At 39.5% G+C, this 233,816-nt stretch overlaps 11 protein-coding genes across 17 annotated transcripts; 6 read left to right on the top strand and 5 right to left on the bottom strand.

Moving 5' to 3' along the window:
* Nucleotides 1-10,242: 10,242 nt before the first annotated feature.
* On the top strand, nucleotides 10,243-12,599 carry LOC124873047 (alpha-(1,3)-fucosyltransferase 7-like). The gene is made up of 2 exons (XM_047373527.1): nucleotides 10,243-10,314; nucleotides 11,268-12,599. The coding sequence occupies exon 2, from the start codon at nucleotides 11,289-11,291 to the stop codon at nucleotides 12,339-12,341; it is 1,053 nt and encodes a 350-aa protein (XP_047229483.1). The 5' UTR covers nucleotides 10,243-10,314; nucleotides 11,268-11,288; the 3' UTR covers nucleotides 12,342-12,599.
* A 4,624-nt stretch (nucleotides 12,600-17,223) lies between these two features.
* Nucleotides 17,224-21,145, bottom strand: pou5f3 (POU domain, class 5, transcription factor 3). The gene is made up of 5 exons (XM_047372019.1): nucleotides 20,111-21,145; nucleotides 19,898-20,009; nucleotides 19,567-19,697; nucleotides 18,869-19,033; nucleotides 17,224-18,780 (listed from the first exon to the last, which is right to left on the bottom strand). Exons 1-5 carry the CDS (start codon nucleotides 20,870-20,872, stop codon nucleotides 18,520-18,522), a joined length of 1,431 nt encoding a protein of 476 aa, XP_047227975.1. The 5' UTR covers nucleotides 20,873-21,145; the 3' UTR covers nucleotides 17,224-18,519.
* Nucleotides 21,146-27,046: 5,901 nt separating this feature from the next.
* On the bottom strand, nucleotides 27,047-52,366 carry npdc1a (neural proliferation, differentiation and control, 1a). The gene is made up of 9 exons (XM_047371916.1): nucleotides 52,026-52,366; nucleotides 42,342-42,476; nucleotides 30,767-30,880; nucleotides 30,394-30,627; nucleotides 30,102-30,168; nucleotides 28,491-28,581; nucleotides 28,271-28,350; nucleotides 28,092-28,191; nucleotides 27,047-28,010 (listed from the first exon to the last, which is right to left on the bottom strand). Exons 1-9 carry the CDS (start codon nucleotides 52,144-52,146, stop codon nucleotides 27,939-27,941), a joined length of 1,014 nt encoding a protein of 337 aa, XP_047227872.1. The 5' UTR covers nucleotides 52,147-52,366; the 3' UTR covers nucleotides 27,047-27,938.
* Nucleotides 52,367-57,544: 5,178 nt separating this feature from the next.
* On the bottom strand, nucleotides 57,545-75,446 carry si:ch211-282j22.3 (ER degradation-enhancing alpha-mannosidase-like protein 3; the record flags this gene model as incomplete). The annotated part of the gene is made up of 20 exons (XM_047373369.1): nucleotides 57,545-59,625; nucleotides 60,834-61,025; nucleotides 61,141-61,306; nucleotides 61,528-61,701; nucleotides 64,072-64,195; nucleotides 64,278-64,435; nucleotides 64,636-64,801; nucleotides 64,892-65,016; nucleotides 65,435-65,518; nucleotides 65,733-65,816; nucleotides 65,939-66,064; nucleotides 68,562-68,659; nucleotides 68,797-68,902; nucleotides 69,045-69,179; nucleotides 70,328-70,481; nucleotides 70,562-70,674; nucleotides 70,785-70,824; nucleotides 71,227-71,327; nucleotides 75,082-75,127; nucleotides 75,241-75,446. Coding segments are annotated over 20 exons (2,664 nt in total), but the record flags the coding sequence as incomplete, so codon positions are not given.
* A 1,585-nt stretch (nucleotides 75,447-77,031) lies between these two features.
* Nucleotides 77,032-89,375, top strand: anxa3b (annexin A3b). 5 transcript variants are annotated; one of them, XM_047372454.1, is made up of 15 exons: nucleotides 77,032-77,148; nucleotides 77,488-77,529; nucleotides 77,636-77,686; nucleotides 78,017-78,104; nucleotides 78,320-78,414; nucleotides 80,490-80,603; nucleotides 80,910-81,000; nucleotides 81,138-81,217; nucleotides 81,534-81,590; nucleotides 81,739-81,832; nucleotides 82,364-82,459; nucleotides 82,550-82,608; nucleotides 82,916-83,038; nucleotides 83,176-83,276; nucleotides 88,772-89,375. In XM_047372454.1, the coding sequence occupies exons 2-14, from the start codon at nucleotides 77,518-77,520 to the stop codon at nucleotides 83,233-83,235; spliced, it is 1,020 nt and encodes a 339-aa protein (XP_047228410.1). In that variant the 5' UTR covers nucleotides 77,032-77,148; nucleotides 77,488-77,517; the 3' UTR covers nucleotides 83,236-83,276; nucleotides 88,772-89,375. The 5 variants fall into 5 exon arrangements, with proteins under 5 accessions (XP_047228410.1, XP_047228412.1, XP_047228413.1 ...); XM_047372456.1 differs by lacking the exon at nucleotides 88,772-89,375 and adding an exon at nucleotides 85,218-85,239; XM_047372457.1 differs by lacking the exon at nucleotides 88,772-89,375 and adding an exon at nucleotides 83,627-83,817.
* Nucleotides 83,519-95,994, bottom strand: rcl1 (RNA terminal phosphate cyclase-like 1). Its single transcript, XM_047373524.1, has 10 exons — nucleotides 95,970-95,994; nucleotides 94,484-94,771; nucleotides 94,033-94,104; nucleotides 93,151-93,326; nucleotides 92,061-92,135; nucleotides 91,805-91,929; nucleotides 91,382-91,507; nucleotides 91,135-91,291; nucleotides 85,253-85,356; nucleotides 83,519-83,691 (listed from the first exon to the last, which is right to left on the bottom strand). Exons 1-10 carry the CDS (start codon nucleotides 95,992-95,994, stop codon nucleotides 83,538-83,540), a joined length of 1,302 nt encoding a protein of 433 aa, XP_047229480.1. The 3' UTR covers nucleotides 83,519-83,537.
* A 1,519-nt stretch (nucleotides 95,995-97,513) lies between these two features.
* Nucleotides 97,514-110,268, top strand: ak3 (adenylate kinase 3). Its single transcript, XM_047373650.1, has 5 exons — nucleotides 97,514-98,031; nucleotides 101,703-101,822; nucleotides 102,065-102,237; nucleotides 104,145-104,263; nucleotides 109,001-110,268. The coding sequence occupies exons 1-5, from the start codon at nucleotides 97,884-97,886 to the stop codon at nucleotides 109,110-109,112; spliced, it is 672 nt and encodes a 223-aa protein (XP_047229606.1). The 5' UTR covers nucleotides 97,514-97,883; the 3' UTR covers nucleotides 109,113-110,268.
* Nucleotides 110,269-116,900: 6,632 nt separating this feature from the next.
* cdc37l1 (cell division cycle 37-like 1) lies at nucleotides 116,901-129,865 on the bottom strand. 2 transcript variants are annotated; one of them, XR_007039365.1, is made up of 8 exons: nucleotides 129,503-129,865; nucleotides 124,477-124,776; nucleotides 124,277-124,370; nucleotides 123,941-124,056; nucleotides 121,550-121,672; nucleotides 121,188-121,358; nucleotides 120,599-120,687; nucleotides 116,901-117,800 (listed from the first exon to the last, which is right to left on the bottom strand). XR_007039365.1 is itself a non-coding variant. In XM_047373200.1 (7 exons), the coding sequence occupies exons 1-7, from the start codon at nucleotides 129,605-129,607 to the stop codon at nucleotides 117,681-117,683; spliced, it is 1,029 nt and encodes a 342-aa protein (XP_047229156.1). In that variant the 5' UTR covers nucleotides 129,608-129,863; the 3' UTR covers nucleotides 116,901-117,680. The 2 variants fall into 2 exon arrangements, 1 of the variants encoding a protein (XP_047229156.1); XM_047373200.1 differs by lacking the exon at nucleotides 120,599-120,687 and having other exon boundaries at nucleotides 129,503-129,863.
* Nucleotides 129,866-131,209: 1,344 nt separating this feature from the next.
* Nucleotides 131,210-194,323, top strand: exd3 (exonuclease 3'-5' domain containing 3). The gene is made up of 21 exons (XM_047373419.1): nucleotides 131,210-131,500; nucleotides 132,685-132,744; nucleotides 140,843-140,907; nucleotides 142,526-142,687; nucleotides 143,545-143,730; nucleotides 143,815-143,868; nucleotides 143,992-144,131; nucleotides 145,572-145,678; nucleotides 145,764-145,837; nucleotides 145,988-146,026; nucleotides 146,145-146,311; nucleotides 146,574-146,724; nucleotides 146,820-147,018; nucleotides 147,137-147,246; nucleotides 149,734-149,911; nucleotides 150,078-150,250; nucleotides 154,409-154,621; nucleotides 155,215-155,268; nucleotides 155,400-155,531; nucleotides 192,608-192,674; nucleotides 192,804-194,323. The coding sequence occupies exons 2-21, from the start codon at nucleotides 132,717-132,719 to the stop codon at nucleotides 193,181-193,183; spliced, it is 2,679 nt and encodes an 892-aa protein (XP_047229375.1). The 5' UTR covers nucleotides 131,210-131,500; nucleotides 132,685-132,716; the 3' UTR covers nucleotides 193,184-194,323.
* LOC124872967 (E3 SUMO-protein ligase ZBED1-like) lies at nucleotides 135,647-138,032 on the top strand. Its single transcript, XM_047373418.1, has 2 exons — nucleotides 135,647-136,757; nucleotides 136,924-138,032. Exons 1-2 carry the CDS (start codon nucleotides 135,711-135,713, stop codon nucleotides 137,794-137,796), a joined length of 1,920 nt encoding a protein of 639 aa, XP_047229374.1. The 5' UTR covers nucleotides 135,647-135,710; the 3' UTR covers nucleotides 137,797-138,032.
* Nucleotides 194,324-203,414: 9,091 nt separating the features above from the next.
* Nucleotides 203,415-208,337, top strand: nrarpa (NOTCH regulated ankyrin repeat protein a). Of its 2 annotated transcripts, XR_007039379.1 has the most exons (4): nucleotides 203,415-203,584; nucleotides 203,772-204,600; nucleotides 205,994-206,068; nucleotides 206,728-208,337. XR_007039379.1 is itself a non-coding variant. In XM_047373312.1 (3 exons), exon 2 carries the CDS (start codon nucleotides 204,250-204,252, stop codon nucleotides 204,586-204,588), a length of 339 nt encoding a protein of 112 aa, XP_047229268.1. In that variant the 5' UTR covers nucleotides 203,415-203,584; nucleotides 203,772-204,249; the 3' UTR covers nucleotides 204,589-204,600; nucleotides 205,994-208,337. The 2 variants fall into 2 exon arrangements, 1 of the variants encoding a protein (XP_047229268.1); XM_047373312.1 differs by having other exon boundaries at nucleotides 205,994-208,337.
* Nucleotides 208,338-233,816: the final 25,479 nt, after the last annotated feature.

The raw sequence follows: 233,816 nt of genomic DNA, 5'->3' as shown, positions 1-233,816 counted from the left end.
CTCAGAGTCTGACCTGAGGTAAGGAGAAAATGAGCGGGAGATAACACCATGCTCCCTGATGTCATGCTGTAGTTGGCGCCTTAACTAATTTTGTGAACGTGAACCAAAACTACTTCTGTTATAATTGTGTTAGTGGTGGACATTCTGTTTGAGAGTATTATTGCTGCCACCACCTGTTTTAGAGGGGAACTGCTTGTTTCGAGGTGTGCTCTGCTGGTGAATTATGACCCTGTGGGAACAACAAATCACTTGGCTGGGGTGACAGCAGGGGTGGCCAAGGATTGGCTTATGGTGGCCACCCCTGGCTCTGTCCCAGGAAGACATACCAAGTACTCTTCCTGCCTCCCTGATAGCATTAGCTGTAGTTGTCCAGTGATCTAGAAGCACCACCTGGCCACACAGAGCCTGTCTGAACTAATCCCTGAAAGCCACACAAGTTTCTTTCTTTTATAGCTTCATCCATGTTCTTTGCTCCGCCTTTGTCCTCTTCATCTTCCTCACCATCAGTCATTCTACCCACCATCATCCTGTGCTTTCTGGCAAAACTTTTACCTATGACTACCTTGTGGTCACAGAATTCTTTTAGATTACTTCGTCTACACAAGATGTAATCCACCTGTGTGCTCCTAACGCCGCTCTTGTAAGTCCGAGTAAGTCACCCGTTGTTCCTACCTCTTCTGGAAGCAAGTATTCACTACCGCCACTTCCATCCTTGTTGCAAAGATGTGGCAAAGGTTTTACACTGGATGCCCTTTCTTATGCAACCTTCTGCACTTATACCAGCTTGGGACTGGCACAAATAGGACACAGGACACTGTCCCCTGTTGAGGCTGCATTTGAGGATGCCACTTGTTTCCACCAATGATGGTAAAACCAGTTATCGGGTTTAGGGGCCAATTACAATTTTAAATAAGGTCAGGCTGGTTTGGATACCAACAATTAAACATGCTCCTCTGGGAGGAGGGAATGCTGCAAGTCCCTGACTGGATGCAATCTGCTGGGTTTCCTTAGATAGAAAAACTTTATATCCAATTTGAATAAATAACTAACTCTGACTGCACTGTTCAATTGTTAGGATTAATTGGAATGTATGTACCTGACTGTTGTGAAGTGCCTTGAGACAGTATGTGTTGTGAATTGGCGCTATATAAATAAAACTGAATTGAATTGAAACAGTCACTTTATACAGCATTTTGTATTTAGTTAGATTATCTTTGTCTTATATTAAAACTTTTATAATGATTAAAGACAAAAAATGTTAAATAGAAAAAATGTATAACAGTGTGGTTGAAAACTCACGCTGGCTTCCTAAACTCAAAATCCCCACTTTGAAATATGGTGGTGGCAGTATTATGCTGCTTTTTTTTAGCAGGCAAGATATTGTAAATGCACTATGTATCAACAAAAAAATAATAACTATGTGACCAATTTGTGCACTTTTGTCTAAGTTTATTTTAAACAGTCTGCACCTCTTCTTTGTAGATAATAACACTGTCTATGCTGTCTGCTGGCATTGGAAATCTGATAATACTTAAAGTGTCAACAATAAAGAACTTTCCCAACTGATGAATGGAGATATCTGGAGAAAAAAAAAAAAAAAAGCTTTATACAACTAAACGGGACACCTGAAGAAGTGAAGGTAATAGGTTACATGGAAAAGCTGGACAAGTACCAATGATCATCTTAATCTGGACTACAATAAAAAACAACTACACACAACAATGACACACTGTAAAAGTAAAAAAATTATCTACAAGTGATGACAATGACTACACAATGCGGAAGATAGATGAACATGAACTGCTGGAGCTGGAAACATTTCAGTTCACTCATCACCGTTTACAGGACTTAATCATTTAGATCCTGACAATTGTTATTCCAATATCAACCAGGACTGCTGCTGTTACACAAGTGAACAATATAACAAGAGCATTAAGTCCCATGGAAAGTTATCAGTAATCCAATTCAACAGCAGAAGCCTATATGCAAATTTTAGCATGACTAGAGATTCTGTTTAAACTGCTATTTAGTGTAATTGCCATATCTGAAACCTGTGTTGGGACCCCAGCCATGGTTACAACATGAAAGTCTGGTACGAACGTTTCTGGAACTTTCAAAATAAATCGCATTAACCTACTTCCAGCACATCCAGGAAAAGGGGTAACAGCGGACTTCCCGTGACGTCACTGTCCAAATAAAACCCCTCTTTTGCAGAGATCCTGTCTCTTTCACACTGGTACCCTGCGGACCTGGACGGAGGGCCACAGCGCGCTAATGTCTCTGTGCTGGCAAACAGACGTAACTCTTCAAACTGGATCCAAGAATGAGGTCTACAGAAGCAAACTGTGTTATAGAGAGTTCCCAGCAGAGACCCTGTCTCTACGACGCCGAGTGGAGCAGTTTCTTCTTTTGTTAGCTTTAACCGCTAACAGCTAAGGACACGTGCTTGCCTGCTATTGATCATTTACCCAAAAAGGTTGTTGGTTTTCAATCTAGTAAAATATTTCCCTAAATATTATTTTACTAAACTTGATAACTAAGTAAACACCATTAAGCCCCATTTCTCCAGAAAGATTTGGTTATTTTTCAAAATAATATTTCCTTAAATATTATTTTACTATTTCCTTAATATTTCTTTAAATATTATTTTGATAAATAAAGGCAGCTAATTAAACACCGTTGAGAATTGGTCATCCAGAAGGTTTGTTTTAATCAGCAGATCATTCTTTAAAATATTAATTATTGAAATAATATTTTATCTGATCTTGCATTGTGAATGGTTGTCTACAGGTATGCTGATTATTGCCTAAGTTGGTTCCAAGACTAACTTAACTTCACTTCCAGATTCTTCAAGATAATCCTTGGTTCTCAAACATAAACATTGTATGGTAATGTTGCATCACTCTTTTGGTCATGGTTTCAACCATCTTTGATCAACTTGTTTATATTGTACATAGCCCATTAGTCTTCCTTCTTTAATTCTGCTTGGTAGTTTAGTTTGATTGTTTTAGCATGGTGAAGAGTTTGTTGATTGAAATAAGTTTGACTTTGAGTTTACTTATTTTTGTTAATAAATTCTTGTATTTTAATAAATTGTGTGAATTAATTCCATGTGTGTACAGAGTTTTGCTGTTCAATAATGTCAGAGCTTGGCTCACCCTTTTGATTTTGTGCTAATGCCACCGCCTTATTGGGCTGGTATTCACAGGACAACCCTTAACAGATGAAATATTATTCAATAAATATTTAAATATTAATATTAAACAATATATTATAAAGGATGGGCTCTACATGTCTGGTTCCCACCGTGAAGCATGGAGGAGGAGGTGTGATGGTGTGGGGTGCTTTGCTGGTGACACTGTTGGGGATTTATTCAAAATTGAAGGCATACTGAACCAGCATGGCTACCACAGCATCTTGCAGCGGCATGCTATTCCATCCGGTTTGCATTTAGTTGGACCATCATTTATTTTTCGACAGGACAATGACCCCAAACACACCTCCAGGCTGTGTAAGGGCTATTTGACCAAGAAGGACAGTGATGGGGTGCTGCACCAGATAACCTGGCCTCCACAGTCACCGGACGTGAACCCAATCGAGATGGTTTAGGGTGAGCTGGGCCGCAGAGTGAAGGCAAAAGGGCCAACAAGTGCTAAGCATCTCTGGGAACTCCTTCAAGACTGTTGGAAAACCATTTCAGGTGACTACCTCTTGAAGCTCATCAACAGAATGCCAAGAGTGTGTGGAGCAGTAATCAAAGCAAAAGGTGGCTACTTTGGAGAACCTAGAATATAAGACATATTTTCAGTTGTTTCATATTTTTGTGTTCTTTATATAATCCCACATGTGTTAATTCATAGTTTTGATGCCTTCAGTGTGAAGCTACAATATTCATAGTCATGAAAATAAAGCAAACTCTTTGAATGAGAAGGTGTGTCCAAACTTTTGGTCTGTACTGTACATCAGCAGGTTAAATAAAGGCAGAGGAGGGGTTGCTTTGATTAATTGAATAAAGATTTAAAATTTAGAGAGAGAAAATGTTAACTGCTATCAAGACTTCTTTGAATGCTTTACAATAGAAATTCACAAAGATAAGAGCACAAATATTGTTGTTAGTTGTATATTCAGAGCACCAGGCTCCAACGCACTTTAAAGACTGGTTGAAAAACAGAATTAAACAATATGCCACAACGTAATTATTATGTGTAGGGATTTCCACTCTTATTGAGAATATATTCACAAATGACATTAATATTAATACAGTAAGCAGAATGTTAATGAACATCAGTGACCATTTGCCAATTTCTATGGTATTTAACATCAATCACACTAATAACAAGGTTAAAAAAACTGCATTCAGAAGAGTAAAGACAGAAGAATGCATTAATACACTAAGAAATGATTTACTGGCACAGAATTGGGATCTGTTGTGCATATGAAATGTTTTGATTGTTTTGATTAGTTCTCTAGTCAATCTTAGTCTGGGTGACGTGTTCTGTGTGTTTGAACATAACTTTTGGTGTCCCCCAGGAGTCAGTTTTGGATCCCAAACAATTTATTTTGTGTATAAATGATGTCTGTATGGTGTCAAGTATATGGAGCTAAATTGGGGCCATAAGGTTTGTTCAAACGAAAAAAAATGTAACCTGAAAAATAAAAGTTCATTTAAAAGAAAAACATTTGAACCTGAAAAAAAAAAGTTCGTTCAAAAGAAAAACATTTGAACCTGAAAAATTATTTTGAACCTCCACCCTAAAAATGTGAAAACTTGAAAAAGTTTTGCAACTGAAAAAAAAAAATCAAATGTGACACTGGAAAAAAAAAAGTTCGAAACTACTTTTCAGATTCAAGTTTTTTTTTTTTACTTGCAGATTTTTATTTCGGGTTCAAACTTCTGGCCCTGTTTTTGCGTGGGGGGCGGGGCCTCAGATCATGGGTGTGCGGAATCATGACTGACAGCTCAACACAGCGGCTGAACAACATATTCCCAGCTGTTGCATTCAGGGACCATGGGAACTGGAATCATCTGTAATACATAATCGATATTCTGTATATATTTGATTGGTTTTGAAAGATACCATACTTCACCGATAGAAGCAGCTTACGTGAATACACGACGCGCATCTCAGAAGAGAAAATATGATCTTGACAGATTTGCACAGCATTTTAAGTCCGTGTTGGAGATTTCCCATGCTCTCAACATAAAGCAAAAGAACCACCAGACTAAGCGGCGGGAATGAAACCAGATGCAAAACGAGCCGGTATTTTCCGAATATCCTTGCATAATTAAGCATACGGGGCAACCCCGGTATATACCAGTATATGCAGAAGAAGAGAAGAAGAAGCAGCACTAGCACCAAATAAACGGACCAAGAAACTACGGTACAAAGCCAGGTACTGTTAAAACGTTTATATATGTCTTAATGTCGTTAATATATGCTCTTGGTCCGTTTATTTGGCGCTAGTGCTGCTTCTTCGTCTCTTCTTCTGTTGGCGGTTCGCAACAAATTCAGAGGTGCATACCGCCACCTACTGTACACCATTGTATAACTCCACCCACTATATTCTGAGCCTGAGATCACGTGACACCAAGTCGCTGATGTAAATTTGTATTCTCATAGAAAATAAATCGTATTCACAAACTGTTATAGCATATTGTATTCATAAAGAATAAACCACAACTGTAAACTTGAACTTTGTGTTTGTAATTTCTTGAAGCTGTAACATTTTATTTTGTATTCTTATAGAGAAAATATACAAACCTCTTTTGGAGTTTACTTATGCACAACTATTGACTAATATGCACACATTTCCGTCTTTACATACACATTGTTTTTGATAGCGTTCTTACCCCATAGTTATCTTTCAAAACCAATCACATATATACACAATATTGATGATGTATTACAGTTCCCACGGTCCCTGAATGCAACAGCTGGGAATATGTTGTTCAGCCTCTGTGTTGAGCTGTCAGTCATGATTCCTCACCCCCGTGATCTGAGGCCCCGCCCCCCACGCCAAAACAAGGCCAAAAGTTTGAAGCCGAAAAATAAATCTGCAAGTTAAAAAAAAAACTTGAATCTGAAAAGTAGTTTCAAACTTTTTTTTTCCAGTTGCAACATTTCCCAGTTTTCAAAATTTTTTGGGGAGGTTCAAAATAATTTTTCAGGTTAAAATTTTTTTTGTTTGAACAAACTTTATGGCCCCAATTTAGCTCCACACAAGTATATTAAAATGAACAACGATGTATTGCAGCAACTGTTAGATAATGTCTCCTCTGAGCTTAAAAAAAAATGAAAGTCTGGTTTAACATAAATAAATCTTTCAACCTGAACAAAACTAAAATCATGCTATTTGGTAAATACATTACCTGGCAAAAAAAAAAAGTTGCCACCTGGATTTAACTAAGCAAATAGGTACGGGCCTCCCATTGGATAATTACTGCATGGGCGATTATATTTCAGCTGGCAACAAGTTATTTAACCCCAACTGGTGCAATGAGTTGCTTCTCATTTCTTAAACAACCATGTCGAAAGACACATCCTGTGGTCGTGGAAAAGATGTCAGTCTGTAAAGAAGGGTCAAATCACTGGTATGCGTCAAAAAGAGGAAACATCTAAGGAGACTGCAGAAACTACCAAAATTGGGTTAAGAACTGTCCAACGCATTATTGCTCTTCGAGGAAGAAATATGGCCAGAAAAAAATCCCGAATTATTGTGATCGGCGATCACTTAAACGTTTGGTGAAATCAAATTGAAGAAAAACAACAGTAGAACTCTGGGTTATGTTTAATAGTGAAAGCAAGAGCATTTCCACACTCACAATGCGAAGGGAACTCAAGGGATTGGGACTGAACAACTGTGTAGCCTTAAGAAAACCACTAATCAATGAGGCTAACCAGGAAAAAAGTCTTCAATTTGCTAGGGAGCATAAAGATTGGACTCTGAAGCAATGGAAGAAGGTCATATGGTCTGATGAGTCCAGATTTACCCTGTTCCAGAGTATTGGCGTATCAGGGTAAGAAGAGAGGCAGGTGAAGTGATGCACCGATCATATCTAGTGCCTACTGTACAAGTTATCAGGCTCGAACTGTGAAAGAGTGGTTCAGGGAGCATGAGACATCATTGTCACACATGGATTGGCCACCACAGAGTCCAGACCATAACCCCATTGAGAATCTTTGAGATGTGCTAGAGAAGACTTTGCGCAGCTGTCAGACTCTACCATCATCAATGCAAGATCTTGGTGAAAAATTAATGCAACACTGGGTGGAAATAAATCTTGTGACATTGCAGAAGCTTATCGAAACACTGCCACAGCGAATGCGGGTCGTAATCAAATATAATGGCGGTCCAACGAAATATTAGTGTGTGACCTTTTTTTTTGGGGCGACTTTTTTTTGGCCAGGCAGTGTATAATAGAAACATTGATGCACGGTGGCGCAGTTGGTAGCACTGTTGTCTTGCAGCAAGAAGGTCCTGGGTTCGATTCCCAGCCTGGGGTTTTTCTGCATGGAGTTTGCATGTTCTCCCTGTGCATGCGTGGGTTCTCACCGGGTACTCTGGCTTCCTCCCACAGTCCAAAGACATGCCTGTAAGGTTAATTGGTCACTCTAAATTGCCCTTAGGTGTATGTATGAATGAGTGTGTGCATGGTTGCTTGTGTGTTGCCCTGCGATGGACTGGCGACCTGTCCAGGGTGTACCCTGCCTCTTGCCCATAGACTGCTGGAGATAGGCACCAGCTACCCTGCGACCCACTATGGAATAAGCGGTAGAAAATGACTGACTGACTGACTGATGCAAAAGTACAAATTGATGGGATTCCATTTGAAGAACTGGATGAAATGTCTCAGAGTGATAATAGACAATCAGTCAAACTGGAAATCACATATTAAGCATTTGCAATCAAAACCGTCATCAATCATTTTTTCATGGTTTTTGCAGCACTAGTGGCCTTTATTTTTCTCATTTTTTGACAGTAAGCTGACAGGAAAGGAATGAAGAGGGGGAAGATATGCAGCAAAGGTCACCTGGGCCAGGAGTCGAACCTGCAACATGTTTAATAAAGCTAAACTGGTTCTGGATCATAAATCACTCCATACTTTATACTGTACATATTTAACTCACTATTTAGAGGTACATAACTTCACTGCATCCATTAATCATACAACAAAAGAGACCAATACGCATCATTCACAATGTGGGATATCAGCATCACACCAACTCACATTCAAGATTACTTAAGCTTACAGATCTGGTCAAATTTCACACAGTGCAAATCATGTTTGGGGAAACCCAGAACTAGCAAATATCCAAACAATGTTCAGGGACAGAGAGGGAGGATATAATTTGAGGGATTATTTAAAATTAAAAACATTAACAAACAACAAATCGAACCTATTTTGTTTCCATATGTTGTGTTTGGCTGTTTGAATGTGGAGCTAAAGCAGTGTACAAACACAAAAGAGTTTAAAATAAAGTATAAAGGAAAGATTTTTGATCAATATAGAAATGAGGATCACTTCAGCTCCTAATTGATAGAATATGGAACTTCTTTGCAAATGTCTATAAACTAAACTGAATCTATAATAGTATCAATTGTGTTTACAAGAGTGAGCAGTCTACTGGTCCTTCTCAAAATATTAGCATATTGTGATAAAGTTCATTATTTTCCATAATGTCATGATGAAAATTTAACATTCATATATTTTAGATTCATTGCACACTAACTGAAATATTTCAGGTCCTTTATTGTCTTAATACGGATGATTGTGGCATACAGCTCATGAAAACCCAAAATTCCTATCTCACAAAATTAGCATATCATTAAAAGGGTCTCTAAACGAGCTATGAACCTAATCATCTGAATCAACAAGTTAACTCTAAACAGCTGCAAAAGATTCCTGAGGCCTTTAAAACTCCCAGCCTGGTTCATCACTCAAAACCCCAATCATGGGTAAGACTGCCGACCTGACTGCTGTCCAGAAGGCCACTATTGACACCCTCAAGCAAGAGGGTAAGACACAGAAAGAAATTTCTGAACGAATAGGCTGTTCCCAGAGTGCTGTATCAAGGCACCTCAGTGGGAAGTCTGTGGGAAGGAAAAAGTGTGGCAGAAAACGCTGCACAATGAGAAGAGGTGACCAGACCCTGAGGAAGATTGTGGAGAAGGGCCGATTCCAGACCTTGGGGGACCTGCTGAAGCAGTGGACTGAGTCTGGAGTAGAAACATCCAGAGCCACCGTGCACAAGTGTGTGCAGGAAATGGGCTACAGGTGCCGCATTCCCCAGACCTGGGCTACAGAGAAGCAGCACTGGACTGTTGCTCAGTGGTCCAAAGTACTTTTTTCGGATGAAAGCAAATTCTGCATGTCATTCGGAAATCAAGGTGCCAGAGTCTGGAGGAAGACTGGGGAGAAGGAAATGCCAAAATGCCAGAAGTCCAGTGTCAAGTACCCACAGTCAGTGATGGTCCGGGGTGCCGTGTCAGCTGCTGGTGTTGGTCCACTGTGTTTTATCAAGGGCAGGGTCAATGCAGCTAGCTATCAGGAGATTTTGGAGCACTTCATGCTTCCATCTGCTGAAAAGCTTTATGGAGATGAAGATTTCATTTTTCAGCACGACCTGGCACCTGCTCACAGTGCCAAAACCACTGGTAAATGGTTTACTGACCATGGTATCACTGTGCTCAATTGGCCTGCCAACTCTCCTGACCTGAACCCCATAGAGAATCTGTGGGATATTGTGGAGAGAACGTTGAGAGACTCAAGACCCAACACTCTGGATGAGCTAAAGGCCGCTATCGAAGCATCCTGGGCCTCCATAAGACCTCAGCAGTGCCACAGGCTGATTGCCTCCATGCCACGCCGCATTGAAGCAGTCATTTCTGCCAAATGATTCCCGACCAAGTATTGAGTGCATAACTGTACATGATTATTTGAAGGTTGACGTTTTTTGTATTAAAAACACTTTTCTTTTATTGGTCAGATGAAATATGCTAATTTTGTGAGATAGGAATTTTGGGTTTTCATGAGCTGTATGCCAAAATCATCCGTATTAAGACAATAAAAGACCTGAAATATTTCAGTTAGTGTGCAATGAATCTAAAATATATTAATGTTAAATTTTCATCATGACATTATGGAAAATAATAAACTTAATCACAATATGCTAATATTTTGAAATCTGCATTTCCTGCTTGTGAGATCTCCACCACTGAGTTATTGTGCACTCAATGTCCGTCAGAAGAAGCCGATTCTAGCTCTCGGTCTACCTACTGTCTCGACTTGAAAGGACTTCCGAATTGACACAGGTAGGAGTTATTCATGAATTTTCCCGCTGTACATAGATTTTCCTGATATTATTGTTTTTACTTTGAGTGTCTTTTGAACAACCTAAATCTCAACTGTTCTGTACAAAGTTCTAATTAAAGTGTTACCCTTGAACATAAACCTCATATTGTGTCATGTAACAGCCACAAACAATGTATTTTGTTGGAATTTTATGTTAGACCAATACAAAGTAGTGATTGATTTTGAATTAGAATAATTTTTTCCACTCAGATATACAGAATATCTGAAAACTATGGCTTTTCTGTATATTCCGCCCCTCTTTACTCTGATACTTCTAAATAAAATCAGTAACCTAGTTTGTAAATAGATAGATTTTGGTATAGATACAGCTTTTCTTTGAAGGCTTTTACTTCTCAGAAATTAGTTAAATCATTTGTTCCTTCTCTACTAGTTTGTTTTTCTGACAGAATCTGCCAATAAACATTGACGTTTGTGGTGGTAATGTGAAAAAAAAGGGAACTATATTACATACTGCTACATGGGGCTCCAAAAGCAGCGAACATTTTACAGGACAGATCAAAAAAAAAAAATCTGCTATGTAAAAATAGAACGCTAACATGCCAGCAGTCAGAGCTGCAGCTGCTAAGAGAGTCTACTGCAGGCAAGATAGTTACTGCTCGTTCAAAACGCTCAACATCGAGGTCATGTCCCAAAGTCTTCCTGAAAGTAGAACTTCAGATTGCGCATGAAGTTGTATATCTTGGAGTCCCCACGGTCTTCACCTCATCGGTTCAGAATCATGTTAAAGACGTAACCAAAATCATTTATTTCAGACTAAAGTGATTTAACCAAATCATGTTGTCAAAAATGTGGCCAGACCGTTTCCCACTCCACAAACTGTAAAAGCAATAAAATCCCTTCTATTGCACAGTAGCCTTTAGATATAAAATTGGTTTTCTTTGTTTTATAACAGGGAAGTGACTGTGCTAAAAAGATGAATGTCACATCCATGAAGAATGCCATCCTCTTCTGCACCATGTTTGTTTTGCTTCTTATTTTCTACTTCGGATGGAGAGGGCCTGAATTCTCCAGCTTCACTCATTTAAGCAGCACAAAAAACATGACTGTCCTCCTGTGGAACTGGCCTTTTGGACAATCTTTCAGTCTGAAGGGTGATGTGTGCTGGGATCTGTACAAAATACCAAACTGTAAACTGGTGGACCAGCGCTCCTTGTTCCCCTTGGCTCATGTGGTGGTGTTCCACAACAGAGAACTGATACAAGGACGCCAGAAGCTGCCCACCGACCTCCCACGGCCACAGGGCCAAAGGTGGGCCTGGATGTCCCTGGAATCTCCTGCTCACAATGGAAACTTGCAGAAATTTGCAAATATCTTCAACATGACCATGTCCTACAGGAGGGATGCTGATGTGACCTTACCTTATGGTGAGCTACTACCTGTGGAGCCTGAAGGTAACCTGATGGAGGACAGCCACATAAATAAGACCACTTTGGTGTGTTGGGTGGTCAGCAACTACATGAACCACCACAAAAGGACCCAAGTGTACAAAGAGCTCATTGCCACAGTTCCTGTGAAGGTTTATGGACAATGGAATAAAAAGCCACTCTCCTCTGCTGACCTCTTACCAACAATCTCTCGCTGCTACTTTTATTTGGCTTTTGAGAACTCACTGGCCAAGGATTATATCACAGAGAAGCTGTGGAAAAATGCTTACCAAGGAGGGGCTGTACCTGTTGTACTGGGCCCCCCGATAAGTGACTACAAAGCTGTGGCTCCAGATCATTCTTTTATACATGTGGATGAGTTCGCATCTGTACAAGAACTGGGAAAGCACCTTCAAAGACTTGCAGAGGACAGGGAGCGATACGAGGATTATTTTCACTGGAAAAAATACTGGAAAGTGAAAGTTAATGGAGACTGGAGGGAAAAGCTGTGTAAGATCTGTTTACGGTACAACAATTTATCTCAGCACAAAGTTTATTCAGATCTAGAAGCCTGGGACACGATAGATTACACTAGACCATGAAGGTTTGTGTTTGTTTTGCTTTTTAGTTGAGACATAACCTTTGGATCATTTTCTAGTTTTCTGTTCAATCTTTGTACCTAGGGGTGCACAATAAAAGCTGTGACATCTTGTTTTGTTTATTAAAAAACTAAATCCTTTAATAACTTAAAATGATCAATAACATATAGACCACGTTTTGTCTCACCTCCTACATTGCTACGTGCTTTTGCTGTTTTTTGGCACTGGCTTCTTTTTTCTTAGGCAACAAATGCAAAAGCCTAACTATAATTGCTGAGGATATGGTACAGGGGGCGATACTACACCCTCAATGACAAAAACATGTCCACTCTGGATGTAATTTGGCGTTCATGCCAATCAGCAAGGAGTTTATAAATGATTTGATTTGGGAGGAGCATGAAGAACAGCACCAGAGGGGTTACTGTTCACTCAGTCAGTGATGCTTGTCGAGTCATTTGGTCTCCTCAAAACCTACGAACAAGAGTTCATAAACAAGTTATTTGACATTTGAAGCTCTGTCATCTTCCACACCAGACTGACAGCAAGTTCATACAGAACTATCTCTCTCTGCAGTTAGAGCATACAGCTGCCATGTCTCTCACTTACTTCTGCAAAGTAGTATTAGATTCAACTGGATAGCAGAGGATGAAAATCCAAAATAATTTTAAAGATTTCCAACAGATTGCATTAAATTATTCTATTTAATGGAAGCACTGAGCATGTGGTTAAGTAAATAGTTTTGAAACTAGAGAAGACGGGGCCTGTCTTGCATTTTGTTTCCTCTCTAAAACCTTTGTGGTTTACCTCTGCAGCTCTGTAACTTTTGCGGCTTTGCTATGAGGACCTTGCTTTCTACAACTCCCTCGCACCCAATTCTCTGATTGTTTCAAAACCCCCAGTAAACGTTTATGTGCATTTCGCCATTGTTAGGAATAACCTTTATTAATATGGTTATAGCTGTTTTTCCCATTATACTTTAGTGAAATAAAGTATAAGTTCTAATGTTTCCCTTTTGTTACAATAGAATAAGAATGCTCATAGACATACAGTACAACGATAATTGGCCCAAGGGTTGTCATAAATGACCTGAGGCTGGGACACTGGGGTTGATAGAGGAGCAACCGGTATAACTGGTTTGATTAGAAAGCCACAGCACACTTAGATTAAGTATGGACACCCGCTACTACACAATCTTTTTATGTGCAATTTTCCCAAGCATTGCATGGTCGGAGCTTGATGGGAACGGTGTGTGCAGTACTGCATAGTTTGGCAACTAACTTGAATTTTTTCCAAAATGTGAATAATCTTTGTTTTTGCAGAAATGAAACTTCAAATAGTACAGAAATGGACATTGCAGAAATGAAACTTCAAATAGTACAGAAATGGACATAGCAGCAGGCACTTTGAAAGGGTTCAGTAAAGTAAAGTAGTTATTATTATTATTAAGATATACTTTTTTTTTAAATGGGGAAAAATATATATTTTTTAATTGACTTAATTGAACTTAGTACATACTGCTACATGGGGCTCCAAAAGCAGCGAACATTTTACAGGACAGATTAAAAAAAAAAAAATCTGCTATGTAAAAATAGAACGCTAACATGCCAGCAGTCAGAGCTGCAGCTGCTAAGAGAGTCTACTGCAGGCAAGATAGTTACTGCTCGTTCAAAACGCTCAACATCGAGGTCATGTCCCAAAGTCTTCCTGAAAGTAGAACTTCAGATTGCGCATGAAGTTGTATATCTTGGAGTCCCCACGGTCTTCACCTCATCGGTTCAGAATCATGTTAAAGACGTAACCAAAATCATTTATTTCAGACTAAAGTGATTTAACCAAATCATGTTGTCAAAAATGTGGCCAGACCGTTTCCCACTCCACAAACTGTAAAACCAATAAAATCCCTTTAAAAAAAAGTCTTAAAATTATTAGAAAGTATTTTTCCTTTCATCATTGCCTGATTCTTCAGAAATGCAGTGTACTACACTAAAAACTAAAAGGTTGGGTATTTTTTGGAAACAGATGGTACCTATATTGGTTTAAATGTCATGTAGGATATAGCCATTGATGCATGATCTCCACTTTAATGGAGAAAGGATTCCTCCAAAACATAGAATCAAAATACTTGAAAATGTTAACATTACTTCTTGCCTGATAATGTTATCAATTTTGAGGTGCAGCATTTTTGGTAGACTTTGAAATCATATTTAGTGCACTTACACCGCATAGCTAAGAGGTGGCTGTGTAACTGGGTATACAAATTCCAGTGAAGTGGTTTTTAGGTTACACTATTAGCACCCATACACACTTCAGTATAGATGACTACAGTAGTAATCAGCAAACATGACTGCTTTGGTGAAGGGACCTCACATTATGTCATTAAAAGGTCATACATTATTGTCACAGGTTGTGTCAAACATCAAAATAAGAAACAGGAGTTCAAAAAAATATTTGCATGTTAAAGGTTTTTCACCAGTCATAGTTATGACTGTAGTGCAACTGCATATTTATATGGTCCAAACAATATTTTACATTTGCGGATGCATTTGAAAAGATTTGCTGCACAGCTCAATGTTGATTAGGAAATACCATGTAATTTTGCAATAAAATATATCAAGCATGCACTGCATTGGAAAAAAAAAAATTCAGGTGCGCTAAATGTGGTGCATTAATAAACTGTCTAGATTCTACTCAGTTAGCCAAGCCTCAACTAGCCTCCTGATCCCTGATGTACAGGTCCTTCTCAAAATATTAGCATATTGTGATAAAGTTCATTATTTTCCATAATGTAATGATGAAAATTTAACATTCATATATTTTAGATTCATTGCACACTAACTGAAATATTTCAGGTCTTTTATTGTCTTAATACGGATGATTTTGGCATACAGCTCATGAAAACCCAAAATTCCTATCTCACAAAATTAGCATATTTCATCCGACCAATAAAAGAAAAGTGTTTTTAATACAAAAAATGTCAACCTTCAAATAATCATGTACATTTATGCACTCAATACTTGGTCGGGAATCCTTTTTCAGAAATGACTGCTTCAATGCAGCGTGGCATGGAGGCAATCAGCCTGTGGCACTGCTGAGGTCTTATGGAGGCCCAGGATGCTTCGATAGCGGCCTTTAGCTCATCCAGAGTGTTGGGTCTTGAGTCTCTCAACGTTTTCTTCACAATAGCAGCTGACACGGCACCCCAGACCATCACTGACTGTGGGTACTTGACACTGGACTTCTGGCATTTTGGCATTTCCTTCTCCCCAGTCTTCCTCCAGACTCTGGCACCTTGATTTCCGAATGACATGCAGAATTTGCTTTCATCCGAAAAAAGTACTTTGGACCACTGAGCAACAGTCCAGTGCTGCTTCTCTGTAGCCCAGGTCAGGTGCTTCTGCCGCTGTTTCTGGTTCAAAAGTGGCTTGACCTGGGGAATGTGGCACCTGTAGCCCATTTCCTACACACACCTGTGCATGGTGGCTCTGGATGTTTCTACTCCAGACTCAGTCCACTGCTTCCGCAGGTCCCCCAAGGTCTGGAATCGGCCCTTCTCCACAATCTTCCTCAGGGTCTGGTCACCTCTTCTCGTTGTGCAGCGTTTTCTGCCACACTTTTTCCTTCCCACAGACTTCCCACTGAGGTGCCTTGATACAGCACTCTGGGAACAGCCTGTTCGTTCAGAAATTTCTTTCTGTGTCTTACCCTCTTGCTTGAGGGTGTCAATAGTGGCCTTCTGGACAGCAGTCAGGTCGGCAGTCTTACCCATGATTGGGGTTTTGAGTGATGAACCAGGCTGGGAGTTTTAAAGGCCTCAGGAATCTTTTGCAGCTGTTTAGAGTTAACTTGTTGATTCAGATGATTAGGTTCATAGCTCGTTTAGAGACCCTTTTAATGATATGCTAATTTTGTGAGATAGGAATTTTGGGTTTTCATGAGCTGTATGCCAAAATCATCCGTATTAAGACAATAAAAGACCTGAAATATTTCAGTTAGTGTGCAATGAATCTAAAATATATGAATGTTAAATTTTGATCATTACATTATGGAAAATAATGAACTTTATCACAATATGCTAATATTTTGAGAAGGACCTGTATACCTCAAACAGAAAACCAAATGCTACAAGGTTTTACGAGATCCCAGAATCTAAAACTTTTTCGATTTTGAGAAAAAAAAAGAAATGTGTAAGAATTTTGTTCTCAAAGCAGACTTTCGCAAATCTATGACTAAAGATGTTAACGAACAGACTTGATACACTTCTGTCACCCAATCTGATAGCTAAATTTAAATATAAGCAGCTGAAATTTTTATCCAATTTCCTCACTGGCTAAAATATGTTAACAGGTTGTTGCAGCATTATGTCCAACCCCTTTTTTTGCAACATGGGTGCCTTTTTTTTTTTTTCTTAAAGTAGGCAGACAGGAAGTGGGGTGGAGAGAGGGGGAAGACATGCATAATAGTCTCCGATGTCGGGACTCAAACCCAAGGCCGCTCTGTTGAGGACTGAAGCCTCTCTATATGGTCTTGCAATCTACCACTACAGCCTCACCGCTGGCAAAGGTTCAACTATTTTTCCAATGGTTAAATGAACTCTTCTCATTGAAAGAGGGCTGGGTAACAAGTTTTAGAACTGAGGCTGTGTTAAAGTTCAAATTCACAGGAAGTAGTGGTTCACGTGTCATTTTTAACAAATTGATGCTTGAAATTGATTCAGAGTGAAACTGTCAAAGTACGGCATTGATATGATTTTTAATCTGTGCTGGATAAAGAAATACGCAAAGACTTTATATAAAGCTGCATTTGGAAGTAAAATGAGTCCAAAAACCCTTATATGCATGACTTCATCTTGACCTTTGCAGGTGAAAAAAAAACAACACATACCAAGAACAGTTGACAAAGTTTTATGATTTTGTTGCTCTACTCATCAGAACATTAATCTTGGCTTCCAATTTGGTAGTGTAACCGCTTTCTGACATCTAGTACAAGTATTGAGGCCAATCAAAGATGAATGACCAATAAAGTTAAGCCAATTTTTGAGCAATTTTGATGAATAGAATAAAACTTGAAACCTTCATTTTCCTAAAATGATTTACATTACACAGGTTAGAAAAAGATTAAAAACAAAATCACCATCAGATGAGAAAAGACAATTCATTACATGTACAAACATTTAAGAAAAAAAAAAACAAGCAAACTTAAGCAAATGTTAATTCCATCGAGTGTTTTCAGATGATTTATCTCACTGCCACAATTCAATATATTAGAATTCTTTGTCAATTTTAGTAGTTTCACATTAAAAGCTAATAGCTGCAGTAAATGTTACAGATGCACAGATGTCAGGTTTTCAAGGAAACAAGAAAGGTAAAGAGAAATATGATTCAAAACAAGTCTAGTTCATTGTTGTCATAATTCAATGGCACTTGAGGACTTGATGTACATGGTAAAGCAAAGAAAATTAACATGTAATTAAAAAGTTCACTTCTAAAATGCAATCCTAGTGAGCACCTTCAGCTGAGCTAATCATCAGATGGAAGCAATTTAATTTTTACTGGATGTCAGCCAAAGTAAACAGCGATCTAGTCATAAAATAAAGTAAGTTTGAAGACTGCAAGAGGAACCTTGTAAAACCTGTTGGCAACCAAAAGTGATGAAACACTTTCCATTTTCCCCTTCTAAAATCTCCTTAATTTAGCTTTTAATGTGTGCAACCTTAAATCCTAAGTAGTATTTGATGTGACATTGAAAATTACAAGTTTGTGCAAAAATATATCCAAGATACTTTGTCGCTAACAGCTGCCATTTCCAGATAAAGTATTGCACAAATATAGACAGAACTCAAATATTTGAAGTTAAACCTGCTCTTGGGTTGAGCAGTATTAAAAAGCTTTAACCCCATTCTCACTTCACATCCTTACTAAAAACTGGAGTACAAATCTGCAAAGAGGGCTTAACTTATCCACAATGCAAGAAAAGAAAGGCACTGTCAGTTTTAAACACTTCTGATTAAAAGCCTATTGTACACATTTTTTTTTTTTTTTATAGTTAAAAAGAAACCTCTTAGATTTGGCATGTTTCCAATTATCCAGGCAACTGGAATCAGACCCAATTTTCAGCTCAGGTTTGGTTTAGATGGATACTCGAGAGGGAACGCTGTGGTCTGGCTGGGAGACTACCCACCAGTTTATCCAGTCAGGTGACCAACCAGTCCAGGGTGCAGAGCCTGTTTCAGGACATCGGGTCGGTGAAGCTGGGGCATGTAGAGGCCGGGAGGAGGTGCTCCAGTGTAGCTGGAAGATGGGTACGCTTGGCTTTGAATGGGGGAAGGGGCCATGTTCAGTGGTGAGGGGCTCTGCTCGTAGTATTGGCCTTCACACTCCTCGTCCAGCGGCAGGGCCAGACGCTTTCCCTTCTGTCTTCGATTGCAGAACCAAACACGCACCACCTACCAAAGCAAACACCATTACAGAACCTGCCAACTCTGGAAAACGTAGAAATAAAAAGATCACTTCTGGACATTTTTCTACACTTACATCTCTTTCCAGGCCCAGATCATCTGAGATCTGAGTTATTTCCTGAGTGTTGGGCTTGGGACATTTGATAAAGTAGGCCTCCAAAGCAGAACGCACTGCTCCCTCCAGACTAGTCCTTCGCTTTCTCTTTCTGGTGTCAACGAACACTCGCTCAATCTTGTACATCTGAGGAAAAACAATATTAAGACTGTTAATTAAAGCTGTATTAGAAAAAAAACATTCAATAGATTTTTACTCCAGTTGGTGTGTCCCACATCAAAGTTCCCCAAGTCCAGTACTCAAGAGCACTCAACTTTTAGATGCATCCCTTCTCCAACATACTTGTATCAAAAGAATGGCTTATTACCAGGCCTCCATGGAGCTGAATGCCATTCTGAGGATGGGATTCATTTTTTTGATTGGGGTGTGTTGGGGAAGGCATGCATCTAAAAGTTGCATGATGACAGATTTCCAGTACTGGACTTTGGAAACCCATGTGGCCTGCTCCCTGTGTCTAGTCAAAATTCACGTGATCACTAACCAGATGGGTTTACCCACTAGGTGGCGCATCACAAGAGCAGATGGCTTTGATTCTTGCTACTGTTTGCTCAGCAGGAAGTTTAACTACTGTAGGCCTGAAAAGATCTGCACTATCAAGTCCCTGCTCCATCTTTTGTTTTCTTGCAAAGTAGATGGCAGATGTTATGAGCTGCACTTACATCCTGAGGATTTTCCGAAGTTTCTGCCTCATCCAGCCATCTCTGCAAAAGGGGTTTCAGCTTGCACATGTTCTTGAAGCTCAGCTGCAGAGCCTCAAAGCGGCAAATGGTTGTCTGGCTGAACATCTTGCCTACATTGATAAAGACAAAACAACTTGTTTTCAGGAAGGCTCTTTGTTTCTCAAGAAGTTTGAACATTGACCAGAGCATTGTATTAAAAGGCTGACAGTATCCAAGTATTTAACATTTAGATTTTGCAGAACTGTTCAAGTACAAAGATTCATCAAAGTTATGCCAGTATGCAAAAAAAATCATCAACATGGAAACCTACCATAAAGGTTACCTAGCGCAAGGCCAACATCTGCTTGAGTGAACCCCAAAGTAATGCGTTTGTGTTTCAACTCTTTGGCAAACTGCTCCAGTTCTTCAGTGGTGAGATTCTCCTGAGAACCAGAGACAATTTTACATTAGACAACTAGTCTGAATGGCTATGTTTAGTTTGTGTTTCAAGTTAACCTAGTTATAGTGCATGTTATTGACCTACCTCTTCAGAGTCGCTGCAGCCCCCACTTGATGATCCGCTGCTCCGCGTGTTGGAGGCCGGGTTCTGCGCCTGGGGCTCAGAAGAAACCTGGTTTGAGTTCACGCTAAAAAATGTGTTCCCCTGGATCCCGTTGCTTGGGGGTGAGGGGGACAATGACGGGGACGACGCCGAGGATGCTGAGGGGTTTTGATTATTGCTTCCTGGTGGGGTGATGTGCGTGATCCCGGGCCAGAAGGAAGGGTTCCAAGCTGGGGCGTAGAAAACTCCATGAGTCATACCTGTAGAAGGTGCAGGAGTCGGATACTGTTGCACCTTCATCTCGGTGGCATAACCCTCTCCATTGTCCTCCTCAGTCTTGATTTCGGGGAATCGGATTTGCTCCCGAGTCTCAGCCATCTGAGGGCTCGGGTTTGTGGGCTGGGTGGCGGCAGTCCCGCCGGGTACCTGGCCGGTGTACTCGGGTGCAGCAAAGGGAAACCAATGCTTTGGCTGCCCGAAGTCCCCAACCTGCAGATCCGATCCCCTGTAGTCGCTGGCGACGGGTGGAAACGGGAGGAACGATTGTGTGGTTGCGGGTGTGATCGCTCCGTAGGTATGTTTGCTGTAAAACAGACTCGGGTCTGGTAAAACCCCGTGAGGAAGCTGGAAAGACGAAGCATTGCCCATACCTTCCTGACCCAAAACATGGGTGCTGCAAGCGCGGGCCCGACTAAAGTCATATGGCCGGCTTTGGATCTCCGGAGTCTGCGATCTGTCAGCCATCTTCCCAAGAGCCGAGACAGTAAAATCTTGGTTGCAAACGACTCCAATACTTGAAAACTTTCAAAAAAGTTAAAAATAGCTTAGTTTACACCTACCCATCTGTTTTCAAGTAAAAATGACAGATTTTTTTTTCAGAAGGCCTCAACGTTCTGAATGTTACACCATAGTCGCCTCTAGTTGGCTTTCTCCATTAAAATCATGTTTTATCAACCGCTTCTTCGCTGAAATGCTCGTCCCTTGTGGTGGGTCCACAGGTTTTCCTAATCACAGCAGCCGTAGTTGGAGATCGCCTTTCTCTGCTCCCATTGGCTGGCGCAAACAATCACGCACAGCTGATAGCAAATTTGTGAATGACCTTGATTCTTCCCCAGAGAAGTGGGCGTGTCTTTTTCGTGAATCTCGCAAATTTTGTGAATCTGAAGCAAATCTAAGCGGCATTGATGTAAAACATCCTTGATGCAGCACAAAACAGTAAAAAAAATAAGCGCATTTACAATTCCTATGCTAAATAGACAGGAGTCACCTCCGATGTAAATACATATTGTGACACCATACGTTGCTCTTCTCATTCATGAATTATAAAGCTGCATTTGTTTAAATTATGCCTTTTTAAGGAGATATTAAAATCCTTCAGTTTACTCTGAATTCATCCATTAAAAAAAGATAACCCTGTGGACCTAATCTGAAACCGTTATCAAACATGTTAACCTAATTACTCAGGACATATTTAATTAGAAACAAACATGGCTTGGGCTCATTTTATTATGCTTAATATATGAGGCTGTTGAAGTGGAAACTGTGGCTCATGAGGACATTTTACTGGGTGCCTTAAGGGTAAGTTAGTTTTAGGTTTGACGACTCGTTTCTGTGCATACATCTTATAACTACTCCAATAGGTTTTTGTGTTTAAAGTTGTATTAACGTCTATAGCTCCGTTTAAAATGAGTTGCTGATGATATTCTACTTTTAAAAAAAAAATAAAAAAAAAACTACAATCGATATTTTAATTGCTGATATGAGGTTTTAAAGAGTGGTAGTTAAATGGATGGATTGTGCATTTAGGTGAGGTCTCATTCACCCTGAATCGATCCTCATTCAGGAGCCTGGATGGCCGGCGCATCGCTGCAGATGGTGCTCCCCCCCCCCCCGCGCGAGTCGTCGACCGCAGATTGCGGCAGGAAGACGCACTGCGGGGAAGGAGAGGGGGTGCCATTGTGCGTCGTGGCTCCGGGGCACCCCGTGGATTTCAGATCCCGAGTTGCGATGGTCGACCATTAGCTCCTTTTCACATTAGAACAATAAGTCTCAACCCTTTGATTCCATCCCACACCGATGGCCTCTCACCCAGCCCCCCACCCCCATCTCTGCCTCTATCATCTGAAACAAACACCAACTAAAAGTTTCGCCCTGGTCCTACGTGGTATCCATGCAGTGTCATTTGGCCCAAAGGTCCAAAACTGGTCTGGGAACCAAGTCTGCAGATGCAATAACCACACTGTCCGGAATTTCTCCTGGTGACAGTCAGTGAATCAGCTGTTAGACGCATCTAGGACAAAATACTTCATTTTTGCCTTGATACTGCTTAAATAAGTGATTCCTGACTGTGGGATGTTAAAAAGCCAAATAAAACAGCGATAAGATATTAAGTCAAAGCTCAAAATACAGAAACTACAGTGTCTTACATGCACTTTTATTCACATCGTATTACATAGAACATTACAAGCCCACCTCCACACTTTAATCACCCTTTGCTTCAGTTACAGTCCTTTTCAGGTAAGTATCTACCAGTTTTGTTCATCCAATGCTGATTTTGTTTGTGTTTGTTTTCTTTGCAAAATAACTTGAGCTTAGTCAGACAGATGGACAGCATCTGTGAACACTCAGATTTAAGTCTGGACTTTGACTAGGCCCTTCTAACACAATACTGTGGTTTCATCTGAACTATCCTAATATAGCTCTGCTTGTCCTGCTGGAAGTATTTTGCAGCCTCTTACAGGCTCTCTTCCACAGTCGTTCTGTGATATGATGTAGCTCCAACTAGCTCCCATAAACTCTCATAAGCTTCACTGTTCCTGCAGAAGAAAAGCATCCCTTAAACTGCCACCATCATGTTTTACTGTGAGTGGATACAGCCGTTGAAGTTATGTTTTAATTTTTATTTCGGGGTAAGAGAGTAAGATAAGGTGCAAAACACTATGTGCTGTGGAAAACTAACATTACACATCACACTAAACATGCCATCCCCAATATAAAACATGGTGGGAAAGTCTTTTTCTTCAGGAAGGACAGGGACGCTGGGCAGAGTTCATAGTAAGATAAACTGAGATAAATGCAGGTTAATGCTGGAAAATACTTGTTTGAGACTGCAAAAGACTTGAAACTGCTGTGAAGGTTGGGGTTAACGACCTCTAATCATATAGCCACAGCTTCAATTCAATGGTGTTGATCAAAGGTTTAGGTGTGAACAACATGAAAATAGGTGTTGATAGAGGTTCTCAATCCAGTCTTACTGAATTTATGCTGTTTTGCAAGGAGGCATTGGCACAACTTTCAGTCTTTAGATGTGTAAAGCTGGTAAAGACATTTTAAACGACTACAGGTCAACTGCAGCAAAAAGTGGTTCTACAAAGTATGTACTCCATACAAATATATGCCAGACTTTAAGGTTTTATTTGTAAAAAAGGACCAAATCAATGGCTTAAAAGACATCAAACTAATTCCTTACAGGCATTGTCCTGGGCAATGGACTTGGGAGGATAATTGTCATGCAAAAGGAAAACAGCAAGACAGATAGCAGACTTCAGGCTGGGTCTGAGAGAGAGAGAAAGGAGGACTACAGAGCTCTCATCTCAGGGAGTCCAAGGGAAAGGGGGGTTGAATAGCTTGATACAGTGAGGTGTAGATGTGGGGAGGGTGAGTATTTAGCCAGAAACCCCCACAGATGTCTCAGATCTTGTCTTTTTGTGTGTGTTTTAGGCGACCTCGGCTTGCAGGACTGATCTGCTCTAACGGAGGAGCAGGGAAAGTAAGGGATGAAACACAGTGACAGAGTTGACATGTTGAATTTGTTCGTCTCCTGCCCCTTTTCTTTGAATTAATTACCAAGCATATTAACCTCAGTGTGCTGCAGATAAACCTCTCCCTGACCATTTTATGAATTTTAAGGTACAGGGGCCTGCACTGTTTGATGAAGCTGCCACTGTTATATCTAGAGTCAACAGTTTAACTTTTTCCCACCTCAGGTAATAGCTGTGTAAAAGTTTCTAAAATAAATTATTTCTGTATTAAAGAGTGAAGACAATGTTCACCTCTCTTTCCCATTTTGAACAGTGTCCAAGAAAAAGGGTAAATGGTCTGAACTTGTATAGCGCCTTATCAAGTCCCCAGACACCCCCAAAGCGCTCAAACAGAGCCCAAAATAGGCTCTGTTTTAAATTATAACCCCATTATACCTCAAAAACTTCATTCAGTTTTCTTCACTAATCATTACTCATTTTTTGCAACATTTTTACAATACTTAATAGGTGTTTTTTTGAGCTCATGTGGTTTAACCTTCATGTTTCCAGACTTTATTTTAAAATTGGTTAAATACAACTTAAATTTCTAATTAAAGTAAAGCTTATCTACAAAACATACTCAAAGTTTTAATTTGTTCTTGAAATTCCAGTTAGTAAATACTGGAATTGTTGCAAAGATTCCCAGCTTTCAGTTTGCTGCTGATCTGATAAAATGCCACTACTTGGATTCCTGGAATCAGTCCCTCCTGTTGAGCAGCACAGTAATCCCCCACAAACAAGTCTGATGGCTTTTTGATTTTCCTCCCTAATGACCCTCTTGCCTTTGACACCCACCTTCACATGCCTTCCACCTCCACCCCACCCAGGTTTTCATTCGAGGGCCAGTGGGCTGCCTTCCTTCCACTGTCCACCAGCACAAAGGCTTTAAATGGCCCTTGGCATGTGGTGCAATGGGGACGGGGGACTGACTCGTCCTCTCCCAACAGCACACAACTTCACAAAAAACACTCACGGAAACTTGCAGGGTCCTCCTTTAACCCACACTGTCTGTGTGTTTTTAATTTCCAGTGCCTCTACTGAATTTAGAACAAACCTAACAACAAACATTAAATTAAAGAAGTGCTCTAATGGTCTCATCCAAATGCTCCAAAAAGTATTTTGTATTTAGAAGTAAAACAGAAATAACATATTTATTGCAGCATCATAATCTAACCCCTAAATATAAGAGCAATGCTAAATATAAGAACACCCTGTTAATATAAAATCAACTCCCACAACATCACAGATCCTCCACCATACTTAACAGTAGGAACAATGTGCTTTTCCACATATTCACCCTTTGTTTCCAACAAATCTGGAGTGTTTGTTGACAAAAAGCTCAATTTTGGTGCCATTGACCAGAGCACACAGTTTACAATCCGAGTAAAGTTTAGCAAACTCAATATTGTTGTAAAATGGGAGTTTTTACTCTCTTTCCTCCCTGTGCACCACCGGGTCCGTTTCTCTCCAGTTCCGAGCCCCAACCAGTAAAACCAGCAAAGTATTTACCTTGTGAAATAATGAGAAATGGTTAGGTATAAAATCAAGATTTAATGCCAAAATGATCAGTGTACAGTGTATACAACTGAACAGATACGGAGAGACATTCACCGTCGGTACCGGGCCCCCCTCAGCCCATCTTAGGGATGAACCGAGAGGAGCAAAAAATGGAGCGTGAGTCCTGCTTTTATCTACGCCTTTTCTTAACCCTCCTAAAGGGTGTCATCCTCTTGTATCAGTTTATCTTTGACTATGTGTTGCGTCTTATGTGATATCAACAGTTATGTTGTGTAAGCTGTAGCAGTGAGCGGTGCGGTAGATAAGCAACAAGGCCAGATATATTTAATTAGGGCAGCAAAGAGATGATTAGAAAAGGCCAAAGAATCATACATCCATAACAATATGCTGACATGTGTGATGGTAGGACAGAAATTTTTTTTTCTTTCTGACATCTGTCCCAAACAACTAGTTGCCATCTAACTTCAGTGGTTATTTTGGACATTTAGTGAGCCTAAAGTGCCACTCTTTGCTGCAGTCCTCTAACAGTGAGTGTTTTAGATTTTTTACATTCCTTACAATCCTTCCTAATTGTGTGTTTTGGCAGGATGAAATATGGGTCCACATCCAACAGAATGGCAAGTGGGAAGTACACACAAGTACATCAGAGGAACAGAAAATAATACCCTATTAATTAGAAATTCCAAGAAACTCTGATATACTGAAAATGAACAGCTTCTGTTGTTATTATTTAATTATATTTTGGAATTATTAGGGGTGCTAATTACTCTGGCATAAGCATGATTTTATAATTTTCTTCTCTGCTGAAACTTTGAGTATTTCAAATAACCCCATTTAAATGGAGAAATTCCAAATCATTCTAAACTTCGATATCCGTATTTCGTTGCCTCCTTCACCCGTTTTTTTCAACAACTCTTTCCAAAATAAAAGCATCAGGAAGAAAAACTATTAAATGCAAGGCTAATCCAGATTTTCAGACTAAACTCTCAACAGTTTTCAGTCCTTCCTGTTCATTTTAGAATGTAAAAAAACTAAAGGTTCACTATGAAATTTATGACATTTCTACAGCTGTTAAGACTTTAATTATCCTGAAAATAACAGAAAGAGCAGAAGGAGGAGGGAAAGGAGGAAGGGATAACACAAATGAAGAAGGAAATAATGAAGAACAAAGGGAGGGGAGAAAGTAAAGACACAAGTGAGTAAGTAGGAAAGGATACAAGCAAAGGAACAAAGGACACAAGAAGGCAGGAAGGGAGGACACAAGAAAAGAGGAAAGAAGGAACAAGGAAGGAAAGAAAGGACACCGGGAAAGATGGAAGAAATGAAGGACACAAAGGAGGAAGAAAGAAGGAAGGATAGACATAAGGACACAAGGAAAAAAGGTTGGAGACAAAAAAGAAAGGATACGAGGAAATGAAAATGTGAGAAAGGAAGGAAGAGTATGAGGAAAGAAACAAAGAACAGAGGAAGGAAGGAAAGAATAAAGGACACGTCAATTATTTTTCTATACTTATCCTGATCTGGAAAACTGATTCTAAACTTCTCCAGACTGCATAGGAACCCTGTAAATGAACACTATGAAAAGCACAAAACAATAGTCTCAGTTTTTCTCCACATGTGGTAAAAAGTTTTATTTTCAGTCTTGAGTCTGCATGTACAAATATCTATAAAAAGTGAACAATCTCACTCTTTGTATGTACATGTTGCAGCACATGGTTAGTTTGAGACCAAAGAATGGAAAGAGGGACACTAGAGGACTATTATGATTGCCAGTAAAACATCTAGAGGTATAGCTCTTCTTAGATTTCATTCTACTGCTTCGAAGTCACTTTTCCCCCTCCATCAGCAACAGGATGCACACACACAGAGGAAAAATGATTAATCGAAGCTTCGCCATGACTAAAACTGTACAGCCAAACCATGCAAGGTAGCATTAAGTACTTCATTTTCACCTAGATTACTATACATATCATCTCTAAATCTTCATTTGCAGCCTATAGGACAGGAAAATACACGAGCAACACCAGCAGTTACAGTTCAATGACCACTTTCTGATGCATTTTTACAGAAAACTGATATGAAATCTGTTAAAACAAAATTGGAGGGGGCATCTGCTTTAGTTCAGTGTATTCTCTATATGTATATATCATCTCTTATGGTATTCTTTGGAAATAGCTGCAAAAATAAAGAATAAAGGCATTAACCCAGAATCAAACACTTAAACAGAACAAAACACAAACACCAGCTTGACTTAGACTTAAATCAAGAAAAGTTAAATTAAAAGACAGAGTTTCTCTAAGAGTGCCAGAAATAAATTAACAGGGAACCCATTACACATCTGAATTATTGAAAAGCCATGGTGGGGCCATTAGGTTAAAAGGCGGATGAGAAAACAATCATTTCCACAACATCATTCTCGGTTTCCATGCAGGCAGAGAGAAAACAGGAGCTTTCTTCCAGATAAATTTCTCGTATATACTTGTGAGCGGCGTTCACTTCGGATTCCCCTGATAGTTTAGAGTTGAATCATCAAACAGAGGATTCTTCACTTCCATCTCTCCAGTCTGAGAAGAGAGATAATTAAAATGAAAACAAAACGACCAATCAGAAATCATTTTAAGGTGTCAAAGTGTTTGTCTGCTCACCGGGGCGAGTCCGGGGCACTCGTATACCGTAAAGCCTCCTGCCACCTCTTCCTCGTCTGATGTGGCCTCAGTGTCGACGCCTTTTTGTTCAGGTTTGTGACTAATGGAGAAACAAGAGATTTTAAGTTATGGCAAAAAGATCACAAGGAATTGTCTAGAGACAAAGACAGGAAACGTACTTTCCCATTGACAGCATCTGTTGCTTTTGGTGCTGATAGTGATACATCTGAGCACTTTGAGCCAGAGTGTTATCACCCACCTGGGGACAAAACAGAGAAGGGGGTGTGAACAATGTCTGAAACTTAAATCTGGATGTGTAGAGTGGGGTGTGAGTGTTGTTCATCCTGTTATTGCAGAGTAAATGTGAAATAAAAAAACAGGGAGTGTGGGGGCCCTTACCGAAGAACCGTTGGCTGTGGTTGTGGGAACGCTCGGTCCTCTGAAAGCAGGGTAATCCACCTTCTGTGCAAGACGCGATTCTGTCTGCAGCCTGAAGGGGGAGTCATGATCAGCTCTCTCACAACATATTGTATGTCTGATAAGAATTATTTAAGTTATTTAAGTTAGGAGCTACATTATCATTCTTACCACCTAATTAAAGGGATATAAAAGGCAAAAAAAGGAAATACTAAAAAAAAATGTATTTATATTTACTAAAGCTGGATTTTTTTATACATTTTTAACTACTTCGATCAGCATCAAACATTAAAACAAACTATTTTCTTCCATGTATTCATTTCAATACAGTCTGAGAAAGTGCAGTAATTTATGAAGGGCATTACCATGTTTAAAAAGCTGTTTTAAGTCAATACAAAAAAGAAAACTAAAAATAATGATTTTTCATTCTAATTAATCAGTACATTCAAGGTCACAATGTGTCGTGTTTAGGTGGAAACTATAAATCTCAAAATAGCATATGTGTGTGAATTTGATCAACTTTTTGAGCCACCTACTTGTATGCAATATGCACAACTACCTGCAGATGTCACTAAAATCATAATCATTCAACAGATCACTCATGATGAAAACAGGAGATTTTATTTTTATATTAAACTCATAAATGGGTGTTCTGTTAAGAGGTTGAGACGTTAGTTTTACTAGATAGATTTCTAAACTAAATCCATTTATAAAATAAGTTTAGTAAATCTATTCTAACAATGGTAGACTAAAAGGATCAATCGTGTCTAACTGACTGTAAATGAGTCACTGTTCTTATTTTAATGCAAATAAGCCAAATAAATCAGCCTTAACAGACAGAGGTATTTTTTGCATACTGTAAGTACGACACATCAAGTCTGAGTGTCCACAACAGACTGATAACAGAAGCACACCTGATAACAAGACTTACAGCTCAGGTGAGACGTTTGTATGCACTGTGTGAGCATGAATTTCCTACCGAACATTAACTCTTTATTAAGGTGGTTCAATGATACAACCGTAATGGTTTTAAAAATCCAAAATTGGCTGCTCAAGTATGAATTTTTTGTGGATTTTCTTTGATCCGCACAGGATCAAATATATACACACATACACACACCCCAATGTTTGGTTAAATGTAGCTGTTTTACCTCAGCAACACACTTTCTGGAGCCCGTAATAATCGTCTGTGATTCTGGCTAAACTGTTTGGTGTTTAAGGCACACACTTTGCTTTTATGCATCTTCTACACATTTTCAGTATATCTTAGGTTTAGAGCTTTTCAAAAGCTTATTGTTCTCCTGCCTTTATGCCTTCTATGACATAAACATGATTAAAAAACACTATACTGATCAAATGATACAGATAATTCTGGGAAACTTTATGTTCTTTTATCATTTGACTCTGATATAAGAACGGTACAAATGGGTCTATAAAAGCCCATGATTATTCTAGCATTCATTCCCATGATTGCTGAATATAAACTTCTTTGTGAAACTGTAAAAGGAATAAAACCAAACTCTAAACTTCCAATAGGAGCAAAAATATCACATCGTTTTTGCCTTTTGCTGCATTATTTGCCTTTGTACTTACTTGACATAACAGACAGAAGCCAAGATCAGAGCCACGATGCCCACAACAACACACAGTGAGATGATGACTGCGGAAAAATGAAAATATAGAAGGAAATTAAAGCAATGATTTTCTCATGGGCTCATGTTTATTCTGCAGCAGTTCTTAAGGTCAGAAAAGAGTAATATTTTGAGAATTAACAATATCTATAAAAGGTATTTTTGCAAAATTTGTCACAATACATAAAAGTGTTTGATTAGAGATCCAGGTCCTAAAATAATCTACTAATAGAAAGTGATAAAACATCACTCACTGAGAATGATGGAGTCATTTTTGTGTTGGGGCACAACTAAAGGACCAACTCGGCCATCAGCTCCGGTGACCCTGGGCTGAGGAGTCGCCGTGTTAGGAAGGGCGGTGCGCGCTTGGATCAGAACTGCTGTGGTGCTATGCAGGATTTCCCCCGACAGCTGGTACTGGTTCTGGGATTTCTGCTTAGATGCCCCTGCCCTGCTGTCTTCCAGATCCATCTGAGAGGAAATGAAGGCTGGAGGAAGAAGGTGACAAAAAGAGATTGAGGAAAAAAAAAAGGAAAAGAAAAGAAAAGTGGTCAATTCAACAAATAAGGGAACAGACAGTTGTGCAGTATAAATGTCACTTTGCTGATTTTGCAGCAGATTTCTTACCAGATTTCTGTTGTTGATTTTTTGTTGTTTTTGTCTTCAACATTTGCTGTTTTTCCATGATGGAGTGAATTAAATCTATTTCTTCATCCGCATCAATGAAGGCCCTCCTTTTGCCTAAACAACAAAAACACTTGAAGCTTCAGTTACTTTAATAAATTAAGAAAGCTTGTACAAACTAATAACGCATTGATTTGAGTTCTTTGGCTTTTGAAGAGCTGATTACATTAAACAGTAGATAACTTTATGTTTTTAGTAAAATATTTATGACTGCTAAGGTCAATTGCAAAATGTGCTGGTGTAACATGCTGGTGTAACAAGTGAATTTCTCCATTGAGAGATTGATAAAGTGGAAAAGCACCACATAGTCCCATTTCTCCCAGCAGTGGAGGAAGTCCAGTTTCCTAATCTTGATCTTATTCTAACTGTATGTTTTGATAATGCTGCATTCAGTCTAGGACAAGTGGGAAACTGTTTCACTCTTGCTTCATGTTTCCTGTAACTCTCATTACATGTTTTGTATCCATTTAAACTCTAAAAGAAATCCTAAGAAAATGTCTTTTGAAATTTTCTCAGATTTACTCATTTTTTTTAGTGAATGCACACCAGAAATCAATATAACACATTACCAACAAGAAGCAGGGAGTTGTCTAATGAAAAAGTAAATTTTACCATCAACTATTGATTGAACAATGCGACTTTTGCTAAAACAGACACTAAGAGAACATATGGGTTTAAGCATGCATACATGATGCACAGGTGTCTTCAGGATCTTCCATGTAAAATGATAGACAGGGAGTGTGCCTGTGTGTGTTGTTTGTTTGAGGAGCTGGTTAAGAAAGGCAGACAATACTAAACTGTTGTTACCAGCCCTTTGGGCCAGACAGCGAACCGCATTCTTGTGGGACAGCTCCAGGCACCAGGGCGACCGGGGTCCACAATGTGTGTGTGGCCAGGGGAAAGAGCACCGCAGGGGGGCCCCTGAGCAATCAGACAAACCTTGGCCTCACTGGGCCTCTCCTGCTGCAGTCACAATAGACCCCAAAGCCTGCTGGTAATGGAAGTCATCAAAGAGTTATTTCCCTCCATAAAGCTTCACGTGTAGAAATTATTCGCACCAAGAAAGACGACGAGGAAAGACGTAAAGTTAGGACACAAAAATCCCTTTGGATTTTAAGAGCACTAGAAATATGATCCTCTCTTTTTGCTTTTTTGTTGATTATAAATAATCAATTGAAAAATAACTAAGCAGCAACCAGTAACTCCTTCTAAACAAGTGTACCCCTACATTATGGTGGCGACAACAGTCTCACTTTCACTCCAGAAGGCTGGCCATCTGGCTGAGTTATTGTGTATGATATGACATAGCAGCACTTTCACTGATTGCATTGTTTTTTTCCTCACCCCCTCCACTAATGGCCATTTAGTGCACTGCATGGCAGGTGTCTGTGGAGGCGGGTTGTGCCATCTGCACTTTGCAGGTTGCTGAGAGCGCCAACTGTGCCTGTGTGCTCGCAACAGGTTTGAATATAAAACAGGAGATGCAGAGAGGACAGATTTATTGGTAATGTTTTGAATGTTACTGAAAAAAACGCGAGCTTTGGAAAGCACAGATAGTGTGTAAGTATGGACACCTCTTGTTTTGTCACCGGCCATATAATGACACATAACCTCTTGAGAAGCACCAAGGGGGGGCAGGTTGGTGGGTCACACACAAGTGTGCTGTTGTCTTGTCCCACTTAAAAAACACTCACATTTCCTACTCCACCAACAACTATATACACATACAGACACCACCCTCCCAAATATTCCGGTTAAAAACTATGGAGATTTGCAACTTCTCAAAATATTAGCATATTGTGATAAAGTTCATTATTTTCCTTAATGTCATGATGAAAATGTAACATTCATATATTTTAGATTCATTGCACACTAACTGAAATATTTCAGGTCTTTTATTGTCTTAATACGGATGATTGTGGCATACAACTCATGAAAACCCAAAATTCCTATCTCACAAAATTAGCATATTATTAAAAGGGTCTCTAAACGAGCTATGAACCTAATCATCTGAATCAACGAGTTAACTCTAAACACCTGCAAAAGATTCCTGAGGCCTTTAAAACTCCCAGCCTGGTTCATCACTCAAAACCCCAATCATGGGTAAGACTGCCGACCTGACTGCTGTCCAGAAGGCCACTATTGACACCCTCAAGCAAGAGGGTAAGTCACAGAAAGAAATTTCTGAACAAATAGGCTGTTCCCAGAGTGCTGTATCAAGGCACCTCAGTGGGAAGTCTGTGGGAAGGAAAAAGTGTGGCAGAAAATGCTGCACAACGAGAAGAGGTGACCGGACCCTGAGGAACATTGTGGAGAAGGGACGATTCCAGACCTTGGGGGACCTGCGGAAGCAGTGGACTGAGTCTGGAGTAGAAACATCCAGAGCCACCGTGCACAGGTGTGTGCAGGAAATGGGCTACAGGTGCCGCATTCCCCAGGTCAAGCCACTTTTGAACCAGAAACAGCGGCAGAAGCGCCTGACCTGGGCTACAGAGAAGCAGCACTGGACTGTTGCTCAGTGGTCCAAAGTACTTTTTTCGGATGAAAGCAAATTCTGCATGTCATTCGGAAATCAAGGTGCCAGAGTCTGGAGGAAGACTGGGGAGAAGGAAATGCCAAAATGCCAGAAGTCCAGTGTCAAGTACCCACAGTCAGTGATGGTCTGGGGTGCCGTGTCAGCTGCTGGTGTTGGTCCACTGTGTTTTATCAAGGGCAGGGTCAATGCAGCTAGCTATCAGGAGATTTTGGAGCACTTCATGCTTCCATCTGCTGAAAAGCTTTATGGAGATGAAGATTTCATTTTTCAGCACGACCTGACACCTGCTCACAGTGCCAAAACCACTGGTAAATGGTTTACTGACCATGGTATCACTGTGCTCAATTGGCCTGCCAACTCTCCTGACCTGAACCCCATAGAGAATCTGTGGGATATTGTGAAGAGAACGTTGAGAGACTCAAGACCCAACACTCTGGATGAGCTAAAGGCCGCTATCGAAGCATCCTGGGCCTCCATAAGACCTCAGCAGTGCCACAGGCTGATTGCCTCCATGCCACGCCGCTTTGAAGCAGTCATTTCTGCAAAAGGATTCCCGACCAAGTATTGAGTGCATAACTGTACATGATTATTTGAAGGTTGACGTTTTTTGTATTAAAAACACTTTTCTTTTATTGGTCGGATGAAATATGCTAATTTTGTGAGATAGGAATTTTGGGTTTTCATGAGCTGTATGCCAAAATCATCCATATTAAGACAATAAAAGACCTGAAATATTTCAGTTAGTGTGCAATGAATCTAAAATATATGAATGTTAAATTTTCATCATTACATTATGGAAAATAATGAACTTTATCACAATATGCTAATATTTTGAGAAGGACCTGTATCTGATTGAATTGATTGAATAGACCAGCCTTTCCTCAGGGGTGGGGGGTGGGGGGGGGGTATCTATCTATCTATCTATCTATCTATCTGCCTGTCTGTCTGTCCGTCTGTCTGTCTGTCTGTCTGTCTGTCTGTCTGTCTGTCTGTCTGTCTGTCTATCTATCTATCTATCTATCTATCTATCTATCTATCTATCTATCTATCTATCTATCTATCTATCTATTTAATAACCAAACTCAGTCTTAGAGCCTTGGGAATTATTTCACCAGTATCTATTCTGTGGTGTCTGGAATTTTGCTGCAGGCATGAAACACTATATTGAAACACTAAATGCTGGAGAGCATGCACTGATCAGTCTTTCCAGGCCGATACCAATTTCTCATTCCACTTTTGACCAATTTGGATTTTTTTCCTAAGAACTATAAAACATGACGGCGAAGAGCTGCAGGTTCTCTGAAGAAGGGAGTTTTGAAACCAACAGAAAACGAAGAAGTTACAACATTGTCAACATTTATAAGTCACGCTATAACCCTTTATATGATTTGTATTAAACTCAGAAAACGTGTATTAAAGTACATGTTGTTGGTGATACGTTAATAGACTTTGATGCATTTAATAAAAAGTGAGGAATAAAAATGAAAAAGGATTTGACCTGCCGAACAACAACTGGGGCCTTCTTGAAAATATTTTAAACAAAAGCATCCAACCATAATGATAATAGGGGCTTTAAAATTAGTCTCTTGTATTATTTTTTTCCAAAACTCAGCAAAAACTCAAATACCAATTTATATAAACAGGAAAGCGCTGGAATAATCCAGGATTAGTTTTTCTCAATAAGGCTGGAACTATGCAGCTCTTTCAGTTACCATGTCAACAATTCAGCCTTATTTCTTTATACATATATATCTGTTATCGTAAAATGTAAAAAACAAGCTGAAAGCCACACAAATAATTAGGTAATTTATTAGGTAATTAGGTCAAATCCACTGATATCAAATCATAATACTGATTTAAAAGCTTGATATGGAGTCAGTCATATGGAAACATGTTAATTTTTATACTGTTAAACCTAATATCTTCTCAGTAGTAATATAAACCAACAAATCACCTCTCTCCCAGTGCTTTAATGGTCTGCTGCCACCTGGTGGGCAATATGTAAACAACAATCAATTTTCTTAATTTTTTTTAAACAAAAACAGGACTATTTGCTGATCTAAGAACTAAATACTAATACTAATTGAGACTTAAATTTGATTTAGAGGTACATCTCAATCATTAAAAATACTGTTTGTATTGGTCTTTTGAAATATTGTAATTTTCGGAAAAACATGCTTTTTTGGTTCTCATTAGCTGTTAGCCAAAATAATCAAAATTAACTAAAACATATCCCAGTTGAAATAAATAACATTTGGTAACGCAAAACTCTGAGTAATTTTTTTAGATGCACCTCTATTATCTCTTTGTTGTGTCTGCAGTAAAATTCTACAAAACCATTAAGTTAAATGGAAAATAGAGCAAACGTGGATTTACTCCTTAATGTATTTTGGTGTTAGAATGACAAAGCACAGCACCATATAATGAAATTTCCTACTTTGCTAGACAAAGTGCCATATATCTGAGTTAGTGTCCTTCATGCTGAACAAAGTAGGCACAGCTGGGCGCACAGCTCTGAATGAGGAAATAACATTTGACCGGCGATGTTTTAAAGTCAGTAAACAGCCTCAGTTGTCTCTCAACTACTGCTTTACAAAAATAATACACTTCTAGAAAAACCAACTATAACCACATGGATGGATGGATGGATACAACACTTAGACGATGCAACAGGGAATAAAGTCTAAAAATTGCAGTATCTTTTCACTCTTATACAGGGCTGGAAAATACTAGAATCAAATGTAGGAACCAGTCCAAATCTTAATATCAGTGGCATCTATAAACATGGCTGCACGGTGGCGCAGTTGGTAGCACTGTTGCCTTGCAGCAAGAAGGTCCTGGGTTTGATTCCCATCCGGGGGTTTTTCTGCATGGAGTTTGCATGTTCTCCCTGTGCATGCATGGGTTCTCACCGGGTACTCTGGCTTCCTCCCACAGTCCAAAGACATGACTGTTAGGTTAATTGGTAACTCTAAATTGCCCTAGTGTGTGTGCGTGGTTGTTTGTGTGTTGCCCTGCGACAGACTGGCGACCTGTTCAGGGTGTACCCTGCCTCTCGCCCGTAGACTGCTGGAGATAGGCACCAGCTACCCTGTGACCCACTATGGAATAAGCGGTAGAAAATGACTGACTCTATAAACATCCTCAGGAATAAAAACTAGGGGAAACTAATAAAATAATTAATTAAACTGACAAAACACACATTTCAGCACTCAAAAAGAAGCAAAATATTGCAATACACCAATCACCAGTATAATTCTGTAACTATATTTCAGTTCATTTATTGATGTAATGAGATAACTGTCTCTGGCAGGTGCTAATGAAATGAACTTGACACGTTCCTTCTTCTATAACACCTGCTGAAAATGTTTCTGTTAACAGCTACGATTCCCAACTGTACAAAAAATGTGAATGAAAAAGTTCACATTAGTTACATGTGATGTAAAATTTATAATAAAGAAGATTAGATTTAATGTCTCCAATGCATGTCATCACAGAAAATGTATAAAACAATGGCTATCCAATCTTTTGTACAATCAATGTGTACATGGACCCTTCATGAGGTTATTTTTCAGCTCCGTACTGCAGCTGGATGTTTGCTGAAATTGCATGTTACTCCAACAGTTGTCAGACACTGACAGATAAGAACATAAAAGGGGAAACAAACTGGATGATTGAGATAAAAGCTAGAAAGGACACAAAGGTAGTCTGTAAAAGACCCGAAACCCACTTTGTGCACGCCCTGCCTTTAGCAGGTACGTAACACAGCTGCTTTTAAAGAATAGCTCCTCTGTTTGTGCTTTCAACCAAAGGACGTGGCTTTGAAGCATATTGTATGTTTACTAATGGCAGTGAACGCCTCCATGTCAAACACAGGCAGCTCCCACTTATAATAAAAGTTCAGTCAGGGTGTTCTCTTTCTGGGCACACTCAACATCTCTCAGATGATTGTGCTTAATATCGACATGAAATATATTTTAGGAGCTCTTAATATTTATCTATTCTTCTAGCACTACAAGCAAACATTTGGAAGAGTAAGCGCACAGAAAGATCAAGTGGAATCTAACTGGAATTAAGTGAATCTCGTCTGGATGTTTTATTTATTGTTTTAAGGGTTCCTAAACGGATGGATGGGAAATTGAAAATAACTTTTCCCATGTTCAAATAGGCAAAAATATTTTTAGAAACATTAACATTTTACCATACCATGTTTTCTTTTTCCATAACTACTCAGACTTGGAATATATTACAACAAAATTTTGCAGACTTTTCCATATCCCATACAAATCTCTGTATTCTGATGTCACACATTCAAAGTCACCACGTAGTTGTCTATGTTTTCCAAGGTTTGCTGATCAAATCTGAAGGAAATTAAGGACTGGAAATCGCGTTTTAAGGAACTTTGGTCAGCTGTTTTTGACAATATGAAACCATGAAATAACCAAGACTGAGCTAAATTAAGCCTCTCATGAGGCTCACTGACAAGTGAGGCTCACTAACAAGTGTTAATGTAATGTTTTCCTAAAAAATGAACTAATTGGGAAATTCTGAGGGATCCAGAATGAAAATTCATTGTATTTTTAGCCGATTAAAGATTAATCAAAACATCTAACAATGTCTCTTTCACTCCAAAAAAGGAGAAAAAGGCCATTTTTACTCTTTCACTTTCTTTGAAATTTCTAAATGCCTGACTGGAGTCTGAGGAAAGCTTGGAAGAGTTCGGCAGAGGAAAGCCTTTATCTCAGCCTGAGATAAATTGATGAGACACCTTACTCTGAGCCTCGACCTGCAGTTCTGACAGCCCTGCTCTTCAGCTCAGTACACAACTTGAAATCATCCGGGCCTCAGGGTTTTCTCTCCAATGAAGCATCTTGTCACAGGTGTTGCAGTTTTGGTAGTTCCTCTCTTTGGAATTCAGAAAATATGTGTAAATTATTTTAAAGATGTTCTTGCAAGATAAAAAAAAGAAATTTAAGGGGAAGAAAAGCAACACAATTAAATTTAAACCAAGTAGATCCAGTCCTGGTTACAATAATTGGGCACAATTTTGTTTTTCTTTGTGTCTGCTGGTCCTCGTACTGACTCAGCACTCAGAGGACACAGACGTCCCCCCATTGTGAAGTAATCCGGCGTGGACTACGGAGGAGTCTTGTTTGCAACATGTCATCATACAAAGGCCAAAAGAGAATATGTATTCTTTCCAACCTGTTTCTTCACCGTCTCAGGGACAAAAACTACAAAATATGATGCCTAAATAAGAAAATATCTTTGTCTGGAAAAGTTTAGCAACATACCAAGTTAGAACTGATCACGAATTATTTAGGCTTCTTAACTAGCAAAATCAGACCATCAGAGACATAAATATTGCATTTTGGACAATCACAAGAGCTAGAACTGTGGAATTAAAGATTACTGAGTTCAGTGTAGTGCCAGGAAAAAGTCGTTTTGCTTTGTTTTGTTCAGAATAGTGTGAGGTGTTTATATCTGGGTATGAAACATATTCAAGGTCAGTTTTCTCAGCTCTACCACTGGTTATGAATTGGAGCTGTTTGCCTTCTTGTAAAGTGGGTTTTGTTGTTATTTGGTGCTCTATAAGAAACTGAATTAAGTGTTTAATGTAAGTGAAACAATTTTTAAAAATCAGAAATAAATAGTTTTGCTGGCAGTGTGACAACAGCAGGTACAGAACCCTAAGACAGTATTTTCCAGGATTTTCTGTCTGATAAAACTCAGTGAAAACAGCCTGAGAAGCTTAAACAAGCTTTAGTTCAGGGTGGTGCTTGATGAGGATGATGACAGCAGCATCAAGGATCAAATACACGACTCTTTCATTTTAATCCCACACTGCTAAACGCTACACCAACAGAGCAACATAGTTTTAATTTTGTGGTTTATTTTTTCTAATAATCTAATATGAACATTGGCTTTAATATTTGTCAGGCAGTGAGTAAAGCTGCCTCACTGCCATGCCAGCAGCTGCCCTAAAATTTTTTATTGTTTTCTGGCGCCTTAAAAGGGGTGTGATGCCTCTGAAAAAGCATGTAAATCTGTACAAATCTGAGTAATTAAAAGCAACTGTGAGAGTTCAATCTGTTCAGAACCTACTTTGTGGATCTGAGTGGTGAGTGTGAAAATAAAAGTTACTCTCCCAAGCGGATCAGTTTGTTCGGTAGTCTCCAGCGGCTTTATGTAACCACTAGATGCAGCTTAAATGTCTGCATGATGTACTTGATTCCTACCACATATACAAGCCCAAAGTACATCACAAAATCCTCTCATCTTCTGCATGATGGAAACTTTTTCTCCTGCACATCCAAACGTTGATTTTCCTTTTTGTTCTGATGCTTCTCTATTAATTGAAGCAAGTTTCTGCTGGATCCTCTCCTGCTGCTAAATACTCACCCAATTCATTAATCCTGCAGAGGATCAACACCCCCACTGACATGAATACATATTTATACTGAGGCAAGTCATTTTACTTTAACATATTCATAATGTCTCATTTTCTCTTTCAGTTTTTGCTTGAAGTTTTTGCTGCCATAGAAATCAGAAAAAAAGGGATTTAGTTTCACAGCTTGCCTGTTTCATTGAGTGAGATTAGATTCAGGGATGACGGTGAAGGGCAAAAGAGAGAGAGAAACATGTTATCACAGTAATTGAGGCTGCCAGTGCGGGGGCAGTGCATATATGTGTGTGTGCGTTGCAAACACAGCAGGGGCAGGGCCGGATTAAAGCTGAAAATGCTCTGTAGCTGTGAGAGACATAAATAGGAGAAACAGAGGAAAAGAAAAAAAAACATACAGAGATAAAATGACATGACTACAGCAGAACAGAGAATCAAGTTCAGCTGAATTGATTTGATACACAGTTTAATACTTCAAATAGCACAGGTCAGCCATGGTTTGGCTTTACATAGCACTCGTCTTCCAAATGGAAAATCAACTGGTTGAATCCCACAGTTGTTATGTGTTTGACAAAGACACTGAGCCTCAGAGTCTCTAAAATATACTCACTGATTTAGTATAAATACAGGGTTAGCCACATTCATTGGAGTAATAATAAAGATATGTAAATAGTCTTACCATAAATCCTACTTTTATTGTAGTAGCATAACCTCACACTGGAAATTGTGAAATAAATCTTTAATTAAAGTAAATTTATTCAGTGGAGGAATACTTTGTAAAACCTCCCTTCATAAATGGGACACCACCTAGTTCCTTACTACAACATATCAAAAAGTTGGATCATACAGAGGGAGGGATCTTTGACCATTCCTTGTTGCACATGCAACCAATTATATTAATATTTTGTACTAATGACAGAAAATGTGTTATGTCTCCAAATCAGTGATGTGCAGTCAGGGGAGGCAGTTGAGGCACAGCCTCACCTGTTATCATGACAAGTAAAATACTAGCAATGATAAGACTAAATCAATTTGTCCATTTGACTGTTCTCTAAATTAGTTTTCTGTATGATTTAAACATTTGAATGGTCAAAATGGCTGAATTTGCACATTGCCAGTTGAATGAGACGCCACCTAATTGTTACACACGATTACTTAATGACATGGGATTTTATTCTCCTGTGGATAAATGTGCTCAGATTAAAGTTAGGATTTGTTGTTGTGTGATCATGTTACTACAATATAAGACACAGTTTAGCACTGACCTGTTTAAGTCTGTATGGATGAGAAACATCTCCCGTAACGTGTACTCTAGCATCTAGGTCATATTAAAATGCTTCTTAGAAGTGTTAGCCCTAAATTCATCCCTGAAAACTCCAGATCAAAGGCATAAACATACTCGTACTCATACTTGTACTCATTGTCTTCCGCTTTATCCAGGCGGACTGTGACGCAGGGGCAGCAGACTCAGCACAGACACCCAGACGTCCCTCTCCCCAGACACTTCCTCCAGCTCCTCCAGGGGGAGCCCAAGGCGTCCCCAGGCCAGCCGAGAGACATAGTCCCTCCAGCGTGTCCTGGGCCTGGAACACCTCCCGAGGAAGGCGTCCAGGAGGCATCCGGTATAGATGTCCGAGCCACCTCAACTGGCTCCTCTCAATGTGGAGGAGCAGCGGCTCTACTCCGAGCCCCTCCCGGATGGCCGAGTTCCTCACCCTATCTCTAAGGGAGTGCCCGGCCACCCTACGGAGGAAGCTCATTTCAGCCGCTTGTATCCGGGATCTCGTTTTTTCGGTCATGACCCAAAGTTCGTGGCCATAGGTGAGGGTAGGAACGTAGACCGATTGGTAAATCGAGAGCTTCGCTTTTCGGCACAGCGCCCCCATAAACATGTTCCTTTTATTCATTTACAAAGTTTAGTTGCTGATACTAATGGACAAAGACATAAACTACGCATGCACATTAAACTATGCATCCAGCTTTTTGTTTTTGAATTTCTAAGGCATGTTTTATTTATTATCTCTCATTCATAAAATGTTAATATTAATAATAGTTAACCACTGATTGAAAATAATGTTAACATTTTATTATTTTTATTTCTTATGTATTTCTTCTTTAGAATACATTATTAATATTTCATTACTAATTAATATCATTAATAATAACTAACTTTATTTGGATTATCTCTCATTCAATTGTTCTATTACAATAATAGTATTAATATTATTTAAAAAAAATCTTCCTAACATAATAATAATAATAATAATGTCTACTAATCAGTCTTTGACCATTCTTAATTATTTGTGACTACTGTTGGAGTGTTTTGTCATTTTAAATATGTATAAGAAGAACGGAGGAGACAGGGATAATTACATCCATTCATTCATGTTTGTGGGCAGAGTGACCAAAAAAATTGTCTTCTGAAGCTTGTTCCTTCTCACTTCCTTGTATCTATATATTTACATCAATGTAGAAAGTGAATATACTGTCTGTATCCAGTTTCAATTTCAGCTGTAATATTCTACTTGCATGCAGAGTACGTACTAAATGTGGGGTACATAAGGTGTTTTTGTTCATACCATTCATCAGCCGACAGCGTCCCTTATCGTTCTCCTGATAGGGGGAGAGGCAGGAACCACATCGAGACGAGCCAGGCTGGCAGTGGTGCCGTCTTTCCTGGACACATGCTGACTGTGGAGGGCACCTATTGCGAGCTGAGGACAGAGACGTAAAAACAAAATAATCACGTTATAAACTGTACAGACGATGAGGTGGCGAAAGATATGTTTCTGTGTGGAATGATGTGCGCTAAAAATCCTCAGAATAAGACGTGACTCAGCATTTTAAGTCACTCTCGTTTGTGGCTGTCTTTTATCTACATTTAAATAAACATTTCACCTTGAAACGATTGCATGCTTATGTCACAGTTCCAACAGCAGCTTTGAGGTGTTTTATTAAAGCTCTCTTACCTTTGTTTCAGCCTAAAAAAATTCCCTCCAAAGAACGGAACATTAAAAAAATAAATAAATAAATCTCTGAACTCAGGTCAAACCCAAATAAAGACTGATGTTCTCTCACTATCGGCTCAGATAATCACTTGGCCTCATTACTGTCTATTTGAAAGAATTTAATTTAGATGCATGCACAAACACACAGCTTGTGAGAGCCAGAGGATGTGGTAAGGTCACAGCAGGTGTGTCTGGCAGCACAGAGCAGACAGAGGCTGATAACGAGCACAGCAGGGCTGTGAGGTGGGCCCAGTTAAAGGTGAACAGCACAGCAGGTGTACATGTTGTCACAACAGATACAGTATGGGGTGATATAAGCAAGACAAACAGAAGATGTGGCATGCACATATAAAAAAGCATTTAACAGCTCTGATTCATAATATGCTTAAACTGTCCCTAGAAGTGTAACATAACACTGGACTAAAAGTGAACATGTACCAGAAGATGCTTAAGTCAAGTTTTTGATGTCAAATAACATCTATTATTTAGCTGACAAGAATATTTTAACTGTGCCAGGATCAGGGAACAAACTCATCAACCCTGGTTTATAAGAGTAATATCTTGTCGCAGTCAGCTGCCCACAACATTCTTCTTTTAAAAATATTATTTCAATCTCAGCTCTATTCTTATGTTGGTAAGATAACCAGGTCCAAAGTGATATTCAGTCATTCATTTTCTTCTTTGTAGATACAAAGTCAATTACATTGCTCATTATATCCAGGAGGCATCTTGTTATCAGAGCACAGCCTGTACTGCTTGCTGCTTATACTGCTTTTATTTTAATCTGCCAGTTCAATATAAATATTTAAACTTCTTGACATTTTTACCACCATCATCTTCCTTTTTTGCTCTCAATCAAACAAAAAGATGTTGACATTCTACCCTGGATGATCTAAAAAGATTATGTTATGCTATCTAAAATAACTACTGTAGGTGGCATGTTTATGAATTTCATGACAGAATCGCATGTGAGAAAACGGTCTCTATAGGGAATTTAATGATTTATCTCAACTGACTGATTGTGCCCTGTGCCTCTCTTTGGCTCTTCCTCAGGCATGTCTGAATGAAGCTCTAAGGGACATTAAAGTTGAAGTGAACAAATGACTAAATGCTGCCAGTTCAACAGAATCATGAAACCGCTAAAGCATCTCATTTCTGAAAAAGCCAAATTTTTGTTATGAAAGTGATTACCCTAAATTTAAATACTTTTCTACTCTCCTGAAAATTATGATGCAGCGAGAATCTCGACACCTCTGGTCAGCGCTTCATGTGTTATTCATGTGGGAAGCAGATAAACACCCCCCTACGCACATTTAATCAGAAACACGGACACAAGCCCAACTGTGAGATTTGGCAACCGAAAGAAAAGAAACAACGGAGCAGTTTAAAAGATGTTCTGATCAATATCTAAGATTTAGCACCAGTGTAAAAGCAGGACACCAGCCCTTTACCTTCAACAAACAGGTATGAATCTTTATTTTTCAGCAGCAGAAATTACAAAGTCAAAGAACTGTGTCTCCCATACTCAGACAGCTCAATTAAGGACACAAAAACCTACAAAACAAACAAATGAGAGACTGAGAAATAAAATAAATCGCAAAACAGGTCAGGACGTATGTTCTCAGTTTAGTCAGAGGAGTGAGAACATTATATAACCCAAGGACTCAGAAATTAGTCCTCGGAATTAAGTTTAAAAAAATGACTTTACTAACCATCTGCTGCTGCTGTTGCCAGGCTTTGCGCTCAGCAGAAGCTTAGCCAGGAAAAAAAAAAAAAAAAACTGAGAGCAAAACAGAGGCATCACAAAGCCTTATAAACACCTTCGCTCTGAGACCAACACTTACTGTATATGTAAGCATGTGCACAGTTTGGTGCTATCACGTTTGCTCCTTCAAGCTGTTCAGCAAAAACAATGGAACAAATGTCACAATATGCAGTCATGTGTGCTTGTAATGTTGGTGAGAGATCTCTTTTTTCCTTTTTTTGAGGCAAAGAATCTTACACTCCTATTGTTTGCATTTCCTGACTCAGATAGCAGACAGGAAGTAGGCCAAGCACTCCAAATCAAGTGGAAACATTGAAGAGCTGAACTTTGTTCCTCTGCACTTAATATAACCACTGAGTGTATTTCCACTTGGGCAGAATGATAAAGGTCTTCAGAGGACTTCTTTGTATATTTGTGTGAGGCTTTTGGAGTTTCTACTTCAATCTCCAATTACAAAAACCAAACAAATGTTTGACCAGCCCATTTCTAAATGTTTGTTTTCATTAGCCTCAGACGGGGCAAACCCATCTACTGCACGCCTGTATGTGAGCTTTGCTTTCTTCTGTCACATGTAAACAAGAGTCAGTATAACTAGGCCTATCATGCAGTGAGGAAGTTCATCATTTTTGCCTTGTATGCTTTTAAATAACTGTATAATAGAGAAACATTTTTTGTTAAAGGTGGTAAATGTCTGATTACTGACATATAACAACACTGCTCAGATCAAAGCTCACAAAAATACTTTTTTTTATCAGTGAAGATTAACTTGACCTCATCAATCACCCAGGCTGGTGTTCCCCACAGGTTTGTGCTGGGTACCCTTGTTTTTCGTTTTTTCTTACATATTACATGTTGCTCAACTTTTCCAAGTTTTCATGTACACTGAACAAATGCACTAGATGTGAGTATTGCAGAAACAAAGCCATTAAGATCATGTATCAGTCTGGTGATGGTTAAAATGTGATTTCTAAGGCTTTGGGGCTCCATTGAAGTGAGAACAGTAAGAGACCTTATCCACAAATGGAAAAAGCATGAAACAGTTGTGAACTGTCCCAGCAATGGCTGCTCTGCTAAAATTACACCAGGAGTGCATCACCAAGAACCAAAGACCAAGAACCACATCTAAAGCATCGCCGGCCTTATTTGACTCTATTAATGTGAGTGTTCATGATTCAATAATAAGACAGAGGTGAGTGTAAATGGCCTCCACGGTGGTTTGATGATCTGAGGCTGCTTTGCTCTTTTAAGACTTGGATGACTTGCCATAACTGATGGAACCAATAATGTCCAGCCATCAGTTTATGACCTGAAGCTGAAGTGAGCTGGGGTTATGCAGGAGGACAATAATCTGATGCACACCCACAGGTCCACCTCTGAATGGGTTAAAAAACAAAAAGGAAGGCTTTGTAGTGGCATAGTCAAGGTCTAGACTTAAATCAGATTGAAATTCTGTGGCATGACTTTAAACAGGCTGTTGGTCAACTAAAAACCTTCTAATGTGGCTGATCTGCAAAGATGAGCTCACCAAAGATTCATTGCCAGCTACTGCTAACAAGTAAATAGCTGTAGTCATCAAGGGTTATACAACCAGTTATTAGGTTCAGGAAAAAAATTGGTATGGATAGTTTATCTTTTACTCAATAAATAAAATCACAATTAGAAGACCTGCATTTTTTTTTATCTTTGTCTAATATTTAAATGTGTTTGATGATTTGAAAATGACAAAAAAACCAAAACATGTCAACTCTGTAAGTGGACAAAACTTTTTCACAGCACTGTATTTTTCTTAAAATAACCATATGGAAAACCTACTAAACCTTGACTTAAAAACCAAGGTACACACCAAACCTTTTTTTTTTTTTGCCACATTACACCTCAATAGGAGTTGGTGCCAAAAAAAGGGATCAAACATTTTTTGCTAGAATCAAAGCATTTCCTATTTCTCAGCACACCAATCAGTTTTGGAAAGTCCCAAATTTAATTCAAACAGCTGTATAAATAGAAACTGTTTATGTCAGTATTTTCTGGATTCAAATGTGAAGTAGTTGTTTCCCATCTGATGTAACGGACTCCTACGTCGTAGATCTCCGGCGGAAAGTGGGGCATGACTTTGCACCTGTTAAGCACAGATGAGCAGGCTCAAACACACAAACAGCTTCCCTGTAAAGGCATGAACAGGGAGCACAACAGCAGTTCTGCACGCAGTCAGAGGTAAAGGTGAGAAGGAAGTAAAAAAAAAAAAAAACTAAGTTAAAAATATCTGCTAGTGTGACGGAATGCAAGTTTGAGGAAGACTGACGAGAAACGAGATGCCTTCAGGCCTTGTCTGCCTTTTCTATTCCTCTGTCTATCATTGTGCCTTTTCTTTTAGTCAACCCTGTCATGTCAGCCAATTAGGACTCTAAATAACTACATGGAGCAGAATTAATGAGAATGAAGCAGAGCAGCCAAAGTTGAATAGATTTAAATCAATAGTGTAGGAAATCAAAGCTTAGATCGTGTTTCTTTGTTCTTTTTCAGGTTAATTCACATCTAGCTGAAACATTAGTTGCTTATATGAAAAATGTTGAAAATAGGTAAACATATGTTAGACTGACTCTGTAACCCACGATATCCAGACAAAGAATAGCTGCATTACTGATTTAGCTGCGGGTGTGTTCCTCTTTTTTTAGACCGGGGTATCTGACGCCAGCTTTCTTGGTAAGGATGTGGCTACACGTAGCATAAATGCAAAAACTGGCACACTGAAACCTGCTGACACAGATGCTACGGTGCTCCCCCGTTTCTGAGTATTCAGACCACGACGGGTTGGATACGAACGTCTCTTCGTTGACAAATGAAAATAACAGGCCGGATGTCTGGTAAAGGATAGGGTCCTGCCACCGTTCGACCTTGGCTGTCAGCTGTATTGTTTAAGACTTTCATTTTGAAACAACACAGGAGACAATGTCACAATTCAACATTGCTGACAAGCGTCTTCTGGCTGCTGCATAATTTAATTACCATGGAGGGGGAAACCATTCTAGTGAAGTTCTTTGTGAAATGCAGCCAACGTCAAACGCAAAAACACATAAAGTCGTGTAACAGTGGCATTTTAAAACCAAATGGGCCGCCTTTTTATCTGAAGTCTGGATTTTTTTTTACTTAATTCCTGAAAAGAGAGATTTCACATAAAACAGACAAATAATTTAATTTAAAAAAAGATATTTGTTTAAACCTAGTATTACTGTCTCAGAGTAGGTGTTAGCAAAACTAATTCAACTTTACTCAGCCAGACATATTTATTATTAAAAAATCTACTGTAAGGTTTTGCTCGATAAACTGATCTGTTCCTCACTGGTTCCTCATTCCAGACTATTTTTCTTACTTCTTCTTGTTCCAGAGGTTTCAGCTTACTTTAGGGTAGCGAAACCTTTTCTACAGGCTGTGTAAAACCAGGATGAAATCTTTTGCAACACAACAAACATGAGAGGTAATATCACATTGCATTGATCATGTTGAATTGATAATCCAATTATCACTGCATCGTAGCCTTCTGAACTGTAGTGAAATTATGGAGGTCCTAAAGATTCCCACCTCTATTTCATACCGGTCTCTAGGTGGTAGTAATTGTTTCCCTTCGTTATTTTAGTTTTTTTTCCAAAATCGACTTCTAGAGTATAAAGAATGAATGGTCGGCCATTGGATGTTTTGTACCAACCTGGGTGACATCCTGACAATCAATGATGTAACAACATTTTTTATAACCAACTCGTTGTAATGATACATCACAATAAGCTACTGGTTTTACAAGAAAGTCATTAACCTTTGGGGAACATAAATTAAACCTCAGTTTCATTGACTGTGGTTCTGATCTGCAAATGGGTCAGTCGACACACACTAAATGTATCAAGATTATGACCCCTGAACAAAACCAAATGATCTCCTATGGATAGATATGATCTTCTGGAGTCAGATTTACTCACAGCCCACTACATAATGGTGTTAAATTTAATACGAAATGTGCCCTAGGCAGTGCGAATTGACACATGGTAACTATGAAACATCCCTTGGCACATGGCTCTGTTTTCTACCCGACCAAAACTAGAAAAGGAAGAAATGTCAAAGTGGCAAAATGACCAGCACTCTGTTTTTATTCCTGAACCTAAACAAATAAATAAAGATTGTTGGATATAAAGGTTTTAACTGCATAAATAGTATGTACATTTTACAAACTCTCAAGTGCTTAATGTCTTCTCATCTGTGTTCTCATCTGACCTTTCCCAGCTCTTAATTCCCACAGCAAATTACTGCTTTGGCTGCAGGGCAGAAATGGTGGAGGAAAAACCTCAGAGGAAAAAGGTTCTGTGTTTGCGAACAGGAGAACGAGTGTGACACTTAAGGATGTGACTCCTTCAAGCTTAATCCTGGTGGGGGAGAAAGGCCACGGGCAGAGGCTTGCTGAGTAATAAGCCCACTGATTCTAAGTGGGTTGTGGAATAACAAACGTGGCAGCACAATGAAGACTGGTCTTAGTCAGAATATTAACGAACGAAGGTGTTCTCTAACACTTGAGTCATAAGGAATGTGCTAATACTACACATTTTTGAGAAAAAATGACGGAGCTTACAGTATACAAGAAACCCTGAATGTTCAATTAATCTGTAACTTGGACAGCTTACTAAACATTGTTGATGCAAGCAATTGCTTTAATGGGGCTTTTGGATAATTTCCACGTCCACATCTCAGTGTTCGGAAGGAGCTTGATGGCATATTTAGACTTGATGAGAGTGTAAGTGTTTTACTGAATCAACTGCAGGGTCCTGAATCCATCTACGGTTGATTTTCCTGAACCCTATATGTGTTCTCTATCTGAAGCAAACACCTCGAAAATTTTTTGCTAAAGCATGCTGACTGTATGTGGTGCTGTAGATCCTACAAGACTGATGTAGCTTTTCCTTGCAGCTATTCCACAGTAAAATGGTGGGAGCTATCTCAACAGCTCCTGTGATTTCCACACAACATATGCAATCAATAGCCCACATGCTGCAGCACTGCCACTCGCTGTTATGAGCAAGCTGCGTTCAACTGCAACAGTTGCCACATTGAAAACAAATCAAAGCCTCTGACTGCCAATGAGGGCAAACATATTCTCTGCACGAAAAAAGACAACAAGACCCACAATCCTGCAGCTTTTGGTCTCTAGGCGTGTTTGGAAAATAATTAAAATATTCTGTGTTGTACCCCACCTACAAAAGTATTCAGTTTGTCCCTGTTTGTCCCATAACGACCACAAAGTGTAATGTATTTTTTTTATTGGCAAAATCATGTTGATATCAACACAAAGAGCACTGTTTAATTCCCTGTTCAATGTGGTAGAAAACTAACTCTGCATACCAGCCTGAACACAACATCCTTGAAGTGAAACATGGTGGTGGCAGCATCATACTGTGATAATGTGTTTCTTTAGCAGACACAGGAAAGCTGGTCAAAGTTGAACGGAAGGCGTACTTAGCTAAACAAAGGGCAAAGCTGAAAGAAAATCAGTTAGAGGCTGCAAACAATTTGAAACGGGTGGAGGCTGGTTACAACGACCCAAAACATCCAGCCAGAGCTACAATGGAATGGTCTAGTCAAAGTCCTGATTCTATTCAATTCAATTTGATCTAAATAGCTCCAATTCACAACATATGTTGTCTCAATGCACATTACAAAGTGATCTGACCAGAGCAAAATTTTTGTTGCATAACTTGCTGTTCAGTCTAACCTGACTATGCTTGACTAATTCTGCAAAGACTGGACAAATTTCAGTCTGTATATGTGCAAAACTGCTGGAGACATACCCGAAAGGACTAGCAGCTGTTATTGCAGCAAAAGGTGGAACAACTTTGCTTTCTTTATGCAGTTGTTTTCAAACTATATCTCACTTTTTTCAGTCCCTTTCAAATGTGTTGGTCTGTAGGATAAAATCTAAATAAAACACACTGAAGTTTATGTATGTAAGGTGACAAAAATGAGAAAAGGTACAATTGGCAATAATGTGGCAGGATGTATCATTTTTGCAGACAGGTAAATATTTTGCATTGATTAAATTAACCAGAGCAAGATGTTGCAGCACAGAAAATCCAGTATTTGCAGTGCATATTTCAAGTTTCCATAGTTCACTTGAGTCCGTTGCAACTTAACCAGAATTATCACAGATGAATCTGGTCAAATATTAGTTTTGATGTAGAAATCTCAGATATAATGAGGTAAATCTGCTCAGCATGGTAAAAAAAAAAGACACCACTGTGGTCTCTTCTTTCATCCTTTACACCATCACATTCATGGCCATCAGATTTCGGTGGTTGAAAGGGAACAATTACAGCCGATTAAACCCAAGATAAATTCACCACAGCCTGTGTCAATGCCACATCACTGAATGCTCACTGCTAATGTGAACTGTGTGTAGGGGTGTTTGTGTGTCTGATAAACGCTAAAGATTAGAAGTGATGATCCAGCTGTTGCTTTTCCCATGATTTGTTTTCCATTTTTTCAAAAAGTGGGCATACAAATTAACTTCCCTGTGTGTGTAAACATGGAGCTATTACATTTTATATATACCCTGAAGTAAATTGGGTTAATAAATCTCATAGTGGCTCACAAACCTGTCCATAGACAGCTCAGAGAGCAAAATCATAAATAAACTGATGGACTTCCTTATAGTTCCAGCTTGGATTTTTAAGGATTTGATGATGTTTTTTTAAAACTACACAGTTGCTTTTCAGTTAACGTTTCCCATGGTTAATTATCTATAAAACCACAGAGCCAGCCATAGATGGTATAAGGCACTAAGCAAAAACAATGCTTTTAAAAAGTGCTCAGTTCGAACCTTTTTATGTATTTCTTTTTTTTCCATTTTTAATTTTCTAGAAAAATTGTAAAAGCTTTCCTGAACTCAGATTAAAGGGGGACTAGAAATAATCAGAGGGGATCAATATTCTCCTTATTCTTGTACTAAATAGTGAATTCAAGTTACTTTGGGGACCTGTGAAGATTTTCTATCTGCTATTAATAACTTTTCGATTGGTATTTCCAAACCTCTGCTCAGCAAAAGGTGCATGAAGGTGAAAACGTATAACAAAATATTTCACTAAACCACACTTGCTTTCAAACCCCTTAATTTTAGCAAATCACATCCTCTCCTTTATATTTAGGATAATTGAGACTATTAGTAACAACTGCTCACAAGGAAATGGATTAAACTGCCTGATAAGGAGAAATGTTATTTTCCTTTTGCTCTTCTCCAGATGCAGCGATCTAACCTGTCTACACAAGCATTACATAATAAACAAGAACAACAGGTGTTAAATAAATAAAACAATGTATAACATGTATATTAATGAAAAGCCTGGGGATCGTTTTAAACTATAAAGACACATGAGCTTACTGGGAACAGGTCACCTGGTAACAGTTTGTTACTTTTGAACCACTCCTGCTCGGTTTCGGGTTTATTCAATGTGAGTATTTACCTTGGAGGTGAGCGCTGACAGGTACGTAACATAGCAGCAGGAGCGGCAACGCGGCGGCGAGCAGGAGCGACAGCGAGGCCCGATGCTGGTGGCCGCAACGCGGACTGGAGAGCAGCAGCATCCTGGGGGACTTCTGGTTGACGGAGAACCGACGAATGTTGTTGTCATTCCCCCATCACTTTGTTTCTGTCGCCTGGCTGTTTTTGTTTGGTTTTTGTTTTAGTGAAGCAGGAGGAGGAGAGCTAAGCGGGATGTTGCAGACAGCAGCAGTCTGATCCCACACGCACTCACTGCGCAGCGTAATCCGCGGCAGGGCTAAAGATAGTGGAGCTTCAGGCGGAGGAGGACTTGCTGGGAGAGCAAGTGTTTGAAATGATGCCTTCAGGGCTCCCTCGTAAAATCCATTAACATGTAAGTGCGACTCGGTAAATTAGAATATCAATAACAAGTACATTTATTTGAGTAAATCAGTTCAAAAGGTGAAACTTATATATTGCTTAAATCCATAACACACAGAGAGTGACATATTTCAAGTGTTTTTTACAGCTACTTTTGATGATTATGGGTTGTAGCAAATCATGGGTTTTTAGCTCGGCATAAACAGCAATTGATGATGTTTTTAAGTCAAAATTGTCTAAATTTAACTTTTAAGCCAGAACACTGCCTTGGATGTTTTCACATTCAACGTGTTGAAGTTGAAGATGTACAGTTCAGGTCAGAATTAATCCATGGCAGATTTATTTAAAAAATATTCTTATTCAACCAAGAAGCTTGTTTCTGATAGAAAGTGAAACAGACATTTGTCAGTTGATAATAAAACAGTATAAAGGGGTATCAGTTTAAAAGAACTCACTTATCTGTTTTATTTTTATTAAAAAATACAGAGTTGAAAATTATTTAAACCAGTGTAAAATCTTTATTGGGATTAAGCAGTCAAACCCTGATTTTTGAATAATTCCTTCTGTATTTTGCCTCTTTGAGGTTGAAAGGCCTCCTTGTCATTACCCTAATCTTTAGACTCTGTGTCAGATTTAAGTCGAGTCACTCCAAAACAATAATATTGCTTTAAATCAGAAGAAGGATGTTGGCAAAAATTAAAGATCCCTTTAAACCTCAATCTGCCAGGATCATGAAAAAGGTTGGTCTTAACTGTACGATTCAGTCACACAAAGTCAGTCACACTATGAATGTTCCACAAGGATCAGTATTAGGTCCGCCATTATTCTAGTGTGTATGAAATCTTGTTGTTGGCTTATGTTTCTTTTTTTATATTTTATTTATTATTCCTGTTTACATTCTTAGACTTTCTCCTGATTTTGACCTGCAAAAATACAGAAGATGTGGATTATATTGGCATAAACTTGTGCACCGCATTAAATTACGTTTATTGTCAAACTGTACATTGTCCTTTTTCAAATAAAGTACTTAATCCAAAATTCAGTTTTTCATTTATTTGAATATTATAGAAAAAATAGAAAAACAAATGATATTCAACATAGATATATTATGGCCATGTTATTGCCTACACAATCGATTCAGTTCAGTTTTCAGTTTCTAATAATTTTCTGATGTTCTGAAACATTTGAATATGTATTAAAAATGGCATATTCAGATTAAAAGAAATGTTCAACTGAGTGGGGTCATTAAACAAATGCACAACATATGCATGTATATTTGTGCATAAAAAACAACAGACTATTTACAAGGAATGGAAAACTGCAAATAACAGCAGAAATGTAAACACTTATTGAGTTTGTTGGGAGTAGTGATGGTTTTAAAGTCTATCAGCTGCTGGGATGAAGGATCTGCTGTACCACTCCTTTATAAGTTTGTCACCGAAGGAGCTCTCCAGTCTGCAACAGCTTCATGCACTAGAAGACATTGTCCAACAGTGATGTCATTTGTGCTAGTTCTGTCCAGTACCACATGCACTGGGTTGAGGGGCCTTCCAAGGACAGAGCTGGCCTTCCTGATGAGCTTATCTAATTGCTTCCTCTCAACTGTAGATAAGCTGCTGCTCCAACAGACAACACCGTAGAAGATGGTTGATACCCCCGCAGTCATGAGAGGTCTTCTGCACTCTAAAGGCTCTCAGTCTCCTCAGCAGGTAGAATCTGCTCTGGCCCTTCCTGTAAAGAGCATCAGTGTTATGAGTCCAGTCCAGTTTATAATTCCGGTAATGTGACACAAAAAGCAAAAATGTGAGAAATCCGTCATCCATTGCGTAAATACATTTTCATAGCACTTATACGATATGGATTTTAGGCTTGTCGGAGTTGGTCTTAAGGCCAAGAAACACACTGAAAATGCAACTTTTTGTGTTTCCAAAAATAGAATAAAATCTTGATAAATCGCAAACTGTTTTTCTCTATTCAGAGTAGAATGATCTAGGTCATGTTGGAACAGTCCTAATATAGATTCCTTAAAAATGGTGACATAGCTCTTTATACTCACTCTGCAAATTTCACCAGGTAAAACATTAAGAACAATTTCTGATTTACAATGTTAGCCTGAAAATGCTAGAACATTTTAAAGGATAAATGGGGAGAAGACAACAAACATTCACTACTGATTGTGTATGCAAAAGAGCATAAAAAATATTTTTAAAATAAATCTAAATTGTAGTCTTAACTTTTAGAGCACCTGCCTAAATATCTGACCTTCTAGAGCCTCTCACCTCTTCTTACAGTCTGAGATCTTCCAGTCAAAGGCTGTTAATAGTTCAACAAACGCATTTTAAGACCAGAGGAGATAAATCCTTTAGAGCTGTGGCCCCCAGACTGTGGCCTGCGTTGCCTCCATCTTTGTGCTGTCTTGATTTTGCTGATTCTTTTGCAAATAAGTCCAAAACTGATTCTTTAAGAAGCAGCTGAAGACTCATTTATTTAGACTGGCGTTATAACTGTTATGCTGTTTGATGTTACATGTATGCTGGTTTTTCTTTTGTTGGTGTGTTTGTTGTGCTTGGTTTTATTGTAAAGTACTTTCTGGTTTTTGACCTGTGAAAGGTACTATATAAATGAAGTTAACTCAAGTTAAAAAGAAAAACTAGTTTAGAGGAAAAATGTTTTGTTGTGAATGTTCCACTTAATGAATGAAATCGTCACTTTAAACCTGCATTTTGTATTCACTCTTGACCAAAGAAATCTGTAAGAGGGCAATCACGTTTTCAAAACTTAGAATAAATTATTCAAAATCAGTTTGCTTTTGATTTGTAAAACCTTTACTTTGCTTGTGCGCCCCAAAACATACGGGTATACTTTGAAGTCGTTGGCACATTCTTGTTTGCATATACAACCTCTTGAATTAATCGTAAAAACGTACAGGTATCTCGTATGGTGTTTAAACAAAACCCAGCTGGGGACCTAGCGTTAGGGTGTCAACTGCTATGAAACAAAAACCTACCAGAAATGTCCACGTTTCATTTTAATTTCACTCAACGCTCCTATCATCTATGACTAACATTTTCCACAGCACCTGAAGGCATCGGTTTACTGGCGATTAGAGATAGCAGCGCCATGAAGTGACGGAACCAGTTTACTATACATGACGTCATAATAATTTACCTCATGACGCAGAGTGAAACAAATCGCTTAATTTATCTTTTTTATTATCGAAGTCTAATTAATCTGTTCTTATGAAACGATTCTTCAGCAAGAAGCAGGTGTTTGAAATAACTGTTGGTGACAAAACAAACATAGGAGATTTATTCAGTCCCTGACAACTGAGTGTTATAGTAGGTGACAACAGTTTGGGCCAGATAGCTTATTGTTTTTCTAGAAGGGGAAATCCAAACCTCAGTTAAAAGAAAAAAAAATAGTTATGAAAGAGGTATTGAATATAGATCAGCTAAACTGGGGTTAAATGTCTACTAAATTGCAGAGAAACAACAGGCCAGGGGCCCCCCTCAAGCTTAATGTTATCCTTTTTTATTCATTCTCAACCCAGTTGTGATGTGCGTGTGAGATGAGCGCACCAATGGAAACATAATTGTGTCCAAGCTTCAACCATAAAAGTTATATTGAACAAACAGGAGGTTCAGCTCCTTCTCCTTCATTTCATCCACTTTGTGTAATGTACCAGTACCACTGGCAGTGAAACTGACCCAAAGCATGATGCTCTGCCACCTCCATGCTTGACCTCGAAGCTAATATCAGGCCTCTGAAAGCTTAATGTTAGCCTCTGAGACTGAGATTGGTCTCAACCAGGTTGAAAATGTCTGGACTATGAATAAAAGCTGGGTCTGTGTCCGGAAAGCAGCTCTGTCAAGTCCGCCCAGAATACTGGTCAGATTTTGATTTAAAGCTATTTCAATTCAATGAAGTTTCTTCTGACAGGAAGTGGAAAAAGCATTAATGGAGTTTTAATGAAAATTCAACGCTCCACCTGATGACTCCACCATAGCGCTCCAATCAGAGACGGGTCCGCTCTTCTCCTCGTCCAATCAACTCCCAAGACATTATATTTAAAGAGCTTCAACTTGGAAATCACTCCTTGTTGTTAAGCTTCGACCCTCCTCCTCCCCTTTCTCCTCCATGTGGCTCAACCAATTCCTTCAAACTTCTCCAGGCCACTCCACCACCAGGATCGGATTCCCCTAAAATGCTCTTACTAGCTCTCTTCATCCTCAGCGCATAGGTCTTCCTCCAGGGACCGAGCGCCAAATAGATATTTTTATTAATAAACCTGGTAATCATAATCTCGTTGTTTCCCTCCTTTGTGAGTCTTTCCAGGTTGAATTGGTTTTACAGCAATCACCAGCTTCTTAAAATTGCTGAGCAGCTCTTTTCATCTTTTGCAATGAGCTCCGAGCCTCCATGCCATCACCCTAATCTTTAGCTCCCTCAACAGATTCTCACATTGAAGTCGTAACTCTGGCAGGGCCACTCCAAATCATGAATATTACTCTCAGACAGAAGAAACATGGGGAAATTGCTTTAAATCTAAAACTTTATTAACTATTTTGGGCTTAACTGTATATATTTTAACATGTATACATGTGAATTCAATTCTGTTTGAGAAAACCCACATTAAATTCAGAAATATTTTTTAAAATCATTCAAGTAGTTTGCCACATAATTATTCCACCAGCAAAAAAAATTTAAAATAAATCATTAAAATATCTAAACATCTGCCCAGAACTGGCTTCATCACAAGGCTTGAAGGGAAGTCCCTTAATTTGTATGCAGGCTTTTAATCAGATTACGTACACAGAGAAGTAATATTGTATGAATTATTGTAAAAAATGGCTTGTTTTGTCTCAGCAATCAGTGCAGTCATCCGTATTGTTAAATTTGATCACTTCCTTATGTATCAAGGCAGTGGCGGCACAAATCACAGCAGCAGAAAGACAAGAGGGTCAGATTAGCTACTTTTGCAGCACAAGCAATTCTCACAACTCCTTAAATATTAAATAATAAATATATAGATTAAGCATCAGTCTCAGAACAGAAGAAAAACATGTAGAAAATTAAAGAAGAATAAAAATGAACAAAAAAAGGCAGATTAAAAGGCTATCAGGAAGTTACTAACATCTTTATTCTCAAGTTGACTGAAATTAATGTTTCATATTTTCTTGATTGGTCAAAACAAGTTAAAATGTTACTCTAAAGTAAGAATGGATACAGAAAATTAGAAGCAAGTTCAAAACATTCAAATGCTTCAAAAATATTTCACTGGTGCTGAACATCCATGGCGAAGGCTCAGTTATAGAAATAATATTAGTAAAAGAGTGACACCTTTTAATAGGACTCCCTCTTCTTGCACCGTAAAGAAATAATGTTTATTTTGGCACATTTTAGGCTGCAGCCATTGACCAAGAGCACTGAGAGAAAATGACTGAACAGAATAATAAATAACATAAAAAACTAAAATATAACAAGAAAAAGTGTCCTCGGTTTGCCCTCTGTTATCATTTTAATCAGTATGAAAATAATGTGCACCGCCCTGAGGTATAAAACTTGGCAATAAGATTTATAAAAGTCAGACCTAAAATCAGCTCTGCAGAGTGAGAAAAATGGTCCACTGGTCAACGACCGGTTTCATGAGTCATAATATAAATAACAGGAAGAAACATACAACTTATGAGTAGTGAGAAAAAAACAAGCAATACAAAGAGACTAAAGGAGACCTTTTTTTTTTTTTTACATCTGCCAATTAAAGTCATTGCACATATTAATGCCCGTTCTCGAGTGTGCGAGAACTGGACTATTAACCGGTGCAAATAAATCCAAAACTGATCTAGGATAGCGTTTTAAACAGCTCGGGGGTCAAGGCTTTTCTAGTTCTTATGAAATGGTGTTAAAACTGGGGTCAAATCTGGCTGCACTCCAGAAAAAATTTAATCACAACTAAATTAGTAAACGTGTTAATAATATGTTTCTGTTTGGAGACGTCTCTGTGTGTAGCTTTCATTTTATATGAGATATCACCACAAAGTAAATGGAATTTAAACCTGATTGGAACATACAATTAATAAAAAATCCAGAGTCATATATGATCATATCAGACTGATATAATTGAATATTTTTTTCACTTTTTAAACAAGGTAATTAGAAATTAGCTGGACTCTACAAATACAGCAATGTTAAGACAAAAAGTCTACAGTGAAAAATAAAATCTGACCTGAATCTCAGATATTAATGACAATTAATTCTCTGCTTATTTATTATTTACATGATTATGTTTTGAGGTTTCAACCGAGATGCATGTTTACATATTATAGCCTAGTTAATAAATACTTTGCACTCACACAGTCTAATGCTTTGATTAGCGAAAAGGAGTGCAAAACATAATCCCTAAAATGTGCACATTTTTAAAAAATTGGTCAATCTTGCATACTGCATTCACTCATCAAGTCCCTGAAGTTCCTAGCTAGTACAAAATGTACTCTCCAAATGAGCCCAAGTTTGTCTCCTTGATCCACCTTACTCATGGTGCAACTGAGAGGTTATGGAAGCTAACGCCACCTACTGGCCAGATAATCCTCCACCGATGGCTACAGGCTGTTTTGACAGTATTTGATCAAGTTAAAATGTGCAATCTAGATTAAAAGCAAATTACATCCATTTTGTTACCTCGTCTAAGCTCCCCCCTAGGATAGGACGACTTTAAATCCTGGTCTATTGGACACTTCATTATAACCGTAAGCTGTTGTAGCTACAACGGCAGGACACCAGGTCAGGTTTCAGTCCAGAGCAGAATCCATATATGGAGTTGACTTTCGATTTCCCCTCTTGTTAATTGTAAACATGCAGGCTGTGCTGCAGAGCAGAGACAGGGGCCACACGCTGCTCAGAAACCATCTAGGAACCGGCATTAGAGAACCACAGTGGTCAAGGGTTTGTGACTGGTCCGGTTTTGGAGTTCATGGACTGCAGTGAGTCTGTAGAACAGGGTTCAGTCCTGCCTTGAGTGCAGACCTGTTGCTGACGTGACTCCTGTTTTCCACTGAGCTCTTCTTCACCCTCCTCATTAAGAAGGACCTCTTTGTTTTCCAAAACCAACTCCAGGGTGGGTCCTCGAGCTGCTCTTTCCTCCGGTTTCCCCTCTTCTCTCAGACGGAGTTTTATGTTCATGCTGACAAGTTTTTCTGATTTATCTGCAAAATAAAAAAAACCCTGAAAATTAAAAGCATAAACCCAGAAGCGACACGCATCGCACTCAGGAAATTAAGATCTGACATTATTGTCTATTTGTTTGAGGAATTATGTTTGTTTAAGAATTTAGTGATAAGTACAGTCTCATGATTAAAAAGTGCAGGTACAGCGATGGACACATTTATTGGCACCCCTAAAAACATTGAGCACATTTATGAAGAAGGTAAAAGAAAACTTAATTTGTTAATGGTTTTAATACTTTTGGTAACAGGGTAGCACTTAAGTCTTCTCCTGGAACTTCACAAGAAGCATGGAGTAAGCAGAGAGAGGCGTTTCTGAACAATCCTTCTTTTAATAACCGCTCTAGATCCTTCAGAGTCCTGAGTTCTTTTCACCCACAGATGTTTAATAGAGTTTAAGTCTGAGAACTGAGATGACCGAAGTTGGACCATGCATGCTAAAAAAAGGTTCCCAGGGCCTCTGGAGGAGAAACAGGCACACAGCACCATAGATTCTTCAACATACCTAACCGTGGGCATGAGGCGCTTTCACACATATTTTTCGTTTGTTTTATTCCAAACCTTCCTTAAATGATTAATCCTGAAAAGATGATTTTAGTCCCATCTGACCAAAGCACACAGCTGCAGTTAGAATCCCAGTAGAGTTTATAAAACTCCATATGTTTATGTTTGTGATAGTGGGACAGAATTGTTTTCACCCCCCAACCAGCACACAGGAAGATGGTGTCTAATGGTTTGGCTTAATGCTAAAGATGCCTCTCTTTGCTGCAGTTCTCCAAAGGTGAGCTCCTTACCATCCTCCTCACTGTATGTGGTGACAAGATAAATATATAAAAAATGTGTTGGTCCCTCTAAGATGTTTCTGCTCAAACCTAAAAGTTGGATTAAAAAATGCTTCAGTTACATTTAGTTGAAAATAAATTGTTAGGCATGCCAGTCATTTACCACTGTCAAATCTTTTAGAAAGAAATACTTAAAAATGTTTCCCCCTCCACTTAATCGCTTAGACTCTGTCTTGTCAGAGTTGTGCAGAGCGTAAAACTAAATGGGCTCATGATGGATTCATTCTTTAATGGACTCCTTGCATGGTAAAACGTAGTTCATTAGTTGCATTACAACTTCTTTATAGCTTTAAAAAGTACGCAACATAAACTGCTTTATCTTTCAGTCGTCTTTCTACTGACCCTCACCCTTTCCCAGCTGCCTCTCCTTTGGCAGCAGCAGCACCTCCACGTTGTGATGTTCCTCCAGGGCGGCTGTGAGTACAGAACCCTCACGGTTAAACAGAAACACTAAAGGCAAGCTGATGTCTTCGGTGGAGTCACCGTCTCCGACCATCTGGAAGAGCGGAGTCTCCTCGCTGTTACTCCCTTTGTGATGATCTGTGCAGCAAGGAAGTATTTGCAACAGTTCACTTACTGTGCAGTTCAGGCATTGAAAACTATGAAAAGTACTGTTAAAATAAAAAATTGTTTCCCTTCTGACCATAACCCTTACCTATAAAGATGACTCCACTTGCTCCTGCTTGTTGCAGCCAGAGAGCCTTGGCTGCAAACATGCAGTCTCCACGTAATGCCAGAGCAATACGGCCTTTGACCTTTGCTGCATTTTCTATTGGCCCACATGCAGTGTAGGGGGAAGCTTTCACTATGGTTCCTTTCACCTGTGGTACAGGAATTCATTTTAGTTTGTATTTCTGTTTATTTTAGTGAGAAAAACAAATGAAAACAAAATACCTAAGAAAGTACATTTTCTGAACTGATTTAGCAAAAGGCATTTGCAGCATTTAATACCATGAGAAAAAGATATATTCACAATATGATATTTTTTTTAAATATCAAATCTCTTTCGGGCTTTATGTTGACAATGGGCTCTTTATCTCACCCCATGCTCCTGCTTGGTGAGGTCCATCCCAAACTTGGCCGGTCCTGCGGTGAGGACTGTCCGGCCCAGAAACGGAGGGGATATTAGCTGGACGACATGCGGTACCACCAGCTCCTCCTCTGAACTCTGTCTCACTTCAGCGACAAGCTTTACACGGAACACTCCTTTATGCTGCTGCAGGTATTAAAATGTCAAAAACACAAATAACTACAACCTATTTAAATTCAGCATATTCCATCTTGTTCAAGTATGTTTTGTAACTAGAATATGATCATTTATTCACCGAAATCCATTCATGTTTATTTAAATTAAATGTGCAGTTAAGCTTGTGCTTATGTTCCTTAGGTTGCATGACTAATATTTTAATTACAGACTAACCATACTAACAAAATTATATTCTCTGTATACATACAAATAAAAATCAGTTCAAAACTTTGAATAAAACAACTTAAAGGTTGTGGATGTTTTTCTTTTCTTTCTTCTTTACTCTTAATTTTACTTCTTAGTTTAGTTGAATGTTATTAGGCTAGTTAAAGAGTTTGTTGACTGAAGCATTTTAACTTGAGATGGAAGTATTTTGTTAATAAATTCTTATATTTTGAACAGAAGTTGTTTTATTCTGTATATGTGTGCTTGTCTTGCTGTTTGAGAAAACCAGGGCGTGATTCACTACTTCATATACAGGTCCTTCTCAAAATATTAGCATATTGTGATAAAGTTCATTATTTTCCATAATGTCATGATGAAAATTTAACATTCATATATTTTAGATTCATTGCACACTAACTGAAATATTTCAGGTCTTTTATTGTCTTAATACGGATGATTTTGGCATACAGCTCATGAAAACCCAAAATTCCTATCTCACAAAATTAGCATATTATTAAAAGGGTCTCTAAACGAGCTATGAACCTAATCATCTGAATCAACGAGTTAACTCTAAACACCTGCAAAAGATTCCTGAGGCCTTTAAAACTCCCAGCCTGGTTCATCACTCTAAACCCCAATCATGGGTAAGACTGCCGACCTGACTGCTGTCCAGAAGGCCACTATTGACACCCTCAAGCAAGAGGGTAAGACACAGAAAGAAATTTCTGAACTAATAGGATGTTCCCAGAGTGCTGTATCAAGGCACCTCAGTGGGAAGTCTGTGGGAAGGAAAAAGTGTGGCAGAAAACGCTGCACAACGAGAAGAGGTGACCGGACCCTGAGGAAGATTGTGGAGAAAGGCCGATTCCAGACCTTGGGGGACCTGCGGAAGCAGTGGACTGAGTCTGGAGTAGAAACATCCAGAGCCACCGTGCACAGGCGTGTGCAGGAAATGGGCTACAGGTGCCGCATTCCCCAGGTCAAGCCACTTTTGAACCAGAAACAGCGGCAGAAGCGCCTGACCTGGGCTACAGAGAAGCAGCACTGGACTGTTGCTCAGTGGTCCAAAGTACTTTTTTCGGATGAAAGCAAATTCTGCATGTCATTCAGAAATCAAGGTGCCAGAGTCTGGAGGAAGACTGGGGAGAAGGAAATGCCAAAATGCCAGAAGTCCAGTGTCAAGTACCCACAGTCAGTGATGGTCTGGGGTGCCGTGTCAGCTGCTGGTGTTGGTCCACTGTGTTTTATCAAGGGCAGGGTCAATGCAGCTAGCTATCAGGAGATTTTGGAGCACTTCATGCTTCCATCTGCTGAAAAGCTTTATGGAGATGAAGATTTCATTTTTCAGCACGACCTGGCACCTGCTCACAGTGCCAAAACCACTGGTAAATGGTTTACTGACCATGGTATCACTGTGCTCAATTGGCCTGCCAACTCTCCTGACCTGAACCCCATAGAGAATCTGTGGGATATTGTGAAGAGAACATTGAGAGACTCAAGACCCAACACTCTGGATGAGCTAAAGGCCGCTATCGAAGCATCCTGGGCCTCCATAAGACCTCAGCAGTGCCACAGGCTGATTGCCTCCATGCCACGCCGCATTGAAGCAGTCATTTCTGCAAAAGGATTCCCGACCAAGTATTGAGTGCATAACTGTACATGATTATTTGAAGGTTGACGTTTTTTGTATTAAAAACACTTTTCTTTTATTGGTCGGATGAAATATGCTAATTTTGTGAGATAGGAATTTTGGGTTTTCATGAACTGTATGCCAAAATCATCCGTATTAAGACAATAAAAGACCTGAAATATTTCAGTTAATGTGCAATGAATCTAAAATATATGAATGTTACATTTTCATCATGACATTATGGAAAATAATGAACTTTATCACAATATGCTAATATTTTGAGAAGGACCTGTATAATACCACACCTCACCAAGCAGGTATTCATTAAACAAAACTGACAGAAACTGAGAGCCGTTTGGCCAAACCTACTGTTGCACAACACCATCTTGGAATCTGGATGTCTTAAATGCTCATATTTGAAATATTTCATAATTTAATATAACCAGGGTTTAAACTAGAAGACGCCACATGTGCTCTAGAGGTGTTGATAACTCTTCACTGAACACATATGAGAATCTGATGTAAATGAGGCCCAATATAAATACCTTTGGACCACTAGGCTCTCCTAGGGTAATGTCATTCAGAGGGGTGAGAGAGATGCCCATGCTCCTTAAGAACTCCTGGTTCCATGGTTCCATGCCGTTATCATGGAGCGGTAGTTCAATTTCCCTGTAAAGAGTAGGGAACTCACTTAGCTTCCCATTGGACATAACTGCAGCAGAAATACTGAGTCTCTTGCATGAAGTCCCACCTGACGGGTAGAGGGGTGAAGGCTCGTCCCACCCCGGTCAGGTACTTGTAGCCGTCCCTTATGGTTTTGGCAAACGAGGGGTTGTTGGGGAACAATGTCTCTGTGCTGGGACAGGAGTGTGTAAACAGATCCTCATGATGAGCAACAGCAGCATCCTCCTGCAAACCCAACAAAAACAAGGTAATGCATGAAGCCAGTGTAGTACTATGTAATAATTAACTTGCCTAAAAGGTTCATTCAACAGGGCAACTCTTCCCAAATAAACCATCAATGTGTATTTTTTTTAAATAAAACTACATAATAAAATGTTACATATATATATAATTTCAAGAGCACATCATCTTGCACAAACTGTTACCGTAACATTGGTCTGAACGGATGCTTGAGTCGTGGAGAGAGAGACGGGCAGTAAGTGAGCCTCTGTGGTGAAGATGTAGTCGTCTATATTAATCGGCAGCTGGCTCTTCTCCGAAAACAGCAGGTAGAGGTATTTGAACATCTCTGCCAGAAAGAACGAGTCCATCCTATACATAAACACAAAAACAGTAACATATGACAACCAAACAGTCGTGCGGTTTCCCTCAAAGGTTGGCTTCATTTGTCCCGAGCAGCACCTGTCTTCATGCGTCCCAGTACGGACGTCCTGCACGGCGGCAAAACCACAAGGCACCCTGGCAAAGGCGTTGAGCTTTTCCACTATGGATTGTCCCACTCTGAGGTAGTAAGGATCACCAGTGGCCTGCACAGATCAAATTATATCCTCAACCCCTTGTCAAAAGAAATACAAAGGACATGGAATTCAAACAGTGCAGAACAGGAGCACTTTTATTTGGTCGGGTATTTTACCTGGAGTTTCTAGACTGAAAAATGCTTTAGGATTTTCCTACATTTAAACATAGAGATGTACTTATAATTATAGTGAGAATGGACAAGGGTTTGTAGGGATTAATGAAAGAGCAGCTTTGGCTATCTGGAGAGAGAGAGAGATTTGTTGATTTTTTTATGTGTCTTTACCTTTTTATTCTCACCAACACATTTTGTTTGTTTCTTTTATGATTTCTTGGAATCTTTTTGTGTGTGTTTTTTTTTTTTACATTGCAAATAAATCAAACTATAGAACTAAACCAGTGGAGTTTTTTTTGGGTCAGGGTGTCCACCTTGTAGAGGTAATAAGTGCTTTCTGCAAACTCTGGTCTCAGAAGGTGTTGGCCCCAGTGAACTCTGAACTCTGTGGTAAAAGCCTGTACGGAGATTAATCAAAGGAAGAAAACGTAAGGCAGTGACTGTTGACACTGATGAACAGATTCAACAACAACAAAAGAAAGTAGCTACGTAATGTCACTTAATAAAAACACAAACTTTATCATTATTATGACATAATTATTCTTGCGTATTATGAATATTTGTCTACTGCATTATAATAAATAAAGCCAACAGGAGTCGGGGATTCTTTACCTCTGGAAGGAACTTGTGCTGCTTTGTGACTTGGTATAGCATCTCATGAGTTTCTATGGCTGGTTTCAGATCTCCAGTTAAAACCTATGCAAACAATATAAATGTTTTTTTGTTTTTAGAATAAGCCATCTTTATCTGCTATCTACCATTTACTAATTGAAGCAGATGTAATGAATGGAGTGTATTTTTTAAACTGTGTGTCTGACCTGTAATCCGGGGAAGAAAGCGAGCAGAGAATCCATCCAGCTGCGAACGCTCACAGTGGGATTGTGCATGTGTACGTTGAGCAGAAGAGGAGGCTGGCTGATGAACTTCATAATAGCACTGTAGTGCTGTTAGAAACAAATGTCATAAAAACTGGATCACATAAAAGTTGCTTAAAGCATCAAGTGAGAAGATGTGTGCTACTGATGTAGAATGGCATGCAAAATTACTCACACCCCTTCAGCCCTTCCGTATTTTGCCACGTTAAACCCGCACGTTTCAGTGTAGTGTTTTCAATTTCTTACAAATAAAAATCAGAAAACTGTGGCATACGTTTGTTCACAGTGATTATCTTGTCTTTGGGTTTGTTTCTACCGTCTTTGCATTTGTAGAGACTGAGATCCTGTCCATCCTTCCTTTCAAAATAGCTCAAGCTCAGCCAGACTAGATGGAGAGTGTCTGTCAACATCAGTGTTTTTAAATCTTGCCGCAGATTCTCATTTGAATTGAGATCTGGGGCCCCATGTACAAAAGAGTGTGCAGCTTTCATAATAAAAGTTTGTGGTATGCAGAAGTTGTTATTGCGGAGCACAAAAAAAATCAGAGGTACGAAACTGCGCGACACGTCACCGCACACGTAGCCTTCATACATCCCGATTTGCGGTGGATTTGACATAGCTGCCCGTGGCACTTGGACCACCTGGTCCCCGCCCCTAAATACATATGCAAAGTAGTATAAATAGCCGGAAGTCACCCATCATGTGTCCAAATAACCATGGCAACGGTGCTGTGACAGTCAAAGAACCGGTTCCTTTCGCTGGAAAAACGCTAAGAGAGACTGTGTCTACACACCATGAGGGATATTTGTAGTCAGTTACAGCAAACCAAACACTACTTGACTGACATCAGCGACTAAAACCTGACTGAAAATAAAACTTTTGTTGGCTCGTACCTGTTTAGTTCGACAATGTGTGTTTCTAAACCAAACGGCGCTGTTTAGCTGCTGCACTGAGCTCATTCAGAGCTGATCATCATGATGACATGAATATGCCTCCTTCATTTCTGTTAGGAAGACTCTCACCACAAACACTGTGTGAAATACTTTAAATCTTTACAACCATTCAGGACATCACATTAAAAAACATTTGAAAATAACTTAGTAGCCAGCCATCACGCATGGAGCTTTCCCAACAGAACTATAATTATTAGATTCATTATAATTATTTTCATAGGTTGCACATTAAATTTCTATTCATAAAAGCGTTTTCTCTTAGAGCTGGTGCCATTAGAGCAGTGTGAATGCAGTCCATAGCTCTGATTACATTCAGAAATAGGCTCCTCACTGCAAATGAGAGCCACAGTTTAGGGGACCTTTATATATCTGAGCAACATATGGATGAGGCCGTCCCGTATGACTGGCATGGCAAGCTCCGGTTGAAAGGATCGCAGCATAGTGAGAACTGGAACTGGCACCGGCGACGCACGGTTCCTCCTGATTTCCCTCTGTAACACTGAGGCCAGCTCCGTGCAGAGCTGCAAGGTGATGCCCTGGGCAATCTAAAGTGGCAAATAAGACCTGCATCATCATGTACCAGCAGATCAGTACGGTCTATGGAAAAAACGCTCCCTTCAGTGTCTTCCATTGGTGATGTCCTCCAGCTGTGCCAATGTTGCAACTGTCCCACAATAACGCGCAACTTTACGCAGCTATTTATGGACATGTGATTGTCTCCAGCCTGTCCAACTTAGGAATCATCAAACCTGACTTGTTTGGAATTAATCTGCTGATCCAACACAAGTTTCTTTTTAAATGAGAATGAAAGTGCCCCCTTAGATGATTCACATGCATTTTATCCTCCTCGACGCACAGACCGCTGAGCTTTTCCTTCTACAGGTGACAGAAACAGAGAACGTTTTACAGTTTCCATCCGACTGAGGTTGTTTCCATTTTCTGAGCTGTGTTACGTTATTATATGACGAGAAATGTGATTCAGTTTGGTCGCCCGGGTTTAAACCATAAAAGCTAAAACTCATGAAAAAACATTAGGTTTGATGCTTCATGAATTAAATCAAGCTCAATGGAGTCATATTTCAGTGGATTTAGATGAGTTTTAGTTTTCTGTAGTTTATTAATGTCGATTGAAAAAGTGCGTGTCTTCTGCACACTTTCACGCAACGTTCATTTTTGTACATGCCGAGTTGAGCGTAAAACATTGCGCCGCAAGATTTTTATGCTACCACCACTGTGTTTTACAGTGGGGATGTGACATCGGGTTTTGCTTTTAGATTGTCGTCTGATCTGACCTGCGCATGTTTACTACGTGTTTACTGTGTCGCCTACGTATCCTGATGGAAAGGACCAACACGACTTCACACAGCTTTTTTAGCCACTTATATATACAAGCCAGATTTGTGGAGTGCATGACTAACTTTTTTATAGTGATTATTCAGAAAACATTTTCAAAACCAATTTCCCTCCATTTCAATATAATGTTCTACTGTGTTGGTCTATGGCTTAAAATACATTGAAGGTTGCAGTTACAACCAGGCAAATATGAAAACCTTCAAGCTGTCTCAACAGTTTAGCAAGGCAGCCTACTAGTCATTTACTGAAGGAAGACTTACAATGTTGAACCTCTGTAGGAATGTATTGTCTCCTAAAAGAATGTAGGCCTTCATCAGATATTCATAGTATGAGTCGATTCCTGCGCCAACTCCACTATCTGCAAAAGCAGAAGCGAAAAGGCTGTTAAATTACAACAATGTGGGATTTTTATCAAGATTTTGCAATAACAGGAGAGAATCTGGGATTTCGCAAATGTACACTAGACATACAGTATGTGTGCTAGAATGATCTTACCTTTCCTGACCCATTCTCCATTATGGATATTGATCACAGTTCCCACTAAGTCACTTCCTCTTTGTCTCCTCTCCCAGAGGACATCCAGGGCCTTCCTAGCATGTTCCTATGAAACATCAATAGAGCAGTCAGGTTTAGTTTTCAAGATAAGGCCAACTAATGTCACACCTCAGTAATCACACGTGTACAGCACACTAAAGCACAAAAACAAGCATTAAAGGAGAACTCTAATTATGGGCTGGCGCTACCTCAAACACAGATTCTCCTGACAGTCTGCTGAGAGCAGCAAACTCTAGGATCATCGTCCCTGCGCATGCCGTACACGTGTCAGATTCAGTGCCAGTGCGTGAAAGTGGGCTCAAGATGCCATACCGCAGATTCACCTGGTAAAGCGAAAAAAAATAAATATATCACTTAACTGAGACAAAAAAGAATAGCTAAACGAGCTATTAAATAAAATCAGAAATGTTTACTGTCAATGAATTTTGCTCGAGTTCACTGAACTGTGCAGAACTAGTTTTAGTACTAAATGAGACGGTCATGTGTCCATTCCTCTCCCGACTCAGGCCCTGTCTACACCAACACTAATATTTAGCAAAACATTTTCTCAATGATTGCTTTCTTACAGGTTTCTTAACATCTGTCTTTCTTTCTCCTTGGTCAGATGACGTTAAAAGTTCAAATGCACACTAAAACAACTTATTGACTTAGAGGAAATGGTAAACTGCCTTATAGAAAATGATCCCCAACTGATGTGGAAGAACCCACCACTGCTTATATATAATCTGGGTGGGTGGTATGAGTTTTTCAGTGTTTTTTTTATTTTATTTCAAAGGCTATGTGGTTGCAGGTTTTATGTTGTACAACCAAATGTCTTCTTGAAAAGGTTTTTATGGTCAGATGAGACAGAAAAAGGAACTATCTGGCCACTTTGACAATATGTATGTTTGGAAACGTCAAGGTGAAGATTTAAATCCAAAGAACACTATGCCAACTGTTAAGCATGGGGGTGGTAGCATCGTGCTGTGGGAATATTTTTGAGAACAAATGATGACTATTTTTAAACTCGTCACTGGAACTGTATCCAAAGTTTTGATGCCAAAGCCTTAAATATAGTAATTGCTAGGAAATTTTTTTTGGCCCTTTTGAACTTCTAAATGTAAAATACTGTAAATGTTTATAAATGTTGTGCTTTATCCCTATCTTCCTGTGTCAAAGAATAGCCAAAATGTTGCACATAAAACCTAATGCACCACCTGAGGCATGAACAGTGAAGGTTCCCAGTATATTAATACCTGATAGCAAAAACTTTAAACTAAAGGCTTCAAGTGGAACAAAGTGATATTTAAGTTACATATAACATGGAAATGTGTTGTTTTTTTAGTCAATATTAATTAAGAAAAGCCTTTTTTCTCTTGTACTAGATGGAACATACAGTATTTCCAGCGTTTTGCAGACTATATAATGGGATTTTAACAATATCCATTTATATTAGAGCATTAATCAGTCCCTTTAAAACCATGATGTCTACCTTAGGGTAGGGAAGGCCACTACTGGTGTTGAAGGCAGGAAGTAGTCGATGGCCTAGCTCTACGGCCATGTGAAGGAGCTCATCACGATACCACTGCATCCTCTCGCCACGCTGCCTGAGCAGGTCAGCCATCACATGCCCCCCCAAAAGACCACTGGACACACGTTTTCAGTATGATAAACATGACAGGACATGCTCAACATGTAAAGTAAACAGGTCAAGTTTGTTTTATACCCTAAAACCCTGATGTTGGTCTCAAACACAGACACCACCACATCGTTGTCCAAGCGCACGTCCCTCACAGCCTTCCTCACTGCATCCTCAAACTCGTCCAGCTTGTTCAACACCTGTGCACATGCACACATGCAGCAAGGAAAAACAGCTCAAATGTCAAAAAGGAAGTAGGTGGAATAAACTCCTACTTATGCTGGTAAACAGATGAAAAGGAAGTGCATACCACTAATGTATCAAGGGTGTCGATCAGAGTGAGAGAAAACCTACAGAACAGGTGGCAGAAATGTTACGTTATAGCGAAAGGAGGTCATGTCACACTTTTCTGCTTATCTTTATTTTTTAATGCTCTATATTCTGTTTAAATAAGCAGAATATAACAATGTACTCCTTTATGCCATCACCTAAAATCCCATTTATTGTGTTTTATTTCCCTTACAGCAAAATATTTATTAAATAATATATATTTGTTTGAACAGCTTTTTTCTTTGGTATTATAATCAATAAAAAGTTCAGAAAAATAACTGTGGTAAGACTGCAAAGAAATGGTAAAGCCACATGACAGGCAGCACAGACTTTTAATAAACTATTTTAACTCATTTACACTAAACAGGAAGCCGTGAAACATCACTTGATGTTCATCAAATGCAGAAGAAAGGTGTTCTTACTTCCCCAAGGAGTCGTCAATGTCCCCTCTGTTAGGTTCTTCTCCACGCACTCTCCCTTTGCAGCTTAGAGGCATCAGCTCGTCTGCTGGATAGGCATATTTCTGCGACAGTAACAGCTACAATTAGGTGTGCCACGACCATCACATAATCATTAGTTTCATGCTATTTAAGCTTTTTAATCATCGCTCGTATAGCTGTTATTCAGTTGTATAAAATAAATTTAATAAACCTCTGAGCCTCGCATCTTCTTGTACGGCTCAAGACTGATTTGGGAGTTGGAGCCATCAACTGTTTAACCTCTGCCCTCCACCCCCTGGAGGGCAATCCTCCCCATTCTCAGGAGCAAGCAACTCTACATTGACTGGGCATCCATAAAAGCAACAGAAAATGTGTTCAACGTGAAACTGAGTTGTTTTTTTTATTTTTTATCTGGTGCTTGTGCAGACCCCAACTCCCTTACTACTGCTGCTCTGGGATACTGCCCATATGCCCCATATCAAAGCCTGCCACTGCTTAGGTCAATTATGTGTTTGCTGTTGTTTTTTATTATATTATTTTTACTGGATGGACCACATGTTGTTAAGCAACTACATTCTAAACACAGCATTTTTTAAAATCTTTTTTTCAGCAAAATAAAAAAAAACAGTTTTTCTTTAAAGTGCCAATTAACTGCTGCTAGATTATCAAAAAATGTTTTACAGGTTTCAGAATCAGAGGATCAGAATCAGAAAAGCTTTATTGCCAAGTACGTTTTTGGACATACAAGGAATTTGTTTTGGCGTAGTCGGTGCAATACAGTACAAATTAAACAGTATAAACATATCTACAATATAATATAAATATAAGTGCACAGTTTTAAGTGAGTGAGAGTAAATATAGAGCAGTATAAGATGCAAGAGCAATACAACAGTGCAGGTGATCATTGTGCAAGTAAAGCAGGAGTCCAAGCTGAGCGTTAATGTAACACATAGAGTTACAGGTTACAGGTGTCCTGTCAGCAAAAAAAGGGGGGGTGTGGGGGAAAGGGACAGTGTCAGGGTGGTTTCCGGGCTTTGTTAACCAGGCTGGTGGCAGATGGGAAAAAACTGTTCTTGTGGCGTGAGGTTTTGGTCCAGATGGACCGCAGCCTCCTGCCAGAGGGGAGAGTCTCAAAGAGTCTGTGACCGGGGTGGGAGGGATCAGCCAGAATCTTCCCTGCCCGCTTCAGGGTCCTGGAGGTGTACAGTTCCTGGAGCGACAGTAGACTGCAGCCAATCACCTTCTCAGCAGACCGAATGACACGCTGCAGCCTGCCCTTATCCTTGGCTGTAGCAGCAGCGTACCAGATGGTGATGGAGGAGGTGAGGATGGACTCAATGATGGCTGTGTAGAAGTGCACCATCATAGTCTTTGGCAGGTTGAATTTCTTCAGCTGCCGCAGGAAGAACATCCTCTGCTGGGCTTTCTTGATGAGGGAGCTGATGTTTGGCTCCCACTTGAGATCCTGGGAGATGATGGTTCCCAGGAAGCGGAAAGATTCCACAGTGTCAATTGTGGAGTCACAGAGGGTGATGGGGGCAGGTGGGGCTGGGTTCTGCCTGAAGTTCACAACCATCTCCACTGTCTTTAGAGCGTTGAGCTCAAGGTTGTTCTGGCTGCACCAGTCCAACAGATGGTCCACCTCCCATCTGTACGCAGACTCGTCACCATCAGAGATGAGTCCGATCAGGGTGGTGTCGTCCGCAAACTTCAGAAGCTTGACAGACTGGTGACTGGAGGTGCAGCTGTTGGTGTACAGGGAGAAGAGCAGAGGAGAGAGAACACAGCCTTGGGGGGAACCGGTGCTGATGGTCAGAGAGTCAGAGACGTGCTTCCCCAGCCTCACGCGCTGCTTCCTGTCAGACAGGAAGTCAGTGTTCCACCTGCAGGTGGAGTCGGGCACACTCAGCTGGGAGAGCTTCTCCTGTAGCAGAACTGGGACGATGGTGTTGAAGGCAGAGCTGAAATCCACAAACAGGATCCTGGCATAGGTTCCTGTGGAGTCCAGGTGCCGGAGGATGAAGTGAAGGGCTAGGTTGACTGCATCATCTACAGACCTGTTGGCTCTGTAGGCAAACTGCAGGGGGTCCAGGAGGGGGTCGGTGATGTCTTTTAGGTGTGAGAGCACAAGGCGCTCAAAGGACTTCATCACCACAGAGGTCAGGACGACGGGTCTGAAGTCATTAAGCCCTGTGGTCCTTGGCTTCTTGGGAACAGGGACGATGGGGGAGGACTTGAAGCAGGCTGGCACATGACATGTCTCCAGTGAGGTGTTAAAAATGTCTGTGAAGACTGGAGACAGTTGATCAGCGCAGTGCTTCAGGCTGGCTGGTGAGACAGAATCCGGACCAGCAGCTTTCCGGGGGTTCTGTCTCCTGAAGAGTTTGTTGACGTCCCTCTCCTGGATGGAAAGAGCCGTCCTCGGCGTGGGTAGGGGGCTGGTGGGGGGGAACTTCAGGGTGGGGGTTGGAGGTGCCAAGGCCCCTCTTGAGGTTGGAGAGATGGGGGTGGTGGATTGTGGCTGCAGCTGTTGGGGGGCGTCGTGGGGGATGGTTGCAGGACTGTCCCTTTGTCTTTCAAAGCGGCAGTAGAACTCGTTCAGGTCGTTGGCGAGGCGTCGGTCGTTGATGGAGTGGGGGGCTTTCGGCTTGTAGTTGGTGATTTGCTTGAGCCCTTTCCAGACAGACGCAGAGTCGTTGGCTGAGAACTGGTTTTGGAGCTTCTCAGAGTACAGTCGTTTGGCCTCTTTCACTGCCTTGCCAAACTTGTACTTCGCCTCTCTGTATATGTCTTTGTCCCCACTCCTGAAGGCCTTTTCCTTATCCAGTCTTAACCTTCTGAGTTTAGCTGTGAACCAGGGTTTGTCGTTGTTGTAACTCACCCTGGTGCATGATGGTACACAGCTGTCCTCACAGAAGCTGATGTAGGAAGTCACAGCCTCTGTGTACTCGTCCAGACTGTTGGTAGTAGTCCTGAACACATCCCAGTCTGTACAGCCTAAACACGCCTGGAGATTCTCCACAGCCTCACTGCTCCACTTCCTTGTCGTCCTCACAACAGGTTTGCAGAGCTTTAGTTTCTGCCTGTATGCAGGAATCAGGTGGACCATGATGTGGTCGGATTGGCCCAGTGCAGCACGTGGGACGGCGTGATAAGCGTCTCAGATAAGTTTACAATTTCTAAATCTGATTCGACTGTCTGTTAAATACATTAAAATTAATAAAAAATGTGCAGGTTGGGAGTTTGTGCTGCATTGCAACACCTGTCAGCTTTTTCAGAAATGGGGCACATTTGTAATCCTATTATTACAGAGCTGAGTTTGAAAAAGTGATTATACAAAAATTATAGCAAAATACTTGGTGAAACTATTGAATTTATATCTACTTTATCATCTTGTTTTCCAACACATATGTGGACTCGCTGCTTTCGATCTTTATAAGTTTCTTCTAAACATTTGTCTTTACGGTCTGCAAAAATTCCTACGTGTTGTTCACTTTGCATGCAATTTTTTGTATATATTATTATTGTAACTTTTAATTTCTGCCACAGTCTGGTTGTTATCCTGATAGTACTTACTGAATAACTCAGTGAATGGATGCTCTGCAATTATGATTCTTTGCTCAGACAAAGCTATACCTTTCCCCTCTTCGCTAAATTAAGGCGGGATCTTTTCAAAACTAGGTCAGACTAGAATCCGGGGATGTTAAATAAGAAACATTGTATGGATCTTTAGTTGGATCCAGCGAATTTGGTTTCTCCCCATCTCCACCAATAAAACTGTATTACTCAGGCAACCTTGGATGCAACAAGTAAACAAAAGACTTTACTTGTCCTTACCATGTAACTCCCATAGGCATGGTCAAACATTTCAAGAATTTGGTTTCTGTAAAAAAAATATATAACAGTATAACATAAAATGAGTCTCTCTTCCCAGGTTATTACAGGTATTTAAGGTCTGTTATTTACAGAAGAGCTGTGTTTTGCACCCGTTTTTACCTGATGTTGGTCTTCTCTTCTGGTGTCATGCTCTGATTCTCCAAACAATTCACCCAGCTAAGAAGACTGGTGATCAGAAGCGTCTTCAACATCATCTCGGCGGCAAAACACAAGCCCAGTTTCCCACAAGGTTTATCACCAAGCCTCCAAGTGTAACATAAGGCTTTAATGAGAACAAATTCCTCTCTATCCAGCACCCAACTAAATCAAACAGTCCAGCTGACTTCTGTCAGAACGCAGCTCATCTTCATGTGATGTTGAGAAATGGCACAGTTTTAGCTACCTTCCAATGTCCATTTTCCCAGCTTCGCTGCCCTGTTGTTTGTCCAATCTTAATAGGCACACCTCATGCAGACAAAGCCCATCTGATGAAGTGTTTCCATGTAAACAAAGGAGAAATGACGACACAGATGATTCGTGGACTCCTGTTTAAAATGAAAAACTAAAACTAGCTGACTAGCTAAAGAAAACCCAGCTCTATCCAGACGTAGAAATACAAGAAAGCTTTTTATAAACTACATAACTGAAAGCAGAGTGTGACGATGTGGCTCTTCCAGCTGTTGGGAGACTCCCCGATGCTAGCCCGATGTCGTTAGCAATGCTAGTTAGTTAGCAAACAAGCTTCTTGATAAAAACAAGTAAACTAAGTTGGGACCACACTTCATCCTGGAACACATATAACAACGTTTTCCCGAATAAAGCAACTCATAAGCAGGTTAACAGTCAGGGACGCGAAGCTAAGAAGTCTGTCAAAGCTGTCAAACAACAGGCTACCCGGCTGAGGAAGAACATTTTGCCCTGAATTTGTCTTTCAGGCAAACCTGGCGTCACATGAGTGGAGAGAGTGTATCACTTTAGCATTTTTTCCTTCTTTCTGTCCATGATTCTTCAAAATAGTGTATCAATTTCCACTTTTAATCTAATAATAAAGCGAAATATACTTTTACAGATTGTACACGACAGTTTAATAATCATTTAAAAGTGCAGATTGTCTCCTTTCAGACTAAACTTAGGGTATATATACCACACATCTGCATAAACAGAGAAGGCGGGTTTGCATCATCTGTCATCCGGCGACGAGTTCCCCGGATGGCCCGTTGAGATCCACCCTCGAGGGTGGTGGGAGCACTGTTCGTGACTGATACCAACAAAACAGCGTTTTTAGAAAAAAAAATAAAAAATGATTGAAATTGTTTCCATGAAACTGAAGTGATAAATAGTCAGTGATACATTCCAAGTTCTGGGTGTGATTTCCAGTGTTTTTAATGTTTTATTTGTATAAATCTACACTTACAGCGGTTGATGACGTAATGAATGAATAATGGATCACGGTGACAAGTTTTCTCTGACCTCGTTCCGACCTCAAAAGCATCTCTGTACAGTTTTGGGTTGTGAGTTCTTCTTAACACGGGAATTAGATCAGAAAATGTGAAACGGTGTGTTATTTTAACGGATTTATCGGTTTTAAGAGTTTTAAGGTTGAATAACCCCATCCATAAACGTTGGTTCCAATGACTATTTGTTAGGAGTCAGAAGAGGAAGGACATGTCAAAGAAACATAAAATGTGTAATTAATCTTATCTGTGGGATTTGGGCCTTGACATGATGTGGACATTTCAACACCGAACCAAACACTGCTGCCATTGATCACAATCTAAATCATCTGGATTTCCTTTTCAGCATTACTGCAACGTAGTTGTGGTTAAAAATTTACATAAACAAAATCTGTAAAGAAATTCGCTTCTAATACAGAGAGTTTGCATAAGTAGCTTTCTGAGACACAGATTTGCACAAGAGAGGAGGAGTTGAATGATTCAGCCTAAAGCGGGCGTTCCCCCTTTCCCAACTTCGTAGAAAGGAGTGGCAGCCTGTGATCACCGTGAAATTACCTTTCTATCAGCTTATCCGGTAAGAAAAAACATGCTATTCTTTAATTTTTACCCCTGACATATGTTCTTATTTGCTTACAGTGTTTCAAGTTTTGTTTTGTTACCCTTCGCCGTTCCGGAAAGAGTCTGTTTTTTCTAGTATGGAGTCATCGACGTTGCATACTTTTATTTTCTGCGGTTCTCTTCGTGCACACGCGTTTCTGGACTATTCAAACCACAAGGGATAAAGTGGACTAATTAAAGTACACAATGGACAAGATGTACAGAAAGAAAACCAGGGACATGAGGCGATAAATAAGCCGAACCACAATGGAAAAAATGGGGGTTATTGATCCTGTTATATTTGTTTCCTTTCCAGGTTTAAACGTTTTTCTCTACAACCACAAACATGTCTGTTTGGGTGAGTAGTTCAACAATGTCTTTAGTAGTTTAATTTGATATATATATATATATATATTTGGGTGCAATGTAGAAAAAAAAACATTATTTTTTAACGTGTGTTGCAGGATGATCTGGAGATGCTCTTAGACTCTCCCTCCTCTTCAGTGACTGTAACCGTAAGTTGAACTTGTTTTTTATTTATTTAGGCCTGCATAATCTATTTATGGAGATATGGATATATGGTTATGATGATTTAAAAACTGTATGATTCTTAAGGTGTTCATTGAAATGTAATATAAGAGACGAATCTGTATAATATTAAAAGAGACGCTTTGCTCTCCACATATGTGGGTTTGAATGAATGCAACTTTTTTATGTGAGGATGAGTTGATTCGATCCAATTTGTCTTTTTTACCTTAATAGAGAACTTTTTACAGTATGGGGTTTTATGATCAACTGAATCTTGTATTATTTATAATTGCTTATTTTGAATTGGTGTTTCCCAGTCAAATGCCAGAGGAACTGTGAAGGAAACAACTAATTTTAAGGTGGAAGAAGATGTTGCGGCTCTGAGGAAAGCCATGGAAGGCCTTGGTGAGTTAATAAATTATAGTTATCATCTCCAATAATAAACATTATGGGCTGTATAGATCAACAAAATATGTTAAACACTAGTAATAATTTAGAAATGATGTGCATGCTCCATTTAAAGGAGACAAAGGAGTGAAAAGGTGAAATAAATAGTTCTAAAGTTTCTATGTAAGAATGCTGAAAGTGTTATATTTAGTGGGTTTTTTTTCTCATCTCAGGTACAACAGAGAAGACACTGATTGAGGTGCTGACCCAACGAAGTAATGCCCAGCGTCAGCTTATCGGCACAGCTTATCAGAAAGCCACTGGAAGGGTATATGAATAGAGAATATAGGGTGCCTGGTATTAATAACCCCTTGTTCCGAAACCTGAGTCAATATGTTTAAAAATCACATTGAAGCTGTATGTTTTTTTAGTATTTGTCTTTTTTCTCAAGCTCATTCAGATTTGACGGAGAGCACCTGTGAACATCAATTTGCATGTCCTGCCACAGATTCTAAATTGGTTTTTTGTGTGCACTTTGACTAGGCCACTCATATGTCCCTTTTCCATGGACTTTACTTAGGCCACATGTCTCTACACTCAGTCTCGCTCTACTCTGCACAAAACCTGTTGTGTGTCCATTGACTCACTGACGGCTAAAGCTATGGCGTGAAGCCCCGCTTCCAGCTGTCAGTTTAATGCGCTGTGCCGCTATTGACGTTACTGTGTGACATTGTAACATCTATCTATCTATCTATCTATCTATCTATCTATCTATCTATCTATCTATCTATCTATCTATCTATCTATCTATCTATCTATCTATCTATCTATCTATCTATCTATCTATCTATCTATCTATCTATCTATCTATCTATCTATCTTATCTATCTATCTATACATACGCACACACACACACACACACACACATATATGTGTGTGTGTGTGTGTGTGTATGTATGTATGTGTATATATATATATATATATATATATATATATATATATATATAAGCAAAATACAAATGTTAGTATTATTGTATATGCTGGAATGTCATGTTTTTTTCATATATAAAATGGGATAATTATCTGGACCACAGCCCAGTCAGAACTAATAAAATAAGGCTCAGAAGTTCTGATGTGAGGAGGGGCGTGACAGGATAAATAGAAAGGAGAAATGCCCCTGTCTAGACTGGTAGTCCTCCCAAGTTTGCCTGAAGAAGTTACAATTTTGGGCTTTCTGAGGAAGTTCTTGTCTCAGCCATGGCAATAAAGAGGACAAGGACTTAAAAGCACAAGTTAGTTTTAGGATGGATATTGCATATTCACACACTGCAGATTCCGTGCGGTCTTCCTCCCGTATGACCCGATGCAGGCAGTCTGATTACGGGAAGCTGCTGTCTGCCTGCTCCCTCCTCCTGCAGATGCTGGTTCGCTTAAGGACCGTCAACAAATTTCCGAACCAAACACGCTGTTTCATGGTGAAATTGTTTTGTCGGAGATGTATATGTGTGTCTGAACAGCTGATTTTATGTATGATCAGCGGATTTAGGATGTTATATACAGCGCGCCCCTCCAGCATGTAATCCGGAAACCTGATCTGTCTTTTTTCTTTTCTTTCAGGCATGGTTTATGATTTGTAAATATTAAAATAATTTTTCGGTTTGGCCCGCTCCAGCCATTAATATTATTGCGGTCACTTTTGAATTTTATTAACTTTTCCCTGCACTACCTCTTTAAAAAAACCTTCTCATGTGTCCTCTTCCCATGGCCAATCAGTGAACAGTATTCTGTTCATGTCACATGTACCCTAATCAGCCCCAATCTTAATTGCTCCTGAGTAGGTTCCAAAAAACAGGTACCTGACTGGAAAAACCAGTAATGTAAATGCTCGCTATGCTTGCATTTACAAGCATAGCTTGTAATGGAAAAAAATTAAATTATCTAAATCATTCAATTGTATCTCTGGCTGAATGTTTAGGGTTGTTCTACTGGAAGGTAAATATCCGCCTCTAACAGGTTTTCTTCTAGGATTTCTCTATATTTTACTTGAACCAGCTTCCCATCAACTCTGAGCAGCTTCTCATTCCATGATGAAGAAAAGCATTCCCGTAGTATAATGCAGCCACCTCCATGTTTCACTCTGGACATTGTGTTTTTAAAGGGGGCTAAATAAAAATGCGCACAACACAAATAAAATGATTTTATTTGTAAAACAAACAAACAAACAAAAAAAAACATTTCGAGAATGTGCACCTGATTTGTGTCAGTCAATCACATTAAAATCCCAGTAAAATTCATATAGGTTTGTGGTTGTAACATGACAAATTGTATGATTACCTTTACAAGAACATTTATTGTCCTTTTGTAGACAAAGCCAACCCAAAGTTTCTTATGTCCCTCCATTAGACATTAGTGGCCGACTTGAAGGGCGAGACCCACGGAGACTTCGAGGATTTGCTAGTGGCTTTGGTAACACCTCCTGCTGTCTACGACTGCCATGAAGTCATGAAAGCGATGAAGGTTAGACTTAGTTGATTAATATGCATAAGTAAAGATTTTCATGCACCAGGCTATATTGTTAACTGAGTTTTTGTTTTACGGACATTGTCCAAAACGTGTCTGTTACGTGTGACAAACCATTATAAGAAAAAGTTTAAGACTTGTATCGAAATTGTGTTAAAATTGTGTTAATGCTGGCATTACTAATGATTTTTTGCATTTTTGGCTCAAAACTGCACTTGTTCACAATTATTTCCTATGTAAGTTATATTTATTAATTGAGGCTTTATTTTAACTAATAACATTACTTTCTATTTTTAAATCCAGGGTCCAGGGACCACTGAGAGCACTCTGACAGAAATCTTTGCCTCCATATCCAACAAACAGATTAAAGCCCTGTCTGATGTGTACCATAAAGGTATGTCACCTAAGAACAAATGAATTTTACAGTGCATCTAGCCACTGAACCTGGAAAATAATTAATAGCTTGTTCATACTGCAAAACGTTAGTTGAAAATAAAGTGAAATTTAGTAGATTCTGCTGTTTCATTCCAGAAACCGGAAGACTGTTGATTCAAGATCTGAAGTCAGAAGTATCTGGGGATTATGGCAAAGCATTACTCATCTTGGCTGAGGTATTGTACATTAAACTGAAACCATGCTGTGATGCGGCACTCCCTGCAACAGCACATTTACTTAGTAGGTGGGAAGCCGTTAACATTCCAAAGATATTCCAACAATTTACAACAGTCTACATGCTGAATACCTTGGAAAGCACAGATTAACAACCCAAAACAAGACTTATTTTTGTGGATTTTCTAGAAAACTGTCAAAGTTAATTGTTTAGTTATGTCTCTCTTAACTGTTGGAGTTGTGAAAATCTAAAATTGATACCTGAAAACATCTTTACTGATTTCCTAAAATGCCATGCTTATCCGTCCACTTTCACAGGGAAAGAGAGACGAGAGCACCAATGTGGACACAGCAAAAGCTAAAGCAGATGCCAAGGTATCTTTTTTTAACTTGAACAAATTTATTCTTAAACTAAGTTGACGGCTTTTTTAAGCCGTTATTACTCTTGTAGTTTGACTGACAATTAAGCAGCCTCAAAGCTTGTGAAACCCTAACCCTAAATGACCGTACTTGTCCCATACAGGCACTGTATGAGGCGGGAGAAAAGAAGTGGGGAACTGATGAGGAGAAGTTTATTGACATCCTGTGCCACAGGAGTGTTCCTCAGCTTCGACAAAGTGGGTTTACCATTAATGTCTCCTCAACATTTACTAATTTTATTACTGTCCTTGTGAAATGTTTATATATTCATTAAAGGCAGCATTTGATTATATTTTTAGCCACTGCTTTTTCAAAAAAGAAGAATGAAATAGATGATTCTGTCATTAATTTGTCTCTCATTGAAGAAATTCCAAGTGTATCAGCATTAAAGTGATGTAAAAATAGGGCTGCAATGTCAAGGAGAGCTTGGAGCCGCTGCTCCTCCACATCGAGAGGAGTCAGTTGAGGTGGCTCAGGCATCTATTTCAGATGCCTCCCTTGGGAGGAGGCCCGGGGGACAAGCTAGGACACTCCGGAGGGACTATGTCTCTCGGCTGCCCTGGGAACGCCTCAGGTGTCTGGGGAAAGGGAAGTCTGGGCATCTCTGCTTAGACTGCTGCCGCCCCCGCAAACCAGTCCAGGATAAACTGAAGACGAGTACAAACCTTATTAAAACCAATCACTGGCCTGAAAAAGTACAAATGTGTTTTTCTGGTTTGTTCCGGCAGCTGTGATCGAGTACAAGAGTATTAGCAAGAAGACTCTGCAGGAAAGCATTAAAAGCGAGATGTCTGGACATTTGGAGAACCTCCTGGTTGCTATTGGTAAGCCAAACAGTTTCTACAGCAGAAACACAAGCTGTCTTCATCTACTGGGACCCTTTAAATATTAACCTCAATCTGTTCTCCGTCTAGTGAAGTGTGTCGAGAATCTCCCTGCATACTTTGCTGAGAGGCTTTTCAAGGCCATGAAGGTAAAATCAACACTTCATCTAGAAACAAACCACTACCTAATAAAGCCTGGATACGTTTTGATTACTGTTTTTATAACAAATCTGCCTGTTCTCATTGGTTGGTGGTGTGGAAAGGAATTTTAAGCCATGTTTCACTGTTGCTGCTTCAGCAACCGGTAGAGAGGCTGCAATCTAAATCAGGGAACAAAAAAACAGTGAAGCTGCACATGTCAAAGCAAAACTATCACAAAGGACGTCAGGGGATAGACCGAAACGTTTTAAGGAAATTTCACAAACATCAATTTATTTCTTTTTATGCTTCGTTCAGGGAGCTGGAACCACAGAGTCCACGCTAACAAGAATCCTGGTCAGTCGCTCGGAGATCGATCTAATGGACATCAAAGCAGAATACAAGAAGATGTTTGGATGCACACTCTACAACCAGTTAGAGGTCAGTGGATTTAGCTTAATTATTAAAAACAAGCTTAACAGCTTCAATGTCTCGTTTCCTAAATTATTTTGTTTTCAATTATGGTTAAATTTTGTCCTCATGTAATCTTTGTTTTCTCTCTCTTAATATATGTACAGTCTGAGGTGTCGGGTGATTATGGTAAAACCCTCAAGCGGCTGTGTGGCCAAGATGGCTGACTTTTCCAAGCACCAATGTCTTCAAGTACAACCTGGAGCAGGTGGGATGAACAATAACCAACTGAAGACCTATTAAGTGATCCATTTAACCCAAATGAATGGAAATAATCTAGTAATGCTTTAAAAGACAGAGTTATATATGTGTTATATCTCTAAATTGTTCTCCTTTTATTGATACTGTCCTGTGTTAACGTCTTGCAAACCCTCCATCCATAACTGAAACAAAAAACAACTTATTCACGTTTTTGGGCTGAGAAAAATAAAACAAATGCACAAGTCAACATTTCTACAAAAAACTGATTTTATTTAACAGTTTTGCTTATATTACTATAGCCGACCCCGACACAGGTCATCAAAACTTTATCTCCACCTTTCCGTTCATCGTCTAAAGGCTTCTGGACCTCAATCTTGAACATAATTTGGAAGAAATCCCTGATGTGCCTCAAGAACTCCATCCTAGAGAGAAAGAGAAGACAGTTTTATTTTTCTACTTTGGAGTCTGCCTTATATTTCCTGCATATTACATGCAACTTTTTAAAGCTAAAATTTGAATCAAATAAAAATGTTTGCAGAAAAAACTAATGATCCTATTACAAAGAGTTTTCAACATCATCTGAGTACGATGGAGAGTGTTTTGTGATGGCACTGCCAATCTTCAGTTATCATAGTACTGTACTTGAGAGGAACACAGCACCGGTACCATGATAACTGAAAATGGACAGTTCATAGTTCGCTCCTTATGAAGACTGGGAGATTTATCGAGTTCAGCTTAAACTCTCATTTAAACTCATTATATTAAAATATAAAAGACTGAATGCTTCACACATCTTAAAATATTAAAGTCAGTCAGATTTGTTACAAAAATAAGAGGTTTACAGTGCTTTGGAAACGTAAGAATACCCCTTAAAAACGCCCCCATCTTGTCCCATTACAACCAGAAACAAATAAATATAAAGATATGATATAAATATAATACAAATATTAAGTGTTGCACAGGTATGAAGGTGAAAGAAAGCTTAGCTTGGATTTGTATTCATCCTTCTTTATTCTGATACCACTAAATAAAGTCCATTGCAATTCCTTTCTAAAGTCACACATCTGTTCTCAATTTGATCTCAGTAGAAATCCAGATGTTCTGTGAAGCCCTCAGAGGCTTGCTAGAGAACAAACATCATGAAGACAAAAGAACACACCAAACCGTCCAAGGATAAAGTGGTGGAGATATTTAAAGCTGGGTTAAGTAATAAAATAATATCCCACACCTTGAACATCTCACAAAAAACTGCTTAACCCATTGTCTAAAAAATGGAAAGGAAATGGCACAACTGCAAGCCTATCAAAACACAGATGTTCACGGAAGAAAGTGCTCTGCTCTAATGAGACCAAAATTGAATTTTTGGCCTACATGCAAAACATAATGGATGGCAAAACACAAACACTGCACCTCACCCTGAACACACTATCCTTACTGAAGACCTATGTTGGTGTGGTCGATGACAGCATATATGTCAGAATGACCCAGTCAAACCTCAGAACCAAATCCAACTTAGAATCTGTGGCAAGACTTGAAAAATGGTTTTCAGAAACACTCCCTTGAACCTGACTGAGAATGTGTTTGTGGTTGCAATGTGAAAAAGAAGAAACTGTATGAATGCTTTGTAGTCCCACTCGCAGATAGATGTATTTATTTGACGTTCAATAGTTCTGCTGCAGAATAAGCTGGTTTCCTGTTTGTAGAAAACAGAAATCTGGTTCAGCTGTGCACAGATTCCAACTCTTACTATGAACGGCAGCAGCAGTTTGTTTTAAGAACTGGCACGACTTTCAGCTGACGAGCTAAAACATTTAGGGAAAAATAGGCTCACAATTGATAAATCCCTAACCACAGAAGAAGAACTTTGAATTATTGTTAGCTGCCATACCATATCTAGTAGAAGAGTAACTACCTGCAGGCTCGTCTTCCTTTTTTTTTGTCATGATAGGAGGGTTTTGAAAGTACTGGATGACAGCTGCTTACGTGTATGGTGACAGAGGGCCGAGCAGGACTTTTGACACGTCCTGTTGGCCAAGGGTCATCAGGAGCAGCGCTAGACTCTGATTGGATGAATCCACACAGCCGCCCTACAGTGGAGAGAAAAAAAAAAAAGCTACTTTTTAGCACTGGAAAACAACCACAAAGTACATCACAGGGGTGGGGATGTTTAGAAAGAAGTGAACCGCTAAATATGTCTGAGCTTAAAGACAAACATGAATAAAGAAAAATCTATACCATTATTTAACAGTCTTTGCCTACTGCACAAAGTCTTGGTCACATTTAGTGGACAGAGGATCCATTCTGTGCGGTCAAGTTAATACATGCCACATTGATTACTCAACAAAAGTAAAGGGTTATGCACAACTGGACACACCCAGGTGTATTTTCTAAACCACATTTGTCTTGCTACCATCACCCCGAGATGCGGAGCTACAGCTTAAGCATAACTCCAGACTTTGTGCATCTGTTCTGAAGAACTTGTTTGGCCCAGTCATGCAGTATCGTGACAGCTCGTCAGCAGAATTATGATTCAATCACCGCAACACTGAAAACACTGTGGAAGGATGACAACAGGATTTATATTGTCAACGGGGCCAACGTTTTTGTCAACCAAATTCCTCAGCAAGCTTGAAAACATGTGCCACTGCTTTACTTCCAACATTTTTAACGGTTTAAGACGAGCTTTTCCTGCTCTTGAGTTTCCATTTTTTTCTTTTCTGCCATACTGTATATTTTAACCTTATCATTATTATTCTAAATGTAACTCTGCTAAACTGCAAAAAAAATAAGCCAATAAAATAATTACTGATAATAAAAGCTTACCTTTTTTTCTCCTGGAATGAAACTACATAAGTAACTCCTGAAAAAGCTGTTCATTTTCACTTAACTGCAGAGCAAACTAAGAGACAAAAGGCAGCACTTAAATTTATAGCTGCTACTTTTACACCCTGCCTGTCTAGGATGTGGTCAACAGCCTTTGGAAAGCAACTTATGGAAAAGTCCCTATAATCCTCAGAGCAACATGCAATTGAATTCTCAGAGCAACATATAATCATTTTCCCAACAGAAAACCCCAACTAACACTTTAAGAGACCAAAACATTAACATCCAAATAATTAAGAGACGTTAATTAAACCTGTAAGTCTGCTGCATACAGAGCTAGTTTTAATATTTTATTGGTGAGCAAAAACGAACACAGAAGGTTAAAGCCAAAAGCTTGTTTGCTAATCCCGGCTGAACATGATTTGTTGCCACATATTTGGTTTAAATAAAACATAAAAATTAAGTATACAAACATTGTGCTGATTAATAAAGACATGCATCTAGAGCAAAAATAGTCCGACACTAAGAACTAAGTTATAATAGAGTGCTACACTTACATCAGCTCCTGTTGAGTGTTGACGTTGCTTTAGAAAACAAGTTGTCCACAGTGTTTGGACGTTGCGCTACTAGCTGACTGTACTGATTAACCATAAAACAAACAGAAACATCCAGGAAACCCACGCATCACCCTAAACACAAATCCTAAAAATGTCCCTCAAATTTCAAAACATACTTTCCCAAAGCAAGAACTTCACCGGCTTTTACTGAGATGCTCTATCTGCTTGCGCAGTCTCTCTTTTTCTTGCTAACTTTATGATTAATATATATATCGAAATTGTAAAATTTAAATTCTGCTTTTTCAAAACAAGCACTTCTGAACTTACCGCTCTAGAAGGCAGCAAAGAGAAACTGGCTTGCTCTGCACTAATGCCTGGAGTTAAGAGGATGCCTCAACAATATTCCTCTTTCAGAGTTAATCAGCGCTACCCTGAACCAGCTAACTGGACTCACATGGTTCCGATGAGAGAGGCCCAAGTCTTCCAGCTGCGTGGAAGACACACAATCTCATTGTAAATGTTCTGTGGAAGCTGCCTAGTTTACCCCTGTGACCAAGCGAGGTGATCTGTGTGTATGTAGAGTTAACAAGCAGGTTATCTCTGTGGTCAATGCAAAACAAATACACAGGTGGGAAATGGACACGTTTCATTCTTTTTTTTTTTTTTTTTTATCATTTCTGGTTAAGAATTCCTGATTTTCCAACCCTGTTTGAAGAAACACGGTTCTGCTCCCTCATCAAACTCCCAGCCGTGCCACTTCTGTCTCCCATAAATGAAAACAGTAAACTCTGATGGGGTTTAATTAATAGTGTAAAAAAAACTTACTATGAAAACATGAATTCCAATCTATGCTTCATTGGAAATTAATGCATTCATTACAAATAATCAGTAATAGATTACATTTTTTTTTCTGTTGAAACAGAAAACCTGTTTCATCGCACTTTAGAGACCTTTTACCCAACTCATTAATTTTAATCTTCAAACACAAAAAATTAACAAATAGGTAAATGATAGAAATACTAATATTTTGCAAGTAAATATCTTCCAATCTTGTTACCCACACCATCAGGCAAATCATTATGACCACTGACAGATGAAGCAAATAACACTGATTATGTTTTCTTTATTGATTTTGGCCCACATTTTTATATTGGGGCATCCTTAAGCGAAAGTGATCCAAGGAAGGAACAAGTTCATGGGTGACCAAGGCTCATTGATGCATATGGGGACACAAGGGTTGCCGATCCAACAGATGAGCTATTGTAGGTGATAAAATACTAAGGACATTCCAGTTTGCTGCACATGGGGCTGCGTAGCTACATTCCAGTCACAGCGCCCATGCAAACCCTTCTCCACCACTAATACAGCCAACAATGGGCAAGTTAGCATCAAACTGGACCATGGAGGAATGAAAAAAGGTGGCCTGTGTGGATGACTCACATATTCATTGACATCGAGTGGATGTCCAGGTGCGTGACTGTTGCTGCCTACTGAGGGAACACATCGCACCAGGACGTACTATAAGAGGAAGGGCTGTGGAGAAAGTGTGACGCTTTGGACAACGTTGTGCTGGGAAACCTTATGTTCAGCCAAAAGATATTACAGGCTCATTTACCTAAGAATCTTTGCAGACAATGTACACCTTTTCATAGAAACAACATTCCCCATGGCTGTGGCCTCTTGCAGAAGGGTAACGCACTATGCTACAAAACAAAAATGGTTTAGGATTGCTTTGAGAAGAACGGGTTTGAGGTAATGACTTTATCTCCAAATTCCCCGGATGACGATCCAAACAAGTATGTATGGTATGTGCTGAACGAACAAGTTTAAACCAAGGAGCCCGCAACTAACAAGATCTTCTGCTAACATCTTTTTCACAGATATTGCAGCAACTTCAGGGGTCTAGCTTAGTCCGTGCTATAATGGGTCAGGGGTGTTTTGGAAGCAAAAAGGGAACAACACACTTTTAGACAAGTGGTCATAATGCTATGCTTGATTTGTGTAAAAGGTTGTTAAACTAATGAAAAGGGAGAAAAATGTGCTGCATCGACAAGCTGACCATCTTTTTGCTTTGGCGCATCATCAACACATCTTTTTATTTTAATCTGAGTTTTCTTTCCAGACCCAATCTTCTTCTGCATCCAAGGACATTTTGCAAACTACCATCACAGCAAAGCTGGAGAAAAGAGCCACAGATGTTGGGAAACAGTTTCTCAGCTGATCTGAAGACAAGACATTACCAGAGAATGTGTGCAAACAAGGGCAGCTAACTTTGCACGAAGAGATTATAACGTGTTCAACACATGTATGTCAACTATTTCCAACAAATTCTGATTTCATTCGTCCAAGTAACAAAGGAACCAAATACATTCTTAAGCAGATGTCAGATTTTAAGGACTAAGCAAGCAGAGAGTTTAAAGATAGCTTCAGTATTAAAGTTTGTGTTTCATGTGAAGAGAAACAGTAAGAAATGAAAACTACACCATATGACTTCTCAGAGTTGCATTTGTTGCATTTTAATTGTTGTCATATATTCCATGAGACTGAGGCTTTTCTACTGAAATATTTCTTTATATATAAAAACAATGTTTTCAGTTTCTGTCGATACATTTTAGTTCAGTTACAGATGTGGCTTTTACAGTTTTGTTAAATTAGATAAAAAAAAAAAAAAAAGGACTGCTTCAGAGGTGCTTCATAGCACCATGGTGCAGCTTTAACCAAATCCATCCTTGATTGTCCTATTAGTGTGTTATCTCATGGTCAACACCTAGATACCAAACCTCAACAGATTTAATCAGTTAGCTCATTCTTTTTTGATCTGTACAAAATTAAGCCCGTCTAATCCTATAATAGATGTTCATGCAATCGTTTGAAAAATCTTTAGGCTCCATCAGATGAATTTACTGGAAACAAAACAATTCAAATTTCTGCAAGCATACCTAATTCATTTTTATGGTGAGCTGAATTCACTTCCATGTGTGGAAACAAAACCACTTTTGTATGTGCAGCTTGATGGCAGCAAGAAGGTCCTGGGTTCAAATCCCAGATCAAATTTTTTTAGAGATTATTATTTTGTTTAAAAGCAGATTTGTCGTAGGGTTTTGGTGGTAATAAACAAAATAAAACAATAAAAAAAAACTTTTTTTTTGGTTAAGTCATATATGGATTATTCATTTGCACAAAGGAATGAAAAAGTGATGCCTTATTAATAGACATACAAAATCTAATATTGAACTTCAAGTCTGGAATATGATACTGACTGAACAGCAAGTGAATCTAGACCCAGTCTAAACATAACTATGTAGAATTGGACGATTGTAGATTGTATTTGTCGTAAAGCTTGTTAACTGGGGGATTTGGCCTAACAAGGCTGGGGTTTCTCCAACAATATAAGCCTCTATGTACCTTTTACACTGGTGTTCACAGTAAAATAGTAATATATGGCTAGTTTTGCTCCCTGACAGCCCATGGGAAGTACCCTACTTAGCTGAGTCTCAACCGACAGCCGTGTGAGAAAGGCAGCACGGCTTTAGAGGAAAACACAGTTTGTGAAACAGGGGAACAGATCTTCCTGTGAGTTTTGACCACACACAAATAACGGCAAGCGCAAAGAAAACCTGTTTTGAATTGAATCAGCACCCTTATGTGCAAAGATGCTCAGCAGAGTGAGATGCTTGTCCACTGAAGGTTTTTGGAACCGTGTGCATGTGAGTCAGAGGGTTGTTTTGAATTAGTTGATAAAGCTAAACGTGTTTTAGGTAAAGTGTGTTTGGACACAATAGCTACTCTGTAGAACCCAGTGGATCCTGCGTTGAAGCAGAGAAGATGCTCCTGAGAACCTGATTGTTGGGGATTGAGCACAATCACAGTACTGTTGCAGATGATGCAGTACGGATGACATGCTGTGAATTTTACGTTCTTATCTCAAGAGGTTTTATTTTGCAAAAAAGGATTCTTACTTTCAGATAAAGCAATATTTTTTATTACCAAAATAATCGACAGATAAATTCTTAAAAGCTTTACAGAAACAAATTAATGCTAATGAATTTGGTTTAGTTTTCTTCTGAGTTACTGAAGTTTAACCATTTAATTATATCATTTCTCGGTAAAAGAATGTGTTTACTTGGTAAAACATGGAATTAAGAAAAACAAAAAAATATGAGAAAATTATTTTGGAAAAAATAAAAGGAATTCTGATAAAAACCAAAATGAATTTAAGAGCCTTGGGTCTAAACAACTTTTTCAAGGCAGACAGGCCATTTTTCTCACCAGGTTTCTATTTATCATAACAGCCTAAACATTACAAATTTAATTAAAAGGGATTTGCTCATTACTAGTTGTTCTGGAACTTGGACCCCATCTGGAAATCAGTTTGGACCTTTGAATATGAAGCTTAAAAAACCCCATCTTTTGTTCCCTTAAAGACAAACCACTTTGACATAACTGTGGGAGCATGTTCGATATGGCACTATTCGAAAATCCTACCCGGTACACCTCTTCCAAGAGCAATTTGGCACAATTTCTCCCAAGGTCTTCTGGCAGGACAGGGTCTCCTTGCCCCTGTGGCGTGGATGACATCTCTGCACTGAGGAAGCAACCGTTCAGTGTTTCTGCCACCAGCGTTAGACCAAAACCTGGAGACCTGCAGTTGAAAAAACAATATACAATCCTTCCATGAAGCTGAAGAAAAAGAAACCACTTTTTGGTAGACTGCGTGAACGGAGAGACTCACTTGCCAGAGTTGGCTCCTTTCATGTGGTCTGTGTAGATGTAAATGTCAGGGAGGAACTGGTTCAGAATGCTCCTGGCTGACTCCACGATCCTGTTTCCCATCTGGGGAGAAACTCGGACTGAATATCTGAGTGTTGAAGTCAAGGAGCTCCAAAGGCCAAATTAGTGTGTGTATAAACGCTCAAATCAATAACTGAAACAGAGGAATAACTTCTATTTACAAACATAAAAATAGGGTGTTTTAATTTCATTTAGCAGTGAGAAACACTCTCATGCATCATCACCATTGTGTTTAGGTCCAAAAAAATAAGCTGTGGAACTAATTTACCATTAGACTTATTCTTTTCTGGAAGCTACTCAGATGTATAAGTTTAGCAAATCTTCTTTTGTAGTGCTGAAAATGAAATAAGCGTGAGAAGGATACGCCACTCCTCTGATTCTCTTAATCTTCCCTGGCTCGGTCAGCTGAACTGGCCTGATGGTTTTGTGGACTGGACATGTGAAGACTACTTCTCCTCCCCCACCAGGCGCCATCCCCCTCTTCACCACCTGAGGGAGTAGCAGCAGGGAGAGTCAGAAAAAGCATGCACACATGGTTGTATCGTTGTGTCTCTGCTTTATATGTAAATGTATTTTCTTCCAAAAATGACCCTGGTGTACAACATTACCAGCGTCCTCACCTTTAGATCAAAGGCCTCTCCATCGATTCCAAACTTCTTCATCAGAGGGACAGCTGTGGACTTCAACAGGTCGACCTAGAAGATAAAGAGCAATAAAATCACAACATCTAATAATAAGATGATGCACTGTAAGAATTTATTTATTTTTTGCAGTAATGGCTTGTTAACCTAACAAGAAAGCAAAGGATAAGGTGAAAGATGACGCTGCATATCAGCCATGGGTTTGGAAATGATTCAATCTCCAAGGAGGTGACATTACTACATCAGAGAACCTGGCAGTTGCAGGAGCAGAAAACTGTTATCCAAAACAGTGAGAGAAGGTCAGCAGAGGGAGCATCGCAAACACACGAGGACATGGAGATACCCAAGCTGATGGAAAATAAATCCTTAATGCAAAATAATTAGACCTATTTAATTGCTTCAAGTGCTTCTGACGGATCAACGAGGCATCCTCTCTGTCTGCTGATCATCACCCAGAGTTTAGACGTCCAGTTGATGATGCCCTTTTGGCTACTCTCTTGTGCAGGGGTCCATCACAGCCTGGCAAGGTTTTACACTATAAACTGCAGTAAGGGCGTCTTGACCCAACCGGGATTGGAACCCAGATGCCCTGGATCCAAGGCGCAGCCTTACCTCGCTACACCACGAAGGCCTTTAGACCTCCAGTTAAATGGTTCCTACACATTTTCCATCAAAAAAAAATCAAGATTTTTTCCAAGATTGAACTTCCCAGAGTTCCGAGTCCTTTGTGTTAGTTTTAAAATGCTAAAGTTCACAGGATAGAACTATTGTGGAAATACCGGGGGGGGGGGGGGGGAAGGAAGGAAGAGAACAGGGATGGAAAGGTAGTAGAAGACGGAGGACGTAGAAAGGAAGTCTTCAAGGAAAGAAGGACATAAAGATGGAAGATGGCAACATTTACACAGATAGGACATGGAATAAAGTCTGGGAATACAAATATTTTTCAGCAGTTTTGTTTTCATTTTCCATACATATCCAGACCAGAAAGACACAGAAACCAAATTCCTGTTTCCATACCTTTTCAGGCTGTGCACGAACCCTAAAAACCTTCAGTCATGTTTAAACTTACCGTTGGATCGGTGGGGTCATTTGTCACGCCCCTCAGAGTTGCCTTCAAAGGAGTCTTCATAAAAGGAGCCAACATGAGCAAAGCTTCCAGATAGTATCCTACTGAACGCTGTGGGTTACAGTCATGTTCTACCGAGCCTCCATACAGCAGGCCAGGCTGGTAGAATAACACAGTACCTGGCAGAGACAGTCAAAATAAGTCAATGGATGTATCTGCAACAAGGTTAAATGATATTACTAACAAAAATGTTTACTTTTACACAAGACAAGAAGTACCAGCAAAGGTTTCTCAATAGTGAATAGAGTCAGCGGTACACTGTTTGAGAGAAGATTTTTTTTATTTTATTTTACTGCTTGCAGCTGAATTCTGCTTATCAACAAGAAAAAGCTCCACATCGTATTCTGCTTACAGAAATGTGGATAAATTCTTATTCTTTGTAGAAGATTTTATTTTTTTTGAACAGTTAAGAGCATAGAGTAAAAACAGATGTTAGACATATACAAAACAGAATTTTCTCCTGGTGCTATTAAGTATTGTTGCCATTACCTCTGAGTTCTCTGTTTTTCTTACCCATAGAAAGTACTCCTGTCTTGGTGTTTTTGTGTCTGACTGTGTCCCTTTCCTATGTGCCACTAACTCTGCAAAGTGTTTTTAGTTTCTCATAGAAAGTACTCCTGGCTCATTGCTTCTGTGTTTTTTTTCATTGTCTCTTCTGTCCTCTTAAGTTAATGGCTGGTCATGCCGAGTTATTTCAATCTTCTTACAGGTTAAAATGACTATTTGAACAACGTGGGGTGAAAAAGAGAACAATATAAAGAACTAGGGGGAAAATACCAGCCAGAGGTAATAAGTACTAGTACCAGCCCTTATTTTAATCCTTACCAGTTTGATTAATCTCTATTCTGGAGCCATTGGTCACTTTGTCGAGAAGTCTGATGAAGCTGGCTTCAAAATCTAAAACAAATAAACAAAAAATTACATTACAAGAAAAAGGGAAACAAACCTTCAGGAGACTATTATGACAATTTATATATATTAGAATAAACCACTTTAAAATTTGTTTTTCATCATCTAAAGGAAATTTGTGATTTCTGAATGCAATTATCGTATTTATATTAAACAATGTAAAAAAATATAATTCACGTTTAAATATAAAAACGTTAAACAAATGAGAGGAAAAACACGTTTAAAAAGTACTGTTTGAAAGGTTCTGAAATGATTGACAAATGTTTACCATCATTTCCCCCCTCTGACTGCCTGCCATAAACACACTCCCAACTGCGTAGCAGCTAGCCCGTTAGCCTCCGAGCTAACAGCGGGGCTGTAAACTCACCACGGAGCCCCGGCTCGTCGTCTCTGGAGCGGATGTTTTTTATCTTAACATTCTTCCCGCTAAGCGTCGACAGAACCAGCCGCTGTCTGAAGAAATTGCAGCCGTCGTACATGAGTCCGCTTGCCATGTTATTGTTGTTGGTGGCTGGCGTAGGTAAACATCCACGTGTGTTTGTGCAGGATGAGACGTTAGCAAGGGGGGAGGGAGGGAGGGAGGGGGGGGTGGGGGGTGGAAGTACGGCAAGAAAGGAGGGTAAAACAAAGACGAAAAACAAGGTGCTGAAGTTAGCTTACGATTCGTAGATTGGTTTACGTATATTGTTGTCTCTATGTTTATTACTTAGTTTTGTTAATAAACGCAAATACTAATTGTTTAATGAGTTTCTTTTTATTTGTGTCAGCTTTATTCTTTCAGAAAGGTTATATGGCTTTTTGACATCCATTCCATTTATTGTTGGTTGGTAAAAAAAAATAAAAAGTTAAACTCATCAGCTGGTTTATATCTATATATCTATATATATATATATATATATATATATATATATATATATTTACAAGTTAACTGAATTTTCTAAAGAAAAACTGAAATCATAAGACCCTATATGGAACAAACTGGCGGACACTTTCTTTTTCATGTTCATGTTCTTTCCTTTTTTTCTACAGAATCCTATGAAATCTTTTTTACTTTTGTTTCCTTAGATAATTTTTTTTTCTGTTCGGAATTGCAAATTTTAGGAAGTAACCACATTTGTTTTACAAAAATTAAGAATGAAAGAAACGTAATTCTCTGCCAGAAAACAGTGTTATATTGTTTTAGTTATAACAACCTGTTATTTTGAATTGCCACTACCAGACCAGAATTGTTTTTTTTTTTGTTTGTTTGTTTGTTTGCTTGTTTTTTTAAACATATGTGTTTAAATATTTTCAAATATTTTATAGCTGACAATAAGTTTACTGTAAAATAAATAAATGATTAAATAAATAAATAAAAAAGGATAATGTTTAACCAAACTAATAGATTTAAAAAATGTACATCAATTTAGTTCTTAGACCAAAAAACTGCGAAATTACCCTTTACCCAACTGACAATTCGCATTTCGACTTTGGTTTCCTTTTTACAAAACAGTGCTCTTAAAGGGTCCTTGCCACCAAAAAGTGGGTTCACACCATTTGTTACCTGGCGAGGCAACCGGCGCACTGCTATGCGTAGTTTGAGCAGAATTTCAGACAGAGCACCAGCTGGAGCATAACCCTGGATGCCTCATTAAGACATGCTGCCCACTTTGGAAATCTGTCGAATTGGATGAATTCCAGGCTGTGTACTATCTATCAGCTGTTCACCTGTATTTTATATTTAATTAACGCTCATTTTACATTGCCAGTGGTTTGTCGTGTAACAAACTTACATTGTTGTTTTAGCTTTAGCTTTAGATGAATATTTCAGAATTGAGGTTATGTTAAAAGGCTTTAGACAGATAATTACTTACCTGCAGTGGATAACACTCTTGGCATCTTTATTCAGTATAAAGTCAGATTTGTCACCCCAGGAGCATGAAGCTAACGAATAGTCCAGAGGGGCAAAGACCACAGTGGACTTTTAATGTCTTAAAACAACCTCAAAAACATCAGAAAAAAACTACAAACTTTTAAACTGCCTTGATATTTGCATTGAATAACTACCGTACTTACGCAGAAGCTAAGAACTATTTATATGTGAAATGGAGGAAAATCATTAGTGGTCTGCTAGACTGTGCGTCACCTGTGTGAAACCTGTTGAAGGCATGTAACACATTTGTAGTCAGTGTGACTACCCATAGAAAAGTTAAACAGCATAAAAATCCAAGAAATTATGTTTAATAAAACTACTATAATTACTTCTGGTTTTTACAGCACATTACTTTTACATTGACCAATTCCGACCAGAAATTCCTAACATTCTGATCTCTCTGTATGCTTCATACAGGAAGATCATTGGTGGTGCACCACCACCTACTACCATTTCCTGTGTAAATTCATTGGCCTCTGTGTAAGCAACCACCCAATGTAAATCGAACAATTAGCTCTGCAGAAAAAAATAATCTGGGCTGACCTTCCCTCCATCCAGGAACTGTACAGGTTCTGTATCAGGAAAAGAGCAGCTAACATCTCCGCAGACCCCACACATTCTGGTCACAATCTGTTTAGGCTTTTACCTTTAGGTCAGCACTACAGGGTGCTACAGGGTTCATTTCTCTGATGAACACAGTAAACATCTTACAGCCTGAGTAGTCAGCTACTCTGCTGTGAAATAAAATAAGCATAACTGCAATTTCATAACCTGCCTTCCTGCCTTTCCTTTTCATTAAAGAAATGTTGGCTGTGCATACACATACATATACAAATTGCTTCTTTATCCTTGCTTTTATTTATTCTAAAGTTTATATATTTATTGTTAATATTTGTAGGGTGCGAGCGCTGGAAAGTCAAATTACTTGTTTGTGCACACAAGCTTGGCCATTAAAGATGATTCTGATTCTGAAAAGTGACGACATTTTAAAGCTAAAAAAATAACATGCTGTGACGTTTTTGATATTCGTGCTGTTGTGAGATGGTAGGAGTGTCATTTTTTTGTCTTATCTCCTGACGCACTGGTGCAAACAAGCTTTAAAGATATAAACTTTTTACCAAGACCTTACTTTAACAGATATCCCTTTAAGAGGTTAACCCCTCCCACTCCACCTAATCGTTACATCTGCCCGAGCCACCCCCAGGATGACTGTGAAGGAACTCACCCACCGTTAAGCTACTAGGCGGTGCCGTTTAACCATTCATTCAATTGGAATGGGCGTGGCTAGAATTGTTTTAAAGCGCTTAACGCAAACAAATGTTCTACCGCCACCGTTTCTATTTCATTGAACAATAATTCTTGTGAATGTGATTCAGCAAGTGGAATTTTCAGCGCAGCCTGCATCGAGGCTTGGAGGGGATTAATCAACGCTACCTTCCCAACAAGCTTTATTAGCCGGCAGACCAATTATATAACCGCATTATACAATAAATGGATCGCCATTAAAGCAAATGCAGTGACAAGAAGATATCGTTTCTGCACAGTTTGAGGGGAAAATGCACTTTCTGCACGATGCTTAAACAGGTCTCCATCTGCCTCTGCTGGCTGAGCTGGGTCTCGACTCCTTTCTCCTCCTCTCTCCTCCTCCTTCCTTTCCTCCTCCTCTTCCTCTTAGTTTCAGCCGAGCTGAAGGAACAGAGGGCTGACACTGCCTGCTTTAAGACTCGCCCCATTGTTGCGTAGTTTGCAAGAAAAAAAAAAACCCAACTGTCTACTCTCTCTTCTTGCTTCTATCCAGTCTAATTGGAACAATTTAGACGGAAGTTTGATCCGAATTCTGCAGCAGTTGGGAATTATGGTTCTGCAGAGAGTAATCCGTGCTGTCATCATGGGACCTCCAGGATCGGGGAAGGGAACGGTGTCTGCGCGCATTACCAAAACTTTCGGACTGCAACACATGTCTAGTGGGGACATTTTAAGAGCCAACATCAAGGAAAAAACAGGTATCATAAACCCAAAGGCATTGCATATTTAAACTATGAGATTTAGAAATCTCCATACCTTTTATTGTTTTTTTCCTTAAAAAAGTGTATTTCATTTTGCAGAATATGGTCACTTATTCTGCAAGCAGTGATAAGAGCACTACCCTTATACATTTCTTATCTTGCTGCTACATACCACAGATCAGTCGCATAAAACTGTGTTTTCTTCTCTTAAGTTGAAGCCAAGCAGGTTTGCAAGATTAATGAAGGTGTCCTTTTTAGGTTTATACTGCAAACATTTACACCAAAAACCTGAACTTTGGAAGGCGGTTGCTGCTTCTTAATTTCAACTTGGAGGGAGATAAAAAAGAGCAGTAAAGATAAGTGTAACTGTGAACTTTAGCTCCCTGGGAGGGTGGATTGCTGATACAGAAGTATGTTATAACAGCAGCACCACAAATAAATCACTATATGGGCAGAGAATGCGATATATACACAGAATTTTTATCTTAAGTTCTGCAGTTATAACCATTTAAAACTGAAGCAGTGTATAAAAATGCCTGACAGAGGCCAGAGGGACTAAATATATTTACGCAGCAAAAATGCAGGTTTAAGGGTTTAAACTGGATCACAGTCCTCGGTTATACATGAATGTTTCTGTTGAAGTCATCGAGCACATGGATTGATATTTAATTTCTTTGAGTAGGTATTAATAATGCCTGACTTAATTTTCCTGGCCAGTCGTTTGACTTGAACTGCTAATCTTTTGCGAGCCTGATCGTTCTGCACGTCCTCAATAATCATTCTAGAAGGAATGCACATTTGCATCCAGGTTTGAGGCTTTTCTCAGTACTAACCCTTTGCATTACAGTAGAGGAAGTTTAGCACCAATGCCCTTGATTTTAAAATAAAATTTCTCGTGCAAGCTGTTGACCTTCTCAAAGCTAACAGAGAAAACCTTCAAAAGTTATTGATGTGACGATTACCAACTTTGACCTTTTGCACTGTTTCATGTTCATATCGGCAACAGAGACAGGAAGTTTCTGCAAGACTTGTCAGAAAATGACTTCCTTCTGTTGGATTTTGACCTGCTCGAGTGAAAATGATAGAATAAAAGGTTTCTAAATGTCCTTTATCCCTGTGCTACTTGCTATGTTTTCTGCATAGCGCCTTGCAAAACTATTCAAATACCTCAGCAATGAGGGTTCATTAGAAATACAGCTGTTGTATAAAGGCCCCAGAGGTTTGTTAGAGATGATTAGTGAACCAACAGCACCATGCAGACCAAGGAACACAGCAGAGGAAAGGTTGTGGAGAATTTTAATGCAAGATTAGGTTATAAAACAATATCCTATGTTTTGAACATTTGCCAGAGGACTCCTCAATCCATCATCCTAAATTGGGAAGAGTTTAGCACAATTACAAACATTAAAGACATGGCCATCCACCTGGTCTGAAGGGGCGGGCAAGGAGAGCATTAATCAGAGAAGCAGCCGTTCTAACCACAGAGGAGCTGCAGAAATTCACAGCTCAGGTGAGAGAATCTGTCAACAGGGAAACATGACCCAGACACAAAACGCTATCTGTGGTGGAAAAGTAACACCGCACATGCCACTAAAAACACCATCTCTACTGTGAAACATGGTGGTGGTGGCATCATGCAGTGGGGACACTTTTCTTCAGCAGAGACAATAAAACTGGTTGGAGCTGATGGGAAGATGGATAAAGCTAAAAACAAGGAACACTGGGAGAAAAACTGTTAGAGGCTCATAAACATTTGCATACTTTCGCTTTGTCAAAAAAATTATTCTGTAATTTTTGACTGCCTTGAATTCTGTATTTTTTCTGTCTTCAGACTTTAAGTGATGTTTCTGATAGTGTACTTTGAGTTGTGTAAATAACACGTTTACTGTTCTGAAACCATTATCACGTTCCCACATGCAGTGCAGTGTTTGCAACCATAATTCATTGTTATTCGACCCAGTTTATTCCTCCATTCACTGGTGAAATATCCTCTGTGCCAGTTGGCTGCAAAACAAGTCCAGAATACAGGATCATCTGACCTCTGTGTTTAAAAGATGTGGAGGTGCTCTTTCTTTGGTAAATTCAGAAACTTTCTGTACTTCATCTGTTAACTGCAAATCTTCCCATGAAGATGCAGGAACATTTTTCTTCTGATTTGCATTTTTGCAAAGATTTTATTGCAGAAGGTCGTTTGCAGTCAAGCTTCGGTTTTGTTTTCTTTTAAACCTCAGCTGTAGTTGTGAACAGCTATAAATCAGATTACCAAACACAGTAATGTATCCCTGTTGCCGTTGACTGCTCTGAGGTCATCAATTATTCAATTAAATCCAGCTCAGAGGACCATATGGCAGCTGTTTGTTTTGAGAAGGTTTGAGGAGCCAGATTAAGGACAATTTCTTTGCGGTCTGAAGATTCGCTTGAAAAGATATTTGGGAACACACTTCTCTTTAGCAGCTGAAAACAGTAACATATGTCTTTCTGTGTGTGCTAAAACTGTTAAATAAAGACCAAGTTATCATTGTAGTATCTATGTTGAGAAGAACTAAATTTTACCATTTTCCAGCAGACTGTGACTTACATTTCTTTAATACTTGTTGAAACTAACAGTGTTGCTGCTTTTGACATCAACCATCTGCAACCATAAACATATTTTATTAAGATTTTATGTGATAGATCAAGACAAAGTAGTGGATAATTGTGTTTAAGGAAATATATTAATGGGTTTTATTTTATTATTTTTTACAAATACAATTGTAAAAAAAATAATAAAATAAAAATGTGGCATGCCTTTGTATTCAGTCCCCTCTAAGTCTTTGCACAGCCACATATTGTGGTAGTTACAGCAGGTGTTTCTGGATATATTGTATCTCTAGAAGCTTCACACATATAGAGACTGAAATTTTTGCCCGTTGTTCTTTGCAAGACAGCTGAGTCAGACTGGATGGAGATCAGACATCAGTTTGCCACAGATGCTCATTCAGATTTCTGTCTGGAGTTTGACTGGACCATTCTAGCACATAAGGATGGCATGATCTAAACCGCTTCATTGTGCCTTTTGAGAGTCATCATTCTCCTGGAAGGTGAACCTCCACCCTTTCAGCAGCCTTGGGTGTTCTTCCAGGACTGTTCTGTATTGAGCTCCATTCATCCTTCCATAAGCTCTGACGAGTCTCCTTATCCCTTATTAAGAAATTCATCCCATAGCATATAATGCTACCAGCACCATGTTTATGTTCCTGTGCTTGTGAGATTTTCAAAGTTTGGCATATTGTTTTATAACCTAACCCTGCTTTAAACTTCTGCCTGTCTGCTGTGTTCCTTGGTCTGCATGTTCTTTTTGTTCACTTATGTTCTCTAACAAACCTCTGAGGCCTTTGGAACAGCTGTACTTATATTGAAATTAAATTATATGCAGGTGGACTCTGTTTGAGGTGAATTTTGATGGCAATTGGTTGCTCTGGATCTTATTCAGAGGTATCAGTTAAGAGGGCTGAATATTAATGCCAACTACAGAATGTGACAATATGTGGAAAAAAGTCAAAGTTTATGAAGACTTTTGTTAGATAATCTTTGAGATCGTTTAAGATGCAATGAAAAAAGAAAAGGGACGATTAGCAAACATATAAACTTCAATCTTTATCTTGTGGCTTTGTTTTCCTGTGCGTCAGAGCTCGGCCTGTTGATGAAGTCCTGCATTGATCAGGGACAGCTGGTACCTGATGACATCATGTCTCGTCTCATCCTGAACGACTTGAGGAAGATAGACAACAGCGGCTGGCTGCTTGATGGTATGAGGCCTTATGACTTTTTTTCATTTGTTGTTTGTATTGGAAATGATTGCAGGGGGACCATGTTATCAGCATTGTCTGTTTGAAATCACACAACCCATGTGATCAACAGTTATTTCTAATTACTGATAAAACACTCAAGAGAGTCGTTGTGTTATTGTCACTTGTCTGTATGCAGATTTGGTTTTTCCCCTTGATTTACTTGCCTTCCTTAGATCTTTTTATCTGTCTTTTAATCCCAGGATTTCCTCGGACTGTGTCCCAGGCAGAGGCTCTTGATCATGTCTACTCTGTAGATACAGTCATCAACCTGAATGTACCTTTCCAGACCATCAAGGAAAGGCTGACCTCTCGTTGGACTCACATCCCCAGTGGCAGAGTCTATAATACAGATTTCAATCCACCTAAAGTTCCTGTAATTATTCCTTCTCTCTCATATATTTTGTATATCTGATGTTCACTGCACAATTGATCTAATAACCAGGAGAAAAACTGTATGTCAAAAATGAGTATTGCTGATTTGTTTCTGGGAAATGCTCACTTTAGATCTGTGGGAAATGATTCCCAGAAGCAGACTGAATAAACATTGATTTCTGACGAGGAGCTGTGTTGACCCAAAACAACATAAAGGTTGAATATTGCTGTGAGCAAAGAGGAGAGTGCTGAATGGTTCAACAGGTCACAGCTGTCATGTCAACTTAATCTGACCTTGTTAAAAGCTTGGCAGTAAAATAGAAACGGGGAAATAAAGCACAAGCTTCAATATTCCAGCAATCAAGTAAGTCATGAAGGGATGGTAAATAAAAAACAGAAAGCAGCACAAAAAGACAGACACATCATCGCTGGCAATCCTTTAGAGACTTGGTCTGAAGATGATCTGTGCCAGTCTTCGTTAAAAGACATTGGTAGTCTTGAGGACTTTTAAAAATCATGAAACAGAATGACAAAAGCTGCATGATATTAATTCCTCTACAGTATTGGTTAAAAAAGCCTTAAAATAAATGGTCGTCATGGAGACTTGGTGACCTATTTTCTTGCGGCCATTTCCCTTACTTGAATCTAATGTTCTCTTGTCTTACCCATTTGAAGAGTGGGTACAAACTTGAGCCTCTGTAGGGATTTTACATTGTTTGATCTGGGATATATGCTCCACTGAATAAATTAACTCTTTAAAAAGTTTTTTCCTAAAATTTGCAGTTTCAGATAGTAAAACATGAATTATTTTAAAGCTATTCACATGTCTCTGCCAAGGGAGCTAATAAATATGATGAGGGCTGGCATTTTCAAACTTGGACATATGGTTGCATGGTTCTTTTCTAGAGGCAACACGAGTGCTAGAGGTGAAAATGATGCATGAGGTCTGTCTCTTAATTAGTTCTTTTGATTTAAAAACATTTTAGTGTTGAGAGAGATACGTGGAAGAAGCTGCCTGCCACAAACTGAAATATCAGACATGAGAGGCAGAAAACACTGCCTCTGATTAGAGAAAGACTTATTATGGTTCAGATGGAAAGTAACATAAATGAGACATAACATGTCGGATAGATGATTTTTGAAATTGATGTTCCTTTGGTCACATATTGCCTCTTTTACATTTTTTAAAAAAGATTTCCTGTTCGCTGTTAAACAGCGCCACATTTGTGGTTCATGGTTGGCTCCTCCTGCACCAATTTGACAAAGGAAAATGTAACAGATCGAGACGCTAAATATGCAGTGGTTTTCTCTTTATTCTAGCTCAATAAGACAAAATCAGCTACTATCAAAATGTGTAAAAATGATCTATTCCCTGCTTACCATAATTGGAAAGTAAGATTTCAGAACTCTTTGTTTCCCTCTCGGCTGCAGAACAGCTGTTTAGAGACTGCATTTTCACTTCAATATTAAACAATTTATCTCTCAGCATTCTTTCCTATTACTATAATTATTGATGAATATATTAAATTGATATTTTTTTATTGAATCCTTTAATAATCTAATAATTACACGAACTTTAAAATTTAACGGTTATACAATAATTTGATTTAATCTTGTTCAATTATTAAATGATTACACACTTCTGTTATTATCAAAAAAAAATAAATAATGAATACATTTTATAATGTAATAATTTTAACTAACTAATAATCACGTTCCTACTAAGTTATTATAAACTGCACACTAATGCTTTTTGTATGCTTGGTATTCAGCAGTGATTTTAGATATAAATTATAACCAAATCTACAATTTGCAGATTTAATCAAATATGTTCAAAACATTATAAAAACTGGTATAAATAAACATGAGTATATCAAGTGTCGGCATGTTTTCATCCTCTCTTTCCAGGGTTTGGATGATGTGACAGGGGAGCCTCTGGTCCAGAGAGATGACGACAGACCACAGACGGTCACACGGAGACTGAAGTCCTACGAAACCCAGACAGAGCCCGTCCTAGAGTACTACAGGTAGACCTTTCTCGGATACAATGAAAAACATATATAGAATAAACTCCGTTCAGACAGTTCAGCTCAGAATGGATGGCGAATCTGATTTTTTTTTAATCAGTGGTTTTATTTTTCTTATCAAAAGAAAAAATGTCTACAAAGAAAACCTAAAATCTTGAATAATTATTAGCATCTATGATTAGTTTTTAGTTGAAGTGACTGCATTGGTGACAGCTTTTTAAGATACCTCGAAGCCACGCAGAATTGTTTCCAGTGTTTGCTTAAGACTCACCAGACTGCTTTAATAAGCATTTTTAGCCATTGCCATGAAACATATTGCTTCACCTTAATGGTTTTATGACTCTTCCATTAGGTTTTGGTATCACTCTTTTAAGGTCATAGACAGTTTGCATTTAGTACACCAAGGAGGAAACCAAAAACAATCATTTCCTGTTCTCCTGAAAGACGATCACACATTGGTTGGCCTAAGTCATGCGAGCACTTAAGGTGAAGCACAAATGTCTTTATTATCTGCTAAATAAACTAATTCAACTTATTCCTCATAAGAAATACATCCAGGATACAGTTTATTTATGCTTTGCTTTATCTAAATAATTTAAAGGATTTATTTTACATCACCCTTTAATTCTGGATGAGATAGCAGCATTAGAGCATTAACTCGAAGTGAAAATGCTTAAATGTAGGTAAAGGGTCAGAGCTAATGAACCCTGACCTCTCCACTCCCAGTGACCGAGTAGCAGTAAAATAATCACATTTCAAGGGAACTACGGGGGTGGGATTGCACTCTTCCTCATGTCATGTAGACAGAAACACACTCACCGGCCACTTTATTAGGTACACTTTGCTAGTACCGGGTTGGACCCCCTTTTGCTTTCAGAACCGTCTTAATCCTTCGTGGCATAGATTCAACAAGGTACTGGAAACATTCCTCAGAGAGTTTGGTCCATATTGACATGATAGCATCACACAGATGCTGCAGATTTGTCGGCTGCACATCCATGATGTGAATCTCCCGTTCCACCACATCCCAAAGGTGATGTATTGGATTGAGATCTGGTGACTGTGGAGGCCATTTGAGTCCAGTGAACTCATTGTCATGTTCAAGAAACCAGTCTGAGATGATTCGTGCTTTATGACATGGCACGTTATCCTGCTGGAAGTAACCATCAGAAGATGGGTACCCTGTGGTCATAAAGGGATGGACATGGTCAGCAACAATTCTCATGTAGGCTGTGGCGTTGACACGATGCTAAATTGGTACTAAGGGCCCCAAAGTGTTCCAAGAAAATATCCCCCACACCATTACACCACCACCACCAGCCTGAACCGTTGATACAAGGCAGGATGGATCCATGCTTTCATGTTGTTGAAGCCAAATTCTGACCATACCATCTGAATGTCACAGCAGAAATCGAGACTCATCAGACCAGGCAACGTTTTTCCAATCTTCTATTGTCCAATTTTGGTGAGCCTGTGCGAATTGTAGCCTCAGTTTCCTGTTCTTAGCTGACAGGAGTGGCACCCGGTGTGGTCTTCTGCTGCTGTAGCCCATCTGCCTCAAGGTTCGTCGTGTTGTGCATTCAGAGATGCTTTTCTGTATGCCTTGGTTGTAACAAGTGGTTATTTGAGTTACTGTTGCCTTTCTATCAGCTGGAACCAGTCTGGCCATTCTCCTCTGACCTCTGCCATCAACAAGGCATTCGCGCGCACAGAACTGCTGCTCACTGGATATTTTCTCTTTTTCGGACCATTCTCTGTAAACCCTAGAGAAAATCCCAGTAGATCAGCTAATTCTGAAATGCTCAGACCAGAACGTCTGGCACCAACAACCATGCCACGTTCAAAGTCACTTAAATCACCTTTCTTCCCCATTCTGATGCTCGGTTTGAACTGCAGCAGATAGTCTTAACTATGTCTACATGCCTAAATGCATTGAGTTGCTGCCATGTGATTGGCTGATTAGACATTTGCCTCAACGAGCAGTCTGCATTCACTTGTACTTTTTAAACTTTTCTACTTTTTAAAATGTTGCGACCACAAATTGAAATATATTATATTGGGATTTTGTGGTAAACCAACTCAAAGCAATGCAAAATTGTGGAAACGCAGGACAATTATTCATGGTTTTGAACGTTTTTCAATAAATAAAATCAGAGAAGTCTGGCATGCATTTGTAATCATTCCCAACCCCCTGAACAAATATTCTGCAGAACTGCCTTTTCTTACAATATTTATTAATAGAAAGACAAAGAACACCGTTCATCTTTGTATGTGGGGGGAAAAAAAACATTGAAAATTGTGTATCCTTTTTCCCCCTTCCACAATTATGTGCTACTTTGTGTTGGTCTATCACATAAAATCCCAAGAAAGTAGAATGATGTTTGTGAATGTAATGTTATTAAATGTGAAGAAGTAATTCTGCAAGGCACTCCATGTGTGACTCGCAGATCTACAGGGGTTCTTTAAAGGGTTTCCGTGATGTGAAAAAGAAGAGACCATAAAAAATCCTTTAAAAATCTTTCCACAAATAATTTTACATTTATCCTGTACATACAAATCTATAACTTGAGACACATTTTGATTCAATTTTAACATTTAGTCTTCTGTAGTAGGAGTCTGTCAGAATCTCACATTTGGTTGGTAATATACAGGGGTTGGACAATGAAACTGAAACACCTGGTTTTAGACCACAATAATTTATTAGTATGGTGTAGGGCCTCCTTTTGCGGCCAATACAGCATAAATTCATCTTGGGAATGACATATACAAGTCCTGCACAGAGGTCAGAGGGATTTTAAGCCATACTTCTTGCAGGATAGTGGCCAGGTCACTACGTGATACTGGTGGAGGAAAACGTTTCCTGACTCGCTCCTCCAAAACACCTCAAAGTGGCTCAATAATATTTAGATCTGGTGACTGTGCAGGCCATGGGAGATGTTCAACCTCACTTCCATGTTCATCAAACCAATCTTTCACCAGTCTTGCTGTGTGTATTGGTGCATTGTCATCCTGATACACGGCACCGCCTTCAGGATACAATGTTTGAACCATTGGATGCACATGGTCCTCAAGAATGGTTCGGTAGTCCTTGGCAGTGACGCGCCCATCTAGCACAAGTATTGGGCCAAGGGAATGCCATGATATGGCAGCCCAAACCATCACTGATCCACCCCCATGCTTCACTCTGGGCATGCAACAGTCTGAGTGGTACGCTTCTTTGGGGCTTCTCCACACTGTAACTCTCCCGGATGTGGGGAAAACAGTAAAGGTGGACTCATCAGAGAACAATACATGTTTCACATTGTCCACAGCCCAAGATTTGCGCTCCTTGCACCATTGAAACCGACGTTTGGCATTGGCATGAGTGACCAAAGGTTTGGCTATAGCAGCCCGGCCGTGTAGCTGACCCTGTGGAGCTCCCGACGGACAGTTCTGGTGGAAACAGGAGAGTTGAGGTGCACATTTAATTCTGCCGTGATTTGGGCAGCCGTGGTTTTATTTTTTTTGGATACAATCCGGGTTAGCAACCGAACATCCCTTTCAGACAGCTTCCTCTTGCGTCCACAGTTAATCCTGTTGGATGTGGTTCGTCCTTCTTGGTGGTATGCTGACATTACCCTGGATACCGTGGCTCTTGATACATCACAAAGACTTGCTGTCTTGGTCACAGATGCGCCAGCAAGACATGCACCAACAATTTGTCCTCTTTTGAACTCTGGTATGTTACCCATAATGTTGTGTGCATTTCAATATTTTGAGCAAAACTGTGCTCTTACCCTGCTAATTGAACCTTCACTCTCTGCTCTTACTGGTGCAATGTGCAATCAATGAAGACTGGCTACTAGGCTGGTCCAATGTAGCCATGAAACCTCCCACACTAAAATGACAGGTGTTTCAGTTTCATTGTCCAACCCCTGTATGTTCACTTTACCTGGCAAAAGTTCTTCAGATCTATCAGACTGCAAGGATATCTCTTTCTCCACAACTGCAGATTTTGACAGATTTACTTCTGGACATTGACTAGGCCATTTAAAAAGGTTGGATGTCTGCTTGGGCTCATTGTGATTTAGCTCTGCTAAATCAGTTAACAAAACTTGACAAAAACCTCAGTACCACCTGAAGAAAATTAATCTCGGATAATGACAATAACACCACCGTTTCATTGTGGGATTAGGTGATGTTCGGTGTCATTTTTGTGTAAAACACAAACATCTTTTGGAATCGTAGCCTAAAAGTTAAACTTTGGTTGCTTTAAGGCATAACACATTCTCCCACAGGATTTTGGGAGATTTTACCGAGGCTTGGATGTTTTTCCTTGGAATAAAAAACGACATTCAGCCTTTACAATGTCACTATTGTTCCAGATTCTCTCCAAGTATATTTGATTCTGAATGATTGCTTTGTCCAATGAGACCCTTTTGCTCCTTTGTAACCTCACTGTAAATGAACAACTTTCAGGACGATCCTATGACAGCTGAAGTTTATTTAAAGTTGACCAAAATCGATGCCAGGTGTAAATTTAAGAAGGCTAAATGTTAAAATTAACTGAAAAGATGCTTCAACCAAATATTAGTTTAAAGGTGTGTGCACTTATGCAACCAGGCTATTCCTGCTTTTTATTTCTTTCTCGTTCTACCGGATTTGTTTTTACATAAAAAAAAACCTGACATTTTAACAGGGTGTGTAGACTTTTGACAGCCTTTAGAAATATAGCAAACTCTTTTTTTCTTCTCTCAGGAGTAAAGGTGTGCTGGAGACCTTTACGGGGACAGAAACCAACAAGATATGGCCACACGTTGAAGCTTTCCTCCACAGAAAATTCTCCAGCCTCAGTCAAAAGGCTGCTTAGCCTCAGTTAAGAACAAGAACGCCAGAATTTTACTGATGGAAAACCACACTGTCCAATCAAAATGCAGCATGTTAATACTGGAGCACAGATGAATTGGGTTTTTAATAAAAGTTAAGCCCTTAAATTTGTAAATGGAGATTAAGCTATTTTACGGAGTAAAACTACTACATATGTTAGAAAAAGTATTTTTAAATCCAATCTTCGAGCTCCTGTGTTGTAAAAATAATTTGGGGGTAATTCAGATGAGTGTGTGCAAAACCTTTTTAAGGATTCGCTGTTAGTGTGTCCACTTTGTGCCTTTTATAAAGCCAGAAGCTAATGGCTGAATCGAAAATGAAGTTTTTGCAACACTACATCAGGGATTAGTTTGCACAAGTGACTGCAAGAAGAAGGCGGGAGCTTTCGGTACCCCCGGGTAAACACAACCAGCATTAGTTCTTCTCTTGTAATCCAAGCACACACTACCTGAGGCATCAGCAACAGACTTTTTTAAATGATAAATCCTGGATGGGAAGCTATTTTTTGTAGTGTAACGAGTGTGTACATCTGCCTAATGAGGACGTTTTCTGCAGTGGCTAGTTCCTCTAAACACAACATGCTGTTGGGTTTTAGTTCGATTTATGCACACGTGCCTTTTGCTGCCTTTCACCGGCTGTTTTGACAAAGATAGTCGGTAAATACATTTTTTTCCTCTAATCATGGACCAATTTAAATAATTTATAAACTGACATGTATTTTATAATTTTTAATTCTTACAACAAATGTGTTGTATAACAGCTTCTTTCAACCACCTCAGGTCTTACTAGTGATGCCTCTGAAACACCATTTTTTTTTAAGTCATAATCCATTCATTGTTGCTACTATATTCCTTGTGAGCATTTATTTTGTCTGACCCAACCGTGGAATAAAACATGAACACATACATAGACACAGGTTATGCAGGGTTAAATGTTGTTGGAAGGCATCAGCTTGCAGTTTTTGCACATTGTTCTGAATGTTTGCCCTGTTAGAAAAGCCTTAATAATGCTTCTATGGAGTGTGTTGTATGTGGTCATTCTGGTTTCTTAAACACTTTCATGCATTGCTGAAATACAGAAACGTTCTTTTCACATGCAACTCAGATATTTAAGAATCACAATAAACTTCTTGTACAGTGCACTTGAATGACGAGTTGTTTTTCCTTTCATTGTTTACATTTATTAACTCTGACAGCAGAACTGGAGCATCTGTCTGTGCCTGCAGTTTAATGCTGTGCTTCAAGGGGGCAATTTTAGTGTTAATGCCCCACATGCACTCTTATTGACCAAAACCAGACATCATACAGAACTCTATTGTTCAGGTTGTTGGAGATTAACTAATAAATAGATCTTAAAAGCCTTTAAACAAATGTATCTTTTATTCCTGGACCATAATCTTACACTGAAAATTGGACAAAAAACCAACTTTTAATTCAAGAACCCTTTATGGAGTGGAACAAACTCAAGAATTATTTTTAACCTTTTGTCACTCCTCAAAAACTGGAATAAAATAAATATAATTGAAGAATCTTTATTCATAAACATCACAATTTTAAAGTCGACCACAGTGTCCAGAAACTAATTATTAGTGATACACGACTTTGCTTTGAACTGAAGCATAAATATGACAAGACTACAAAAGGTTATTTGTCCTAGCTTCTCTTCAAAAAGGGAAAGATAAGAGAACATTCCATTCGAGACAGATGTGCATTAAGCTCAAGGTTCCTTCACATTTTCCAATTCAAAATTATTTAGCTGTGTTTTATTTACAATTCCAGACTTCAAATCAAAAGATTTTCTAGATATTAGAAAACAAAAATATTAAACTTTTTATTTTCTAAAATTTCAGTAATAAACACAAAGCTTCGGGCAGCCTCTGATTCAGCAGTGTGGTGTTTTTTTTTGTTTTGATTTCTGGACATTAAATTAGTTCTATTTTCAAAGATACTGTTTCAGAACCACATTTTTATTCTATAAACATGCTCTATAATGGTATACACCTGTATAGATACCAAAATTAAAATAAATACCAAAATTCCAGATAGGAATTTTGGGTTTTCATGAGCTGTATGCCACAATCATCCATATTAAGACAATAAAATACCTGAAATATTTCAGTTAGTGTGCAATGAATCTAAAATATAAGAATGTTAAATTTTCATCATGACATTATGGAAAATAACAAACTTTATCACAATATGCTAATATTTTGAGAAGGACCTGTAGATGCCAAAAATAGCAGCTACATTGCGCTTAAAAAACTAAAACAAAATGAGAGTCAGCTTAAGCTGGTGAATACGTTGGACAAAAACTGAAGTTGAGAAATGGGAACTTGGATCAAAAAAGATTCAAATTAAAAAGAAATCACAGTAAATATCACTTTAGTCTTTGGATATTCAGGTTTCCTAACTTTTAGATAATAGAACAAACTTTGGAAACTGATACATTTTTTCCTACAATTATAAAAAGGTAGGCAAATCAGATAAAGGATTCTCCAAAGCTCAACGTTAGAACTACAGCATTTAACCATTTAAGTGTGGGATTATTTGGGATACATTTTAGCAGGGATGCCAGTAGTCACAGCAGCTTAGCATGGAACCAAAACATTTTGCAGTAACTAAGAAATCTGAACTGAAACTATCTGTGTAATTATGCTGCTATAGGCTTAGGCTGCTGGAGGACATAACGACCACTTTCACCCTCTTCGCTACATTCTCACGCTACTCTCCAATTTTGCATTGTTTGTTGTTATTTCAGCTTTTAACCTTGTTCTCTCTATTCTCTTCCTAGAAGCTACACCTGGCCTGACTCTGTGTCTGCCTGTGACACCTTTCTGGAGAGGGGAATCGTCCGAGCTTCTGCTGGCAACAACTTAATGCTCACCCTCTACCGTTGATCCACATAGCCCTGTCTTTTAGTGTTTGACCCTTTCTCTCTCCTAGACATGACGATTGACTGAGCTTTTACTGTAACAAACTCTATGTGCTCTCTTTCAGACTCTAACCTTGAAAACTGGCTCAGAGTTTATCTGTTCTTTCTTTCTAGATGAAACGACTAAAGGAGCTACATCCATTAACATTTACTTTTCCTTCCCATTGAAAGTACTTCTGGATCAGTGCTTCTTTGTGTCTCTGCTCTGTTCTCTCAAACCCCCAGTCGGTTGTGGCAGATGGCTGCTCACACTGAGCCTGGTTCTGCTGGAGGTTTCTTCCTGTCGCTACATGCATGCTCAGTATGAGGGATTGCTGCAAAGTCAACGCCAGTGACTGTCTACTGTCTCTACATGCTCATCTGGGAGGACGGAATGCTGCAAGTCACTGACTGGATGCAATCTGCTGGGTTTCCTTAGATAGAAAAACTTTTTATCCAATTTGAATAAATAACTAACTCTGACTGCACTGTTCAGTGGTTAGGACTAATTGGAATGTATGTACCTGACTGTTGTGAAGTACCTTGAGACAACATGTGTTGTGAATTGGCGCTACATAAATAAACTGAATTGAATTGAACAGGTTTATGAAAACAATTTCAGGAGCAAAACCTGTCTTGCATAGCTGAGTTGTCATAGTGTGGAAAAAATATAGAAACAGCACAGAATGAGCCATGAATTTCTGCATCCTATCATTAGCCAATCAGTGTAATCTGATTAAAGCTAAAATCACATCACCCCATTAACTAATTCATAAGCAATCATCTCATTAACCTGAATGTATATGAAAATGTATGAATGCTACTCTCACAAGCAGAACAATTGCTTTGTAACAGGAACCCATGAGTCAAACTATTAAATGTATTGAATCATCAGGATTCATGTGACTTAATTAGTTTTGCCTTTATGTCAAAGAGCTATCAGACAGCAATAATAAATCGGATCACAGCCCATTCTCAGGCCTTAATGCACCTTGGTATTCGTTATGTTGCTTTTTTCTGTATGAAGTGGTTCAGAGCAGCTTATTGCAGAGCAGATGCAGGAAATAAGGATTGTGGCGAGATGACAGCGTCGCTGGAGTCACAAATTACATTCCCGCCCCCTCACTGCAAAACCAGCAGATTTTTACATTGCTTGATGCAGTCTTTTTAAGATAACAGATAAATGAAAGCCCCCTGAGGTAAAAGCTCCAGAGTGATGACAAATGAAGACAATAAAAGACATGATTAAAATGAAAGTTAATAACCAATGCAGTGCAGCCCCCTCAACCTACCACTGATACTTTGTGCAGATGTTTTGTTTAAGCCACAGAAAACGTAACTGGCCCTCAACACTTGGCAACTTGTTTTCAGGATCAAGCCGGCAAATATAATCGGTTCCTATCAGGAATACTTGACCAGGGACAACTGCACAATAACTATAAAGTATTCACAGTGGATCGGCTAAAATTAAAGACTATTTGAACAGTCATTATCTGAAAAGGAAGAACTTTCGGTCATGTCTTTAAAATCTCAACAGTACCTGGATGCTGTCTGCTGTTAACACATTTAGGACTGAGCAGTTTTTGTTTTTGTAAATTAAAAGGACAGCTGACCTTTACTAGCCTGCTTAGCTGAATAAACTAAAAGGTTTCCTGAAAAATTTAATATTTAATCTGGTGAAAGCAGCAAGTTTAACTTCTCTTCACTTTTTTCATGTTTTGTCACAGCACAGCTACCAACTTTGATGCATTTCATTTAGATCTCATATAACACACCGACACATAGCAGTGAATGATTGCTGAGTTTACAGATACAGATCTGAAAAGTGTGGTCTGCAATTGCAGACAGCCCTCCTTAATCTAACACCCCTAAATAAAATCCAGTGCATCCAACTACCTTCAGAACTAATTTAATCAATAACAAGAGTCCACCTGTTTGTAACTTAATCTCAGTATAAATTCAGCAGTTCTGTGAAGGCTTCAGAAGTTTTTTAGAGAAAATTAGTGAACAGAGAGCATGAACAAAAAGAAATACAGCAAGGGCAGGTCAGGGAGACGTCTGAAGAAGGGTTAAGTTTTAAAACAACATCCTGACATTTAATCATCTTGCAGAACTGTTAAATCTGTCATTCCAAAAAGTAAAAAATATTAAATGGAAAGCTACCAAGACATGGATGTCCACCTAAAAATACAGGCTGGGCGAGAAGAGCATTAATGCAGCCTCATACAGTGGGACTATTTTCCTTCATAGGGTCAGAGCTGATTTCAAGATTGATGGAGCTGAATGCAGGAAAATCCTGAAAGAAGACCTGGATGAGGCTGCTGAGGTTCCCCTTCCAGCTGGACAATGAGCGTAAACATGCACACATCAAGCCAAATTCATGCATTAGAATGGTCCAATCAAAGTTTAGACTGTAATCCAATTTGAGAATCTGTTGCAAGACTTGAAAAGTGATGGACATTGACATTCTCCATCTAATCTGACTGCATTAGATAGTCTGTAAATAAGGAAAAAATGCAACCTCTACAGGTCCTTCTCAAAATATTAGCATATTGTGATAAACTTCATTATTTTCCATAATGTCATGATGAATATTTAACATTCATATATTTTAGATTCATTGCACACTAACTGAAATATTTCAGGTCTTTTATTGTCTTAATACGGATGATTTTGGCATACAGCTCATGAAAACCCAAAATTCCTATCTCACAAAATTAGCATATCATTAAAAGAGTCTCTAAACGAGCTATGAACCTAATCATCTGAATCAACGAGTTAACTCTAAACACCTGCAAAAGATTCCTGAGGCCTTTAAAACTCCCAGCCTGGTTCATCACTCAAAACCCCAATCATGGGTAAAACTGCCAACCTGACTGCTGTCCAGAAGGCCACTATTGACACCCTCAAGCAAGAGGGTAAGACACAGAAAGAAATTTCTGAACGAATAGGCTGTTCCCAGAGTGCTGTATCAAGGCACCTCAGTGGGAAGTCTGTGGGAAGGAAAAAGTGTGGCAGAAAACACTGCACAACGAAAAAAGGTGACCGGACCCTGAGGAAGATTGTGGAGAAGGGCCGATTCCAGACCTTGGGGGACCTGCGGAAGCAGTGGACTGAGTCTGGAGTAGAAACATCCAGAGCCACCGTGCACAGGCGTGTGCAGGAAATGGGCTACAGGTGCCGCATTCCCCAGGTCAAGCCATTTTTGAACCAGAAACAGCGGCAGAAGCGCCTGACTTGGGCTACAGAGAAGCAGCACTGGACTGTTGCTCAGTGGTCCAAAGTACTTTTTTCGGATGAAAGCAAATTCTGCATGTCATTCGGAAATCAAGGTGCCAGAGTCTGGAGGAAGACTGGGGAGAAGGAAATGCCAAAATGCCAGAAGTCCAGTGTCAAGTACCCACAGTCAGTGATGGTCTGGGGTGCCATGTCAGCTGCTGGTGTTGGTCCACTGTGTTTTATCAAGGGCAGGGTCAATGCAGCTAGCTATCAGGAGATTTTGGAGCACTTCATGCTTCCATCTGCTGAAAAGCTTTATGGAGATGAAGATTTCATTTTTCAGCACGACCTGGCACCTGCTCACAGTGCCAAAACCACTGGTAAATGGTTTACTGACCATGGTATCACTGTGCTCAATTGGCCTGCCAACTCTCCTGACCTGAACCCCATAGAGAATCTGTGGGATATTGTGAAGAGAACGTTGAGAGACTCAAGACCCAACACTCTGGATGAGCTAAAGGCCGATATCGAAGCATCCTGGGCCTCCATAAGACCTCAGCAGTGCCACAGGCTGATTGCCTCCATGCCACGCCACATTGAAGCAGTCATTTCTGCCAAAGGATTCCCGACCAAGTATTGAGTGCATAACTGTACATGATTATTTGAAGGTTGACGTTTTTTGTATTAAAAACACTTTTCTTTTATTGGTCGAATGAAATATGCTAATTTTGTGAGATAGGAATTTTGGGTTTTCATGAGCCGTATGCCAAAATCATCCGTATTAAGACAATAAAAGACCTGAAATATTTCAGTTAGTGTGCAATGAATCTAAAATATGTGAATGTTAAATTTTCATCATGACATTATGTGCAAGACTTGCAGGTGTATATGAAACAAAGGGTGGTTCACAAAATACTCACTTAGGGAAAACAAACTTAAGATTTTTGATTGCTATTTTTTATGTGTCTTTTGCCTTACACTACTTTACTTTGTTCATCACACACAATCCCAAAAAGAGACATCCAGGTCTGTGCTTGTAATGTGATAACATGTTGCAAGGCAATGTACCTGTGTAGAGAATGCTGAAAAATTACAATACGCTGCATATTGTATTTTCTTGGCATGTAAACATCATATACAATGTTTAAATTCAGTTTACTGATGGGCTTTTAAGTCTAAACCTCTTTGGTCAGCATGCTGGAATACTTTTTGAGGGGGAATTAATGCCGGTAATCCCTTCTTGAAGAGCATCCGCCGTTCGCCTGTTCAATCTAAAGCATCCTGACATGATGGTCACACAGCACAAGTGTTCAAATCAACAATTTAATGTCACTCTCATAATTAAAGTAATTCTGCATATCCAATTATCCATCTTAAAAAGCACCAAACGAACCATAAAACAGGTCTCTTTTGGTGGTGAAAGTAGACAAGACAAACATTTTCAATTCATAATTGCCATCTTGAAATGCTTCTTCACTTGTTTAGGTGCAGCAGTGCACCCAGTTGAAGAGGTCATTAAGCTGGACTGTGTGCAACACCTTTACCACTGAGATCAGGGGTGAGAGTGGAAGAGAACCTGACCAAAAGATTTACTGGTCTGCCTTTTCAGATTTGGGGATTAGAGAAAACAAATACCATGAACTGCAATCACATTATTTATTTTTCCTCTGGTCATTACAGCAAAAACTGCTCCATTTAACATGTTCCCTTTAGCTGCTCCTTGCAGATGATTCTAATGCAAAAACATCTGACTGTTTAAGAGAAGTTAGAGAAGGCCGATACTGCACATGATTTGTAATATATAATATGATGCTGTGAATACCAATAAGGTACAGGTAGCTGGGAAACTCCTAGACATACAGATTTGTCTACAAACAAGCTAATAATAAACCTAATTATAAAGCATTTTCCCCCACATTATTAGCTACCAGCCATATTTCAACTAAAACACACCACAAAGCTTCAGATCTTTAAGATAAGGTTCTCTTAGACTTCAACATTGTTTCTCTGAACCTGGTTCTGACTCGGGTATTGCATTTGTTTCACCTACCTTTTGCCCCACAAATTTGCCCTTTTTTTGGATCCTTTTTGCTTTCCGAACAAAATGTGCAAAAGATCAGTTCCATCTTTAAAGAGAAAAGTTTACACTATGGCACAACATACGCATTTCCTAGCTGGCAAAACACACTGCAGCAGGGGCCGAATGGTAAAGGCAATTTTTAAAAAACGTTTGTCATCAGCAACATATTTCCTCTTAGTTCTGCTGCAAGATGCAACACAAACACTGATCATGTCTCCATTTATTCCTGCTATGCAGAGGCGTTTCAGCCTGGAGTGCTGGATGTAGGCTTGCAAACTCAGACTGCTCGTACATAGAGAGGTGACTGAGATGGGAGAAAAGCAGGGGTCGAGCAAACAATCTTTATGAGATCTCCATCATCCGGATGTCTTCCGTTTCTGTAGTGTCCTCCTTTTTCCATTTGCCTGTACTTGTCCATAGTTCAGCCTCTAAACAGTGCTTCATCTTGTATTCAGCATCCTCCTAGAAGCCACAAACAAGAGGAATGAATAGCTAAGACATTAAATAAATGTAAATATTATACAGGTTGATACCAAAAACATATGTACAGATATAGCTCTGAATTGTTTTATACAACCAGAGACAAGCTACAACTAATGTCATGTGAGACACCATAAAGAAATTAAAACATCACAATCCAAAAGCAGGACCAGTTTTTGTCAAGTGGCTCCCACTTTTTGGGGTTTAAACTGCAGGTTTCCCCCACTTGAAAAGGCAGCTTGCTTCAATAGGATTCAAACTGGATTTCACTCAATGACCCAGAAACAATTTTTCTTTTCCTCCTTTCCTTTATTTTTAAAGTTCAGAGGTGGTCACAATAGGTGAAAAACCTTTAACACAAAGAAAACACAAAAGGGTTAAGCAAAAACCCAATAAACCACATTTAACTATGATCAAAAATAATTAGCCCTTTAAATGATTATAAATTATTCTTGAAACTAAGTATAACATCCCAAATTAAACACCCAAAAATCAAACAATTATATTTAAAGTATTAAATATCAGTTTCTACATATATTCAAGTACAGTGTGCAGCTCACCGGCTCCTTCCTTTCTTTGAAAGAAGCTTTCTCAGTCCTGCAGTGTCCATTTTCCAGCACCTCTCTCGTCAGCAGCTCATGTGTTAGAGAGTACCTCCAAACAATTCATTTAATCAATCTCCACCTGGAGAAAACAGGCTGCTGCCACCAGGGTGGGAGACACACCCAGACCTGCACTCAGCCAGAAAGGGGCAGGGCCTGAAGCTCAGCTCAACAGTTTTAATTTCAACAAGCTCAGTCATCTTGAGAAAGAGAGGATTTCTATTGCTGAGTAAATGTTTGGCAGCTAATCAAGCTGTGGGGCCCGCAGAGGGGGATGTGGCCCCCATTCTCTACCACGCTCACAAAAGTCTTTTCAAACTACAATGAAAAAGTTCCCTGAATAAAATGTGGCAAACTAGCTTATTATTGTGATTTGGTTAGTTGAAGGTTTGCCAAAGGAAACTCTTTAAAAGTTGAAAATTCTCCCACAAAGTACATTCATTTCTACATTATGTTTTTCATGTTTTATATTCAACTCTTTTAATTTCTATGAAACCAACAGTTAGGGGCTCCTCTTCTTATATAAAGATAACCTTTTTATAACTAATAACTCAGTTTGATGCATTTTGTACAGTTTATTTAAACAGGAACGGCCCACAGAAATTTACAATCGCATTTACAAGGGTGTCCTGGCCAAGGTGGCAGAAGTTGCAGATGACACTAAAATACAATACAAATAAAAACTGTAAACATTATAAAACATCAACGGTCATTAAAATATAAGCAACACTCAAATGAGTCAGTTATTTTGTTTTTTGTGATGTTTTTGAGTGTTTATATGGTTTTATTGTTATGGCTTTGGTCTCCTTATTTGGATGTTTTAAAGCGATTACAAATCAATAAAAAAAAAACAGCTGTATCCTGTTGTTTTAAACTCACTCAATGAAACAAGTTCATTTAAATATAGTTTCTTTTCATTTGAGATTTCCAAACGGATGGCATCGCAGTGTGTCCAGAGAGGTTAAAGAGGTGAGTTAGTGGAGATGCACTGAAATCCACTGCCTGTATGACAGAGGTGGAGCCGTTCGGCTGGGAAAAACGGGATTATCCGACCGGACTCCAGAAGAACAAAGCCCTTGAGAAGCTAATCCAAGAAGGCAGCTCTTTGCCAACAAAGCAACAGATGCCAATTTAATCCTTGGATTAAAGAGTTTATGTTTCTATTTGTTAAAGTGTCAAAATTTGTTAAGGAGTGAATATATTTTATTTGTAGGCACCTTTCAGGACTCTCAAGGTCACTGCACAAAAGCAAAGACATAAATCATGGAAAAAAGAATTAAAAATAAAAAAGCGGGAAAGTTAAAATAGTTCCACAGATTTAAAAAAAAAAATGTTTAAACATAAAAGAGAAATTTGGAAGTGGTAACTGGTGTTTTATCTTGGATGTAATATGTACAAAAGTTTACATTTTGAAAAACAACAACAACAAAAAAACATTAAATAACGTTTAAGCAGAAAGCAAACTCCACAAAATGGCATCACCACAAAACTTGGTCTCAGCTGTTCACCCTGTAGCTTCTACACAAACAACCATCACGTCCGCCGAAAGCAAAGATCTCACAGATTCCAAAAATATTGGTTTTGTCACAATCCACCCAAGATTTACTCAACCAGCAGCAAAGGTAGACCAGCATTATCACTTGTGTTTAAAAAACAGAAATATTAACATAATGATTATTTAAATTGAGTTTGTAGATTCGTAGAAAAACGTTTGGGCATGTTATTTCAAGCACCAACTTCACAAAACCCTGAGTGGGTTGTTCTTTCAGCAAATTACATGTTTTAGAGTCTGTATTTCTCCAGTCAACTGTTAGGAATAACCTTTATTAATATGACTCATAGTTGTTTTTTCCATTTATACCATAGTAATATAAAACATAAGTTCTAATGTTTCCCTTTTGTTACAATTGGATAAGAATGCTCAGACACACATTACAAGGATAAATGGCCCAAGGGTTGTCATGAATGACCTGTGGCTGGGGCACTGGGTTTGATGGTGGAGCAGCCGGTATAACTGGTTTGATTAGAAAGCCACAGCACACTTAGATTAAGGATGGACACCCGCTACTACACAATCTACCAGATAGACACCACAATGGTGACACAGAGTCTACTGATAAACACTGAGGGAGAGCACATCCATTGCATTGGAGTCCCAGATATGAAACTATATGTGACCTTTTATTGAGGCTCTTCGTCGTCCTCTAACAGATGGCGACGGTCCGAGACGGGAGCCTCAGCGCTGATCTCTGTAATCATTCCTCTGCCTAAATTTAGATTAAAGGAGCTGAAAGTTAGAAACTGTATGAGAGTCGTTCATTTAAGAGTCTTTAGATAGAGTGTGTGATCGCTTCTGGGGACCAAGGACCGGAGGAGCTCCGAGACGTGTAACCGCCAACAGGGTGTGGTAGCTCGGACACAACGATTACTCAATTACCAAATTAGTTGACGATTTCATTAATCAATTAATCAAATTAATGGCTTCAGCCCTATCTTTGACTCTCACTGGAGTGGTTCACAGCCAGGTGTGAAGCGGCTGGGATGAGAATCAGCACCTCTAAATCTGAGGCCATGGTCCTCAGTTGGAAAAGGGTGGACTGTTCTCTCCGGGTAAGAGATGAGGTGCTGCCTCAAGTGGAGATGTTTTAAGTATGCGCAGCCACCAACTCATTAACAATTGCTTTTTAGTGACATTTATCAGTTCAACAGGATAACTACAAGAAATCACAAGATTCAATGACACCAGGGAAAACACAACAGCGCTTACCTGTGATGTAAAGTCTGTTGTTCCTCTGGTGTTAGGTCTATAGCTTCTGCCATCATTCTGCTGCTCAACGTTCAAAGCATCATTTCTACATTTAGCTGCATATTCTTTAACTCTCTGTTTGAAGACCTCAAGTTCTGCACTGAAGACTTCAAGGTAGACGTCCTGTCCCTCCTGCGCAGCAACAACAACGCTAATATTACCATGGCATAATGGTGCAATTGTGTGAGACAAATGAAAAAAAGAAACTGTAAATAAAGCTGAAAAGGCTTTATTTAGAAAGCCGTCTTGTATTAAAGTTACAGTATAAGGCTAACACAGGAGCTCAGACACATCATAGAATATTTAAGCTGTGTGCAACTTACTTTGGCTTTGTGGAAGAACTGCCTGAAGCAACCTCGGGGATCCTGTTGAGAATTTGAGGCCATCTCTAAGATAAATTGCATAACCACCGCTTGATGCGCCACCTGATCCAACAATGCTTCTTTCTGTAAGACAAAACAGAATGTTAGCATAAAATGGTCCTATGACAAGGTTTGTCGTTTGACCTTCTAAACTGTGACAAGAAGAAGAAAATATATTGTCTGATGTGTGCAAACTAGAAAGACTACAATCTCAATGACGCTTCAGGCCGTTAGAGACGAGTGTTGGATTTTATTGTGTAAAGCAAAGGGTAAATACAAATTTATGCTTTGAAATTTACATGTTAAAAAAATTCAATCAATCCATCAATAGTATTAATAAACTGCAGGGTATGGCAGATCTACCAGAGCAGCCTCCGATTTTCTTTCCTAAAAACCTCTTTTGCTCCAAGTACTCTCTATGTGAGAGGTACTCAACATTGGAACCCACTTCCTGTCTATTTACAGTCTGTGGCCAGATTAAATATATATATATATATATATATAATAAAACGAAACAAATCCTGGCTATGTCAAAAACAGAGCTGTAATCATGTTTAATATGTTTTGCTGCTATGTCTTAGCCCCTCTGCAGTATTTGTTTGTATCTGAATATATTGTATCACTGTGAATTCTTTTATCATTATTCCATTCACTGTTGTATTTTAGATATACTGATCATCCATAAAAGCATAATTATCTGGAAAATCTCCTCTGGTCAGAGGGACTCCTCACAGTACAGTTGAATGCTGCAGGCAGCTGGATTTGGACATTAGCTGATATTGTTTCAGTACAAATAGGGGTGCACTGGTACACACACAAAAAAAAAAATCATGGTTTGGTATCTTTTCTGTACGTTTCAATCAAGGAAAATCCAAAACAAAAACTTTTTTCAGTCACCAGCAAACAAAGAATCTTTTTAATTTTCTGAAACATACCTGAAAAATCAAAAAATATAGAACTGCCTGGAGATTTGGTTGGATTTCTTTCAATGAATAAAGAACTTTTTTTTTTTGACATCTCCACAACCTACTGTCCCAGCTGTACCTGAATGCAGCGTGCTCATCTGTTGGGAGATTCCTCCAACTTGTATTTCATACAATGTACAGAGTTTGGGCAGATTGGCTGCTGTAGGTAGCCATTTGGACGTCAGCTGATTTTTCTCCAGTACCAGTGATAACGACATTCAGCTTGACATTGTTTCAGGCAAGTAATTCGGTATACTGCAGTGCGAGCTACATCTTATTGCTGTTGAAAGATGCATGGTGTTGAAGACATTCTGCATGTAAATCAACCTGGGCCTATGTGAAAAGTAATTGCTATCTTCTAACGGTAGACCTGCTGGTGTACCTTGGATCATATTCCTGTGCATAACCCAAATCCACTTGAGCTGAAAGTATTGAACTGATAGCCAAACATTCTCCCCCATGATGTTATTAGTAAGCAGAATTCATGGTTCCATCTATTATGGCAGATTTTCCAGATTCCAGGACGCGTCTATTATACAACCAACACGTCTGACTTTCAGTATGATGTTCTTTTTAAATCAGATGTAACGGGATGCTGCATACCATTCAAAATGTTCCACTTTGTCTCGTTAGTCCACAGCATAGTTTCCAAAGCAGATCAAGGTGTTCCCAAGGATCATCAAGATGTTTTTTTGGCATAATTTAGTACAGGCTCTTTCTTACTGTGCAATTGTGGACATTAGCCTTAAAGAAATTAGGTCTACAGTGCTTGGGATGATGTTCTGAATAAATTGTTGACGTTGTCTGGGTAGGCTGACTCCCACTCTGGTTCACGGGAGTCCTAAAGCCTCACAAATAACTTTGTAACCCTTTCCAGACTGATGGATGTGATTTAATCATTTGTTAATTTTTTTTTAAGATGACATGCTTTGCTTTTTGAGATCTTATAGCCTACTTCATCTTGTCAGACAGGTTTTATTTAAGTGATTTTTGAAGAGGTGGCAGTAATTAGGCCAAGATATGGTTACTAAAGGTCAACTCAGCTTTCCAAAGCTGTGGTTAATCCTATGTAATTCATGATTTAGCAACAGGGGCAAAAACGTTATCATATGGGGCCATGCAGGTGCCTTAGCTTTTTTCCCTTTACTAAACAAAATCATCATTTAAAAACAGCATTTTGTATTTGCTACATCTAGGTGCCACAGAAAAAGCAAAGCCTGTATGTAAATATTTTTTCACTGCACTGCGCACAATGCATATGTGTTCCAAACATACACAAATCTAAATATTAGCAGTACTTGCAACTGCTTGGCTTTGTTTAATTCACTTTTTAGTTATAAGTTTAGAAAGATAAAATAACACCACCTTCATCCTACTATCACATTACCCCTTCTTGCTGTAATCGAATGCACCACAGGACTAAAAAATTTGCCGTTTCCTCACAGATGAGCTGCGGCATGTGTGAGAGGAAGCGCTGACTGTCGTCCCATCTCCGTAACATACCTGAGACAAGAAATTCAAGGTTTACCAAAACTTGAAGGCCGAAAACACAAAATTTAAATATGAGGTAGTCTAAACATTCTCAGTATACAAGAAATCCTAGCAAAATTACTAAAACAAGATTGCCATAATTTGAACTTTGTTAGCCTGAACAAGAACATAAATTGGATTATACTTTAGTTCAAAATAAAACTACAAGTTTAGTAGTGAGAGCCTCGCTCACCAAAATGCCTGAGCTCTTGTTCATACTTCTGAAGAAATGTTTTGCAGTTTTCCTGATCCATTTCCACAGGCTGATCCTGACAATTAATGATACTCTAAAAGAAAAAAACAATTTTACCAACACACAAACAGTAGGTACAGAGTAGAACAAGTAAATTTAAAATGTTTTTTAACTGAATGACAAACATTTCTTCTTTATACCTTATCAAAAACGTCCCAACTTCCAGTGGCACCGAGGACAGGACTGCGGCTAGGTTCCAGACTTCCCAGCATGCTCTCCTTGCGACGCCACTCCTCCTCTGTGTTTGTGAGTTCTGTCGGGCAGGCGAGGGTCCGAGCACGTTCCTGTTCCAGCGACTCGGAGCTGTGGACCCCCAAAGAGCACAGTTGGTCCTGCGCTTCCGCCAGCCTCCAACTGGAGACGATGGAGGCCTTCACACAACGCTGCTGGGTTTGGCAAAGAGATGCCATAGGGCAGTCACAAAGGAGGGACGATGGTGTCTAGACAAAGGTCAACACGAGAGGACAGTTATGCAAAAATATTCTCTTGACTATAACAAGAGAGAGAGAAAAAAAAAACAATGTAGTGCAGATTCCTGGAGTTGTAGTAATATAAATTCAATAAAATAGGGATTTAAAAGATTATTTACATTTATGTATCAAAGTATAGCTGCCTATGTTTTACCCGATAACACAAAAAACACATCAACATGTATGCTGTTGGTTGTTGTGTCAACAGAATCCAGCAGAGCTGAGCTCAATTCGTGGCAGTGGCAGGTACAGGGTGCCGTGAGGATGCCAGACCAGATGTAAAAGCCTTCAACATGCTGCCACTGCGGCTGCTGCTGTTTTTGTGGAAGCCAATGCTGATTATCGGCAAATGGAATGTCATTATAGTTATTAGCTATTGCCTGTTAGTCAATAATTACTTTCAAATAATTATGTCATTATTGGTTTTAATTTAATAAACAGTTAGACCCATAAGGTGGCTGTATTTACTTGAGATGGAAACTATGTCATAAATAGCATTATGTGTATGTACAGGTCCTTCTCAAAATATTAGCATATTGTGATAAAGTTCATTATTTTCCATAATGTCATGATGAAAATTTAACATTCATATATTTTAGATTCATTGCACACTAACTGAAATATTTCAGGTCTTTTATTGTCTTAATACGGATGATTTTGGCATACAGCTCATGAAAACCCAAAATTCCTATCTCACAAAATTAGCATATTTCATCCGACCAATAAAAGAAAAGTGTTTTTAATACAAAAAACATCAACCTTCAAATAATCATGTACAGTTATGCACTCAATACTTGGTCGGGAATCCTTTTGCAGAAATGACTGCTTCAATGCGGCGTGGCATGGAGGCAATCAGCCTGTGGCACTGCTGAGGTCTTATGGAGGCCCAGGATGCTTCGATAGCAGCCTTTAGCTCATCCAGATTGTTGGGTCTTGAGTCTCTCAACGTTCTCTTCACAATATCCAACAGATTCTCTATGGGGTTCAGGTCAGGAGAGTTGGCAGGCCAATTGAGCACAGTGATACCATGGTCAGTAAACCATTTACCAGTGGTTTTGGCACTGTGAGCAGGTGCCAAGTCGTGCTGAAAAATGAAATCTTCATCTCCATAAAGCTTTTCAGCAGATGGAAGCATGAAGTGCTCCAAAATCTCCTGATAGCTAGCTGCATTGACCCTGCCCTTGATAAAACACAGTGGACCAACACCAGCAGCTGACACGGCACCCCAGACCATCACTGACTGTGGGTACTTGACACTGGACTTCTGGCATTTTGGCATTTCCTTCTCCCCAGTCTTCCTCCAGACTCTGGCACCTTGATTTCCGAATGACATGCAGAATTTGCTTTCATCCGAAAAAAGTACTTTGGACCACTGAGCAACAGTCCAGTGCTGCTTCTCTGTAGCCCAGGTCAGGCGCTTCTGCCGCTGTTTCTGGTTCAAAAGTGGCTTGACCTGGGGAATGCGGCACCTGTAGCCCATTTCCTGCACACGCCTGTGCACGGTGGCTCTGGATGTTTCTACTCCAGACTCAGTCCACTGCTTCCGCAGGTCCCCCAAGGTCTGGAATCGGCCCTTCTCCACAATCTTCCTCAGGGTCCGGTCACCTCTTCTCGTTGTGCAGCGTTTTCTGCCACACTTTTTCCTTCCCACAGACTTCCCACTGAGGTGCCTTGATACAGCACTCTGGGAACAGCCTATTCGTTCAGAAATTTCTTTCTGTGTCTTACCCTCTTGCTTGAGGGTGTCAATAGTGGCCTTCTGGACAGCAGTCAGGTCGGCAGTCTTACCCATGATTGGGGTTTTGTGTGATGAACCAGGCTGGGAGTTTTAAAGGCCTCAGGAATCTTTTGCAGGTGTTTAGAGTTAACTCGTTGATTCAGATGATTAGGTTCATAGCTCGTTTAGAGACCCTTTTAATAATATGCTAATTTTGTGAGATAAGAATTTTGGGTTTTCATGAGCTGTATGCCAAAATCATCCGTATTAAGACAATAAAAGACCTTAAATATTTCAGTTAGTGTGCAATGAATCTAAAATATATGAATGTTAAATTTTCATCATGACATTATGGAAAATAATGAACTTTATCACAATATGCTAATATTTTGAGAAGGACCTGTATACTATGCTGAAAGGATGACGAAGAGTCATTGCACAAACAGTTGGTTTATTATAGAGCATGAGCGGTTATTGTGAATTGCTGCTCACTGAAAATAAAAAAAATCATTACTTGAAAACACACTGGCACTCTGTGAAAGTCCCTGGCCACGAGGGTGCCAGAGGATGCCACAGGGTCACTGTTGGCACTTGAGGTGAATGTTCAAAGTCATTGCTGCCATGCTGTTGTTACGTAGAGCACTGTAAACGCATAAAACTGCATACCTAACTATGCTACCAATAACAATAGCATAGGTGTTTTATTAAGTATTTTTACATGCCACAGTAGTTTTAGCTACAAGAATAAAAAACAAATAAACCGCTAACGTTAGCCTATGACTACATCGTCAATCGTATACAACGTAATACTTGTAGTATTATATGACAACATAAGGCAAACTGCAGCAAAAGATAACTAAGCTATATATCAAGGTATCTGTATCCAACACAGTATGCTTTGGGCTTCTCAGACAAAAAACAACTAGAAAATCTCTTTAAGGCTGAGCCATGATAGGCTGTTTTAACATCCAATACTTGCCCTACAGGGTTGCCAGGTAGGCTGGTTATTTAAATAAGTACCACGTGTCAAAGAAATTATAAAAATTAATTCTGTAGATATTTTACCACGTTTTAAAGGTTTTTCTTGGTAGAATAATTACTTTGGCGCTTAGAATGGATTTGATACTCCTCTCTTTATGCTGAATTCTCAGTGATCGTAGCAACATGCGCAGTTTTCAAAAGGCATTTTGAAAAATTTATTTTAGGTGCTCATTGTCTAGTTAAGCTAAACCTTTTTGTTGTTGTTACTGGACAATAAAATTTTGACATAGCCCTATTTTATTGTTTGTATATGTTACAACTACTTCTTACCTCCTTTGTGTAATCAATACCACATAGTAAGCTTTTTGACTGAAACTTTAAACAGGGTTCAGCATTCAAACACACATTTGGCAACCATTTCATGTTAATACTTTCTGCATATCCAGAAATAATAAGTAATCTGGGCAAATAAATGTGCTTTACTCTTTCAGTCAAATACATTTTTTTGAATCTGTTTTTGAGTTTTGCACACCCAAACTTACAGACACCCTACACATTGACATCAGATTCATTGTCTGGGGTGAATGGTCATGTGTTCTGAGTACACGCTATTAACTGCAGCCAGTTTTTGTAGGACGGGCCAAAAACGTCATACAGAAAATGATGCTATGATATGTGCAAAATTTGAGGTTATGTTGTATTTCTCGAACTGATTATCATAAATAAATCATAAAGTATGTACACAAACAGAAAAAAAGCCATTTAAGTACCACAAAATTATGCAGAATGAAACAGAGCTATGGACTATTGAGCAATAGAGGTCACAAAAGTATGTCTGTCCATATTTTCTTCTTTAAAAAATGCAGTGACTTTGAATTTATGTTTAAGAATGTTTATTAAAGAACAACCAATAACAGCATCGTCATCTGTAACGAACAACCGAGTAACAGGCTAGAGCTTTGAACAATACATGGAGAATGACAACCCATTTTCGGATGATCAACGTCCCAAAACAGCAGCAGCAGCCTTGTCTGGCACCCTTTGGCACTTTCTTCCTGCCACTGCTACGAATGGAGCTTGCTGTCTCTCACAAAACCAAATTGGTGGCACATCTTAGTTATAATGCATTTAATGAATAGTTAAAAAAAGGATTTGCTTTCCATATCTGGATCAGAACAGACCCAAGAACTGATTGGGCTGATTCCAATCTCTGAGCGATTAGTTAGTGCATTTCTAATAACAGGCCATCTTTATGCAGAACAGAGAAATGTGGGCTGGATAAAATGTTGAATAAAACGGCACAGACATGAAAAGATCACCAAGGTAACAATGGAGAAAGAAGTTAACTAGTAACTGTCAACCAATCATCAACAAATGATGATGTCATTGTTGGTTTTAGTAACTGCTGACTCACTTAAATTACGCACTGAAGTGGGCCTTTAGCTTTCATGATCACAAACATGCTAGATTTTGCAAAAGGTGAGAGTTGTTTTGCTCACTTTACAGTCAAGAAACAAGAGCTTTTCTCGTTGATTGCAGCTATCATACACAGATGTGTGGTTATGATTTGGAGTGTGGAGGAACCTGAGATGACGAATTTGCTTGAAACTCTGCGCGATGACTATACTAAATTCTAATCTCAATTATCCGCTTTCTGAATACAACCTTCTGTCGGATTTCTCATAATTTATATGTGATATTTGTGACGTGTGAACGTTTAGGCAAATATCAAAGTAAAGTACAGCATATTTTATTGGGCAACGCATTCTATGATTTAGGTTAGCTACACTTACTCTGTTACGTGCTGTTTGCCCGTTCTAAAAAAAAAAATAGACCATTAAATGTCGCAAAAACAGACCTTAGCCAACAAGCTCCTTAATGTAAATTTTGTCTCACTTTAATCACTCTAAAAGACTGTTAGCTTGCTAGCATGTGAGCCGACTTAGGTTAAAGTTAAAGGCTAACAGATGTGCTAATAATTAGTATTAACTTAAATACCTGTTGGTTGGGATGGACACCAGAGAAACCTGTCACCGGCGAAGTTGCGTCGCTATTCTGCTTATCGTTTGTATGAAACGGAGCTCCGTGTCCCACCCACGCCATAGCTGCAACAGCAATTCCCAGAGTAGCTTGGAATTGCTAGCTGTTGCTAGCTATGTTTGAGGAACCCCACACAGTGTTGCCTCTTTATATTCAGCTACCAGACACGGCTCTATGAGATATGAATAGCGACATGAGAAGCCAAGAGTTAAAATAGAAAATAGGATTCAGAAGAACAGTATGTCGGCGCTACAAACAATGACAAGAACCGTTGCTCCAACTAAGGAGGCTGCAGCTGTTTTGGGACATGACGTATTGGACACGTGATGCAACGCGTATACCACGTGACATGGTAACAGGTTTCTACAGAATTCTATTTATTTCTAGTAAATTCTTCCTTAGGTCAGGAGTTATTTTAAATAACATTTTGTGGTGGGATTTAGCTAGAATGGTTATCTATTTTATTTTGTGCAATTACCCCAATCAAGCCAGTAGAGGGACGATTCACTGTGGCGACTCGTGAAAAAAAAAAAAAAAAAGAAGAAGTCTAATCAAACCACTCTGCTTTAAGGCCAAGTCAAAAGTTATCTAGGTTATCTGACTTGATCCGGATTTTCAATAATTTTCTGTACTTTAGAACAGTAATATTAATATTAAAAATGTCGTTTTGTATTTTTATTGTGATCACTAGTTTTATCTTGTGAGGACTGAGCAGGTGGACAGGTGGAGTGTAGCACAGATCGTCCGAGCAGAAGGAATGCTCTGAAAAGCAGATTATTCCTTCTCTACTTTCCAGAGTATTTCTTCTGGTCAGCTGAAGCAGGAAGACTGGGCACATGTGAATGACGAAGACATTTGAATAGAACTGGATGAGATTCAGTACCCGGGGTCAAAGATAGATTCTTCATAAAATGAAGAACATCATAGAAAACCCTGAGCATCCTCTTCATGAGACTGTCTACAACAACAGAGTCTCTTCAGTCAAAGGCTTCTTCAGATCTGCTGTAAGACAGACTGCTATGGGAGATCCTTCCTGCCCACAGCCATCAGCATCTACAACAGCTATTTGAAGAAACATGTATAAAATGAGTTATAACAACATTTCATTTCCCTTGGGTATGAATAAAGTATTTTTGAACTGAATTGAATACTATGAGAGGGTGGACAGGGTGAAGTGCATGGAGATGAGTGTCAGGGGTGATTTGTGTCACAAGAAAAGCTGCAAGAGTGAAAGGAAAGGTTTCCAAAAAGAAAAGAATCAGTGAGTAGACTGACAGAGTTTGACAGTATCAGTGAGACCCTGATCTCACTTTGAAAGTACATGTAAAAACTGTCTACTGTATCATCTAAAATGAGTTTAAAAAATATTAGCTAACTGCTGACAAAATTGTTAGGGGTCATTTAAAAGTATAAAATTTTAACTTAAAACGTTTAGCCTCAAGTCCATTGATTTTCGGTCAGAAAAAAAAAAAATCCTATTTTATTGTATTGTAATGTTTTTCTTAGGTCAAAAGAACGTTTGCTTTACTTTCTTAAATTAAGGATGGATAAAAAATGTTACTTAGAATAGATTTTTTGCCTGCTTTTACAATGCTTGGCCAGAAGAGGGGGGAAAGGTACTGTCAACTTCGTAGGGCAAAGTCTTATACAGCTTTTTAGGTCTCACAGGCAGCTGTGTGCATGTTTGGAGGTCTATTGAACACGAACGATCTGATATCTGTGAACACTCATGAAGGAGGAAACGCTGCCTGAGATATAAGACTTAGGGATACTTTGGAACATGACATACCATCCTCTAATCTAGAATGTGGCGGTAATGCTCCTAGAAATTGTTTGCCGACCACCATGGGAACAGCAGAAGAAGAACGTAAGGCCAGTGAGTTAAACGAACTAAAGGGCGGTCAGACAGGCAGTTTGCGTGGCGATTTCTAGCTGACTTACCGAAACTAGTCAGTGGTGAGTCTATTCAGATTAATAATGAAATGACTAAACGGTTTTAAGTAAGCCTTTTTGAGCCGGTTGACACCTTTAAAACAACTGAGTGTTGAAGTGAAACGTGTCAACTTTGCTACGAGGTTTTTGAGCTAGCTTACACCGACACTGTTGTGCTAATAAATTGGGAAACAACGTACTTTGTTTAGGTTTTATGTCTATGTTTTTGGAAAGGCTGGATAAAAATAACGAATAAACACAGTGATCGATATACATAGGATTAGGTAAGCTAGTGCTTCCTCACAGACAAGAGTAGGGACGTTTCTTCACCACGAGGTGGAGTTACAAGCAAAAGAGACGCGTCTTCATCCTGCGTCCTATTGCAGTTAACTGCATTGTACCGTGCAGCAGAGACAGTGCCCTGCCAAAGGCCGCCTGCAGACATTCAGACAGGGAGAAACAACCCGACTTCAGGCCTTAAATACATCCTCAGCCTGAAATCAAACTTTAGAGCCAGCTGGCATCTTGCCCTTTCTCAGGGTTCTGTTCCCACAGTATTTTCCACGTAGCAGCTTAAAATTGCAGCATGCATTTTAGTGCCTTTGTTGAGGCTTGATTTTATACACACAAACACACACACAAATTACTGAACATATGACAAGTCCCTCAAAATATTTTGGCACTAATGGATAAACATTCCAGGTTCAGACTACTCACCCTGCCGCTAAAGATTATATAAAAGTGATTATATAAAAGTAACAGATTTAGGCTGTTTGGCTTCAGGATTTGGCAGGCTATTTTCCGTACAAGTGACGATGCATTCATTCTCTATATGTCAAATATATAAAAGTGTAATGTAATTATATACAGTTATTTACTTATAAATTTGAGTAGTGAGGATATCATGATAATGGAAGAAAATTAGCAGATTGGGTGTCATCACAGTACTAAAAATATTACTATTGCATGTTTACCTTAGATTGTGCAATAACAGTATTGTTGAGGTTACTGTTTGGATTTAATTAATAGTAAAGTCTTACAACTAATTCAAGTCTGTTAGTCTTAAAGATTGATAACTCTGAATTTCACATTATTATTATTTAACTGTAAACCCATACCAATGTAAAATGTGCATTCTGTGACTGTTACACTTTGCAATAATTGATGTTGAAACTTCCCATTCTGATCTGTTTGCTTTTATTCTACAGGATGATAACAGCACATCAATCTGAAGACAGAAATGAGCCATACCTCTCCAGAAGAAAAGGGTTAGTACCTCAGTTTCATTGCGCACGGTAATTTTGCACGCTCAGACATGCTTGACATATCTGGGACAACAGTAGTTCTTACAGTGCCAGTATAAACATGACCGATAGAAGGCATAGATAAATGATACCTGAAGTGAATTATGTGCTTTTTAGAAAAGTTGTGTTCGTAGAGGAAATAGTTTTTAAGCTCTGATATCTCTCATTGCTATTTGCTGCTAGATGAAAGGTATGCCAGTTATGTTTGTATGCCCTTTTTTAAGTGCAACAAGGAAAAACGAGTAGTTAAAGCTAATGTCAAAAGCAATCCACACCAAACTAATGCAGGACTGGTAGGCAATTATGACACATAGGATGTTGAGGTCCTACATTCTTGTTTTTAAGCAGGAACACTGACCTTGCAAGCCGTTTGGGTATTTATTTTGTACCTTTAATGTCAATATCGATTTAATTAAAAATACACCACTAGGAAACAACAGACTTTAAATAAACCCACAAAGTTCCTAAATCCAAATCAAGTGAACACTTTTTTATACATTTCAGTTTTAGATTTAGTAATGTGATGTTTGGTATATGAGCTATAGAGCACAATTTATTTCAGACATGATACACATTTTTAAATGTTTATCATGCAAAAAAGGATATCAGGACTCTAATAAAGGAAATATATCTGTCCCATTCAAATCCAATGTGTTCTATTTGTCCTATTTAGTACAGCTCAATTCAGTGAATGACACCCCTTTTTCCAATGGACTTGTCATTCTAGATTTATAAGAGAGTTAAATCCACTCCAGCTTGTAGTAGGTCAGCTTTAAATAGCCAGCTGACATGTAAACAGTTCTTTAATGGCAATCCTAATTTCCAAATGTTGGCATTCTATTCATTTACTTGATTGTGTTCTAGCACCTTTGACAATGCACAAAAGAAGAGAAGTGCTTGTTGAAGAATGTCGTGGCATCCGTCCAGTGGATTTCAGCCCTTTGCACAACTTCCAAGTCACACTGAAGCTCTTCTAGTGGCCGCAGTAACACCAAATGCCTCAATTAGATACTTGATCTTGGTTTTTCTATTCCTTTGGCAACTGGTTGACAACATTAAGCCAGAGCTGCCTGTTGATTTTACCCCCCAAAGATATTGCTGCAGGTGTTTCACAATAGTTGGAATAAATACATTTTGGGTCTGATTACAGTAAAATAAAAAATAAAAAGCAAAAGGCTTCACCTTCGTAGGGGTGAATGAGTTCATGTACTCGATGGTTGTCCGTGTAATTCAATGTGCTTTCAGGGTTATTATGTTGTAATGAATGGGGGTGCCTCCAGCTCTGTCATTCGCACTTCAGCCAAGACCGTAAAGAAGCTACATGCTCAACATTCCTCTGCTCATACAAACAGTGAGACTGAAGTGGGTTGTGCTGTTTGTGTTTGTGTGAGTCCCTGTGCACATTATAATCTATACGTGTTTGTCAGTGGGACGAATGGGCTGGAGTGGGGTGTATAACATCAGGGAAGCACACAGAAGTGCAAAGAGAGCCTTGCAGCCTTTCAGTAGGTTTAAATTAATGAAAGTTTGATGGAACCGTGACTGTGATGTTTCGTCTTTGTCAAATTAACGCATAACTACTATGGTTGGCGGTTCTTTATTGTGGGAAATGATGAGGTGTAACAAGTTATGGCACTCAAAAAATCTGCAGTTTTCAAATTCTTAGTAACTGGGAATCCAGTTTTTGGAAAGTAGAAGCTGTTGCTTTAGTCTGCTTTAATCAAAATTAGTGGTGATTTCATGATTCTACTAGGGCTGCACAATATATCGTAACTTTTAGAGTTATTGCAATACCCGTGTACACAGCATGCATATTGTGAAGAACTGCTTTGAGTACAATAAATGTTAGCTAATTATTTAAGTACCTTGCATACAGGCTCTCTCTGCCTATAATATATATGTGGTGACAATTGTCTTTAGATGCAGCATAAAACGTTTAAGAGGTTGTAAGGTGGTGAAGTCATTAAGAAACTACAGTTGTTTTTTATGCCAAGCAGCAGATGTCAGCAAGCAACTTTTTCAATAAACTTTGTTTTTGAGATTAAAATAATGAAATTAATTGTTTTCTAGTTGCCAGATGATATCCTCATTATCTCGGGTCTATGTTTGCTATGGACCCAAAGCCAAAAGACAGTAACACTTTAATTATTTGTTTATTGATTGCAGGTCATTTACGTAACATTTATCAATATTTCACATATTGATTCATGTTTTCTAATATCCTGCAGCCCTAGATTCTACACAGTCTGCGAAAGTCCAGAATTTGCTTGAATCTCAAGTATAGAAACAGAAAATCTGTCCATGTGTCCTTCCATATACAGTACAGACCAAAGGTTTGGACACACCTTCTCATTCAAAGAGTTGTCTTTATTTTCATAACTATGTATATTGTAGCTTCACACTGAAGGCATCAAAACTATGAATTAACATGTGGAATTATATACTGAACAAAAAAGTGTGAAACAACTGAAAATATGTCTTATATTCTAGGTTCTTCAAAGTAGCCACCTTTTGCTTTGATTACTGCTCCGCACGCTCTTGGCATTCTGTTGATGAGCTTCAAGAGGTAGTCATCTGAAATGGTTTTCCAACAGTCTTGAAGGAGTTCCCAGAGATGCTTAGCACTTGTTGGCCCTTTTGCTTTCACTCTGCGGTCCAGCTAGTGTTGGGCGGTAATAAGGTAATAAGGTATACCTGCGGTATCTTTCAAAAGCAACGGTATCAGTTTCAATACCGTCATTACATCATTAAAAAATATAGGAGATAAGGATTAAATATAAGATAATTAAATCAATGTCTAAAAATTAATCTATGTCCAGCAGCACTTATATGTGGTTGAATTTTCAGTTTTACTTCCACAGTAGTGAGACTTTTGATGTTTATGAACGTGACGTCACCACGTGACAGCGAGGAGGAGGAGAGAGAGAAAGATGGCAAGTCGCGCACCGTATGAACTCGTCGCTAAGAAGAACACGACATCTGCAGTCTGGCAATACTTCGGGTTCCTAGCAAATGAGAAGGGGGAGCCAGTAAATACTGATGAGGCAATATGTAAATTATGTGATAAAAATGTGACTGCAAGGGACGGAAACACGTCAAACCTAAGGACGCATCTCAGAGTTAACCATCCACTCACTGCTGCGAGGATGCATTTGGCCCCGAGTTCAATAAGCGCAACAGTTTCAACACCTCCCGCTGATACCGATGCAGGACCAAAACCAACAACTAAGTCCACCGCCACTTATACGCAGTCGACAATAATAGGGGCCTTCGGGAAAACAACGAAGTACAAAAGGGACAGTGTCCGTTGGAAAACCTGCACGGATGCAGTGACAAAATACTTGGCAAAGGAAATGGTCTCTTTCCACACGGTGGAAAAAAAGTCCTTTAAGGACATGGTAAAGGTCCTAGATGCCCAGTACGAGCTACCAGGACGGAAACATTTCTCACAAACAGCCGTCCCACATTTATATATTAAAGTTAGAGACGAGGTTCAAGTACTGCTGTCAGAGGCCGAGAGTTATTCTTTAACAACTGACATGTGGTCATCAGTTAACATGACTCCATATATGTCCCTGACTGTCCACACCATTACACCTGAGTGGAAACTTGAATCCAAATGCCTCCAAACAACGTATTTTCCTGAGAGTCATACGGCGGACAACCTTGCTGCAGCGCTCAGAGTTGCACTTCAGGACTGGCAACTTGACGAGAAAAAACTTTCAGCCATAACCACTGACAATGCTGCCAACATTTCTGCCGCAATCAGGTCCCTGGAGTGGCTGTGGCTTAACTGCTTCGGTCATAATCTAAACCTGGCTGTCACAAATGCAATGCATGACAATAGGCAAAAAACCGAGCGCGCCCTCGGAGTGTGCCGTTGTATTGTCGGGGCCTTTTCACACAGCTGGCAACGTAAGAGTGAACTCCACAAGGAGCAAGTGGAGTTGGGACTCCCAGAACATAGCCTCATAACGGTAAGCAGAAATTTGTATCTAAAAATCTGAATCTGTTATAACATAGGCAAACTAAAAATATAATCATATACATTAAGGGGCTTATTTATTATTTATTTATCAATTCATTTGTTTATTCATCTATTAATTCATTTGTTTATTAATTAATTCATTCATCCATCGGCAGGACTGCGCAACTCGCTGGGGCTCCAAACTGGCAATGGTGGAGCGCATCCTGGAGCAGGCCCAGGGGATCAGACACGTCTTGTCTGACGACAGAAGGAGCAGCCTGTCCCTGACCTGGCAGGACACAGACGTCTTGAAAGCTGTTCACGACGCACTGAAACCAGTCGGTGACTTCACTGATATTTTGTCAGGAGAACATTATGTGACCAGTTCCTCTATCCTCCCCATACTCCAGCTATGCAGGGACAATGTGTTGGCTTTGTCAGAATATGACCTCCAGCTAACAAAGTCAATCAAAACTGGAATTCTAAAAAAGCTAGAGGCCAAATATGAATCCGATTCAGTGCGCAAATTAATGCGAAAATGCACTTTCCTCGACCCTCGTTACCGTGGAGGATATGAGACTGATGCCAGCGCATTGGCTGAGACCAAGGCAGAATTACAGGCTGAGATCGTGAACTTAGAGAACCAAGCACCAGCAGGTCCAGTGGTCATCATCAGAGTGGAAGAGGGAGAGGCGCAAGCCGAACCCCCACGAAAAAGGGTGACTCTGAGAAGTCTTCTGCAAAAACAAGCCGATGCAGTGGCAGGTCCCATCGGCAGCGTAGAAGACCGAGTTGGAGCTGAAATAACAGCCTACTGTTTGGAGCCCGTTATCCAAGCAGACAAAGACCCACTTCTGTGGTGGAAATGTGCTGCCCGGCGTTTTCCCCTGATGTCACGGGTGGCCAGAAAGCACCTGTGCGTCTGTGCCACAAGCTCGCCGTCGGAACGGGTTTTCAGCACCGCGGGAAAAGTTGTAAGTCCCCAACGTTCCCTGTTAAATCCAGAAATAGTTAACATGCTGGTTTTTCTGGCTAAAAATCTTGACTAAACCTGTTGACACTTGCCACCCAGCTCACTGCTATTATTTGTTTCTTTTACTTTTACCACTTTTTTAAAGGTCGCTCTTTTTGTTATTTAAAGTTGTTCAGGCTGTGATTTAATTTAATTGATTTGTCTGCGCATTCAGCGCAAAAACTATTTTGGGTGGTCAGGGTAATTAAATTTTTTTGACTGTTATATTTGTACTTTTTAAGCAGTTTCTAATAAACGTTAATATTGTGCACATTATGTTGTTATTGTTTCATTATTAGTGTTTGGTATTTAATTTCTGAACAAGTAGGCACAAGTCAACAGTTTGGTGATGCCGTCTCAGCCTTAAGTCATAATTTTTAATTAGTCACGGTAATGCCGTTTACCGAGGTAAAATGTGGAGACGGTATGAAGGTATCAGAATTTGGATACCGCCCAACCCTAGGTCCAGCTCACCCCAAACCATCTCGATTGTGTTCAGGTCCGGTGACTATGGAGGCCAGGTCATCTGGCGCAGCACCCCATCACTCTCCTTCTTGGTCAAATAGCCCTTACACAGCCTGGAGGTGTGTTTGGGGTCATTGTCCTGTTGAAAAATAAATGATGGTCCAACTAAACGCAAACCGGATGGAATAGCATGCCGCTGCAAGATGCTGTGGTAGCCATGCTGGTTCAGTATGCCTTCAATTTTGAATAAATCCCCAACAGTGTCACCAGCAAAGCACCCCCACACCATCACACGTCCTCCTCCATGCTTCACGGTGGGAACCAGGCATGTAGAGTCCATCCGTTCACCTCTTCTGCGCCGCACAAAGACATGGTGGTTGGAACCAAAGATCTCAAACTTGGACTCATCAGACCAAAGCACAGATTTCCACTGGTCTAATGTCCATTCCTTGTGTTCTTTAGCCCAAACAAGTCTCTTCTGCTTGTTGCCTGTCCTCAGCAGTGGTTTCCTAGCAACTATTTTACCATGAAGGCCTGATTCACACAGTCTCCTCTTAACAGTTGTTCTAGAGATGTGTCTGCTGCTAGAACTCTGTGTGGCATTGACCTGTTCTCTAATCTGAGCTGCTGTTAACCTGCGATTTCTGAGGCTGGTGACTCGGATGAACTTATTGTCCGCAGCAGAGGTGACTCTTGGTCTTCCTTTCCAGGGGCGGTCCTCATGTGAGCCAGTTTCTTTGTAGCGTTTGATGGTTTTTGCGACAGCACTTGGGGACACTTTCAAAGTTTTCCCAATTGTTCCGACTGACTGACCTTCATTTCTTAAAGTAATGATGACCACTCGTTTTTCTTTACTTAGCTGCTTTTTTCTTACCATAATACAAATTCTAACAGTCTATTCAGTAGGACTATCAGCTGTGTACTGTATCCACCTCCTGCACAACACAACTGATGGTCCCAACCCCATTTATAAGGCTTAAAATCCCACTTATTAAACCTGACAGGGCACACCTGTGAAGTGAAAACCATTTCAGGTGACTACCTCTTGAAGCTCATCAACAGAATACCAAGAGTGTGCGGAGCAGTAATCAAAGCAAAATGTGGCTACTTTGAAGAACCTAAAATATAAGACATATTTTCAGTTGTTTCACACTTTTTTGTTCAGTATATAATTCCACATGTATTAATTCATAGTTTTGATGCCTTCAGTGTGAAGCTACAATATTCATAGTCATGAAAATAAAGAAAACTCTTTGAATGAGAAGATGTGTCCAAACTTTTGGTCTGTACTGTATTTATTGTCCATCCGTTCGTCCATCCATCCATTCATTCGTTCATTCCTTGATCTGTCCCTCCATCTGTCTGTTCGTATCTCCCTCTAGTCGTCCATCCATGATGTCTGATGATTTCCATTTGGAAAAACATCAGATCGGGTCATGAAAGAAGGTGCCCTGTAATTTTCTAAGAGTGGTACTGTAATAATAAAAAGGCATTCATCTATAGTATGTTAGCATTTGGAAAATAATTAAATTACTTTCAAATGTTTAACAGGTGTGTGTGCTTTAGGAGAGATATAGTCTAAAATAAAGAAACAGAATGTATCTGGCTAAGATGGATTAGAGGCCAACATAGAGAGGGCTTTGGGCCTGCTTTCCCAGGCTATGTTTCAGGAAGGCTGTATTTTTTACAGCATGACCAGTGCATTGCCTTTTTCCTGGGGAAATCCGAGACAAAATCAAGAAAGGCTGGAGCAGGGAGGGAGAGAAGAACAGGAAAACTAGCCCTAGGAAGGAAGGGGGGAGAAGGTGAGGGGGTGCAGGTAGGCTGGAGGCCACACAGCCCGAGCGACCAAGAACGAAGCTGGAGCTTGTGTAAAGGATCAGTGAAACATATATGGCCACACTCACTTCTAATTCTGGTTTCAAACTCCTCTATTTAAAGTAAATTAGTCTAATGTGCTCAGAGTCTTCCACAGAGCATTGCAGCTTTAGATTCAGCTGGAATGCAGAGTTAATGCTGGGTTCCTCTGCTGTCCAAGCAGCCTCAGCTGTTAATCCGCTGTTTTAGCCGCTCTGCTACGCTTGTTCAAGAAATTATATCTGACGTCATGTACTAAGCTATGCCTTGTTTAGCAGCAATAAAAAAAAAACTTTTTGCTTTCCTATCACATTACTGATAAAGTTTGATTAAGATATTGGACAAAAAAGGAGGTATTTAAAGAAAACCTCCAACAAATTAGATCTTTAATTTACATGAATGTAAACTCCTCAATAATCTTGGGGGATCCATTTAAACATTGCTACTTTTTTCATTTTTATGCTAGGTTCTTTTTCTTCTCTTCTGTAGTTTAGTAGGACATATTAGGGCATGTTTGCTGTGTTTATGTGTTTTAATAGTTTTAGTCAAAAGTCTTTTTTTGTTTTGTTTTAAAATAACTCAGAATTTGCACTTTTTTATGTAAAATTGCACTTATATCTTTAAATTGTAACATTAGTGTTTCATTTATATAGAAACATTTAACATAACCAAAAACTTAAAAAGCTTTGACTTTAGTATTTTTTATTTACGAAGCGCTAAGGTCAAATTTGAGTCTCAACATGTGTGTTTTATCCCTGTAGGTCTTGACCCTTTTATGCTCAGAGACCAGTTCTTTGAGCTATGGAACCAGAATGATCTGCCGATGGTAAGAGTCACCGTCACAATGTCACTTTCATGCATGCATGAATCCATGTGTCAAAGGCAAGCAAATAGGTTGTTTGTGTGCTTGGGAATGAGCAAACTAGTGAGAGATCCAACCATCTTTAACTGAAGTATGAAAATGTGTGTGTGTGTGTGAGTGTGTGTGTGCTAATGAGGAAAGCAGAAGGAAGGAATTTGTGTTGCTCTGAATTAACTTGAGAGGAGGATATTGAGTGAATGGCATATGTTTTGTAAATCAAGACACAGTTCAAGGTATTGTCACACAGATATTATTTTCTCTTGTTGGCATTTCCTAATGCCAAGCTCTGCATTCTTATGCCTGGACCCCGTGTGTGTCTGCTTGGCTCACAGAGCAAGCTTTCTGTGTGTTTCGTGTTTTCTGAAACAAAATTCACATATCTGTGCTGCAGAACATTTTCTCATTAGAAGCAGAAATCTGCAAACGATCAGGGTTCCAATTCAGTCTGGAATTTCATTGACGTATTTTCCAAGTCTGAGACCTGGAAAGATAAAAGAAAAAGATAAAAGAGCATGGAAAATGAATTCTATTAACAGACTTGTCATATGTCCATCTATGTATCAGTATGTTTGTGCTTCCATCCATCCATTGGCCTCTTTCTCATATGGCTGTTCTGTCTTTAAAGATAAATGCCTTTTTTTAATCACTATTAATACTGGTGGATTTATAATCAGACAATTAGATGCTAAAAGGGATATTTGTACTGCAGTAAAATTATACCCACATTATTTTATTGCAGTAAAAATAGCCCTTTAAATATCAAATTTCTGGTGCCCATATCAGCAAACAACAGGTGAAGGACATTAAAATGTATGGGTGACCATTTCATCAGTTTGCCTCGGTGTAATGTACAGATGGTTTCACAGTTTGTTCTTCCCATCGTTGTGGTAACGGTCGATCACATCTTCATCTTTCCTGAGAATCAGAGCGAGGAACTTTTCTGGTTTTTATAGATGTTTTTGGGTCGCATCCACTGTAACAGTTGTGATCTCGAGCTGTAAACATTATCATACTTGTGGAGTACTCGGTGCATTTTTGTCTCCCTATGGCCACCTTATGATCAGATATGTTCCTACGGGAGAGTCTTCCTAGTTCTGGATCTTGCATGGTCAACATGTAGTCAACATTTACTCTGATGACATAAAGATTTTTGCATTTGTTGCGAATTAGCTTGCACCCAAGTGTTTAAGTATTGCAGATGCACCAACTATCATGGCTTTGTTTAGATTTTATTGTTTGAAGTTTGTGTTTTACTTGCATTAAGACATCCTTGGACTGTATGTTGTGGTTAATGACCAGACTAGATACATGATAAACTTCACTCCTTTTTCTTGAATGAGTAAGAAACAGCCAAAACTCCTACATAAAAAGATGTTTTAATCCGCTGTCCATCTGTCAGTTGACTCTGTATTAAAGGCTTTGCTTATCATATAATTGGCTGAAATTTGTTTTGATACACAGCTAAAAAAGCAAACAATTAATATGATCTGACTTTAGCTTCTAGATCTGAATGGATCCACCTACAGGCTGCTGTGTTTGTATGTTGAAAGTTACCTTTCCCTCCTCCTTTTTTCCCCCACAGCTACACTTGGCTGCCATCCAGGGATTTTCAAAGCTGTCTGAGCCTCTTGAGGCCTTACTAACAATCCTGGAGAGCTGTCCGGGGAAACAGAAAGGTCGGAGCCACACCCTGGGCTATCACATTCTCATGGAATTCCAGACGTGGATAAAGGAACATCCTCAGGTAGTTGAGCCAGGATTTCTGCCCTTTGGATCTAGATAAGATTGCAGCTCCAATGTGACATACACTAGCTACGTGAGCTACATGTACTGATCTTGAGCTGTTCAAGTACTATAGGTGTGCTAAAGCCTGTAAACCCCCATAAACTTATTCCTTATATAAGTTTTAATTTAGATCAGTGGTGTTCAAATTTCTGTCCTACATGGGCCAAAACTGTGAAGTTCAAATATTTATTTTGTTTTAAATTAAAAATGCTAAAACTTATTCAACAGCAATTACATTTTTTTTTCTGCTCAAAGATAAACTAAACACCCAACATTTTATTGAAACATTAGTCTAACTTTCGTAAAAGAGGGATCTGTAAATCACACGTTATTAAAAGAAAGGCATACGATTTCCTACATTTTTGGGATACATTGTTTTTTATTTTCTTTGTTTATAAAAATGTATGCGATTCTTAGCAACATAAATCAGATAATGATAACTATTTTTCCAGAAACACTTGCTTTATATAGCCTTGTTTAGTAAATGGGTGCACCTAAGTTGGGGTGGTTCTATTTGCTATGAAACAAACGAAAGCATAGGTAGTGATTTATCAAAGACAAATACTTTGTGTTGTACACACGGTTTAATTTTTTAGGATTGAAGAAGGTACACAGTTGGCAGATCAAGAATGTATAGTTCCTGAACTGCAGTTGGGGGTGGCACACAAAACCATTGTAAGGACCATGAATGGCCTGCACGATGCACTTCAGACACCCCTGATTTAAATGATGTAAAAGCCTTGAAAAGTGCCTCTTTGATTTATATCACATCAGAATTTTTTTAATTATCCTTTCATTTTTTTTTTACCTTGCTAGGTGAAGTTGAGCTCTTTCTCTGAGGACAAAGCAGTGGACCTTCAGCGACGGGCTCTTGGCCTGCTGTCCGACACCAACCCCACCTTTAGAGACAGTCTAATCAACATCTACCAACTCAAGTCCTTGGATCCTTCCATACTACGTTTGTACATTGTGAAGCTTCAGGCTCTAAATTGTTATAAAGAAGTGAGTGTCTTAAGTGATTTTTGTATAGTAAAATTTTCTTAGTGTGTACAATTTAAAGTTAGATTTTTTGTTTTCCTTCCATAGGCGATAACACTCTCCATAAAGTTGGGATTACAGACTGAACTCAATACAATGGAGGTGAGACTAAGAATTTTTGTTCTTACTGTATAATCACGTTATGTTTACAAGTTAGAAGTTAAATTCCCAGATGATCTTTTGTCTAATTGTTTCTTAATTTATCTCTCCAACATTATTTTGCAGATGCTTGTCCCTGTGATCTTACAAGACAAGTTGCCTTTGGCAGAGTCTTTTGTCAAAGGACACAATGAGCTAGAACGGCAGCTTGTCTTGTTACTAGACTCTTGGTGTCACCCGGACTTCAATGTGGAAGACATAAGAAAGTAGGCTGCCTGGGTGAATTTGGGGGAACTAAATCTTTACTGTGCAATCCTTGTTTATTGGCACCATTGGTAAATATGTTTAACATAAATAAAATAAGTATAAACTCACAATCAAAGTTTTAGAAAATCCAACTTTTAATTTTAATTTGAGTGCATTTAATCAGTGTGGGAAAACATCCCAAGTTAAGAACTGTTTTTTTTTTTCCTAACAAAATCACTAGCAGCACGATTAATGGTACTCTTAACAATCCCTTTAAAATAAATGTAACTGTAGCACTTTTGTATCACTTTTATTGTTTTTAGTTGATCATAGTTTCAAGGAACAGTAACAGTAACACCTGACTTTCTTTTTCCCTGGGGCATGAATATAGTGTGACACAAGCTACTAGGCTAAGCAAGAACCCATATTTACAGTATCTTACTACAGGTAAAAGAATCCCAAAAGGTCACTGGTTAAGACCTACAGAAAGAGTACAGTCTTTGGGTCACTGAGTCTGCATAAATAACCATTAGATGCTGTCTACATGTCAACTGGTTGCTTGGAATGGATACCAGGAAAATAGCCTTTTCTGTCCATCTACTATGAACATAAACGTACTTAACTCCTCTTTGACTTTAACTTCCTTTTTTTCAGATGGGACTGTAGCCCCATTCAGATTATAGTTCTGCTAGATGCATGAAACCTATCAATGATTACTTTGTCCTTTTATATCATAGGAGTAGATATTTAGGGATCATGAGCCATGTTTGCTTTCAGAGCATGCAGGTGGGATTACGGAACCAAAGAGGCACGGCTTACAACTCTCAGCATATACAGCCTGAGCAATATATTTGACCTGTGGGGAATTTCCCCCATATCTGAGGGGAAATCTGCCCTCAGATTGTTTGGTAGGTGAATATGTAGAAAAACCCCTAATGGCCACTGTCATTCTATGGGTTGGTTTCCCATCAAATGCCTTGGGAACCTTGTAAGAAGATTACATAAAAATTGGTCAACACTGGATGATGATCCAAAGCATCTGGCAAAATCATTTCATATTGTTTACTAGTGACAAAATCAACATATTGCCCAGGCTATCAGTCTTTGGACCTAAAGTCCTGTAGAAAACCTTTGGGGTGAGCTGAGGAGAGAAGAGAGGATCCAGGACTTTGGAAGATTGAGTGTGTCATTTTGTCCAACCTTGTGAAACGCTATAGGATTAGACTAAGTGTTCCTATTGGCTAAAAGGGGAGTGATAAAAGCTTCTTTTTTTTTCAATGCTGAAATAATAGACTTAAGTTTATTTTGAATAAACTTGAATAAATTTGTTTTGGTGTGATTCATGCTGCTGCAATTAAAGAAATGTATTTTTTCCATTTCTTTACCAGCGATGCCAACGGATCATCCTCATAATTTTAACATATAAGTTTAAATGACTGTGTGCATCTGTGCTTCCACAGGCAGTTTCCTCACCTCTCTCTGTCCAAACACTACACAGCACAGATTCAACCCAAAATGCTCACCAGACACGTCTTGCGGCTCATGGAGAAATTCAAAATTGACCAAAGTGGGTGACTTACATGTGTGGCTTTGTTTTAATGTATTTTGTTTCTTTTAAACACAGTAAGATTTAAACCTTCTTTTCGATACAGGACTCTGTCCAAATGCTCTTCACAAGAGGAGACTGGACTCTCTACGTTACCTTATGTTTAAGACATTTGGGGAAGTAAGTGATGCAGCAGAGTCTTGCAGCCTACAGATTTTTATAAGCGGTAAATGTAATTTTTACAGTGAGCTAAGCTGTTCATTTCTGCACAGATGATGGCACATAATAACAGCAGCAAACCTTTGGTTTATTTTTGTGTTTATTTGGTAGAAAACCATGACAGAGGAGAATTGGACCGATCATGTGCAAGTAGGTTTTGTTTGAATGCATGCTTTAATCTGACAATGTTTATTGACATGTTCTGTTTACTTGTACTGCTACATTGTTCAAGATGTTCAATGTTACATTTTGTGTCATATATGTACAGTATGTGGTGGCAGATGACCTCCTGCTGCAAGTCCATTTAGTACAGATGTTGGTGAAGTACTGCAGTCTTCAGAAAGCCTCCCAGTGGTCACTGAGATACAATATTCCCAAAGATCAACTTCCTCTGGGAGTATGGGAAGCACAACAAAGTCTGCCACCTGATCTACAGTGAGTTGACTACAATTATGCATACACACATCCTACAGTGAGACTAAAATACCAATCTGGAGTCAACTTTCAAGTTACCATTTTAACATAAAAGTAATATTTGCATTTCCTTCTGGTATTTTAAATTTCATGCTTTCTGTTATCAGGGGGTATTTTTTCTTTCTTTTCCCTGTTTCTATCCCAAATTCCTGTGCAGTTTAGTTGTACTTTTATCTTTTTTATATGCAAACCCAGAAATCACACATATTCTATCTGTACTCAGACAGATATGCTTGAATGATATCACACAAGAGAAGTGGGTGCCACCTCAGTCTCACTGGCAGAAGTTCTACCAGGTGCCTCTCACCAAAGACAAGGTCCACTTTGTAGATAGGCCAGAAACTTTTCATGAATGTCAAAGCATTGTCCTCAAGGTACTGAGATCTACATGTTTTATTAAAATTATGTATGTTTTTTTTTGTTGTTGTTTTTTTTATTGACCCATCTTCTTTCTGTTTTTCTTTTCCAGGAAGGTGGGATAGTAGGAGTTGACATGGAGTGGCAGCCTACATTTGGCTGCGTCTCTACTCAGACGGTTGCTCTGATACAACTCGCTGTTCTTGACCAAGTTTTCCTATTAGACCTTTGTGCAAGAGGATTCTGTCAACAGTCTGATCTAATTGGTTTCATCAGGGCTTTGTTTTCTAATCGAAATATTTTAAAACTGGGTAAGCAACAGCCTAATCAATTAAAAATAATATTTTTAATTATTTTTAATTGACTGGTAATCAGTTTCATCCAGTGACTGACTTTAAATACAACAAAAGTCTCATCATTTCCATACAGGTTACAGTATGACTGGGGATCTCAAGTGTCTCTCTGCCACCTGGCCTAAGTTATCAGAGGAGCCACTGAGGATGGAGGGGATGCTGGATCTGCTTAGGGTACACCAGAAGGTGACTTTATCCCATCAGTCACGTTATTTCAACTAACAAACTCTTAATGAAATCCATCAGTTGGTTAAAGAGCATGTCTCTTTATTATTATCGGTTTAATGTACCTAGATTAGAGATGAAGTGATTTCCAATTTCCAGTTTTTGTAAGGCCTTCCCTACTGATATTAGCTGACTTAATCTTTCTTTTTAAAACTAAAATGAATAGTTTAGGATTGTTTTCTAGGCTTTCTACCTCGAGTAGTTTTTATTTGCAGCAGAGGCGACGTCACACTGGGTGTAAAACAGTGTTTAACTACTTTAAAAACAACAAAAAGACAAGAACTGACATTTTAAATTGTCTTTAGCATCTTATATTAACAATTTGCCTGATTAGCACAGGTAGCATTACTACCTTACCACCAAGATTTCCCAAAAGCTGCCATCATTACCAAATACAGCTCGTTAAATATGGAGGCTAAAAGCTCAAAGGGGATAAAACAGAGCAAAGAGACTGTACATTCAGCCCTTCTTGTACAGGTCCTTCTCAAAATATTAGCATATTGTGATAAAGTTCATTATTTTCCATAATGTCATGATGAAAATTTAACATTCATATACTTTAGATTCATTGCACACTAACTGAAATATTTCAGGTCTTTTATTGTCTTAATACAGATGATTGTGGCATACAGCTCATGAAAACCCAAAATTCCTATCTCACAAAATTAGCATATTTCATCCGACCAATAAAAGAAAAGTGTTTTTAATACAAAAAACGTCAACCTTAAAATAATCATGTACAGTTATGCACTCAATACTTGGTCGGGAATCCTTTTGCAGAAATGACTGCTTCAATGCGGCGTGGCATGGAGGCAATCAGCCTGTGGCACTGATGAGGTCTTATGGAGGCCCAGGATGCTTCGATAGCGGCCTTTAGCTCATCCAGAGTGTTGGGTCTTGAGTCTCTCAACGTTCTCTTCACAATATCCCACAGATTCTCTATGGGGTTCAGGTCAGGAGAGTTGGCAGGCCAATTGAGCACAGTGATACCATGGTCAGTAAACCATTTACCAGTGGTTTTGTCACTGTGAGCAGGTGCCAGGTCGTGCTGAAAAATGAAATCTTCATCTCCATAAAGCTTTTCAGCAGATGGAAGCATGAAGTGCTCCAAAATCTCCTGATAGCTAGCTGCATTGACCCTGCCCTTGATAAAACACAGTGGACCAACACCAGCAGCTGACACGGCACCCCAGACCATCACTGACTATGGGTACTTGACACTGGACTTCTGGCATTTTGGCATTTCCTTCTCCCCAGTCTTCCTCCAGACTCTGGCACCTTGATTTCCGAATGACATGCAGAATTTGCTTTCATCCGAAAAAAGTACTTTGGACCACTGAGCAACAGTCCAGTGCTGCTTCTCTGTAGCCCAGGTCTGGGGAATGCAGCACCTGTAGCCCATTTCCTGCACACGCCTGTGCACGGTGGCTCTGGATGTTTCTACTCTAGACTCAGTCCACTGCTTCCGCAGGTCCCCCAAGGTCTGGAATCGGCCCTTCTCCACAATCTTCCTCAGGGTCCGGTCACCTCTTCTCGTTGTGCAGCGTTTTCTGCCACACCTTTTCCTTCCCACAGACTTCCCACTGAGGTGCCTTGATACAGCACTCTGGGAACAGCCTATTCGTTCAGAAATTTCTTTCTGTGTCTTACCCTCTTGCTTGAGGGTGTCAATAGTGGCCTTCTGGACAGCAGTCAGGTCGGCAGTCTTACCCATGATTGGGGTTTTGAGTGATGAACCAGGCTGGGAGTTTTAAAGGCCTCAGGAATCTTTTGCAGGTGTTTAGAGTTAACTTGTTGATTCAGATGATTAGGTTCATAGCTCGTTTAGAGACCCTTTTAATGATATGCTAATTTTGTGAGATAGGAATTTTGGGTTTTCATGAGCTGTATGCCAAAATCATCCGTATTAAGACAATAAAAGACCTGAAATATTTCAGTTAGTGTGCAATGAATCTAAAATATATGAATGTTAAATTTTCATCATGACATTATGGAAAATAATGAACTTTATCACAATATGCTAATATTTTGAGAAGGACCAGTATATACATAAGTCAGTACCCAATGAGGAACTAATTAAGGTGGTTTGGACATCTGATCCCTTGGGAGGTTTTCTGGACACGTCCCACAGGAAGGAGACCCCGGGGCTGACCCAGAACCTGACAGTCAAGTTTAGATTTAAAAACAAATAAAACAATCAATAGTTAACCTTGAATCTTCTTAGCTCAGTAACAGCATCTACAGTGAAGAATATCGCAGTTAGCAAAACCTGGTACCACTTGGGTATGGTGTGTTCACTGATGACAAAAAGATCACTCTAGCCAAAAATCGTCCCAATGCCAGTCATCAGCCAATATCTTGGTCCGTCTCTAAGCTTTTCCATCTGTAGTTAATATTCACCTTTTTGACAATACAAATTTATTTTCTGTTTTTCTTGTTCAAATTCAGTGTCAAAAGGTGAATCGAGTGCAAAATGGTCCTAGAGAGGTCCTGGTTGGTGAGGACAGTGCAGAAAAGGGCCTCAGTCTGCTAGTGCAGCAGGTCCTAGGAAAGCCTCTGGACAAGACAGAGCAGATGTCCAACTGGGAGAAGCGTCCACTACGCATCAGCCAAATTAGATATGCAGGTAAGGTATTATGCATGCACAGACAGACAATAAGAGTGAGCCAGATGGTCGCTACTCTCCTCTCCATAGAACATCAGAGATTATTTTGTTATCCCCTTACAAACTGATAAATTCACCCCCCTTGTTCCTCACTCATTCTCTTTTTTTCCCCCCAACCTTACTCTAGTGGCAGATGCCTACTGTTTGCTGGATGTGTACTCAGCTCTGTCCAGCAACCCAGCGAGGTTTGGGCTGCCAGCTGACCTGCGTAGTATCACTTCAGGCCAATCAGAGACGAGCAAAGGCAAGAAGCAGAAGGAGAAACAGGCCAAGAAGGCAGCACAGGCTCTTGGCAATGAGGTAACGTGTCAGCTGGGAGTTCTTCTCAACTCCCAAGGATGTCAAAACAGAAAACTTATTGTTGTGGAAAAGAATTACTTTTATTCTATAATATGAGGCTAATTTACACAAGGGCTTGCCATGTCTAAAAGCAAACTATTTGGAAGGATTTCTTTTTACACCTCCATTCCTAATTTCATAACGTCACATTTATGGCAACACTTTGATTGAACCATATTCCTTTAAATCAGGTAAAAAAGTAAAAATGCCTCCTGCTTGCAGGATTAAAGTCTGTCAGTTTTTTTTTTATGTTACATTTCCAAAGTCATATTATAAAGTTCACCCAATTTCAGACAAATGGGATACTCTTTTAATCATTCTATGAATAGATGAATGAATACATCCATTCCTGTCTCATTCGTTGACTAAATATTGGATTAAAAGATTTTATGGCTATGCTGTTGACATTTTTGGGTTGATTGTCCCTACTTTTACAGCTAAGCTAAAGGAAAACTTGCAGAGAAGTGACATTAGATCAGTTACTTGAACTTTTGCCAGAATGTGATGCAAGAAGCTATTTAACTCAGAAGAAATTTACATGTTGTGTTGTAATAAAATTGTATAAAAATATACAAATATGACCTTTTTCATAAAACTCAATTAATATAATTTAGCTACAAGTATGTTGACTGTTGAACAGGAGTTAAAACATGAATTTTTATGTGGAAGGATTTAAGAGTAGAAGTGACCACGGTTCTTCCACACAGAAAATAAAATCTCACATCACAAAAAAATATTTCTTTTTTAACTCTTTATAAATGGTTATTGTTTGCATGAATGTTTTGCTAACTGAGACACATCCATCAGAAATTATTCAGTTAGCTTTAAACTATGAGTCTAGTACAACTAGTGGATTTGTAAACCTGTTCCGGATTAATTCAGGTTCTCCTGAAGCCCCCAGGCCAGCAGGGGGCTCTAAGCAACAGCAACGTTTGCTTATAAAGTGAGCTGAGGCAGACATTTCAGATGTTATTCCTGCTGTACCATCTATGTTCCTGCTATACCCTCTACCTACAATGAAGGAGAGTACAAAGAACAGAACTGAACCCCATGAATTCGTTTGGGCTCTCTTTAAAATGTCTGCTTAGTGATTCTTTCTATTCAGTCTGAAAAGACTTTTAAGTATTTAATATCAAAATAGACCAGGCTTCTGAATTTAGGCCTAAAAAGACAAAATTAAGGATCAAAACATATCTGAGACAGTTCGTGATTGGTATACATTAAAGGAATAATTCAGGATTTTTGAAGTGAGGTTCTGTTAAAAGGTTAAATTTGGTTAATATCTTACATGAAGTGAATACTCTTGTGGCATTTTATTAAGCATAAAACCAGGCTTAAGCTTAAGGCTTGCCCAGGAGGAATCAGGACCAAAGCAGACTTTTATCATATTACAACAAGTAATTTCAAAATGGTTAAATTTTATGCAAACACTGTCTTATGTACAGGGGTTGGACAATGAAACTGAAACACCTGGTTTTAGACCACAATAATTTATTAGTATGGTGTAGGGCCTCCTTTTGCGGCCAATACAGCGTCAATTCGTCTTGGGAATGACATATACAAGTCCTGCACAGTGGTCAGAGGGATTTTAAGCCATTCTTCTTGCAGGATAGTGGCCAGGTCACTACGTGATACTGGTGGAGGAAAACGTTTCCTGACTCGCTCCTCCAAAACACCCCAAAGTGGCTCAATAATATTTAGATTTGGATACTGTGCAGGCCATGGGAGATGTTCAACTTCACTTTCATGTTCATCAAACCAATCTTTCACCAGTCTTGCTGTGTGTATTGGTGCATTGTCATCCTGATACACGGCACCGCCTTCAGGATACAATGTTTGAACCATTGGATGCACATGGTCTTCAAGAATGGTTCGGTAGTCCTTGGCAGTGACGCGCCCATCTAGCACAAGTATTGGGCCAAGGGAATGCCATGATATGGCAGCCCAAACCATCACTGATCCACCCCCATGCTTCACTCTGGGCATGCAACAGTCTGGGTGGTACGCTTCTTTGGGGCTTCTCCACACCGTAACTCTCCCAGATGTGGGGAAAACAGTAAAGGTGGACTCATCAGAGAATAATACATGTTTCACATTGTCCACAGCCCAAGATTTGCGCTCCTTGCACCATTGAAACTGACGTTTGGCATTGGCATGAGTGACCAAAGGTTTGGCTATAGCAGCCCGGCCGTGTAGCTGACCCTGTGGAGTTCCTGACGGACAGCTCTGGTGGAAACAGGAGAATTGAGGTGAACATTTAATTCTGCCGTGATTTGGGCAGCCATGGTTTTATGTTCTTTGGATACAATCCAGGTTAGCACCCGAACATCCCTTTCAGACAGATTCCTCTTGCGTCCACCGTTAATCCTGTTGGATGTGGTTCGTCCTTCTTGGTGGTATGCTGACATTACCCTGGATACCGTGGCTCTTGATACATCACAAAGACTTGCTGTCTTGGTCACAGATGCACCAGCAAGACGTGCACCAACAATTTGTCTTCTTTTGAACTCTGGTATGTCACCCATAATGTTGTGTGCATTTCAATATTTTGAGCAAAACTGTGCTCTTACCCTGCTAATTGAACCTTCACACTCTGCTCTTACTGGTGCAATGTGCAATCAATGAAGACTGGCTACCAGGCTGGTCCAATGTAGCCATGAAACCTCCCACACTAAAATGACAGGTGTTTCAGTTTCATTGTCCAACCCCTGTACCTTTAAACCGTTGTCATGTTTGCATTGGGTGATCAGCTACACAGAAACCAGTGATTATTTAGTAAAAAATGAATATAGGAGGTTGTGCACCACCAGCTTCCTTTGTTTTAAGAATGGAACATGTAAAGCATTTCCAGGCAGAACAACACATTCAGATAGCTTTGTTTACTTCATTCTACAGTTAGTAGTCTTCCAGTGCATACATTTATTTCTAACATTCATTCTCAAAGCAAACATCAACTATGTCAGGAGAGAGACAAACATGTTTTCTAACGCAGAAAATATGCACCGCTTATAACCTTTCAAGAAAAAAATCACTTGGGGGAAATCCTGAACTGTCCCTTTAATTTCTCCAGACACATTCCTATGTATCGTTGGGCCAAAGGGATAGATCTTTTGCCTTAAATTGAATTAACGTTATAAAATGCCCAAAAATGGTCCATGTAAGCAATTGATAAATTTGTGTTACAGTGTTATGATGCTGATGACAGTTTTATGTCTGAATGTGTGGTAGCGGAAGTTCTAAAGGAAAGAAAATACACCATCTCATAGAACTGCCTTATAAATAAATTATAGAAATCATTGGCTGAAATTTTAAGGATACGTATTCATTTGGGCGTTCATATCTAACCTAATATTAGTTAAATTCAACTTGTGCTCCACAATATATGCAAGTACAGTTGTCATGGTAAGATATGGGATATTTGTAATAGGAAAGGATTGCTTAGATGCAATATTTGGCAGGGTATTCTATTTCAAGTACCATGCAGACTAAATATTCGTGGATTGACTTTCACTGCCCTCTATTCTTAGACTTTATGTATGATTTTTATGGCCATCATTTCATCTCTCACAAGGGGATGGGACATTGTGATAAAGAAACGAAATAATGCAAAGTTTAAAGTCTAACATTTAGTAACAGTATCACAGTTTGATGATATCCTGATATTGTGCAGTTTTAAATGTAACCAATGTTGGAAAATGAGAGATTTTATTACAATTAATCATATTTTAATGTGTGCATATGCCTTTAGAGCATTTACCCTCCTTAGAGTTGGAGGAGTGCCGTTATTTCACATTCAAACTGTAATCATAAATCATAACCGACCCTTTTTAAAGAAGAGCAACTGTGCTAATTTGATAATTCTTAATTCTGTTAACCTGTGACCTTTTGTGTGAATGAATAAAGGCAGCCTCCAGGTGAAGGCCCTGGGTTTGAGCATCCAGCCTGCAGGGAGGGACAATGAGTGTTTGACAAAGACCCTTCACTAGTTCCTATCAGCTCCAGGAGTGCAGTTGTATAACTCACCCTGTGCTTTGACCTCTCTGAACTGAGGTGCATGTGAAAAGAAAATCCCCCTACTGGGATCGGTTGAATATCACATTATTCTCTGTGTCCATTTAGGAATGTCAGGGGGTTCAGAGGGTCAGTCCCTCTCACACAGTGAAAGGCCTCCTGTGTGGCGAGCTGCCCCCAGAGGATTCCCCACCTCTTCCCCCCCAGCAGTTGCGGGTGGTGTGTGACAACATGCTGCAAGGACTCGGGAGGTATCTCCGCTGCTTGGGAGTTGACGTGGTCATGCTGGAGAACACTGACGATCACAGAGTGGCAGCCAAGGTTGGTTAGAAAGCCATAAAGAAGAAGTGCATTTTTGGTTTTTTTCTTTTTGTTTACAGACAGGAAAAAAACATATAAAAACAAAATTAACCAAAAGGGGAGAAAAGTCAGAAACTTGATCATTTAGCACCAATACCACAAAGAATCTAAACAATAAATCCTTAAAGAGAAAGAATTTACCATAAAAATAATATTTTCTTAAATGGGCTACAGGATTTATGTGGACAGACCAAATTCTGTTGATCTTTGCCAAATGATGTAATAAGATCAACACCCAGTTTACTTTAAAGCCACTATTAGTTGCTTTTTAGTCTCCAACCAGATTCTTGAGTAAAACATTTATAAACCTTTTACTCAGCAGACACAAGATGTTTGTATGTTTGATGTCATAGTTATACAGTTAAACAAAGAAAGTCTTTTTGTCCTTTTTGGCTACTCCATCCGTTTGTCCATCCATTTGTTTGTCCATCTATTTATAATTATTAAATAATATTACATTTTTATATGAATTCGTGCATTCATCCAGTTTAATGTCTGGTATGCAGCACCCAGTGTTCAGTAATTCCCGGTGTGGTTTTGTTGTGTGTTTTCAGTTAGCACAAGATGAAGGCCGTGTCATCCTCACATGTGGACAGCCATTTCAAACTGTAAGTACACATGAAGTCAAGTACAACCTAAATACCAAGTGTGTTTTCCTGAATGCACTCTTGTTTTTTCTCCATACATATTTGCTAACCTGCATCAGCGACCTGTATGTTTTTTTTGTTTGTTCTTCTAGTTACGTTCCCAGGTGGGTGAAGGTTGCTGTCTGTCCTTAGACTGTTCAGAGAAGGCCAGAGACCAAGCTATTCGAGTCCTCAGACACTTCAACGTCCAGCCTACTCCCAGCGACATATTCAGCCGCTGTCAGGTACTTTTCCTTGTAGTATTGTTTTTCTGTAGTTTAGTAAAGTGCAAACATTAGCTATGTTTACATGCACAACATTTCATGATCAGATTCAAATAAATCAATCTGAATACACCGTTTATGTGGGCACAAAATTAAATAATCCGATCATGACGTTTGTTTACACGCAACACGCTTCATTCAGAATAAAGCACTTTAACATTGGCAGAGTCGTCGCATTTCCCTAAACCAACCACAGAAGAAGTAGTTAGACTTCCGCCTGTGCTGTAAAAAAGAAAAGAAAACAACAAACGCGGAAGTGTGTCGGTTCTGACTGTTCTGAGCGTCCAGAATGGAGCTGTGCCAGGTTCTGAGAGCAGTTGAGGTGTTGAAGCTGCAGGCTTAATGTGGCAACAGACCAGTTCTTTCTCTGAAATTATTCGTCTTGCCACTAAAAGTGGAAATGCGTCGCATTGACACACATGCGCAGCCAGGTCAGTTTGCTACAGTCAGAATGAAATGATCCAAACAAGTGTTTACATGCCCGCCGTTCGGATTGACAATCGACATAAACCAACCAATACAATTTAATTTCGATTGAGCCAAATCCGATCAGAAAGTACCAGTTGGCGCTTTTACATGTCGCATTTTTCCATGTTAACATGCCTATTGTTTAGTGGTTAAATTCCTGGCTGTCCTGTTTATTAAAAAGATGTGCAAACAGCACCTTGCAAAAGTATATTTCCTTCAATAATTTGTTTTAACATATATTCACATTATAACCAAAAACTTCAATGTATTTTATTGTAATTTTATGTGATTAACCAACAAAAATTGTGCTGAATGGTACAGTGGAACAAAAAAGATTCATGGTTTTAAGACAGTAAAAGCTAAAAATACTGGCAAACGTTTGTACTGCAGCCTACGTAGAGAAAGCTGCCTACTATGAAGAACCACCTTTTGCTGCAATTGCAACTGAAAATCTTTGATTGTTTTGTACCAGCTATTAGAGACTGAACTTCTTGCTTATATTTTGCAAAATAGCCTAAGCTCAAGTCAAATTGTATGGGGGTATATGTGAACATCATATTTCAGCTTTTGAATACATTCCCATATGGATGTGGGTCTTTCTAGCACAGGAATATACTTTGTTTAGAACCTTTGTAGATCTGGCTCTGTATTCAGTCTCAAGTCTTTTGCAGACTGAAGCAATTTTTATTCCAGGGTTGCTCTGCATTTATCTCCCGTCAAGTCTAACCATTTCCCCTGTAAAAGCATTATTTAATTCCACATGAAGTCCATAGAAAGCTTTTGCTTAGGTTCTACATCTTTTTTATATTTTTTGTTGATGCATAACTGTCTGTGAGAAAGGGGAACATAAATCAAAATGAATTATAAGGAAATACTTCTGTGGTTTAAAAACTTGCTGAGCAATCATCAAGTTCTTAAATTTTAATAACAAAACTTGTGGTTGTCGCAATTTATTTTTTAATGCAAAATGAAAGCAGAAAAAATGGGATGGGAAAAGCTATTACTGGAGAAATTGACTGGTTTGCTGAGATGTTACTGAGGCAGCTGAGGTTTATTGGGAACATGTTGAACTCTCCTGGAGATGCGAACTTAAAACTATGCAGAAACTAGATTGAATTTGGCCAATTTTTGATCTGTATGCACTACTGGGTCTGAAAGAAGCTGTTGCATAGCAGTTAAGTTGAAGAAAGTCTGAATAAAATGATGAAAAGATGGAATAAGAAAGTTATTAGTCTTGTGTTGGTAGTAATGTGGACATTACAGTGATATTTAGAGGCCAAAACCAGCTTATTTTAAACTGTTGGTTAAAGGAACTGCTTTCATGTGGAAAGCTACAGATTAACGTTTCAGTATATCTAATTGGTATACCTCCTGGTAGCCTCCTCGCGGAGGTATTCCAGGCATGTCCAGATGGAGGGAGGCCCTGAAGCAGACTCGGGAGACACAGAAAGGGATTGCGTTTCCCATCTGGTCTGGGAATGCTTTGAGACCCACAGCAGTGACTGGAGGATGTGGTAGGGAGGACAGACGTCTGGATTACATCGTTCGGCTTGGGGCCACCAGAGCTCCAGCTTGTACTGGTGCTTGACAGTAGAAAGAGATCTTCTAAGCAGTCATTAATTATTTGCCCAATACAAAAACGTTTAAGGGAATTGCTTGAGGAAATTTGGAAAGAAAGTAAGCCCAGAGGAGCATTGCACGCTTTTCAAAAAACATGAAAAACATTTTCATGAGTCATTTCATGGCATGATTATCAAAACAAATCTGCTTCGTATTGTTTAATTCTAAAGAAATTATGTGAGTTCGGTCCTAAAATACCCTTTCTGCTTCTGACAATGCTGAAAAACTAAAAACCTTATAAGTGCTTGTTTACCCATGACTAAAACTTGATAAACATGACCGTTTTATCATGAAAGGGAAATGATATAACAAATGATAAACAACTTGACGTATGTAAACATTGTTGGAATTATGGCCTTATAATTGCGTTCATGTTTTTTTTTTTTCTCAGAGCCTGCAATGTGCTTACTTGGATGTATGAACCCCTCTCTGGCCAAATGGGGCTGTAAACACTCTGTTATCATTACCCCCAGTTATTAAAAAAAATTATATTTCAGCTTTTCCTACATTTTACCCTAAATATGTAAAAATAACAATTCCCAATTATCATGTAGTTCATTTAGAGCCATCACCCTAGCTTAGTGCAGCTTAGAAACCTTGAAGCAGTGAAGTAGTTAGTTGTTTTTTTTTTTACATAAATTATATTTTGCACAATTAAATTGTAAACATATAAAGAAATCTGGATTATAATGTTGCTATTGGTGCACACAATTGAATATGAATTATTTCTAATTACCTATATGGGCCTATTTTATCATGTTGGTGGAGGTAGGATTATATTTCGGACATAGTTATCAGACTCTTACTGATTTATGCTGCCTGACCTACAGATGTCTCTGTGGGTGGCTGTTTAGGGAAGCTGTGCGTCTGCCGGTGACTGTGTTTGTGTTTGTGGCTTCCATGGGTATCTTTGCCAGAGGGTTTCTAAACGTGGGTGTTCTGGACTGCTGCTTGAAGGGGAAACAAATGTGTCAAGATACGCCACAAGCTGCATCTCTGTCAGGTTTAAAATGTTACAAATGGAGACCACCTTGATGCTGCCTCCTGTCCAAACTCAGCTAAACGACTATTTATAACAAGGCCAAAATATAGGTCACAGCTGATGGCACCTCAAAAGGATGTCAGTCTTAAAATATAATTACAAAAAGAGGGACAAATTGTGTTTCTGAACTAATTAAATGCTTTATTACTTTATTACAATACAGATGCAAAGCCAGCCAGAGAAAGAAATTCTCCTTCATCCTTAGCTTGGATATAACTTTCTTCATTATGCACGGCTGTAATCTCACCAATGTTTATTCTTCTCTATTTTCTCTAACTAAATACTTCAGAGACTTCTCTCCTGCCTGAAAGTTCAATGTTGATTTTACCTTTGTCCTGCAGTTTGACAACTTTAATACAAGTTGGTACCTTCTGCACGCATGTGTGTGCGATTGTGTGTGTTACAGAGACCTATAGAGGCTTATCCTTGGGCTGCACTGTGGCCCACCCAAGCAAACTTTAACCCCTTTGTTGTCTGATTGTAAAGCTTTCTGATTAGCGTTGGACGGGTCAGTTTCCCCCTCTTTGGCAGGGTTTGTCTCCTTGTCATTCACAGACACCAGTGATGTGTGTCACGTGGGGGGGGGGGGGGGGGGGGGGGTAAAAAGAGAAGAAGACGGAGGTTAACTGAGTGGTAAGCATGGTCAATAGTTAATGACTCAGATTTAGAGGCATTGGAAATTGAGTTTTTTGATGGACATTTTGTGAAGAAAGACAAGAGTCCCAAAATTAAAAATAATATTGCTTCAGGAATCAGAATCAGAAAAGCTTTATTGCCAAGTACGTTTTTGGACATACAAGGAATTTGTTTTGGCGTAGTCGGTGCAATACAGTACATAGTACTGCATAGTTCAACAATAAAAATGCTGCATTACATTTATTTATTTTTAATGTTCTGTATTACACTTATTATTAAATAATCTAACTTTGCATACAATCTCTAGATGCATATCAGCAATGCATTGATTCAGATGAACTATTCTAAACATGTTTTGCCTTTTCTGATGTCTTGTTAAAATTCCAGACAGGTTTTTTTTAATAATTGGTATATACACCTTTTAATATGACTTCAGCATTAGACTTCCTAAGTTCACATCTCCCAACTATTACTGTATATATCTTATTGCTGGTGGTGTGGCTGTAGGATTTATTATGTTAGCAACTTCGGTGTGATAGTGGCAGCTACAGCAACACAGGTTGTTTTAGTATGTCGCGAGCGGTATTTTTTAAGTAATCGGTTTGGAGTTTAGCAAAATGTAATCTTTTTCTACAGACAGGACCTTTTGAAGCACGGACATGGCCAATCATGTCTATTTGTTGCTTTGTTTGGCTGCACCTTTAATCAGAGGAAACTTAACCTGAGGCTTCAACTGGTGTGTGTTTCATTTGAACTCAAACCAAAACTGGATTATTTCTGCGATCAGTGGATTATTTTCTATTGGTTACCAACAGACAGGTAATAAAGACAAATGTAGGTGAAGAATCCTAAATTAAAGCAACCGCAGATTGCCCTGCAGGTGTGTGTTTTGACTTGTTAACTAAAGCTCAGCTGGGGAGAAAAATTATTACCACACTTGTTCATGAGGTTCAACCGACCGTCAGCGAGGAAACATTCTGACGTTTATAATTGATTATAATCCATTAGTGCATAACATAGTTTTTTCTTCCCAGACCAAACTTTCAACTTACAACAGAAAATTACCACTTAAAAATAGCTGAATACACAATACATTTTTACTTAAGGCATCCAAATTGCCAGATCAATACTGAAATAAGTCATATTTTTACCTCTGCTGTGTGTAGTCGAGTTGACAAGGCAGATAAATACGTAGTCAGTTACTTTCTAAAGGTCGCCCCCCCACCCAGTGTTTGAAAGATGTGGGACCTGACATGCTGACATGATGATGCAGGGACCATAGAGACTGTTTACATGTAGAAAACGAGAGACAGGAAATTGGCAACAGAATACACACAATACTCGACAGGATTGTTAAAGATGTTAAAGTTTAGCAATGTGACTATCTGTATTCTCCATATGACTGGTCTAACAAGTATGGTTGAGCGATTAAAGCCTTTTCTTCCAAAGAAAACATCCAGACCTATCTAGAATCTACCAAACCTTACTGGGAGAATGTTTCATGTTTTGATAAAACTATATTTACCATTTCTGTCCATATTTGTCTGTTTTCCAGCTGATTTATACAGGAGATGTGTCACATTAAAAGGTTACCAAAGTTTTGAAATGATCTATTATGGTCACACTTTTTACATCACAGGGGTGTGTAAACTTTTAAAAGACGCTGTATAATGTTAACATTGCACCGCCTCAATAGTTGTACAGTTTTCTTTTTTAGCTCAATCTGTTTTCCCTCCACTAATGACTGCTGCACCTAAACTTTCCATGCATGTACACACTCGCACACACTTCCGTTGGGTTGTACAGCTCCATGAAAAGTGCCCACTAGCTTTTTATAGACACATTGAAATCGTTTGTGAGATGGATGTGAGATAACCCCAACAGACACACACAGCAGAGTGATGCACATGCACAACTCAGATCTGAAAGACATGCACAGATATTATCATTATGTACACAGCACCTTAGCACCTTCAAAGGCTTTTTTGCACTTGTGTTCAGGCTCAGCTTTAGACGCTGTTGCAGCAAAAGCGCCGGTTCCCACGCACCGCACCACTGAGGAAGTGAAAACAAGAGCAACAGGAACTGCCAAACTCTGAGAGGGTGGGGCAGAAAAGATATGGGGGGGGGGGGGGGGGGGGGGGTAGTGAGAACAGAGGAGAGGGCAGGGAGGTAAAAAAGATGAGAAGGAATTTAACCAGTTGAGAAAGTTTGGAGGAACAAGAGATGCAGAAGGGAAAAAGCTAAAATAGACTGCTTTGTGTGCAAGTGAGACGAGGGTTAATTGAAGGAAGGATAGCAGGAGGAAGAGAGAGTGAAGAAGAAGGAGGAGGGGTGGAAGAGAGCATGGCGATGGAAAGGACTCTTCTGTCCTTTGATCTTCTTGGAGAGCCGCAAGCTGAGAAACCGGAGGAATGTGAGAGGCTGAGACACAGTTAATGTTAACCTTCGAAAGCTGTTAATCAGTGTCAGGACAGATGGATATGTCAGAGACTTATAAAAACCTTCACACCTTAAATCAGAGTTATCGTTGTTAGATTCGCTTGTAGATGGCCTCAGATCGGATCAGCACCTTTTTTTTTTTTATATATGAACGTTGAGTCGAGCATTTTCACAAATCTGTACATGTTCCTTGTGTTGTTCCATATATGTGCAGTTCACTGCAGTGACAAAACTGTGAGATGAGAGGAACAGACAGCGAAATGGGGTTGGGGTGGAGGGACGATGAGAGGTGGGGGGGTACTGGGGGCATTCCATACGCACGCCAAGACATTCCGAGGGAAACCATCCCAAATATTTCCCACTGTGTGGGGCAAGGGTTTCACATCTCCTGTTGCACACACATACAGCTCCACAAAGTGTTGGAGGTGAACCTACACACTGACTGTGCTCCTCACGGAAACGCGTCAACCTCTCACTTATTGTTGTGCTCAGTACACACACAGACACACACAGTAATTAGTTGGAGGAGTTTCATTTAAAGCACAAAACCCAGCATGGGTGGCAAGTCAGCAAAAGCCATTGTGATTTTGTCACTTTATTTACGAATCTTGAAATTGAAAGAGGTTTCACCACAAATTTAATCCAATTTTGGCGTGGTTAGTCTGGGACTCAGTTTGTTGTGGATCTGACCTCTTCGGTTTAATAAGAATTTGACTCATGGAGGCAGATTCTTCATCACACACCACAAAAGAACTTCACTTGAAGAGAAAGCATTCACCAACAATTTTTATATGTATGTGTCCACCGTATTATTTTTTTCTTTAGCTTGTAAGCTTAAATCTGGCACATTTACATGATGGATTGCTGTAATAAATTTATCTGAATATTGCTCTTTTAAAATAAAACAGATGTGCCAGTCCTGGCTTTGTTTCCATAGTAAAATGCCAAAAAGAACATGGGTATTCTGGACATTTATATAAATGGTTATAGACTTCGTAAAAATGATTGTATTGGCTTCTAAAGATGGTCAAGGCTATGGTGCACATATTATAGTCAATATAATCAGATTTATTTATTGTAATTTCCCTGTAACATAAATGGTATCTAACAAAATGAAACAATGTTCAACTGTAAGTCAAAAATGATTAAATAATTAAGCACAAATTAATAAAAACATAACAAATAAACGATTAAATGACAGCAAGAATATACAGTCCAGGATAGCATTTTAACAGATTGAGGCAGTAAGCTGGGTAGCAGTCTGGTGCTTCTGCTTTTGATCTTCCAGTAATGTTTGACTGAAAGCAGTTCAATCAGCCCATGGAGAAGGTGTTCCTACGCCGCTGCTGAAACAGATCCTGGACTGATGCTGTTTTCTAGTTTTCTCGGATGTTGGAGCTGGGAATGAAGTGCTCTTAACTACTCTTAACTTGTTCAACTACTATAAACTTAGAAGTAAATTTATACTGGCAGTGTTAAATACAGCCATTTTGGATACTGAACAAGGTAATTGAGTTTCTCCCATGTCATTGGATGAGTTGCTAATTGTGTTACAAAGCAACTGTACAAGGGTGCCTAATAAACTGCCCAAAAAGGGTTGTGTGTATTTATTATTATTACTTATTTATTTTCTTCATTCTTTAAGCATGCATTATTCGTAATACCTTTAATTTTCTTCAACGTTAGCTGATTAAATTGTTTTGGTTGGACTGTAAAAGTCCCTCAAGAAAGATTTGCAGCACTGGAGAAAACAGAGCGGCAGAAATTGGTACACACATGTGGAAATGAAAGAAGATGAGCAATCACTCAGCAAGCATTTAACAAATCAGGTCTGCTCTTTTTCCCACAGTCAAGTTGGCCCCAGGTTAGCATAGCAATGCAATAACACCTGTGTGTGCTTGTGTGCATGCATGATAGAAATCTGTCTGCATGCTTGCCTGAGACTGTAAAGGTGCTCAAGTGTCACTTTTTTCACTCTGGGAAGCAGGTAGATGTCCACCTTTTAGGATATTTAATGTATTGAAGTAGCGACTGACATAATGGAGTCTTGCTTAAGGATGTCACTAGAAACAGGCACAGCCATTTGTACAATGTAGCTGAAAATGTAGTTTCTTGTTTTTCACATTGGTGACATCTTACTGTTCTCATTTGACAAAATGAGTAGCTGTGACAACAGTGATGGATGTTTAGAGAACTTACCAGTTTTTTTTTTTAAGATTTGGTTTGATGTTTTCTAAATTAAAAGCCACTGAGAAGCCATGTGTTTATTTCTCAATAGAAATGTGCATCCACATTAATCCTTGCAGAACACTGTTCTGTTGGTGGTTAAATAGATGTTTTCATTTGAAACACAAAGTTGGTGCCTCAATGATACTCACAGAATTTCAGGCTTTCTTTATGGGAGTCTATTCATGGGCAGATTGAAAAGATTCATTAAATCTTCCTGATATATAAAGTATGTTTTCATCATTACGTTTGGAGCTACACAGTTGTTCAAAGAAAAAATAAAACAGGAAACCTTTAATGCCCCCTGAATTGCATGCCCACATCTGTGATCTTACACTCAAGGCTGCCTTTACTCAGCTCAGATGCAAGGTTTTACTGTGATTCATCATTAGGTGTGGGAGTATCCCTTATGTGGGAAACAGATAACACTTTATTTCCAGCATTGCCTGATTTTCTGTGTGGGTTGACAGTGTAAAATGAAATTCAGTTGATGAAGCTTAATAAAAACAGAGTAGGTTTATGGTAATATAAACCTGGGACTGTCCTAAACTAGAAAGGACTGCAAACAAATGTATACATTTACGCAGCAACACAGAGACGACTCTAAAGATTGTGTGTTTTAAATAACCGTCTGAAGTAAGCATTCCAATCAAGTTGAAAATAAATTTGCCTATAGATGATTAAATAGTTTTTCCTTTTAAATCTGTGGCTTTATATTGCTTTCTGTCCTCACCTGCTTCCCATTTTGTCTCTTTCCAAATGTTTTACATCCTCATTTTTGAACATCATATTTTCCCTTTGTCAGATAACATGGAAATAAGATAATCTCATCTTATATGTTGGACATAAAAAGTATTGTAGAATCAACTTCAGCCAGTGATTACAGCGGTATCTTTTGCCATTACGAGCAAAAAAAAAAATGTTTTGTGACGGGGTCATTAGTTTGCGAGGCTTTCTGAAGGAATGTAAACAAATGAGTTAACCAACATTACATGTACTCATGATATCTTGTCCAAGAACCAATTTTAGAGTAGATCTTTAAATTTGAATGTTAAAAACATACTCTTATGATAAATGGGATGAGTATATATTTTGCTTTTCTAGTCCAACTAGACCGCTCAAACTTTACACTATAACCACATTCACCCAGTCGCACTTACACAGGCGCACACATTCATACACAGACACGCATATCGGTAATCAACTCGGGGTCAAGTGCCTTGCCCAGGGGTTCATTGACATGGGGCAGGAGGAAGCTGGAATGAATCCCACAACGTTCGCACTAACAGTTGCTCTTCCCATTGAGCCACAGCTGTAATCATATAATACTAATTGGCAATTAATAATAATTACAATATGAATCAAAAAGCTTTTGCATGGTTCATAGGCATTGAGGGGATCCTTCTTTAAACTCTTTTACTTTTAATGATCTTAGTATAAGTTCTGCAACACTTGTTTCTCCTCCAATGTATCAGTTTCGTCTTGTCTTCCTTTATTTGGCCTTCTCACTTTCCATCTTCGCCGCTCTCCCTCACTCCCGGTTCTCACCCGGCCTCCCTGTTCCGCTCCCCTCCACTCTCCGTCTCACTCTCCGTTTCAGATTAGCCAAGGCGAGGAATCCGGTGCAGCCGGCAGCTGGAATGTCCTGTTTGTCTTACTGTGTGTGTGTGTGTGTGTGTGTGTGTGTGTGAAGGTGGTGAAGTTGGTGCTGCTTTTTGATTTTGATGTGTTCCATTGTCTGAGAGCCAAGCTGCTTCCTGTCCCTGCTTTCCCCAATCGCCTCGAAAAAACAAGAGAGGGCAAACAAAACGATAGGGGGAGAAACTGGGAAAAAGATAGAGAAGTGGGGAATAGAAAGGTGAGACGCAAGGGGAATACTCCAAGGGGAGAAGGGGATAACGCAGGAAGTGATGGAGGGATGTAGAAAGGATGAGAGTTCTGCAGAGGAAGAGAGGTGAAAAGGAAGGAGAGAGCTTCAATAGGGCCTTTCCTCCAAACACCAATACAATGAAGTAGTGCGTAATTTCCCATACACAGCACCACTACTGCCGCCACCACCACCCAAACACAGATATAGTACACAAAAAGTTTCTCATAGCAGATAAAGCTTTATTCTCTCAGTTTGAGCTCTTATTCTGGTTCTCTCTGTTACATTATCTGTGTTTAGGTGGTTTGTGTGTGGTCTGACACTGTGAACTGCAGAAGCAGCACTGATATGAAAGGGTGAGGGAAGAATGAGCAAAACAGAGTGAAAATGTTAGCAAAGAGATGCAGGAGGAAAGTAAATCTGGGCAGTGAGAAATGAAAACGGTTAGAAATCGCTTAAACTGGAAGAAAAGAAGAAATTTATTTGAGCCTTTGTTGTAGATTTTGCTGCAAACATGTGGACATGTATAAATCACCTAACATGTGCGTGTGTGTGTGTCTGTGCGCGGCAAGGGCTTTGACGTGGCAGAGCACAGCATTCCTGCTGGGTGGTGATGTCATGAGAACTAGCTCTCCACTTGCAGACAGAGAGCCCTGTTTATGTTCCCCTCCAGAGGAGAAACCACACTGTGTGTCTTAGAGCGAGTGTGTGTGTGTGTGTGTGTGTGTCTGTCTGTCTGTCTGTCTGTCTGTCTGTCAGACTGGGATATTGGCTCATTGGGGAGGTGGGGAAGCCAAGAGGCACTCGAGAGGGTCTACTTTCCCCTGTCGCTCAGGGAGAGGGAACCACTTACTGATGCTTTCCTCTCAAACATACCAGAGAAAGAGGAAGTTTCTCATGTTTTGCCGAGCACGGTAGCTGCGCAGCCAGACTGTGCTGCTGTGAGTGATTGCCCTATGCTTCCAAACAGTCCCCTAAGGGAGGTTAAATTCTTTGCAGTATAATAATAAACCTTGGGTCAGCTAATGACTACAATACCACACAGAGAAACAATCCTACAGTATTATGTTTGCATCATAAAACCTCGTTGTGTCAGTTTTTCTGACACAACCTTTTCATTATATCAGCAGATTGAAAACATTTTCTTTTCGTGTCATACACGATTATTCACATTTCTGTCGATTAAATATAAAATAAAAAGAGGTGTTGTGAGAAAACCCACACCATCATGCGTTTCTCTCTCAGAAAGTGCTGGTATGACTCTCATTGTGTCTGTGGTCATGGTTTAATGGTTTCCCTTGCAATAGTGAAATGTGATCTCTGGTCTTTTCAGCTTCATGAATCGTAGATCATTCTCCCACACTCTGCACCCGCCACAACATAAGCGAGGCTTCCAATCTCATTCTGCCCCATGCTGCAGTCGCCCGAGGATGATGAAAAACTCATGTCAGCCGTTCTAATACCTGCCAGTAAGAAATAGCTGGGAGGCTTAGGGCCGTTATTATCACAACTCTGTGGCACACGAACCCACTTTAGTAGCTCCTCAGCATGGACTTATGTTCTTCAGGCAGCTGTGCTTGCTCACATGTGATACATTTTTGTTACTCATATTTTCATTGAAATTTTCTATAAACTATATGTGACAACAAAACTCCACCCACACCAGCAGACAGATTTGGGGGAGGTGGGTAATTCTATATAAATGCTTCCTTGGCAAAGTTACACATGACTTAATGCACTTTAATGGTTAAGTTTAAGAAAATTCAAACTTTTTTATGCCTGGGGTAAAACACTGTTGAGCTGGATGTTGTGCTGTGATTTTTATGTATAAAAGCATAACACCAGAGGCAAAGAGTGTGAATAGACAAGAAAAGAAAAAGAAGAAAACAAGTAACGCTGCATCAGACTTCTGTGGCTGATCTCTGGTTTTCATAAAGCTTTGCCCAGCAGATACCAATTTTGGCTACCAGACAGCTATAATTGACACTGTCAAGGTATTCCTTTCAAGCTGTGGGCAGTCATTAATTTTAAACTGAAGACAAAATGATTTATGAAGTTGACATTTTAAGCTGCCCAAGAGGTCTTATATTAAATATCAACAGGAAATCAGTAGGATTAACACTGATTCAGCCTGTTATCTGCTGAAGAGGACTCCAGTTCGCCAACGTGGGCACAAATTAACCTCCTTTGGCAGACAGTTAATTAATCTTTTCCCAATTGAATTTCCTTTTTGGGGGCCTAAACATACTCAAAAAGTCACCAGGCTTTACACAAAAATAGTACAGTTGTAGTATTTCAATGGAATTAAAAGGTGGGCGTGGTCATACAGCTCTACAGCACCCCCTAAGGTCATCCAGGCCAACTGCTCAGATTTATGTTCTAAAACCAACAAAAAGTCAGCCATTTTGGGTACAAGTGTCATTTTTGATGGTTTTTGAGTTTCTACACATGTTCAACTTTGACGTACTTCTCATAAGGATTTTAAGGTACAGACTTCAGATTTGATCAGTATCTCCTTAAGGCACAGAGGAATAAAGGTTATTAAAATGGTGAGCTTTTGAGCTTGTCTAGGGGGTGTGGCCAGGCCTCAAACTTTGCCTTTTTGCCAACAAATTTGAAATGGTGTAATTTTCACATAAAAATTCACATCTACACCAAAGCTGGTCAGTGTCATCTGGTGTCCAACGATACTATGTGGTCATTTCCTGGCATCACTGAAGCCCCGCCCCAGAACAGGAAGTCACTTTTCACTTAGAAAGGTCACTCTCTGACCCTCTTCACCTAATCTACAAGAAATTGTGTCAGAAGAGAGATAACAACTTGGTCTCACTTGGTTTCCAAGACAAAGACTTTTTGCTGGAATTTGTGGCTGTGGCAAACTCTGATGTCACGCCATGGCCATACATTTGTCTCTAATTTCCGCATATATGATCAGATCTGCACCAAATTTAACATGATGGACATAAATCCAACCCCTGAGAGATATTTTGGCAACAATTTGGTGGGTGTAGCAAAAACCCTCCACAGCGCCCCTGAAAGCATTAAAACACCAAGGATTATGAAATTTGGTTAAATGTAACTGTGTGTTGTCAGCAAAAACTGCTAAGATATATGATATGGTGCATTCACTGGTCAGTAGAGATTTGAGTTGCTAACTGGTCAGTAGAGTTGTAAATCTCTAGAATTAAGTCACTTTCTGTTAATTCAGACTGTCACATTGTTTAATGTTTACAGCCTATGTAAAGGATTAACTTGGAGAACAGCAGGCATATCTCTAATGCCAAAGTTTGACATTTTTATTTTACGTTTTTCGAAACCTTTTTAATTATTTTTAACTCTGCCTTTCTCCCTCCCTGTTGGATGGAGTAAGGGGGAGTCAGGTTTACCCTAAACCGGCTCAGTTATGGCTGAGGTGCAAACACACTCTCCATTTCTGCTACCTGTGTGATCCCTTCTCTTTTCCAATGGGTATAATCAGTCTGACAGAGAGAGGTACCGCCAATCCTTGTGGTTTTTAGTATAACAATGGCCATCAGTTGGCTTTACATGGACAAACTTTATCAGTTTATTATTTTACTTAGTACCCCTACACATAGCCCATTCTAAAATGGCCAAACTTTAGCACTCCGTAGTGTGATCTAACCTCCCCAACAACCCCGCACCATTCCAAACCCTTTGTGAAGTGCCTTGTGACGACATGTGTTGTGAATTGGCGCTATATAAATAAAACTGAATTGAATTGAATTGAAAGACAAGTGACTTGTTAAACTACTTTTCAGTTTTAAATCATTGCAATCAATCTTTTGTTTTCCCAAAAGATTCCACCAAGTTTAAAGAGTTTGAGAGCAAAACTACATCTTAACAATGATATTCACAATGCAGAATGAGCCCGTTCTGGTTTTTAATTGACACAACACAAAAGGAGCGACACTCTGTCCTTGACTTTGCTTATAGTAAAAACATCCCCCTTGGGTGTAAACTATCTCATCCTACCCTGCTGTTTTCCCCTAATGTTAGGTTACTAACTGCATAATTTTAGTTACAGTTGGGCTCATGATTGCTGTCTCTCTGCATGATGAATGCCTGTGGTCTATTGTCTGTGTTTACTGTCACGGAGGAGATATTAAAAGTCTGTGGTTGCATCTGTCTTCCTGTCTGATGTTTACAGTTTTGGACCGTTAGCATGGTACCAGTTAAGGTTATGACTGCAAGCAGGTCAATGATAATGTATGTAATTTGTTATGACCTGATTCACACCTTTAGCATTATAAGCTGACATGTGAAACTTGCACCCACATGAAGAGGAATTACTGATCTACATACCTTTGACACAGTAAAAAAGCTTTACACAACATGCATGCAAACTGTATTAAAGTGGAAACTTGAATGCGTCTGAGGTTTACGTGAATGAGTTAACAAATAATTCTAAATCCCCCAACCCAGAGTTTGTGGTCTGTGAGCCGAACCACAGTACTCTGTGTAACTATGTGTTGTTTTTCAAAGTTGATGCTCCTGCAATGTTTTGCTCTTATTTGTTTTTCAGGAGCAGAAATGTGACTGTTATCTGTGTGACTGGGTGTGTTCAAAGTTCTGAATGTAGATCTGTGCACACTTGTACATAGTTTTAAACGTATGATCTGTTTGTGCATGTGTCCCTGAGGTCTTTGGAATGTGAGCCTAGTTCAGACCTAAAACCCCAAGCTATGTCTTGCTGTTGCTCTTTCTGAAGCTCACAGTTTGTGTGATGCGATGATGTCAAGCTGCAAGGTTTTGTTTGTTTTGGGTGCTTCAGACTTATTGGGTGCTAATGCACATCAAATTATTTGTTTTGGACTCTGTTTTTCCTCTTATGCTGACAAAGTCAGACAAAAGTGAAAGTCCGAGTGGGATGGGAATGGTCAGAGCCCCCCGTCCCAACCTCATCCTCCCTCCACCCCTTTACCCATGGGAGCAAAGGGGTACAAGGCTGAAGAGGTCAGGATGCTTGGCCTGGGAAAGACCTAAGAAAAAGAAACCATTTGGGGGGTCAAGGGTTTTGGATCGCTGATTAGATGTCTGGATAGAAGTCAGCCAAGAAAAGATCAAATAGACGCAACAGAAACAGAACAGAATGAACTAATTCACAGAGAGAAAAATTGAGATTTGAATAAAATACATTAAAAAAACATCACAGTCATAACCAAAATTCATCCACCTGGCAAATTGTGAGTTACTTTCATTCAACCAGCAAGTTTTTTCTTTATTTGAAATGATACAGGAATCTCCCAGAAGATAAGAAGATGTACAAGAGACGTCAATGTGGAGATAAGAATTATTTCTCAGGTTTTATTTATATTTGAACCAAATGTGGCATGTCCAAAATTATTCGTACCCTTTGCAAAGTGTCACAGTCTATGAGGAAATACAAATGTTCTATACCATTCCAAATAGTCCAAGCTGTTCTAAAGCATCATAATTACGCTGATTTAATCAACTTACCGAGTGAAAAACAGCAACTCTTTGCAGTTAGTTTGTGGACAGTTGTGGCTAAGATAAAGAAGCTAACTAAGGACCTCCAACCCTGCATTGTGGCTGCTCACAATTCAGGAAAGGGCTATAAGACCACATCTAAATGTTTTCTAGTTCCAGTGGCTAGGTAAGTGGCTCCAGTGCAAGGTATTAATAATAAATACAAGATGTTCCGCACTGTGTAAAATCCTAGAGAGCGTGGTCGGAAGCCAAAAGGGACACCTGTACTGGCCAGGAGGATAGTGAGAGAGGTGAAAAATAATCCAGGGATCACCACCAATTCCACCACTGCTGGGTACCACAGATGCATACCAACAGCTCGCTTGGGCTTTGCAATTGCTCATCTGGACAAAGTTGATGCTCTATGGTCAGACGAAACAAAAATTTATTTGTTTGGCCACAAAGATGTATCCTTCATTTGCCATAGAAAAGGAGAACCCTTCAACCCTAAGAACACTCTTCCTGCTGCCAAACATGGTGGTGGGAACCTAATACTTAGGGGATGTTTTTCAGCCAATGAACCAAGGAACCTAATCAAAGTAAACAACACCATGAAAAAGGCATACATCAAGATTCACAACAACAACATCAGGCAGTCTGCAGAGAAACTTGTCCCTGGGGACCAATTGGCATTTCAGCACGACAACAACCCAAAACACACAGCAAAGAAGTGGCTAGCGGACAAAAACATAATGTATTGCAGTGGCCCAGCTAGCATCTTGACTTGAATCCAATTGAGAATCTGTGGAGGGAGCTAGAAATGAATGGGCAAAAATACATGTGTAGACATGCAAAAGCCCGGTCAGAAATTATAAGAAGCATATACAGGGGTTGGACAAGGAAACTGAAACACCTGTCATATCATATTAGTGTGGGAGGTTTCATGGCTAAATTGGACCAGCCTGGTAGCCAGTCTTCATTGATTGCACATTGCACCAGTAAAAGCAGAGTGTGAAGGTTCAATTAGCAGGGTAAGAGCACAGTTTTGCTCAAAATATTGAAATGCACACAACATTATGGGTGACATACCAGAGTTCAAAAGAGGACAAATTGTTGGTGCACGTCTTGCTGGCGCATCTGTGACCAAGACAGCAAGTCTTTGTGATGTATCAAGAGCCACAGAATCCAGGGTAATGTCAGCATACCACCAAGAAGGACGAACCACATCCAACAGGATTAACGGTGGACGCAAGAGGAAGCTGCCTGAAAGGGATGTTCGGGTGCTAACCCGGATTGTATCCAAAAAACATAAAACCACGGCTGCCCAAATCACGGCAGAATTAAATGTGCACCTCAACTCTCCTGTTTCCACCAGAACTGTCCATCGGGAGCTCCACAGGGTCAATATATACAGCCGGGCTGCTATAGCCAAACCTTTGGTCACTCATGCCAATGCCAAACGTCGGTTTCAATGGTGCAAGGAGCGTAGATCTTGGGCTGTGGACAATGTGAAACATGTATTGTTCTATGATGAGTCCACCTTTACTGTTTTCCCAACATCCGGTAGAGTTACGGTGTGGAGAAGCCCCAAAGAAGCGTACCACCCAGACTGTTGCATGCCCAGAGTGAAGCATCGGGGGTGGATCAGTGATGGTTTGGGCTGCCATATCATGTCATTCCCTTGGCCCCATACTTGTGCTAGATGGGCACGTCACTGCCAAGGACTACCGAACCATTCTTGAGGACCATGTGAATCCAATGGTTCAAACATTGCATCCTGAAGGCGGTGCCGTGTATCAGGATGACAATGCACCAATACACACAGCAAGACTGGTGAAAGATTGGTTTGATGACCATGAAAGTGAAGTTGAACATCTTCCATGGCCTGCACAGTCACCAGATCTAGTCACCAGATCGAGTGAGTCAGGAAACGTTTTCCTTCACCAGTATCACATAGTGACCTGGCCACTATCCTTCAAGAAGAATGGCTTAAAATCCCTCTGACCACTGTGCAGGACTTGTAAATGTCATTCCCAAGACGAATTGACGCTGTATTGGCCACAAAAGGAGGCCCTACACCATACTAATAAATGATTGTGGTCTAAAACCAGGTGTTTCAGTTTCATTGTCCAACCCCTGTATATATATGTATATATATCTAGATCTAGTTATATATCTAGATATAGATCTAGATCTAGATGTATATATATATAATATTAGGAGTCCAAGACTTCATTTGGATGTCAGGACTACTGAGCTGCATGTGGAATATAAATAGAATGGAAAATATGACCGACAAGGTTTCTGGGGAAAAAAATGCAGATGATGCTCCACTTGCGTCTTTTCCTCATTTCCTCCTCCATCTCTTGGAAGCCAGTGTGTAATCTTTCTCATCGGAACTGCATCCCAGTGCCCTAACTGAAGCCGTGCAGTCTGAGGGGCTTTGCATTTGTGTGCGCATACTCTCTGGAGACTGCAAGGATTATCTGTGAACTCAATAAAAGTAAATACTGAACGCTGTACGAGCAGGATTGATAAATAGGTGGCTGTGTCTCAGTAGGTAGAGGAGTTGAGCGGATGGTCTGTTTTTGATCCCTCGCATCTTCATATGTTCCAAGTGTCCTTAAATGAGACCTCACTTGCCGGCCTGGATGTTCCTGGTAGCACATGTGTTTGTCATGTTACGACCACAAACCTGATGGTATTTTACTTACAAGCGCATTTCCAATTACAGCTGCAAGCCTTTTGAGGTATTTCTCAACATGCTTCAGACATCCAGAGACTGGAATATTTGCTGAGTCTTTTTTGTGAAATGTCTCGAGCTCAGTCAAATGGGATGGAGAGCATCTGTGAGTAGAAACGGAGCAAAACCATTTAACTGTAGCTCTGGCTCTATATTTAGGATTATTTCCCTGCTATCTTTTGAGGGTTCCCTTGTATTTAACTCCATCTTTTAGTCAGCTCGGCCTCAGACCTGTCCCTACTGAACAAAGCATTCCCATCTATTGTTAGATGATTGATTGAACAGCATCAGTTAGATGTTTGCAGCTTGGAATATTGAATTATAATATTGAATTTAAACTTCATGGCAATTTTATCCCTGACCTAGTTTTTCTTGGTCTTCATGATGCTGTTGGTTCACTAATGTTCTCTAACGAACCTCTGAGGCCTTCACAGAAAAGCTGGGTTTATATGGAGGTTAAATTAAATAAATGCTTGCTGTTTACTACTTAGAGTTATGATAGTAGTTGGTAGCCCAGATTTTATTTAGGGGTATCAGAGAATACGTTGCTGAGTAGAAATGACTTCCATAAATTTCAGATTTTTGTTTGTGAAATATGTTGAAACCAAATTTGGTTGAGAGACATTTTAATCTTAGAAAAATTGCCCTATTCTAAAATAAAAATCAGGACCAAATTTTATGATTGCATCTATTTATAGTTTGTTTTTGAAGTTTTAGATGTTCAATGAATATTAGCAAGCAGTTTGTGTTGTTGAAATTGATCCTCATAGCAGTTTTACCAATCCAGTCATCACATACTGTATATTTCATGGGACAGAATCCTCATTCCCTACATGTGCACATCTTTAGAGGTTTTTGGCTGTGGGTATGCGACGGTGTAATATTACTACGGTGTTTGGTGTGGGTGTTTGTGGTAAGGGTGTAGCCTTCTTTTGCATGGGACATTACTATCAAGTAACTGTGGGACTGTTTTTAAAGTGTTAGTATGTCAGTGAGAAGACAAACTGCCAGCAAGTCCCACCAGCAAGAATCAAGACTGCATCTCTGTAAATTACCTAATGTCACAGTTCAAGCCACCCAGCATCCTTCTTTGTTGCTGATGGAAACTAGAGGTGAGCAGAGTGCCTGAGTACCTGTCTGTCTCACTGATCCCATGGACCTCCTACGCACACAGACGCTCTCTCAATGGCTTCCTTGGACGCAGGGAGGCCATTCTTTCTTAATTTCTTTCCCTCCATTTTCCTCCTGTCTATTTTGGTCAACTGGTGGCCCGTTCCCACAGTGCTGCTGTTCCCATGGTTATCGCCACAGAGATAGCGATTGGGGTTGGAGGGGGTAGGGGTGACGGTGGTGGGCTTGACAGAGCGGGAGAGACAGCGTTGCTCTGTTCGAAGAGATAGGGGGCCTATGTGACTGTAGGGGAGGTGGGAGAGACGCTGAGTGGGGGTGGGGGGCTTGGGATGAAGGGTAAGGGGTTGGGTGTGTGTGAGAGTGTGTGATGTACAGCTCCCATCAACGTCACAGGTGGTCGGTGAGGATTGAGCCAACATAGGTTATAGTTTTGCAGTAGTGTTTTTGTTTTGCTTTGTTTGTGGTTTCGACAAGGTGCAAAAATGAAAGTTATTAGATTTTGAAAATGCAGACCTGATTAATATAAAAAGGCTTTTTATCTGTGTAACCTCATGTGAAACATTTTGTAATGTTTGACGCCACTTCCTAAGATAGAAAACTGAGGTGCGGTGCAAAAATCGAGGTGGCAAAGGAAGTGGAGGGGAGGGGGCCAAACCGCAAGATGGTTAGAGGGTGGGCGAGGGCCAGCCAAAGGAGAGTGCAAACAAGCATGGGAGGGAGGGAGTCCGGGGCTCTGAACGAGGAATGGATTCAGTTCCCACACTTCTAATTACTGTGTCACTGGAGACTAAAAGGGGACTGCCCCTGACCCTAGGGAATTTGCCGGAGCCAGTCACAGAAAGGGTGCAGGGATGGAAGAAGGGCAGGGGACGGAGGAGAGGACGAGCGGAAGTGAAGGAAGGGTTGAAGTACATTTTCTCCTTCGTCCGCTCTTTTGGTTGTACTTCATTACACTCACACCACAGATGAACCCCTTTAGCGTGAGCCCCTTCCCCCCTCCCTGTACCCATACACCCCAGCCCCTCATCCCCAGCCCACTCCTCCTTAACCCCTCAGTCTAGTCTTTCTTTTACGCCTTTGTTCTCTATCGTGTACCACTTCCTTTTGAACACCCCACCTCCCTGCTTTTCTATTGCCATGAGCTTCTCCTGTATCTCCCTTTGACATGAACAAGGCTCCCAGAGACACTTTGATGTGAGTCTGAATTCACACAGCCACACACATGCTGGTGACTTATCCAGTATCATTATTACCACTTAACCCCATGCCCTTTTTCCTCTTTTGATGCTCTTGTCTAACTTTACAAGAGCTGGTCTGCTGAGTTATACACTTCCTAATAAGGCTGTTGCATGTGACTGTGAGAAACATTATAGCTCTCTATTTGTCTGGCCATGTTCTCATGTGGCTCAAACATGCATGTTTGATAGCCTGATTAAAAGTTAACCACGCTCAGTAAACACCTTGCATCCTGAGGGATCTGATTACCAAACCCCATTTACCTTTCCTTTTTCTAAAGGTATATCTAAATAAAGTTGAATAATTTCAAAACTTGTGTTACACATATTTATTACACAGAGTGATATATTTTAAGCATTTATTTCTGTTCTGCTGGTGTTGGTCCACTTTATCTAATCAAATCCAAATTCAGTGCAGCTGTCTGCCAGGTAATTCTAGAGCACTTCATGCTTCTTTCTGCTGACAAGCATTATGGAAATGCTGATTTCATTTTCTAGCAGGACCACACCGCCAAAAACTACCAATACCATGGTACAGTATCATTGTGTTTGATTGACCAGCAAATTTGCCTGACGTAAACCCCATATGTTTTCTATGGGGTTTGCTAAGCTTGACTTGAAAAATACCTCAGTTTAATTCCAGACTGTCCCAGACCTCCCTATCTCATTTGGAATATAATAAATATATGAAATTTGAAAAAATAAGATTTTTAAATAACAGACCATCATTCTGTTTGTTCGTCCGTCCATTCTTCCATTTGTTCTTCGATCAATTAATCCGTCCATCAGTCCATCCAATTGTCCATTCATCCTTCTGTCCACCCTCCATTTCACCTGTCTATTCATCCATCAATTCATTAGTTAATCTGGCTTTATGTCCATCTCTATTTACCGTATGTGTTTTTTTTTAAGTTCCATGTTTAAAACCCTCCATTGCAGAGAAATTAAAAGCTCAGAGGAAAATTCTGAAATGTTAAATATCTTGGAAACATGGGAATTTCATTTGAAGTATCTTTCAACACCTCAAAACATTTTCGTCTTAATGCATATTTAGTACAACGTGGTAAAAAAGCAATAGACAAGTTCAGAATTTCTTGTAAATGCTATAAGGAAATAATTCTTTACACAGTAACTGGCAAAGCATGCTTAAATGGTTAAACCAAAACTGAATTATTTTAAACTGTCTGCAGATTATTTTAAACCATTTCTAAACTTCTATTTGTGAGAATGCAAAAAATTACAATTTCACTGCTACTTTTGACTCTAGGACCACCATAAATGGAGACTTGCTTAAAACTTCAGTAGTAAGTCAAACCTGGAGTCTAAACTAATTACAGGAACATTAACGTAGACCATACAGTCTAGTAATAAAGGTTTACCATAAACTTAACAGAAGCATGTCAGCTTGTCAAGATAAATATTGTGTTTCTGAAGTTTTTTCTGCATATTTAAGGTTTTTGTCCAGTCATGTTGACCATTGCCTCTTGTTTCTTGCAGCTTAAACTACAACTACTACTATTATTGTCCTGTCCATTTAGAGGTAATGGATTAAGCTCTTGTCTATGGGGTCACAGGGGTAAAACATGGCACCCATATTTGGAGTCTTCGGTCCGTGAGGCAGCCAAATGCAGATTTGACTCCCGGCCCAGTCGACCTTTGCTGCATGTCTTTCCCGTCTCTCCACTCCTTTCCTGTCAGCTTACTGTCGACAAATTGAGAACAATACAGGCTGCTAGTGCCGCAATAAGACATTTTAAAAAACGCTCCTGTATATGATAGTTTCTCTTAAGCGGCGTCCTGCTTTTGTTGCTACAAGGCCTCACTTCACGGCAGGCCATTCTCATTTAACTATACCTTCATCTTTAATATCGGTGTTTTAAATTCCCACATGGTAAAAAAAAAATTTAACTGGGAAATCCCCTCAAACAAGATCAAACGAGCATGCGTGGGTTCTCACCGGGTACTCCGGCTTCCTCCCACAGTCCAAAGACATGCCTGTTAGGTTAATTGGTCTCTCTAAATTGCCCTTAGGTGTATGAATGAGTTTGTGCTTGGTTATTTGTGTGTTGCCCTGCGATGGACTGGCGACCTGTCCAGGGTGTACCCTGCCTCTCGCCCATAGACTGCTGGAGATTGGCACCAGCTCCCCGCGACCAACTATGGAATAAGCGGTAGAAAATGACTGATGACTGACTGATCACCTCAAACAGTCATGCTAATTTTAATCGTTAATTACAGTTTAATTTTTGTCTTCCTATGCTTTGATTTATATCCTTTTTTTTTTTTTTTGTTAACGTGTCCTGTCTGCCAGAATAGCAGTCAGAATGGTTGTCTGACTGCCAAGAAGGCCAACAGATTTACTTTCCCAAGTGAAGCTTTACGGCTTTTGCTATAATGCTCCGCTTGATATATATTAAAATCTTTGTTTGAAATTGCTTTGGGGGAAAAAGTTAAAAGGGAGATTAGATAAAGGAGAAGATTAGAGGACAGAAAGAAGGATAAAGAGAATACAAGATAACAGTCTATAAATCTGCTTCTACACTTGCAGAAAGAGTGAGTGAAAGAAGAAAAAAAAAACACAGGGACAAACAACGTTACTGAAAACTACACGGTACTGAATACTACAGGATTTATTTAGTGGCAACCGCCACCCAATATAGAGTACATCTGTATATATGTGTGTCTGTAAACACCTGAATCCAAACTGTGTGGGTGTATGTATGAGCGCGCTTGTGTATTTAAGATTTCTCCATAAGAAAATTCAATAGCGAACGTGAGGAGCCACAGACTTGCCCCCTAGGACCCGAGGCAGACACAGAGGAGATCGAAGCCACAGACATCCAAAGGCCTCCCAGGAGCCCCGAGAGGACCACCACCGGGATCAGCCCCCCCAATCCTATGTCCTAATTATTAGACAGTGTCTTGGTCTCCATTATAGGTGTTTTATTTGTAATACTGTACTTGCAGCTGATTTTCTTGGCACTTCTCAGACTCTGTTTTGACATTGACGTATGTTATGGAGGCATTTAACTTCAGGATAAGTGGACCGGCATAACGGCTGCACCCCTCTCTGACATTGACACCTCCTCGTTCAAAAAGCCTTGTGGGAGAGTCGTTTCTTCTCCGTTCTCTCGTTGCTCTTCTGGAGAGAACAGACCAGCAGCAGCAGCAACTCCTGTCAATATTTACAGTCCTGAATGAATCACTCTGCATTACAATAACATTCCCTGCGTTCCTTCACACCAGAAAAAAGAAGGGAAGGCCGGGGGGGCTTGAAGGGTGAAATATGCAGCAGCAACGATAAACATTGAGTGACAGAATCTGTTGGTGGCTCTCCCATGACGAGCCATGTGCCCGCGGAGTCACCCGCGTTTGTTTGGTGGGTGGAATTTCAGTTTGAGTGTGTGGGTGTTGTGACAGTTTGAGAAGTGTTGGCACTTGTCAAGGAAATTTGTGGATGTTGTAATGGTTGGTAGATTGACTGTAGTGAAAAGATGGGAAAGATTAGTTTATTTAGGCTGCCCTTTCTGCATAAACTGGGAGGGACAAATACAGCATTGTTTTGTTTTGATATCAGCCAGGGATGAAAAAGTGGTTAAGTCTCTCTTCCTTCAGTGTATGTACACATGTGGTTCATATTTGCTTAAGCTATAATATAGGTCCTTCTCAAAATATTAGCATATTGTGATAAAGTTCATTATTTTCCATAATGTCATGATGAAAATTTAACATTCATATATTTTAGATTCATTGCACACTAACTGAAATATTTCAGGTCTTTTATTGTCTTAATACAGATGATTTTGGCATACAGCTCATGAAAACCCAAAATTCCTATCTCACAAAATTAGCATATTTCATCCGACCAATAAAAGAAAAGTGTTTTTAATACAAAAAACGTCAACCTTCAAATAATCATGTACAGTTATGCACTCAATACTTGGTCGGGAATCCTTTTGCAGAAATGACTGCTTCAATGCGGCGTGGCATGGAGGCAATCAACCTGTGGCACTGCTGAGGTATTATGGAGGCCCAGGATGCTTCGATAGCAGCCTTTAGCTCATCCAGAGTGTTGGGTCTTGAGTCTCTCAACGTTCTCTTCACAATATCCCACAGATTCTCTATGGGGTTCAGGTCAGGAGAGTTGGCAGGCCAATTGAGCACAGTTATACCATGGTCAGTAAACCATTTACCAGTGGTTTTGGCACTGTGAGCAGGTGCCAGGTTGTGCTGAAAAATGAAATCTTCATCTCCATAAAGCTTTTCAGCAGATGGAAGCATGAAGTGCTCCAAAATCTCCTGATAGCTAGCTGCATTGACCCTGCCCTTGATAAAACACAGTGGACCAACACCAGCAGCTGACACGGCACCCCAGACCATCACTGACTGTGGGTACTTGACACTGGACTTCTGGCATTTTGGCATTTCCTTCTCCCCAGTCTTCCTCCAGACTCTGGCACCTTGATTTCCGAATGACATGCAGAATTTGCTTTCATCTGAAAAAAGTACTTTGGACCACTGAGCAACAGTCCAGTGCTGCTTCTCTGTAGCCCAGGTCTGGGGAATGCGGCACCTGTAGCCCATTTCCTGCACACGCCTGTGCACGGTGGCTCTGGATGTTTCTACTCCAGACTCAGTCCACTGCTTCCGCAGGTCCCTCAAGGTCTGGAATCGGCCCTTCTCCACAATCTTCCTCAGGGTCCGGTCACCTCTTCTCGTTGTGCAGCGTTTTCTGCCACACTTTTTCCTTCCCACAGACTTCCCACTGAGGTGCCTTGATACAGCACTCTGGGAACAGCCTATTCGTTCAGAAATTTCTTTCTGTGTCTTACCCTCTTGCTTGAGGGTGTCAATAGTGGCCTTCTAGACAGCAGTCAGGTCGGCAGTCTTACCCATGATTGGGGTTTTGAGTGATGAACCCTGGATGGGAGTTTTAAAGGCCCCAGGAATCTTTTGCAGGTGTTTAGAGTTAACTCGTTGATTCAGATGATTAGGTTCATAGCTCGTTTAGAGACCCTTTTAATGATATGCTAATTTTGTGAGATAGGAATTTTGGGTTTTCATGAGCTGTATGCCAAAATCATCCGTATTAAGACAATAAAAGACCTGACATATTTCAGTTAGTGTGCAACGAATCTAAAATATATGAATGTTAAATTTTCATCATGACATTATGGAAAATAATAAACTTTATCACAATATGCAAATTTTTTTAGAAGGACCTGTATATATTGGGGTTGCACAATGTCAGGAAAACATGGAGTTGCAATATTGTACACATTGATATTGGGATACCGTTTATAACTCAAAATAATGTGTGGGTTCTATAATCTACAGTAGATTTATTAATTATAGTTATTTTGTATTAAAGGCATAAAAAGTTGAAGTTAAATAAGGTCTGACTGACGATTTAATAAAATCTTAAGCTTTTTTCAAATTAGCTGTTTTCGTGTTTTCAATTCAATTCAGTTTATTTATATAGCGCCAATTCACAACACATGTCGTCTCAAGGCACTTCACAACAGTCAGGTACATACATTCCAAAAAGAAAAGAGAGAACAAAGTTAAAAGCTGAAATAAGAGCAAATAATGCAAAATTGGAGAGTAGTGTGAGAATGTAGTGAAGAGGGTGAAAGTGATCATTATGTCCTCCAGCACCCTAAGGCTATAGCAGCATAATTACACAGATAGTTTCAGTTCAGATTATTTAGTTAAACGGCGCTTATTTACAACAATGTTGTCTCAAGGAACCCCACAAAGGGTCCCACTGATGGTCATTGTTATACTAAAAACCACAAGGATTGGGATACCTCTCTCTGTCAGACTGATTATAACCATTGGAAAAGAGAAGGGGTCATACAGGTAGCAGAAATGGAGGGTGTGTTTGCACCTCAACCATAACTGAGCTGGTTTAGGCTAAACCTGACTCCCCCTCACTCCATCCAACAGGGAAGGAGGAAGGCGGAGGTAAAAAATAAGGAAGATAGCCTAAGCCACTCTAACTATAAACTTTATCAAAAAGGAAAGTTTTAAGCCTAGCCTTAAAAGTAGACAGGGTGTCTGCCTCACGGACCAAAACCGGGAGCTGGTTCCACAGGAGAGGAGCCTGATAACTAAAGGATCTGCCTCCCATTCTACTTATAGAGACTCTAGGAACCACCAGTAAACCTGCAGTCTGAGAACGACTTTTTTAAACTGCTTTCCAAGGAGAAGCTTTGTCAACAGGTCCCTTGGGTTTTGTTAGCTGTTTGGTGTAGAGCAGCCTCAGCTAGCTGGTGTCTCATGAAGAGTGACAAAAGGAGCACTTTTGGAAGGGAAGAAAGAAAGAGGTTAGAGGTGAGGGGACAGCTAGATAAAAGACACTGTAGATAACACAGTGAGGGGGTAGCTTGAGATCAAAGGCAGAGAGAAGGGAGAAGACGAAGGTTTAGCTGGAGATTGAGGTAGCATTAGTGGTTAAAAAAAAACAATCGTGTCCAGCCAAGGGATAGTGTTAGTTCTATTTGTGTCATGGCTAGACTATTATCTACCAGGGTTTGACTGTTATCCTCTTCATCACTGAGTCAGTAATCACCAGAATTACAGACTGGGAGGAAAGAAAATACAAAATTCTTGAGGCCAAAAAGAGACCAGGAAGAACGGTTGAGTGGTAAAGCAAAGAGCAAGAGAGGGTCAGATGGACAGATAGTCCAAGAGCTTGAATCAAAGGTGGGACAGGAACTGCGCAAGAAATGTGAAATATTTCTTTGCCTGTCAATAGAGAGAGCCATTAGAGATCTGCTTATGGCTCAGTCTTTTGTGGAAGCTAATGGTTTAGTACATAATTAATGTGTATGTCAAGGTTCTAGTACTTCAAGGGTACAGCTTTTTTCCTAATATAATTTCCTATTTTCTTTCTAAACTTCATGTTTTTCAATGCAAGCCTTCTTTTCACCTGAAAGAGTTCAATAGAAAAATTACTTTATTAAAATTATTTTATTAAATAAGGTAGTTTTAATTTACTATGCACATAAAGAAACAGTTTATTTTGCTAAATAAAAACTGTTTAAAATGTGTTTTCAACTAAAACCTTGACTAACCATCTGTATACAGATTTTGGTTGTAAGAAGATGATTTTCTTGGACAACCACTAAGTTAAAACCAGTAAAAAGCTACAAAAACTGTCCAGTGTATGAGTAACGAATGCATTTTTGGTACATGTTACATTAAAGTAAGTGCACTAAATATCCACATTGAAAAACTTTCTTGTTTTTACCGGTGTTTACGTAGACGTTAACTAATCAGGGGAGTGGTGGCCTAGTGGTTAGAACAGGAGGTTTGTGATTTTTTTTTTTTCGGGGCAGAGTGCGCCGGTGATTGGGATGGGGCTTCGCTTTGGTGGAGGGGCTGGCCTGCTTGGTGCGGCGAGGTATGCCATGCAGGAGTGTGTGCGGCCGGCATACTGGGGTGCCTCCGGGATTGAGGTATGGGCTCGGCGGGGTACCCGGTCTTTGGCATGCTGTGGTGGCCTTCCTCCGATGCTTCCTTCTGTGGCTCTGGCCCAGCGCCGGGCTGAGGTTGTGGTCAGGTGGATGGAGCACGTCTTGTACTTGGACTGGGGTGGCTGGCGGGTTGTGCACAGCCTGGGGCGGTCAGTCAGCCCGGCCCGCTTACCCGGTTGGCGCATGTTTCTCTCTCATGAACAAGCAGACTGGGGCTGCTGCCGTTGGCCGGATGGTTGGGCGTGCTTGGCGGTGTGCTGCTCTGCTGGCTTTCATGTCCAGGGAAGGAGGATCAGGACGGCAGTCTGGAGTGTGGAGTGGAGGGGTTGCAGCTTGTGGGGTTGGGTGTTGTGTCCTTTTTTTGGATGTAGGGTCACCGGCATTTCAATTGGCTGAGCGGTCACGGTGGAGCTGCGCTGATTGGTGTTTTCACCCTGGGCTGTCATTGTAGTGGCGGTGATATAGTGCGTTTGTGTGGTTGGGGGCATGGTGGGGGCCGCCGGCCGGGGACCTCTTGCCGGGTGAGTTTGTCCCGTCTTGGTGTGGGGTCAGGGGGTCTGTTGTGAGCACGGTGCTCAGGGGTGTCTGCTCTGGGGTGGCGTTACGCGTTGTGTCAGGTTGGGTCTTGGGCTGCTCCATCTCATGGATCAGTTTAGGCCCTCCATCAAATGTGGGGCCTATTTTCTCCCCCCCACACTCTCTGCCGGTGGCTAGTGCCTCTAACAGCTGGTGTATTGGTGTTTCTCCGTGCCCCGGGCTGGGTGCTTTGGTGTGTGCCGACTCACTCTTAGTGGCTGCCTGCCAGGGCCTGGGCCCAGTGGCTCTGTTGGGCCTCTGCTTAGGCAGTGATGTGCCCCGGAGTCTCAGGTCTATAGGTCCATGGCTGGATCCGCTCCGGTGTAGATGGCTGCCGGGGGGCCTGTGGGCTCGTCTCTGCAGCTCTCTGGGGTTTCTGCACAGTGGCTGCTGGTTGGTTCCCCCTCTGCTCTTCTCTGGGGAGGTTGCGGCTTCTTCTTGGCACTCAGACAACAATTCTGAGTGCTAATTGCCCAACAGAACACGGTAAAGAAAAACTAATAATAATAATAATTTTAGAACATAAAACATTTAAAAATAGGGCTTAGCTGGGTTGATATAATGCTTGTTAGATTTCTGGGGCTTTCTTTATACTTGAGAATACCTATGTACAGTAGTTGCTACAATGGACAGTTAGTCCCTCAGGTTCTGTTTGGTGACTTGCATCCCTGGGGGAAACCGGAACAATATGACGACTTCATACAGGTGAAATGAGTGGGTACATGAGTTAGTCACTGAAGGGTGTGGTCCTTTCCTGTAAGAGCTGCATATTGATTACTTACATCTTTCGAACGCTTGATAAGTATCTAAGCGTTTGTATGTACATGTGCGTGACTGAGGTGTGCCAGAGGAAGGTGTGTATGATATCAAGCCCAGGCAGACTCCTCTGTGATCCAGGTTTAGGTCGCTGTAAGGTTGCAGTGATTTGTTAACAAAGTTGGTAATTACTCCAGACTGTTAGACTAAGGTACAGGCCAGGTAGCATTTGCATGCTAAGTGCATTCAGAAGGTCATTTCACTATCTCCCTCAGTTTCCTGCTTCAATTAAAACTGACCTGTAGCTGTAAGGATACTACATATTTTGGAGGAACTTATTTTGAGAAGATCTTTGCATTTAATGTGTAACAGTATATTGCATATTTCATGATCTGATCTCTTAATAAAAACTTGAGTTGGATTTTATTTTTCTTAGCTGTATAATGTGTATTTATTTCTTATGATAACATTTGTGTGAGTGATGGAAAATTAGGATTCTACAGGCGTTTCTATATCGGCTTAGCAACCTGTTCTGGCTTTGGGTCTCTAAATCCATAAGCAAGACTTTGCTGCTGCAAGAGATTCCTTCCTTGGATTACTTTTTGGAGATTCTAAAAACATGTAGTTGGAGAATATCCAATAAGTGCTGTAATTACTAAAACCGGCAATCAATCAGAACCCTCAAAACTCTAGACACCCAGACAGTTTTTATGGCTATTTCAGGTTGGTCAGTCCCTGGCTTCATTTAGCCGGGAAAATGTTTAAAAATGTAACTTTTTAGTATGAACAGTGCCATGAAAAACTAATTTTCCCCTCAGATTTATTTCAATTAACATTTTTTAAGTTTGAGATCATTAAACAAAGTTTAATATCAGAAAAATGCAGCCTGAGTTAATACAAAAAACAATGATCGAATAATGAGTTACTTTTTTAAGGAGAAAGAGCTAGTTAAACTAACCTGTAAAACAGTAACATAATGTTTTGCCCAATCTAGAGAAATTTAACATGACATGACAAATGTCATCCTGGAAAAGGTTACGAAGCCATTTCAAAGACTTGGGGACTTCAGCTAACCACAGTGAGAGCCGTTATTCACAAATGGAGAAAACCTTCACCAATGCTGAACCTTCCCAGAAGTGGCATGCTTACCAAAATGACTCCTACAGTGCAGTGGCAACTTATCCAGGTCACTTAATTTGTGATTTATTTTTCTATTTAAAATGTAATAATCATTAATACACTGCCTGGCCAAAACAATTGTCGGCACCTGGATTTAACTAAGCAAATAAGTACGAGCCTCCCATTGGATAATTACTGCATGGGCGGTTATGTTTCAGCTGGCAACTAGTTATTTAACCCCAACTGTTATTTAACCCCCACTGGTCCAACAACCATGTCGAAATGGTTGTTGGACCCAACAATCATCGGGACACATCCCGTGGTCGTGGAAAAGATGTCAGTCTGTTCAGAAGGGTCAAATCATTGGCATGCATCAAAAAGAGAAAATATCTCAGGAGATTGCAGAAACTACCAATATTGGGTTAAGAACTGTCCAACGCATTATTAAAAACTGGAAGGATAGTGGGGACCCATCGTCTTCAAGGAAGAAATGTGGCCGGAAAAAAATCCTGAATGATCGTTATTGGCGATCACTTAAACGTTTGATGATGTCAAATCGAAGAAAACAGTTGAACTCCGGGCTATGTTTAATAGTAAAGGTAAAAACATTTCCACACGCACAATTCGAAGGGAACTCGAGGGATTGGAACTGAACAGCTGTGTAGCCTTAAGAAAACCACTAATCAGTGAGGTTAACCAGAAAAAAAGTCTTCAGTCTGCTAGGGAGCATAAAGATTGGACTCTGGAGCAATGGAAAAAGGTCATACGGTCGGATGAGTCCAGATTTACCCTGTTTCAAAGTGATGGGCCAATCAGGGTAAGAAGAGAGGCAGGTGAAGTGATGCACCCATCATGCCTAGTGCCTACTGTACAAGCCTGTGGGGACAGCACTATGTTCTGCAGTTGCTGCAGTTGGTCAGGTCTGGGTTCAGCAACAGTAGGTGTTCAAAGAATGAGGTCAGCTGACTACCTGAATATACTGAATGACCAGGTTATTCTATCAATGGATTTTTTCTTTCCTGATGGCACGGGCATATTCCAAGATGACAATGCCAGGATTCATCGGGCTCGAACTGTGAAAGAGTGGTTCAGGGAGCATGAAGACATCATTGTCACACATGGATTGGCCACCACAGAGTCCAGACCTTAACCCCATTGAGAATCTTTGAGATGTGCTGGAGAAGACTTTGTGCAGCTGTCAGACTCTACCATCATCAATGCAAGATCTTAGTGAAAAATGAATGCAACACTGGGTGGAAATAAATCTTGAGACATTGCAGAATATTATCGAAACAATGCCACAGCGAATGCAGTCATAATTTAAGCTAAAGGTGGTCCAACAAAATATTAGAGTGTGTGACCTTTATTTTGGTGGCGACTCTTTTTTTGGCAGGCAGTGTAAGTACAACTTGCATTCACTCCAAAATGACACATCTTTGTCCGATATTAGATTTTGTTTGATGATCTGAAAAATGTATGTGACGAAAAAAACTATAGCTGAAGAAATCTACATGGAGGCAAATATTTCTTCACAACACTGTTTTGTACAGACTTAAGAAAGAAATTCAACCAAAATTTTGAAAGTCTGGCTTTGTTATTCCACTTTATCAAACCAAAGGATGTTCCAACTGCATTTAGACTTTAGTAAACAAATTTATACTGTATTTATATAAATGTTTTTTTTGGGCTGCTTGATCATGGGAAAAAAAATCAAAAATAGTTGTTTTTTTAGGTCAGTATTGAAATCATGACTATTGAAAAGGATTATTCATTGAACTTGAAAAAAATGCATCTATTGGACTTACAGAACAGTAAACTGCCTGGAAACACATTTTACCTGATACCATAATGATGAATCTGTTATCAAATAAAATAAACACAAATGACAGAACTAAACAACAATGAAAGTAATTATAAATAAAATAAGAAATTTGGTTACTGTGACTAGTTATGATAAACAATACCCAAGTTATTTACACTTTATTCACAAAAGTTCACATAATAAATCCCTCTCTTTCTGTATCAGTTGGTAGCAGATCTCTTTGTTCCTAAATTTCAGATTTGTTGATTCTCAGCAATAAAGACACCACCAAGAGGCAAATCCTGCACAGCATGTGGTTTTAGTCTGCATCCATTTTAAATCCAAAGTGTTCTGACTCAAATGACATGACTACCTTTTTATAGCTTGATACCAGTAAGCAGCCCATCCCTTGTGTAACTGAAAGCAAGCACCACAGCAGACAACACCAGAAGCTGTTGTCGCCGCTGATGATGCAACGCTACAGTGCTATTTGGAAAAAATTTCACTGCGGCAGCAGAATTTTCTGTCTGATCAGCAGAACGAATCAGTGATGGCAAACTTTCCCAGGGACAGGATCCTGGGAACAACCTTTAATTTTTAGGTTTTGTCCTTTGCTTTCCTGGCAGGGCAGTTAAAATTTTTAGAAAAAAAGGTAATGTTTTGGACTGCAACATTTGAGACATTGGACTGAATAGAGGTGCATTTTTTCCACTCCCCTCTTGCACTTCTTCCCACCGGTTCCCACGCTGCCCTTTACCTGACTAACCACAGTTTGAATCGGTTTAGCAGTTCCGGATTGGCTGGTCAAACCATGTGACCAAATAAGCACCTCCTTTGGAGATCGGTGGAGGATTTTCCCATGGGAGCTGCCTACAGTGCAGAGAGTGTGTGTGTGTCTGTTTGAGCACGTTAGGATGGGTGTGGGGGGGGGTCACCCCCTACTTTTTCTACCTCCTCCCATCTATCTCCCTTTCTCCTCTTTTTTTCATCACATCCCATCTTTTCAGACTGTATCACACATTACACAGCCCTTGTTGTCACAGCATGACTACACGAAGCTCCCTAAAGAAAAAAAAGGTGTAACATCTAAGGCTTTTTAAAGCACAGATGACAAAACATTAAATATTCTTCATATCATACAAAAGAGGCTAAATTAAAGCTATAATTAACATAGTATTTGAACAGATGTTAAACCGTGAAGAAAAGTCAGTAGCTTCACTGTTTTTAAGGCAGCCGATGCAATAAATAGAAATTCAGAGGAGACGTGTATCACTTTTTTTAATCGTGTCAGGACTGACAAACTGAAGCCACATGTTGACAGACAGGCAAATAACTTTTTTTTCTTGTAAAACTGATTTGTCAAATCTGTCGGCTTAGGTTTTACTGAAGCTACGTCGAAAACAATCATTTGTGTTCAAGAAAAACTCTGTGGGTAGTTCAACAGGGTCTCTGTTGGGTCTCAAATTTAAGTATCTCAAGTTTAGGCCGAGTAAAAGCCTCAAATATGTGCAGATTTTTCATAGTCTAAAATTGGATTCAATTACACCTTCAATGCTAATTCACTGCTTCTGTCCATTTCTACTGACAAAACTGGCTTTTTACATATTTATGCACTTAAAATCCACTTAATGTATTCTACTACTACCTTCTTCATCATGAGAAAGTATATTTGACTAGGTTTGGCTTGAATTTTCTAAAACCCCTCATCAGTTACTATTATGACTTTTACCTGATGATGTAAGAAAGCATTGAAGTTAGCTGGGCTGTGTGTTAAGGCAAAGGCTGAAGTCTAAAAAACTTTAACTTAAGTTGACAGATTTTAGTAAATTACTTTGAGTTATTTTCTTTTAATTCATGTTGATCTTCAATTAAAAAATAATCATACTGCCAACTTTTAAATTAGACTGACTGAAAATGCTAAAAACAAACAGGCTGTTCAAAAACACTCTTTATCTGCAGGTGTTTTTAAAATGATGGACATGGAATGAGCCGTGCAAATTAAAATGATTTCTCTTCCTAGTGAACTTAATTGCATATTAAATATCTCCAGGATTGTATTCTGCTTGACTTTGAAGAGTTACAGAATTTATTTTATCGGGGTTGCGTGTGTGAGATGATGTGTGTGTTTGTCTGCCTGTCTGTGGTTCAGCCTTCAGAGTTCAGAGCAGGTTCTGGCTTGTTCCAACCTGGGAAACTTTTAGCTGAACAAATACCAGGCTCTGTCATGCTGGTCGTCGCCGTCGTTCTCATATGCAAACTTTTGGCTCATTTTCAACTTTTCTGGTTACATTTTCGTTGGTTTGTGTGTGATGTGAGGCAAATTATAAAGATGAGACTGTAGTATGCACGGAGGGAGAAATGAGGTCTCGTCCTGACAGAGAAGACACCTCTGCTGTTCCCACACCTCCACTGTCTCCTTCAGCTTTCTCATGTCCTGACCTCAGTCACCACAGAGGCAAACATTGCTCTGCATGTGCACACAGAGAAGACGACCTGCTTTTGTGCCGAGTGGGTGCAGTCTCCTGATTTGCTCCCGATTTTTCCCAGGTACAGAGTGACGAGGCTTAAGCGGGCCAGTTAAGGATCTCTCTTATGAGCCAGATTTGATTTACTGCCCACTCCTGAGTGGAATGCCGTTTACAGGGGGGAGCTCAGGTGTGTTGACAAGGCTTTTAGCACTGACGTGCTGTCAGGATGGCTTACAAAAAAGTGTGTGTTCTCGTTAGGGGCCGGCAACCAGAAGGTCACTAATGTCCCACCAAGGGAGACCTTTACCATGAAGATGGACAAGACTGCAGGAACGTGTGAAAATCGCTCAGGCATAAAGGGCGTCTTTACTGACGCACTGACATCTGATTGGATCTTTGAGAAACACTTACACCCTTTCACACTGAAGCAGCAACCTGTGAAAATGTCTGATTGCTATCGATATGAAAGGGTCAACACAAGTGAGCAGGCCCTGCAACCCGTCCTTTAGATGGTTTAACACATATCTGACGCTTCATTTTGGAGCTATGAAATATTGCTGAGGTGAGCCTTTCTGCTACTGCTGAATCAGTAGGAAAATTAATGTTTTACAACATGCTGTGTAAAAATGTATGATCCACACTTTCAGGTTCAACATTAAGGAAAATGGATCACAGGCTGTGCATATTTTTTCCCCAACTCTAGCTTGTGGCTCAAATATCCTTTTACCATCTCCAGTCGATGAATAAAACGTATTATTACTTTTTCCTTTTATTTTTCCTAAATTTAGATGAAATGATGCTCTTAACATTGATGACAGCAGTTACAGCAAAATGATGATGAATTTAAATACAGAATGTTTCACTAGTTTCCTGTGTCGTCCAGAAAAATCTTTAATTTTCATCATTTTGGTGTTGAAATAAAAATATGATTCTTTTAGGTATGACTTCAAAGATAAAAGTAACTTTTACATTTTTTGATGTAGATATCTAGAATTATAGTAAATTCAATAAACCTGTATTTAATGTTCCTTTATTTGATATTCTTTGATAAATTAATTCGTCACCTAGACGTCATCAATGAAACTTTATTGGCACAGCAAAAAAAAGGGATTTGATGACGTAAAAAAAATAAACCTCCATAAAGTGGTCCCTCAAATAATAAGAATAAAAATAAGAACATCAAAGTAGCAACAGAAACCCTGATGACAGCCTTTCTTCTTCGTGATTTTTTTCTTCTCAATTCTGGAGCAGTACTGCCCCCGAAACAATCCATTGCAATTGAATATTTCGTTTGATCCCATCCACAAAATCTCCATGTTGAAACAAAATGGGCCGACTGAAGATGTGAATTTTCTTACATTTACCGTTCCCTGAATCAATCCCTGGACCAGTGCAGTGTGAATGCAGCCTAACCTGCTTTATTTTATTTTTTTTTACTTGACACTATACACAGTACATGTTTACACCAAGTCACCCGTGGTGCTGGAGTAGCGGAGTGTCCAACACTCAAATGCAATATTCTGTCTACTGTGCTGATGTATTCTCAAATCTTATGCTGTTGAAAAATTATTTTAATTTTTTTCTGTTCTTGCTTTGCTCTTAAAAGCTGTTTGGGATGATGCTTATTTGAAAAAATAAAGTTTTAGTTGATGTGAATAAATATGGCAAAATAGCAGGATTCTTTTCATTTAACTCTTTTGGTTTTACCCTCAGTGGAATTTTTAATGAGCAAGATTCAATTACAATTCATTTCCAATTTTAGAAAAATGTTTGCTTGTCTTTTGTTTTTAGCTTAAAGATGAAAATTAGGTCCCATCTGTTTAAAAAAAAAGTTATGATTTACATAAATATCTTACATATAAACACGTGAATGCATTTGTGTGGTTTTGATGCCACATATTTAAAAACTGAAGACAAGGATGGTGGTTTGAAGCAGATTTTTTCTCTCATCAGAATGATCTGCTCTCTTTGTCTCCAGGCATGTAACAGTGATCAATATGTTGCCATACCCAAAGCTGACATGGTAACATTGCTCAACGAGAAAGGTACATCAAACACAACTGAACTTAGTGTTTTTATCAGAATTATCTGCGGGCAATTCTTTCAACTTCATGTTATCTTTCTCTTGAGGACATTTTAAATGTAATTGTTTCATTTATTGTGATTTTCTCCAGGATTTTTGCTGGATCACAACACTGACCACATGTTTGAGAAATCCTGTCAACAGGAAGAGCTGAGGCTAGACGACACCCTGACCCCCAGCGTGACCCCTGAACCCCCCAGGTACGCCACTCAGTGTCGCTGGGCCTCCCTTTCAGGACTGGACCGTGACACCATGACCTTTCCCGGGGGGTCGCCCATTCAGCTCCACACCGTGCCCCCCGCCCTGCTGCAGAGGATACCGCTGTTCTATGTCTGCACCAGATGTGGCAAGGTGTTCTGGGAAGGCTCTCACTTTGGCCGTGTCCTCTCTTTGTTCCAGGACGTCTTGCACGTAACAGAGGAGGACAACATCCCAGCTGCTGGACCTTGCACACTGGCCCAGAGCGATTGATGCAGATTAATACACATACATATTTGACATGTTCTGAGGAGTACTGTTCATTGAGAAAAGATTGAGAAGACAGAGTTTTAAAATAAGATACGAGTAAAATAGAGTGGGTTTTTTTAATTCAGTTTTATATTCTTATTCTTACGAGTTGAAGTAAATTATATCTTTTGTTCAGGTTCACGTATTTATCTTCCTGCTGATATGAGCATGCAGCCAGTGTGCGATGGTGTCTGATGAGCGAATGCCAGCAGCTCTAGGCCCTGACATTTTAGCCACTAGATTTAAGTCAGGTTGATGATTTTTGACAGGAAACTGTGCCAAGAGCTCAATCTGTGTTCAACCGTTCATTTATTCAAAGTGAATCTCTGAAAGCAGTTTGTTTTATGCATTTCTCTTTTATCCATCTCACAAGACACTTTTAAGTCAGGCTTAAGATGCATTCTATGCTGTTTTGGTGCGATTCCTCGTTCGTCTGCCCTTTGAGCCGCCAAGCTGAGTTAGTGAGTAGGTGTGAAGTGGAGGGCGAGGCCTGCAGCAATAGTGCTGCTGTCATTTGTTGGTTCTGGGGTGCCAGCTTTATTTATATAATAAACTGTTGCAAAAAATGCCCGGTTTAAGTTATTATATTACAATAGACAGAAGTAGCTTGACGTGGAGCCCAGCTCTGCAGTCGTGTCACAGAACCGTTTAGCAAAAAAAAAAAAGCTCTTTTAAATTGAGCATGTTGAAATTCTTTGTGGAGCTGTAGAAGGAAGCCTTGAATTAGCCGCCTACTTCTTTGAAATAAAAGATATTTTTTTCCCAGGCATTGAACCTGCAACCACTTTCACACTGTGGTTCCACAATGAGACGATCCTCTGCTTTAGGTGGCTTTGACCGTTTACACAGCAGCCATTTTACACATCACTCTGATTCAGTAAGAAGGCACCTCAAACCTGCCTTGAAAGTGACATGTGAACAGGACTTCTGTTGTAAATACTTTAAATACACTTTTTTTAATTACAAACGATTTGAAGAATTTGTTATTTATTGTTTGATTTCAGTGTAACAAAGACAGACTCATTTGTTTATTCTTTTGACTATTTTTTTCAGTTTTGTTTTGACTGTTAAGCTGAAGAAATAAAAAAAAAAATTGATCTCTGATGGTTTACAATCAGATTTTGGCAAAATTTACTTAAATTTGAAACTATCATCCTCATCTTACAGACTTAAAATAACATATTTTATTGCAGTACCATAATCTCACCAAGAAAAATTGGGAAAATCCAACCTTTAATGATTTTACATTTATTCAGTTAAGGGAAACGCATCCAAAGTTGAAAACTAAATACATAATATTTTTACATGAAATTGTATCAAGTATTTGCACCCATGGCGTTGAGAAATACAAGAATATTGTAAGGCCATTTGTCTTTGGGCAAGGTCATCCACAGTCCCGGGACCTCTCTTAAGTTCTCTTCTCTTCAGCTCACCTCACGGGTTTTCTTTGGGGTTCAGGTCAGGGGACTGACATGGCCATGAATGAAGCTTGATTTTGTGTCTGAGGAAGCATCTTTTTCTTAATTTGTCCAGTTATTACATTTCCTCCTGAAAGAATCAGTGATCACCCTTTTTCTTTTTTTTCTCTCTGGCAGAGGTCACTTGATTTTAATTAAAAATGTCTCTGGTGTTTTAAAGAGTACATGATGACATGCTCTTGACATGCAGTGTTGACAAGGCCTCCAGAGAAGAAACTGGACCACAGCATCACACATCCTCCACCATACTTTACAGTGGGCTTTAGGTTCTTTTCTCCATATTAATCCTTTGTTTCAGACTAGATGTAACACAAGTGTTGTTGCTAAAAATTCAATTTTTGGTCTCATCTGACCAAAACAATTGCAGCTAACGTCCCAGTAGAGCTTATAAAACTCAACTTTCAGGTGTGTGATGGTAGGACAGACAAAGCTGTTTCTTGTGTACCTGTAGATTGTGTTTAATGGTTATTACATTACAATCCTGCTTACTGTTTGAGGTGGTAAAAGAATATGTTCTTGTCCGGCCTCAGAGTTAAGTTTGTTTTAGACTTTTTAGATTTTGCTCTGACAAAAACACAAATATATCTTACATCTTACCTAAATGGCAAGTTCTCTTTTTTTTCCCATTTTGAAGAGCAGTTGACATCTGTGTAATGTCATATTTAAACCCCAGGTGAAGAGGAAATATTCCTAAATAAAGGAAATGTAGATAACAAAATGCTTCAGTTACATTGTTTCTGTAAATATTGGGTTTTCAGTGAGTTGGTTCTAGATCTAAAGAACATAGTAATTAAACAGTGGCACATCTAGACTTGGGTTGTCTAGATGTTCCAGTGATTTATTGACATGTGATTATTTTTTCTGCACTCACTGAAGAAAGTTGTTTAAACAAAATGTTAATTTCTTTTTTCTGTGAGAAAAGCTGCTATTCAAATGCAATGCTTTCAGTAATTATTTTAATTGGTTGTATTTTCACTGTTTAAAATGTTTGATGTTTTAGACAATGCTTCAATAAACAGATTTTTCATTTCATTGTTAAACTTGTTTCAATCAACAGACATTTTCTGATGTTTCTAAAAAACAAATCACATGTTCATGGACAGAGAGTGGACAGACTTATGAGATCATCTGAGGCTTACAGATGTCTGTCAGGCGTAACACTAGCATGGGGGGTTTTTGTCCTCGGGCAATAGTTGGGTCAGATCTCAAGGAAACATCCTCCAAATACCAGTAGAATCCCCTCATATTTGTTTTTTCTTTTTTTAATCCCACTTTGAATTTGTATGATTGCATTATATGAGGGTTTACCCAAAACGACCCAAAGAGATCCAGCATTGATATATGTGCACAGTGTTTCCTGTAAAATGTATAATGGTATGCATTCTGTTGACACTAGAACAAAAGGCATACGCCTATAAAATGTAGGAATCTCTTAACTATAGCCAGATGTGGCCTTTCGTCTATTGACCACAAGCATCGAAACGGCCGCAGTGGTTTTCAGATGGCTCATACTTTCTGAATCACTAAGGTAAATTAGAGTTCAGTTTCTCAGTTTAAGTTGCAACAGCTGCAGGACGAAGTCTGAGATTTGAGATGCTTGTGATGTCTTAAGGCGGCTCAAAATCAGCAATATAACTAGAGCTGTCATAATTACTAAGCAGTTATAGAAATCTATCTCTTTTGTTGTGCGCTGATTTTGAGAGGTTCATAACAGATTTTTTGAAAGGTATTTGAAATGAATACAGGATAAAAATTGTTTCTAATTGTTTTTAAAGTGGGAATAAACCTGTTTAACTGATTAATCAACTCAAAATGCTGTACAGGTTACCTCCATGTCTTTTGTTAGTAGTGTCACAGTTTAAAGTATTCATGAAGGGGGCAATAAACAACTGTGATATGTTATATTCAGGTTTTCAGCTTTTCCTCAACTAATTTTAATGAATGGCTAACATTTCTAATTTCTTCTGGTGGCAAAACCACAGCATAATTGAATAAAATACGTTTTCCTAAAGAATAATCTAAAATAGTGGGTCCATATCTTAAATAAATCATTTTGACTGTGGTCATGGTTATTAATGCTGTAATAAAACATTTAGCCTCTCTTGACATAAACAAATTACTTAAAGTATCAGATAAATAATTTGGATTGTTTTTTAATACAAGTGTTTATATATTTGTTCCTCTGTGGTCACTTCATTTTGTACTACACCACATAAATGCTGAAAATTAGGAAATTAGTATGAATATATGATTGCTATTATTATATTTGGGCTTCAGTGTAACAATTCCCAAATTGTTACAATTTGGGGATTATATGGGGTGTAAATTTATTGCCATTCTAAATATGCAAGTTATATGTATTTTTAAGGGAGTGTCACAACGTTACAACCAACACTAATTCTGATAAATTTTTATTTTTGTAAACACATTTAAATGTAAATGTTTCCACCCCATCAATGCAAGTGTGCAAACAGAAGAAAAATCTCTTCACCTTTTGGAAAACAATTACATTGTAAAGGGATTAACAGCAAGAGAGAATAAAAAAGACATCTAATTGCTGTTGCAGTCTTATCAAAAAATGCGTTTTGTATGAGAGTCAATGGCACAACAAATGCCGGATGCACACAGATGGCTCTATTCAGTTTTTAAGTCGTGAAAGATTTAAAGGGGAAAAATAAAATTTGCCGCCTAAATAAACAACCTTTTAAAAATTAATAATAAAAAAAACTGCATAAACACAGACAAGGTTACGTAGGAATAAAATCAAATAGAAAATCTAGAACCGTGAGGCTGACAGATTTGTCTATTATGTAAGCTCATTTTAGAGTTGTTTTTTTTTTTTTTTTTTTTTTGAAGAAGGATCCAGCAAAACTTCCCAATTATTTTTCTGTAGCATATCCATTTTGGAATTGAGATAATAGCTTCCAACTAAATCATTAGAGATTAGATTTAATGACTTGAGAAAAAACTTGTGAGAAACTATTGTTGGCAGCAGCGTTTAAAAGGGTCCGAAGTTTGCAAATCATTGTTTTACAATAAAGATTGACTCATTCTGCTTGTACAGCACAGCCTGAAACACACACACACACACACGAGCTTTCACACATAAGACTTTGTAATTGCTGCAGTTGCATTAAGCCTCCCTGAAATATTTTATTGGTATGAATAAAGCAGACATGGTGCGGCTCCCGGACTGCCCTTGTCCGGGTGGTCGCAGCTCCTGTCTCTGCACAGAGCTCTGCGCTGCAGCGCCGTGTTATTTGATCCACGCTCTTTCTTCGCTGGGAAGAAAAGCTCGCCTCTTTCCCACGCTCTGAGGACACGTGGTGTCCGGAATGAATTTGATTCAGAAGACCCTCCCTCCTGGTTAAACGTCACCTCCCTCTCACTCTCTCTCCCTCACATTCACACACACACGCATTCTTTTATCAGTGTATGTGAAAGAAAGTGGTTATAATAAAGAACAAATGATCTCTTCCTTCATGGTTTAATTCCTGTCCTCTTTGTGTGAACGGGAAGCCAACATTTCTGTGGGTTTTAATTTTTAAAACTTTTTAGCAACATGTTTTCCGGGACGGCAGTAGGGGACGGAGAGGCTCCTCCTGTCTTGTCTGGCCCCGGTCCCTTCGGCCCCAGGCGCCAGATCACGGATCAGACCACCGAGCTGCCTCGATCTATCCGGCGCCCCATTTACGGGCTTAACTTATGACTCTCTGTATGAAAAAAAATGCATTTTTACAAACAACGCATCAGAGACAGGGCTGCGTACACAGAAACCTAAACAAGCAGCTTATTATTATGTTGCCACCGGTTGGCATTCAGTGCATCCTCCGTGAGTTTTGGAACGGTCACTCGTATTACTCTGCGCTTTTACGCACGCTTTTACGCATGTGAATTTTGGGGGGGAAACAGAATGTGGTGAAGTGTTTCTGTTAGGAAGGGTATTTGGGGAGAAACTCATCCGGCACAGAAACTCTGGCTCCTTCAGTTTGTGCACATGCTTCCCAAGTATTTAAACAGATTCCAACTAAAGCTGTGATGGCCGACATGTTCCTCGTTTTCTAGAAAGTGTTCCAGAACGACCAAGCGATGAAAGACAACAAAACACAAACTGTACAAACGTTTTACGCAAATTATTTTTACGCGCAGAGATTAAATGTTTCAGTATCAGTCCCCTATCTTATTAAATTATGTTTTCATTTTGTATTTAAAACACTATTCGGACCTGGCACAAACATTTCAAAGTCTGTCCCACATGTAGTTTTAAATGAATTCGTTTGATATTTTGATCCAGGAATCCTGGAGAGCTTGCCACAGTTCTTTCTTCTCTGTTTCTGGCCGTTCATGTGATCCAAAGTGGGGGTGAGAGGGTGTTGGGAGCCATCTGTTCTATGTTTGTGATCGTCATGCTGTTGCTGAGTCAGTTTGGGGACCAATCAGACACATCCCTGTCACGAAAGAAATTGCATAATAGAAATTCTTAAAGTTATGTTTTGCAAAATCAGAAATTGCAGAGTATTTGGACATCAGTTAGAGTTTGGTGCTCATCAAATTTAATTTTCACTCAGACCTTCAGGTATTTGTTTTGGATCACTTTGCAGCTACAGGGCCATTTGTTTCAAAGGAACAAACAAAACATGGAAATAATAACTAGCAAGTAGCTTAAATCAATCAATCAATCAATCAATCAATCAAGTCAGTCATAAAAATTAAGTTAAATTGAAACAAATTTCATACAGAAAAGATCTATCAGAGTCGAACTAATCCAAGCCAACATTTTCATTAGTGGCCTACATGCTTAGACAAATAGGTTGAGAAATGGGTCCCATTAAGGGTTGTCCACAGGTTACATAATGCCCCACTGTTAATTGCCATTAAATATTTAATGCAAGAAAACTCAAGACAAAAAGTGGGACCCATATAGGCTGTAGATGCTTTGCTCAATGGGAATGTATCCGCTTAACACCCATTTATTTCCCAGCTAAGAAATATTGCATTGGTAGAGGCCTATTTCGTACCCATCCAGCTGCAGCAAAAATCCTTATGGGGCCCACATGGTTAAGGAAGTGGGCAGAGAAATGTGCCCCATATGGGATTGTCTACAGGTTACATAATGGCCCACGTTATCTGCCTTTATAGGTTCTCAACTTAATTTTAATGTGAGAAACAAACAAAACAAAATCTTCTAGATAAAAAGTAAGAACCATAATGGTCCTTGATGTGTTGCTCAATTCACGCTTATTTTTAATACCATTTTAAAACTCAGCAAAAACCTAAATAGGATGCCCATTTGATTTTGTTTATAAGGGTTATACTTAGTAAATCCAGTGGACTCTAAACATAAAGTCCATTAGTATAAGTCTACTTGGTACCCACCTAGCAGCAGCAAAATCAGCATGAGGCACACATGGGTAGGAGATTGGCAGAGAAATGGGTCCCATTGGGCAGTGTGCACGGGTAAATAATACCCTGTTAACCTTTACAGGTAGGAAGAAAAAAAAAAGCTGGACCCATACGGGTCCCAGATGTGTTGCTCAATTTGACCTTATTTTTAATACTTATTTAAGACCCAACTGCCACCTTCATAGGGTGCCCAAATACAGGTATTAATTTTATGTAGTCATCCTAAGACGGTCCCAAACACGAAGCACAACCACATCTGGCACCCTCTCCTACGGTACCCACATGTAGGCTGGATTTTACCTTGGGTCTGCTTTGAAAATGCAGTCTGGACTGTTGAGAAAAAATATTTGCTTTGTTCTTCTTTTTTTTTTTTTTTTGCTTATGTCATCAAGATGACACATATAAAATACTGTAGTGTAAGTGGTGTGATTTAGCAAGGCTGTGTGACCACGGAGGAGAAGTATGACAGTATTACTGCACACTTTTTGCTATGGACAAAAACGAAATGATCACTCTCAGCTGCTCTCTTTCTATTTTTAATAGACACCTATCCTTAGTTTCTGTTTGCAGTCATATTGGCAGTTCTGCCCCGGATTTAATTCAAAATGTGCGACTTCATCCGTGGGGTCTCCGTTGCAGTCCGAACTGCGATCGCACACTCAAACGCGCACATTGCAGTCAAATGTGCGCCAAAAGTGCAGTTCAGACTGTGGGAAAACGAGGACAGTGTGAAACCATTCGAGCAGAGAGGTGCTCAGAAAGTGCTACACAGATGAGATAAACTCCGTGGCCGCCAAACGGAGCTGTCTGGTTGAGGCTGAGATGTTCCTTTTCAGCGGTTTCTCTCACTGCTTCACTGTGACTTTAGCACGTATTTTCTCCGTATCATCCTGTATGCGTCTGCCCCCCTCTCCCCCTTTCGCTCTCTCTCTCTCTTCTCACACACACGCAGACACACACAGGCGCCCGGTTCCCACGGTGGCGGGGGCAGCTGAGCGGCGTGTCAATCCGCGCACAGCGTCACCTCTTTTCACTTGCAAAAAGGAAGTAGCGCAGGGCTTTTGTTATTTGAAGTCCCACAGTCTAGTCGTTTTAAAAACAACTGGACTATATCCGCCGTTTATGATTTAAACAGCCACCTTTAATCTCCTCCTCGGAGGTGTTTTTACATGGGGAGTTCAGGCCCGTTTGGGGCTTATTGGACTGCTATTTATACCTTTTGGTTCTGAGGTCATTTCTGCCCATACAACATAGGCTAGTTTGTCCAATCCTCTGAGCCGTTTGGACCCCCTGGAACCAAGCATATGCTGAAATGTGCAGTATTCAACCCTCTTTTTTTTCTTGCATTACATTCACAAACTTCAATGTGTTTTATTTGGATTTTATATCATATACCAACAAGTACTGCATTAGTTTGGGAGTGAATGAAAAATTATGTATGGTTGAAAAACTATATAGCAAACTGGATTCTAATGCTCCTAAATAAAACCTGCCTTCAGAAATCCACTGATTGGTAAAAAGACTCCACATGTGTGTAATTTAATCTGAAATCTAGGTGTTCTGTGAAAGAAGGCCTTAGGGTCTTGTCAGAGAACATTACTTAACACGCAACATCATGGTGATACAGCTGTGGAGAAGTTTAACATAGGTTTTGGTCATAAAATGATATCCTAAGATTTTAACATCTCTCTGAGTACTGTTCAATCAACCACCTGAAAATGGAAGTATAGCACAATTTCAAACATAGCAACATAATGCTGTCTACCTAGACTGGCAACGAGGGGATTAATCAGAGAGGCAGCCAAGATGCCCATGGTAACTCTTGAGGACCTGCAGAGATCCACAGCGTCAAGCGTCAAGAATAAAGCCATTATTGAAAGTAACCCATAAAATCTCCCATTTGTAATTTGTCACATACCTTTTTGAGCTAAATTGACCTTTTTGGCCAAGATGTGAAATGCTATATGGGGCAAACATTACCCTGAGCACACCATCACAAGGGTAAAACAGGGTGGTGGCAGCATCATGCTGTGGGGATGCTTTTCTTCAGCAGGAACAGGCAATATTAATAATTGATATATTAATTAATTCATTCATCTTCTATACCGCTTACTCCATAGTGGGTCATGGGGGGGCTGGTGCCTATCTCCAGCAGTCTACGGGCAAGAGGCAGGGTACACCCTGGACAGGTCGCCAATCCATTGCAGTATGATAATTGATATATTGTTTTCACAATATAAAGTCCTTTTAATGAAGTAACTGGAGTTTTGGCTGGATGAAGCATAGTTGTTGCTGGAAACTTTGAGTCAGCTGGCTTAAAGAAGGCAACTGTGCTTTTCCTTTGCTTAAACATAATTGTAGGCTTGGAAATGTTTCTGATCACATAAAACACAGGCAGTAATGGTCTGGAAACTTAAAGAGCACCACCCATCCCCAAGATGCAACTAATTGGCAAGCAATGAGCGAAATGCCTGTTAAGAAGCTGACTTCAGGGTGGCTTTCCTGATTAATTAACCAGCTAATATTACCTATTACCTAATATACTTGTGTTACTGTATAATGGTAAACTACAAAAGGGATTAATACCCTAGGGTGGGAGCCATAAACTACTTCCAAATTTATCAGGTAGTCTCTATGTTTGCTTAAGTCTATGTATCAAAACTTAATTAACAAATAAATGTTATGGGTAGCATTACTTTACCATAATAATCAGTGTGTTGTCTTATTTTAGCAATAGCTGGGATAATCAATGCTTTTCTATATCTTTTCTATATCTTTAAAGGAAATACAACAGGTTATACATTTTTCCTGTAAATATTTGTGTGAGATCAAGAAACTGTAGTACTTTTACTAGTTTATTATACAATGAGACATTCAGTCTTGGATGATTAAAATGAGAAATCAGTTGAGCGATGGTAAGCCATAGTAGTTGCAATGGCCCCCCTCAATTATATTCTGTTTAGGGCCCCATACAATCTTTGGTCGGCCCTTCATGTTGACGATTATACCTCATCAGTTCTTATTGCAACACTCCTTTCAATCCGCTCAAATTGTTGGCACGCCAAATATCAGATATGGATCTCAAACTGAAATTGCTGCCTGTGGCTTGTTTATAATATTTCTGCAGCAACATTATTTGGACCCCCAACCCCCCACCACCACCAACTCTCTCTCTCTCTCTCTCTCTCTCTCTCTCTCTCTCTCAACACCACGCCCCCCACCCCACAGACACACAGGCAAGGCCCCGATCCCTCCCTCTAACCCAGCCGGCAGCCTATAACCTTCGCGCTTCTCCGCCCATTCCTCCACAGTTGATTCTTTGGGAAGGCATTGTTATGCAAATAAAGGACGCGTAAAAATATTCCCCCGGAGCACGGCGCAGGGCAGAGACTCACACGGACCGCAAGAAGGAGGAACGCACGCATTCCGGGGCCACGAAGTGGTTTATCTGTCGCCACGACACGGACCCGTCCATCTGTCGCAGGTAAGTCAGCGGGTCGCGGTTTGGCTGCAGGACGCAAACTAGGGGAGATCCGTGCGTAAACGTGTGCGCAGGGAACTCTCCTCTGTCACGATGTCTCATTCTGGGATGTGTCGGAATGTCTGTAAGGAATTTGGATTCATGCGGACATCTTTCGTGATTTTTTTATTATTACTGTTGTCTTTCTCAGACATCTTCATGGCCACATGAGCAGCGACATATAGCCAGGAAGCTGGTTGAACCGTTGAAGGAAAGCCGACAGGGATTCAACAACGAGGAGGCTGCCCTTTGGTGATTGTGGTCATAAACTTCCAGTCCTCCCAGTGAAATCGGAGGTGTCTCTTCTTCATCTTCTTGTGCAGGCTACCTGCTGCTGCTACTTCAGAAGGAAAACTACATCCAGAGACCCCTGGAGCGCTTCTTGACACTTTTATGTTTTAGGGAATTTAGGATCTCTCGATTATTGACCTTTTTGCACACCAGGTGTGCCATTTTCCCCTCTTGTCCATTTTGGGATATATCCAGCAATCATTCCCCCTTAAAGTGCCTTGAAACTGGGTATAATCCAGTCTAACTGTGGCACTGTTACCAGACCAGACCCTCGACACAGCTTTAGAGCCGAGGCAGGATTATTTCTCGCCCCCCTCACCCTCCAGCGAGCTGTAACTATGAGCCAGGCGGATGTGTCGACTTGCTCCGCGCCGCAGAGGGTTTTCCAGGAGGCGGTGAAGAAGGGAAACACCAAGGAGCTGCACTCCCTGCTGCAGAACATGACGAACTGCGAGTTTAACGTCAACTCCTTCGGGCCGGAGGGACAGACGGCCCTCCATCAGTCCGTCATCGACGGCAACCTGGAGCTGGTGAAGCTGCTGGTGAAGTTCGGCGCAGACATCCGACTGGCTAACAGGGAAGGCTGGAGCGCTTTACATATTGCCGCCTTCGGGGGCCACCAGGACATTGTGCTATACCTCATCACCAAGGCCAAGTATTCCTCTGGGGCCCGGTGATCTGTCTCTGCTGTCAGGTAAAAGTAGAACATTTAAATAAAGAGCAAAATCCATCAGCAACAGTTTCAATCTTAAACTGCAACGCACGGAGAAAACAAACTCTTTTTAAAACATAGCTGCCTTTATTTACATAGTTGTGCCAAAATATATAAAAAGGAAATAAAACTGCGCAAAAATCTCCCCTAACTGTAAACCAAACCGGGCCATCTGTGCGCACTGCATGGTTCACTCAAACCAAAGCCGGGCCGAGGTTGAAAGGGGCCTTTAGCAGAATTTGATTTGGGGGCCCACTGACAGAGTTTATCAAGGATTCTATTGAAGATGGGAAAAGTGTAAGTGGTCACACTCTGGGGTGTTTCTAGAGCTAAAGCCATAGGTGCAGAAGATCTAAATATAGATGAAGTCCAAGCATAAGGATCTAAGCAGTAAGATCTTGTAATATTTTAGGTTGTGTCTTTTGACACTTTGTGGTTTACCAGTTGCAACTTTTTAAAGAGACACAGAAGACAATTTGAAATCAAATGTTTTTACTTATTTACCAGCAGCTACAGTGTGCAGAAAACATAAATTGAGCTAGGAACATTTAACACATTGTGACCATCAAACTATGACGAATTTCCCTTGTGTATTTGCAGTGTTTTCAAACTTCAAATCTTTTAAATTAACTTTCCTGAAACCATGGGATCAGCTACAAAAGCATACTAATTTCGCTAAATAAATCCAGATGTACTTTCCATGTAAAAGATGGGTGCTCCCTGATGGTTTTGGGGCCCTAAGCAATGCTCTAGTTTACTTATGCCTCGGGCCGGTTCTGACTCACACACAATCACACAGGGCTTCAACATGAATCTCTCACTAAACGCACCTCACTCCGGTGAGCTTGTTGGTACTTAAAGCTTTCGCCTTGAATGTTCATACAAGATCGTGTCATTATCGTAGAAATTGCCACACTGTGTTTGAGTGTGTGCGTGTGTGTGTGTGTGTGGACTGTGGAGTGCAGATGGCCCAGTTTTTTTTTCATTCAAAGTGAATCGTTTTCTTGTGGGAGCGCAGATTTGACCTGTTGCTCCTCATTGTCCTATAAAAACCCATTTTTTTTGTAAGATATTTTTATGTGAAACACGGCACTTGATGCTGCTCGGCTGCATGCTGGAATATCTGAAAGGGAAGACGCATGAACAAGAGGAGAAGCCCTTTGCTAAATTCCTGAGGTCTCTCTTTTTTCCTAAATTAAATAATTTTATAAATTCAAAATGAGGATCATTATAGCTACAACTGTGTTTTTATGTAATCAGGGTTCCTACTCATTTTCATGTGAAAATTCCACACTTTTCCCGACATATCAACAGAGTTCTCATTTGTAAAGTTCACCATGTGCTTACTTCAGACATTTTCTTGTTTTGAGGTCAGGCTTTTGGAAAAGGAAACCTGCAAAAATCACACACTGCAAGCATGGATGGATGCAACATTTAGACAATGGGTGAGTGAATAAAGCCTGGAAATAAGATTTTTTTCCAGAATTTATTTTATTTTTCCATACAGCGTAGGAACCCTGTGTGACAAGTGACTACATCATCGTTGTGAAGTACTGTACACAATAGCTTTACCTTTTTTGACAGTAGCTGAATGGGCTCTGCAAACACACAGCTTGCCATTGCTGGTGTCCCGACCTTTCAGGCCAGTGCGACCACACCGCCCTGGTGGTCATTGTATTAAGAACCGCTGCTTTCGCTTTGTATGTTGTTAAAAAAAAGGAAAATTTGGATTTCACTTTATAATCTCCTTTCAGTATTCTGTTAAGATCCTAATCATCACTGTGAAAGCAGGCTGATTTTATTGTTTTTTCTTTTATATTTATGAAGGTACATTGAAAAGATGCATTTTGAATATGTTGTGGTTCTACTTTTAAAAGAAAAACATCTGTAGAGTCAGAATTTAGTGGGTGACTCAAGCTGCTTCAGACTCTTCTTTTTTTTTAGTGCAAACCTGCAACCCCCCTCCTTAGATGACCCCCACAGCTTTAGTCTGTTGACCCTCAAGAGGATTTCAATTAATCTGACTTTTTTTGTTTTGTTTGGTTGCCCTTTTCCCAGCTACCTCGACTGTAAAGTATTCTTATGCCGTTCTGCCTTCTTCCAGCTTGCCCCACCAATCATGCCAGTATCTGTCTGCTATGTAACCTTAACAGAGAAGATGGACTTCGGTGCAGAAGATGCAATGCATTCCTCAGTCAGGAGAGTTTAAGTAACACTAAAACCAAACCAGTGCTGACAAAAGCATGCACCCCATCTAATCTCCACATCACTCTCTGTCTCTCTCTATGTGTCCTCATCAGCCTGTTTTATTATGATTTGTTTCATTGTATAGCATGACTTATAAATGCAGGGAGTTTTATTGCACAAAAATACAGAGCCTTGCGCACCCCTAGTGTTCAAATGGGGTAACTTCCGAAGGCTTTGGAAAATTTTCTACTACTGAGCAGGATCCTTTTTACTGATGGATGATGAAGACTTTATGAATAAATAACAACGCATGACTATTGCAGGATATCACACATCAAATAAAAAGGAAAATTGGGTTTGTAAGCTTGCCTGCTTCATTTTGAAAGTCATGACACCCTAACTTTTTTTTAACAATGCTGCTTGTTTTGTGTCTTTTCTTATTGATGATTTTTTTTTTTTAAAGCCTACTGCTTCACAGCAACACTGGTCCAACTCATGAGAAGCTTTTTTTTTTTTTAAAGAAAGTGTCTTTTATTTCCACGTGAGCCTGACATGTGTCTGTGTTTGCTTCCCATGGGGGCCCGTGTGACTGGGTTTAAACAGTCATCAGCCAGACTGAGAACTTCCCTGGAGTAATCATCCAGAATCCTATAATAAAGCCCCACTACATCAAGGTATAGATTCACATCAGGCAACAAATAAAATATGCATCGCTTGTGTTTAAACTTGATCTTTTTTTTTTTAAGAAAAAAAAAATATTGCACTGATGACTGTTGTTGAAAAGTTGGCTTTAGTGTGTCAACATTTTATTTTTTTTCTGAATAGAAAAAAAACAAACACAACAAAATACTATTGTATATGTATATGCTCCAGGTGATAATGTCCTAATGTATGTTTTACTTTGTGGAAAAAATACCTGTTTTTCAACAAAGATGTGTGTATCTCTGTGATTGGGTATATGTATATATACATATGGATATATATTTCAATGCTGATGATGATATCTTGGGGCACTTTCTTTTCTGAAGTGCTGTCTTCCTGTTGTGTCATTTTAAAAGGGGGAATAATACATTTGATGGTAAGATCATTGTAATGTGGTAAAAAATTGCACGCTTGTGTGGTTATTCGGCTCACCTAGTCATAACATTTATGATGTGCAGAGCCAGCTGTCGGATGGTGTACATGAGTGAGAGGATATTTTTTTTCTAGAAAAAACAGAGAAGAAAAATAAAAAAAAAGAAAGAAAGAAAGAAAGTAAGTGCAGAATTTTTTTGGGGTCAGTCAGCCACCTTGTGTTTCTGGTCTTGCTTAATTTCAAGCAAGAGGAAACGGATAATTCTTTAATGAGCGATGCAGATGTTCCATCTTGTCTGTTTTGTTATTTTTTTTGTATACTTTTCATTTTGAACATTTGTAACACTGTGATGATGGTGACGTGACGTCACATTGAGATGAGTGCTGTATTATTTTTGTACGTTTGTGTACAAGCCAGTAAAGAAATCATTAAACTAAAAAAAAAAAAAAGGATCCTGTGTATGGATGAGTTTCTTCCTCTACTCCGTCCTGCTGGATTTTGTTCATAGTAGAAGTTGGTTTGGGAAACACACCTCCCTCCCACCTCCTGGGTTTCCACGTCGGGCACAGCCCAGATCCCAGTTCTCCCCTTTTGTCATTCATCATGGCCTCATCCTTTCACTGCCGGGATAAAGGAGCCTGGTGCATTGTGGGTAGGCTCAGTTTTAAAGTAGGGTCCCCTCCCCTATGTGTGTTGTGGGAGACATTGGTTTTATGTTACCCATGAACACACACACACACAGAAACTTTCCAAAACACTCTTCCCTTGTGCAGCTTTGCTTTAATTCAACTGCTCAAGCCTCTCCTTGGTGTTTAATTTGCTGTTTTTTAATTATTTTTGTGTCTCATACAGACTAACTTATCATGAAAAATTAAAGTCGTTTTAATAATCTTATTTGTTCGAAACAAAAAAATAACACATCACTGTTTCCACCTCATGTTTTGATATGCTTTTTTGTTGGAACATATAAAATGTTCGATAAATAGATAAAGCCTATAAAACCGTTCACTTCTTACAGAGATCTCGCAAAATTTTTCAAAGCCCTTGCAATTTGTCACAGCCACAAACTTCAATGTATTTTTTGACACTATGCTTTAGTCCAACATAAGGTGGTGCATACCTGAAAAGTGATTTCATTTCAAATCTACAGACATTAATTTTTATGTCCATTGTATCTCTGGCTGTATGAGTGATGTCACTGTCCTGCTAGAAGGGGATTCTCCACCCCAGGCTGAAGTATTTTGCCACCATTAACAGGTTTTCCTCCTGCAATGTCCTCTTCCCATTATCTCTGACCAGGTTCCCTGTCCCTGCTAAAGCAAAGCATTCCCACAGCATGACGCAGAGCAAACCTCTTATAGGCTTGTACCTGTGACTCTTCCTTAAAGGCTGAATTTGTGACATGAAAGACTAAACGTTGTCCTGTCAACCGATTTTCCCACTTGAACTGTGAATCTCCGTAGCTCCTCCAGAATTACCATAAGCTTCTCGGCTTGTCCTCTGACGAATGCTCTCCTTGCTCTGTCTGTGCATTTAGGTGGATGACCATTTCTTGCCCATTTTACACCTGTGCCATATTCTTTCTATTTTTGTATGATGGATTGAACATCTAACTCAGCTTTAAACATCTACATAGCTTTGTCCCTGACCTGTGTGGTGTGTTCCTTGGTTCTTCATAATTTGTTTGTTCATTAATGTTCTCTATTAACCATCAGAGACCTTTACAGACCAGTTGGATTTGTGCTATGATAAAATAACGACACAGTTGTACAAGTTTTTGAGTGTAAGGGCTGGGGAACAACAGCAGTTGTGTTGTTGTAAAACTTTCAAACTTTTTAAGTCTAATATTGCCTTCGTTTTTATTCACACCCTCATCAGCTGCCTATTTTGAATTTAAACATTTATTTTTGACAGCTTTGACTGCTGTATGTGATGTTGCATCGCCACATAAATAGGTCGTGGGAAAAGCAGCAGAAGATTTCACTTGATAGAGGTGTTTCTCTTGTGACACATTCTGGGTGTCGGCTGTGTTGGTAAAAAAAATAGAACATTGCAACTGAGATGGAAAGGATGGTTGTGGTTTTTAGGGAGTTTTTAGAAAGGAGTACAGTTTTTCTTTCTTATGGTTTCTCTGGCACATAAAAAGCATGTTCTATCAGTTGAAGCAGCTGTTGAACCTTCTTGTCCGAGCTGCAGCTGAGCTGCTCTTAACCTCAGCTCAATGTTTTTCAATGCATGAACTGCACTGACCTGATGCATTTTCTCTGTTGGATACAAACAGACGGCAAGTTAGCTCCTTTAAACACCAGCCCTTCTTTGTTTTGATACCATCACAGCCAAGTTGGGTTATCTGGCCTGCCTCTCCCTCCCTCCCTCCCTCCCTCGCTCCCTCCCTCCCTCATTTCTGCAGGATGTTTTTGTTGAGCTGGGTTCCCATTGTTCACACACTCAGTTGGCTGGCCTCCCAGGGTTGCTGCAGGCTGCTAGGCCCCCTAATAGGTTCTTCATGTGCCTTGGCTTTCCTCACACATCTTAGTCTTGGCTTTGCATGGTGAGCCCTGTGTCACTGAGCCAGGCAATACAAGGCATGTTTTTTGGAGGGGGAGGAAGATGGGGAGAGAGAAAATAATATTGTAATTTGTTCAGGGAATTCATCAGTTCCAGAAAAAACAAGAGAGCAGCAACAAAATCAGTTTCACAAGAGTAACCAATCCAATCTGCCAAATGCAAATGCTTGCAGCGTCTTCAACAGTAGCGGCACAGTGAAATGTTTTCAGTGGGTTTGTGTTTGCGGCAGCTGCAATCAAGTGCATCTGTCCGATTATCTTCCAGCTCCATTCAAAAGGCCATTGTTCAGAGGCTCATAAAATATTCATAACCGTGCTCACACCCCTCATTTGAAAGGTCTGAAACACGCAAGATTAACTGAACATCTTGTAATATTTCTAAAATACAAGTTTTTTTGCAACAACAAATTCCCCAATTTATAACGGTGCCCAGCACAACATGTCCAGCAGTTTGAGCTTAGATTGTGCAATTGAGTTTATGACTTCCTCCTCCATCCACCGGTTCTCACTTCAATGCACTCTGATTGAGCAATGGTGCGCAAGGGACGACTTCTTTGAAGGACATGTGTTGGGGACACATAAGGGGAAGGATGTGGAGTAATGAAAACCACACAAAGAGGAACACTATGCAGTTTTTTTATATTCATTTAAATATGTATATGTTTATAAAGTTTAGGCAGGTCAGAGTGAAGCATGCACTCTTCTCGTTCTTGTTAACATTTTATAGTTTCCACCAAAAGTTTGTCAAAATTACCTTTTTGGATATATTCCAACGGCTCGGAGTCAATTTAAATGTTAAACAGGCTCCAAACCTGCAATTACCTTAAATTTTGTGACATTAAGGGGTTAAATCTCCTGCACGCTGATAACTCACATGCACAGGTGCCATCACCGTCGTTTCCTGAGTAATGGAGCGCGCACCCTCTTGGTTGATTTCCTTCCGTCACTCTCTGCTAGTTTTCATTCACACCCAAGGGTGAGACAGCTTACACTGTTGATGTTATTTTAGATGAAGTTTGAGTTTCCAGTTCCTGTCACCTGCCTTCTAACGGACCAGAAAACTTGTCAAACAGATTGAGTAGCATAGATATGTTGATCATTCTTTAGCAGTACAGCTACAGGAGGAAACAGAAAGCTAAAATACAGACTTTTGACTCAAAGCTTTCCATGTTGGCCACACTATAGTGGTACAAATATTGGGTCACTTGCCTTTATACAGATATGAACTTTAATGACATCCCATTTTTAATATGAAGAATTTAATTTGGCATTGACCCACACTTTGCAGCTAAACCAGCTTAAGCTACATTATCTTGCCAAAAGTACAATCTGTCTACTTTGAACTTTAATTACATCGTATTTTTAATCTATAAGGCCCAATTTCTTGATGTACTCACTGTTACCAGCAATAGCAAGTCTAACTGTTCTGTAAACGTCTTCCACAAAGCTTAGTGTGTGTTCATAGTTAGATGAGAAAACCAGAATTGCAGCCTCTGCTCTAATTCATCCTAAAGGTGTTCAAGAAGGTTGATGTCAGGACTTTGTGCAGGCCAGTCAAGTTTTTCCACACCAAACGTATGCATCTGCAGCCATGGAAGTGATTGGAACACCAGATTTCACTGATTTTGTGGTGTAACCCAGTGCTTTTGGCAATATAGTGTATAGTCATATTCAATAAATTACAATATTATTGAAAAGCTCATTTATTTCAGTAACTCAGTTCAATAAGTAAAACACATTATATAGACTATTTACACACAGACTCATGTTTTAAAGCCTGTATCTCTGTTAATTATAGTGATTTTTCACTTACAGCTAATGAAAACAAGACATTGGAATTAGACATTAGAATATTCCACCAGACCAGTAAAAAACATTTTTAATGCAGAAAAGTGAGCTTAATGAAACGTATGTTTCATACCTGCTTAAAGGTTGTTATTTTAGAAAGGTACTTTTAATCCGACAAACGAGCCTCGTCGGAACACATTTTCTCATTTATTGAATATGACTGTATTTTGTAGAGGCTGTCTACAAGGTTAAGATGTGTTTATGGGGATTTTTTTCAAGGACAGAATTTGTGGGGTCAGACACTGATGTTGGATGAGAAGGCCAGCTCACATTTTCCGCTTTCATTAGTCCCAAACATGCCTAATCAAGTTTAGGTGTCCAGGCCAGTCAAGTCCCTCCACACCAAACTCACTCATTCATGTCCTTATGGACCTTGCTTTATGCACTGGTGTGCAGTTATGTTGGAACTAGAGAGGCCACCTCCAAACTGCTACCACAGAGTTAGGAACATAAAATTGTCCAAAATGAAGTTCCTTTCACTGGAATGAATGGGTTGAGCCCAACCCCTGAAAACAGTCTGAAACCATACATTTTTCTGAAACACAAGTTACAGTTGACACAATAAAAGGCAAGAACCTCTCTTCATATAGCTGCAAAAGCCACAATTGTCCATTGGGTTTCCAGAAAAGTTGTGATGAAGCCCAGTTAACCTGACACCTAGCCGAGACCAAAACTTTGAGGCAGGTGAGACCAAGGTGAAACCATCGTGAGGTCAGTGTCGTAATCATAATAATGCATTGTTTCTGCAAATGTTAAAAGAACAACTGCCTGTTGCAGCTCAGTAGCATGCTAACCTATGACAGGGCTCCATTGAAACTGGTGGCACTGGTGTGCTTAATTTTTTTGGTAAGCTGTTGGACCACAACACTCAAGGAAAAACCAAACTGGTATGTAACCAGAGTCTTAACTACATGCCACTTGTCCAATAAGAAAAGCTGGTTAACAAGTTAAACAGACAAACCAGACAATTCTGAAGAGTGTATAAATTCAGCTAAACATTAACCGACTTAGTTTTAGCTTCTGGCAGAGTAAGCATGCCAGAGACAAAAACATATTGTCTGACATTGGTCTTGAGATCAAGACCAATTTCAAGTACAATAACACCAGTTGCCAGACAGAGGGGCATGATTTGTCATTCCAGAGAATATGTCTTCACTGCTCTGTCATCCAGTGGCTGTGTGCTTTACACCACTGTATCTGAGGCTTTGGATGGCAGAAACCCATAGTATGATTGTTCCCGATCTAATCTTAAGGTCACATGATGCCTGGAGGTCTGTGACTATTTGATTTTGCAGAAAGTTGAAGTCCTCTGCGTTACATGACTCAACATCTGCTGACCCTGCTCTGTGATTTTATGTGGCCTACCGTTGCTACTGTTGCTATTTTCAATCATTTAACCACAAACCGCTGACAGTTTATTTTTTATTAGTTAAGACATTTCACAACTGGACTTACTGTGCAGTTGCTGAGATCCTGAGGGTGACCTCGTTTTTCACACGTTTGTAGAAGCAGTCTTCAGGCCTACGTTGTGGATTTTATACACCTAAGGCCATGGACGTACTGGGACACCTTATTTAAATGATTTGGATGGGCGAGCAAATACTTTTGGCAATGTAGTATGTATTATTTATGTAAGGCCACGGCTTGCAAGTCATTTTAGTGTTCAGGACTGTTCTTATTCTTCATATTGTGACAAATTGCATTGGAGACCTCATTAATGTTTGAATCTTAACCGTATGAATATATAACCAAATCTTTCACCTGCTAGTTATTTTTTTCAACACCCGCCAACATCGTCCCCTCATCCTGTGTACTTTTCACACTTTTGAAATTTTGTTTGAGATTATATCAACTGTAGAAACACATTACAACCACTGTGAATCCTATTTTTAAGTATTCTTTAGGGTTTACAGCAAAGCAAAATTAACCCTGAAGTTTGGTGGCTTTTGGTCTTGACTTGGCAGTGATTAAGAATAATTCTAAAATGTGTTTCTATGTTAATGTCAGTTTTAATTGCACGCCGTTGGCCACAGTTGACTTCTAAAGGAAATGAGTCGCACTGTTTATTTAGTGGGTATCAGTGTAAATGGATATGAACACAGATTTTTATTTGTTAAAAAGGGAAAACAATGGATCCTTTTTCTTTTTACACTTTGGAATTTATGAATTATGAATCACTCGGTATGGCATACTGTCACGTTTATGGCCAAACAAAGCTCAAAATAAAAGTAAGTACTCTTACTGTCTTAATTTGACAGTGATTAAGAGTTATTGGAAATCTCTTTATGTTGGAGCAACATGACAGCTAATTATGAGTAGTATTACAGACAGGCTTTTTTTTACTGTCTATCTCTCTATAATATTTAAGCATGCAAATCTCTGTAAGTTCCAGCTCTGTGCCCTAGTTTAGAAGACTGTATGCACAGATTTGCAATTGTCACTCTTAGAATGGAAAACCAGGCATGTTTTTAAGCTAACGGGCTTTTTAAATAAAAAGCAATATATTGTTTAACTTCAGGAAAGATGGCAATTTGGATAAGTTCTTCCTCCCACGATCAGTAACCTTTTAAAACACTATGGGTGCGGCGCTGGTGGTGTAAGGGTCAAGCGCGCGACCATATGCAGAGGCCTCGATGTGGCCAACCCGGGTTCAGTGACCTTTGCCGAATGTCTGCCACTCTCTCTGACCTCTTTACTGTCTGCCTACTGTCGAAAAATAAAGGCGTCCAGTACTGGAAAAATATATCTTTAAAAAAAACAAAACAAACTGTAGAATCACAAATTAAATTACCAGCAAAAAAGCAGACAATAATATGAAAACAGTATGAAAACACAGGACAAGTCAAACTGACTTCCAAAGAAGAGCTGAGAAATCATCTACAAAGTTACTCAATGGTAGAAACTCTGAAGGACTTATTATGTTTTTAATGTACCAGCAAGATATTAAAGAATATTTACAGCATCAAATAAGAGAGTACTGTGTTTTTGACTGTCTCCATTGCAGCATCTCTGAATCCAACTGGAGGTGCCTGCAGTGCTGGCAACTGACATCTTTCTGTCAAGGAGACAGGTGTTTCTGCCTCTAACAAAAAAAACCTATGTTCTGATGTTCACAGAGCACCAAGGATTCTGCCTTGTTTTGAGGGTCCTTTTTTTGCAACTTCACATTCCATAGTCCCATTTTCACTTTTTATGCATTTGTTGTCAGCAACAAGCTTCCACTATACAGTTTTTAACTCATTTTGTTAGTTTATTTATTCATGGCTCAGACAGAAAAAACAAAGGCCTTCAACCCTGGTCCAGACACATTTAAACCTGCACAGACTCTGATTCAGGCAGTTTCACAGTGAGCTTTAAATTCTGCTGATACCACACTTTCTCCCTGAAAACAGAAACATGTCTGTCGCTAACCACGACCAGCGAGCCACCCTCCCTGCCACACATCCACCCCCTCCCTGAAGTCTGCCTATGAGTAAGAAGGGGAGTAAAAGAAACGGATAGAGAGAGAGGCAGAGAGACAGGTGGTCGGGCTGGTCTTTTCCTTGCCCTCCTCTCCCTTTTGAACTCTTCTTTCATTCTTCCAGTTCATTCTGTGCTTCTTTCCATAGCTCCAGTGACAAGGCGCTCCATTCACTGCCTTATTCTTCCACCCCTCCATCTCCCTCACACATCCCCAAACCCCATCCCCTCCCATCCTGGCTCCTTTGTCTATCTTCCAGGGGCCTGCTTTAGCTGCTATTCACCAGCCAGACGGACCGCCATTGACTGGAACACCCCCACCCATCCACATTTTCGCCTCTCTTATTCACCCCCTCCCTCTGAAACAGCCCTCCCCTCTGCAGAGAAAACACTCACACACATATGCACACAGCAACCTGGCCATTCTCCACCCTACGCCCTGTATCAGGCAGCTGCTATGCTAATGGGAAGAAAAGGACGAGGAGGAGAGACGAAGCAGCCAGCCTATAGTCAAAGGACAGAGGGAGGGGAGAGCCAGGAGAGTGACCCCCGCTTCTCCATCTCCATAGCCATGCCAGGGCAGCAGCAGACCTCCTGTTACACAAAGGGAGTACCCCACCCGCTCCTCTTACCCCACACTATTTCTCCCCTCTGTTCTTCTCACCCTCCTCCCTCTCTGTTCTCCTCTTTCTCATTCAAATCCATTTTATACCCCAGTGGTAAAGGAAGCTGCAAGTGCAGTATGTAAAGTAACCTTACTCCTGCCCTGCGGGCGTAGCCATTCAGGGCTCAGAGATCTGCCTCTGTGTGTGTTTGAGTGTGTGTGTGGGTGGGTGTGTGTATGTGTTTGTGTTTGTGTGTCCATTTGCCTACTTTGTTTATGACTGTAGCCCATACCTCCACACCCACCCACACATACACAAAACAGACACCTGTCTCTGCTGCATCTCCCATCAAAGAGTCCCAGACGCATTAGAGGCATGCATGCAGCATTGCACACTCAGCAATCACCGTGCAATTTATAATCAAGTACAGGCACTTTCCTTTTCAATCACCACAGTTAACTAAAAGAAGTACAATAGCTCTGTGATGAACTTCGCCCTTAGTGAAACTGTTTTATGGAGGTATTAATTGAACTCAATGCTCATTTCAGGGGCTGCAGTTTGAACTTTTCAGTTGCAGTTGGACATTTTTAAGTGTTACTGGAAATTAATTTTCTCACACAATAAAAAGAAATCTTATAACTGCAGTTAAATATGACAAAACTAAAACAACCTGAAATCAACAATGAATAATACAAAAATAAATATTCATATTTTCTAATTAAAATGTTTTCTTGTAGCTCTAAATACATCTAAAAATTAGGACATCTTCTTGTTTATCCATCATGAGTTTTAGTAAGACAAATAGTGTCAGAAACAGGCAAATATGTGATAATGTTACTTTAATCTAATGGAAAATGACAAAATATAGCAAAAATGACGTATTTATAAATTTTACTAAACAATTTTAAAAGTGAAAGATGTTCCATAAGAAGACAATTTTTATGTTATGGTAAAATGTAAGATTCAACTTTATTTGTATTTCCATTTTATTTTATTTTATATACCTGCAGCCATGTATTTTATTTATTTTTTCATATTATAATATATGCTTCTATTAATAATTTAATTTATCTATTCTTTATGCTGTTTAAGCTGTCATGTAACCAAATTTGTAAAGGCTATTAGATATGTCTTTTCACATAATTAACATTAGCTTTTCATAGCTTACTGACAAAGTCTTCTGAATGCAATCTAACTGTTAAATATGAAATATGAAAAATAAAAGGCCTGAAAGTAAAAATGGATAGATAGATCCAACTGTATGGATTTTTTTAAACCAGGATGTTTGTGAATCTTTACTGATGCAGCTCTCAATGCAGCATAAAATGAACATATCTTGTTTTCTGTCCATCCCTTTTACACCAGTAAGATGGGCAGTGCTAGAAACAAACACATATGTGAAATTTTACTTCAATCTTACATAAAATTACAAAAACATAAAAAATGTTTATACAATCAAAGATTACATAATACATTGTGTTTTATTATTTATTTTTATTGTATCTCCTTAGAGACACCATCAGCTGGAGCCAAGGTTCCACCTTTGGCCAATATTTATTTCAGTTCATCCATTGTGTATGGATGAACAGAAATCTATTTAATATTTAATAATAATACCAACTGTAGTTTTATGAGTGATGGTGGATTACAAATATTTGTTATGCTTCCCTTTCAATTTATTTGTTTTCACATTTTTTTTTGTAGAAATGTTTCTATTTTAGTTATTTAAATTAACATTTTTATTTTTTTATTTATTGATAGATGTTGCAGGTAATTTTCTTTGCAGTAAACCTTATGGAGTTTATATTTTTGTATTTTTTATTTGTCACATCAAGAAATGTAATGCTATGCAGAAAGCCTGTGTGTTGGCATGTTGTGCACCAGCAGCTTTGTCTCTGGCAGCATGTGCGTGCATCTTTTTTGGTGCATTTAGGGGGAGGGAGAATTTAAGGGGGAGTTCAGGGAGGAGAGGAGGGGGGTTTGTTGGCAGGAAGGCATTTTCTCCTCTTTCTGTCTGCCCCTCCTGTTCTGTTATTTGCCCCTGTGCAGTGTGACCCTGTGCCCCGTTGGGCAGGCACGTCCCATTTGACATCTGCCTGTTTTCAGGGGGTAGGGGTGGGGGAGGGCGGTGCCCATATGGAGCTTCAACCCACCCACCCCCTCCCAACCTTGCATTCCCTTGTCGGTCACATGCACACACATATATGTGACTCTAGCACATCTCCTGCACTCTTTGTTCCAGCTTGTATGTATGTGAAATGCTGAGAACACGACCGCATATATATTTCCTATCAGTTCTTAGTTTGACCTTGACTTTTCAAAAGATATTATCCTTGCTGCTGCCTGTGCAAACTTCATAAGCTGGGATCTGTGATCAGATTGCAGAAAAGGGTTTCTTTATGATTACTCATTCTAGTGTAGCACTGTTAGAGTAGGTCCATGCATCATGTATTGATCAGATCATCGATGTTCCTTCATGTTTTCCAATTCTCCAACAGGATTTCCCTTTGCCTAGCAGATTGCTCCAAAACAGTTTATTTTTTATACATTGGATGCCCTCAATGATTGTTCAGACTGTGTATTTATGACCTTGAATGTTATCCTTTTAGCAACTAATCTTTAGTCAAACGATGAAATCTAATCTGTTGCCAACACTGGATTTTTATCTTCAATTTAGTCACCAATTTACCTCTGCTGGGTGTTCTAAAGAAACGACTGTTGTTGGCTGGTCTCAGAACATTTACAGTTGAAACCAGTTTTTACAGACATTGGTTAAAAAGACACATAATCTTTCTTCACAGTTTGACAGTAAATTATACTACAGTCTTTCTGTTTAGGCCCGTTTGGACGAACACAATTAATTCTATTTGTTAAATACCGAAACAATAAGAGATCTAGTTTTAGATTTTTGTTATTGCTTTATTCATATTCAGAAGTTTACATTCACTGGGATTACTATACCTTTAAGCAAAGTCCAAATGATGATGAACATGGTTTGTAAGAGCCTGATTCACAGGATTTGGGTTAAATGAAGGCACACATGAAAAGATGTTAACACACCTCAGATACACTGCTTCCCTGTGTGACATCACAAAACAAAGAAAAAAAGCCAAAATATCAGCAAGAAAATGGCGGACCTCCACACGGCTAATTCATCTTTATTTACGCTTTCCAAATGCCTGAAGGTGACACGTTCATCTGGTCAAACAATTATATACAAGTTTAAACACCTGATGTGCAGCAATCATACTGTTTAGGAAGGAGATGGGTTCTGTCTCAGAAAGATGAATGTGTTTGGGTGCAAAATGTGTGAATATCAACCCCAGAGCAAAAGCAAAAACCTTGTAAAGGTGCTGGTTTATTCTATATCATCTCTTTTGGTAAAAAATATTTAACAGACAGAGACAGTGCAAAAAAATGGTGATAGGTGTTTAGACTCAGAATTCTATAAATATGGGCTGCATGATTCTCTCTGGGTACTCCAGCTTCCTCCCACAGTCCAAAAACATGACTGTTCGGTTAATTAATTTCTCTAGTGTGTGCATGGTTGTCTGTCCTGTCTGTGTTGCACTGCGATGGACTGGCAACCTGTCTAGGGTGTACCACGCTTCCCGCCCACAGACTGCTGGAGGCACCAGCTTCCCCGCGACGCACAATGGAAGAAGTAGTAGAAAATGACTGACATGACTGAGGTTTGGGTTTTTAGAATCATCCAGTTGTTGTCAGTATTTTGTACAGCCTACTGGTGAGTGGCTTCATGGATTTGTCCTTACTGTTGCTGTTACTCTGATGATCACAGGCAAGAAATGTAGATGACTGAGAGAAATAACAATGAGTTGTGTAAAAAAAATGCTACAGCTGTTCTGTGACAGTAGTTTGGTCCTATTGGTGCCATTTTACAGTTTGGTGTTTTGTACCAAACCTTTTGGGCACAAATAAGTATTCTGCCACAGATTGATCTGGACAAGCTTCAGTTCATACTTTGAAAATGTTTCTGTTTTGACAAACAACAATTTCAAGTAATTTTCTATAATCTAGCAATAGTTTACTACATAAAAATGTGGTTATTGTGACTAAAAATGGTCGACCAGCAAGGGGTCACTCAACTCAATGTTGGTTAACTGGCCAAAATGGAGATTAGAACCCCAGTTGACAGAAATCGAGTGTAATATATGATCTTCAGAAAATAACATACAATTAAGTTAAATTATATGTGAGATTTTAGCGGTTTTATGATTAATCATCTCTATAATTCATCAAATACATAACAAGCAAGAGAAATAAGGTGATATATTATACCCTAGTACATGAGGACAAAATGGGTTGTTTACATGCAAGAAATAGAATTGGGAGGCCATAAAATGGCAACATGTAGATATAAAATGGGGTACAAAATGACAAAGGTGTGAAATGACCTTGTTGGCCTTATTAGCTATGCCCACAATGGTCTTCCTTTGTGCTTTGATGTGCTTTTTATAGTTACTACAGTTTTTGTTTTTTAATCTGAGGCTTGTTCTTCAAATTCAATTTGGGAAAAGAATAAATCATTTGAAGTTGTGAAGTCGGTGCATTAGACAATAATACAACAGCCACACTTTCCTGAACAGCAAAAATCTTGTATCCAGTAGAAATTCACATACTTTTCCTCTTCCTCTCTTACTGATAAACAACAATTAGTGTCAGTTCCTAAGCTATTAAAAAGTGTAAATAAAAGGAAGACATGTTACTGTCCATCACACAGAAAGGTCCTGGCTGAGAAGTAAACCCAGGAACAATCACAGCTAGTTGGCAGCTGGTTAGCCAGACAGACACAGATAAATAGTAGACTCTGCATAAAGAGTGGATGGCTAGGCATGGGACAAAACCTTTTAACAAAAAGCCAGAAAAAGTCCCATTCTGCCCCCCTCTCCCACACCTGTTTCTGCAGACTGTCGGGCACTCCTGCACATTTCTCTTGCTTACAACAGAGTCAGTTTGTCTTTGAAGTAGTAGTGATCTGAAAGTAAGTAGGTAAGCAAAGATGTCCGAAGGGCAGTAAACTCCAGAAAATATCTTATACAATAACCATGTTTACTTGTGTTTCGTTACGGCTACTACTTTAGAGTGGCTCAGTGGGAAGAGTAGATGTCAATCTCGAGGTTATAAGTGCGATTGATGTGTCCTTGGGCAAAGCACATAACCCAGACTCGTTTTTCAAATATTGAGATTCTTGCAAAAAGAAATTGATTTGCAAATTATTGTCATGTGAACATGAAAGAGGGGACTCACAATTTAGATTGTGACTGTCAACACATACAGTTTGTCCTTTCACTCTTGGGTTCTTGGTGTAAAAATTCTAATAAAAATAGATAAATGTCATAGATGACATTTATATAACTGAAATAGTGCTATTATTTTAGCATAATACAAACTTATTTTAAAATTTTGTTTTAAATACAATTACACCAAATCTCTGCTTTCTCAGCATGAATCTTTGTGTAAATACAGTGATACTGTGAAACTGTGCTATTTTTACTGAAGGTTATGACACAGTAAAAATCTCATGCCAGTCCATGTCTAGGTGTGACTGTATGGGTGGTTGTAAACCAACGAGGCTTGTTGGGTTTGAATGCAGTACTTTCTCTGCCAATGTCTGCTGCCTCTGTCTGACAGGTGGTTCCTGATAATACCTCTGGTTAAGGGGCTTATAGTGAATTAGGTTGTTAACACATACTGTGACACAGATGTTGCAGCAATATTTATTTATTACAGCAGAGAAGATGAGGCTTGTATGGGTTTGGAGATTATAGGGATTAAGCTGAATCATTTCCCATCCTACTTTTGGGCTTTATACAACTGCAGCTGAAACATGGTTTAAACATGTTTCAGCTGCAGTTGAACATTTTCAAAGGACATAATTCTAATAAATGATTAATAAATGGTTTTAATATGCAGACTGACATGTTCAAGGCTGAAAACATTGTTTCCTTTGTAAAATTAGCAGAAAGATAGAAAATAATAGGTTATTAAATATATTGTTCAGAAAAGCTGAAGGTGTAAGAAAAGGGATTAAAAAGATTAAAATCTAATTAGAATTAGAATGAGCATATTATAAAATAAATACTGCAGAAAAATAACGAACCTCTACTAAAAAAGGCTCCGTATTCGGAGATTCACGTACATTGTAAAGAAAATTTAACATATATCATTAAAGTAATTTGCGAACAGAATGATCAACTTCCTGGGAGTGCAAATATTTGACAAAAGCACCTGAACAAATAAATTGCAACCTGCCAAAACATGATTTCATTGCTTCAGTGTGGGAATGATCATTAATGAGCATTATTCTGAATAAGAGCAGGTTTAAATGACACTTCAGGTTATTGCAAGCCTGAGTTTATGGGTTTAGGCTGTAACTCTTCCACAAGATGTCTGCAGATGATGTAATGTCACATGTAAAACTGAAACTAAAAACAAGTGTATTCTGACCTGAAAACTTTAGTTTCAATGTTTTTGGGAATTCAGTGTAAAATCAGTTTGGGATTCTTGAAAAGTCTGGAAAAGAAGGGAATTTGCGTTTGTCATGTGCTAGATGTTGATAACTATGGGAAAAAAATGGAAGCATTTTTGTCCTTCCATTTTCAAAGGACAGAATTCTAATAAATGATGAATAAATGCAGTCATTTGACTGATGTAGATTTTAACCTCATGGTTTGTTTTAATATCACAGCTTGATTTTAAGATTTTACCCATCATTGTTTTAATTTAAAAAATAACAAAGGTGAATTTCACAATTTTGATGGTATCCCAACAAATTTTAAATTCAGGTTAATTTGTGAACGTGAACAAATGGACCCAAATTAATAATTGAATAAAGAATATGCTACTACATGGGATATGCTACTACAGCAACAGATTGATTTATTTTAAGGATTTTTTCACATCTTTGCCCATTGTTCCAACAAATTTGTCTGCATATGAAGCATATAAATCATTAAAATCCATAATTATCATATTTAAATTTAAATATTGGTTTTCTTTTATTTTATTTCCAGACAGAAATTATAAATTGAGGCAGAACTCAAAATTTTACATGCTTTAAACACATTTTCAATTTAGATGCACATTGGTATTTGTGGTGCAACACACATGCATGCCTTAAGGTACATGAGCATTGAAACAATATGCATTTGTAGGTATTTAAATGTGTATGTGTGTGTGCCACAGTGTGTGTACATGTGTATCAGGGAGTAATTACAGAGAATAAAGGCCTGCTTGTACAGAGGGAAACTGTGGGTTTTGAAGTGAGATGGGAGATGATTTTCTGTTTGGCTGAGCAGGCTCAATGGTCCTATTCAACTAGCCCCCTTACTGCCTATTGTCCTCCCACCACCAGTCCTATACACACACACACACACACACACACACACACACACGCACTCCTGGCTGTGCCAGATTTGAAGCGGAGGCCTGGGGGAGAAAAAGAGATGGGGACTTGAGGGTTAAGGGAGCTAAACTTAAGAGAGCTGTCAGGACCGTGAAGTGAGGAAAACGGGGGGCTTAGATATGACATCATCCAAACGTCATCTTTAAATCTTACCATATGCAGTTGCAAATGTATATTGTTTGCAAATTTTCAATTTTCCACATATTTGTTGTTATTTTATGTTTTAAAACATACAAATAGATATGAAAAACTAATTTTGCTGCTAACCAATGTCCTGTTTTCTCAGTACAAGACATTGTTATGCTGTTGCACCTTTTGTATGACTGTTAACCAGGTCCACATGACAGAAATACTCCTCTCACTGCTCCCAGTACCCCATCCCAGCCCCAATCCTCCCCCTCGCACGCACACACACACACACTCACACACACTCACACACACACACGCACACACACACACTCACACACACGCACGCACACACACACACACACACACACACACACAGAGTCTAGATGACTACTGAGCACACTCCAAGACGAGATACACACACAATTGAAAGAGCTGGCGCATTCCTTTCCCCAAGTGGCATTATAGACACAGCCAGATCAATGTCCAAACGGGCTGCAAACCAGCGACAGATGATTATTAACCCCTCTTCTGCCAGGACAGACTATTGTTGGACCACTGTGTGTATGTGTCTGTGTGTGTGTGTGTGTCATAGAGAGGTCAGTCAGATCAGAGTGGGCTGGAGTGTCACACTATGCAGAGAGACAGACGGTGGAGGACAGAATATTCTTTAGGTCAGTCGGTCAAGGGTCACTGACAGAGTTTTGACTCGTACACAGAGGTGAGCACGACATTACTATTATTACATATGACACCATCCCATATAATCTTAGTATAAATACAGCTTACAGGTTTGTTAAAAAAGATTTCTGAACAAAAGGCAACAGCGTTTATCATAGTGAATCATGGTGGTGGCAGTATTATGCTGTGGGAATGTTTCTTTGTTTCTGCAGTTGCAGGAAACTTGTGATAGTTGAATGGATATAAATGGTTGAATGGATAGAAAATGGATGCAGCAGGATACAGGGCAGTCCTGGAGGGAGGCCTGTTAGACGCTGCACGACTTGAGGCTTGGTCAATCTGACAGAGAGAGGTATCCCAATCATTGTGGTTTTTAGTATAACAATGGCCATCAGTGGGCTCTAGATGGACAAACTGTCTACGTTTAAGGCTAGACTTAAAACTTACCTTTTTGATAAAGCTTATAGTTAGAGTGGCTTAGGTTATCCTGAGCTATCTGTGTAGTTATGCTGCTACAGGCTTAGGCTGCTGGAGGACATAACGACCACTTTCACCCTCTTTGCAACATTCTCACACTACTCTCCAATTTTGCATTATTTGCTGTTATTTCAGCTTTTAACTTTATGTTCTCTCTCTTTTCTCTTCCTAGAAGCTACACCTGGCCTGACTCTGTGTCTGCCTGTGACAACTTTCTGGAGATGGGCATCGTCCAAGCTTCTGCTGGCAACAACTTAATGCTCACCTTCTATAAATGATCCACATAGCCCTGTCTTTCAGTGTTTAACCCTTTCTCTCTCCTAGATATAGCAATTGACTGAGCTTTAACTGTGACTAACTGTATGTGCTTTCTTTCAGACTCTAACCTTGAAAACTGGCTCAGAGTTGATCTGTTCTTTCTTTCTAGATGAAACGACTAAAGGAGCTACATCCATTAACATTTACTTTTCCTTCCCATAGAAAGGACTCCTGGATCAGTGCTTCTTTGTTCTCTTTGTGTCTCTGCTCTGTTCTCTCAAACCCCCAGTCGGTCGTGGCAGATGGCCGCTCACACTGAGCCTGGTTCTGCTGGAGGTTTCTTCCTGTTAAAAGGGAGTATTTCCTCTCCGCTGTCACTACATGCATGCTCAGTATGAGGGATTGCTGCAAAGTCAACACCAGTGACTGTCCACTGTCTCTACATGCTCATCCAGGAGGAGTGAATGCTGCAAATCACTGACTGGATGCAATCTGCTGGGTTTCCTTAGACAGAAAAACTTTTTATCCAATTTGAATAAATAACTGAATCTGACTGCACTATTCAATGATTAGGATTAATTGGAATGTATGTACCTGACTGTTGTGAAGTGCCTTGAGACAACATGTGTTGTGAATTGGCGCTATATAAATAAACTGAATTGAATTGAATTGACAAAAAAAAGTGTTTTGAGTGGAGTGGTGGGAATAACAAGTCTAAGGAGGGAATCCCACAACAGTTTCAGACTCACTCTGGGGAATCCCAAGACACTGGCAGGCTAGAAGGGATTTATAGTCCTTCCAGCAGTTTTGGGTCTTCCCAGAGGAATGTGCCCAAAAAAATGCATTTGTATAACATTCTTTCGGTAGTGATCCATATATCACAACCATAGACGAGGGTCTGTAAATTGGGATGATCCTACCATCGCTTGTGACATCAAGATACCTAATAGTCCTTGCTTGAGGTTAAGACTGACCCCCAATCCAGAGGGAGCAGTCCACTCTTTTACAGGAGAGAACCATGGTTTTCAAAAGGACCCTTCGGGACCCTAAATACACAGCCCAAGCTGCAATGGATCAAAGCATGCTCAATGTGTTAGAATGGCATTGTCAAAGCCTATGGCCTAAATCCAGTTGAGAATCTGCCTGTGCTTCCACCACTGTGGAAGAAGGTCAATCTTTAGATGTGCAACGCTGGTAGAGCCATACCCCACTAGCCTTGCAGCTGTAATTCTAATAAAATATTGTTCTACAGCGTAATGACTCAGAAATACTGAATATAAATGCATGTCACACTTTTCAGGTTGCTTCAACGAACATTAATTTAAAGTTCTGAACAATTATTAAGTTATTTTGCTCCACCTTTTTTATTTATTATATGTTTTCCCTTTTTCAGTTTAATGGAGCAGTATATAGACCACGCTGAAAAAGAGAAAATAACTGATGGAGTAAAATTTGAATAAAATTTCATTTTAAGACGTTTTTAATACACTTTTGTGTATTTGCAATGTAAAGATAGATATTATATATGATGTTTTACGTTTCTGTATGGACTTTTTAAGAGATAGCCAAAATATTACAAATAGAAAATGTAAACTTTTATGTGATTCATGCATCATGGTTTATGGTGTTTGTCTTTCTTTTCTCCGTTATAAATATAGTTATTAGCTTCTGTTTTCTACATGTGAACCTTGTTGCTGGTTTAATTTTGAAGGAAGTTTCCACTGATGCTTTTGATGCAAAACAAACCTGTTTAAGAAAATTGTATTGGCTTGAATTAACCACAGCTGCCTTTGGGCAGACTGACAGAAGCGAGGCTACCATGCAATTGGCGCCACCGGGCTCTCTGACCACTATCAGCAGGCAAGGCGGGTGAGGTGTCTTGTCCAAGGACACGACTGAAGCTGAGGGAGCAGGGATTTGAACCATCAACCCGCCGCTTAAGGACGAACCCCTACTACTGCTGCCACAGTCGTTTTGTAAGAGAGCTGAAAAAATAACTGATCAGGTATGCTGAGAGACGTTTTAAATGTGAAGTCTTTTGAGCTTGAATGGTGCCTATTGCTCTCAAATACAAATTTGTGCTATGTCTGTTTGTGTCCTTTTTGTTCTAATCATAAGCTGGACTCCACAAGAACAACTGATTATGTTTTTGAGAAAATTAGTGATGGAGTCCTACAGGGTCTGGTGCTTTGGCCATTCTTTTTAATATATAAATAGCTGCTTTTCCATTGACCATTAAATTGCGAAATTATAACTACGAAAAACAAACCACTTAATGGAAACACGGCAATTTCTCCCATTTTTCAATAAAAAGTTTTTGTGCTAGGATGAGGTGTTTTTTTTTTTTGGCCTTATCAAAATTGGTGTATTTTGCAAAACTGCAATGGAAACACTTTTTTCGCATCACACAAGTCACATGATCAACAACCGGATGGTACTACTGGCGAAAATGACAAAGAAGACAACAGGAAGAGGTAGGAGGATGATGGCGCGGCATGTTTGGATTCACCAGGAGACACAGTATTTTTTACATTTTGTTTGCTACAGGGCCATTACCAGCATTTTAGCCAGCATACCAGCATTCCAAAAAGCAAAGACATGTGAGCATTTACCAAGATCTTGAAGTGGCCATCTGTCACTGCCATGTTTTTTAATGAGTTATCACGTGAACAAACTTACTCACGTGTGATTTTAATTGTATTCCTTATGTAATGGAAACACTGCAATTGCGAAATTGTGTTTTTTCGACATTGCCAGAATATCGACATAGTTTTGCACACATTTATAATGGAAACGCAGCTAATGATCCCATTTGGTAAAACTATTAGACAGGGGTAAATTTATCTTGCTATACTGATGATACTCATCAATTTTTATCTATAAAACCTGATGATTCCAGTCAGTTCATCAGAGTACAGAGATGCGTTGAAGACATAATAGCACCGATGACTTTTAGCTTTCTGCTTCTAAACTCATGAGGCAGAGGTTTCCGTCTTTGGACCAGAACATTTGGAGAACAAACTGCTAAGTAGGTCACTTCCTTCTTTCAACTGGGCAATATTAAAAATATCCTGTTCCAGGGTGTCAAAGAAAAACTAGGATATGCATTTGTTACTGCAAGGCTGGATTATAATAATTTGTCCTCATAAGGGAGCACAAAAAGTCTGTAAAAAGTCTTCAGTTTATACAAAAATGCTGCAGCGAGAGTTCTGATTAAAAAATAAAAAGCAAGATAATATTTCTCCAATTTTGTCTTCTATTCAGTGGATCTCCATTAAATTCAATATAGAAATAAAATTCCCATTCTTACACATAAAACCCTTAATAATCAAGTTTCATCTTAAATGATAGATCTGATTGCTCCACATTACTTACAGAGCACTTCACTCTCTGCAGACTGCAGGTTTACTAGTGGTTCCTAAAGGTCCTTGAGGTAGAATGATGAGAATGATCTCTACTGAGACTAGCTAAATTTGCTCTCTTTTTTTCACTTTAGATTGCGCTGATGATTCTGAGCTTTACTAGACAAAGTCACAGATGAAGCCATTGCTGCCATTAACTCTTGAACCAGTGCTTCAGTGTTTTTGCGTGTTTGCCATGTCCACTCAAGCCCTGCCAGTTGGAGCAGAAGGCTGTTCATACTCATTCTGCCGTATTCACTGTTGCCATTTGCTTTCTCAGTATGAGGAATTACTGCAAGGTCAATTACTGAAAACAGTTAGGTGGGCCTTCTTAGAAGATTATTTTATACCAGTCGATGTTGCTAACTGTATTTAACTGCACTGTGCTATAACTAGGACTAAATTTGAGTGTATATAACTACAGGTGGGAATTAGTATCTTTTGCTATAACCTGGCACCATGCATATTTCCTCTTTCTAGGTCAATGTATTGTGCACTGTCCCTGTACAAATTTGAATTTGATATGATATATTGCATTGCTTCAAATTGATTATAGATTTCAGGATTTGAATTGGACCTGTTTGTCTGATAAAGTACATTGAGTGCAGTGGCTCAGATGAAAGCGCTCCAGAGGGTCATTAATGTGGCCCAAAAGATTGTTGGCAGCCCTCTCCCCACACTTGAAGAACTTCACACTTCCTGCTGTCTCCAAAAAGGCCATAACATCATAAAGGACACTTTTCACTCAGGTCTTTTTGATCTTTTACCGTCAGGCAGACCCCATAGATCAACTAAAGCAAGGACAAGCAGATTCAACAACAGTTTATATGCAACAACAATAGCTAAGCTTAATACAGTCAGAATGTAAAGGGAGATGGCATAATGGGAATGTGCAGTCAGCATGAATGTGTGTTTTGTTTCCTATGTTTTTATCCAATCCAGTTAACAACTGTTTATAGTTTTCTATTTTACCTAAACTATTTATTGCCCATGCACAGACCAGATATCTTTTTTCTCAATTTTGTTGTTCTTGTAACAATGACAGTTAATGATATATTGATTCTGAGAGGACATTAGTCTACAATTGGTGCTATATAAACGCACTTGAATTAAAAAAATTAGCCTTTGAATGCACTGTATAAAAAATGGAGGGGTTAAATATCTTTGCTCTGTAGATTGTATTTTGCAGTTGAAGTCTGCCCTGTGTGTCTTTGTTTTCGCAAGTGTGACAATTGGTATATGTGTCTATTCTAATATTCGTAAGCACCAAAGCCTTCTTCAAACCCAGATTATATCTGCAGGAAATATGTCAGGCTTCAATCTGTGTGAAATCTGTATCTGCTTAAATCTGTTTCACTTTGTCTGTGGAAAACCTCAGTTAGATTTTAAGATAGATGTTTCCGTATGCCTCAAAGGCATTGTGATTTGTTTTATTTGAGTAAAATAAATGCTAAATTAAGAATCCTATAACTTACATTACCTATAAATCAAGTATAGGATTTTCTTTTTAAAAGTTGTCCATTATTGAAAAGAAACAAAAAAAACTTTGAGAGTTACGTTATAATATATATTGAGTTTAGTGTTAAAACATTAACACATAAATACATAACAGCCAGGACAGTTATAATCTTATTTGACATTTTTTGAAAGGTTTGGAGAAGTTATCTTAAGCATAAGGCCACTGTCTAAAGTTTCATTGGAGCTAGTGCAGACCTATTTCTGCTGTATTCACAGTAAACTGAATAAATTCAGAGCAATTATAAGTTATTTCTCATGTCTGTAAGGCAGTGAAATTAAAATAATTGCTCAACAGATGAAAAATAAAAGTATGTGCTGTAGTGAGAAAGCAGCAGAAGTCCTGGTGGAATTGTTTACTGTCAGATTTGTGGTGAGTTCAGACTGTTGGAAAGTGTTTTGCAGAACTAATTGAGGTTATCGCTTCCTCTCTCTCATGGGAACCTCAGAGTCTCTCTCTTACTGCTGTCTTGGAAAACAAACTAAAAGTGTCAAACTGTGTCAGGAGCACTTTGCTTGAATATGTAGGCATCTTTATGTGTCTGTGAGAGCAAAACAAAGTAAATTCCTCTGGTGTGTGTGTGTTTGTGTGTGTTTGCTTGTTTGGCACCTCTCGTGCTGCATGCACCAGGTGAACTGGCCTGGTACGGAAGGTCAGCACTGTGATGTCACTTCCCCTTCCTTTCCGGATATTCCCAGCATTCTACTGCCAGCAGCCGGGATCTCTGGGAACCGAGAACAGGAAGCCTGGCTCCTTTGCTGCAGAGAAAGCTTGTAGTGGTGACTTTTTCAGCTCTGAATGACTCATCATTTGCTGACTAAAGTCACTGTACTGGAACAAGCATTAGAGTGAGCCTGAGGAGGGTCATGTTTAGTTTGAATAATATTGCCACCTGCTGGTTTTGGCCTTGAATTAAAAGTTGGGTTTAAAGGCTCCGTGATTTTAGTTCAGATCAGCTTATTTGCTCATTGTTGATTCACATGGAAAATATGTCTTACTTCGCAGCAGAGATAACAGAAAAGTAAAATTAGAGCTATTTTTAAAAAACAGAAAATTAATTTTGCACTCTGGCATAACATTACTGTCTAAGGAGACATGGTATATACTGCATCTGGGAAGTATTGAATGCACTGCACTTTTCCCACGTTTAGTTATATTACAGCTTTATTCCAAATGGCATCAAATTAATCATATGTAAATTTAATCTATAATAATACTAAGACAGTGCATGGATTTGACAGAATGCGGCTACTTTGGTGCCCCGCCAAAGTGTTCATACCTATAGCAATGAACATTTTGTTACATTACAATAATAATCTTCAATATAATTTATTTGGATTTCATGTGATAGAGCAATATAATATGTCAGCTCTTTAAAGGTTTTCAAAATCTTTAAAAAATCTGAAAAGGGCATATATATCCATCCTCAATGAGTCAATACTTTATAGAACCACCTTTTGCTGCAATTTCTGCACACTAGCAGGTCTTTTGGTGGTATGTTATGTTTTACTAGCTTTTCAAATGAAGAAACTGGACGTTTTTGGCAATTTTTTGGAAAATAGTTCATGTTTAAGTCAGAGTGGATAGAGAGCATCTGTGAACATCAATATTCAAGTCATGTCCAAATTTCTCAAATAGATTTAGGTCTGGTCCTTTACTGTGTCATTCTAACACATGAAGATACCTTATTCTGTGGCTCTGGCTGTACAGGGGTTGGACAATGAAACTGAAACACCTGTCATTTTAGTGTGGGAGGTTTCATGGTTAAATTGGACCAGCCTGGTGACATACCAGAGTTCAAAAGAGGACAAATTGTTGGTGCACGTCTTGCTGGTGCATCTGTGACCAAGACAGCAAGTCTTTGTGATGTATCAAGAGCCACGGTATCCAGGGTAATGTCAGCATACCACCAAGAAGGACGAACCACATCCAACAGGATTAACTGTGGATGCAAGAGGAAGCTGTCTGAAAGGGATGTTCGGGTGCTAACCCGGATTGTATCCAAAAAACATAAAACCACGGCTGCCCAAATCACGGCAGAATTAAATGTGCACCTCAACTCTCCTGTTTCCACCAGAACTGTCCGTTGGGAGCTCCACAGGGTCAATATACACGGCCGGGCTGCTATAGCCAAACCTTTGGTCACTCATGCCAATGCCAAACGTCAGTTTCAATGGTGCAAGGAGCACAAATCTTGGGCTATGGACAATGTGAAACATGTATTGTTCTCTGATGAGTCCACCTTTACTGTTTTCCCCACATCCGGGAGAGTTACAGTGTGGAGAAGCCCCAAAGAAGCGTACCACCCAGACTGTTGCATGCCCAGAGTGATGCATGGGGGTGGATCAGTGATGGTTTGGGCTGCCATATCATGGCATTCCCTTGGCCCAATACGTGTGCTAGATGGGCGCGTCACTGCCAAGGACTACCGAACCATTCTTGAGGACCATGTGCATCCAATGATTCAAACATTGTATCCTGAAGGCGGTGCCGTGTATCAGGATGACAATGCACCAATACACACAGCAAGACTGGTGAAAGATTGGTTTGATGAACATGAAAGTGAAGTTGAACATCTCCCATGGCCTGCACAGTCTCCAAATCTAAATATTATTGAGCCACTTTGGGGTGTTTTGGAGGAGCGAGTCAGGAAATGTTTTCCTCCACCAGTATCACGTAGTGACCTGGCCACTATCCTGCAAGAAGAATGGCTTAAAATCCCTCTGACCACTGTGCAGGACTTGTATATGTCATTCCCAAGACGAATTGACGCTGTATTGGCCGCAAAAGGAGGCCCTACACCATACTAATAAATTATTGTGGTCTAAAACCAGGTGTTTCAGTTTCATTGTCCAACCCCTGTATGTTTAGGGCTACTGTCCTGCTAGAAGGTGACTTTCCGCCACAGTCTTAAGCCTTCTTCAGCCTCTTAACAGTTTTTTTTTTTCAGAAAGTCCTGTACTTAGATCCATCTACTTTCTCATCTAACCAGCTGCCCTGCAACAGCTATAAAAAAAAAATGCTCACAGCATGATGCTGCCACCATCATATTATGTTGTGGGAATGGTTTAGCAGGGTAATGTGCTCTAGTTTTCCACCTCACACTGGGGATGCCAGACAAATGTTCCAATTTGGCCTTGAATTTGGCCAGCTTTGCCATAAAGAACAGACTAGAGTCATCAGCTAACTGCTGTCCTGTCGACAGATTCACCCACCTGACCTGTGGATCTTTGCAGCTCCTCCAGAATTACTATGGAAACTCTCACAAAGTGGGCCGAGCGGAGCAGAGCTAATCGAGCTCGTAGAAAAGGGGCATAAGTACCTCTTGGCTGCTTCTCTGATTAATGCTCTCCTTGCCTAACCTGTCAGTTTAGATGTGTCATATTTTCTCCATTTCTGGATGATAAATTGATCAGTGCTCTGAGAGATCTTCAAAGCTTGAGATACTGAGTTATAACCTCACCCTGCTTTAAACATCTCCACTGCTTTCTCCATGACCTGTTTGCTGTGTTCCTTGATCTTCATGATGCTGTTTGTTCTCTTATGCTCTCTAGCAAACCTCTGAGA

The sequence above is a fragment of the Girardinichthys multiradiatus genome, chromosome 8, assembly GCF_021462225.1.
Source record: "Girardinichthys multiradiatus isolate DD_20200921_A chromosome 8, DD_fGirMul_XY1, whole genome shotgun sequence".
Taxonomy (NCBI): Eukaryota; Metazoa; Chordata; class Actinopteri; order Cyprinodontiformes; family Goodeidae; genus Girardinichthys; species Girardinichthys multiradiatus.
Note: the sequence above shows the minus strand (reverse complement) of the source record. Positions and strands in the feature narration are given on the sequence as shown.

Bases quoted from the DNA above. Each gene is read 5' to 3' on its own strand.
- LOC124873047 (XM_047373527.1), top strand. From the start codon at position 11,289: ATGAATGTCACATCCATGAAGAATGCCATCCTCTTCTGCACCATGTTT.
- pou5f3 (XM_047372019.1), bottom strand. From the start codon at position 20,872: ATGGCTGACAGATCGCAGACTCCGGAGATCCAAAGCCGGCCATATGAC. The intron at 19,698-19,897 runs GTAGGTTTCCAT...TTATCAATGTAG, and splicing joins TGCGCTAGGTAACCTTTATG to GCAAGATGTTCAGCCAGACA. The intron at 18,781-18,868 runs GTAAGTGTAGAA...TTGCTTTGGTAG, and splicing joins ATCTGGGCCTGGAAAGAGAT to GTGGTGCGTGTTTGGTTCTG.
- npdc1a (XM_047371916.1), bottom strand. From the start codon at position 52,146: ATGCTGCTGCTCTCCAGTCCGCGTTGCGGCCACCAGCATCGGGCCTCG. The intron at 28,582-30,101 runs GTAAGTACAAAG...CTCCCCCTTCAG, and splicing joins GCTTCTGTCTGTTATGTCAA to GCTGCAGACAGAATCGCGTC. The intron at 28,351-28,490 runs GTAAGGGCCCCC...TTTTGTCCCCAG, and splicing joins CCACAGCCAACGGTTCTTCG to GTGGGTGATAACACTCTGGC.
- anxa3b (XM_047372454.1), top strand. The intron at 77,687-78,016 runs GTAAGTTGAACT...GGTGTTTCCCAG, and splicing joins CCTCTTCAGTGACTGTAACC to TCAAATGCCAGAGGAACTGT. The intron at 81,833-82,363 runs GTGGGTTTACCA...TTGTTCCGGCAG, and splicing joins TGTTCCTCAGCTTCGACAAA to CTGTGATCGAGTACAAGAGT.
- rcl1 (XM_047373524.1), bottom strand. From the start codon at position 95,994: ATGCCAAGAGTGTTATCCACTGCAG. The intron at 94,772-95,969 runs GTAAGTAATTAT...ACGAATCGTAAG, and splicing joins AAGAGTGTTATCCACTGCAG to CTAACTTCAGCACCTTGTTT. The intron at 93,327-94,032 runs GTAAGGATTAAA...TGTCTCTGCCAG, and splicing joins AATAGAGATTAATCAAACTG to GTACTGTGTTATTCTACCAG.
- ak3 (XM_047373650.1), top strand. From the start codon at position 97,884: ATGGTTCTGCAGAGAGTAATCCGTGCTGTCATCATGGGACCTCCAGGA. The intron at 101,823-102,064 runs GTATGAGGCCTT...TTTTAATCCCAG, and splicing joins CAGCGGCTGGCTGCTTGATG to GATTTCCTCGGACTGTGTCC. The intron at 102,238-104,144 runs GTAATTATTCCT...CTCTCTTTCCAG, and splicing joins TCAATCCACCTAAAGTTCCT to GGTTTGGATGATGTGACAGG.
- cdc37l1 (XM_047373200.1), bottom strand. From the start codon at position 129,607: ATGGCGTGGGTGGGACACGGAGCTCCGTTTCATACAAACGATAAGCAG. The intron at 124,371-124,476 runs GTATAAAGAAGA...TTTTTCTTTTAG, and splicing joins GTTGGGACGTTTTTGATAAG to AGTATCATTAATTGTCAGGA. The intron at 121,673-123,940 runs GTAATGTGATAG...TTTGTCTTACAG, and splicing joins TTCGATTACAGCAAGAAGGG to AAAGAAGCATTGTTGGATCA.
- exd3 (XM_047373419.1), top strand. From the start codon at position 132,717: ATGAGCCATACCTCTCCAGAAGAAAAGG. The intron at 147,247-149,733 runs GTGACTTTATCC...GTTCAAATTCAG, and splicing joins TGCTTAGGGTACACCAGAAG to TGTCAAAAGGTGAATCGAGT. The intron at 192,675-192,803 runs GTACATCAAACA...GATTTTCTCCAG, and splicing joins AACATTGCTCAACGAGAAAG to GATTTTTGCTGGATCACAAC.
- LOC124872967 (XM_047373418.1), top strand. From the start codon at position 135,711: ATGGCAAGTCGCGCACCGTATGAACTCGTCGCTAAGAAGAACACGACA. The intron at 136,758-136,923 runs GTAAGCAGAAAT...ATCCATCGGCAG, and splicing joins CAGAACATAGCCTCATAACG to GACTGCGCAACTCGCTGGGG.
- nrarpa (XM_047373312.1), top strand. From the start codon at position 204,250: ATGAGCCAGGCGGATGTGTCGACTTGCTCCGCGCCGCAGAGGGTTTTC.